The sequence below is a fragment of the Carassius gibelio genome, chromosome A5, assembly GCF_023724105.1.
Source record: "Carassius gibelio isolate Cgi1373 ecotype wild population from Czech Republic chromosome A5, carGib1.2-hapl.c, whole genome shotgun sequence".
In the NCBI taxonomy this organism is placed as follows: Eukaryota; Metazoa; Chordata; class Actinopteri; order Cypriniformes; family Cyprinidae; genus Carassius; species Carassius gibelio.
Window position 1 is genome coordinate 6,507,640 of NC_068375.1, and position 244,781 is coordinate 6,752,420.

The following is a 244,781-nucleotide window of genomic DNA, read 5'->3' on the forward strand; positions in this document are numbered from 1 at the left end:
ATATTATATATTCCTAATATGCAATTATAAATCTTATCTAATCTTTCGTAACAATTATTTTTTTTATTAAAATACATTAAATGCTTACAGCTTCAGCTTCACGATTTCACACAATCCCTCCAGTGTGCTTTCTGTGCTAGGAATTAGAGTGCAGTAATTGTGGCACATTTAGGGAGGTGAAGGGGGAGACCCTGCGGTCTTTTCATGTGTAATGCCCCCCTCTTTCTCTCTCTGTCACACACGCGAACACACACACAGACTAAGACACACCAAAGGAATCTGATATTAATAATACACAGAGGTCAAAATAGGTGGTTGCTGCTGTCTAAGGCTTTGTGATGCCAGATCCTGCATGTGCCCTTCGTGAGGGGGAACTAATGGCATTACTAGCTTTCCATGGCATACAAAAGCTATGAACTCAATCAAGACTAGGGCTGGTAAGTGATTCAAATTTTAAATCTAATTAATTACATGATGTGGTGAATAATTAATCTAATTAATCGCACATCAAAATTGGAGAAAGTATCTTTTGGACCATGTGAGTAAATGATGACAGAATTGTCATTTTTGGTTGGGTGAACTATAATTTTAATAATTTATTTTCTAAATTTTATTATTATTACTATGAAAATATTAAATATGGGGGATGAACAGTTCTGATTTGTCAAAACAGACAACAAAACAGACAACATTGTGTCTAAAATAACACAATATTAACTTCTTAATAAACTGTTGTATAAGAGGAGTATCACATTTGAACTCGTGTGAAATTGCACTCAGCCTACAGCTTGTGTGATATTTCATCTATGTGATGTAAATATGAGACAAAATTTCAAAAAGGGGTATTTGGAGTGAGTGAAGTGAGTGAAGTGACATTCAGCCAAGTATGGTGACCCATACCCAGAATTTGTGCTCTGCATTTAACCCATCCGAAATGCGCACACACACAGAGCAGTGAACACACACACACTGTGAGCACACACCCGGAGCAGTGGGAAGCCATTTATGCTGCGGCGCCCGGGGAGCAGTTGGGGGTTCGATGCCTTGCTCAAGGGCACCTCAGTCGTGGTATTGAAGGTGGAGAGAGAGCTGTTCATGAACTCCCCCCACCCACAATTCCATCCGGCCCGAGACTAGAACTCACAACCCTTCGATTGGGAGTCCAACCCTCTAACCATTAGGCCACGACTTCCCCTATTTTTTTTGCCCCATATCTTGAATTTTTGGGATGTTTTTGCCCTGCCTCATATTAGTCATCAATTGACTGTATGAAATGGCAGATGATCCACATAGGTCTGGGGCGGGGAAAGTGCGTTATATGTGTTAATAATTTAAACGTGTTATTTTTATCCATAAGTAATTAATTAATTAACGCATTAAATTACCAGCCCTAATCAAGACATATCAACATTTGCAATCAGACATGTTAACTTGTCTGATATCTCCTTAATAGAACATAAAATGAACAAGAAAGACTCTGTGGCTGAACATGATTCAATCATGGACAGTGGTGGTCACACGTGTTTGTATCATGTTATTTGGACATGATTAAATCAAGTTCTTATGACATGTCTAATTTTAGTTGAGTTTACTAGTTTTTTTTAGTTCATCCTACATGAAATATCTGAGTAGCGATACCGTAATTCCACAAATAAAAACCGGTAGTCAAATAAACACCGGGCCTCTTATAGTGGTCAGGGCCGTGGTCAACATGGACAAATAAAAGCCGGTCTTAAATAAAGGCCAGGGGAAATTTTGTGCAGCAGAGCCAGATAACGAACGTACATGCCCACTGCCGGAGCGTTTCTCGTTCTCGAGACAAGAGCCAGTTGCATCGGTTTTCAGATCACCAGTACACTCGAATCGCGTCCAATTCGAGAACCGAGGAGCTGATGATACTGTGCATGCGTGATTCAGCGTGAAGCAGACCGACAAACAGAGCGTCTGAACCGAACTGATTCTTTTGGTGATTGATTCTGAACTGATTCTGTGCTGGTGTTATGATCTCTGTCCACTGGAACGCTATCGATTTTAATTTAAAACAGGTTATTTAAAACAATTACTTATCAAACACATGGAATTAGAAATAAAGGCTGCCTCTAATAAAAGCCTGCTTCAGAAAAAAGCCTGTTACCTTCTGCAGTTCAGGTAAATAAAGGCCCCGGCTTTTATTTGAGGAATTACGGTAATATGTTTACATCATGTATAACCGCTGTCCATGCAAGTTTAGCCAAAATGTTATAATAACATATTAGTAAGATATAACTTTTCTTTACACATTTGATGTTAGTTGTCGGCAGTTTAAGGATGGTACTGTGTGTACTTGCACTCACAAGCACTCCCATTTAATTACTTTTTTTTTTTTAATTCAAGTATTTTAGACTCTTTTAAAGGTGTCAAATGACGTTGCTCAAAAAAAAAAATTGGTGTATTTGGTGTAATGCAATGTTTTATGGGGTTTAAGGTTGAAAAAACATATATTGTTGCTCCTCTATGCCCCGCCTTTCTGAAACACGTGGATTTTTACAAAGATCATCATTCTGAAAAACAAGGTGTGCTCTAATTGGCCAGCTATCCAGTGCATTGTGATTGGCTCAAAACCTTAAGCATGTGACGGAAATGTTACGCCCATTACCATACTGTGATGCCCACTCGACAAGACAATAAAACCCATTACAAACGAGGCATTTGTTGCATCCAGTGGGGGGATTATTACTGATTATAATGATTTATACTGTCTTTTTACATGCTGCGTATCGTGCTGCGTAAGTATAAGACCATGTCTGCATTTGTAATCTGAGAAATGACAAACAACAAGCACTACTCTGCACTGCTCAAAACTCGCATTTGAATCATAAGTGGCAAATTATTTAAATATGAAAACGTACTTACAGGCTGTTAGTCAGAAGCGCCAGACTGTCCTTGCAAAGTTGTAACTGCTCCACTTTACAGAAACAGATAACGACATTGTAAGCTACTCTCAGAGCAAACAGTCCTCATCCTCCGCAAAATGCATTGCACACATCTAAATATTTTATAATATTTGTAATATATATTGTTCTAATAAACATGTATTTACAGGCGGTGAATCCACATTCTACTGCATCTCAACACTGTTGAGACAGTTCTGCAGCTTTATTCTGATGAAGCAGCTGACCACTGTGTCCCCCTTCACCTCTGCCCTCATTGCTGCAGTCAAACTGAATCTGATCATGTATGGGAACATCGAGGCTGTCATTGCTTGAGTGCACAGAGAGGATGAGGAAGACCATGGTCTGATGCACCTGAATGACACAACCCTGAATGTGGCATATTACTTTGTTTCTAAATTATATGTTCTTCTTACTGGATCGTTTGAAAATGGGGCAAAGAGCCTCACTGAAGTTTCTGCAGGGATTCTCAACTCTGAACTTTGAGGTCCACTGCCCTGTTTTAAAGAAGCCTGGATTTTAGGAAAGTAAATCCTGTGACTTTGTGGGTTGTGCTTAGTTTGTAAAGTAAATTTGATCCGCTTAAAGGATATCAACACATTATTTCAACATTCCCCTTTGAGTTTGTATTCTTACTGGGTTATAAGATTAGTCTTCACAATGCCCTGTCCACATTTCAGTGATCACATCATACATTTTTTTCACACATTTTAATTATTTTCTTTCTTAGGCACTTGTCATATTGGAAGTCAGTAATTTTTGGCTCATTATAAAAATCTGAATTGATATTCCAAATAGAAACTTTACTGTAGCAAAAAGTTAAAAAAGTTAAACTACACTAAACAATAACAATTCTTACAGACACACAATTACAGTTTGGTATTGGGAGAGCAATTTGTTGTGGATCCAGATGATCATTTTTGAAGTTATACTGCTGAAAGAGAACTGGTTTGATGCAAAAGGTCTTGAATGATGAAAAATTAGGAGTCCTACTATGACATCTAGCTCAGGGTCCTTATTTTAAAACAATATAAAAGAAAAATCATGACATGGGAAAGTTTAAAGTAGACGGACATTTAAGGGAAATGGTGCAATCAAACCGCTTATTACCCAACATTTGACCACATAAATAGATGAAATTAAAGGTTTATTTATGTTTTAAAATCTTACCAGTTTGTTAGTTATCTTATAATCCATCACAGCGTACAAAACAATCATAGTAAATGGCAGCAGCTGCGTTTGTACAACGAGAGTGAGTCCGCAATACAAAGATGACATAATTTAATAATTGTACACCATTTTGAATCAAGTTTTGATATTTTATTAGCTAAACAAATGCAAAGCTTCCACCAAGAAAAACTGTTCCTAGCAAGAGTACAGAGTCAATTTCAGTTACCCAGTTACCCTGTGTTCTTAGCTTTTACTGGTTGTTATCAAGGGATAACATCAATTTAGAATCAAGTATTCCACAGAGCCGTGAAATAAGGCTGGAATAAAATACACAACTTTTATATAATAAAAAAATAAACTTGCAATCATACACCAAACAATTGTGGATCACACACTACCAGACTTTAAAGTTGTTCCGATCCCCAACTCTCACAGAAATGTGTGCCTAAAGTTGAAAATCTGAGTCTATGACCATCATACACTATGCGATTTTCTAAGAAATCTGTCGACTTAAGTCTGCAGACTGGCTCTGACTTTCGGCAACTAGTGTGAAATTCGCCAGACAGAAAATCGGCAGAAAAATGTAGTGTATTCCAGCCTTTAGGTGCAGTTTGTGAGTAGTTCCACAAAATATCTGGCACCCAACTTCCTTGTTTGTTGAGGGGTATTGTATTTTGTGTTTAAATTAAATGGAATTAATAATTGTGTGCTTTATCCATCTTGGACAATCAGGGCCTATATAGCTCAAAAGCCCCCCTCCCCCCCATTCCCCCCCCCCCCCCATCAGACTTCATTAAGGTGAGTTTTCAACTGGAATTCTTTAACTTGTCCGTATTTTTCGGACTATAAGTCGCACCTAAGTATAAGTCACATATATAAATTGCACTGGACTATAAGTCGCATTTATTTAGAACCAAGTTAAAACATTACAGTCTACAGCCGCAAGAGGGCGCTCTATGTTTTCAGTGGTAGACTACAGGAGCACTGATCAGCATAGAGCGCCCTCTCGCTGCTGCAGACAGTAATATTTTAACTTTGTTCATTTCTCTTGGTTCATGTCAAATTAATTTTGATAAATAAGTCGCACCTGACTATAAGTCGCAGGACCAGCCAAACTATGAAAAAAAGTGTGACTTATATTCTTCCTTGATTTTGCGCAAGCAAACTACATCCACAAAGTTCATTTCTTTAACCAAGTCCGATTCAATGGTAAACAGGGAGAGTGCAGTCGATTGTCGTCATTGTTGCCCTGAGCTCATTCTTCACTCGTTTAAAAAAAAACTTTCGATCCCTGGAACATTTTGAATTGTAGCTAAACGTCTAGCGTCCTTGTCTTTCTTTAACTTTCTTTTTGCAAAACCACTCAAATGCAACTGTCCATTTTGATTCATTTTCTGTAGCCGTTAAAAAAATGACACATTTGCGCGTACTTGTTGTGGATCAACTCAACTCTAACAGATTGGGGACGGAAGGGGGGTATGATAGTGGTCATGTTATCTTTATTTATTTTGATAATTTATTATTATTATTATTGTTGTTAAGTTAATGTTCATAAACGAGTTATGTATGGTCTTTCAAGAAATTCAAGTTAATAATAAAACAATTTACGAAAAATATTTTTAAAGCTCGTGTCATGTGGTGCCCCCCTAGTTGTTGTGAATGGTTGGTGGCACTGGCCAAAGTGCCCTTAAGGATAATCCGGCTCTGTGGACAATATAGTACTGTGACGAGTGACAATACAAACATAACAATAAAAAATCATAGATTTAACGGTTTCGTTTCCTATAGTGTGTGGAGTTCCGCGATGTGACCTAGACATAAACAGAATCTCTCGTGGTCAAACGTGACTATAGAGTAAAGAAATAGTGGACAACAGGCACGAAGAACTGGTGATAATAGTGTTTGTAATGCTACTTACAGAAAATCTGCAGGGGAAAAAGAAAAATGTTTGATGAACTTTACACGTTACAGTGCAAACCAGAGGTGAGTAATAATTCTGTCTTCTGTCATCTTGCTTTCTGATTGCGAATCAATTTGTTCCACATGACAATCAAGAGGCAGGGCTTTTCAACTCTGGCCCTCGAGGTCTACTTTTCTGTAGAGTTTAGCTCCAGAACCAATCAAACACAGGGTTGGGTTGGAGCTACATTCAGCAGGACAGTGAACCTCAAGGACCAGTTGAAAACCCCTGATATACAGAGCGCATGCACGTTTGTCCTCAGAGACTTTCCTGTTTCCCTATTGTCCTTAAATTTTGCTTTTGCGAGGCAGCTGGAATTGTTGGAACATATAATTCAGAGCTTTATCTCCATAATTCCATAATAATCAGGCACTCCAATATTACATTATTAATGAGAAAGTCCTTTGAAGCCTGCAAACTCTAACTATTGCCACCATTAATAATTGATTGTATTTAAAGACAGCGGTTCCTAACTTCTTCCCAAATAACTGTGGGGACTGAAGGGCATTGTTAAGCATGACACAAAGCAGAGTGCATACAACTTAATCAAACAATTAGATGAAAGTATACACTCTGTCATTTGTTTATTCAGGAAAATTATGTAATATTACATATCTTTGAGAGTGGCAAAAATATGTAAATCTTTAGAATTTGCAGTTAATTTGGAGGTGAAATTAGAGCTCATCTGCTCAGAGGCGTCTTCAAACAGTGGGATGACTATCAGGTGTTCCTAATATCTGTTGCATGTGCAGCAATGCATAAAATAATTAGTTTGTATATAGAGAGAGTTAAAATAGTTCATTTTTGTTCAGAATTGTTCATATTCAATTGTTCAACATTCAGTGGACATTATGTCACGAAATGTACATGGTGCTACATATTTCACGTCTTGTAAAAAGATCCCACAGGTATCTTTTCATCATGACACTGGGGCTCCATTCTTGGAATCCCTCAAACGTCGTGGCTTCTGACGCAGTACACCATTTTTCTAGCATTGCTCTTTTATTGTGGGCAAACTTCAATATCCTGCCTGTTATTTTTATGTGCTAAAATATATCTGTCATGTTTAACCTTGTTCCACACTTAAAAAAGCAAACATTCAAAGATTTTTAATGATGTGTTTGTGCTGGTATACTGACCTGAATTACAGAAGAAGCGAGAGGGGCTTTAATCCTGATTACACACATGCTCCATCCTTCAATCCTCCCAACAAACTGCAAAACACTCAACCATCAACCATAATCTCACAGCTTACATCTGACAGACACAAACCTACTTTAGTAACAGCACACACAAAGCATATGGCTGAGCTTCATTTTCCTAGAGCTTAAATTAATTATTTTGAGAAGGAAACATGATTGGCACAACAAATATACATTTAAACATAGCACAGTATATGTTTGGATCTTTCCTGCTCCATGATTACACCAGCTGCACATGCACATTATTTTTAGGAATTCAAAATGCACTTGTAGAGTTCAAATCCAATCCTTATAATTCATATTCTGTATCCACTGAACACGGTGCATTCTCATATTGGGAAAACCAGAAACCGCAGATTAATTTTAGGAAATTAACTTCTGGATTCTTAAAACATTAAGTACATGAAACTGGTTTATAGATTAACAAGCACATGCACAGAATTAAGTGCGACGTCCATCAGATGGCCAATGAACAGACTGTAGATTGTCCATGCCGCCCAAGGCTGAGACTAATGTGAACTGAAAATTCCCTAAAATCTGTTATAAAATATCTATGTATTATCCAAAATGTGTTCAGCTCATATGCTCAGTGGCCCATTGAGATTTTGACTCTTAAATCAGTTATAATAGTGGCCTCAAGCGGTGATCCTGGTGCACAGCAAATCAAAAACCAACACTGCCCACCCCTCAGAATTGCTTGTGTTCTGGATACAACATTTACAGAAATTTAGATCAAAATGGAATGTTTCAGATTCAAAAGTTCTAATAATAGCATCCACAGCCTGCTGTCACCACAGAAAACACAAGCCACAGCAGACTAAGCAGGGTTTTCTAGCTTTAATTCTGAACCGTTTTCACTCACAGTGACACACAAATTGTTTATATAATTACATTTTTTTTTAAATCTTAATGCAGCAGTTCAATGTCAATTTTTTTAAATCTTAACTGTACATTAGCAATTCAGCGTATGGGAACATTTCAGGTTCAGTACAAGATCAGCTACTGAAAAAAATCAAGGCGACACTGAATTTAACTTACGACAAAATTGTGGCATTGCACTGGAATGAACTGGGGTCAATGGAGTAATTAAAAGCAGGAGTGTGAAGCTTCTAGTTTAATGAACGCATCTATACCATTAAAAATAAAGGCAGTTTTCAGAGTGATGCCATAGAAGAACTATTTTTTGGGAGGTCCTCAAAGAATCTTTTAACAGTTCTTAACAGAGCAATTACTTCTTAGTGTGAAGAACATTTTAATAATCTAAAGAATGTTTTAATGCTATAAAAAACTTTTGCACTGCCAACGAAGATTTTTCTATAGAGAGAAAAGTAAGGATCACGTAGTACACCTCAGTTATTATAAACACCATTTGTTGTGTGCTTTAGGGTACCCAGAAATGGTGACGCATCGTACTTATCAAATGGATAGTGTTAACTACTGAGGCAGCATTTTGTTTCCTACTCAGGGGTCCAGGGTTACATAACCAAGACGATTCGAGTCACTCATTTGGGGATGATAAAATAAGATGTCTCTGTTCTCACTTCAGCCTGGTTTTTGTTAGATTGCATGAATAAAATCATTGCATGGGAAAAGAATGACCAGGACATACTTAAAAAAAAAAACTCTACTACTTTTTATATAGAATATACTTTTAATAACATGGTCTCTTCAATACAGACTTCAGGCAATGAATCCTTACAGGCGAGGAAAAACCGATTTTGAAATTCCACTGAAATGAAGAAGTTACAAGCATTCATACAAGGCACATAGTCAAACACAAAACACATTCTAATGAAAAGTCTTTGGGGATAGATCTTTTATGTGCACCTTTGGTTATGCACACATAACAATATAATAAATTACTGATGAAATATGAATCTACAGCGGGACAACATGTTATGTCTGCTTTAAAGTGAGATGATGGACGTCCCCAGGATGCTCATGAACAGGAATCCCTACAAGGTAACAAAGTTTGCTAACCAACCTTAAACTAAAAAGCTTTATTGAAGTACCACAAAAGGTACCACAAATGTATGCAACTGAAAAAAATAGATGTGACTTAATATTTGGGGAAAATAATGGAAAGAGAGAAAAAGAAAAAAAACACCTACGGGGCACGAGCACAGCGTCAGATGACGTTACATTGATGGCAGATATGTAGAAAGAAAGAGAGACACAAAATCCTTTCAATGTTTGAAATGAGGCATTTCTTTTTGGTAAAACATGGTTTTCTATAGGCTGTGATCATATTCCTCCTGGTACAACACAATGTATTATATTTAGTATTTTTTGTAATGATTCCAACAGTCTCTTCATCCTGTACAATGGCAGAAAAATCGAATGATCCTCCACAGGTACAATCAAAAAGCCTTTATAGTCTATAAGAAAAGGTGTCCTTGTGGATGACGTGCACATGTTTCAGTCTTTTGTAAACAAGGGCGCACAGAGCTTGAGCTCAGGCTGTTCAGGCTGGACGTGCATCTGAGACGGCGCTCTGTGCATGTGAGGTCAATCATCAGCAAAGGTGATGCGTCCAGGCCCCTCGCTCTTCATCCAGCGCCTGTAACGTTTCCAGCGTGGGTCTGTGGCCATCTTCATCTTCATCTCCTCCTCCTGCTCCTCTCTGTAGGCCTTTCATAAACACATAGTATGATCACACAAACATACTGACACCACACGCTTATTAAAAATATAAGAAATGTAAAATAATATAATAAAAATAAGCAAATCACAGATTGACTTATGGAAAGTTTCTTCTGAATATGAAAAAGTTCTGGGTGAATCTGATTCTCCGTAATTTGGAAATTAAATGGTCTTAAGTTAAATGTGTGTGTGTGTGTGTGTGTTTATATAGTTTTTTTTTTTTTTTACACCGTTATGGGGAAACAGACATGAAATCAACTCAGTTGTACAGTTGTTACACAATGTAAAACTAAACGAAATGCTTTAAAGGGATACTCCACCCCAAAATTTAAGTTTTGTCATTAATCACATTATCCCCATGTCGTTCCAAACCCATAAAAGCTTAGTTTCGTCTTTGCAACACAATTTAAAATATTTTAAGATACCGCAAAGTAAGCTACACTGTCAAGCAGGGTGATATAAATCAGATGGACGAAATTAAAAGTCTATTGATTTATATTGTGCTCTATCGTTTATTCCATGGTGCTGCAAAATACATAGTTTTTACGGCAATAGGTTTTCATTATTTGAATGACGGCAGTCTTACGTACATTACACGGGGATGCAGGCAAACGTGTGAATAACAGCATGTGCGCCCTCACAAAAACGTAATGTTTGCATGCGTTTTTAAGCACTGCAGTTTAAAACAACTGATTTTAGGCCGTTGAATCAAACAACAGAGCTATATGCGCGAGTTGTCCCAGTTTCTGTGTGAGAGGAGTGCAGAAGCCACGCATCAGCTGCTAAAAGAGCTTGTGAGTATTTTTGCTGCTTTATTGGCTTTGAACCATTGCATACACACTAATATGCGTCCAAATGCAAGGATCCTCATAAACAGTCATTTAGGTCTTAATGGAATGAAAACAGTTGTGAGAGAAAGCGCATATGTAACAGTGCATTGGATCCTGACTTTGGTCTAAAAGGGGAAGCTGTCCAATATTTGTACTGTCTGCCGTTCATGAAAATCTCTCAGTGCTCTCGACTAAATCACTTTTGTAACTAGAATAAGAATATAAATAAATAAATAAAGCTAATGATTATGCGTCTAGATAGATAGATAGATAACTTACACAGTGAAGACTAATTCATTTACACAATGTATTTCTCATTGTAGTTTTTGTACCATTGATTGTAATTAGTTTCTTGTTCTTATTTCTTCACCGACTGCTGTATCTCCAGTGAGCTTGATTTTCTTTTAGTTTTTTATTATTATTATTATAATTTTCTTGTATTAGTTTGATATTGACATTGGTGACAAGGATTTAGAAAATTCTAATGGTGAATTCTATGGTGAATTTTAAAAAAAAACATTTTCATACTTTTCTGGACCTTGACAGTATATTTACTTGGCAGTACCTTAAAATATCTTAAATTGTTTTCTGAAGACGAACAAAGCTTTTACGGGTTTGGAACCACATGCGAGTAAGGGTGGAGTATCCCTTTAACAGTTCAAAGGTTTTTGAACTTATTTAGACTTCTTTCAGAACCCAAGAAAATAACTTAAAACTAATATTTTGACTGTATAGCAATTACTGTAATAGATTGCTGCAGGGGTGATGTAGTTTTGTAGTCCAAAACCCAGCTAAAAGTTTGTATTTTAGCACTTCCAGTTCCATCGCCCTGAAGTCAAAGGGTTTTTTGAATAGGCTGTGGTTAAGTGCCTTCTTAAGGTCTGTGTTTAACACAAGTCAAAGATATTTTCACTTTCACAAAATTGTGATTGCTATTTTGCAGTTGCACTAAAAACCTTTTGAGGTTGTGGTGGACATTAAACATCATCAGATCAAACATGAAAAAAAATTAATCTATTCACTAGTCCATGTTCACGATCTCACTGTTTATAAGCTTAAATGTTGAAAAGTAATGCAACTTGGTCACTGGGCTTATTTTCAGCAATAATCCAAAAGGAAATGGAAAACCCCATTAAGCTTTTGTCAAAGGAACCAGGGGGATGATAACTTCTGGGTTGGCCTACTACTATGTGGAAGTAGATCAACTTTGCAAAAAAAATAAATAAATAAATTGGAAAAGAAATCTTTTCAAACCTCATAGTTCTCTTTGATCCAGAGCTGCTGCTTCAGGAAAGTCTCTATCAGGCTGCTGTCCAGACTATCAAACTGAGCCTGGGACATCTTCATGTACCTGCGGATAATGTAAAGTCTCTCCTCATCCCCATACTCCTCCCGGCGAATGGTGAAACGGTAAAACCACGAGCAGTTCCACGCCACATAGGTGCACAGATGGTAAGGGAACAGAATGATTTTACAAAGCAGAATATCAGATACATTGGGCTTCTGATAGCCACCCTTGATGTCGATCTTGTTCTTGATGATGTCTCTGATGATCTGCTCCTCCTCCTCACGGATCTCCTCTTTGGAGCGCCGGTTCTTGCCCTTCTCTTTGGTTTTATTCAGCAGACCTTGCTGCTTGGCCAGTTCAGTAGCCTGGATGCGGTATTTGGGAACGGTCATCAGGTAGTTGATGGCTTCTGTGTAGCTACTCCACCAGCTGTAATACTGCAACAAATAAATACATCTGTTTCTTAAATGCATAGTTCTGACTCTAATAAATTATTCTATGTGCCATATTCTAAAAAAGGACATGCAATACAAAAGACATTGCTTGTTGCAGCTGTCAGCAGCCTATGACGGACACCAGACCTCTTGTTGCACTGATCAAGCTGAAGATGAGCTTGTTACAGTTACAGTTTTGGGGATTTTGCTGTCATTTTCTATAATCTGAAAATGTTTCAATTTATTTGTTTTTGTCTTAATTGACTTAAAACATAATACACATTTTAAAAAAAATTCTATAGGACAGTGACATGTTTTAAGAGGTGAATGTATACATTTCTACAGAACAATCTTTCTTTCTGTGTCTCTCTCCATTATCATTTATGATTTCGTTTTACTACTTCCAAACTGCAAACGAATAATACCAGGTTCCCCACACATTGATTTATTTGTGGCGGGTCGCCACAATATCAAAACTGACCACCTCAAATAGATTTTCCAAGGAGGCTTTGACTTCTTTGAATAAACATGAGCACTGCACGTTTCAAAATTAAAAAAAATCGGGTGTTTTTAAATAACTATTTCAGAAGGAAACCCACTGTATTTAGAAAATTCTCGATTTCATTTTAATTTCATCTTGCATGTAATGCTTGATAAGGCAGCGTTTGTAAGCATATCACTGCTTTACAGACATTACCGGAGAAAACTCTCTCCCGCTCTTAAAGCGCCTCCTGCTGGCAGGAAATTAATTTGCATATATATGTATCAACCTGTCCTGCAACCAATAAGCTTGTATAGGTTGTTTGTCCAAATCCCTGAAATACGACTCAGAGCATATACTACAATTGCGCCCCTATCAGCAAAAGGTCGTTTTCATATTAATGTTTTGTACTCTTTTATTTACCCTCTGGTTTGTGTTTCGTGTAGCTCAGTTAGTAGATTATTGCATTATACCTTGATATGTAATCATGCTATCATTGGTTCGATCCCATGGGGACCGACGTTCACGAAAATGTATATGCTCAATAAATCATAATTTATGTGAGGGTTAGATTTATGGGTGGGGTTAGGTGTGGTCATTCGAACGAATAAGCCACCTAGTAAAATATGTACGAATTACTGTGAGATCGGTGTAAAACGCCCATACATTGCATTTAAATAAACGTGCGTTTTGATTGGAAATGACGTTATACGTCAATTCATGACGACAGACGCAACGCGATACTGTCATTATCTTAGCTTTAAAACGTAATATAGGTCGTAATAAATGCTTGCACAAACAACTATATGGTCGTTTTTTGTTGGAGGACAGGCTCATATGTATATAGGGGGTGGGGGAGTGCAGCCACAAATTGAGTTTGAAAGATTTAACACATCCTCTACTAATAATGGCACCTTTGGTAAATATGCGCAAACTGTCATTCAAAATATTCACAATAATCGAACCATTACCTTGAAAATAAAAACGTGGAATAAACAAAACACATTTTATGGATCATCACTTTACCATTTCTCCTGGTTTCCTTCTCTATCTATCTTTCTTTCAGATGTAGAACCAACTGAAGCCTCCCTTTAATGAGACATCACCCTAACAATGAGTCTCAGCTCACTGGGTTTTGCAAATCTTTGCCTGTTCTTAGTGTCTTTGTGAAAAAGTGCAAATTCCCAAGCATATTTAGATTGCTCCCGCTGACTAGATCCAGCCACTTATGAAGTCTTCAGATGACGCCAACCCCCGAGAGAACTCTGCATAAACATACAAAACTGCCAAATTGTAAACATCATGATCACATCATGTAATCACTGCTTTAATGTGTTTTTTCTGCTGAATATGATGTTAACTGCATGATTTGTGTAGCCTAATCTTAGAACATTTAACATAGCAGAACTCTTCTTTGTAATGTAGAAACATTCATTTTGTAAAGCTGCTTTGAAACAATTTGCATAATAAAAAGATTACATTCACAATTTGCAATACAAATAAATGTGAACTGAATAAAACTTGATGGCTCTTTTTTTCTTTCTCCACTGCATGCAACTGAGCAAACCTTGGTGGAGACGAAACAAGGACAGCATGCTTTCATTTCAGTTTATTATAAATCCAAAGTCACCCTTAAATTATGATATGTTTAAAAAAAATGTTTTAACATGTTTTAAATTTGAATATACTATGAGCGCCTTCAGAAGGATACAGAGAACTAAAATCTTTTACAGCTGCTTGGATTCAACTCGCTTTATTTTTCTCAATCTTTTAAAATAAAATTATAAATAATTTTTAGTCATGTAGGATATTCGGTGCATTACAAGCTTGGGATGCTGTTTGAGAAGAGAGTGTGTGCGTGTTTTTCCTACATAGAAATGTAGAAAATACTAAAGATTACAACACCGTATAACATCCCTGAATTATACACATTTTTACATATATAAATCACATTTCCTATCAATATAGATGTAATGATTAACAATAAAGATTAAAATTAAGGACAAATATGCACATTAAAAATGCGTCACTGAAACGCATCCAGAATAAACACAACATAATTCCATCTTATTAACTAACAAAGACCTACTTCAAAGACACTATACAGTGATGCCAACCTTTAATAAGCAGTTAGTTTATCACACAGAACACCATTGCTGTAGTTAAACTATGATGAGTCATGCATCTAGCAAGAACTTAACGATAACAGATACACAAAATAATCATATTGATTCATGTATTTAACATGCATGAGTTAAATAAACGCCAGTAATAAACAATACCGCACAAATTATAGCAATTATAAAGAAGGACCTTATTCTGTCCCAAACAGTGAGGTGGATATAAAACCCATCAGCTATATTCAGTTCTTTACTGAAACCTGTTGGCACCATATATAACTTAGAGAACAACTTGTGTTACATCAAAAAAAATTAAGTCGTGATCACGAGAAAACAACTTGCGTTATGAAGAGATCAGGAGATAAGTCTTGAATTTCTTAATAATTGAGGGGTGCAAAATAATTTTAATCATTAAACAAGATTAATTTTCACTTAATTGAATCTTAATCTTCACTTATTTGGAATAAATTTTCTAAGAGAACACACTGAACATTGTGTCTAAGATTAACTAGGCCCTCACTTAGCATCAGATCAGTGAAAACACAATGAACATTAACATGTGACTGCACCTGACTAACATGTTTTAAGAATATAAAAAAAATACATATTTCAAGACAACAAAGCAAAGGTAACTTTAGGATAAAATATGTTAACAAGTCAGGAAACGATAGTAGGACCAAAATCAACATGTATATGAGTAACATTAACACTGAATAAACCTTCATATACATGTTTATTTATTTTATAAATATTGTAACCAAATGCTACTAATTACCAATTATATCAGTGCTGTCTCTCTAAATCAATTCATTAAAATTGCCCGCTATGAACTTCCTGGAACTGGATCTGAAGTCTACATGAATCACGTGACGATAAACCATTTCGAACTTCTGATGGCACAGCTCGCTCTCCCTTTCTCTCTCAACGCCTCTGACACAAGCACAACAAGAGTAAAGTAAATTTTGTTTTTGGATTATCTATTCCTTTAAGGTGAGCATTTTTTGCACTTTTGTTAAAATTTGAAAGGGCTAACATAACATTTCTGGACTTATTTTTAAATGTTTAAGTGTTTTTGGTCATTTGTGATCATGAGACTAAATAGAATCTTTCTGCACTGGTTTAATTCCATAAGAAAATGTCTTCGACTAAAACACTATACACATGTAGACCTGTCACAATAACAACTTTTTGTTGTGCCATATAGTGCCTCAAAAATAATTGCAATAAGCTATATTATTGTCATTTTAAAGACCATTTTATGCCACTGAATATATTATCATAATGTAACGGCATAATAATGCCTTTTTGTCACAGGGGTCCATAGATGAAACATACCAAATTGGGTTCTCTGAGATTTACAGTCTCTGATTCCAAAACAGATTTAGAAATGAATAAGGATTAAGAAAAACTATCATCAGTATGTCAGCTTTTTCAAGGCAATGGCAACAGATGGCAGTAAATGACCAGAACATTTTGTGATGAGGGGTGTACTCACCTGAAACAGTGAGACTGCACAAATAGTTACGAGAATCACTATCCTAACGTCTACTTTGGGAGCAAGTCTTCTTCTGTAGTAGGTGTAGTAGTGGCTGTAGTATTTCTCTGGGTGGTCCAGCATGTAGTCGTAGTCCTTACGCAATTCTTCATCCTGAAAGTTGCAATATGGGAGTCTATTAAGCTGTTATAACCATTTACCATGTCTCAAAATTGCAATGGAAAGCTAAATTCATCTTTGATGCTAGTTGATGCTAGTTTGAGGACAAACGCTTGACAGTAATTTTACTGTAAAAGCTTGAAGACTTTACATTTGGTCAGTCAGACAAACTCTATGAAAGACATTTAGGCCATGTTTACACCTGGTATTATGATGCTTTTTGGTCAAGTAGATCACAAGTAGATATGGGAGACACATTTACCGTTCACACCTGGTGTTTTAATCTTGTCTCTTCTGTCCACTTGTCCTGATTTGTTTAGACGGGAGGGTGTATGAGCCAGTGTATGTGGGAATTTTATTATCTTACCATTTAATATTGTGGAAAAAAACTCTTTTTAGTCTTGTCTTTTTTCGTCAATGATACTGCATGTTCAATTAGTCGTTCGGTTGTTGTTTAATGACCTTAGTATCGTCTTTTTTTCGTCAGTGGAAAAAACCTTGTTGACCAACATTTTTCGTCATAGTTTTCATGAACAAAACTGTCTACATGCAAAACTAAAGCACTAAAAAGAAAAACATTTATTTTTAATGGGTCACTTTAAAATGTATTTAACATTTAAACAAATTCTCAGTTAATGAGCTCTTGCGCTGAAACTCCAAATATGCCTCACAGAAGAAACCCAGGAAATGCCTATAGTGGTAGCTGGATGAACAGAAGATTAATTTAGATTTTTGGGTGAACTAACCCTTTAACTGCTTTCATTGATTCAATGAGACTAATAAACACACAACTATGACAATGTATGGTTTATCGGAGTTAATATTGTTATAATTATCATTAAAATAAAGTATATTTATAATGCAATGCCTTTATCACTGCTCAGAATACTATGAAATATGTTGCATGCCTTATTCTGTGCATGTTATGAAGTGAGTTTGGAGTAAAAATATGTTATTAAATGTGGCGTTTTCACATGCTTTCAGATGGAGCAGCATTTACTACACAGAGCCGTAGTTCACTGAGAAGCTACGAAAAAACAGCTGTCATTATCACAAACTATTTCATATTCGCGCAATTAAATTGTCTGTCATTTTTTTGTATAACTTGTTACTGAACTACGCCTCTGTGTAGTAAATGCTGATCCATTTGAAAGCACGTGATGATTTACTGCTGATTACAGAACTAGCTTTACTGACAAAATGTGCGTGACAATCGCATTCGATTAATCAGTCAGCGGAGAGTAGGCAGTCTTTAGTGAATGCGGTTTCAACCACCTTTGGAAGTGGTCTAATGTGTTTTAGACTCTGTTCCTTAATACCAGGTGTAAACAGATAAAGATAAAAGTCATAGCAAAACAGCAGCAGGGTCTGTGCAGCATCATGTATTTAGTCAGCAAGTTCTGGGAAGAGTTATGTACAGACATGCAGAACCTTACAAGAATGAGAAAAATAAGTTTAACTTGAACAGAGAAATGGGTTCAAGTTGACTTTTGACCTTTTACTTTTCAAACTATTGGGACAGTGCCAAGTGAAAAATGGTTGAACCACACTTCAGTGATTAATGATAGTGTTTACTCAAATCAGAATCGCTAACGTTTCTATATTTTCAGTAAATGTAAGTGATATATGCTTTTTATGATTTAAAATTGTAATTTTGGCCAATCCTAAATGGGTTATACCATTGGCACCTAAGCAGCTGAAGTAAATACGACAGAAAAACACATTCAGGATGTTTATTTAATGCATAAACAGAGCAATAATATAACATAAGTGTCGAAAATGCATGCAAATGGTGCAGTTGAATGAAAGAGGTTAGTTAATTAATGCTGTTAAACTGAAAGTACAAAGCAAACTGTTCACTTAACCACAACATTGCATACTTTTTATTTATTATATTATTTAAAAGCCCATGCTACGTGTACTGTGTTAAGCTAACTGAGACTTGTTATAGCACTTATATTGCTCTTTTTGTTGGTTTTGATTGCTTCCCCTGTCCTCACTTGAAAGTCACTTTGGATAAAAGCGTCTGCTTAATGAATAAATGTAAATGTGGATAAAATATTTGAAAGCATCTTTTTTTTTTTTTTGCTATATTTTAATACTTAAATAAAGTGAAGCAACACTTCATTAGAGAACTGATGAGAACTTGAACATGATATAACAATGGACAAAAGCATTGTAACTGCTCACTAGACTGGTGAGGTTTGCTGTAATAACAGATTATTATATTTCTAAGCACACATTATTAAAATATTAATGAAGTAGCGGCATTAACAATCAGTAGGTTGCCATAATAACATCAGCATACCATTAATGCATTCTGACTGAACTGAAACTATATTAAATCCACCTCACGCAAGCTTTTATTTGAAGTTTAAGTTTATACACTAAGTTACCTGTATGAAACCGTTTTCCTTCATAGTGCAAATTCTAAAATCTCCTGACAAGGGCGGCATGGAAGCGGGCGCTTGTTTTCAGGGTTACCTTGAGTGTCTCGTAAGCGGTCGCGACGAGCAGGAACTTCTGCTGCGCGGTTTCTCGGGTGTCGTGGCTCTCTCCGGGCTGGTATCTGTCCGGGTGATATCTGCGGGCCAGCTGGCGGTACGCGCGGCCGATCTCCGCTTTACTGGCGTCCCGCGAAACCCCCAGCACGTCATAACAACTCTGAGTCCCGCAATACAGTCCCTCAATGAGCGCGGAGACCGAAGAAAAGCCCGAAATAAAGACAAGACCGATGCATAAAGTCAGTCTCGTCTCAATGGACGCGGCCATGTCAGCGTTCTGACGCTACGCTCGCGCTCTGATGACGCAACGTGAGACGTACACGTGTTGAACAAGCTTCAAAATCACGTGGTTTTGAAACGGTCCAAAACTTTTGGATGGAATTGGCAACATTTAACTACGTTTTTACGTTTTAGCATATTGTTGTGTATTACGAAAATAAAACTAACAAAGGTCTTATTGTTAATGTGTTTACATTGCTGGCAAAATTTTATATACACAAAAAAGTTTATATTCATTGTTTAAGTTTATTGTTGAATTACAACATTATACATTATCCCTTACAATTAGTCAGTTACTCATCAGTCTGTCAGTCTATACATTTACATTTATTCATTTAGCAGACGCTTTTATCCAAAGCGACTTACAAATGAGGACAGTGGAAGCAATCAAAAACAACAAAGAGAGCAATGATATATAAGTGCTATAACAAGTCTCAGTTAGGTTAACACAGTACACGTAGCAAGGGCTTTTAGATAAATAAAAAGAAAACAGATAGAATAGAAAAATAATAGAGCAAGTTAGTGTTAGAGGTCTTTTTTTGTAATTGTATAATAAATGAAAATTCTTTTTTTTTTTTTAAGAATAGAATTAGAATTGTAAGTGCTAAAGTTAGAGGGTCAAATAAAGATGGAAGAGATGGGTTTGAAGATATGCAAGAACTCAGCTGCTCGGATTGAGTTGGGGAGGTCATTCCACCAGAAGGGAACATTTAACTGAAAAGTCTGTAAAAGTGACTTTGTGCTTCTTTGGGATGGCACAATCAAGCGACGTTCACTTGCAGAACACAAGCTTCTAGAGGCACATAAGTCTGAAGTAATTTATTTAGGTAAAGGGGTGAAGCCAGTGGTGGTTTTGCATGCAAACAGTCTATACTTTCTATTCCATTGAAACTAATACATCCAGACTGATAAAGACCTTGCCCTGTTATTTGATTGCGTAAATTGTGCGTGTCCAGGCAGCAGTAGCTCCTCCTCCTTCACATGCTTGTTCAGCTTGTTATTCACTTCAGTCATGGGTCCCAGAGGAAGCGTTGGTTTTTTCCTGTTAGTTCTGCTGAACCTAAACCTGAACCCACAGTGTGTGTCGGGAGGTAAGGTCATCGTCTGGCCTTCTGAATTCAGCCACTGGCTCAATTTGAAAGTCATCCTGAATGCACTGATCGCAAGAGGACACAATATCACAGTGGTGACCCACTCAGCTACACCGTCTGTCAACACCACCCCATCCGCGGGTTACAATGTGGAGATTTTACAGGTGCCTCACACAAAGCAGGACATCCTGGAGAATATGGAGAGGATGCTGAAATACTGGACTCACGATCTACCCAATGACAACATCATCAGGGCTTCAATGAAGATCAAGGAGATGCTTGACATAGGCACAGAACAGAACCAGGTCGTGTGCAATGAACTCTTTGCCAGAAAAGACCTGCTGGAGAAGTGGAGAAAAGAGAAGTTTGACGTCTTACTTGCAGACCCCCTCTTCATGTGCGGGGAGCTGCTGGCACGGAAGCTGAACGTCCCGTTAATCTTCAGTCTCAGGTTTTCATTCGGTAACACTGTAGAGAGGCTCTGTGGCCAGCTGCCGGCACCGCCATCCTACGTCCCTGCCGTCGTCTCTGAAAATACAGATGAAATGAATTTCTTGCAGAGACTGAAAAACTTCCTCTTTTATGGCACACAGGATATCCTGTTTTATCTAGTGGCTAAATCAAAGTGGGATCACTTTTATACACAAGTCATGGGTAAGTGCATTCACAATTCATTGCAGTGAAAAAGACCTTGTTCTGTATTAGAGGCAGTAGATCATGAATGTCTTTTTTTTAAATATATATGTATATCTGTTATACATAAACAGATGAATTAGTAGTTGCACATCTTTTAACTCAAATGAACACTGTTTTATTTTGTCTATGGTGAGCACATTTAGGCCTAAATTTTACAATGGAGTATTTGAATTGCATATACACTTTCCATCAGTTTGAAGCAAACGGTTTTACATAAACTAATAAACTTAATATACACATATTTGTGACAGGAATGTAACGGGTAAGATTTCTGTAATAGTACTAATAAACTAAATGCATTTTAAATACACGCACACACACACAAAACTGTTTAAATATTTATCATCAATAAACCCTTTTTTTAATCTCATACATTTGAAGTAACAAAATATATAACTTTTCCAGGGCTAGCCATATTGTAACCGTGTTCAAATAACTAAATAAATGTAATTGTTTGTATAATTGTACTTTATGTTGTAACTGCAATCCAAATAGATGGAAAATTGATAAGCAGTTCAAAGTGAATTAACATATATTTACACATATCTCATTGACACATGAAAGGCTGTTGAACATTTTCACCTTTCACCTTAGATCAAATACATTAAATGAAATACACGTTGACATTTAGTGATCACATGCCCTTATTAAAGTGCACTAATAAAGAAAAACACACCTCTGATCCTTGCACTTGTTATGTCAGCAAACCCATGCATCTTCTCAAGTGTTTTCTGATTGGTTAAAATAGCTCAGGCCATTTCTTGGACACTTTTATTGATTTTCAGGAAATACTCACATAGTTATAAAGAATATGAACCTGCCATGAAGAAAACAATGTTTAAAGTTTATTAGATGATGTGTTTGCACATAAAAATACAAGCAATATAATACAATGGCTTTACAACTGGTCTTAAACATGAACAAGCTAATTCAGGGTCACCAGTAAAACTCTGGCAAGAACTTCCAACGTTATTTTTATTTCTATAGTTCTGACCATTAAACGAGCTGAAAAACACAAGCTAGAAGGTCCTGGATAGGTCACTGGATGTTATAACACATCATTCAGAATAGCTTCAAACATTTCCAAACAATACAAGAAACATAAAACCACTGATAACGTGCACTTTACCATGCAGTACTTTCACATTCAAGTGCACTGGAGCAGTAGATCCTAAAAATTAGATAACATTCTCAGGAGTTTTTAAGATTTGTTATGCAAGTTATTACGCGCATTTAAACTACATTTCACCATTAATCACACTACTTAAGTGTACACAACTTGTGAAATGTAGCATAGTAAACTTACATTATGCATGAGTACTCTGTTGAAAACATATTTACATTTTAATAATTAAGTGCTTGCCAAACACAAGTTACTACTTCTTTTTTAACTTTTAATAAAAAATAAAAATAAAATAAAAAAAACAGATGACTTTATAGTATTTTTTGTCAACTCTGTTATGGACAAATTAGTCAATATGTAGAAATAACAATAAGTCATAACGGGAAAAATAATTCTTGTTTTATAAGACAAACATTCCTTACATTCCATCACCTGAAACTGAGATAATTTCACCTATTCATACCTGAAAAAAAAAAAAAAAATTTATATATATATATATATATATATATATATATATATATATATATATATATATATATATTTCTTCACAGAACCTTCCACTTGGAGCAAATATTTTTAATCTGAAAATATGTTATATACAATATCCAGTTTTAAAAAAAAATGATGTTGAAATATGCAAAAATAAATCAATGTTTTTTTTTTGTTTTTGTTTTTTTTTTTTTTTTTTTTTTACAACTTTTTTGTGTGATTGTTAAAATAGTTCATAAACAGAGTTGACCCTTTAAGTAACAGAATTATAAAGTGACAGAACTGACAGAATTGTCCGATGGACCGTCATTTCTGTTACCGCATTGGCAGCATTGTTACTCTACCTTAGTAACTGAGTTGTAAAAGTATATATATATACTATTATGGACTGTAACATCTTGTAATTCATAAGAATGAGTAACAGTTTAAAAATATTTACAAATATAAGCATTTGAAAAAAGCAGAAAAAAATAATGACCTCAAACACCAAATGTAAATGCAATTACAGAATCACTCTTATATTAATAACGAGCGTATGTTTCCGGATTCTTTACTCTATTGCCCCTTTCACACTGCACGTCGGACCCGCAATATTCCCGTAACATTGCCTGGTCGCCTTCTGTGTGAAAGCAACCACCTCCCGGAATTGATTACCGAATCGAACCCGGGTCGGGGACATAGTAACATTGTGGTAATCGATCCGGAACGAGCGCTGTGTGAACAAAAGCCAGATCTAATTCCGTATCGAAGTGATGATGCGCGTTATCGCGCGACTTTTTTACCGGCTGTTTTGAAGGAAGATCAACATTCGCGACGAAAACATATGTGCAAACTGTAATGAAGCAGAGATCAGTTAGTTCCTCACTTTCCGCGCTGACGCAGAGATCGTTTGCTTGCTTCAGTTAAAGTATAACGTGCCAAGCTTTGTCGACTCGTACATTACACGTCACGCGCTGATGTCACGTGTCGTTACGGGATCTTCAAGGGTTGTGTGTGAAAGCACGCACATATACCGGGTCATCACTGGCAGTGTGAAAGTGCCAAATCTAGCGACCAGGGAACAAATACAGGAACACTTTACCCCTGAATTTGCCGGAATGGCAGTGTGAAAGGGGCTGTTGATGTGACGTAACTCCAAAGTCCTGCTCTGTCAGGTCTCTGCAGAGCAAAAGTGGGCGTTTATCACCATGTGGGTGTTTTCAAACTGCTGGGTGTTTCTGAATCATGCAATCTAAATGATCCCCCTTACCCAACCCCACCCCTAAACCTAACGTCACTATTACATCAACCAATCAGGTATCATGGTGTAAAAACACCTTGATCTTGTAACTCCCATTACTTTCCTGCAGAGACCTATACTTGGCTCTGTCTCCACCTTTCACACAGAAACTTTCCTGAACGGGTACGCCCAGATCCTTGGTATCTTGTCGAAACCGCTTATATCATATATTGCCTGCTGCGTCTTCACGAGTGCTTCTAAAATGCAATGTTTGGGAAAGTCCTTTACACTTTTTGTAGTCTTCCTACTCGGTGACTTGAGCTTTACGCACGGTGGACATGTGCTCGTGCTGCCGGGAGAATACAGCCACTGGTCCAACATGCGCAACATTGTGGACGAACTGTTGAACCGCAATCACAGGGTGACGGTTCTGGTCAACTCAGCCTCGCCAACAATAAACTTCACACAGCAGGAGAGGTTTCAGTATCTGGTGTTTGACGTGCCTCTGAAGGCGCACGAGGTGCACGCTTTGAGCGAACAGCTTCTTGATATCTGGTTGCAGTATCCCGCACCAAGTAAGGTCCAAATCGGTCTCCAGATCATCGATCTGCTGGGGAAAGTACGCGAAATGCACCGGACTATGTGCGACTGCATGCTGCGTAACGAAACGCTTATCAGTCGCTTGACGGCTTTAAAGTTTGATGTGCTTTTATACGATCCCATGAACATGTGCAGTGACTTGCTGGCAGAGATTCTGGACCTGCCTGTCGTGCTTTCCCTTCGCATTTCTTTGGGGTTTTCAATGGAGAGGATGTGTGGACAGATGCCCTCACCGCCCTCTTATGTACCGGTTCCTCCGACGGAGATGACCGATCACATGAGCTTCATGGAAAGAGTGAAAAATATGATTGTGTATGTCGTTTATTCATTTGCGTTTCGGATGGCCTCGATGACTTTGGATAATTACTACAGTGAAGTATTAGGTAAGATCCTCGCCGGATGCAATGGGTTCAAATGTTGCTTTTCTCTCCTGTACATCTGTAAACTGCGGACAAATTGATCGAGTTCTAGTTTAGCTATATTTTATCAAGTCGGTGAAGTCTGGTGCATGCTTTTATCCATTGCTGTTAACTGTGGTAGTGAATGATCAGCAATCAACTCGAAAGTTGCAACAGCACTGTATTCTTGTACAAATTGTGATCAATTTTAACATTTAATATTCGTTCTATATTCAGTTTCAGATCTCAATGCACATTTCAACGTTTGTCAACTTAGCTGTAATTCAAATAACCATTGTAACTTATAATTGTCAAAATGTTCTTGACTTTCTGTTGAGCTTTAGGATTAAACTTCTGACCTCTGCATTGATTTCCCTTACGAAAATAACCATGGTTTTATTATAGTAAAACTGTAGTAACCCATGGTTTTTTGGCGTATTGACTGCCATTTGTAAAACCACAGATTTACTACAAATACCATGGTTAAACTATGGTTAATATAGCAAAACCATGGTTAATTTGTGGTTACCATGGTTTAACTACAGTAACCATGGTTTTTTGGTTTTATTTGTAGTAAAACCATGGTTAATTTTCGTAAGGGTTGAGTCTCCTCAAAAAGATCTTGATGTCCAAAAAATAGTGAATCAGCAACTTTGTAGTATAAACAGTTTTGGATTTAATGGATTTAAATGTTCTATATTATCTCCAAAACTAGTGCTATATAAGGAATGATGTTCAGAGTTATTTGCACTTGGTCAGAGACCTTTAGGTCAACTTTTTAAGTTATTTGTATACCTAAGTTGATTTAGACTTAAAAAAAAAATGTGCAGAGTTTAATGGGTATGAAACCAAACATCCAACGCATGTCAAACGATAAACTATTTTTACTGCTGTGCTGTACCATCATCATGCAATCATCCTGAGCTTTGAGCCTCAACACAAGGAACAGTGTGACAGTGCTAACGCCCAATCTGCTATTTTGTCCGACAAACAACGCAAACAAGAGTAGATTAATGCCGGTGAACTTGATCCTGCAAAACAGTGTATTTTGACGTCTTTCCGCAGTTTAAAAAAGATTCCTTCTGATGTTCATTCATGTTTATTTCATGCTATAACTAGTAAAGAGGAAGAGATGATCGGGTCACATCACGCTTGAACTGAGGTGCTAGTACAACGATGTCTCCACACATTAAAGAGCCACAAAATGGGATTTATTTGAATCTCTTAAAAAAAGTCAAAATTTGGAAGCTGAGACTTTGTTTTATACCAGAAGTAAGCTGCTCTGTCTTGTCTGTCGACATGTAGTCAGTGTCCTCTTTGCTCTGCGATATATTTGTCACTGCATGAGAACATGATGTGTGGCATATTTCTATCATCTATGGAAGGTGTAGGAGGATAAAATGTCCAATCATATCCCTCGGTCCGAGGGCTACGATAAGCTGTCCTTCCGCTCTGTCAATGTATGTATTAAAGTGGGTGATATTGATGCTGCAGCATTAGGCCCATTGCTGAAATAGGCCCAGATGAAAACAGACAAGAATTTTGTGGAAGCTGAACAGTTTTCCTTCACTATATTAACCTCAAAATAATTCTTAGAATGAAATTACAAAAAACAAAGATTTGTTTTTATTTTGAATATACACAAATAAAGGCAAAACTTTTACAATTTGGATTATCTTAATAACTAAAATGAGTCATTAAAAAATATCAAGTGATTGCACCAGCGGCGCATACGCACTCACAGTTAAGCATTGCTTGACAACGCAGCCTGTTTAATACACTCTAAGAAATTAAATGTTGTATTTAATTAATAAAGTTATGTCAACCGGTCCCACAAAACTTATTGCTTAAATGGAAAAGTTAATATACAATTAATTGTAACATAATATTTTAAGTAAATCATTCATAACGGTGTTAATTAAATGGGACATTACACAATTATTTTGAATAAATGTAAATTATTGTCTAGAATTTAATGACTATAGCTTGAACTAACATAACCTTATTAAGTTCAATTTATTAAACAAAATTAAGCTTTGCTAATGTTATCCATTTGTGTTGATTATACTTGCTCGGTTTAAAAAAGAAAACTACTCAAGTCACTTTAACTTTATTCACCTATGGTTTTGAAATATAATTAAGTCAAAAAATTAATGTTGACCTTCAAGGTACATTGCTATATCTGGGATTATCATGACTGATAAAATTATTACAAATATGTAAGCAAAACTTACATACGAATACAAGTGTACAAATACAATTGAAGACACCAACATAAGTCCACGTATAAAATGCAAATAGACAAATATAAATAATAAATCAAAAATATAAAACTTGTTTGTGAATCTTCACCATCCGATAATGTTCAATCCCATTATAGCTTTATATTAAATCTGAACTTTGACGTCAACAATGTCTAACAGGTGTTGCCTACTGAAATAAAAACTAAATAGGCAAATCCTTGTTTTCTATATGGAGGGAGGTTAAATTAACTGAAGTTTACAATCAAGAGGATTTATGCTGCAGAAAATTCTCACTTCACCGTTAGAACATACTATGTTCAGACTTTACATACTTGACTTATCAAGAACATTTTTATGAAAAATACAAGGTTTATAGTTTGCATTAAAAGGAGAAATAGAAAATCAGCAATGTTTACATGACACAAAAAAACAATCTTCACCTTAAATTGTTTGAGATTGTTTCATTATAACAAACAGGTGTTTGTTGTATTTCACATCTTTTGATTCTGAAGAAATCAGAAAACAAGAGAACATTAAATGCCAATTACCACAACCAACATTGTCTTTAGATTGCTAGATGTTTTGTCTAGCAGCAGTCCAAAATCCAAAGAACTGAGCCTCCCCAAGCAAGTCGATGACCAACTGCAGTCCTGTCTGCTTATTAGAAACCATCATTGATCACCGCTTTATTTCGTCTAGCAGCAGTCCAAAAATAAAGTAAGTCAACACAATTTAAGTGTCCAAAGCCAGGTCCAGTCTTGTCTGGTGCAGGTGATTTTACTCATGCAGTTTGTTTTTGAGGACCTGCACTTAAGTGGAGAGCTTGTTCCCATCCAATTCCATAAACACTTTCTGAGGAAATTCGAAACTGTATCGCATCTCCTTGGGATAGCTCAAGTTTAAACAGTAGATCAAGCCAAACAGGACTGCACATCCATTTGCAACCTCTCTCAGATCACGCAGCACTGTGCAGCCTTCAATGACGACGCCAACATCCTCAGGTGGATCTGAAGCATCTGCTCCATCATGTCGAACAATGTAGACACCCAAAGCCAGTCTCTCCATTTCCGTCATTGCATCAATACCAGTATCCTCGGTAGCCTATGACAAAGAAAGAGAGCCATTATTAATTATGCACCTATGACACTAGAAACAAACCCAAAAGATGTTAAGTTTACAATTAGAGAACACAATACTAATTCCCAAGAAGTATATTTGATTATTATTTTGCCTGTGTTTAAATAAGACAGATTTTTATTTCTTTGGCTTAACTTTACAAAATGTTATACATTAATGTAGAAATTGTTGTCCATTATGTTTTTGGTTGATCAATCATCATATAAATTTTTTTTGAAAATTTGATATATTGCCAACATTGGCAAAAATCAATATAGCATAACATGCAAGTTCTGAGCCTACAACACATTTCAGTTCACAGGTTTGTGAAATTAAAATATAAAAATATATATTTTTCTATATCAATTTGTTTATGATTGACAAAGAATGCGACTTACCCAGTACTCCTTAAGAAGGCTGTCAGGCTTTTCATTTAAGTAGACGCACAACGCCTTTAGGATGCATGTCCGTCGTACTTCAACACTGGGATTCTGTGGGAAACCAACAACTGATTTTGAACATTTTATTTGAGGAAACTGCCATTTTCACATTGAGAAATCTATTACGACCTTATTCTACCATGCTTTTCATGAAAATTGCACAAATCAATTAATTAAATGTCAGTTGTAAATCTGCAGTTCAGTTTGTGGTGTTGAATCTGCATTTGTCAATTGCGTGATCCACACTTTTACTTTTAAGGACATCATTTTGAGAAAATAATTTCACCGTTTAGCGAGCCACATTTTACATAAATAGCTCAAGTGTTTCTCAAGCTTATACCATTGACACCTTGAAGGAGGCAGTACTGTTCAGTTTGGTCTAAAATAAACGGAATTTAATGGACGAATGAAAAAATTGCATCAGACAATTCAGAAAAGCAGATTCAACACTTCACAAGCAGAGTTACAGATTCTCAACTGACATTTCATGATAAATGTGCACAAAATATAAAGTATCATTTTATAAATTAAAAACATTTACAGAAATACATCTATTTGTACAAATCATAGGATTCTGTATTAGTGGATAGCAAATCATATTTGTAAATAGTGTAGTATTTGTATTTGCAATAGAAAGGTTAAAGATCTTAATAATAATAAAAAAAGCATAATTATGTTTAGAGTAAATGTTAAACCCCCAGGGGTCGGAGCCCAATACACCCAAAACACATACCATGTCCATTTCTGCAATGATTACGTCGATATCACGTCTTGCTGTTCCCCCCTTCTTTTTGAATACCCTCAATAGCTGGCTAGAGTAATGATCCAGTCGGGACATAAAGGTTGAGAACAGGGGGACTGTGGTGATGAGGGTGAATTCTGCATTTACCTGTATTAAAACAAAAATTCACTATGAGTCTCTTAAGTTAAAACAAATATATTTAAAATGATCACATATGGTGTAGAGCAGGCATGTCAATTATATCCAGTTTGCTTTAAAAGTGGAGCTGGCGTGTCCATAATAATAATATTAAGACAGCACTATGAGACTGTTTGGCACTCAGTACCATTTCTTAATTTTGGCCCTCTCTGAAACTTGAGTGTGACACCCCTGGTGTAGAGGGAACATGAGTTTGCTTTTGGCTAAATGTTTTTAGTTGGTGGTTCAATGTATCTGTAACCAATTTATATGGATGTATTTGTAATGTGCATTGTAATATAGAGTAGAACAACCACATGCATGGATTCTTACCACATTGCCTCCAAACCTGTCAATTAAATATGTGCTCATTTGTTTTATACCCAAATACAGTATTTAGACATTAATTCCACATATTTAAATTAAATACAGATGATGAATAATACTTTACCTGGCTCTCAGAAAACAGGTCTGGACATCGGCTTTTGAACTCTGCTATGAAGGGCATATCTTCCAACAACTTCCTGTCTTCTGTAGGCAAAGGTTCTTTCCATTTTACTTTTGATTACCTGTTGGTTGTTCTTTTTCAAAATTACTTGTTCTGTAGTCCTTAAATGTAAAACATCAACATGACATCGACTCAAATGAGTTTTAAGTGCATTCCATGTTTTGAATGAGCATGGGCATTCATAATATGTGCATGGATATCTGGAGTGTCCCTGACCATAATGGCCATGGATTAATTTATAGTGTTTTAGTAATTGGTACCTTGTAGATTCACTTTCAGGACACTGTTTGCACCTCCACATTCAGAGCCTAAAAAAAGACATGAAAGTGTTAATGATACAGAATCCCTTCCAAATCTATAGCAATTATATTTGAGCCACTGACTGGCTCATCTCATGATGGGTGCATTGCCCGCCTTAATAACAGACAGTAGTAGGGCTGCTCCGATCACGATCGGCTGATCGTTATGCGCATCTCGTCAGTAAAGCCGGTTCTCTAATCAGCGGTTAATTCCATCAGGTGCGTGATTTCACATAGATCAGTCGTTGTTAACTGAGAAGATGGGCAAATAAACGCTGAAAATGAACATGGATTTACGCATCATCTCAGTTAATAACGGCTCTGTGTAGTAACAGCTGCTCTATGTGAAATCACGCACGGAATTAACCGCGAATTAACGGCTTTACTGACGAGATGTGCATTAAAGATCGGCCGATTGTGATCGGAGCAGCACTAATGTAATACTATAATGGAGTTTAAAAACAAAAACAATACTAGTTTAAAACCGTAGCCTACTGGAGCTAAAAAAAAAAAAAAAAAAAAAAAACATTAAAAAAAGAACATGGCTATGCCATGTGCTATATTAGGCTAATGTTAAATATCAAAAAAAAAATAAAGCGCACTGTTTAAAGCTAAGTTACAACACAACTAAACTAAAATAACTAGACAGATTTCTAATATTTCGGTAATTTAATGACCACTTCTAACACTTAACTATGATACAGGCTAATTCTGTGTTAATTAAGCTAGCAAGAAATCGTTTTAAACTATCAACAAAGTATACATCTAAGCACACAAAAACATTTCACAAATGTACAACTAAAATATATTACTAAAAAAACGTTCTACTTACCAAATAATTTATGGATGATAACGATTTAAAAAAGTTGGCCAAGGGCAGGTGGAAAATGGATGTGTCGTCTCGTGCATGTGCGAAATTGCAAGTACGGAAAGCGCTTTGGGACAATCTTCAACCGCTAGTAGGTTTAAAATGATCTGGTTAAGTTGGTTTAAATCTGTGACATTTTGTAGACTTGAAATATTATACTATTAATTTAATGCAATGAAACTTGCTTATTTTTACTATATAAACATAATAATTTTAGTAATTTTAACATAAAACTAGTATTTAAATTAAACTACACCCATGCTTCATTTCTAAGAGTGATATCATAATAAATTACAGTCAGTCAAACATGAAGAAACACACACACACAGAGAGAGAGAGAGACACACACACTGCTCAGTTTAAATATGTAGTAAAATCTGTTAGGTGTTATCACCGTACAGCCGTGATGTTAGTTTTACGTGGATGTTGAAACATGAGTGAAGTACATAATAAATAATAATTTGGCATTCAAATACATTGCGGATATGGAAACATTTGATTTTGTGTCAAACGTGAGACCCAACATTGGTTTTAGTTTTGTTTTAACCTAAATGAATTTGTTTTGGCTTGTCGTTTATATTGCTATAGCTTCTTATATTTTTAATCCTTGTTCTTTTCTAAATACTGTTAATTGAAAGGATTTGTTGTGGAGTGCGGGGAACTAATAGCCTAGCTATGTTTACAGTGTTTATTATAGCCTAATGTTTGTAAACACTGCATTAGCGACTGCATTAGTTCTGTTACCTAAATTAAATAATAAAAGCAACTTTTTTTCTTTTCTTTCTCTAAAAACACTTTTTTTAATATATACACGTAGCATATTTTAACCATGCAGTCAATTTTGATTTAAAATATAACATTCTAGAAACACTGATTTGTAACATTCCAAGAACATAAAAGATCCAGGATCTTTAATGTTAGTAGAATGTTATTTAAAGGTTAGTAAGATGTTCCTGTAATATTCTCTCAGTCATTCAAACACCTGCTGTGAACAAGCACTGAAAGAAAAAGAAATAAGAACACAGACTACAACTTTCTTCAGCCACAGTTACAAGACTTTAAATCTCTCAAGATCTGATTAAACAGCATTGCCAACTTTACTTAATGAGGTCTTATTGTAAAGTGATAACTTTTGGTTTTTATAGTTCTTTTGCACTTTAATATGTAAAACATTTGACTTTAATATATTAGTCTGTATTGCTTTATTGTTTTAAATGTTTAGTTATTTTTGTTATAAGAAAAAAGTTATTTAACCTGTTATACTGTATTATGACCACTTAAAAAAAAAAAAATCCAATACTGTGATAATCCCGTATACCGTGAAAAAAGCATTATCAATTAACAGGAAACAGGAACAGGAAAATTTGATACCGGCATATCCCTAATTACAATATTACTAACCAGATTGACTTTATTTCTGTCACATGTCTACAGAAGTTCAACATGTATGTTTTAATAAAAGCCCAGTGACTGCATTAAAGTAGTTTAAGTTATTCAACTGATATATATATATATAAAGTAGTTTAAGTTATTCAACTGATATATATATATATAAAGTAGTTTAAGTTATTCAACTGATATATATATATATCAGTTGAATAACTTAAACTACTTTAATGCAGTCATTGGGCTATAATATGTATATTGTAAATAAATATACTGATGTTTAAGAGTGTATAAATATTGTCCTTTTTAACTTTTTGTTTAAAACATGTTTTGTGTTCTTTATACACTCACAGACATCACCATTTTCATGCCAGCATAGAAAACATGTTCATGGCTCCCAGCATGCTGTATTTTTTCTTTTTTTTGATTGTCACCATTGTTGAGGATTGTATGACAACGATACAAAATAAAGCATTAACTTGAAAGCATGCTGCGCAGCCTTGACTTCACTGACACGATCTAAGAATTCGCCCTGGATGAGGCTCAAAAAACAGCAATATAAGTAAGTAGAACTAGTAAGAGTGACAGTATGCCGAAGTTAAGTTGATCTTCTTTAGCCTTTTCTGCATTAAGTGCATTTTCTGATAATTGCTGTTGAATGTTGATGTTACATAGCTTGATGTCAATCTCATTTTCAGTAAAGGCTGGCTGGTTGCGTCGCTTCTTGGTCGTTCTGAGTGCGCATGTATGGTGAGTGTTGAATGTACATGCACCAATGCCAAGAAAAAAATAGGCCCTTTTTGTGCTGCAGCATCAGGATCAATTTGCAGCACTGTATTTTTGTATAAATTGTAGTAAATTTTTTTGTTTAATATTCATTATATATTCAGTTTCAGACCTCGATGCACATTTCAACATTTGAGTCGAAAGCAACTTAGATTTACACAAACTAATGTCCTTTGCTCACACAAACATACGTGTGTGTGTGTGTGTGTGTGTGTGTGTGTGTGTGTGTGTGCATGCATATATTTAGCACTGTAAACCAATAAAAAATGTATAATAGTCAAACTGTTCAGAAACATTTTCTTCGACAAAACTTGCCGCTCAGCTTTAAGATTTATCTTCTGACCTCTGCATTGTTTGAGTCTCCCCAAAATGATCTTGATGCCCCCAAAATAGTGAATCGTGAATCAAAGTCATCTTTGTTAGTCTAAACAATTTTGGAGTGCGATGGATTTAAATTTTCTTTGTTATCCAGGAAGGGCAATTGGGCATAAAGCATGTGCACAATCAGTTGTGCGGATCACTCCACTGTGGCAACCCTTGATAAAACGTGTGCAAGCCAAATGAAGAGAGAGAAAATGTTCTATATTGTAGATTTGTTGTCGAATATACTGGGCTGTGATCCACTTCACTTTTAGACACACACTAGCAAACTTCCCTAAGCACATTCCCTCAGGGAAATCCCCACTGCCATTTTCACTTTGTGACGTGGACAAGGGACCCTCGACCCCTCAATTTTGACTGATGTAGTGAGTATACACTGCGGGCTGCTCAGTAGACTACAGTGCAACACGATAATGATATCATTGCAGATTGCGGTTAATTGTGATTAGAATGCTGCATCCAACAAATTGAATAATTGAAATGATGGAAATAATACATAAATTCATCATTGCAGATTCCGCGTGATCAAGGACTTAGGATGGTCCAGTTCAGCCCATTGCAAAGTTTCAGCTAGTACTGGGCTCTCATGCAATGTAATCAATGACGTACAACCGATTAAACAGGATACAGGGTTAGCGAGGGAAGGGCATAAATGATGAATTGGAACCCAGCCCTGGTGTCCTGTTGGTTCCTGTTGTGTCTCACCTCGGTGCTCCCAGATTTGTCCTGCCCTGCCCTTCCCTGCCCTGTCCTGTCAGCATATTTGTTACTTTTGGGTAGTTTTAGATCAGTTTTTCCATTTTCAAACTTAAATAGACAGCCTACTGCACTCCAATCCTTATAATGCTCTATCGAAACATTATAGTTGGACTGTTATAACTGATGCTTGCAGTTATATTTATAATTTTCATTATTCATTATGTGAATTATTACTTAGACATGCTATGTGACAGCTTGTTTTGGATAATGGTGATCTTTAACCACTTGCTGAAGAGAGTGTTTCTCTCACATTAAAAATGGGTCTCTATGGCAATGATTTTTAAAATATGTTTTATATAAAATTATATACATAAAATATATAAACTAAGCAGCTTTGTTTTATCTTATGTAAATAAGAGGTTGCAGTAACTTATTTCTACAGATTTCCATAATTTTAATGGCATCCATCATTTTGAAAGATAAAATGCTACAGAGAAGAAGTCCATTTCATATATAGCGTGTCTGTTATCCTATTTTTAAACAGGAGATTTAAATATCAAATAATAAATAGGATATTATTAAATCTGAATTTATTTGTAGGATTATTCCAAGCATGTGCCATTTAAATGACAGAAGACACTCATGCGACTGGATTTGTGAGCAGGGGTTCGTATGATCACAGAACTCACTTCTTCACTGTGAATAGATCGTCATTCGAATCCATAGTTTTATCAGTGGGGTGCAATGTAATTATTTATTTTATCTTTTTACAGACATCCACATGAGAAACAATAACAATCTAAATAAGGTTTTCTATTTATGTTTTCTAAAGAAAAAGTTTTGTTAATGGTAACATTTGCATGTCCCTCTACATAGTCAGAACAACAAAGGGAAAACGAATAAAAGAGATTAGAGTGTCAACTGCAAGCTTGCGTTGAATGAAAGTTTAAGTCAACAGTATTCATTATCTTTTTACAAAATAGCTTTAATGATTCAGGACAAAGTGCACCTACCCTCTATAATGCAACACGAACTTTGCCCAAATCCTGTTGTGCACATAACTTATTCCTTTAGATCCTCGTTTCCCAGACCAGGCTGCACTTTCAGAAGCAGAAACATTTGACCATGATTTCTGGGACTTTATTTGTGCTTGTACTGCTGTGTGGAGTAGAAGCTGGCAAGGTTTTGGTGTTGCCAGGCGAGTACAGTCACTGGCACAACATGCGTGCGATCATTGACGCGCTGGTCGATCGTAACCACAGTGTGACTGTTCTGGTCAGTTCTTCATCACCTACTGTACCGCACACACGGAAGGAGCGGTTCGATTTCAATGTGTTTAGAGTCAACACGAAGAAAGAAGAGGCCAATGCTGTGTGGATTGACTTCATTCACCTCTGGATGAATGACACAGCCAGTAAATACGAGACCGTGGTCAACATCTGGCGAGTGATGTCAAACTTCATGCTGCTGGCTACTGACATATGCAGGGGCATGTTTCACAATGAGGATCTTTTACACACGCTTCAGGAATCTCATTATGATGTGCTGTTTTCTGATCCAATGACGCCATGCACTGACTTGATGGCACAGAAGCTGAATATCCCACACGTCCTGTCGCTGCGTGCAACATTTTCGTATACTTTCGAGCGGCTTTGTGGTCAGATGCCTGCGCCGCCATCCTACGTTCCTGCAGCCGCTTTGCAAGATCACCTCACCGATCATATGAGCTTCACAGAGAGAGTTGAAAACATGCTCCTCTATGTCATACATACATCTATATTTCGACTGAACATGAAGTACACTTATGACTGGCTTTACACTGAAATAAGAGGTAATTTTTGTTTGTTTGTTTTGGCCAACTTTTATGCATGTGCTTTAATTGTCGGAAGGAGTTGTCTATTTGGCATACAAAACTGATGGTTAAATCCATTCGTCAATGAATATAAGATATACAGTATGTGGAAGACAGCAGTTAATTACTTAAATGTTGTGCAATAGTGACAATATGCTTTAATAACATAACATGTTCTTGCTGCTTTCATAATTCAAAAAAGTTTCTCTTTTAGTTTATTTAAAAAAAGGACAGTACATAAAAAAAAGAAGAAACAATTTGCATCACTTCCCGCCATCTACTGACACAAAAATATGCACATTTACACATAGAGAGTCTCTAAATAATAAGTTAAAATATAAGCTAATTTTTTTTTAAAGAAATAATATTCGTTATTCTACAACAGTTAGTACTTGCCCTTGATTTGATTGCCTGAGCAGCTGTCTAACATGTCTACACTGGACGCAACCAGCATGGTACATGAAAAGTCAATTCAATCATGACTACTCAGTTTGATTAAGATTATAGTAGAGGTCCTGAACATTATTTTAGTGGCAGGCTTTGGTCAGAAAGGTTCAAATTCTGAGCTATCCACAACTGAGGTTTGAAACCCCTGAAGCTTAAAAGATTAAGCAACGATTCCTGATAGATGATTACCGTTGGCAAGACACTAAGTCAGGGGTGCCGAACTCCGGTCCTTGAGAGCCGCAGCCCTGTAGAGTTCAGCTCCAACCCTACTTAAAACTCACCTGCCTGTTGCTTTCTAATAACTCTTCAGTCATTGATTAGTTTGTTCAGGTGTGTTTGATTAGGGTTGAAGCAAAACTCTGCAAGGCTGCGACTTTCAGGGACCGTTGTTCGCCGCCCCTACGCTAAGTGATCATGCCTGTATAAGGAGGAGCTGGGGATGGAGGAGGGTAAGTGCATGTCTTTGCAGACTAAAAGCCCAAAGTATACTTCACTTTTAATGCATATGTGAGGGACCGTGTACAGTGCACATGACGCAAATTGCATCATAAAAATAGTATACGTGTATTATGCATGCACCACCCGTTTTTTGTAACCATAGGTACTTTGTATGCGAAAGGTCGCATTTGCGCACTGAATTATTTTTGCAGTAATCAGATGTTCCACAGGTGACAACACTGTCCCTGGTCGTTTTTTTACAGTAGAAACAGAACAACAACAGCAAAATAGTGAGACTTCAACAACAGATGCCTGCATTGATAAGCTCTTGTGAGCGAGAGGGTATGAGACAGATGAGGGTATGCAATGCTTTAAAGATGAATTACCATGTACGCCCTCTTAGACCATGCAGATAAAGGTACTCTTTTTCAGGCTCTCCATAACATTAACATTTCTCTGCATCCATGTTTCTTCAACCCATAATGCTGCGGCCCCGCGTTCAACTCAACCTGGTCATATGACCTGTTACGCTTCAATATTAACTATCTCTTTAAAGAACCCATGGCATTAAACATTTTAAGGGAGCACATTCTCTACTTTTAAACAATAAATTAACTCAAATTGATGAGAATATTTAAACATAACTGATGCACATAAATAATGCAAATAATGTGTCTTCATCTTCACAAACATCAAGCACTAGTCCAAGTCTCCAGTCATTGCGGGGAAGCTCTTCCTCCTTGACAATGACAATATCTCCAATCTACATTTCATCTTGGAGAGATGCCATTGCCTTACCATTGTCTAAGAGTGATGTTTGCCGGATATTCCTTCCTCCATCTACTCCAAAATTGCTGTGTCAGATATTGTACTCTGCGCCACCCTTTCCTTGCATACAGATCCTCCGGCACAAATTTCCCAGGTGGAGGAAGAAGGACAGAAGATTCATTGTGAGTATCTCTTGAAGGACTGCTGGGTGCTTCGTGTATAGAGGTAAGAAAGCTTTCTTTAATCGCCCTCCCACCCTGCAAACACCATCTGCAATACTGGGTCATGTTGGAACAAAGGATGACTATTTGGAAATTTGCCTTGTTTAAATTTTTGCATCTCATCTTTGAAGACATCCCTTTGTGCCAATTTTACAAGCCTGATGCTGGAATTTCTCAGGTCTTCTACATTTTTGGGTTTAACTGCCTTGTGTATCACTAACTGCTGAATTTGAGCAACAACATTCAATGCAGTGTGCCATTTCAAAAACCGATTAAACCACCAAAACAAAATCATAATTTGCTACCTTTGTTAGTAGCACATGCACTGCCCTGATTTCAGGATCACCAATCAGTAGCTCTGGAGCGGGGATCTGATGTGATATTTTCTCTTTCCCAGAAAAACTTAAAACTTATCAACTCTGACACCTTAAGGCCGCTGGAAGGGTCTATATAATGCCACTGTTCAGGGTCAGTCGTTTCTCTGATTCTTTGGACTCTTTTTGCTACGAAAACGTGAAACCTACGGGCTTTGTTGTTAATGTAGCATCAGACTACCTTTGAACTGGTCCAAAAATATTCTTGAACAATTTTGCGCTCCATCTCCTCCTTTAACATGCTATTGACTGGTGAAGAGATCACAGCAGCAGTCAACTCAAGTCTGGGTAAGGTCACGACCTTTGTGGGTGCAACCCTTGCCTTGCCAATAACTAAAGAGCAGTGCACTTTGTAGTTTTAGATCAGTACACTCGGGTATATGAGCATTGACCATAGCCATAGCCACTCACATCTGAAAAGTGATGGAGTTCGATCCTCTGAACAGTCCCTAGATAGTCAGGAACAAAACATCTTGCAATCTGGAGATTGTGCAGATTCTTCAATTCATTTAACCAGCTAGTCCATTGTGGCATCAACTCTGTGGGGAGTGGGTCATCCCATTCAATGCCCCTTTGGCACATCTCATGTAGTACTTTCTTTCTTAATAAGAGGAAGGTGTGGAAGATTTTTATATCCCTGAGGTAGTCTAGAATATGTATATTGCTTATTTGCATGTGTGAATGCAAACAAATATTTACTCTCTTCTGCAAGCGGTACACTGAAGTAGGCAGAGCAAAGATCAATTACAGTAAAGTATTTGGCATCAGGAGGGACATTTGTCAATAAAGTGTGTGGGTTTGGTACCTCAGCTGGCATATCTTCCGTTATTTCATTTATTGTTCGTAAATCATGAACAAGTCGCCATCTGGTTTTGTCTGATTTGATTACAGGCATAATTGGAGTATTACAGTAACTAGTAGTTTCTATCAATACCCCTGCCTTCACTAAGCCTTCAATTGTGTCCTTTATTCCTGCTTCTGCATCTGCTCGTAAAGGATATTGTGCTTTTCTAGGCAGACGTGCATTTGGCTTAAGTTGAACTCTTACTGGATTTGCTGATTTTATTAATCCAATATCTGTGTCATGTTGAGACCATAGTTCAGTTGGTACCTGACACTCCATTTCCTTAAATAATTCAGTCTCATTTGTGTTAATTAAATCAGATGCTGTAGTCATCTGTGTTACTTTCTTTTGGCTGATAACTACTTCCTGTGGAATTCCCAGCAAACTGGTTGCACACAGAATTTTGATGTAATTTTTGTCAGCTGAATGAAAAATCAATGGGTTTTCTGTTGATTCCCATTTGCTTTGTTCTGCCCTTTTCATCATTGGTCCTAAATCTTTCGCTTCCCAATTTCTTCCTACATATACTGCAATATGCGGGACAGAGTTATTTACATTGAACCATTTTTTGACAAATTCACTTTCTGGTATGTTTAAAGCTGCTCCCTCCTTACCTATGATGATGTACTGGGAGACTATCTCAATCTGCTGTCCTTTTGTTTCTTTTTGCCATTTCTGTTCTATATTTTCATCTCTTTCTTGATCATACATCATTGTGCAATGAAATTCTGACTTTGATAGCTGTGCTTCAGGTATCTGTGCTTCAATAAACTTTCCCCATTTATTGACCGTCTGTCTCACATCTTGTTCTATCTGTCCTATCCAAAAAACATTTGCTTTTGGCTCTGCAACCATCATTTGTTTTTCTGTTCCTATTGAATCAATATATATACCTTCTGGAGAACACCAAATTTGTAGTCCTAATTTACATAATGCATCTCTTCCTAACAAATTAATAGGAGTTTGATTTGATACCAGAATGGGCATTGTTATACTTTGATCTTTTGTTTGTAGACACACTGGAGCTGTTATGGGAATCAATTGCATTTTTCCCGAGAATCCTATTGTCTTTGCAAATTTTCCAGACAAGGGGAGATGTGAAGCATATTTCAAATTAATGCACGTTAAATTTGCCCCCGTATCAACCAAAAATGGAAATGTATCTCCCTCTATTTTAATCTGCATAATAGGCTCTTGATCAGCTTTTGTTGATAAAATTGGAAGCTGACTCTCCCCTTTAGGATTCTCTGGGCACCCCTAATAGCCTGGATTGGGACCTCCCCAAGGGTTTACTGGGCCCTGCACTGGACCCTGAGTAGGCTGTTGCCAGCTCATCTCCCTTCTACCCTGAGGTTGCTGTGGCCATTGTTGAGTTGGACAGTCAGCTTTGATGTGTCCGGGCTGCGCACAACCCCAGCACAATGGTGGAGGCCTGTCTCTGCCTCTGCCTCTGCCTCTGCCTCTTTGCTGTATGGGGTTTTTTCTCCATCCCATTTGTCCTGGCTGTTGAGTATAAACGTTTATTATGGGCACAGAGTTCAAGTGTTCATTTGGAGGAACTGCTGTAAGTGGACTTGACGGAATAGTAGGTTGTGGAGCAATTACTGGAGGTACTAGAGTCATTTGTTCTGCTGTTGCATTTGTTACTGAAGCTTGAATATTTTTCTTATTCTTTTTTGTGAGTTCTTCAAGCTGTAATTGAGTTAGTTTACGTTGTAACTCTTTCTCTTGACTTTTAAGTTTTAGTTCATTTTTTCTTTGCTGTTCCACTGCATGAGACACATGGTCACAAAACTCTTTGTGTGTTTTAGAAGTTAAACCGACCACATCCTCCAGCTTGCTTTTTACTGCTGGCGGCATAGCATCAATCACAGCTTGTCTAAACAATGTTGACATTAATGGGTCTCCCTCGGGATCCCCCTCAGTTTCTTGTTTCCACCTTTTCAGCTCTTTTTGGACATAAGTGGTTGGATTCTCTAAATCTCCAATTCCTTCTCCCTTCAGTGATTTAGGATTCAGTCTGATCGGATACTCCGCACGCAATGCCTGCCATACTGCTGGGCGGAATGCATCAAAAACAATCCCATCCATATTGTGAGAGTTCACTGCTCTGTTTAGAGTCGTTGTAAGAAGAATTTCATCCATCTTTGTCCCTCCAATAATTTTAGCCAGCAGAGCTTTAACATCTCCCACTGCCAATAGCTTTCCCATTGTTTCCTCTTCAAACACTTTAATGAATTTCCCTGCACCCTCATGAATATCAGGAAGACGAGTGACAAGCCCCTCGAGGTCCTGTGAAGCCCAGGGGACATACTGTCCCTGCTCACCCTTGATTAAAATTGGGAGCTGTGCGGCCAGTGGTCTAAGAGTCCCTTTATCTCTGCCCTGTTCCCATTTACTGTTATCAAATAACTCCTCTGCCTGATTCTCATCCTCACTACCGTAGAACAACTTACTCTTTCCTCTCTCCAACTTATTTACCTCTCTGATCTTCTTCCCTGATTCTCTAATTTTCTCTTCCATTTCTTCTTCCAAAGCTTGTACTTGTGCTACAATATCTCTATCTTCCCTCCGTTTTCTTTCTAATCCTTCCTCAAACCAGGTTTTATCTTCCTGACTTGCTTTCATTTTTTCTAACGCTGTACGTGCTTGTCTGTAACAGTCAAGTTGCAAACCTTCTGCACTTTCCTGTCTGGTTTGCCTCTGTGTTTTTACAGCTGGTTCCTCTCTATCATCCATCTCTAACTGCCCTTCTAACTCTAGTTCTCCTGTTACCTCCATGGTTCCCTTGAGTATTGGGAATTCTCTTGCTAAAGGCAGATAAGGAGGGGGGTCTGCATATTTCTTTTCTTTTCTAATGTTATCCTTCTCTGCCTCCTTCAGGACTTTCCTAGCCTGTTTTATACTCTTCAACATATCTTCACCTTCTTTTTTAAACAGCGCAAGTATTTCTTTCTCTTTTTCCCTTTTTGTTTCTCTTTTTTCTTTTTTCATATTGATGCTTTTAGTTTTATAATTTTTTATTAGAGTTTCCATTTCCTCACACAATGCCACATCAAATGTCCCTTCCTTTGGCCATTTTGTCGTCATATTTTTTGTGCTCTTCTGCCATTTTTTTGAGATTTTGTCTATTTGCGCTTTACACAGTGGATTTTTTAATCCAATGATTTCCACTGGTGTGGCTGCCATATCTTTATTTATATTATTACCACCTAAAATCAACTTTTTAGTTTTATATAATAACTTGGTTACAATTTCTTCTTTTCCTTTTACTGAATTTAACTATTTTTTACCCATTTCACCCTACTTTCTATTCTTTTTTATGTGTTATACCCTTTTGAATTTAGTTTTTTATTGTCTCATGCGTTTACACTTCTTAAATTTATATTATTATTTAACTGTCTATTTTATTTACTCTATTTTATTATCACTTTGTAGATAACTATTTCTAACAATAATTCTTTATTTTTATTTTTACTTTTCTTTCCTTTTTTGTCCACCCATGTATTAAAACTTTAATGTGGGAACTTCCTCCCTTGCTCTCACTCCCACTGGACTGGGCTCAGAAAATGTTCTCCCCTTTCACACAGACATCCAAAATGCAAAACTCTATTATAGATCTCGGTTCAAACTTTATTGATACTATTTCCCTAAGCCCATTCACACTTGCTACACTCTTTATTGAGCCAGAGTGCTTATGCTTGCATACTTTTTCCCTTTATCTAAGGGATAATCAGTCATTAATTGTCCTTTTATTATCAAGGCTCATCATACATTCATCCCTCTCAAGTGGATATTGGTTGAGTCCAATTCTGCCAGTTCACACTTAAGTGAAGGTCCAGGAACGGTGCTCAACCCTTACCCACTCAATACGGAATTTATTTGTTCATACATTCATCACCAATCACAAATTCATTCATCCGCACACAGATACATCCACACAACAAAACACAGCTCTTCCTAGAGCTCCTTAAGGGCCCACCTATTTCTGTCCTTTGAGAATTTCACCTATACTTTCTCAAAGCGGTATCCGTGGGACTTTTTCTCGCGATTCCTTAATCTGCTTATCCGTTTATCACTGTCCTACTTGGTACAGCTATCCAATAAACACAGATTTTACAATGTCCTTTTTGCCTACACTATTTCTGTTTTAAATCTAGGTTACCTTACAAGGCTTTCCTATTAATAAACAAAATATGTGCATGCAGTTATTTCTTCTGGAGTAAAACCCCTTTTTCAATTTGGATATCCTATTTTTTCTAAATTTGGAAGAGTAGATTTTAAGTGTCCTTACCACTCAGAACTGACCTCAACCAACACAAACGAATTCTATAAGCAAAAATGCTTACCTTGTTTTATGGTGGCCACCCGGTTGTGTTGATCATTGGTCAGCTCAAAAGCGGTTGTCCACTCTGTCACTCTTGTCCAGTCCCATCTGGGGTGCCAAATCTGTGGTGTCTTTTGCCGGCTCTCAGAAGAATCAAACTCAGTCAGGGATTTTTCTCTCAGAAGAAAAGACTTTATTTCAAGCAAAACAAAGTCGAGCCCCCTTGCAAGGGATCTCCCGAATGCTAGGTTGCATCTCATTATATACCCCATACAGGGCGTTTCCAAATAGTCAAACTTTTCCTTAGGCTTGCAATTTTGATCCCTCCCTAGGGAGACGCTATGGTAAAGAGAAGAGACCCATTGCATGTTTTTCCAGATGTTTCCTTAGACTTGCTATGGTAAAGAAAAGTGGTGGTCCGGATGTTTTTTGCAGACTTAGGCACATTCCTTTCACACAAAGGCTATATGATTCTAATGGAATAAAACACGTATGTATATATATGACTAGATTCATCTTGATTATACTTGATTGAGCAAAATCCCACCAATAAAAATCTTCCACAAAGGGAGCCAGGAAGCCTAATGGATCAAACACAGATGCGATGGTTGAGAGGATTCCTCGCCGCGTTGCTGGTTTCTCATCCAGGGCTACTTTAAAGGAAAAGGTGTCACTATTTACACTCCATTTAACTCCCAACACCATCTGGATTGGGAGTTCATCAGAAACAAGCTCCACATCTTGAACATCGCAGGCTCACTCACTGAAAGGTATAGACTCCAAATGACCTTTTTGTAATTTGAGATGAACTTGTGTAAACGCAATTTCCCTTTTGAACACACATTTCGGGCTTCTTGTACTAGTTTGATAGCTGAGTCCACATTTTCCACACTATTGAGCCCATCATCAACATAAAAATAACTTTTAATGAAACTGGATGCAGCTGGATGTTCTCTTTTGTTTTGACATCCAAGATACTTGAGTCCATAATTTGCGTAGCCAGGAGAGGATGCTGCTCCGAAAAAGATGGACTTTCATGCGATACTCCTTTGGCTCTGTGTTTGTATCGCCATTTTTCCACCACAGGAACCTTAAGTAATCTCTGTCTTCCTGGCTTACATGGAACCTGTGAAACATCCTTTCTACATCACAGATAATTGTTATTGGATATTTGCGAAATCTGCAGAGTACCCCTGTTAGCCCGTTAGTGAGATCAGGCCCAGTTAACAAGTAATCATTTAATGCGGTGCCATCATATTTGGCAGAGCAATTAAACACAACTCTAATATATACTCCCTGGTGAGGAATATACCAAACATTTCCTTCTTTAGGTTAGTGTTCAGCTCTCTCCGCATCACCATCCTTGAAGACACCTTCCATAAACTTTACATAGTCATCCTTGAATTTTGGGTCTTTCTCAAATTTTCCTTTCAGAAGCTTCAATCGCACCAGAACCTACTGCTTATTTTCAGGTAACTGTGGGCGTGTCTTAAAGGGGAGGGGCATCTCAAGGTGTCCCTCTGAGTTCTTGTGAATGTTCTCATTCATAAGTTGCATGAACTGTATATCATCTTGTGATATGCTCTTTTCCCTTTGGATTTTTATCTCTAAAGTCTGATTCAAGGGCTCTGATGACAGAGGTCGGTGTCAGTATTGGGAGTTCTTTAACAGATAAACGATGGCACAGGACTGTAACTTCAGTTGACTTTGCAATCCTAGGTGAAGAGCCAACTATGCTCCAACCCAAGTCGGTTATGGCATACGTCCAGTGGCCTGCTACAGATGGTGATCAGTAGGTGCGTTCGATTTGACGCAGCATTGCGCAAACCGATAGCTATCTGACTTGAAGCAGTGCATGCCGGGTAGAAATTTTGTCAGACTTGAGACATGTCTGTCACGTGTGGCATCAAAGTACCGCGAGAGCAATTCGAGAGCAGCCGTCTGACTCAGCCGCCGCAGATTCTCCAGAGTGGCTGCAGGAGTGCTGATGACGACACAGCTGTTTCACGATTGGCCAGATTCAGCACATGAAAATGATCACGTGTGTTTTGGGTTAGACTAACCTTTTCAGTTCCAATAATGGCAACAAATCTGAGTTTTTAGAATGGTAAACGCTTTTAAATGTAGTCACACTGTTGTATTGAGTCCCATTTATCAACACTGATAAAAGCATATATGCCCTAATGTATTAGTATTTAAATAGCATATGTCTATGTTTAACTTTGTTCTTGAAAATATGGCGCTGCTTATAACCAAAATATAAGCAGTATGTAAAAACAGTTTCTGTTGCTCATGAAAAAGTTTCTAAAACGTCTGTGTAATTCACAAATGCTGCACTTAATGTACTTCATTTGTGACAAATTATGCAAACACCAAGTGAGTGTCACTAACAAGAGCAGAAAGTGTCTGTCTTGATGGCTCCGTTTTCAACTCCGCCCCCGACTTCAAGCGGCTACTCTCATTGATCGCCGTCTGTAGCCGAGCTTCAAGTCGAACGCACCGAATGAGAGTAGCTGCTTGCAGTCAGGGGCGGAGTTGAAAACGGAGCCGTCAAGCCGGACACTGGGTGCGTTCGACTTGAAGCACGACTGTAGACGGTGATCAACGAGAGTACCCGCTTGCAGTCGGGGGAAAAGTTGAAAACACGTCAAGCCGGACACTTTCGGCTCCCGTTAGTGACACTCACGTGGTGTTTGCATACTGTATCACATATGAAGTGAATTAAATGCAAACTCAAACTGAGCTTGATGATGTAAATGTCACGTGAGCAACCTGTCTGACAATTGTAAGTCTTCTAATTGCTGTGCCAAGAGAAATCTGAATCAACCACAGAATCTTGCAGAGAACGCCCTCCTCCACGTCCCCCCAATAGCCTCATAGACAGTAAAAGATTGCCTGCGAGCTTCTCCTCCTGTCCATACGGTAATTTCTCTACTGTGCGACAGAAAGTCGCAGGTTATGATGCAATCGTTAGCCGATATTATACAAAAACTGCTTCTACGGGGCCATAATGTAAGATACAAGGTAATGGAGCCTTTTATACAATTTTGTGGTTCTTTAGAAATAATGAATGGCCAAATGGAGTCCTTAAATGCCTCAGATGTAGAGTTACTCGCTGTCAAAGTGACGCAAAAATGAATGGGAGTCAATGGAATGCTAACAGCAGGTGGGGGTCCGCTAGCCGATGGCGGCGCCCAGGGGTGCTTCAATAAAATATGAAACCCTGGCCCCCTGGTCTCAAGTCAGACAACATTTCTTACCGGCATGCACTGCTTCAAGTCAGACTGCGATCGAACGCACCTACCAACTCTTTCTTAAAGAACCCATGATATTAAACATTTTAAGGGAGCACATTCTCTACTTTTAAACAATAAATGAACTCAAATTTATGAGAATTTTTAAACATAACTAATGCACATAAATAATGCACTTCTCTTAGAAACATGCCTTTGACAGTTACAGAGGGATTACAATCATCTGATGCTGGCTGTCAAGCTGTGTCTGCCTGAACTATGCTTGAGCTCCATTCATCACTTAAACTACATTTCAGTCAGGATCCCTCTTTGATTAAGATTATTGTAGAGGTCCTGTACATTCTTTTGGCGGTATGCTTTTCTTTGAAGGGTTCAGATTCTGAGCTGTCCAGAAGCAAACCTTACTGAGGTTTTAAACACACAACACAATGACGTAGTGTGATGATCGATCTGGCAATAACCAAAAGCCTGAGCAACAAGTATGTTAATAATACACAAATCTTTGATCAACAGTACTAAAACAGTTTAGCCAAACAACAAGAATGTTCCAGTGATAATAAAATAATAATGGCTTATGTAAACACAGTCTGATGAATGGAGTGAAGTATATCCAGATGTGATAAAGATGATTGATCTTTCTGATGTCACAGTCCTTCATATAGGGAAGACTGACCATGACTGAATTGAAATTGAAAAGTCACCTCTAATCCAGCTGCTTATAGTGGTCGATATGGTGAATTGTGAGTTCAGGATCATGAAACTGAATCTGTAGTGAAATTCGGTGGGGAACAGATCCTTTAATCTGTTTGAAAGCATGTTTCCCGTGGGAGTGTTTGTGATGAACTAGAAGGCTGACTTAAGCGAGTATCTGGACGACAATAAGTTGTTGACCATAATATATACCATAAATATAAACGTATTTCATTGATTGGACTTGTTATCTGACCTATTAATAGTACCATAGTTAATGTTCAGAATTGGACTAAAATTTTCTAAGGCAAATGGGAGGTTTATTAAATATAGCCGTTATAACAGTGTTGTTCTAAACATTTTCATATTCTTTTACATCCTTTGAGCTACAGCATACAGTTATACAAAATAAAGCAATTGAAAGGTGAAAGCTTCAATTAAGTGAAAGTTTAAGTCAACAGTATTTATCTTTTGGGAAAATGGCTTTATGCATTCAGGACAAAGTGCACCTACCCTCTATAATGCAATGTGACCTTTGCCCAAATCCTGTTGTGCACATAACCTATACACTTGGATCCTCATTCCCCAGATGGCACTGCACTTATCCAGAAGCAGATATATTTGACCATGATTTCTGGGACTTTATTTGTGCTTGTACTGCTGTGTGGAGTAGAAGCTGGCAAGGTTTTGGTGTTGCCAGGCGAGTACAGTCACTGGCACAACATGCGTGCGATCATTGACGCGCTGGTCGATCGTAACCACAGTGTGACTGTTCTGGTCAGTTCTTCATCACCTACTGTACCGCACACACGGAAGGAGCGGTTCGATTTCAATGTGTTTAGAGTCAAAACGAAAAAAGAAGAGGCCAATGCTGTGTGGATTGACTTCATTCACCTCTGGATGAATGACACAGCCAGTAAATACGAGACCGTGGTCAACATCTGGCGAGTGATGTCAAACTTCATGCTGCTGGTTACTGACATATGCAAGGGCATGTTTCACAATGAGGATCTTTTTCACATGCTTCAGGAATCTCATTATGATGTGCTGTTTTCTGATCCAATGATGCCATGCACTGACTTGATGGCACAGAAGCTGAATATCCCACACGTCCTGTCGCTGCGTGCAACATTTTCGTATACTTTCGAGCGGCTTTGTGGTCAGATGCCTACGCCGCCATCCTACGTTCCTGCAGCCGCTTTGCAAGATCACCTCACCGATCATATGAGCTTCACAGAGAGAGTTGAAAACATGCTCCTCTACATCATACATACATCTATATTTCGACTGAACATGAAGTTCACCTTTGATCAGATTTACACTGAAATATGGGGTAACACTTTTATGTTTTAATTGTTCAGTAATCTTTATTCCGGATGCTGTTTGCACTTGCGGCATAAGAAGTTGATGTTTTAAATAATTTTCAATAAATATAAGTTACAGAATGTGTGAAAGTATTTTGCAAACATATAGGCGTTAATAGCATGATCTTGCTACATTCATAATTTAAAAGTATTTCGGTCTGTAAGATATCTTAGTAAGTATTACAGTGAAAACATAAGAAACATTTTTAACAAATAATATTTATTATTTTACAATAGTCCATCTATTTGATTGCATTACCGGTGTTCTTAGAGTGCTGTTACTGTCCAGTGGCTCATTTTTTTTTTTCAAAGCCCATTCTGCCACTTAATTAAAAATAAAAAAGGTGATTGAGACTTTTTATCTCACAATTCGGACTTTTAAAAAAAAATACGCACTTGCAAGTTTACTTCTTGCTGTTCTGACTTTTCTCAGAATTCCGACATAAAATTGCAAGAAAAGAAAAATGCCTTAAGAATTGTGAGATAAAAAGTTGGAAGTTCCTTGTTTTATGTTGTTTTTTTTTCAGTGGTGGAAACGTCTTGGTTACGCATGATAACCCCTGAAGGAGGGAACGGAGACGTCACGTCGGTGACTGACGAAATTGGGATATCGTTTCGATAGACTAATCTACTTCGAGAGTAAACTAAACAAGCCAATGCACTTTGGCATACAATTATTGCATCCAGCTGCCGCTGATCACAGCGTGAGTCTAATAAGGCAGCAGGTGCAATGCATACAAGCTTTTCGCTGAGGAGCCGAGCCGGGGACCCGGCAGCTCAGCGGAGGTACTGCAACCATGGCAACTAGGGCTGCACGATGTGTCGTTTAAGCATCGATATCGCGATGTACGAATGTACGAATCCACGATAGTCACATCGCAGGAAGTGCGATGTAGGCTGTCATAGTTGATCCGTTATTCATTAACTGTATGGGCCAGAGAGCGCGCGCGCGCGAGAGAGAGAGCGCGAGCGCGCGGCCGGCGACACACTAGATGCGTGGCGCAAGCGTCTCAGCTGCGTGGCGTGTCTGTTTTTAATTCGGCTCCCATGTTAACAGGTTAGAGCTTGTAGACTGCCTGCGTGAGAAGCCCGGCTCGGGCCAAGCGGAAAATGCGTGCATGCTAGAAATAGATAGACGCCTATTTTTCACGTGACAGGCAAGCGTGCTGGAAGAGTTTTCAGGCAAAATACAATAGGAAAATATGTTTATATGTAATTTTGTACACAGATTCATATTAATTCATGACACTTAGATGTTTGAAAGTCTATAGGTTGACATATATTCAGATATAAATGTAATTTAAAAATAAATTAATAATTATTGATTTACAAATATTGCACCTGTCACTGGCATGAGAGAAAGAGCGCGCGCGAGCCCAGGCCGCACGCTAAATGTCTTCAAACAAAACAAATGCTGTCTTGCTCTCTCTCCCTCACGCATATTAATCAATTGACACTATGGAGTCTATGTTTAAATCACTTAAAATGAGAATGTAAGTGTGCTCACCCTGTTTTTGTTTGTAAGAAAAAAATTTGTTTTCATATCGCAATATATATCACAGAAAAATAAAATATCGCAATGTAATTTTTTCCCAATATCGTGCAGCCCTAATGGCAACCATCTCCGTTCCCTCATTCAGGGACCAAGGGTTACCATATGTAACCGGGACATTCAGTTTCAGTCAGTCACTCTTGACGCCCCATCGGTGACCGACATAATTGGGATCCCTACCAAAGCGCCATGGTTGCTGCCCCTTCTAGTGCCCTGTGCGAGGCGCCTGCACCCCTATTAGGTGTTGGCAGGGGCTCAGAACAAGTAGTTCCACTCACCATTTTCAAAACACTACCTCATTAGGTGAGATTGGATAACACTGGGAAAACATGCCATCTCGCTTCCCTCCAACACATGGAGCTTCCGAGAGCGTGCTGAACTCATAGTTCACAGCAGACACAGTTGAGCAGAACGATACTAACGCTTTGCTTTGAAGCGAAAAGCTGGTCTGCATGCTGTCTTATTATACTCACGTAGTGATCAGTGGCAGCTGGATGCAATAATTGCATGCCAATGTCCATTGGCTCGTTTAGTTTACACTCAAAGAAAATTGGTCTATCGAAGCGATATCCCAATTTCGTCAGTCACCAACATGACGTCGAGAGTGACCGACTGAAAGGGAAATGGCTTCTATGGTTTTTGCATCATTTGTATCATTTCATTTATTTGTTATTGTGCATTACAAGCATTTGTAAAGGGAGCTTTTAGCGACTCTTTCTGTAGGTTACACAGATACACAAGTAGTTAATGACAGTGGCTGTCTTTGAGTGAGTCATTGAATTATCCCTCCAACTGATTAGTTAAAAAATAATTTATTCAGGACATTAGTACTTGGCATTACTATTATGGCATATACTATTAAAAAAGACATGAGTATTTGCAATGATGGCTGTTTTAAAATGTCAGACTTGCTCTTTTCTATAAAATGAAAATGCAGTGTTTGCTTAGATTTAAGCCATGTAAGCCTAAGCCTATTTTGTCAATTGGATTTGAAAAAAAAAACCTTTATTTACAGTTTTCTTGAGGGTTCAAGAAGGTTGCTGCAAATTAATCAAAAGAAAGCAAAATATCTGATTAGTTGACTGGCGGTAAATCAACAAGTAGCATAACTTTTCTTTATGTCACAGGCAAACCCACAACAATGTGTGAGACCATGGGAAAAGCAGACATCTGGTTGATTAGAACTTACTGGGATTTCGAGTATCCACGTCCACTACTGCCGAATTTTAAATTTGTTGGAGGACTACACTGCAAACCAGCCAAGCCTCTGTCAAAGGTAATGACTTTGCTTTGCCATCTATTTTGAAATATCTGCTCTTCTGAAATATTCTTGATGCCTTTTCCTTTTTTTGCTTTAAACATTGCATCAATCCTTGCTTGAATAGATCAAGTAACAACTTCATGCCCGTGGATGTAGGGAGCGGGATCTCATTTAGCTCCTATTGGAAAATCAGAAGCAAAGACAAGGAAATTCTGCTATATCTTCAGCAGGATTCTTTATTGAGAACATGCTGTGTGGCACTGCTGTCATCGAGTCTGACTATAGCAGAAATGCACTGTATTTTAGCTATTCAGAGGGCATTCCTTGTCCATATTGGTCTTACACCCAGGGGTTAAATAGAGGTGAGAATGTACCCCAAACTGAGAGTTCAAACAGACCCAATTTACATCAATTGGTCTAAAGTCTTGTAAGCACTTAGCATGCCTAGACTAAAAAACAAGTTTAAGCAACTGTAAATATTCACACATAGTTTGACAGAAAGAAAAGAGACTGGTAAACCCCACTCACTAGAAACTATGTTCAATCTTTAAACTGATGTTGATCATGTTCATCTTGATTGCCCAATACAATGTAGTTCACCTTTATGCATTTACCAGACACTTTTATCCAAAGTGACTTACAGTGCATTCAAACTATACATTTTTTTAAACAGTATATGTGTTCCCTGGGAATCAAACCCACATCCTTTTGCGCTGCTAACACAATGCTCTACCACTGAGCCACAGTTTCTACCAGTATCCCCTTAGTTTTTCATGTGATGTTATGTCAAAATGTAGAATCAGCAGATCTTAAAAAGATTCTTAAATTTGCAATTCCACAATCTGTTGACTTTAAAAGATGCTGTGGATTTACAGTGTCAGTCCCATTATGTAAACTGTATGTGGCAAACTTTGAAATGGCATTTCTGATGGAACAATTAGTTCAGTTTTAAACCATTAGAAAAGATGGATATAGGGAATAAACATGTCAGGGCAATAATTGAACTGAAATTTTCATTGCTAAATTTTGTTATTGTAATGCTTTCTTTTTTTGTGTGACTGGATGTGCTGATTTGTTTGTCTCTTAGGACCTGGAGGAGTTTGTTCAGAGCTCAGGAGATCATGGCATCGTTGTCTTCTCACTGGGTTCCATGATCGGCAACCTGACTTTGGAAAGAGCAAACACTATTGCTTCTGCTCTTGGTCAAATCCCACAAAAGGTGTGTAATTTCCTTTTTATAGTAATAGAATAGCTGCCTTGGTTCTAGAAATATTTTTTCCAGTAATTTTGTCTGTAGGGATTTCTGTGCCAAAAACCAAAAGGTACAAGACTGTGTATTTAATGTCTTTAACGAGACAATAAAGTTCTCACTGTCAATTATGGAAAGTTCAACCAAAAAATTCTCTCATCAATTACTCATCATCATGTTGTTTCAAGTCCATAACACTTTTGTTCATCTTCGAAACACAAATGAAGATGTTTAATGAAATGTGAGATTTCTGTCCCTCCATTCAAAATCCAATCAAAGAAGTCTTAACATCATAACAGTAATCCATATGAATCAAGCAATTTAATCCAAGTCTTCTGAAGAGACACAATTGCTTTACATAATGAATAGATTTAATTTAGGTATTTATTCACATATAAAAATCGATCAATGCACATACAGTACTCTTTAAATATGGGCAACAGCAGTGAGAGCAAACCTTGCTGGTTCTTGCGCATTAAGCAAGCACATTTGAGCTTCTCTGTTTATCATTATTGATTCGCTCTATGTATGTGTTTATATGTGAATTGAAGCCTCAATTAATCTTCTCATCATTCAAAGCAATGATGTACTCTCTTAATAATCCCATATCTATAGGTGAACATTTAAAAGGGTTTAAAAAAATTATATGTAAATAAATACACTTTTTTTTACATAACCAGAGTTTTCAATAAACTTGCTGCTTAAGTGTTATTATGCTCAGTGCCCTAAATCTATATGTATATGTGTATTTGCACAGGTTGTTTGGCGTTATAATGGGAAAACACCAGAAACTCTCGCCCCCAATACAAAACTCTATGACTGGATCCCACAGAATGATTTGCTTGGTAAGGAAAGTGTTGTCATGTGCGCTTATTATACATTAATTGATGTCAGATAGATTCAGACTTCATTTTATCTGATAGGTCATCCAAAAACAAAGGCCTTCATAACCCACGGTGGGACAAATGGACTGTATGAGGCTATTTATCATGGTGTCCCAATGGTGGGCTTGCCACTGTTTGCTGACCAGCCCGATAATCTAATGCACATGAAAACCAAAGGAGCTGCTGTTTTTCTTGATATCAACTCAATGCAGTCCAAAGACCTGGTGGATGCTCTCAAGACTGTCATAAATAATCCATCGTGAGTTAGTCCTTTATAAATTTGAAATTACCTTTGAAATAATGTATTACTAAAGGCCATTTCCAGTTAGTTTCCTTAGTTTAGAAATAACGCTTTTGTTTGTTTGTTTGTTTGTTTTACTTAAAAGGATAGGGACAGGTTGTAAAATGTTTGTAATTTCTACATTTACATTGGATTTTGAACAAAAATTTACACTACAATTATAATTTCAGCTCAAAGAAAATAATACATACAGAATAGTACATACAAATGCACAAGCATGGCTTGTCTCATTCTATATTTAGAAACGTTTATGCTTTTCTAGAGCTTGTCTTGTGTTAAGCAGCGCATCTTTTTCTTCTCTAATAAGGTACAAGGAGAGCATCATGAGACTGTCCAGAATCCACCATGATCAGCCGATGAAGCCTCTGGACCGGGCAGTTTACTGGATCGAATTTGTGATGCGGCATAAAGGAGCTAAACATCTACGAGTTCAGGCTCATGATCTGAGCTGGTATCAGTACCACTGCCTGGATGTAGTGGCCTTCTTACTCTCAATCGTTGCACTGATCACATTCCTCTTCATTAAAACATGCCGTTGCCTTTTCCGTAAATGTTTCAGAAAGACTCGTCCTGATGCCAAAGCACAAAAGAGTAAAAAAGAGTGAATGCAAAGTAGGTTTCCATAGAAGCATTGCCATCAGTTGACTGTGGTATGTGTGTTGTCACGTGTGTATGATGGCCAGTGTGCATTTAGTCTACATTCCAAACTTGAAATACATGTGAATGTTCATGTAAGATAAATTAAAAGTGCCTCAGGTTAAAAATAGTGCAGGAAACTCTTTTCTTTCTGCCGTCATGTTTTTACTACTATTAAACTATGACAAAAATGAAAGGTGACATCCATCCATTCTCTGTGTTCTGTGTAAAAAGGGTGACATGTGAGTGCAATACATGTGTGTAGTAAAAGCCCATAGTTAAGAGTGACATAAAACATTCTGCATTATTTGCTGAATGAAATCCAATAACTGTTCAATACTAATTGATTGATTCTGATCCTAAAAGTAGTACTTTTGTTCTAATTCATGTCAGTTTTTCTCACAAAATATGCTGCATTTGAGAGCAGTTTTGCTTCAGATAGCTGTTTATAAGGAATAACATGAGATTTAAAAATTTATATTCAGACACACCTTATTTAAATTTAACAAGTTGCATTTAATATCAGTCAGTTGGGGGCAGTTGATCTAAAAGTTGAGTGTGTTTTTATTAAAATAATTTGCCAAAGTAAATAAAAATCAAACAAGGTTTTCATTTCTAATGTATTTTGAGTTTGCTTTGTCGATTTTGTCGAATAACTAGGCTACATATATACATAACTATATCATGAAATATATAGTTACTGTGAAATAAAATTAGTCATACCGTGAAACTGAATTTTGGTCAGCGACCAATAAAATTGGCTTAATTTGCACCCCAGATCTGCACTCTCACACCTGCATGTATAAGTGTGTTTTGCTACAGGAATATGTCAAAGCCTTAGATTTTGAAGCTGTCCTGCCAGTTCTGAGAGACTGTACAAGCCGACCTGTCGTTGTAGAGTGAAACTGAAGTAAAGTGCAAAAGTAAATATGTTGTACACATTTGTGTCTGTCATTTTGCCTATCATTTTACACATTTGTAACTATTAATCTGCAACTTCGAATTTGAATTAAAAACACGGTGTTCGATAAGTGTCTGTGTGTGTAAATCAGAAGATTCAGCTTTACACATCAGAGCTGAGTTTAAATTTCAACTTACAAATACCAATATTAATATGGCGAGTTCTCACATTCAAATCACCAAGCTCTGGTTTTGCTACTATTTTACCTTCATACTTGTTCCACATGCATATAGGCCTACTAAATAAAAACATGGAAATGCTTGCACTTAACAGCTTTCTTGTTTATCAGATTATAAATAGGTTTAGCTTCTGTTATTTAATATAAGTATTGTTTAGCTTCTGACTTCAAAGGTTAAAATAATGCTTTATAATCAACTTACTTGCATTTAACTAAACTTTGCCAACAAAAAAACAAAAAAATCAAATAATATTCCTTATGGATTGACTGTTGTAAGTATATTTATTATGTATGTATGTATATATGTATATTCCAAACAAAGTTGAAAGCTGGACATGATCTCTAACAAACCAGCAGTAGTCTAACTAAAAACTGGGTGAATAAGAACAACTCCAAAACAAAAAACTTTCTGTACGTAGACCTAAAAAATATGACAATGAAATCTGTTTACAAGGAAATAGTTACTGTGGTCATATTTATAAATGAGTGTGAAATAAATGTATTTTACTTTTTTTTTTACTTTATTTGTTATTAATTATTTATGAGGTGATTTCCAAATTATATGCCATAAAACTATCAATACAGATATTCCATAAAGGTAGAATATGTGGTCTAGAGACAACATCCCTTTGAATTTTTTTTTATTCTATTTTATTTTTTCGCTTTCTTCCTGTGAATCCAGTGAGATTTTACGTCTCGTGCGGCCGTTTCTGTGTCCCTTCTAGCCACAGCCGAGATGAATGAATGCGAATGATTTTACACACTCACTCCGGTATAGTAGGTGGCAGTATATGCACCTTTAACTATGATCTGCAACCCGCTATGAACAAGGAGATGAAATGCAAGTGATTTACAGTCAGTTTGACAAGTTATTACTCTGGTGCGAAGCGTCGTGAGGTGTAGTTAGAAAGGTGGATTGAGGACAAAGCAATAATGCAACGTGACCTTTGCCCAAATCCTGTTGTGCACATAGACTATACACTCTGATCCTCGTTTCCCAGATGCCCTTTCAGAAGCAGAAACATTTGACCATGATTTCTGGGACTTTATTTGTGCTTGTACTGCTGTGTGGAGTAGAAGCTGGCAAGGTTTTGGTGTTGCCAGGCGAGTACAGTCACTTGCACAACATGCGTGCGATCATTGACGCGCTGGTCGATCGTAACCACAGTGTGACTGTTCTGGTCAGTTCTTCATCACCTACTGTACCGCACACACGGAAGGAGCGGTTCGATTTTATCGTGTATAAAGTCAACATAGAGAAAGAACAGGCTGATTCTGTGTTGAGAGATATGATTCATCTCGGGACAAATGACACAGCCACCAAATACAAGGGAGACTTCCTGGTCTGGAGAGTTTTTTCCAACTTTATGGCGTTCCTTACGGATATATCCAAGGGCATGTTTCATGAGGATCTTTTACACACGCTTCGGGAATCTCATTATGATGTGCTTTTATCTGATCCGATGATGCTATTCCCTGACTTGATGGCACAGAAGCTGAATATCCCACACGTCCTGTCGATGCGCGGAACGTTCGCGTACATCGCCGAGCGGCTTTGTGGTCAGATGCCTGCGCCGCCATCCTACGTTCCTGCGGTCGCTTTGCAAGATCACCTCACCGATCATATGAGCTTCACAGAGAGAGTTGAAAACATGCTCCTCTATGTCATACATACGATTATATTTCCATTGAGCATGAAGTTTACTATAGATAAACTCTACACTGAAATATTGGGTAATTATTACTAGGCTTTAATGCATGAGCTGTTGTCATAATTCAGAATATCTTAATAATTACTACAGTGAAAACTTGAGCAAAGATTTTTTTTTTTAAATAAATAATATTTCCAGTATGTGCACCAAGAGCTCTGGGTTTTTACACTTTTTGTGTCATGACACCCCTTTAGTGTTTGTCTACCTGGAATATCTTTATATTGTTATATATTCTGTAGGTAAAGAGATCAGGATCAGAACACTGTAGATAAAGCAGAAGAAAGCTAAATGTTTGAGCACTTGACCCACTGTACATTAACGTATAGTTGCACTATATTTGCGTTTGTCACAGGCACACCCACAACAATGTGTGAGACCGCTGGAAAAGCCGACATCTGGTTGATTAGAACTTACTGGGATTTCGAGTATCCACGTCCACTACTGCCGAATTTTAAATTTGTTGGAGGACTACACTGCAAACCAGCCAAGCCTCTGTCAAAAGTAATGCCATATATTATTTTGAAATGTATGCTTTTCTTGAATATTCTTGATGCATTTTACATGTTTTTGCATCAAAGCATGCATCCTTCATGAAAGGAATACTTACTCGAATGGAACAAGTTACATCGTAATTTAATCCCAGATGTATATGATTGGAGAGGGATCTGATTTGGCTCCATTGACCTCAAAAGATATAACTGGATTTTTATAGTGTCACTTCCATTTTGTAAACTGTTACATTACGTTTCTGATGGAAAATGATTTCAGTTGGTTTGTCTTTTAGGACCTGGAGGAGTTTGTTCAGAGCTCAGGAGATCATGGCATCGTTGTCTTCTCACTGGGTTCCATGTTGGGCAACCTGACATTGGAAAGAGCAAACACTATCGCTTCTGCTCTTGGTAAAATCCCACAAAAGGTGTTTAACTACCCTTTTATAGCAAAAGAACAGTAATCACTGACTTTTTAGCTGCCTTAATTTTGGAAATATTTTTCCATCCATTTTTACTTTAGAAATTTCAATCCGAAATTAAAAAAAAACATGTACTTAATATATTTGATGATCTATTTTAATAATGCACTTCTAATCAATCATCATGAATTACAAATAGTTGACCCAAAACTATTGAAAATAGTCAAAAAAATCTCATCAATTACTGCCCCTAATGTCCTTCCAAACCCATTCAATTTATGTTTTTCATCTTTAAAACACATGATGATATTTTCTACAAAACATCTGATTTCTTCTCCTGCATTTTCTTCCAAAAGTTCATAAAGACATCACAAAAGTAATCCATACAAATCAAGCAGCTTAATCTAAGTGTTTTAAAGAGACATGTATAAACATTGACCAATGTAAATACATAGAGCACATCAAATATGGTCAATGGCAGCTCAAGCGTACTTACGTGACACACGAGAAGAAACCACACTGTTTTTCACACATCATGCAATTATGTTTGAGCTTGTCTGTTTACCATATTTGATGTGCTCTATGTATTTGTTGATCAGTAAGACCCAGGTATGTAAGTATGTATTGAAAGGTTTGGTGTTACATGTTTTCATTGAAAATATATTTCTCAATAGGAAAAATAAATACAGGTTTTACAAAACCAAACTTTTCTATAAACCTGTTGCAGTGTTCATATGCTCAGTGCTCTAAAGTAGCTGTTAATAAATTCTGCATATGTGTATTTGCACAGGTTGTTTGGCGTTATAATGGGAAAACACCAGAAACTCTCGCCCCCAACACAAAACTCTATGACTGGATCCCACAGAATGATTTGCTTGGTAAGGAAAGTGTTGTCATGTTTGCTTATTATACATAAAGAACATTAATTGATGTCGGATAGATTCAGACTTCATTTTATCTCATAGGTCATCCAAAAACAAAGGCCTTCATAACCCACGGTGGGACAAATGGACTGTATGAGGCTATTTATCATGGTGTCCCAATGGTGGGCTTGCCACTGTGGGGTGACCAGCCCGATAACCTAATGCACATGAAAACCAAAGGAGCTGCTGTTGTTCTTGATATCGACTCAATGCAGTCCAAAGACCTGGTAGATGCTCTCAAGACTGTCATAAATAATCCATCGTGAGTTAAATCATACATTTCATAATTCTGAAAAATGTATAGTTTAGTTCTCCAATTAATAAAAGGTAAACTGCAGAAATAAACTCAGTTCTCCTAAAGTGGTGTTTTTCAGTGAGGGGTCTATAGGAAGGAAAATAGTTGGGTATTACTTTTGGATTTTGGTAGAGAATTTTTTTTTATAAATTATTAAAATAAATTTACGCACTGCTCAAAAAAAATACAATAGTCCCTCACTGCAGTACACAAGATCCATCCAGGGGGTGGAGATGGGAAGGTTAAGTGGTGGAGGCGGGTAGGTTTAGGGATGTGGAAGGTGGGTGCAGTTGGATTTCCGGCACAGAGGAGGTCTTTGGGAAGTCGTGGCCTAATGGTTAGAGAGAGGGACTGAGGGCGTGTCACGGTGCAGGGTGCCGTCTCAGCTTCCCCTGTGGTCTGTGTTGTCCTGTCTGTTCACCAACGGAGCTGTGCCGAGCTCTTCAGCAGCAGGGCTCTCTTCTGGGTCGACAGCAGGAGGAAATTGCAGCTTCTCGTCGCGCCTACTCGGACACTGCTCTCCAGCTCAACCGGCTAGCCGAACGGCTTGACCAGCTGCAGGCCAACCCCTCAGCGGCCCCGTCTGTTCCGGATGCCCCGTCTGTCCCACCTGCTCCTCGCCACGCGGAACCGCGACTCAATCCACCTGCTCCATACTCGGGTGAGCCCGACTCATGTCAATCATTTCTGTCCCAGTGTTCGCTGACTTTTACTCTCCAGCCTTCCTGTTTCCCCACGGAGCAATCCCGGGTGGCGTTCGTCATCACTCTCCTGGTTGGTCAAGCGAGAGAGTGGGTAACGGCTATGTGGGACAGCAAACATGACTGTTTTGCGTCACTTGAGGCATTCTCGAGGGAGCTGCGCAAGGTGTTTGACCGCTCGGCACAGGGTATTGAGGCAGCACGAGCATTGTCGATGCTTCAGGAGAGAGCAGTCGTTGTCCGGTTACTCTATTCAGTTCCGTACGCTCGCCACATCCTGCGGCTGGAATGAGAAGGCTCTCTGGGATCTCTTCCTCCACGGCCTGGCTGAGCAGGTGAAGGACGAGATCTATTCACTAGAGCTGCCCCCTGGCTTGGATGGGCTTATCGATCTCGCCATTCGGGTCGATGACCGGATTACACTCCGTTCTCGGCACCGTAGAGAGGGGAGTCCCCATGAACACGTCACTGGGGTTCCTTATGCTGCAGCTTGTGACACGATGTCTCAACGCCGCATCCTCCCGGAGGAGGAGCCCATGCAGATTGTGAGAGCACGGCTGACTATAGGAGAGCGACGCAGTCGCCTGGATAATCAGCTCTGTCTGTACTGCGGTGAGGTGGGTCACGTGGTAGCGGCGTGCCCTGTGGCAGGGCGACGCTTTTCACGCAAGGGAGAGGAGCATGGTGAGCGTCACTACAACTCAACTGCCACCTTGTGGCCGTTCAGAGTTCCAAGCTTCAGTACAGTTTGGGGGAGCTGTTTTCCAGGTTTCAGCATTGATTGACTCTGGAGCGGAGGGCGACTTCATGGATTCCAGACTGGCAGCTCGTCTGGGGATTTCGGCTGTTGCACTGGCCGAACCTATTTCTGCCAGGACACTTTGTGGCACCCATCTCACTAATATCACTCACACCACTCAGTTTGTCACATTAACTTTGTCGGGTAATCATGCTGAGGAGATTAGATTTCACCTCATTCACTCGCCCACCGCTCCAGTGGCTCTAAGAATGGTAAACCTGATGCGCTGTCGCGGGTTTTTGAGGCTGAGGCTAGTCCCACCCTCCCGGTGGCCATTTTGCATCCCAAACGGGTTGTAGCTGCGGTCACCTGGGGGGTGGAGTCCAAGGTCCGCGCGGCACAACGCCATGCTTCTGTTCCCACTGGATGCCCAGAGGGTCTGCTCTTTGTACCTGAGTCAGTCCGAACTAGCGTACTTCAGTGGGGCCACTCTTCTAGTCTAGCTTGCCAAACTGGAGCGACTCGTACTTGTAGGTTAATCAAGCAGCGGTTTTGGTGGCCGTCCGTGGCTCAGGATGCTCGACGGTTTGTGTCGGCCTGTCCAATTTGCGCTTCGGGTAAGGGATCCAATCGACCCCCTGCAGGGCTACTTCAGCCGTTGTCGGTCCCTTCGCGGCCCTGGTCACACATAGCGATGGACTTTGTGACTGGCTTGCCTCCATCTAGGGGCAAGACGGTGGTTCTCACTGTGGTGGACAGGTTCTCAAAGGCGGTCCATTTTATTCCCCTCCCCAAATTGCTGTCAGCGAGGGAGACAGCGACTACGGTCTTAGATCATGTTTTCCGTAATCATGGCCTCCCGGTGAACGTGGTTTCTGACAGAGGTCCCCAGTTTGTGTCTAAGTTTTGGACAGAGTTCTGTCGACAGCTGGGGGCGACTGCAAGCCTATCTTCCGGTTATCACCCACAGACTAATGGTCAGGCCGAGCGTTCAAACCAAGATTTGGAGAGAGTCCTGCGCTGTGTGGCGTCGGCTGAACCGTCATCTTGGAGTTCCAGGTTGACCATGGTAGAGTATGCGCATAACTCCCTCCCGGTCTCATCTAGGGGTTTGTCTCCCTTCCAGTGCTGTTTAGGCTACCAGCCACCTCTATTCCCCTCTCAAGAATCCGATGCCATTGTTCCCTCCGTGCATGCGTTTATTCAGAGATGCCTCCGTACTTGGAGGATCGACAGAGAAGCCCTCACTCGGACTGGCGAGAGGAACAAGGTATCGGCGGACCGTCACCGTACTAAGCCCCCACTTTACGTGTGTGGTCAGAGAGTCTGGTTGTCTACTAAGGACATTAACTTCAGACTGCCCTCACGTAAACTGGGACCCAAATTTGTTGGACCGTTTATCATAGCCAAGGTGCTTAGTCCGGTGTCAGTTCGGCTCAAATTACCCCCTCAGTTTAGAAGGATCCACCCGGTTTTCCACGTTTCTAAGATTAAACCTGCCTTTCACTCCCCCCTTCAGCCCCTGACCTCTGCCCCTCCGCCTCCTAGGCTCATCGAGGGGTCGCCTGCCTATACTGTACGGCGGCTCATTGATGTTCGGCGTAGGGGTAGAGGTCATCAATATCTGGTAGACTGGGAGGGTTATGGTCCGGAGGAGAGATGCTGGGTTCCGGCTCGCGATATTCTGGATCGCGCTCTCATTGATCAATTTCATCAGCGTCATGGTGAGTCCTTCCGGGGACGCCAGGAGGCATCCCTGAGGTGGGGGGTACTGTCACGGTGCAGGGTGCCGTCTCAGCTTCCCCTGTGGTCTGTGTTGTCCTGTCTGTTCAGTAGCTCGTGGTCTGGGCAATCGGCGCTAATCATGGCGGGGTTGTGCAGATCACGAGCTTATTCTCCTCACCTGTTGCTCATTCCCCCACTCCCTTTATATGTCTCTGCTTTTCTGTCTGTGGTTGTGAGTAGATTGTTTTGTCTTTGCCCATGTTTTGCACTGTTTCTCAGTATCAGTCTCACCTTCTGTTCTTGTGTCAAAGGATCTGTAACTCGGAGATCCGGCAGTGCGAGTGGTCCGCAGTGTGCTGGCCAGCTCGGAGATCTGTGTGCGCCAGAGCTTTTCGTTATTGTTTATGTTATTTTGTGTTTTGTGGTGAGAATAAAGATTCTCCTTTTCTAACTCTGCATCTGAGTCCTCTGTCCAGTACACACCCCGTGACAGGGAGAGGGACTCCAAAGGTTGTGACTTCCAGTCTCGGTCCGGCAGGGATTGTATGTTTCTGAATAAACTGTTAGAAAGAGACTCCATGTATTGAGACATGCTCACAACACAGCACTGTGCATCTCGATTGGCATTTGCCAGAGAACACCAGAATTGGCAGGTCCACCGTTGGAGCCACATTCACTTCACGGATGAGAGGAGGTTCATACTGAGTACATATGAGAGGAATGTCCCTGGAGGGTCACAAGACCTCCACATGCTAGCTTACATTAACCTCACTGCTGTTAGGTACTGGGATGAAACTCACAGAGCCATTGTCAGATAACATTAGTGCAGTGGGCAATGAATTCCTCCAGTAGGCAGTTTCTGGATGTCAAAGTCAATGATGCTGTTGACGAACTCATGTTCGTACTAAACTGACATTTAGAAGTTGATTTTAAAATGCAAAGTATTGAGAATAAATATAAAGCTCTGTAAACTTTTGCATTTGCATTTGACTAGTTATTTTAACAATTTTGAATCCATGATTTTGGTTTCCAGTGAACAAATGTTGTCACATTATTTTGTTCACAATGACTTACACAAAGTGGGTATAGAAAATAGTCATCCCCTTTAATAGAATCACATTGTGTTGCTTTACAGCCTGAAATTAAGGTGGATATAGTTTTTGTTTTATCCAGCTGTATTTACTCAGTGCAACTTACAGCATCCAAGTGAAAAAAATAACACCAACATGACAAGTCGTCACCTTTATTTATATAGCACTTTTAACAATACAGATTGTGTCAAAGCAACTGTACAGCATTGTTTAGTAATAGTGTCAATAATAAAGAATTACAGTAGTAAACACTCATTTTTCAGTTAAAGGCAGTTCAACACTGAATTCAGTCATGTCATCATCCAGCTCAGTACAGGGAGTTCCCGGTTCCGGTTTACCTAATTAATGCAGCCTAAAAATCATTTAACTGATTTGGATGTTAAAAGCATATTAGTGTGCTATTTGTAAGCCAGGTCAAAGAGATGTGGGTTTAATCTAGATTTAAACTGCAAGAGTGTGTCTGCCTCCCGAACAATGTTAGGTAGGTTATTCCAGAGTTTAAGCGCTAAACAGGAAAAGAATCTGCCGCCCGCAGTTGATTTTGATATTTTTGTTATTATCAAATTGCCTGAGTTTTAAGAAAGCAGTGAACATGGAGAACTATAATGTAATAGCTTGTTCAGATACTGAGGTGCTAAACCATTTAAGGCTTTATAAATATTAAGCAAGATTGTACAATCTATACGATGTTTGATAGGGAGCCAGTGCATAGTTGACAGGACCGGGCTAATATGGTCATACTTCCTGGTTCTAGTAAGAACTCTTGCTGCTGCATTTTGGACTAGCTGTAGTTTGTTTACTAAGCGTGCAGAACAACCACTCAATAAAGCATTACAATAATCTAACCTTGAGGTCATAAATGCATCGATTAACATTTCTGCATTTGACATTGAGAGCATAGGTCATAATTTAGATCAATTTTTTAGATGGAAAAGTGCATTTTTACAAATTCAAGGATTGTGGCTTTCTAAGGAAAGATTGCTATCAAATAGCACACCTAGGTTCCTAACTGATGACAAATAACTGATAGAGCAGCCATCGAGTCTTAGACAGTGTTATAGGTTATTACATGCATGAGTACATGAGTTTTTAGGTCCTATAAATAACAGCTATTTTTTCCAAATTTAGCAGTAAGAAATTACTCATCATCCAGTTTTTTTTTATATAGACTGCATTCTGTTTCAAATTGGTAGGTTTCACCAGGCTGCAAAGTAATAAAGAGCTGATATTATCAGCATAAAAGTGAAAGCTTACACTCGGTTTCCTGATATTTAGCAAGGGTAAAATGTAAACCGTGAAGAGTAACAGCACTAATACTGAGCCTTGAGGTACTTCACTTTACTTGTGATTGATATGATACCATATCGTTCACTGCTACAAATTGATAGCGGACATATAAATATGATTTTAACCATGCTTATGCACTTCCATTAATGCCAACAAAGTGTTCAAGTCTATTCAAAAGATTGTTGTGGTCAATAGTGTCGAATGCAGTGTTTAGATCCAATGGCACTGAAAGAGAGATACAACCATGATCAGATGAAAAGATCAGGTCATTTGTAACTCTAATGAGAACAGTCTCAGTACATCAGAAAGAAAAACAGATTCACTGAGTTTGGAAAAGGATTAGTATTTTGTTGGACCACCTTTTGCTTTAATTACAGCCTTTAGTTTGTTGGGATTTTTCTATACTAACTTCGACCATCCAGACTTAGTCTCAGCCTCAGCTGTCATATACACGTACTGTTGGCTGAATGTCACACAAAATGAATGCGGCACACAAAATTGGAAACATTTTCGAAGTTTCGAAGTTGTAATCGTATTGGTTGAATTATACAGGTGTCACGTTCTTTAACATTCTGAAACAAATGTGCAATGAAACCAATATATGTTGTTGTGTTTACAACTGTGACAGTGAGCACTTATTAGGATCAAGTAAACACTGGATTTTCAGAAGTATGTAAAATATTATAAGCTCGCTTTATAGAATCTTTAAAGGTGCTTTAGGGAACTTTTGTAAAAAAATATTTTTTACATATTTGTTAAACCTGTCATTATGTCCTGACAGTAGAATATGAGACAGATAATCTGTGAAAAAAATCAAGCTCCTCTGGCTCCTCCCAGTGTCCTATTGCCATTTGCAGAAAGTCATGCGCTCCCGGTAAAAAACAACCAATCAGAGCTGCGGTCCGTAACTTTGTTTGTGTTCAAAATGAAGAAAAATTTATATAATAAGCGAGTACACCATGAATCCATTTTCCAAACCGTGTTTTTGGCTTGTCCTGAATCACTAGGGTGCACCTATAATAAGTGTTTATATTCGGACTATTTTAGATTGCTTCGGGGATACCGCGGCGGAGTAACCCAGTACCTTTGTGATTCTTCATAGACATATACACAGAGATGTAGTTCCGGCTACGATGTTCTTCCGCAAGACGCAAGCAGTTATGTTTATTTACCGCTAGAGCGTCAAAAGTTCCCTACTGCAGCTTTAAAATATGTCCAAGAGTTTTAAACACGGTCTGTTATTGTGAGGACATCTCCACGCCCCTAAACATGACGTGTCACAAAATGAAACGTGATTGGTTGCTTCATCTGTCAGTCATATGGCCTCTTGGGCAGTCCTTAGCCATTCAAAGTGGCTATGGTTTCCAAACCTTCTGCCATCAAGTTCAGTTCAGTCTGATGGTGAGTGTTTGTGGACTGCAGACTGCAGACGTCATTCCACAGATTTTCAGGGAGGTTCAAGTCTAGACTCTGACGAGGCCATGAAAGGACATCTCCTTCAAACACTGTGTATCAGTTTTTCTGTGGGCTTTGGGTCATTGTCATGTTGACAGCGCTCTGGCAGAGGGCAGCAGATTTTCCTCAATAATTTGTTGGTATTTTACCTCATCCATTTCTCCTTCTATCCTGAGAAGAGCTCCAGTCCCTGCTGGAATTGTTTTGTTAGCCATCTCCTTTCCACAACTTTATACCAGAGATCTTTTGACAGTGCTTTGTCACCAATAGTTGATTGTTTGCTTCAGTTGCTCTACCAAGAGCTGAAATTCTCCAGGAAAGCTCTTTTCATGCTGAGCTGATCAAAATGAGCACAGCTGAAAGGCAAAATGGCTTTGTGTGCCATTGAGAAGGTGATCAGCTACACCTGATTGAGTTTGTAAGTCATTTTTAGGAGATGCTAATCCTTTTTCCAACTCAGTGATTGTGTTTTTTTTTTCTGACATGTAAGTTTCATGTCTTTCACTTGGATGTTATAAGTAGCACTGAGTAAATACAGTTGGATAAAACAAAACAAAAAAAATATTTTTATCAGGCTGCAAAGCAAAAATGTGATTATATTAAAGGGGCTGATTCTTTTCTATACACACTGTACATGTATAAAAGTCAAGATTTTCAACTGAAAAATTTATTTCGAGATCCAATTAAGTGTTCCCTTAATTTATTTGAGCACTGTACATTAGAGTATATAAATGTTTTCTTTTTGGCTATTTGATTACAATGGCCAAAGTCAGTATTCACATAATTCCTGATGCTATGGTACAAATCTCTAGTTTAAAGCATGGCTTGTCTCATTCTATATTTAGAAACGTTTGTGCTTTTCTAGAGCTTGTCTTGTGTTAAGCAGCGCTTCTTTTTCATCTCTAATAAGGTACAAGGAGAGCATCAGGAGACTGTCCAGAATCCACCATGATCAGCCGATGAAGCCTCTGGACCGGGCAGTTTACTGGATCGAATTTGTGATGCGGCATAAAGGAGCTAAACATCTACGAGTTCAGGCTCATGATCTGAGCTGGTATCAGTACCACTGCCTGGATGTAGTGGCCTTCTTACTCTCAATCGTTGCACTGATCACATTCCTCTTCATTAAAACATGCCGTTGCCTTTTCCGTAAATGTTTCAGAAAGACTCGTCCTGATGCCAAAGCACAAAAGAGTAAAAAAGAGTGAATGCAAAGTAGGTTTCCATAGAAGCATTGCCATCAGTTGACTGTGGTATGTGTGTTGTCACGTGTGTATGATGGCCAGTGTGCATTTAGTCTACATTCCAAACTTGAAATACATGTGAATGTTCATGTAAAATAAATTAAAAGTGCCTCAGGTTAAATATAGTGCAGGAAACCCTTTTCTTTCTGCCGTCATGTTTTTACTACTATTGAACTATGACAAAAATGAATGGTCCATCTATTCTCTGTGTTCTGTGTAAAAAGGGTGACAGGTGAGTGCAATACATGTGTGTAGTAAAAGCCCATAGTTAAGAGTGACATAAAACATTCTGCATTATTTGCTGAATGAAATCCAATAACTGTTCAATACTAATTGATTGATTCTGATCCTGAAAGAAGTACTTTTGTTCTAATGCATGTCAGTTTTTCTCACAAAATATGCTGCATTTCAGAGCAGTTTTGCTTCAGATAGCTGTTTATAAGGAATAACATGAGATTTAAAAATTCATATTCAGACACACCTTATTTAAAGTTTAACAAGTTGCATTTAATATCAGTCAGTTGGGGGCAGTTGATCTAAAAGTTGAGTGTGTTTTTATTAAAATAATTTGCCAAAGTAAATAAAAATCAAACAAGGTTTTCATTTCTAATGTATTTTGAGTTTGCTTTGTCGATTTTGTCGAATAACTAGGCTACATATATACATAACTATATCATGAAATATATAGTTACTGTGAAATAAAATTAGTCATACCGTGAAACTGAATTTTGGTCATCGACCAATAAGATGGCTTAATTTGCCCCCCAGATCTGTACTCTCACACCTGCATGTACAAGTGCACAAGTGTGTTTTGCTACAGGAATATGTCAAAGCCTTAGATTTTGAAGCTGTCCTGCCAGTTCTGAGAGGCTATACAAGCTGACTTGTGGTTGTAGAGTGAAACTGAAGTAAAGTGCAAAAGTAAATATGTTGTACACATTTGTGTCTGTCATTTTGCCTATCATTTTACACATTTGTAACTATTAATCTGCAACTTCGAATTTGAATTCAAAACACGGGTGTTTCGATAAGTGTCTGTGTGTGTAAATCAGAAGATTCAGCTTTACACATCAGAGCTGAGTTTAAATTTCAACTTACAAATACCAATATTAATATGACGAGTTCTCACATTCAAATCACCAAGCTCTGGTTTTGCTACTATTTTACCTTCATACTTGTTCCACATGTATATAGGCCTACTAAATAAAAACATGGAAATGCTTGCACTTAACAGCTTTCTTGTTTATCAGATTATAAATAGGTTTAGCTTCTGTTATTTAATATAAGTATTGTTTAGCTTCTGACTTCAAAGGTTAAAATAATGCTTTATAATCAACTTACTTGCATTTAACCAAACTTTGCCAACAAAAAAACAAAAAAATCAAATAATATTCCTTATGGATTGACTGTCGTAAGTATATTTATTATGTATGTATGTATATATGTATATTCCAAATAAAGTTGAAAGCTGGACATGATCTCTAACAAACCAGCAGTAGTCTAACTAAAAACTGAGTGAATAAGAACAACTCCAAAACAAAAAACTTTCTGTACGTAGACCTCAAAAATATGACAATGAAATCTGTTTACAAGGAAATAGTTACTGTGGTCATATTTATAAATGAGTGTGAAATAAATGTATTTTACTTTTTTTTTTTTACTTTATTTGTTTTTAATTATTTATGAGGTGATTTCCAAATTATATGCCATAAAACTATCAATACAGATATTCCATAAAGGTAGAATATGTGGTCTAGAGACAACATCCCTTTGAATTTTTTTTTATTCTATTTTATTTTTTCGCTTTCTTCCTGTGAATCCAGGGAGATATTACGTCTCGTGCGGCCGCTGTGTCCCTTCTAGCCACAGCCGAGATGAATGAATGCGAATGATTTTACACACTCACTCCGGTATAGTAGGTGGCAGTATATGCACCTTTAACTATGATCTGCAACCCGCTATGAACAAGGAGATGAAATGCAAGTGATTTACAGTCAGTTTGACAAGTTATTACTCTGGTGCGAAGCGTCGTGAGGTGTAGTTAGAAAGGTGGATTGGGGACAAAGCAATAATGCAACGTGACCTTTGCCCAAATCCTGTTGTGCACATAGACTATACACTCTGATCCTCGTTTCCCAGATGCCCTTTCAGAAGCAGAAACATTTGACCATGATTTCTGGGACTTTATTTGTGCTTGTACTGCTGTGTGGAGTAGAAGCTGGCAAGGTTTTGGTGTTGCCAGGCGAGTACAGTCACTGGCACAACATGCGTGCGATCATTGACGCGCTGGTCGATCGTAACCACAGTGTGACTGTTCTGGTCAGTTCTTCATCACCTACTGTACCGCACACACGGAAGGAGCGGTTCGATTTTATCGTGTATAAAGTCAACATGGAGAAAGAACAGGCTGATTCTGTGTTGAGAGATATGATTCATCTCGGGACAAATGACACAGCCACCAAATACAAGGGAGACTTCCTGGTCTGGAGAGTTTTTTCCAACTTTATGGCGTTCCTTACGGATATATCCAAGGGCATGTTTCATGAGGATCTTTTACACACGCTTCGGGAATCTCATTATGATGTGCTTTTATCTGATCCGATGATGCTATTCCCTGACTTGATGGCACAGAAGCTGAATATCCCACACGTCCTGTCGACGCGCGGAACGTTCGCGTACATCGCAGAGCGGCTTTGTGGTCAGATGCCTGCGCCGCCATCCTACGTTCCTGCGGTCGCTTTGCAAGATCACCTCACCGATCATATGAGCTTCACAGAGAGAGTTGAAAACATGCTCCTCTATGTCATACATACGATTATATTTCCATTGAGCATGAAGTTTACTATAGATAAACTCTACACTGAAATATTGGGTAATTATTACTAGGCTTTAATGCATGAGCTGTTGTCATAATTCAGAATATCTTAGTAATTACTACAGTGAAAACTTGAGCAAAGTTTTTTTTTAAATAAATTAATATTTCCAGTATGTGCACCAACAGCTCTGGGTTTTTGCACTTTTTGTGTCATGACACCCCTTTAGTGTCTGTCTACCTGGAATATCTTTATATTGTTATATGTTGTGTATGTAAAGAGATCAGGATCAGAACACTGTAGATAAAGCAGAAGAAAGCTAAATGTTTGAGCACTTGACCCACTGTACATTAACGTATAGTTGCACTATATTTGCGTTTGTCACAGGCACACCCACAACAATGTGTGAGACCGCTGGAAAAGCCGACATCTGGTTGATTAGAACTTACTGGGATTTCGAGTATCCACGTCCACTACTGCCGAATTTTAAATTTGTTGGAGGACTACACTGCAAACCAGCCAAGCCTCTGTCAAAAGTAATGCCATATATTATTTTGAAATGTATGCTTTTCTTGAATATTCTTGATGCATTTTACATGTTTTTGCATCAAAGCATGCATCCTTCATGAAAGGAATACTTACTCGAATGGAACAAGTTACATCGTAATTTAATCCCAGATGTATATGAATGGAGAGGGATCTGATTTGGCTCCATTGACCTCAAAAGATATAACTGGATTTTTATAGTGTCACTTCCATTTTGTAAACTGTTACATTACGTTTCTGATGGAAAATGATTTCAGTTGGTTTGTCTTTTAGGACCTGGAGGAGTTTGTTCAGAGCTCAGGAGATCATGGCATCGTTGTCTTCTCACTGGGTTCCATGTTGGGCAACCTGACATTGGAAAGAGCAAACACTATTGCTTCTGCTCTTGGTAAAATCCCACAAAAGGTGTTTAACTACCCTTTTATAGCAAAAGAACAGTAATCACTGACTTTTTAGCTGCCTTAATTTTGGAAATATTTTTCCATCCATTTTTACTTTAGAAATTTCAATCCGAAATTAAAAAAAACATGTACTTAATATATTTGATGATCTATTTTATGAGGTAATAATGCACTACCAATCAATCATCATGAATTACAAATAGTTGACCCAAAACTATTGAAAATAGTCAAAAAAATCTCATCAATTACTCCCCCTAATGTCCTTCCAAACCCATTCAATTTATGTTTTTCATCTTTAAAACACATGATGATATTTTCTACAAAACATCTGATTTCTTCTCCTGCATTTTCTTCCAAAAGTTCATAAAGACATCACAAAAGTAATCCATACAAATCAAGCAGCTTAATCTAAGTGTTTTAAAGAGACATGTATAAACATTGACCAATGTAAATACATAGAGCACATCAAATATGGTCAATGGCAGCTCAAGCGTACTTACGTGACACACGAGAACAAACCACACTGTTTTTCACACATCATGCAATTATGTTTGAGCTTGTCTGTTTACCATATTTGATGTGCTCTATGTATTTGTTGATCATTAAGACCCAGGTATGTAAGTATGTATTGAAAGGTTTGGTGGTACATGTTTTCATTGAAAATATATTTCTCAATAGGAAAAATAAATACAGGTTTTACAAAACCAAACTTTTCTATAAACCTGTTGCAGTGTTCATATGCTCAGTGCTCTAAAGTAGCTGTTAATAAATTCTGCATATGTGTATTTGCACAGGTTGTTTGGCGTTATAATGGGAAAACACCAGAAACTCTTGCCCCCAACACAAAACTCTATGACTGGATCCCACAGAATGATTTGCTTGGTAAGGAAAGTGTTGTCACGTTTGCTTATTATACATAAAGAACATTAATTGATGTCAGATAGATTCAGACTTCATTTTATCTGATAGGTCATCCAAAAACAAAGGCCTTCATAACCCACGGTGGGACAAATGGACTGTATGAGGCTATTTATCATGGTGTCCCAATGGTGGGCTTGCCACTGTGGGGTGACCAGCCCGATAATCTAATGCACATGAAAACCAAAGGAGCTGCTGTTGTTCTTGATATCGACTCAATGCAGTCCAAAGACCTGGTGGATGCTCTCAAGACTGTCATAAATAATCCATCGTGAGTTAAATCATACATTTCATAATTCTGAAAAATGTATAGTTTAGTTCTCCAATTAATAAAAGGTAAACTGCAGAAATAAACTCAGTTCTCCTAAAGTGGTGTTTTTCAGTGAGGGGTTTATAGGAAGGAAAATAGTTGGGTATTACTTTTGGATTTTGGTAGAGAATTTTTTTTATAAATTATTAAAATGAATTTACGCACTGCTCAAAAAAAAATACAATAGTCCCTCACTGCAGTACACAAGATCCATCCAGGGGGTGGAGATGGCAAGGTTAAGTGGTGGAGGCGGGTAGGTTTAGGGATGTGGAAGGTGGGTGGAGTTGGATTTCCGACTCAGAGGAGGTCTTTGTGAAGTCGTGGCCTAATGGTTAGAGAGAGGGACTGAGGGAGTGTCACGGTGCAGGGTGCCGTCTCAGCTTCCCCTGTGGTCTGTGTTGTCCTGTCTGTTCACCAACGGAGCTGTGCCGAGCTCTTCAGCAGCAGGGCTCTCTTCTGGGTCGACAGCAGGAGGAAATTGCAGCTTCTCGTCGCGCCTACTCGGAGACCGTTCTCCAGCTCAACCGGCTAGCCGAACGGCTTGACCAGCTGCAGGCCAACCCCTCAGCTGCCCCGTCTGTTCCGGATGCCCCGTCTGTCCCACCTGCTCCTCGCCACGCGGAACCGCGACTCAATCCACCTGCTCCATACTCGGGTGAGCCCGACTCATGTCGATCATTTCTGTCCCAGTGTTCGCTGACTTTTACTCTCCAGCCTTCCTGTTTCCCCACGGAGCAATCCCGGGTGGCGTTCGTCATCACTCTCCTGGTTGGTCAAGCGAGAGAGTGGGGAACGGCTATGTGGGACAGCAAACATGACTGTTGTGCGTCACTTGAGGCATTCTCGAGGGAGCTGCGCAAGGTGTTTGACCGCTCGGCACACGGTATTGAGGCAGCACGAGCATTGTCGCTGCTTCAGGAGAGAGCAGTCGTTGTCCGGTTACTCTATTCAGTTCCGTACGCTCGCCACATCCTGCGGCTGGAATGAGAAGGCTCTCTGGGATCACTTCCTCCACGGCCTGGCTGAGCAGGTGAAGGACGAGATCTATTCACTAGAGCTGCCCCCTGGCTTGGATGGGCTTATCGATCTCGCCATTCGGGTCGATGACCGGATTACTCTCCGTTCTCGGCACCGTAGAGAGGGGAGTCCCCATGAACACGTCACTGGGGTTCCTTATGCTGCAGCTTGTGACACGATGTCTCAACGCCGCATCCTCCCGGAGGAGGAGCCCATGCAGATTGGGAGAGCACGGCTGACTATAGGAGAGCGACGCAGTCGCCTGGATAATCAGCTCTGTCTGTACTGCGGTGAGGTGGGTCACGTGGTAGCGGCGTGCCCTGTGGCAGGGCGACGCTTTTCACGCAAGGGAGAGCGCATGGTGAGCGTCACTACAACTCAACTGCCACCTTGTGGCCGTTCGGAGTTCCAAGCTTCAGTACAGTTTGGGGGAGCTGTTTTCCAGGTTTCAGCATTGATTGACTCTGGAGCGGAGGGCGACTTCATGGATTCCAGACTGGCAGCTCGTCTGGGGATTTCGGCTGTTGCACTGGCCGAACCTATTTCTGCCAGGACACTTTGTGGCACCCATCTCACTAATATCACTCACACCACTCAGTTTGTCACATTAACTTTGTCAGGTAATCATGCTGAGGAGATTAGATTTCACCTCATTCACTCGCCCACTGCTCCAGTGACTCTAAGAATGGTAAACCTGATGCGCTGTCGCGGGTTTTTGAGGCTGAGGCTAGTCCCACCCTCCCGGTGGCCATTTTGCATCCCAAACGGGTTGTGGCTGCGGTCACCTGGGGGGTGGAGTCCAAGGTCCGCGCGGCACAACGCCATGCTTCTGTTCCCACTGGATGCCCAGAGGGTCTGCTCTTTGTACCTGAGACAGTCCGAACTAGGGTACTTCAGTGGGGCCACTCTTCTAGTCTAGCTTGCCAAACTGGAGCGACTCGTACTTGTAGGTTAATCAAGCAGCGGTTTTGGTGGCCGTCCGTGGCTCAGGATGCTCGACGGTTTGTGTCGGCCTGTCCAATTTGCACTTCGGGTAAGGGATCCAATCGACCCCCTGCAGGGCTACTTCAGCCGTTGTCGGTCCCTTCGCGGCCCTGGTCACACATAGCGATGGACTTTGTGACTGGCTTGCCTCCATCTAGGGGCAAGACGGTGGTTCTCACTGTGGTGGACAGGTTCTCAAAGGCGGTCCATTTTATTCCCCTCCCCAAATTGCTGTCAGCGAGGGAGACAGCGACTACGGTCTTAGATCATGTTTTCCGTAATCATGGCCTCCCGGTGAACGTGGTTTCTGACAGAGGTCCCCAGTTTGTGTCTAAGTTTTGGACAGAGTTCTGTCGACAGCTGGGGGCGACTGCAAGCCTATCTTCCGGTTATCACCCACAGACTAATGGTCAGGCCGAGCGTTCAAACCAAGATTTGGAGAGAGTCCTGCGCTGTGTGGCGTCTGCTGAACCGTCATCTTGGAGTTCCAGGTTGACCATGGTAGAGTATGCGCATAACTCCCTCCCGGTCTCATCTAGGGGTTTGTCTCCCTTCCAGTGCTGTTTAGGCTACCAGCCACCTCTATTCCCCTCTCAAGAATCTGATGCCATTGTTCCCTCCGCGCATGCGTTTATTCAGAGATGCCTCCGTACTTGGAGGATCGCCAGAGAAGCCCTCACTCGGACTGGCGAGAGGAACAAGGTATCGGCGGACCGTCACCGTACTAAGCCCCCACTTTACGTGTGTGGTCAGAGAGTCTGGTTGTCTACTAAGGACATTAACTTCAGACTGCCCTCACGTAAACTGGGACCCAAATTTGTTGGACCGTTTATCATAGCCAAGGTGCTTAGTCCGGTGTCAGTTCGGCTCAAATTACCCCTTCAGTTTAGAAGGATCCACCCGGTTTTCCACGTTTCTAAGATTAAACCTGCCTTTCACTCCCCCCTTCAGCCCCTGACCTCTGCCCCTCCGCCTCCTAGGCTCATCGAGGGGTCGCCTGCCTATACTGTACGGCGGCTCATTGATGTTCGGCGTAGGGGTAGAGGTCATCAATATCTGGTAGACTGGGAGGGTTATGGTCCGGAGGAGAGATGCTGGGTTCCGGCTCGCGATATTCTGGATCGCGCTCTCATTGATCAATTTCATCAGCGTCATGGTGAGTCCTTCCGGGGACGCCAGGAGGCATCCCTGAGGTAGGGGGTACTGTCACGGTGCAGGGTGCCGTCTCAGCTTCCCCTGTGGTCTGTGTTGTCCTGTCTGTTCAGTAGCTCGTGGTCTGGGCAATCAGCGCTAATCATGGCGGGGTTGTGCAGATCACGAGCTTATTCTCCTCACCTGTCGCTCATTCCCCCACTCCCTTTATATGTCTCTGCTTTTCTGTCTGTGGTTGTGAGTAGATTGTTTTGTCTTTGCCCATGTTTTGCACTGTTTCTCAGTATCAGTCTCACCTTCTGTTCTTGTGTCAAAGGATCTGTAACTCGGAGATCCGGCAGTGCGAGTGGTCCGCAGTGTGCCGGCCATCTCGGAGATCTGTGTGCGCCAGAGCTTTTCGTTATTGTTTATATTATTTTGTGTTTTGTGGTGAGAATAAAGATTCTCCTTTTCTAACTCTGCATCTGAGTCCTCTGTCCAGTACGCACCCCGTGACAGGGAGAGGGACTCCAAAGGTTGTGACTTCCAGTCTCGGTCCGGCAGGGATTGTATGTTTCTGAATAAACTGTTAGAAAGAGACTCCATGTATTGAGACATGCTCACAACACAGCACTGTGCATCTCGATTGGCATTTGGTCCACCGTTGGAGCCACATTCACTTCACGGATGAGAGGAGGTTCATACTGAGCACATATGAGAGCAATGTCCCTGGAGGGTCACAAGACCTCCATGTGCTAGCTTACATTAACCTCACTGCTGTTAGGTACTGGGATGAAACTCACAGAGCCATTGTCAGATAACATTAGTGCAGTGGGCAATGAATTCCTCCAGTAGGCAGTTTCTGGATGTCAAAGTCAATGATGCTGTTGACGTCCTCATGTTCCTACTAAACTGACATTTAGAAGTTGATTTTAAAATGCAAAGTATTGAGAATAAAAATAAAGCTCTGTAAACTTTTGCATTTGCATTTGACTAGTTATTTTAACAATTTCTGTAATTTTTGGTTTGATTTTGAATCCATGATTTTGGTTTCCAGTGAACAAATGTTGTCACATTATTTTGTTCACAATGACTTACACAAAGTGGGTATAGAAAATAGTCATCCCCTTTAATAGAATCACATTGTGTTGCTTTACAGCCTGAAATTAAGGTGGATATAGTTTTTGTTTTATCCAGCTGTATTTACTCAGTGCAACTTACAGCATCCAAGTGAAAAAAATAACACCAACATGACAAGTCGTCACCTTTATTTATATAGCACTTTTAACAATACAGATTGTGTCAAAGCAACTGTACAGCATTGTTTAGTAATAGTGTCAATAATAAAAAATTACAATAGTAAACACTCATTTTTCAGTTAAAGGCAGTTCAACACTGAATTCAGTCATGTCATCATCCAGCTCAGTACAGGGAGTTCCCGGTTCCGGTTTACCTAATTAATGCAGCCTAAAAATCATCTAACTGATTTGGATGTTAAAAGCATATTAGTGTGCTATTTGTAAGCCAGGACAAAGAGATGTGGGTTTAATCTAGATTTAAACTGCAAGAGTGTGTCTGCCTCCCGAACAATGTTAGGTAGGTTATTCCAGAGTTTAAGCGCTAAACAGGAAAAGAATCTGCCGCCCGCAGTTGATTTTGATATTTTTGTTATTATCAAATTGCCTGAGTTTTAAGAAAGCAGTGAACATGGAGAACTATAATGTAATAGCTTGTTCAGATACTGAGGTGCTAAACCATTTAGGGCTTTATAAATATTAAGCAAGATTGTACAATCTATACGATGTTTGATAGGGAGCCAGTGCATAGTTGACAGGATCGGGCTAATATGGTCATACTTCCTGGTTCTAGTAAGAACTCTTGCTGCTGCATTTTGTACTAGCTGTAGTTTGTTTACTAAGCGTGCAGAACAACCACTCAATAAAGCATTACAATAATCTAACCTTGAGGTCATAAATGCATGGATTAACATTTCTGCATTTGACATTGAGAGCATATGCCATAGATCAATTTTTTTAGATGGAAAAGTTCATTTTTACAAATGCAAGGATTGTGGCTTTCTAAGGAAAGATTGCTATCAAATAGCACACCTAGGTTCCTAACTGATGACAAATAACTGATAGAGAAGCCGTCGAGTCTTAGACAGTGTTATAGGTTATTACATGCATGAGTACATGAGTTTTTAGGTCCTATAAATAACACCCATTTTTTCTGAATTTTAATTTTTTTTATATAGACTGCATTCTGTTAGTTTTTCAAATTGGTAGGTTTCACCAGGCTGCAAAGTAATAAAGAGCTGATATTATCAGCATAACAGTGAAAGCTTACACTCGGTTTCCTGATATTTAGCAAGGGTAAAATGTAAACCGTGAAGAGTAACAGCACTAATACTGGGCCTTGAGGTACTTCACTTTACTTGTGATTGATATGATACCATATCGTTCACTGCTACAAATTGATAGCGGACATATAAGTATGATTTTAACCATGCTTATGCACTTCCATTAATGCCAACAAAGTGTTCAAGTCTATTCAAAAGATTGTTGTGGTCAATAGTGTCGAATGCAGTGTTTAGATCCAATGGCACTGAAAGAGAGATACAACCATGATCAGATGAAAAGATCAGGTCATTTGTAACTCTAATGAGAACAGTCTCAGTACATCAGAAAGAAAAACAGATTCACTGAGTTTGGAAAAGGATTAGTATTTTGTTGGACCACCTTTTGCTTTAATTACAGCCTTTAGTTTGTTGGGATTTTTCTATACTAACTTCGACCATCCAGACTTAGTCTCAGCCTCAGCTGTCATATACACGTACTGTTGGCTGAATGTCACACAAAATGAATGCGGCTCACAAAATTGGAAACATTTTTGAAGTTTCGAAGTTGTAATCGTATTGGTTGAATTATACAGGTGTCACGTTCTTTAACATTCTGAAACAAATGTGCAATGAAACCAATATATGTTGTTGTGTTTACAACTGTGACAGTGAGCACTTATTAGGATCAAGTAAACACTGGATTTTCAGAAGTATGTAAAATATTATAAGCTCGCTTTATAGAATCTTTAAAGGTGCTTTAGGGAACTTTTGTAAAAAAATATTTTTTACATATTTGTTAAACCTGTCATTATGTCCTGACAGTAGAATATGAGAAAGATAATCTGTGAAAAAATCAAGCTCCTCTGGCTCCTCCCAGTGTCCTATTGTCATTTGCAGAAAGTCATGCGCTCCCGATAAGAAATAACCAATCAGAGCTGCGGTCCGTAACTTTGTTTGTGTTCAAAATGTAGAAAAATGTATATAATAAGCGAGTACACCATGAATCCATTTTCCAAACCGTGTTTTTGGCTTGTCCTGAATCACTAGGGTGCACCTATAATAAGTGTTTATATTCGGACTATTTTAGATTGCTTCGGGGATACCGCGGCAGAGTAACCCAGTACCTTTGTGATTCTTCATAGACATAAACAGAGAGAAGTAGTTCCGGCTATGATGTTCTTCCGCAAGACGCAAGCAGCTCTGTTTATTAACCGCTAGAGCGTCAAAAGTTTCCTACTGCAGCTTTAAAATATGTCCAAGAGTTTTAAACACGGTCTGTTATTGTGAGGACATCTCCACGCCCCTAAACATGACATGTCACAAAATGAAACGTGATTGGTTGCTTCATCTGTCACTCATATGGCCTCTTGGGCAGTCCTTAGCCATTCAAAGTGGCTATGGTTTCCAAACCTTCTGCCATCAAGTTCAGTTCAGTCTGAGGGTGAGTGTTTGTGGACTGCAGACTTCTAGTCATTCCACAGATTTTCAGGGAGGTTTAAGTCTGGACTCTGACGAGGCCATGAAAGGACATCTCCTTCAAACACTGTGTATCAGTTTTTCTGTGGGCTTTGGGTCATTGTCATGTTGACAGCGCTCTGGCAGAGGGCAGCAGATTTTCCTCAAGAATTTGTTGGTATTTTACCTCATCCATTTCTCCTTCTATCCTGAGAAGAGCTCCAGTCCCTGCTGGAATTGTTTTGTTAGCCATCTCCTTTCCACAACTTTATACCAGAGATCTTTTGACAGTGCTTTGTCACCAATAGTTGATTGTTTGATTCAGTTGCTCTACCAAGAGATGAAATTCTCCAGGAAAGCTCTTTTCATGCTGAGCTGATCAAAATGAGCACAGCTGAAAGGCTAAATGGCTTTGTGTGCCATTGAGAAGGTGATCAGCTACACCTGATTGAGTTTGTAAGTCATTTTTAGGAGATGCTAATCCTATTTTTTTTCTGACATGTAAGTGTCATGTCTTTCACTTGGATGTTATAAGTAGCACTGAGTAAATACAGTTGGATAAAACAAAACAAAAAAGATATTTTTTCAGGCTGCAAAGCAAAAATGTGATTATATTAAAGGGGCTGATTCTTTTCTATACACACTGTACATGTATAAAAGTCAAGATTTTCAACTGAAAAATTTATTTCGAGATCCAATTAAGTGTTCCCTTAATTTATTTGAGCACTGTACATTAGAGTATATAAATGTTTTCTTTTTGGCTATTTGATTACAATGGCCACAGTCAGTATTCACATAATTCCTGATGCTATGGTACAAATCTCTAGTTTAAAGCATGGATTGTCACACTCTATATTTAGAAACGTTTGTGCATTTCAAAAGCATCACAAGTCTTGTGTTAAGCAGGGCTTCTTTTTCTTCTCTAATAAGGTACAAGGAGAGCATCATGAGACTGTCCAGAATCCACCATGATCAGCCGATGAAGCCTCTGGACCGGGCAGTTTACTGGATCGAATTTGTGATGCGGCATAAAGGAGCTAAACATCTACGAGTTCAGGCTCATGATCTGAGCTGGTATCAGTACCACTGCCTGGATGTAGTGGCCTTCTTACTCTCAATCGTTGCACTGATCACATTCCTCTTCATTAAAACATGCCGTTGCCTTTTCCGTAAATGTTTCAGAAAGACTCGTCCTGATGCCAAAGCACAAAAGAGTAAAAAAGAGTGAATGCAAAGTAGGTTAGCACAGAGCAGATCCCAATTCCAGTCCAGTCTCGACAGTACAACTATCATGGATTAAATAAGAAAAAAGGACACAATCAGTGTAACCTAACTGTGTTTATTTTCATATTAAACATTGCAACAGGAATTTATCATTTAGTTTGGGGCTTTTGAATTTGACAGGTTAGAGTAAGTAAATTTAATAATTAATATAATATAAATACGTGAATGTATTATACATATTAAAGGAAGTATGGCAAGTTATATTTGCTTACAGACGTAAATCAAACTTTAAACTCCTCTAATGTGCACAACTTGTCATCTGAGTTTGATGACATTGAAGGGTGCTGCAAATAAGTGCATCAACAGATATCCTGTGCTCAGGGAGTAGCAGTGAACACTGAATGATTTTTAATCATTTTTGTCATTAAAACTTTTTTTATATTGAGAAGTGCATTAAAGCTGACACATATGTGCCTGTATAATTTGAAAAGATTCTTATTTGGTCAAAATAAAATGTATCTGATAGTAAAGTGTTTATAGATATTTCTGTAGATATGTCAGTATTATCACATTAGGCAATATTATGACTTTTTTTTTGGCAAATAAACAGACATTATTCTTTCAAGATGTAGGGCTGTATAATGTGTGCAGCTTTCTTAAGCATTTGAGTAGAGACAAAATAAAGCACATTGTTAAAGCATGCAGTGGTTGACAACCCACCAGGGAACAAAGATCAGTCCCCCAAAGAACAGCATTTATTCAAAATAGAAACCTTTTTCAACAATATACACTACTGTTCGAAAGTTTGGGGGCAGTGATTTTTTTAATGAGAATCCTTTATTCAGAATGGATGTGTAAAAATGTAAATGTGTAAAAAAATGAAAAGTCACAGTAAAAACGTATATTGTTAGGTTTCAATTTGAAATAAATGGTTTTAAATAAATACTTTTAAACTTTTTATTCATTAAAGAATCCTGAAAATAATTATCCCAGGTTCCAAAAAAATATGGGGAAAAAAACATATATATATCTTTGGCTGCTAAAGTCTAAGACTGAATGGTCTGGTTAAACAAGGCTTAAAAAAAACAATAAAAGGTTTTGTTTTTATTTATTTATATATTTTCAATAGGCTCATAAAAAATTTGGCCTAATTTATAACAACAAATTAAACAAAACAAAATTGTTGGAGACCTAAGTGAATTAACCTATATATCCTTTAGTTTTTGTCTTATGTTTTGTTTTCAGAATCGTGGGAGAACCATGATATCTATTCTGAAAATCAATGATCCGGTGTAAAATGTAGGCTGCAATCTTACAGACTTTATATAACAACAAGGATTTGGTAGGCTTACATTTATAAAACTGCTTCTCATCCAGTGTGTGAAATTTTGCACCTACTTGCTTTTTTGTTTAATTTCAGTGTTTTTGTGAAAGCATATGCTTTAATATATTATTAAATATATTAATACATTATATTTATTATTACATTTATTTATTTTATTTGATATATTTTAGTACATATTTATTGTGTTCTATGGTAGTGGGGCGGTGACTTTGTAAGATGAGCATTTAGAAACAAGTGTTAGCCCATTTTTACAGAAAATATACCACACTAAATACCACATGGGGACTGAAATGGACCGAATGCGAGGAATGACCATAGACTATGACCCAGCAGTGTTGTCCGCGCGCGTAACAAAGGCGTAGTTCAGCTCTGCAGATTTGGCAACCCTCGTTCACTGCGATGCGGGAGAAAGACATCCGCCATTTTAGACCAAAGGCACACACACTCCAGCAACAAAACATTTAGTGCTGTGGGATAGTGTCTTAAACAACTGGGAATTTATTGAATTATTAAGAACGAGTCTAGAGAGAGAGGAGGGCCTTTAAGGTGTGTTTAATCCACGGGGGCTGAAGATGTCTGCCGACAGGAGAGATGAGAAAGGTATGCGATGGTATTTGTGTCTGTAACGTTACTAGACAAAGATTCGTTTAAAAAATAGGCTTTTTATTGCCATTAATTTAATACAGTATTTGCTTTTGTTCATTGGTTATGTTTTAAGGTAAACCCCGTTTTTTATATTCATAACTTCAGCCATTAGGGCTAGAAAAGAGTCTGTTGAGGAAACACTACAGCGATCATTAGCTTAGCACGATGCTAACTCGTGTTATCACGGAGGACTTTGTTTATATCGAATGTTTTTTGGAAAGAAACGTCGTTGTGTGTTTATTAGATTTGTACGAGATCTTTTCGATTTAATTTGAGGATGTTAGCCATCAAACATAGGCATGTTATGTTTATATGTTATGTGCAGCACATTATGTAATTAAATAGCTCAAAATGTAAAAAAAATGGACGAATTTCTACTAATGAAGAATTACAGCGTTTAGACTAATTACGTGATTGTGCTCACGGGAACAGCTTAATAATAAACTTCACTTTTGTAAATACTTTATCTCTTGCTGTTTTTTTATATGAATTTTTGATGTTCAATGCATATATTGATGAACCTATTACTGTATATTGTATACTGTTACATGGCATTGTGTTTTGATGTTGAGTGGGTGACTTATACATGACAATATACTTAAACTGACATGCAGTGTTTTTATAATAATTTAACACCATACGTTGATTTTTTTCAGATGGGGAACTGAATGTGCTGGAAGACATTTTGACCGATGCTCCTGACCAGGATGATGAGCTCTACAACCCCGAGAGCGAACATGATGTTAATGAGAAAAAAGGTACCTGTGTGTTGATGTGGAAAAAACCCCACACACAAAAAAAGCATTGCTAGATCAGATTTTTATAAAGAAAATGGTGTAACGTGTTCCTGCAGGACATTTACAGAGTAAACTGAAAACCGGCCGTCTGATAGTAAAATGTGTGTGTCTCTGTGAGACTTATTTCCACACTAAACGATCATTTACCTCATGCCCCAGGGTCTAAAAGGAAGCACGAACGAAGAGACAGCCAGGAGGCGAAGCGGCTCAGAGCATCGGGACACACTACCAGACAGCCATTAAAGAGAGCTGCCCCTTCTTCTGGGTCGAAAAAGACTAGCAATCTCAGAGGAAGACATGCACCAGAAGAGCTCTATGAAGACCGAAAGAACCATGCTGGAAGAGGAGGTGCGCCCCGGGCTGATTTATCTAAAGGATATGGTGAAAAAGGGCTGTCCCGCAGCAGAGACTCCCAGAGACGGATTAAACCCCTGCTGCCCGAGCTGACAGAGGTAAGAGACGACAGCCGTAGCATAGATGGAGTTTCTGTTGGTCTTAAATGAATTTATTTTTAAAACAGGAAAATAAAAGTATACAATAATTGACTCAGAAAAGTAATACGGTGCTAGCCATCAAGTATACAAGCAAAAAAGCATGAGAAAGAAAGTGTTATTGCCGTTTATCAGCATTCTTCTTGTGTGGATTAACGTTGCGCCACAGATTCAGTTTCTGCCATTGCTTGTTCAAAATATGTCTTTTTCGTTGCTGAACATAAACAAAGTGATGGCATATTATGCAAAGCATTAAATTATGTCTTTTTTAAAGAAATTATGTGATTTTTACTTTATTTTTCCCCCTCTTTATTTGTATAGCACTTTATACAATACTGATCGTGTCAAACAGGAACATAGTTTGTCAATGGTGCAAGAAGACAATAACAATAATAATGGAATCCAGTTAATTGATGATTCAGTGATGTCATCATCTGGTTCAGCTCTCGTCCAATAGTTTCTGTGCATTCAGTCATGTGTCTCCAACTACGTTAGCCAAAGGCGTCAGTGGCAAGGAGCCAAAATTCCAGACAGAAATGAGCCCCTTTCACACTGAGATTCTGGATAGTACACAGGTAATGTGTCCCGGCAGTTGTTCCTGGATAGTTAGATTTTGGTTCATTCACACTGTCAGTGATTTCCTGGAAAATGTGTGTGTTTTCACACACAACCTGTAAAGATCCTGTAATGACACGTGTCATCAGGATGTGACGTGTAATGTACGAGTCGAAAACGCTTGGCACTTTAACTATCACTTCAGCTGGTGAACGTTCTCCGAGCTTCAGTGCGGATAACTATCTCTGCTACAGTAGTTTGCACATTTTTTCTTCACGAACATTGATCTGCCTTCAAAACACCCGGTAAAAGAGTCGCACGATAACGGGCGTCATCATTACGACACACCCTTTACGGCATTAGTTCTGGGGCTGAACCGGGCAATGTTACCAGATCGATCCTGGAATCAATCCCAGGATGTGTTTGCGTTCCTATAGAAGACAATCCGGCAATTTTCCGGCAATCTCCCGAGATCACCATGCAGTGTGAAAGGGGCTATGAAGAAAAACCTTGGGAAAACCCAGGCTCAGTCATAAATACCGTAGGGTTTTTTTTTTTTTTTTTTTTTTTTCAGAAAGGTCTAACTGTAGTGTCAGAAATTGAATGAAGTGATCAAATGTAATAGTCTGCACTGTATGAATTTAAACAAATAGATTTCATGGGTACCTGTAATTATTAAAATGTAATGTATTAAATTGCTTTCATTTTAATCTGTTATAATTAGATATTGCTGATTTTACTGTCTGAATTGTTTTTTTTTATTTGACCTCCTTTTGATGTGAGCCAGTGTGATTCGTGGCTCATCCTCAGTATCTGTGTTTTTTTTCCTCTTTAACATTTGACTGTTTAGTAAAGCAGATCTTTTTAAGCATTTGCAAATGAATTGCGTATCACTGTTTTAACTAGTATTATGACACCCGTCTCTGGTGAGCTTTTAAATGGAGTGTGACTGAGACTAGTGTTGTTGAGTGACTGATGGGTTGAGATTATACCTGTTCTGTTGTAGACTGACACATGCGTAAACACTCGCTCTATCGCTACACACCATCTGTTCACCATGACACTCACTTTACACACTCAGATTTGTATTTGCATCGCTTAATTCTTACAGCAATTTCAGTTCAAACATATATATTTGAAATAGTAAAAACAATTCAGGATCTGTGTTGCATAGAAAGCATGGTGTAATACAAACGCTTGTTTTCAGAAGATGCGGAGGACTAGTGAGGACAGTACAGGCAGAGTAAGTCGCTCCTCCAGAGAGGAAGAGGCTCATTCAGAAGAATACGCGACGGGCAGCTCTGTGGCTTCCTCTGAGGGCAACTGCTCGGATGTGGAGGAGGAAGGAGCCATGCAGGAGGAAGGGGAAGAGAAGGAAGCAGAAGAGGAGGAGGAGGAAGAAGAGGAAGAGGAGGAGGAAGGGGACGAAGAAGAGGAGGAGTATGAACTGGAGGAGGAGGACCCACGGGAAGGAAATGAACAGAACGATTACGATACTCGCAGCGAGGCCAGTGATTCCCAGTCTGAGTCTGTGTCCTTCTCAGAGGGAGAGTCTGTGCATTCAGCCTCCGGCTCAGAGGCGTCAGGTATGAGCTGCTGAAGATCACCGTTTGCAAGCATTTTCATAATCATAATCTTCATGCTCATGTTGTTGATGTTATCTAGTAGGCTGCCAAATACTCTGTTCCAAACCCTAGTGAGCTGCCTCACTGTCTGCTGTCTACACAGATATATATATAGCTGTTTTTCTACCTGCTTTCAAGATTTAAAATGATGAAAGCAAAACAAAAGAATCATACAATTTGATTGATTTAAATCTGTGTTGGCTTGAAATCATAGCCAAAAACAGGATATTCTCACGGGTGGCTGAGCAATTGTATAATACATTAAATTTGTTATGTAAAGGGACCATTTTCCCCAAAACTGTAAAACATTGATGGTGAATAACTTTTTTAAAGATTAACAAAATACTTTAAATTCAATTCATGTCTGATGCATGTAGATCTGAACTAACTTCCTAAATCCTACTGATTGCACCTTTAAATATGTGAGTCGATTGTTCTAGGAGCATTTGTGTGGTTAGAGGGTGTCATAGCAACTTCAGAAAATGGAAACTACTTGGAAATGAGTGTTAAGGCTGCAGACTAAAACATGCAAACACGATCTTCCTAAAGAGTGCATCAGTGGCCCTGATTCCTGGAGGATTTTTTGTTTTTTCCATGTGGATCTAAAGAATACAAATTGCCAAAAGGAATGTGAACTGCATTTTTTGTAAATTATGTTTTCTGAAGTCTACATATTATGTAAGCAAGGTTTTTACGTTGAACATCATTTAGAAGTGATGGGCTACTTTCTATCCTGTTTTTGACTCTCTCTTTGAAAAGGTTCATTTTGATAGGCATCACATGCAAGACTTTAAAGTGAATGCACTGCTATGACTGGGTAACAGTAAAATGATAGATTTATACTGATGTGATGTACTCTGAAAACACTGGGCAATACTGGTTTAAAGACTTGTATATAGTTTCAATAAAAGATGATTTTAGACTAGTCAGGAGGTTTTGAGTTTTGACCCTTACAGAAGGTTTTATAGTACGGTGACCTCTTGTTGAAAGATTGTCCATCCAGATATGAGGAGGATCACAACATTACAAACTTCTGTTTGAACCAAAAACTGTGTATTTAACAGCTTTAGAGTGTTGGGGAGTAGCTAGGCTTTCCCTATAAGCTCCTTTGCTGCACATTTTCTGAACAGCATCATGGGTAATGTAGTTTTCCAACATGAATTCAGCTGTTGAACACTAAAATCAGTTGAAATTGTGTGAATGGATGGCTTCAACAAAAGCATGTACCATCAGTGAGCAGCCTCTGAACTAAAAATAGTTTAAAAAGTAAATTTCCTTATGGAGAAAATACATATTAGATTTAACTTCTGGAACCCGACTATTACAGTCTATAAGATTAGAGAGTTTGTTGGAAAGCATTTTGGGATTTCATTTATCAACTTTTGTGCAGACACCTTCACATCAGAAGAGCCTCTGTGAAGCCTACAAGCCTTCATGTATTTGAGTAGGTTGGCAGTTCGCTGGGATTTGGAGCAGACCTGCAGATTAAAGACCATAAAAAATGTTTTATTACATTTCCATAAGAACTATGCAACTCGCCTTACCGCTGAATTACCTGTGACTAGTTGATCTCATGTTGTTAGAAGTTTTCACTACGGGTCGCTACCTGGCTGTGTTCATCAAAGGACAGAAAAAATTGTTTGGCTAGAAATTGGATCCCAAGAAATCTCAAATAATCCTTGATATTCTGACATAAGGGACGTGTTCTCCAATTTACTGTTCAGATGAGGAAAGCAAAGCCAAGAAGCACGCTAGAGGGATATCACCAATCGTTTTTGGTAGAAGTGGAAGTTCAGCTTCAGAATCCTATACAGGTATTAAATGACCCCTTAACAATACTAATAAAACTTTTATGTCACCAAAACCAATTCAGATTAGGTTTAAGTCATTTGAGTTGATTTGGCAGTGTAAGCTGACTTGCCTCTGCCTTGGTGGCTTTCAGTTAAAAAAACTAAATGGTTCATTATAAAATGAAAATTATGCAAGGGCTAATGTATAGTCAGCTGGTTAAAGAAAATTACCAACTTGACTGTATGTTTTCCTGCTTATTACACGGCTACTTAGAATTAATTAAATGGCCACGAATTGAGGGAAATTATTCCATAGGAGAGAGAGTTGATCAGTTGAGACTGCGGTCAGTCCTGCAGTTAAAAGATTGAGATTTGCAGAGAGCCGTGTGATAGTTTGATCAATGATCTGTTTTTTAGAGCGGTAGAAAAAAAATGAAATGGTGATACAAGGACAAAATTATGATAAAATGGACCGTATGTGTTGATTGGCTGATCCTTGGCAGAGCAGGTCAGATTACAGATAGCTCAATCATAAATGCTTTTATACACACCTGATGGCAACCTGAAATAGTGTAAATTTCCAACAACTACATTTTGTTTCTCTAATCTTATACCATTATGTTAATCTTGCGGCGTAATCTTTGTTAAAGCCAGTTGTACAGTGTTGGGCTGTTTCATGTTCTGTAGGACCAGTCAAAATCATGCCGCAGAGGCACATTTTTCGATCTGTATTTTTTTAATGTTAAAGTGTAGTGTATCTCTGACTTTTAGGGTCTGAAAAGAAACATGAAAAACTGTCCTCTTCTGTCAGAGCTGTGAGGAAAGGTAAGAGAATCACACTAATGTTCATAGGATGTTTGCGCATTTAATTGCATTGCAATGTCGGTAACTTAATGAAATTGGTTAAGAATTATTTTCATTATCAATGCTATCAATTCTGCCTTTGCAGCCATGTACTGACTACTGGTGCTGCCTTTGTGACTATTTTCATTATTGTCTTTTTAAAGATCAAACCAGCAAGCTGAAGTATATCCTGAGAGAAGCCAGGTTTTTTCTAATTAAGAGCAACAATCATGAAAATGTTTCCCTGGCTAAAGCAAAGGTGTGCCACTTTACAGTTTAAAGAGGCTTTTTTTAGTTAAATTGAAGCTTTACTCAGTTAACGTGCTGTGCGTGATCTCTTCACAGGGTGTTTGGTCCACTTTGCCCGTCAACGAGAAAAAACTCAACGCGGCTTTTCGCTCTGCTAGAAGTGTTATGCTGATCTTTTCAGTTAGGGAGAGTGGAAAGTTTCAAGGTATGGCTTACAAACGCTGGTTTATATTTGCTATGATCTATGATTTGCAAATGCAAACTGGTTTAGTGTGGCTTCATGTCGGTGCACATAAGGATGTGTGTTTGTGTGTTTCAGGTTTTGCGCGGCTCTCGTCTGAATCTCATCATGGAGGTTCTCCCATCCACTGGGTTCTACCCGCAGGCATGAACGCCAAGATGCTTGGAGGAGTCTTCAAAATTGACTGGATTTGCAGGTGAAAACCTGAGCGAAAGCAGTGTTGTCTCTTTTTTTTTTTTGTAGTTTACAATTATTAGCTATTGAGGTTCTTCTTTCTGCTTGAAGGCGGGAATTACCTTTCACAAAAACAGCTCACCTCTCCAACCCATGGAATGAGCACAAGCCTGTGAAGATTGGGCGGGATGGACAGGTCAGTCATTTTAATGTGAAACTGCTTCCGTAACTGATTTTACTTATCTTTGTTTTTCATCAGGGATTAGATTGTAAAATGTGGAAGTAGCATACAATGAATCCAGGTTTGTTCAGGGCTCAAAAATAATGAAAATGCATTCCATTTTGATAAACAAATGTGACATAACTCTGACAGCTGTCAGTTAATACATTCATACACTGGTTTGCTGGAATACTCAATGTAGAAAATGGGTCAATTCTGTAAAAATGTGGTAAGCGGATCTTTATAAATAAATGGTATTGGCCAATCACTGTTAAAAATTGAGTATCTGCTTCAAATTTGCTGCTGGTGCACCACAACAACAAGGCAAGTTACAGGTCTGTTAACTGGCCCAAAGTGCTCTCATAGGGTGTACTCACACTAGGTGTTTTGAACCATGACTGAGTGTGTTTGACCCCCAAAGCCCAGTGCATTTGACTAGTGTCAGCACTCAGTGCCCCGCTTGGGCGCCTCTTTTAGCCGGCCCTGGCCCGGTTGGAAGAGGTTGGCCAGAGCACGTTTCGGTTGGGCTCAGGGGCGGTACGCTTGCAGTGTGAGTGCTATCCGCACCGGAGTGCGCAAAAGATACTATTTTGTGTGCACTACTGTCATCATTATGATCTCAAACAATATTCTATTACTACTACTACTCTACACTTTTCAATAAATTTAATTAAATCAAGTATATTTAGGTTTATAATGGCTATGGTACTTACCTTATTGAAGAACAGGAAATGTAGTTTGTGAAAATAATAATCGCGGGGCGGGGTTCGATTCAACGCCACTGTGCCTAGTGTGAGTACACCCTTATACTGATTATAATCTATGAACATACTCCAGCTTTCACCAGGCTTTTGGTTGCAGGGGAGATATTGAAAAAGTAGGATGGACTCCTAATATCAGCCAAAAAAAATTATGTAATTAATTTTTTTTTTTTTTAAATAAAATAATGCACATAGTTAATTTTGGGTTCCTGTAGACTTGCCCACTTTAGCCTCATAGACAAGCAGTCAGATGATTTGGTTAACAAATTCTTAATGAATTTTCTTTCTTTTCACTGTCTCACATGATCTCTTGGACCTCTGCAAACGGCCGGCTACAGGAGATCGAACTAGACTGCGGGACACAGCTGTGCATGCTCTTTCCACCTGATGAGAGCATCGATTTGTATCAAGTCATTCACAAAATGCGCCACAAGAGGAGGATGCACTCAGAGCCTCGATCTCGGGGCCGACTGCCCCACAGAGAGCCCGTCCCTCGGGACATGGGAAGGTTAGATATGTTCTTTGGACTGATAGTGCGCACTTGTGTCCCTGTCACCTGATGCGAAGGGAGCAAGTGTGTGTTTTTTGTTATTTTTCCAACTTCGTCTTCATCGTCACTTGAGCGAAGGTCAGAGGAGAGCCACGAACGAAGCCGACCAGAGCAGACCGGACCGGGCACGGCTTTTGTTGGGAAATCACAGCATAAATTATCCGTGCCATTGTTAATTTTATGGTTAATGGGAGTTGAAATGGAGTAATGATTGACCTGATAACAACTTAAGCCTCTAGTTAACTTTGTAGTTTTAGCACTGAGGTTTGTTTTTTTCTGTAGATACGACTGTTTAAATTTGTTCCCAAAGCCTTTTCTTGCAGGAGTGTCCATGGGGGATAGAGCCAGTCAAATTTGGGACTCTTTTAAAAGGAGCCTTAATAATTAAACGGAAGATGGCACATCGATTTGAGGGGCAGAAAGCAGTCGTTGGTTAAAACAGAAAGCGTTCAAGAGGAGCGTATTTTGGAACTTTTTTTGCTGGGTTCCTTTCCAGCTCCAGTGTGTGCTTACGAATATAGATAGTTGAAGTGTGCGGGGTGTAGCGTCAAACGGTGAAGGAAAGAATGAAAACAGAGAGGGAGAGACAGGGAGGAAGGGAAAAAAAGAGCATGTTCTTCAGTGCTTATGGACTCGCATCACACCAGGGACTGTCCCTATAGAGCACTGCTTTACATGAACTCTGTTCCATACCAAAGTGCTCAAAAAAGGCCCAAAATGAGAAAATAAAGGACTTAAACGCATCCTTACTTTCTCCAGACAAACATTATGAGGAAGTCGGTTGGTTTGCATTGTCTGGCCCCAGCCCCAACTGATGGACTCCAGTTTGGATGCGTTACACGTCCCTCCCCTTCCCCCCACCCTCTTTGTTACAAAAAGCCCCCTCCTCTCAAACGATGGGATGTTCCAGCTGGTGGTAGGTAGGCGGTTTGGTTTCCCTCCTCTGGACTAAAGATGGTGTAAAATGATGCCTCCACCCTTCCCTTCTTCTGTGTTTCTCTGAGCCCTCCATGGACTGAGTACCCCAAGAGAAGGGTTATTTCCAAATGTCTGGATCTTCTCTTGGTCTTTTTGGTTTGCTTTGCAATGGACTGCACCACTCCTTATCACTCCCCCTTCTTCTGCTTTACCAAGCCCTCCCATTTAAAATGTGTTAAAGCATAAGACGGACATTTAAATGAACTTTTACTCTTTAAAGTATTTGCCAACGTTAGCAGTCCCAAAACTACAAGAATGCGGTATGTCACACTCTCAACCAGATTTTTTTTTGTTGACACATTGGGTTTCTTACCATATGTTATATTGACATTTTCATTAAGGGCACCCACCTATTGAGCATATGTTTGAGTTTAGGAATATCTTTCTAGAAAAAGACTCATGGCACAGTTGAAGGCATGTGGGTTTTTTGGCTTCAGGACACAGCAAACACTAGGCAAAAAAACTTCATACAATTCTGAGCAGGGCTCTACGGTAACATTTGGGTGCAGCTCAGGTTTTTTTTTACATTAATGCTAACACATCTGGCATTTGAAAAGGTTTTATCATCAAACTCATCTCATGTCTTCGTCACGCAATAGGCAGTTCAAAATATTAGAAGCAATGACTGCTGTTTTAACAACTTATCCAAAAATGTGTGACCCTGGAGCACAAAAGCAGTCTAAAGTCTCTGTGCTATATTTGTCGCAATACTCAGCAATACATTGTATGGGTCAACATTTTATTTTTCTTTTAAGCCAAAAATCATTAGGATATTAAGTAAAGATCATGTTCCCTCAATATATTTTGTACATTTCCTACTGTAAATATATTAAAAACTTAATTTTTGATCAGTAATATGCATTGCTAAGAACTTCATTTGGACAACTTTAAAGGTGATTTTCTCATTATTTAGATTTGTCTTGCATCTCGGTCAAATATTGTCCTCCTAACAAACCATACATCAATGGAAAGATTATTTATTCAGCTTTGAGATGATGTATACATCTTTAACCCTTATGACTGGTTTTGTGGTCCAGGGTCACATATATTGGTAACATTTTTATACATTTTAAATAGTTATAATAACGCTTAAAATAACGCATATAATAATGAAGCATTCAAACATATTATAAGTCAGACTTTCTTGAAATTCAGGAATATGTTGGTCAACCTCAGAGTCTGGAAACACATTTTAATGAACTTGACGGGTCATCTTAAAAATGCAGAACCGAGGTTACCAGACCCTGAACAAATAACAGAACATCATGCAAACCAGAATGTGCCCTTAAACTTTCACAATATTTTGTCATCTCTCTGTCGACTTGAATGGAAGACAACGAACAGCAGTGTGAAACAATTTCCTAATTAGGGTAGATGCATTCACATGGTATCAGAATTCACAAGAAGATTTCAATTTCATGGGTGTCCAGATAGGTTTCCACATTTGAACACAGTGAAATGCTCAAACTGTAGAGCTCTGCTGAGGATTGATCATTAAAAGAACCATATTAATGTGGCTGAAGTACTGAAAGGAATGTTCTGGTTCAGTACAAGTTAAACTCTTGCAGCAGCATTTGTGGCTTTGTGTTAATTACCACAAATAATAATTTTTACTGTCTTTTTTTTTTTGATGACCTTCCATGCAAAAGTTATCTGCTTTATATGCTTATGATTTGGAAAAATTGGACACTCTTATGGCTTTATAAATCATATTTAATTTAACTAGCCAACTTAACCAACTAGTCAGTTGTTAGATGATCATCAATTTTGTCCAGGCCCAAATAAGCATAACGTCACACGCTGTCAGTAGATTACGTATTGCTTGTATGGAACCCAAACCATTATTTTATACAGAACAATAAGATCTTAATATGCAAAGAAAGATTGTACATTAGGTTTGTGTGAATGTTTTACTTGGTGTCATGCAGTTTAATCATTCATTTAGTTGCTCACCAATTAATGGTATAAAGTACTTTACTATTAACAAAAATACGAGATTGTACAGTGAGTAAGAATCTGATTGTAATCCTGTACCCACACACTGACAACTGAAGGTCATGTTGTTGTCTGTATGGTGCATGTCTGTCTGTTTTTTTGTTTTGTTTTTTAAATCAGTGCCATCTTTCACATTAATTTACCTGGTTTACGTAGGCGTCGTCCAGAGGAATATGACATGCACAACCGGAAGCGGCCCAGGATTGATTACACGCCAGAATTCCCCCAGAGACCAGGTCAATATCTGCTGCACGTAGATCTTTCCATTTCTTTTGTCTCGCTCTTCAGTGGTCTTTTTTTTTTTTTTAAATAAAGCCACAGTTATGTGCCACAAAAAGCTTTTTTCTCCCCTTGTTATGGCTCTTAATCGAGACAAGTGATTTGTGTTTTAAGGATGGTACCTTAGGTGGCAGTTGTATTTCTGCATAGTAAGTACGAAAGCTGAACTGCACCCTGATTTTGAGTTTCTAAATGTTCGCTTTCTGGCCAAGAAGGTTGTAGCATGTGTTTGTGTTTTTTTTAATGAGATTGTTTATTTGGGAGTTTTGGTTTTATTGTTTGTGCTGTGCTTTTCTGTAATTGGTGAAATCTGTCTCGTTTTTGCCGTCGGTTTAGGTTTTATGCAAGACCCCCGCAATCCACCTGTGGACAGGTTGGTATTGTTGTCTTTCCCGCTTTTATCCTCCATTTGTAAATGGGAGTTGCATTAGAACTTAACGTATTATAATCAGTTTTCTTTTCACAGGCGCTTCACTGGAGTGAGGAGAGATGTATTTCTCAACGGAGTAAGTACAAATAGGATGTAATGATTTGATGGATATGCTAATTGGAGAATGGCATCCTTTAGCGACTTTCTGAGCAGGCTTTATCTACTTTTCATTGAAAATACTTAGCAACACCATGTGGGATTGTGCACAGTAATGTAGGAAAATGCATTTAAAAGCAAACCAGACATACTTTAATTCTATTTTGACTCGATTTTCCAGTTTGTTTTATTGTAGTTGCTAATTAACGTTCAGTTATATAGGAAATCAAATCCTAAATGCACTTTATTAACACTTATTTTCTTATTTCTAGTCCTACAATGACTATATGAGAGAATTTCACCACAACATTGGGCCTCCACCTCCATGGCAAGGAATGGTAAGATTGAACGTATTCTGACAGTTTTCTGTACCTTTTGTTCTCATTGTCCATGTGTTTCAATCCTGACTATGTTTTGATCTGAGGCGCCTTACCCTGGAATGGAGCATCCTCCCCAGCACCCATACTACCAGCATCATCACCATCCTCCTCCACCCCAGGCCCACCCTCCTTACTCCGGACACCATCCCATGCCCCATGATGCCCGCTTCAGAGAAAAGAGGGTCGTTCGCTCCTTCGCCTCCAGTTTGGTAATGTTTAGTTATTTAAAATGGTTTAAATACTACCGTAGCGTTAATCAGCTGAAAGATCTGTTCCAGAAACTGCTGCAGATACCATTCATAAACTGAGATGTGGATTTGTTTTTTGTTTTTTTTGGATTACTCATTTGGACTTTAAACCTTTTGTTTGGTAGCATGACTATGACATGCGCGTGGATGATTTCCTGAGACGAACGCAGGCGGTGGTGAGTGGACGTAGGAGCCGACCACGTGAGCGTGACCGACAGAGAGAGCGCGAGCGGCCACGGGATGGGCGTCGTGACAGAGAACGAGAGCGTGGGAGAGAACGGGACCGTGAAAGAGAGCGGATTCGAGACCGTGAGAGGGAGAAGGAGAGGGGTAGATACCGGAGATAGGGAAAAGTTGTTTTAAAACTGTTTTTTTCCCTTGTTTATTTTTCCCATTTTCATTTTGTAAATATTGTTAGATTTCATTTATACAGTTTTTTTTATTTTATATATATACAGATTAAATTCATCACAAAGTTGAACTACATCTTTCTGGGCATTTTAAAAAATAAATTAGAAATGTTTTTCCAATTTCCTGCTATTGTTAGCATCATGCATGCAGTGCATAAAAATTTAACTGTGAAAACCAAAAAGCTTTTTTACCCTTTTTTTTTTCCATTTTTAATCATTGGTTCTGTAGCTGGTCCAGCATTGTTTAGAAAGAGCTGCCTTTCCCTGAATACGTTTTTTTTTTTTTTTATCCCCTCACTTTTGGATTGTGAGCCAGTTCTTTACTTGGCTTTTGCAGTTTTTAGGTGTATGCTAACTGCACTTGTCTTTGTGATTTCTGTTGTACATTTAAATAAGGTCATAGGTGCCAGTATTCCAATGCACTGCTAAATTATGACCGTTGTATCAAGTATGTTTCTTTAGCTTTGTCTGAAGACTGGATTGTTTTCTAGTGTTTTGATTGGGAAGTGGGTAAATATCCTCACACTTGCTTCTTGTCCAGTGAAAGGATAAATGTCATGAAGGTTTGTAAATTGACCACTTGCTGTTGGAGTATCTGTTGGATACTATGTGGATACATTTTGTACAAAACAAAAAATAAATGTAAATGAATTGCCTGTTTTTTTTTCTTTTTGTCTTTTTTTCTTTTTTTTTTTTACTATCTCCCAATAATACATAAAGCATTCAGCAAAGGGAATCGCCCTCAAGGTTTCCTTTCAGAACCCATTTTATTTGTATTTAGAAGTGGCACTGCTGAATCTATAATATTTTCAATTTTTGTTTATATGAAGAAGCAAATTTACAATGAAATGGGAAAAGTTTAAGCCTAATATAATACCTGTACAGCAAATTATGGGTTATTTTTATAAACAAATTTAACTGATTCCATATATCTGCAGCACTCTGACTTGTGTGCCACAAGGAAAAGCATGTAAAAAGTGAAGACTGCTTAGACCCTGATGTAGCACTAAGCACTTTACTATGTCTGATCAAATCTGTGCATATGCATGTTTTATAAATGAGGCCCCAGATGACTTTGCAATCTATTCCACTGAAAAAGTGGTGACTTTTAGCTATCAGCTCTCTGCACCACACACTGACACTGTTTGAAATACATCAGTTTATCAACGTTGTGCATCAAGGCTCAGTACTTGGTCCCCTACTCTTTTCGATGTTCACAACCTCTGTGCTGCCCAGCTGGATTACTGCAATGCTCTCCTGCACATCTAAACATTCACAGATGATCCAGAACGTTGTATGTTGGGAATTTAATTAGAAAAAAGGGGTCCACGTCATACCCCTCTTGGTCTGAACCAAACTAGCCTCCTGAATCAAATTCAAGGCTTTGGCTTTGGTTTTCAGGATGTCTACTGGAATTGTACCCTTACCTCAATACACAAATTAAGTCCGTGAACAAGCAATGCCTAATGACTTTTTCACAACATTATCATTTGAAACAATATGGCACTTACAAATTTATGAATGAACTGGTCATTATAAAAATTTCTACCGACATTTTTTGACAACTTCTTGGAACATAATATTCCTCATGATAACTTTTGTTAAATTTACAGTAAGTAAATCCACTTACAAGCTAATTACTCTTCAACAACAAAGCTATAGACCTACCACAGAAACTGAACTTCAAAGACAGAATTCTAAAGATGACTGTACACTTGTTTCTCTGACACATAAGGTCTATATGATTCAAATGAAAAAGAATGATAAAACAGGATGTCTTGAGTGCAATATAATAAAAAGTTATTCTCTCTAAGAAATTAATTCCATGTGTATTCTCAGGACCAGTTGCAGGGACACAGGAAGGATGTGCTGACGGTTGACCACAGGGTCAATTAGTTATCAAAGGAAATCCTGAGAATGAGAATGACAGGTAAATTAAGCTTCTGTGCCAGTTACTACCCTCACATGAAAAGGTTTGGTCAGGAAGACTTCTCTACTTCTCCAATAGACCTTCTCTGTCAAAGACTGAATGGCACATGACCCGATTCTGTACCTTCAGTTTATTAATCATCTTTACTACAACAATTCTGCGCGATGACAGTCTGATTCTATTACTACATTACTGCTTTCACTGCATCAATTTGCCTATGAACCTCATGCTTCGACCTACCCTCACTTGTGAAGGTAGTTGAGATCCTCCACTTGAAAAAGCAATGCCCAAAGAGGACAATACACTTATTTCAAACTGATATACATGCCTTCAGACACTCTGCCAAAAAAACAATAAATCCCAATAAAGTTGGCTTGACATTTGACTTCCGAGAGTCTCAAATTTAGGGACCGGCTCTAAAGCTACATGCGATATTGGTATACACTTTTCTAACGTCAGTAGCATTTGAGGAGAATGACTTACAGTCATAAACTACTGTAATTGTTCAAACAGATGTCAGCTATAATGCACAATTGAATTGAATGTTTGATATTTATTCAAATAAACTAAATCATATGTAAATTATACAACTTTTTCGCATGGGCTCAAATGCAAATTTGAAGCTCAATAGCATTTGAGGAGAAAGACTTGCAGTCATAAAACAATTGTAATGTGTTCATTCAGGTGTCAGCTACAACGCACACCTTATACTTTTTTAATAAATATTAAAATAAATTATAAATAATTTAGGTAAAAACAAGGCCTGTTTATCACTTTCAGGCACATTCCTGTGAAAGTTTTTTTTTTTTTTTTTTCAGGTTCCCTTAAGAAGATTACCCATGGTTTTAACAATAACACCGCAAATCATCATTCTTGTAGCCATGGTAACTGCAAATTAACCATGGTTTTGTTACTTCAAATAAGTCGTGACCTAATGGTTAGAGAGTCAGACTGGCAATCGAAAGGTTGTGATTTCGAGTCTCGGGGCGTCAGGAATTGTAGGTGGGGGGAGTGCATGTACAGTTCTCTCTCCACCTTCAATACCACGACTTAGGTGCCCTTGAGCAAGGCCCCGAACCCCCAACTGCTCCCTGGGTGCCGCAGCAAAAATGGCTGCCCAATGCTCCGGGCGTGTGTGTGTGTGTGTGAATGTGTGTGTTCACTGCTCTGTGTGTGCGCGCACTTCGTATGGGTTAAATGCAGAGCACGAATTCTGAGTATGGGTCACCATACTTGGCTGAATGTCACATCACTTTCACTTTTTTTAATTTTTATATGCTGTAATATTTGTAGTTGTTGTTGTTGCTATAAAAACAGACTTATGCCATCAATGGCCTTTAAAATGACTTAGAATGCATTATATAAAAAAACAATGAGTCAATAATGATGTAAATGTCGAGAGCTACAATTGTAATTTGTAAATAATATAATTTATTCATTTACTTTTTTATTTGATTAAAGTTCTATTTTCACCCCTATATAGTAGGTGTTTTTTTTCCATCATCATATTTGAGGAATGGGGGCACAACAATACAATCCTGCTTAGGGCACCCATTTGGCCAGCAGCAGCCCTGATTGGAACACACCGTCCAGTCACCCTCAACAGGGTTCACACACTTTTGTTAACTTCAAATTCAAGGATCTTTTGATGACTTTCCCGTCCAATACCTTTAAATTCAAAGACTTGATGTGGGGACACATTTCAAGTGAGAGCATGGTTTACATTATGTTACCTTGACGGGGTCACATGACATTGCTAAAAGGAACATTATGTTGTGTATTTGGTGTAATGTGTTTATGATGTTTAAGGTAAAAAAAAAAACTATGCCCCGCCTTTCTGAAACGCATTGATTTTTACAAAGCTGATCATTCTGAAAAGCAAGGTGTCCTCTGAATGGCCACCTATCCAGTGCTTTGTGATTGGCCAAATACCTCAAGCGTGTGGCGGACATGTTAAGTCACTTAACATAATGTGATGCCATGTCCCGGCGTGACGAGACTAAACCAATAAAACCCATTAAAACCCATTACATTTGTAGCATTGAGTGGGGACATAATTACTGATTATAATGACTTATAATGTCTTTTTATGTGTTGCATTGTGTATCGCACTGTGTAAACATAAAACCATCTCTGCATTTGTGATCGAGAAACTACAAACAACAAGTGCTACTCTACCCTGCTTAAAACTCACATTTGAATCATCAGTGGCAAATTCTTTAAAGGTCCCATTTTTCGTGATCCCATGTTTTAAACTTTAGTTAGTGTGTAATGTTGTTGTTAGAGTATAAATAATATCTGTAAAATTCTAAAGCTCAAAGTTCAATGCCAAGCGAGATATTTTATTTAACAGAATTCGCCTACAACGAACGACCCGTTTGGACTACATCCCTCTAGTTCCTGCAGTAATGATGTCACTAAAACAGTTTTTTGACAGGCACGCTGTACTTAGAGATCAATAGTTACAATTTATGTTTAACTCGGTTCCCGAAAATGATAATCCACATGTAAAACTATGTGAAGCACACTTTGCTGAGGACAGCTTCCTCAATCTTAATCAGTTTAATGCCGGATTCGGACAAAGATTATTCTTGAAGGTGTAGCAGTTCCCTCATTGTCTGGAGAAGGCGTTGTTTATGGACCACAACCAGTAAGTTTATTTTATTATTTAAGTTGGTGCATTTAACAGTTTCTGTAACTTATTACACAAAGGGCAACGCTGTTTAGCTTTGTTAACTAGATGTTAGGGCTAAGCAAAAAAATCAAATGCGATTTTCATGCGTATTTTGTCAGTAAAAACGCTCCTGTGATTATAAGTACATCTCCAGCACGTGCGTTCAGATCAGGATTGCAAGGTTTTCAAAACAAATCCTGCCCACTTGCTTCTCAAAACTAGCCCAATCGCGTTTCCAGGAGGGCAGCATGCTCTAAACTGGTGTCAAATCACAACACAGGAACCCCTGGCACAATCAGAACTCGTTACGTATTTCTGAAGGAGGGACTTCATAGAACAAGGAATTCATCAGCCCGTTTTTATGACAATGAAAACAGCGGTATACAGATAGGTGAATTGTGTGAAAAATACTGTGATTGACAGTTCGCGGCACTGTGTACAAAAAATACTCCGCTAAACAATTATTTCGTTATTTTCGTTTAAGCTTATTAACGTTAGCGTTACAGAAAGGTCTGATTTACGCACTGTTGCAACAGTCATTGTAAAAAAAAAAAAAACAATGACATTTGAGTTCATGATTTTAATGTTGCTGTTTCTTGTGGCAGACTGAAGAGTAATGACAGACAGTTGATCTTTGAATAAAAATGTGTTTAGTTAAGGTTTGAAATTCATTATCTTTTATTATAGACTACGAAGTCTAATATCATAAGCCCCCCATTCCGTCACACCCCCAACACATAACCCCCCCCCCCCCCCCCCCCATCCCGTCACCCAAGACCACAGACACCCCCAACACAAATCCACCACCCAATAGGCTATAATAGAGTACCGGCACCTCTTTTGGTCCACTTAAAGCACTGAAAATAAGGGACAGAAAAAGGGACACTCGAAATATTTGTTCAGTACCACATAATGTGTCATTTCCATGTCTACAGTTAAGTATGTATAAAAGTTTATAAAAGATTCTCAGAAATGAACACTGTTGGGAACGTTACTTTAAAACAGTAATTAATTATAGTTACTCACTACTTGTTCCAAAAAGTAACTGAGTTAGTAACTGAATTACTCTATAATAAAAGTAACTCGTTACCAGGGAAAGTAACTATCTGCGTTATTGTAAAAAATATATATAGTTGCTATATGTCAAAGAATTTTTTAGCAGTTTTAACAAGTCAGTTGAAATGAGTAGAACAGACAGGTGTTCGTAGATAACTTTCGATATTTATTGCACGTCAACAGACAGCAAGACTTTTATCCTACACTTCAAGTATTATCTTTGTAAGAAAAGTGTTTTTGGCAACTAGCTTTGTCGATGCGTGTGTCACACATTACATGTAGGCTACACATTACATGCACGTTCTTGCCTTTGACCACAATGAATTTGAAGTAGTGCTTATATCTCCACCTTGAAAATGCCAACTTTTCATCAGATTGCTCCTCACTCTCCATCTCTGCTGCTGCTGCGAATGTCTGTTTAGCTGTTGCGCGCGCGAGTGTGTGTGTGTGTATGTGTGTTTGGCGCCACTGGCACGTGTGCCAGCATGTGTGTAAAAATGGCTCTGATTGGCTACCATGAAACACATGACTCTGCCTTAGCCAATCATAATCGCTTATCTCGTTATCAATTAACCCACCTCCTCACTAGCTGTGTGAGCCAGGGGTGCGTTCAGATTAAATAGTTTATTAAATCAGTGCATAGTAACGCACCACATTTAACGTCCAGTAATGTTAACTGCGTTGTAACGACGGGAAAAGTAATTAGTTAGATTACCCCATTATTGAAAAATAACGTCGTTACCTAACGCCGTTCACTTTACATGGCGTTATTCCAAACACTGTGAACACGTCATTCACTTCTTCATCTGAAGCTTGCGTCCCAAGCATGGCAGGGAGCTGGAGGACACAGTGTCTCATTTCCTACTCAGGAAACAATGGTTAAATTCGTAACCTGAGACGTCCCCTTTCAAGGGAACTTCGAACTGCATCCTCTAGGGGCCGTTATGGGGAACAGTATACCCACGCCCACTCTCCCATTTCCATGGGAGTTGCCCCTGGGACGTTTAGACGGCTGTCTGTGACAGTACCCCTGTGGCGGGGGGGGCGTGGTTTAGCGAAGTCTGCAGCGGGAGAGAGAATCAGGAGACGAGCGGTAAGTGAGTGGTTTGGGCAAAACTTATCATCACCTGTTTCTTGTTCTAGTAATTGGCGTGGAGAGAGTATAAAACGCCAGGAGAGTCGGAAGCAAGCAAGAGAAAGACGGACTGCTGACCCGAGCCGGAAACGGAAACCGGAAAGAGTGAAACGAAAGTAGTGTTGATGTGTCAAAATAAGAGTCACCGTTTGGGTGTTTGTAACCTTTTAGTTCTTTTTGTTTGTAATAAACCTGTCAGCAGTCCTGCTGACCCCTTTGTCCTCTTCCTTCCATCCCACGAACTTTGCTACACTGGTGCCGAAACCCGGGAGGAAGTAGAACCGTTGCCGCCGCCATGCAAAGTCCGGCCGCCACGCCGCTTGCGGATATCATCGCCTCCCTCGTGGTCCTTCACCGCGAACAACACCAGGCCCTGTTGGACCTGAGGACTGATCAGGAGAGGTGTTTTTACCACGAGAGGTTCCAGAGCTGGATCGATCGGGAGGTTTGCGCCGGGCCACCCGCCGTGCCCATGCATCTACCACTGCACAAGATGGGGAGGCCTTCCTGGAGCTATTTGAGAACAACACCGCCAGCGGTTCCGGTCCCTGGACTTGGGCGAACCCAGTCGACCCTTCGCGATGACCCAACAGCTCCGGGACTCCTGCCGCAATTGGCTACTAGCAGAGGGAAGCGACATGGAGCATGTCGTCGACCTGGTGGTGCTGGAGCAGTTCATCGCTCGGCTTCCCAAAAAGACGGCCGAGTGGGTCCGGTGCCACCGCTGGACTCAGCCAAGTGGGTCACTGGACTCGGCCATCCACCTGGAGGAGGACCACATGGTGGCGTGCCCAGGGGTCGGCAAACCCCCACCTACTAACTCTCTCTCTCCTTCTCTCTCTCGCCCTGTCCCTCTCGGGGCGGGTCGGACCAAGGCCATTTCGCGAGTCCCAGGGCCCCGCCCAGGGGGGCGGGGTTTGGGGCTGCCGGAGGGGACAGTGCTTCCGTGTCTCCGCTCTCTCTGTGCCAATTCCCCAATCCACTCCCTGCCACTGGGGCGGCGGGTAGGTCTGGGCTGGCCGGTTGGCGTTGCGGGGACGCTAAGGGGAGCGGGGCTCACGGCCAACCCAAAGAATTGTGCGATTGGCCATGTGGAAGTAAGGTATCTGGGCTTCCTCTTGGGGCATGGGCAGGTGCATCCCCAAATTGATAAGACAGCTGCTATTGCACCATCGAGAAAGAGTGCCTTGCCATCAGATGGGCCGTCCTCACCCTCCGCTAGTATCTCCTGGGATGGGAGTTCACCCTCTGTAGTGTTGACGTGTCAAAATAAGAGTCACCATTTGGGTGTTTGTAACCTTTTAGTACTTTTTGTTTGTAATAAACCTGTCAGCAGTCCCTCCGTCCCCTTTGTCCTTCCATCCCACGAACTTTGCTACAACCCCTTACGGCCAAAGGCCTAAGCTACATACCCAACTTAATTGTTAGGGCCTCTGTCCGGGGTAGAGCTGAAGGCTTGGAATCAGGAAAGATTCCTTTAAAGGAATACGGCTAAGAACCTAGTATTGTATACTAAGTCTTGCCTGTCACACAGGGGCTACTGCTTGCTTTCACATAAGCTTGCTGAAGGAGCTGTCTCAACAGATCCCTAGTAGCAACACCCTGTTTAGATAGGTATCCCAGGATACATAGGTCGAGTGGCACCCAAGATGAATGGGGCTTTTACCAACTCAAGAAAGGCCACGAAGCAACTGCATAACACCTTCACCATATAGGATTTTAGAAAGAACGCAGAATACTAGTGTGCAAAATTACCACAGTGTGGATTTGGGAAAGTGCGCAAAGACTTCACGTGCACACTTACCATAGCATGTGTAACGGATATGCAGATCATCGATTCATGTGTTTAATTCAGATTTTCCAAATGAAACTCTTTTTGCACCAAGTGCCTGGCCTGGCGCCAGCCTGGCTGGACTTAAATTATTTACGATGCCCATGCGAGCTTCAAAGAAGAAATGAAAACCCCCAACCACATTCCAACATACACAAAAGGAAACCTTGCGTAAAGTTCCTTACTTTTAGAGCCACGTTTCTGCAACCCCCATCTTTGCAGGTCGTAAAACTTTACGACCACCCTGGACACTGGAGAGGAGAGAAGCCAAATCTTCTCCCCAATGCATTCTATGGAATGAATTCGTTACCTGTTAGTTTTTATGTTCTATAAATGTATTACGTATTCCCTTTTGGTACATTTAGATGTTTCCCAACATCTGCAGTGTTATCATGTGTTAAGCAAATCTTTAAATATGTGTAATTCTACATTTGAATGTAACTTCATGTTTTGATCATATATATATTATGCTTAGTATCTTTGTGATCGTCATGCTCCGACAGACCCATTTATCTAGAGCAAAGTAATGAAAAATGTATGTAATCTGAATTACAAACTTGCTAGAATAATCCCTGGAATTTGGACAAGCCCTAGATCTCCAGAGGGGTTGTCTCCACAGAGACAAAGGAACTTTTCCCTCCGCTTCAGATCGCGGACTTTCATTGGCTGTTTACGCGAAAAAGGGGCGTGAACCATTTCAAGCCATAAGAACGACCGAACAAGGTCCGCCCTCGCTCTTCTTCTCCGTCTCCGTCCTCGGACACGCTGCTCTCCTGTGCGACCAACGTTGCTTCGGCACAGGGGCTGAGAGAAAAAGCCATTTTAATGGCTCCTTTGGAAGTTTTCGTTTTGTTCTTTCCTTTTCTTTTCTTTACTAAGTTTATTCAACTATTCGCCTCTCCACGCAAGGAAGACGAATTCTGGGACATTGTTTGTTGAACCTTTCAAATACCGCGCGAGGACAGAACAAAGGACCACGTGCTCCACGCTCCACGCTCACGCCAAGATCCAGCGCAGCGTGCACGCGCGTCACATGGCCTCCGGCACACGCCTGCTGTTTTCAACAGGAACAGCGCACAAAGCGTCACAAAAAGACCACGCTCACGCGCTGGGCCATGCAAGTATCACTTTTCTATGGAGATTTAAATGCTGCTTTAAAGTGTTGTTAGGATCTAATTGTTGTTGGCTTCCAAAAGTTACTGACTATGATTTTCATACCTGAGCTCCTTATATGATCTCATTCTATTTCCTCTCTCTCTCTCTCTCTCTCTCTTTTATTTGGATTCGTTATGTATTGTATAAAGCTTACTATTTGTATTGTCGTACGCATATTTACTCTGTGTGATTTGTAGTTTGATGTATTACTAGTTTAATTATTAAAAACCCATATACTGACGATTGGCTTGGACTCCACCCCACTCACATAACGAGTCACTGAGATGTCTGATCTTTAGCTACAAGCTTTAAATTTAGAAACTAAATTTATCATAAGGATAGGATAATGTTTTCATGGCCAGAGAATATTTTTCCTTGAATTATAAGGCGTGATAACTTTATTGAAAATTGATAGGTCAACAGTGGTCTGCTGGACAAACCGCTGTTTGATTTGCAGTAATTTACAGTAAGAGCTATCACAACAATTGATATGAAGAATGGAATATTGACATATTAATGAGATAATTACAATGCCCTGTAATTATTTATTGATATAGGCAAATTGAGCTATTTTTCATAATCAATCAAATTTAATGTAACTGTCATCTGAGATCTAAATTAATCATATTCCTGATTAATTATTCAAATTCCCTATATATCATTTGAGTTAATTATTCTGTAAAACTCATTGTTGCTACACATGGATTTTCAATACTGTTCTAAGGAGGGGCTCTCATGGCACTCTGATAGAGCAGCTCATAGATGGAATGGTGCATCTCCTATGAGAGGAGAACTCCGAATTCAGAGTAGCGCACTCATAGGCGACCCTTCTTGGAAAAGGGGAGCGCTGCTAAACTACCATGAGAATCGCCCAAATAGCTCCTCATGTTGAGGGAATTGATGCTTGAAGTGTATAAACAAATACACACTGGCTGAATGGAGCCCAAGGAACCAATGTCTAATCATCTCAAGAAAGGGAACGAGGCAGAGCGTGTAACCCTTACCATACAGGATTTCAGAAAGTGCGCAAAGTCTTGTGTGCACACTTACCACTTGGATTATGTGGATTTTAGAAGGTGCACATAGTGTTCACGTGCACACTAACCACCATGTGGTTTTCAGAAAGTACACAGAGCTTCGCGTGTGTACCTAAAGGTTCCAAAGCATCGCAGAGGTGCTGAACCGCACAGGACAGGCAAGCTCAAATTTTACAAATCTGTGGTGAGGGGAGCATCACCTGAGGCAGCATACATAAGACTTCTGAAGCTGGATGGATGGTGTTGACAAGTGTTTAGTAAACACTGTAACTGAGCACTGCAAAGGAAACTCACAGAGTTTATTAGTAGACACATAACCACCCGCAATTTAATACACATAAGTATATACAGAAAGGATTACATACTTTTAGTCCGGACCAACAGTAGGGTGGTTGCTATGAATTTAGAACCTGCCAAAAACATTATAGGTCCAGCATAGGAGAGGTTTCCACCTAACCTCGATCAGGTGGAGAACTGGTGGTTACAGGGGAATTAGGAAGAGGAGGATATAAGCAGAAGTTAAAAAATCCCCAATGGGAACGAGTAGATACCTATGTATCGCCGTGATTCAGACAAGAACGCTGCCTCATCTGGATCACATCCCTTAGGTTCTGCTTACTTCCTTGTAACCCACGATTACTCTTACCCCTTCCCACAGTTGGGGGAGAAGGCAAGTCACGACACTAGCCTTCTTTGCCCATCTTTGATCCTCAGATCGAGACAGGCCAGAACCCCTATGTTGTTTGGGCTCAGACCTGGACCTTAGTGGAATGAAGGATCTGAAAGCAGTGGAGCGTGCCTTCGTCTCCCTGAAATTCTCAATCACCGTCTCAATACAAACCTAAAAGTTCAGAAGGCGAAACCCGAGCATCGAGAGAAAAAAGCCGTTTTTTCTTCCCAATGTCTGCCAGGTTCATCCACAGATGTCTCTCTGCTATCACCATGGCCACCATAGTCAAGTTCAAGTTCAAGTCTGCTTTATTGTAAATTCTTCCACATGTACAGTACATACATACAGAGAATCGAAATTGCGTTAATCTCAGACCCCCGGTTCACACAGATAACATTAACATTAAAGCCTAAAAAACTAGATCAAAATATAAAATGTAGATACAACTATACAATAAGGGAATGTTAAAAAAATACATAATAAAGTTAAAAATAAAGTTAAATAAAGCAGCGCAAGGCAAAAGGCAGATAAAGAGTGCAAATCAATGAAGTGAACAACAGTGCAGATAAAAGATTATTTAGTGCAAAAACAAAAGCTTATTAAGTCTGATTAAAGTGGCAAAGGGCTCAAGAGCGGTTATATTATTAAACTGACTGATGAGGTAGTGGAATGACGTCAGTTCCATGGAGAATGAGGTAGTGAGCTGAACAAAGCTGCACAAAGTGACTGGTGCATGTCATCGTATATTAGTGGGGGGGGGTCATAGTTCAATGGTGCTTGGGGCAGAAGAGGGGAGGGGGGGCAAGTTTGGGAGCGAGTTCAGCTTCCTGACAGCCTGGTGGATGAAGCTGTCCTTCAGTCTGCTGGTCCTGGCCTGGAGACTCCGCAGTCTCCTCCCTGATGGCAGCAGACTGAAGAAGCTGTGTGATGGGTGGGTGGGATCACCTGCGATGCAGAGGGCTTTGCGGGTGAGACGGGTTCCATAGATGTCCTGGAGGGAGGGGAGAGAGACACCAATGATCTTCTCAGCTGCTCTCACTATGCGTAGCAGAGTCTTTCGGCAGGACGCGTTGCAGGTGCCATACCACACAGTGATGCAGCTCGTCAGGATGCTCTCGATGGTCCCTCTGTAGAAGGTGTACATGATGGGGGGTGGGGCTCTGGCTCTCCTCAGTTTGCGGAGGAAGTAGAGACGCTGATTTGATTTCTTGGCCAGTGCTGTGTTTTCAGTCCAGGAGAGGTCCTCTGTGATGTGCACACAGGAACTAGGTGCTGCTCACTCTCTCCACAGTCACACCATTGATGGTCAGAGGAACGTGCTGAGTGTGTGCTCTCCTGAAGTCTACAACAATCTCCTTCGTCTTCTCCACGTTCAGAGAGAGATTGTTGTCACTGCACCACCCGGACAGGCGGCTCACCTCGCTCCTGTAGTTTGTCTCATCCTTGTTGCTAATGAGACCCACCACAGTCGTGTCATCCTCAAACTTAATGAAGAGGTTGGAGCTGTGTGACGGTGTGCAGTCATGGGTAAGCAGAGTGAACAGTAGGGGGCTCAGCACACATCCTTGGGGGGCCCCAGTGTTTAGTGTGATGGTGCTGGATGTGTTGCTGCCGGTCCGTACTGCCTGAGGTCTTCCAGTCAGAAAGTCCAACAGCCAGTTGCACAGCGAAGTGTTAAGCCCCAGTTGGATCAGTTTGTAAATGAGCTGTTGAGGGATGATTGTGTTGAATGCTGAACTGAAGTCAATGAACAGCATTCTGACATATGAGTCCTTTTTGTCCAGATGTGTGAGTGCTGAGTGGAGGGTAGTGGAGATGGCATCATTGGTCGAGTGGTTGTACCGATATGCAAACTGGAAGGGGTCCAGGGAGGGGGGGAGGGCAGACTTGATGTGGTGCATGATTAGCCGTTCAAAGCACTTCATGAGGATGGGGGTAAGTGCAACAGGACGGTTGTCATTGAAGCAGAATGGAGATGGCTTCTTCAGGACTGGGATGATGGTGGTAGTTTTAAGCATGTGGGAACAACAGCCCGACTCAGTGATATGTTGAAAATGTCTGTGAAGACATCAGTGAGTTCTGCTGCACAGTCTTTCAGTACACGCTCAGGGTGATGTCAGGACCCGGAGCTTTGCGTGCATTGATCCTGCTGAAGGATCTCCTCACGCTGTCTGGGGTCAGCGTCATCACCTGGTCGCCGGGAGGAGGTGGAGTCTTCTGTGCAGTGGTGCTGTTTTGTTGCTCAAAGCGAGCGAAAAAGGTGTTCAGCTCATTTAGCAGAGAGATGTTGTTGTCACAGGTCCGTGGTGGGGGCTTGTAGTCCGTAATGGTCTGTATCCTCTGCCACAGGTTCCTAGTGTCTCTGCTGTCGATGAACTGATGAGCTATCATCCTGGATTGCCGCGGGACAGGTTGGCCCTGGCTGTTCTCAGGCCCACCTCATCTCCAGCTCTGAAGGCAGCGTTCCGTGTCTTCAGAAGTCTGTAGACCTCCCCTGTCATCCACGGCTTCTGGTTGGCCCGGACAGTGATGGTTTTTGTGACCGTTACATCATCAATACACTTGTTGATGAAGGCAGTGACGGTCTCTGAGTACTCCTGGAGGTCAGTGGTGTTATTGAATGTGGCAGCCTGCTTAAACATGTCCCAGTCAGTTGTGTTGAAGCAGTCTTGAAGAGCCTCTGATGATCCTTCTGACCACACTTTAATCTGTTTTTGAACTGGTTTGGCGACTTTAATGAGTGGGGGGGGGGGTTGTTAGCTCCTCTCTGAGTTGTGTAAACAAAGTCCAAAATGTTTGTTGGAAAGTTAATGTGTTGGTGTATTTTTGGAAACACACTCTTTAGGTCAGCATGGTTTAAATCCCCAGCTGTGATGAGAAAAGCATCAGGGTATGCTGTCTGCTGCTCACTGATGTGCTGGTACAGTTCATTTAGTGCGTTGTTCCCGTTGCAGCTGTTGTTCGGGGGAATGTACACTGATATGAGCAGTATAGCAGTATATTCCCTCGGCAGATAGAACGGCCGGCACTTAATAATCATAAACTCCACCAGGGGTGAGCAGTGTTTGCTGATCACAACAGTATCGCGGCACCACGCGTCATTGATGTAAACACAAAGCCCGCCGCCGCGGATTTTTCCTCCCGCGACGAGAGCTCTGTCCGCTCGATAGCACGTCAGCTGGTCGAGCTGAATAGCGCCATCTGGAACGCTGATGAGCCATGTTTCCGTGAACACAAAAACACAACAGTTTCTTACAGTCCTCTGAGTTGAGCGTAGTAATCAAATGTAATCCTGTTTATTGTCCAACGAGTGTACGTTTGCCAGTACGATGGTGGGGATAGATGGCTTGTGTGGGTTAGCCGTTAGCCTAGCCCGGATACCTCCGCACTTCCCCCTCTTCTGCTTCCTCTCACACCGCTTGTGGCGCCTCCGCTGTGGGCAAGATGCAGTAGCGGGGTTCGGTGATGGTGAAGGCCTCCGTAGCAGACCTAGATCCCATAGCTGTTCCGCGTGCTCGGAGTTTAACTGTAAAGATGCGGTTCTGCCGACATCGAGCAGAAACTTGCGACTGTATGCGTGCTTACAGACAGGTAGACGCGATGACGACGTACAAAAAATCTGTGAGTCACAAGACATAAAACACCGTTCTGTCGGTACAGAGAGAAGCCGCTATGTGTGGACGCGCCACCATCTTTTCTTGTCATACCCATGGCGGGGGTGGCCTGCTTGGTAACATGGAGAGAGATCTGTGGTATGGCGCAGCTCGGCTACTGATCAGGAGAAAGGCCCTCGCCTCTATCCAGGTTTCTTAGCAGATCAGTCTGATATGCTTGAAGCACCAACATCGTGTGCAATAAAGCCACAGCATGACCTGCTGCTGCGTATGCTTTGCCATTTAAGTGAGATGTATTTCTTGAAGGGGCTTAGATGGCAGGGAGGGAGATTAAGAGAGGATGTCTCCCCTGCAGAAAGAAAGCTCTTCCTTTCATAGCCGCCTTCGCGCATTGCCTCAATGTCTGCACAACTCTAATGCCAAGAATCTGATGGATGCAAGAAGAAAATGGCCTCTTTCATTTCTTTTCGATCTCTGTATGGAGATCAGGCAGAAATGGAAGGCTCACCTGAGCTGGAGAGCTGTGGTCAGAAAGATGACGCTCATCATGGCGGCCTCATGTCGTCACCTTGTTAGCGCAAAGTTTAACTTTGCTTGGCGCGATCCATAACCTCCAACAGCTCTATACGCAGGGCAGGAGGATTGAGAAGGCTCAGCCTCAGCTTCTTCACCATCCTCAAATACTGTATCTCCTGCTTTTCCTGGGTAAAAACCCAGCAGAGCACTATCATCAGTATCAGAAAGTGTTAAATTTTACTTCTAAAATCGATACTATTAAGGATAAAATTTTAACCATTCGGTCATCCGCTACAGTATCATATCAGACAGTGCACTATAGATCCCCTGAGGAACAGTTTCAATCTTTCTCTACTATAGGAGAGGAAGAATTGTATAATCTTGTTAAATCATCTAAACCAACAACATGTATGTTAGACCCTATTCCATCTAAGCTCCTAAAAGAGATGCTTCCAGAGGTCATAGATCCTCTTCTGACTATTATTAATTCGTCATTGTCATTAGGAAATGTCCCCAAAACCTTCAAACTGGCTGATATTAAGCCTCTCATCAAAAAAACACAACTTGACCCCAAAGAACTCGTTATAGAACGATCTCAAATCTCCCTTTTCTGTCCAAGATACTAGAAAAGATAGTATCCTCACAATTATATTCCTTCTTAGAGAAAAATGGTATCTGTGAGGATTTCCAGTCAGGATTTAGACCGTATCATAGTTAGGTTGCTCTCCTTAGACTTACAAATTACCTACTCTTATCATCTGATTGTGGTTGTATCTCTCTATTAGTGCTGTTGGATCTTAGTGCTGTGTTCAACACTATGGACCACAACATTCTTTTGCATAGACTTGAACACTTTGTTGGCATTAATGGAAGTGCATTAGCATGGTTTAAATCGTACATATATGACCGCCATCAGTTCGTAGCAGTAAATGAAGAGGTATCAAATCAATTACAAATGCAGCATGGAGTACCTCAAGGCTCAGTACTAGGGCTGTTACTCTTCACGCTTTAAATGTTACCCTTGGGAGATATGATCAGGAAACATGGTGTTAGCTTTCACTGTTATGCTGATGATACTCAGGTCTATATTTCTTCGCGGCCTGCCAAAACACACCAATTTGAAAAACTAATAGAATACATAGTCGATATAAAAAACTGGATGACGAGTAATTTCATGCTGCTAAATTCTGAAGAAGAAAAAAACAGAGGTGTAAATTATAGGACCCTAAAACTCTGCATGTAATAACCTAGAACACTGTCTAAGACTTGATGGCTGCTGTTAATTCTTCGTCAGCAGTTAGGAACCAAGCAAGGTTTGCTATTTGATACAGAGTTTGCCTACAGAGCAAACAGGTCTGTGGACAATGCAGTAAACATTGGACTGCATTATGTTCTGCAACACCTAGACAGACCGGGGACTTATGTGAGGATCTTGTTTGTGGACTTCAGCTCGGCCTTCAACACGATCATCCCAAACCTCCTCCTGCCCAAACTAAATCAGCTCTCCGTGCCCACCTCCGTCTGTCAGTGGATCAACAGCTTCCTGACAGACAGGCAGCAGTTAGTGAGGCTGGGAAAATACACATCCAGCACCCGTACAATCAGCACCGGAGCTCCCCAGGGCTGCATTCTCTCCCCACTGCTCTTCTCCCTGTACACCAACGATTGCACATCTAAGGACCCCTCTGTCAAGCTTCTGAAGTTTGCAGACGACACCACACTCATCGGCCTCATTCAGGACGGTGACGAGTCTGCTTACAGACAGGAGGTAAAAGAGCTGGCTGTCTGGTGCACTCTCAACAACCTGGAGCTTAACACCCTCAAAACAGTGGAGATGATCGTGGACTTCAGGAGAAACCCCCCTGCACTCCCCCCACTCACCATCATGAACAGCACTGTGACTGCAGTGGAGTCATTCAGGTTCCTGGGAACCACCATCTCTCAGGACCTGAAGTGGGACATTCACATTGACTCCATTGTGGAAAAAGGCCCAGCAAAGGTTGTACTTCCTCCGCCAGCTGAGGAAGTTTAACCTGCCACAGGAGCTGCTGAAACAGTTCTACTCCACAATCATTGAATCCATCATCTGCACTTCAGTAACTGTCTGGTTCAGCTCAGCTTCTAAATCTGACCTCAGAAGACTACAGAGGGTAGTCCGGACTGCTGAGCGAATCATCGGTTCAACTCTCCCATCTATTCAGGAACTGTACTTATCCAGAGTGAGAAAAAGGGCTGTCAAAATCACTTTGGACCCCTCACATCCAGCACACTCCCTCTTTGAACTGTTGCCATCTGGTCGACGCTACAGAGCACTGAGCACTAGAACGAACAGACACAGGACCAGTTTCTTCCCTCAGGCAATCCATCTTATGAACAGCTGATAATAACGGCGAACACACTACACTTTATATTTATATACACATACACTTTATTTATCTAACACACATACTTAGTATACACTTAAATTTTGCACATAATATATATGTACATACATAACTGCATTTTGTAATATATCTGCCTACAATTGTCATTTGTATATTGTCATTCACTATCTACTTATTTGTATTTTTTATTCTTTTATTATGTGTTTTATGTTCTGTCGCTGTCATTCTGTTGTACTGCGGAGCTTCTGTCACGAAAACAAATTCCTCGTATGTGTAAACATACCTGGCAATAAAGCTCATTCTCATTCTTATTCAATCTTTCCTTAGATAGCCACGTTTCTAGCATTTGTAAAACTGCATTTTTCCATCTCAAAAATATATTTAAATTATGGCATATGCTCTCAATGCCAACTGCAGAAATGTTAATCCATGCATTTATGACCTCAAGGTTAGATTATTGTAATGCTTTATTGGGTGGTTGTTCTGCATGCTTAGTAAACAAACTACAGCTAGCCCAAGATGCAGCAGCAAGAGTTCTTACTAGAACCAGGAAGTATGAACATATTAGCCCTGTCCTGTCAACACTGCACTGGCTCCCTATCAAACAATGTATAGATTTTAAAATAGTGCTTATTACTTATAGCCCTGAATGGTTTAGCACCTCAGTATTTGAATGAGCGCTTATTACATTATAATCCTCCACGTCTGCTGCATTCTCAAAACTCAGGCAATTTTATAATACTTAAAATATCAAAATTAACTGCGGGAAGCAGATCCTTTTCCTTTTTGGCGCCTAAACTCTACCTAAAATTGTTCGGGAGGCAGACACAATCCTGCAGTTTAAATCTAGATTAAAGACCCATCTCTTTAACCTGGTTTACACATAACACACTAATATGCTTCTAATATATCAAAATCCATTTTAGGCTGCATTAATTGGGTAAACCGGAACCGGGAACACTTCCCATAACACACAATGTACTTGCTACAACATTAGAAGAATGGCATCTATGTTAATATTTGTCCATTTCTCTCTTATTCCGAGGTCACCGTAGCCACCAGATCCAGTCTGTATCCAGATCAGAGGGTCACTGCAGTCACCCGGATCCAGTATGTATCCAGACCAGATGGAGGATCAGCACCCAGAAAGGACCTCTACAGCCCTGAAAGACAGTGGAGACCAGGACAACTAGAGCCCCAGATACAGATCCCCCATTCTGTCATCAATGGAGTTTCGGTTCCTTGCCGCTGTGAGCTCTGGCTTGCTTAGTTGGGGTCACTTCATTTACAGCGATATCGTTGACTTTGATTGCAAATGATTGCACAGGCACTATTTCAAGTGAACTGAAACAACATCACTGAATTCAATGATGAACTGCCTTTAACTGTCATTTTGCATTATTGACACTCTGTTTTCCTAATTAATGTTGTTCAGCTGCTAAGACGCAATGTATTTTGTTTAAAGCGCTAAATAAATGAAGGTGACTTGACTAGACTTAAATATACAACATCATCCTCCCGAGGCTCTCTCTCGTCCGCCGCCATTACGAGCGCAAAAGGGAAAGTCCTTCTCTAAACCATTCAGACATATCCACTTGAACTTCTCAAGAGCTCATTCTCCTCCATGCCTCAGCAGCGGCGGGTCCTGAACCGCGGGAAGCAGATGGCTGCCTTTTCTTGGAAAGAGAGATGAACGAGAGCTGAGCTTTTTTCATTGAAAAAACACTCACAATGCACGCAAAATGTCCTCAAAGACATCGCGTGTGTGCTCTTCACCCAAACAAATGACGCAAAGATCATGTGTGTCATCAGGTGTTAAATAACGCAGACACAGATGCAGACATTGTCTAAACGCTTGCTAGTAGTCGCCATGATAGACTGTGGAAGATCGGTCTTATCAATTCTTTCAGATGCACACTTCAAACAGACTCAGTCAGTGAAGACGAAGAAAAGAATGACGTGCTAGAAGTTACAATTTAAAAAAAAAATTCTCTATTTAACAACATTAACTTACAATACTCAAATACGTCTTCCCTGCAGATTGCATTTGTCTTTCCTAGCTGGATCTTGTGCTTATGATCAATAACCATGTTCTCTGCATTCACCCCACTTGCTGTGAAGAGGGAGCGACCAGAGAGCAGAGGATTGTGCAAGGTGTTAAAGCCTTCCTTGAGAGTTTACATTCGCAATTCAAATCAATGATTTGTGCAAAAAGAATTATCAATTTGTTATTTGACTGGTCTAGATGGCCATACGGCATATGCCTGTGAATACAGGACAAACTGAATTCCATATAGCTTTCATACAGAACGCTTCTCTGATGCCTTATATATGGAACAATTCCATATTAGGTTATACGGAATGGTTGGCAACCCTTTTTTGCATAGATTTTATTGAAAAGAGATAGGCTCATGTAACCATAAGTTTTAAAATATATGAATTTGCTTTTAAGTTTTTCTTGCCTCATGGGTTTACATTATCTGAATAAGCAAAAAATTCAACATTAATTTCACGGTGTGTCTGTGAAACTTTGTGGTACCATCATAGTAGTTTTTTGTGCGTGTGAGTGTCATGGCAATGTATAACACAAAGTCCCTTACGTGGGAAACACTTAACACAATGCATAAAAGTATAGGCATAGATCACGAAGTGTTGGTGAAATAACACATTAGCGGACCAGTGGGAATAATATAGATTTTTTTAACTTCCCAGAAGACTTATTGCAAAAAATTAATTCAAGAGTTTTCAAGAACCTGTATGTATGTATTTTTATTTTCAAAAACTTACAGGGGCCTTGATTTGTTTTGTTTTTTTCAGATTCACAAACTTTCAAGGATTTCAAGGACCCGTGGGAACCCTGCCTTAAATTATCCACATCCATGGGTCCTCCTCTCCAGCTGCCACTCATTATGAAACAAATAGCAATTTCCATACCTGCAAACTCAGATGGACTGAAAAATGTGACAGAAGAAAATACATTTTATATATCCTATTCAGTCATTATCTGCCAGCACCATTATTTAACATGCAAAATAAGATTGATATATAAAATGGAGGAGAAACTGATAATCATTGTTGCTGGGTTTCCTATCATTTATGATATGACGTTATTTTTTCATACAGAAAAAATTAAAAAGACCAGTTACAAAAGAGAGAGAGAGCCCTGGCCGTGCACTCACCTTCACAGTCTTGCTCTCTCTCCCTCGTGCATATTAATAAAAAAAAAATTTTCCCCGACCAAATGTGCCCAAAACGGTTATAAAAATGCTGTCATTATAAAGGTGTCAAATGTTGTTGATGAAAATAATGATGAAAAGTAACAGTAATGCAGTGGAGGAGATAACTTAGCCTTGCCAAAATCCTTCACAGTTGACATTGAACTAACATTGTAAGCTAACAACACAATTTGCTGATCTTACTAGCTGACTAGGAGACACTTCCATTATAACGTTAATGTTAAACATGTTAACTAACAACAACGTTAGAGAAAACAATTATATTGTTAGCAGATAACAGCACTTACCTCAAAACTAATGTCAGTGTCCAAAGCATGAATTCATCTGCAGGAAAGCTGCCGCTATCTTGACTGTAATTGGCCAAATGACTCGCATGCAGTAGGTTCTAGAAGTAGGCGTGAATAGGCGCGAATTCATCTGTGGGAAAAGCTGCAGCCAGGGGCTTTTCAAAGAAGACGCTGCTGTTATCTTGACTGTATAACTGTATAATGCTGTATAACCAAAGATGTTTGTGAAGAAGTCCGCAGTAGGGAAGACCGCAGAAGACCCCCCTCCCCCGTCAAAAAAAAAACTCTTCGGATCTACACGATTCACGTGGATGACATTTTCCCATTCAAAATGGCGATTTTCGCAGAAAAGTGACCAGTTTGCAGGTATGAAGTTCACAAGGAGGTGTGGCCCCATGTTGTTTGCTTGGGTTGAGCCCGACTGGGCCCCATGGGTCTGAGCTCAGCTTTCTACCAGGAGAGGGCCCTGGTATTCCTACTACAGTGAAGTTTCTCCTTCTTTCCTGGTCACAGGAGATGGTGTTGGATCACTCTCTGTCTGGACTCTAGCCTGGGACCAATTTGCCAAGGAATCCCCTACCAGAATGCAATGCTCCAGAAAACTTACTTTCTAATTTGTAGTAGCGTTTGTAGAGAATCTACAGTGGTTTGTAGAGTGTAGAGTGGTTTGTAACCTCAAGAACCCATATCAGCTGAAATGTAACTAAATGTAACTCCCACAATGCTTCAGTAAACTTGAATGACATCAGAGGTCTTACAGTTCCAGGTTTTCACAGGAACATTCCAGTTGGGTTCGTAGTTGGCCATTACATAGTCCTCAGTCTCACAGGGAACTCGTACCTTTAGCTCCATCGGCTCGGGCCAACACAGACTGAATCATGGGAACACATATCTATCAGGAAACAATAAAAATAAAGATGATATATTTTTTGAAAAACAGAATTTCCTTGGGTATTAAATAATGCCACCTATTGTGTTCTCACAATCATGTTCTGCGACAGGCACTGGGATTCCATGTCGTGTGACTAAACATGACCAAAACAGCTCAATTTAAAATATATTTTGATAACTTTTTTAGAAAGGTTGTCATGAGGTTAGGGTTGAACAGGTTGTAGGCACCTGTGCAACCCACACATCCAATCTCATCAACAGAAATTAGCTAAATTTTGGAAAAATGATAACACCAAGTCCACTTACTGTACTGTGTTCAGCCTGCCCTGTTAATGATCATGTCTTCTATGCAATTTTGAAAAGTTCAACTTTTATATTGTGTTTGTTTCTAATTGTTGAAATCAGGCCACATTTTATGAGTAATCAATGCAGAATCCAGATATTGTCAGTTGAATTGGCTTTAAATCTTCAGAACAATTCAACAATTTAAAATTCTTTTGACATATTTTTATGAGGCTTCAGAGATGATTCCATGCAAAGTTTCATGAATGCAGAATTGGACAAATGGCTTTGGAGAAGATTTAAAATGTAGTTGTTTTAAAATTCAGAATGACCAACAAGGAAATGGAGTAGATTAATGATTTTAAACAACAATGAAAAAATATTCCATCTGCAAACCCTTGCAGCAAATAATAACAAGATCTAACACAATCTACGCAAACCAGTTCATCTGTACTCTGTGGCAGCTTCTTTTACAGCACATTCACACACATTGTCCTAATGTGTCTGAAATGTGTCTTTAATGCATTATTTACTTTAGCATTAGCAATAATAATGAAATGATTTAATTTGTTTCTTATTTTTAAACTACTTGGAGTTAAATAATTACAGGCTGCTGGGGTCTAGGCTTCTTGTTTGTAATGTTTTCTGTGTTATATGAGACTTGTCCAACACTTGCTATACCTCAATAAAATAAAAGTGTTTAAAACTGTTAGAATATTAATTTTCCAATCTAAAAGCAAAACATGAAAATAACTATATTAGAGATGGGAAACTGAGCACACAAGGTATCCTCTGCAGCCATCTACTGGTTATAGCAGTAATGTTGCGACATTTTCTCAACCCTTTTCACCCCGGAGTTTGCTTCTCTGATTGAAAGCTAATGTTTAATTGATAATAGAAAAATGTATAATATTTACTTGAATTGTCTGCCATTCTTTGCCTGTGTGTTTCCATTCCAGACAATGTCACCTTTATCATAAAAAAGAAAATTCCCTGAAAGGAGGGCTCCAAACTGTCCTCAACCTGAAAAAAAATAAATAAATAAAAATAAGGGTGAAAATGTCAGCAAATGTCTGGCTGTTGATTTCACCTTTAATAAAAACATCCAACCAACCAATCAATCAATAAAACCTTGTGATGATCATTAAAGCTTTTGCACTGTGACAGTATAATGTATATAATGCATTAACTTATTACTGCAACATTAAACCGTGTTAATTGTACTGAACTGAAAACATGCTTATATGTTTATAAAGGACAGGAAGATTTGTATTACTTTATAACAGTAAAGAGTGTGGAGACTGCAAGGAAGCATGTCACATTCAGCACCAGGGAGAGCACCATCAGTGCCACCCTGTGATGTTCAGGACCAGGAATAGCTTCTCCGAAACAGGTGTGCACAGTTCCTCTTCTGATAGTGAGTCTCAGCTGCAGGATGTGGGGCACAATCAGCAATCACACAAAAGGGAACAAAGGAGTCACAATAGGAGACGAGGAAGGGAAGTGAGCAATCACTAAGCGTAGAAGGTTCCACAGCCCAAGCATTGAACTATCCCAAAGTAAACCACACTCTGGAGGACAAAGGCCTAGTGGAGGACGTAAGTAGCCTGCGGGCATGATTTGAGCCACGTATAAGATTTCAGACAAGAGAATGGAGGAGATCCCAACCGCCATTCTGCAGGCACAAACCGCACTGAATGCAGCAGTCACCAAACTCTGCCGAAGGACTGAGGCTCATTGTAGGAGATCCCAAGATTATTTTACCAAAATGTCTAGAGAAGATTGTTGAAACCTACCTGGATCTCTATTGAAAAGACTGCCCAAGATGGCCTAGGGCAGACTGGGCAAACCTGATATTTACTAAGCTAACTGGAGAAGCACAGAAGGCCTGCCGTGACCTCAGTGTTTAAGCATCCAACTATGAAGTGGTCACGAGAGCAGTCCTTGCCCAGTATGGGCTCCACCTTCGTGCCAAGGCCCAGCACATCCATAAGTGGGAATACCATGCAACACTTCAAGTCTGGGCCCAAGTGACTATGTAAACCTGTATGTTGAGAAGCTGGCTGGAGGAAGGAGATTGACCACCTGCTACAGAAAGAGTAGTGGCTGATCGACGCATAAGGAGCCTCCCTACAGATGCAAAAAAAAATGTGTGGCTAAACAAGGACCACAAAGTGTAGAGGCCTTAAAGGGTTAGTTCATCCAAAAATCAAAATTATGTCATTAAGAACTCACCCTCATGTCGTTCCAAACCCGTGAGACCTCCGTTTATCTTCAGAACACAGTTCGAGATATTTTAGATTTAGTCCGAGAGCTCTCAGTCCCTCCATTGAAGCTGTGTGTACGGTCTACTGTCCATGTCCAGAAAGGTAAGAAAAACATCATCAAAGTAGTCCATGTGACATCAGAGGGTCAGTTAGAATTTGTTGAAGTATCAAAAATACATTTTGGTCTAAAAATAGCAAAAGCTATGACTTTATTCAGCATTGTCTTCTCTTCCGTGTCTGTTGTGAGAGAGTTCAAAACAAAGCAGTTTGCGAACGGATCATTCGATGTAACTGGATCTTCTTGAACCAGTCCACCAAATCGAACTGAATCGTTTGAAAAGGTTCGCGTATACAATAAGCATTAATCCACAAATGAGTTAAGTTGTTAACTTTTTTAATGTGGCTGACACTCCCTCTGAGTTAAAACAAACCAATATCTCAGAGTAATTCATTTACTCAAACAGTAGACTGACTGAACTGCTGTGAAGAGAGAACTGAAGATGAACACCGAGCCAAGCCAGATAATGAACAACAGACACTGAAGAGAAGACAATGATGAATACACACCGTTTCAATGGAGGGACTGAGAGCTCTCGGTCTAAATATAAAATATCTTAAACTGTGTTCCGAAGATAAACGGAGGTCTTACGGGTTTGGAACGACATGAGGGTAAGTTATTAATGACATCATTTAGATTTTTCGGTGAACTATCCCTTTAAGTAGAGGCCACAGAAGAACCTGAAGGGGTACAAATACTTGATGACATAGAATCCCACAAAGCATTTTCTGAATTTCCTCCAGGGAGGAAGGTTGGGACGGGTGGTTGAAGGCCAATTACTAGATGGGGTGAGTGAACTCGCTTATCCACATTTCATGATAAAGAATAAACCGTTGAATAGAATGGATCTGCAAAGGGGTGAAATTATGGAACAGTTGTTGGTTCCCAAGCCATATACCTCTAAGGTTTTGTACAAACCCGATTGCAAAAAAGGAAGGAAATAAAATAAAATAATTTGTAATAACATGGTGTAGCCACTGGATACCTTTTTGACTGTATGTATATATATATATATATATATATATATATATATATATATATCCCCTATTGTTGAGAAAAGTGTTTTCAGAAATAATTTTACGATTTTAATTGGAAAAGCTGTTGCAGGTTTGTAAATTTTGTATGTCCTCTTTTTTTTTTTTTTTTTTTTTTTCACACATGGCAAGTGCCACAAGTAATTACATTCCATCACATTCCAATAAAGTAAATATGCGTAATAATCAATCATATTTCATTCATCAATCACAAGGATCTCTGGGTTCTTCCAGATGCTGGCTTTAAAGTGGATCAATTCAGGTATGGTGGCCAGAAGGTCCTAAAATAGGACTACTGACAGGAATTCGCTGAAATCCACCATACAGTTGCCAGTAGCTACAGAGTTAAACACTGATAGGCCAGTGGTGCATCTGTATACACACTCTCCTCATGCAGTGGACCACTGATTCTCCTCAGCCAGCGACTCACGCAGCCGACCACTGACTCTCGTCAGCCGGTGACTCACTTTCCTCATGCAGTGGACCACCAAGCCAACCCTCACCATTGATTTTGTGTGGCGGGAAGCTGCGTCCTTGTCTTTTTTTATTTATTATAACAAGATATACAACAATTTCTAAAAGCTCAGCAATATAAAATAAAAGGCACAGGTCAGGTGAAGGTGTACAGCAAATGGCTAAATCCCCATTATTATGTTTTTATAAGCTGTCGACCACAGGAAATGTCATCGAGAACGTTACTTAAAAATAAATTATTAAGCATTTAATCTTAACTTCAATTTTTTTGTATATTTATATAAATATTATATTCAACTGTACTGTAGCTAATTTCACATAATGATTACAAAATCATAATTTAAAAAGATGTATGAAAAATTTGCCTTATTAAATAAACTATTATTTATAATCTCTTTTCTTTATTGGTGCAAATGGATGAATTTTGGTCAATATTTTGCTAAATGTGTTTTTGTGTTGGTAGTAGTGCTGTCATGGATAAATAATGATGACAATGAGACCACCAGTAGGTGACAGCAAATCCGTGCTTTAATAAATTATTTATTAAAACGTTCAAATTAAATTATTAATTCAAAACTGCTGATTCAAATAGAAAGGAAACAAGTGAGTCCATCTGAATGGACTATTGTCAAACTCTAAAATCAGATTATTTTAATACAAAAAAACGCCATTATTCTATTAGAAAAATAATTCATAAACGTATATATTATCAACATAATATTTTAGTTTGTCATGTATACTTTTTCATTTGATCAGATAACATTTTAAAGTGTCATATGGTCATGTTCCAACATGCCCCGCAGATGTTACAATGTACTCCACCTATGGGGCATGTTGACACATTTCACTTCAATTTTTTGAGGGTAAATAAAGAAAAACGTATACACTGTAATTATGAAACAAAGCCAGTGTTGGGAATGTTACTTTGGAAATGTAATAGGTTACAGATTACAAGTTACCCTATTTAAAATGTAATAGTAGTGTAACTTTTTCAATTATTTTATTGATGTAACTGATTACTTTTGATTACTTTTTGGTTTAAAGGGGGGGTGAAATGCTTGTTTTCACTCAATATCCTGTTAATCTTGAGTACCTATAGAGTAGTACTGCATCCTTCATAACTCCAAAAAGTCTTTAGTTTTATTATATTCATAAGAGAAAGATAGTCTGTACCGATTTTTCCCGAAAAAACACGACCGGCTGGAGGCGCGACGTGTGGGCGGAGCTAAAGAATCACAAGCGCAAGTAGGCTTTTGCGTTGAGAGCGTTTGGAAGCGGTGGCATTACCATGAGGAAAAAAACATCCAAAACAAACCATGGCTAACAGTCAGATTCAGCGTATATTTATGATCCAGAATCAGATCCAGAGGCTGAAATTTAACAAGAGCAGCATCAGCAACGACGTCTCTATGTGGTATGTACTGAAACTGTATATATTTGCTTAGCGGTTATGGAAAATGACTAAGTTCCACTTTATGTCGTCTTTTTTTTTTTTTTACATGTGGAAAGTGCAGTTTGATGACAACATCGCATGTTGTTTACTTGATGTGCTTACGCGCCGATAGCTAAGTTAACAACACAAAGATATTTGAAGCAGTTTTACCCACCGCATGCGGTTCCAACACACAATCGTGACCCTTTTTCGTTGGGACTGCATTATCCTTAATAAATAAACGATGTGCAAATCCGGCGTCAAACTGAGCCTTGTTTGTAAAACAAGCATCTTCGAAATGGAGGGAACAAACAAAAACACTTGCACAACTCCGTTGATGCTCTGTAAAAATAAACTCCATCCACTGGTCCCTTAATGCTGTTTTTTTTTTGGTAATCTGTGCAGGGTTGTCTTGCCCTGGCAACCAAAAACACACTCCTTTTGTGACATTTTGCGACGCTCTCGCTCTGATCAGTGAAGTCTGTTGTGCTCTCAGTGCTCTGCTATACGGGAGTGCGCGGTCTTCCGGCAGAAGTGCCCTCAGGACCCATATAAGGAAATTCCGCTCCATCTAACGTCACGCAGAGCCATACTCGAAAAAAACTTTCCGAAACTTGTGACAAACCGGAAGGAGTATTTTTGTTCCAAACGTACAACTTAATTTTTGAAACTTTGTCCATGTTTAGCATGGGAATCCAACTCTTTAACAGCGTAAAAAACTCAGTATGCATGAAATAGCATTTCACCCCCCCCCCCTCTTTAAGATGATCAAATTTGAACACATCTACCACAAAATCAGACTTTAGTACTGCCTTTTATTTTGAGATTGATCTGAAGTTTAATGGAGATTTAAAATCATAAGAAATTGTTTAGTGAAACATAATTACAGAAAATACTGCTGCTAACAATGGTTAAAAAAAAAAGTTAATTAAAAATAAATAAATAAAAGCATATACATCAACTCAAATATGTTTATCTAATAAGCATATGCCCTATTCTGTGTACTAAACTCCTGAAACATTGCTGTCACTTTGTATATGATGATAGTTTTCTCAAAATATGTTAACTGCTCATGAAGTGATTCAGAGCAGTTCTAGAGATTATGTTTATGTGTTCATGTACTCATGTATTGAGGCGGCAGAGGCTGAAAACCCTGCAAGCTTCAGTAGGCCTATGTATAGTAAATGAAGCCGCATGTCTGTGCCATTAATTTCCACGAGGGACGGACTAGGAATAAATTTCAGACCAGGAAATCTCAAACTCATACAAACAAATTCATGGGCTACACTATTTTTTGTATGGACCTGACAAAAAAGGTTTAAATCTTTAGTTTGGGGACATAAAATAATTAAAAGTTCTCTCCTGAACAGCACCTTCATTTCCATTTTTCTTTTCAGTCTCTTTATTTTCCCCTTTATCCATCTCTCACATCACTTTTATACTCAAGATTTAACAACACTATACTTTTTAAATTGCCTACATGTCAAAATGAGTGCATCACTACAATATTTTATAGAAAAATCCTATACAGAAAATGAGTCATGTTTTTCCCTTACAAAAATTAACTATGCTTTTATTATATAAAAGTACAGTAACCATGTTTTATTTATTATTATTATTATTATTATTATTATTATTATTATTATTATTATTATTATTTATTTATTTATTTATTTATTTATTTTTGCAAATGGATTACCATTTGTATTTGTTTTTAAATAGATACATTTGTAAATTAATTTTTAATTGGTGGCATGGTTTAACAATAGTAACCTTTGTCTCTGGATTTATAGCAAGATATAAAAACTTTGAAAAAGGTTGTGTAGTTGTCTGTCGTAGTGCCCCCTAAACAGTAAACATCTGTTAATAATAATAATAATAATAATAATAACATTTGTTATGTTTAATAGAAATCATCACTCATACAGCAGCCATTTATCTCATCTTTGTTTATTTGTGTTTGTATACATACAATATCCACGCTATATAGTCTAATGGTGCGCACATTTGGAGAAATAATAATTCCTCTTCAGGAACTCGAACTGCATCGAACGCTTTTTATCGTGTGTAATCTGTCCAATGTAAGGGCGTGACGTCACGGGCGGGGTGCCACGCAGCTGACTTCAGGTTCTTGTCTTTCAGCAAGCGCTCTGTGTGTGCATGTCATTCTGTCTTGTCAGTCTTATTTATTGTCGTTTGGCACTATTAGCTCCTTTAAGTAGCTATAGAATGTCAAAGAGCAAAGCTAAGCCTAGGCATCTGAAGGGTGAATCCAGACCGCGGTTCAGATTGTGTGTTCCTCCCTGCTCAACAATGCTAAATATTAGAGGTGGGGATAAACACAGTCTGTGCATGGTCTGCCCGGGATCAAAGCGCGCTGCGTATGATTTCATGTGCGCTTCGATCCCAGTGGGCTCTCTTCGAGAAGTGAGCCTTTGCCAACGTGCCGCCGAGGCGGAGCGGCGCCAGCATTCATTGGGTTCACAGATCGATCTGCTGGAGGGAATGGCACGTCCTTATCTCCTACCTTACCCATCAGATCTGCCCGATTCCTGGGTTCAGAAGTCCGAGCTTCCGTTCTTGGCCTTGCACTCTCATCCCGCACATTCACAAAATGTGTAGATGCAGGGCATCCACATTCTGAACTATATCGACGATTGGTTGATTTTAGCTCAATCAGAGAAGATGGTGGTTCGACATTGAGATGTCGTTCTCGCACATATGGGGGAGCTGGGTTTGAGACAGAACACCAAGAAGAGTGTACTTTCTGAAGTTCAGAGAACCACCTAGTGTGGGGGCGTAGTGTGGGATGCGACTACGATGCAGGCATGTCTGTCTCCTGCTCGGATTGAGTCAATCCTTACCTCAGCCAAGAGAGTCAGAGAAGGCCAGTCATTCACTGTCAAGCAGTTTCAGAGACTGTTAGGGCTTATGGCAGCTGCGTCCAACATGATACCTTTTGGCCTCCTGCACATGAGACCCCTAGAGTGGTGGCTCAAGATCAAGGGATTTTCCCTGTGGGGGAATCCATTACGAACTATCAAAGTCACACGGCGATGCCTTCGTGCTTCAGATATATGGAAGAAACCTTGGTTCTTGAATCAGGGCCCGGTGCTGGGAGCTCTTGGTTGCCGTGTAACGCTAGCGACAGACGCGTCCCTCACAAGTTGGGGTGCGGTCATGAGTGGCAAACGTTCCCATGGTCTGTGGAGCGGTCGCCATCTGACACGGCAAACCAGTTGTCTAGATATGCTAGCTGTGCATCGAGCATTGAAATATTTCCTCCCAGACCTGAGAGGTCACCATGTGTTGTTGCCCACCGACAGCACATTGGCGATCTCTTATATCAGACACCAGAGAGATCTGCATTCACGTCCCTTGTTCAAGCTGGCACACCAGATCCTTCTGTGGTCCCAGGACAAACTCCTCTCGTTCAGAGCAGTGTACATCCTGGGAGATTGACTGTGGGAGCAGACATACTGTCGAGACAGGGGCCGAGGCCTGAGGGGCTTCACCCTAAGGTGGTGAAGTAGATATGGAGAGTTTTTGGACCTCTTTGCGAATCAAGAGATATCGCAATGTCTCCTCTGTTTCTCTCTAGTTCATCCAACTCCTCTGGGACTGGACGGTATGGTACAGACCAGGCTGAGGCTTTGTCTGTATGCCTTTCCCCCTATTGCTCTGCTCCTGGGAGTTCTGGCGAGAGTACGCCTGGACGGGGTCTGTCTTCTATTAGTAGCCCCGTTCTGGCTGGGGCCAGTATGGCTTGCAGATCTGTTCTCTCCTCAACGGCTCTCCATGGGAGATTACGATCAGGACAGATCTACTCTCTCAGGCACAGGGCAAAATAATTCACCCTCATCCGGAGTTGTGGAAGTTGTGGGTGTGGTCCCTGAGGGGTGCAGAGACCGCCAGTTTGACCCTGTTAACTGCCCAGTTGGTACAGTTCTTGAGTTTCTCCATGCTAGGCTCTCTGTGGGGTGAACTCACTCCACCTTAAAGGTGTACGTGGCGGCCTCCAATACGTACCTCCAGTACAGTCCCGTGTTCCCCCCTGGGACTTGGTTGTGGTGTTAGAGGCTGTTTGTAAAGCTCCATTTGAGCTGATTCATGATATCTCAGATAGACATCTGACCCTTAAGACTGCCCTATTACTGGCTATTACTTCTCTAATGAGAGTTGGATATCTTCAGGCCCTTTCGGTGGCCCCTACCTACTTAGACTTTGCCCCTGGTATGGCCAAAGCATTTTTATACCCTCGAGCAGATTACGTTTCTAAAATTCCCTCTGTTATGCCACAACCCATAGTACTGCAGGCCTTCTGCCCTCCTCCCTTTTGGGAGCCAGACCAGGAGAAGATAAACTGTCTGTGGTCCCAGGACAAACTCCTCTCGTTCGGAGCAGTTTACATCCTGGGAGACTGACTGTGGGAGCAGACATACTGTCGAGACAGGGGCCGAGGCCTGAGGGGCTTCACTCCGAGGTGGTGAAGTAGATATGGAGAGTTTTTGGACCTCTTTGCGACTCAAGAGATATCGCAATGTCTCCTCTGTTTCTCTCTGGTTCATCCAGCTCCTCTGGGACTGGACGGTATGGCACAGACCAGGCTGAGGCTTTGTCTGTATGCCTTTCCCCCATCACTCTGCTCCTGGGAGTTCTGGCGAGAGTACGCCGTGACGGGGTCTGTCTTCTATTAGTAGCCCCGTTCTGGCTGGGGCCAGTATGGCTCGCAGATTTGCTCTCTCCTCGACGGCTCTCCATGGGAGATTCCGATCAGGACAGATCTACTCTCTAAGCCGCAGGGCAAAATAATTCACCCTCATCCAGAGTTGTGGAAGTTGTGAGTGTGGTCCCTGAGGGGGCACAGTTCATAGCTTCCGGTCTCTCAACTGAGGTTGTTGAGACCCTCCTCCAATCCAGAGCTCCTTCTACGAGGAAACTGTATGCCCTAAGGTGGAAGCTCTTCACCTCATGGTGCAGAGACCGCCAGCTTGACCCTGTTAACTGCCCAGTTGGTACAGTTCTTGAGTTTCTCCATGCTAGGCTCTCTGCAGGGTTAACTCACTCCACCTTAAAGGTGTAAGTGGCGGCCTCCAATACGTACCTCCAGTTCGGTCCCGTGTTCCCCCCTGGGACTTGGTTGTGGTGTTAGAGGCTGTTTATAAAGCTCCATTTGAGCTGATTCATGATATCTCAGATAGACATCTGACCCTTAAGACTGCTCTATTACTGGTTATTACTTCTCCAAAGAGAGTTGGAGATCTTCAGGCCCTCTTGGTGGCCCCTACCTACTTAGACTTTGCACCCTGGTATGGCCAAAGCATTTTTATACCCTCGAGCAGATTATGTTTCTAAAGTTCCCTCTGTTATGCCACAACCCATAGTACTGCAGGCCTTCTGCCCTCCTCCCTTTCGGGAGCCAGACCAGGAGAAACTAAACTGTATGTGTCCAGTTCGAGCGCTGGACGCATACATCCACAGAGCTGCCCTGTGGAGAAAATCAGACCAATTGCTTGTTTGCTACGGTCCCCCTCAAAAGGTTTTCCTGCCTCTAAGCAGACCCTAAGTCGTTGGATAGTCGAGGCTATCAACATCTCCTATGAGTCCTCTGGTCTTTCCCTTCCTTTGGGAGCCAAGGCTCACTCCACTCGGGGTATGGCTGCCTCTAAGTCCTTCTTAGCAGGTGTTTCCATCTTGGAAATCTGCAACGCTGCGGGATGGTCCACGCCCTCTACATTTGCCAGATTCTACAATCTCGATATGCGAGCCGCTCCTGGCTCTTCTGTCCTCTTGCCTTAGATGTGCTCTTCGGATACACACTAGGCAGGGGCTTGGAGGTCTGGCAGCTTTGGCACATCATTACCCAAAGCGTTCGATGGAAGGAACGAGAAGGAACGAGACGCTGCATCGCATAGCCATACTCCCGGCACCCCTGCCGGCGCTTGCTTCCCTAGTCGAAGCTCAAGTCAGCTGCATGGCACGTGCCTTTATAGATTCCTGGTTACAACATTACCCCGCCCGTGACGTCACACCTTTCCATTGGACAGATTGCACACGATATTCAGAGTTGATCTTGCCAAAGCCATTTCCCAAAGCGTTCAACGCAGCATCTCATTACTTCGAGGAACTAGGGTTACATTCGTAACCTAGAGGCATTTTATGACATGTTTGTAAAATATTTTGTCATACAGAATAACATTTCTATTCATTTTGCACTGATTTATGCGATCTGAAGAGCAAAGACAGCTAAAAGAGCTATCAATTACTCTCCTCTTATTGATTCGCATCAGCTATGACATCAATGTGATATCATTAATTTATAAAGCTGTCAATCATCTCACATGAACCACGTGACCAAAAGGATGTCAGCAAAATGATCTCTGTTTTGCCATTTAGTAAACTTTTCAACCATATTATTCCTTCTTATGTCTCTTTAACAAGAATTTAGATTAATTAATTAATTGAATAGTGATTGTGTGACCTATATGAGGGAACAACCAGTGATACCCTTCGTAGTAATATCAAATGATAGCCTATAGAGATGTCATCACGATACACATAAACTGGTAGGCAGTGGCCCACTTTACACGATGTGGTCACCCAGAATTTATAGTTTACACACCTATTTTTTACCACACCATACTACACCTCTGCGACCATGATTTATTAGAGATTTAATTATCGAATGGCGGATTCGGAAATGATCGCTTTAGTACATTCGGCAGGCAATTATACAATAATAATATTGTCCGGTCCACACCTGTTTCCCACAGACACGCAGAACGTGCTGGACTCATATTGTATTTTGCGGCTTAATATTCACAGACACTAGTCCATATCATGTTTTGATTCAAGTGTACTGACCTACTTTTGATTTATTTGCCCAAAATGTGTCATTTTCAGTTATGCAATAGCAATCCCGTTTTTATGACTGGATTATACGAACCATACTATGTTCCGGATCGCGGAAATTATAGGGCCAAATGTCTCAGAATAGTTGGTGCAATTTGGGAAAGAAATCAATTCAATCTGTATGTGGATGTGTGAAATATTCAAATGTAATCCCCTTCGTAATCTTTACAATTTTCATAAGTAACTGGAATTTATTTACTCATTTGTTCTTAGTAACTGTAATGGTTACATTTATTTAGTAATTAGATTGCTTAAAGGTGCAAGAAAAGGTGCATTTCTATTAAAGACACGTCCCTGTGAAGATGGCAAGTTTATTAATAAATAATTAAAATGTCTTTTCCCTTGACACGTTCATAATCACTTTCCTGGTACTTTGAGGATTTCGTCACAGCACGGCAAAGGGCACTGTGGAAGAAACAGAGTTTGGGTACAAATGCATAGAAAATTACTTTTTACTGAACTGAAATAAAAAAGCCAACAAGGAAAAAACCAAACAGAAACAGATTAAACATGGACGAAGAGCTGTTGCAAAACACAATTAACATTTAACACAGCCAGACAGAGTGGTCCATTAGACAAGAATATATAGTCCATGATAATGGGCAACAGCTCTCTGTGTGTGTGTGTGTGTGTGTGTGTGTGTGTGTGTGTGTGGCAAGATGGCGACAGGTTGTAGGTCATTTGCAGATGAATGCCAAAATGCTACTCGGAAAACCTAAATAACCACACCCATTGTAATTGCCATCGTTAATGCAATAGGTGCAGATGAAATGCTTTGGCAACTGTTATGGACTATGTGCTTAGCTGCAATAATCAAGCTTGCATACAAACAAGCATTACTCACCGGGAGCATTTAAAAACAGTCGCTGATAACACCCGTTTCCTCCCATGAATCCCATGTACCGGGAGAAGAGCTTATGGTCTTCCAGCAGTATGTTTGTCCGCTGTCTGGGCATCAGTGGATGGCTTTTTAGGCTCATGAAAAAACATCAAACGCCGGGCCTACTAAGTTCAACAAGTAGCTTTCCTCTAGTTAGGTTGTCCGCTGGGTTGTTCTTAGAATCCACATAACACCACTCCAGGCCTTTAGTGAGCTCCTGAATCTCAGCTACCCTTGTTCCAACGAAAACTTTGTAACGGCAAGAATCAGAGGTGAGCCAGTGGAGTACAGTGGTAGAGTCAGTCCACAGAATAGTCTTTCTGATACGAAGGGTGAGCTCTGTTTGGAGGTGTCGTGGCAAAATTTAAATCAACTCTCATCAGCATAAGAGACAGACTCATTCTCAGGTATAATTAAAAAAGAAAGCTTCTATTCTTTGCAAAGAAGGTCAGACAGTCATACAGCAACACTGAGTTCCTGCAGAGTGAAACCGACCCAGGAAGAGGGCAGTCCTCCACCTTTTATACCTCTGCTGCTTCCAAGGTTATACAGTCTGAACAGCTGTAACTTTCCACACATAACAAGGAACACTCTCTATGGGCTGTTTCTCACACATTTAGGACTTAGGTGACCCCCTCAGGTCATCCTCAGACATTGTCCCCCCACTATATGGCCCAATGACCCTCTCAGGTCATTCTCAGACATCTGTTTTCCCCCCAGGTGTCATCCCTCTGAGCCCACAGTCTCTGTGAATCACCTGTTTGCCATTACTCTTAGGCCATAAAAATTCACACAAGAACAGAAAGGAAAAACACATGCTTATATAGGTATACAGAAGCAATGTTAAATGAATTTTTCCACCACAGAGGAGACTGAATAGCTGAGCTCCTATGAGGGCAGCACATAATTAAAGTCGTGGAATGGATAGTTGTTTTTTGGGAGCAACGTGCGACCTTGCCATGAGGAAGGACACATTCCCTTGCTGCTGACCATCTTCTGTGCGCATGTAGGCTACCGCACCATAGGACTTCTCTGATGCATCACAGAAGATGTGGAGGTCTTGAGTGACTAAGGAGGTGTCTACTGAATGAGGTATAAGGCAGCGAGGCAAAGTGATGGTGGAGAGGTTAGGGAGTTCATTCTCCCATGAAAGCCAGGCTTTTAAAAGATCATGTGGGAGATTAGGGTCATCCCATTCTCGTGCCTTTCCCCATAAGTGCTGGACAATGATTTTGGCCCTTGTGGTGTAAGGAAGGATATAGCCAAGAGGATCATACTGGCTAGCAAGAACTCTGTAAATATGACGCATAGTTGGAGTGGTAGATTCAATGACTCTGTGCCTGTATCTGAGGGTATCTGTATGGCAGTTCCAGAGGAGGCCTAGAGTCGACTCCAAGGGATCAAGAGGAGGATGGTGTGATAACCAGAGCTCTGTTTGTTCTGACCTGGCTTCAGGAGGAAGGTGACAAATGACCTGAGGATCATTACTGGCCCATTGTCTGATTTCGAAGCCATCAGAGGAGAGGGTAGTGCGCAGACTATGAAGGAGATCTCTGGCTTCCTCTGGGGCAGGGAAACTCTGTAAACAGTTATCCACATAGAAGTTACTGTGTATGGAATGGTGAATACACTCATCTGCCTGAGCATCTTTGATGATCCTCTGGAGGATGTAAATGGCACAGCAAGGGCTTGAGGTTGTGCCAAAGGGGGGGGACTTGCCATTCATGGTTGGGGGAGCTTTACAGTCGAGGTCATGCCAGAGGAATCGCAGGAGAGGTTTATCCTGGGGCAATAGGCGCACCTGGTGAAACATTGATTTAATGTCTCCACTGATTGCAATCTTGTGCTGCCTAAAACGGAGAAAAACTCCAAGGAGGAAAGGCCCGAGGATTGATCCAGGAAGTAACTGTGAATTCAAACACTGATTTCGGTAGGAGAAGGAACAATCAAACCCAATGCGATCTTTACCATTGTGATTCACATTGTGGTGGGGTATGAACCAGGACTCAGGAGTATCTTCTATTTTAGAGGATGACAACTTCTTTACATACCCAGCATTAACTAATTTCTGGATCTCGTCAGTATAGTTGTCTGCCTGTTGTGGATTTTGAAGGAGTCGCCTTTCACAGCTGCGGAGACGGGACATTACTGCCTCCTTGGGGGCCTTCAAAGGGTGCCAGGGGTCTACACGGAGGAGGGGTGCTGCATATCGTAGGACACCGTCAACAGGTGTTCTGATAGTTTGGGTCTCAATCTGGTGCATTGCCTCTTGATCCTGTTTGGACCGAACCACTGTTTTCATGCCTCTCTGTGATAACGCATCAATCTGCCATAGTTTCTGAACATTATGGTGGATGTCATTAGGTGGGCATTTAAAGGAGATATAATGAGAACAAGTAGAAGGTAAGCTAGAAAGATCTCTTGCAGGACCTTGCAGTGTCCAGCCAAGCCGGGTCTTGATTACTACAGGAGTTCCAGGAGGGCCTAATTTGACAGGTTGTGTTGGGATGATAAGGTGTGTATGATCAGCCCCTATAAGGAGAAGTGGCCTTACTCTATTAAGCTGTTTGAGAGGGAGCTGATGGAGGTGTGAGTAGTGCCGCTGGAGGAATTTAACCGGGTGAGAATGTTCTGACAAGGATAGCTGTTCAGCAGTGAAGGCTTGACCGATGACATAGGACTTATTAGGATGCACTTTAGGAATAAGGGTGAAGGATACAGAAGCTCCATTAAGAGTCTGAACATCCTGTCTCACAATTCTCAGCTGTAGACTTTCAGATTTACCTTTTAGCTGAAGTGTTTGGGCAGCAGGGTGAAGGAGGATTGTTCTTTCGGACCCATCATCCAGTATGGCATAAGTGTCTAAGGATCTTTCTCCATTGCGCAGGGTCACTTCAACTACTTTCAGTAGTACTTTATTGCAGTCACTAGGGTGGTCAAGATATAGATTTTGCACTTGCCTCTGGTTAACGTTGCATAGGATGTGTAGGTGTTTCCCATTACACTGGCGGCAGCGTCCCTTCAGGTCACATTGGGTTGTAAAGTGATCTCGTAAACATCGCCAACAATTGATCCAGTTAGTTATCTGGTTTTTGGTGAACTGGAGGAAATCACCAAAATTACTGACTTGATGTTCTGTAGAATTGCAGTAAGCGCACACTGGATAGGATTCAGCCAAGTTGTTAGGAGGAATTTGGGCTTTAGAGGAGGTCAGTTGAGAGGAGGTTTTAATACCATGGAGTATGGTTGTACCTCTTAATGGGTGAGGAGGTGGAGGCCTCTGCCGGATAGGCTGAAATGTCCTTTCTCTCCTAGGCTTGCAGCGGGCTTCTTGTTGTAGCCAGTTGGAAAAATCTACGAGGTTATAAGAAAGGGAAGCTGGTCAACTCAAACAAATCCATCTCTTAAACTGGCAGAACTGCTCATGGGGAAGCTTCTCTAAAAGTTGCACAACATGTGAGCCACAGGTAAGCTCAAATAGACCTTCAGGGCCCATGGACTGAAGGAGGCCCACTAATGCCTGCACTCGAAGCGGAAATTTGTCTAAGCCTCTACCATCACCTGTACGAATAACAAGCATCTCCATGATGGTCTGGAGCTCCTTCAAAGCAAGCTGTCTAGGTTGACCATAACGCTCATCTAGGGCTCGTAGAGCTTGAGTGTAAGGATCTGGGGCATAAACATAAGCCAAAGCAAGTCTCCTCGCCTGGTCTACCTTTAGGTGATCCAACAGGATGTGGTATTTATATTGCTCTGATTCTCTTGGATCTAACAAGTTGGATAGGGCCATCTCTAACATCATGTACTGACATTCATCTTCCCTCGTGAGATCAGGGAAAGAAAGACCTTCTACCCTCCTATGGTTTGACTGCAGGGGGCAACTAGGAGAAACTAGCTGGTTTAAAGGGGCAGCCGATGTCAGGTGGTGGGGCTGTACATTAAGAGACTTATATGCCGGCTGAACAGAATAGGACAAAACACCAGGCAAAGGTTGGTTTGGCAGTGTATAGGCTGGGTGCATGGGGTTATAGGAGGCTGGTGCTTGATATGTGGCAGGAAACTGACCACAGCCGAGAGGATGCGTGCTCTGCAACGACTGTGGCATAGCTTGAGTAGGAGGGGCACGACTTACAGGAGGCAAAGGAGATGGAAGCTGTGGCTGAAGTAGTAGAGGAGGGGGCCTATGGTCCTCTGTATGGGCTTGTGGAGATGCTGCTGATTGAAGGTTAAGATTATCAGGGCAAGGGGATGGCAAGCGAGACCGTGAGGAGTGAGTGCCGCTTCCAAGCATATGCTGCTGGATTAATCTACCCTGATTTCTTAATTCTTCTACCAATTGTTGTAGGAGTGCAGTTTGAGCATCAGGAATGGGAGCTATTGGAGAGGTATGGGGGGTGTTCAACATCAGGGGTTTGCACTCTCTCAGATCTGACAGGCGAGTGAGGGTGTGGAATGTCCTCCTGAATGTCTCCCTCCGTGGGCAATTCCAACTCCTCTGGCTCTTCCTCAGACTCATCCTCTTTCCAGGGTTGATAATGAGGACCAGTACCAGAAATATCTGGTGAATGCAGAATGGAGCAGATGTTGTTCTGGTGCTTCTGCTGTAGGTTGCGACCGCTGATGATGTTGTAGGATGAAATCATCATAACGTGCAGGGAGCTGAGCCTGGCGACGTGGTCGCTCATGCTGAGACAATGAGGGCAGGAAGTGACTAGACATATCCACTGATCATCAATGAGCTCCGGCTTGAAGGACCATGAAAAGGAGTGGGAGGATGCTTAGGTAGCTAGCTTGAACAGGTCCAGTCTAGTCACTCTGATGTTAAGGTCTTTATTTTCCTTCCAAATCAGGTATAGGGGTGTATGTGTGTGAGCGTGTGGTTTCTACAAAAGGACAGAATTACAATGATTTAGTTAACAATAAACATAACATTGAATTCACAGGAGATAACATAATTTAAACAATTCATAAGGCCATCTACTCATACTATAAATCTCAAATACATATCTAAATAACTAAAGAACATGCTTAAGCAGGAAATACAGCAAAATAAACACATTTAGGACAAACTTAAGAAATACAGAATAATAATTGATTGTCAAACAAAAGCACTTACATGGTCAAATACACACACGCAGGGAAAAAACAAAGGAAAAAGAACTCAGTCCTCTGCACAGTGCATCCATGTGCACCAGAATGAAGGTGCTGTGGGCACAGGTGCAATTTATAGTGTCCTAATTGGCTTGAGATGGGGGGGGAGGTGGAGCTAGAAGTTAATCATAAATTAACAAGCCAAGAGGGGTGTGGCACATGCTTGGCACCTTGAAGCTTAAGGACACATAGCTTTTCAACACTGTGTTAAATAACCTTCCAAATAACAAAGCAAGTGGTAAAGACGGCATGACATATGAGTCTTTTAAAACCTTGCAATCATGTCAGATTTTAACAACAGTTTTTAATGTCTGTTTGGAAAATAAGACAGTACCAGATTCATGGAAAGGAGCAATAATTCACCGTATTCCAAAAAAAGACAACATCCCTGATGATCCATCGACATGGAGAGATATTTTCCCACCTTCCAACCATCTATAATGTGTTTATGAAATACATACTTGCTAGAGTTCTTCCTTGGCTGATGGAGGCTGATATCTTATGTAGCAAGCAGAAGGCATACATCAATAGGCAAGGTATGAATGAACATGTATTTTGCATTAAAACAGGTATAGATGACTTTAAGCATGAGTCCTGCAGACTGTATTCAGTCTTCCTAGACTTTAGAGATGCATTTGGAACTTTATCTCATGAAGTCATGATTAGATCACTGGAGCAAATACATCTGCCTCAGCTGTTCAGTAAAAGATGTATATAGAGGATCCTTTATTGAAGTAATCTGTGGAGAACAGCTCACTCGCCCAACACCACTCCAGACAGGAATTAAAACTGGATGCCCTTGGAGTGCAATCAACTACATAATCGCCATCAACCAATGGTTAAAGTGGATGTGTCAGTGTGCCCCCCCTGGTGTGATGTCCCCGATCCCAGTACAGGGCTATGCAGACGATGTCCAGATTGCCTCCAGAGATGAGAGCGTAATTAAAAACATGCTAGCCAGAACAGATTCTTTTCTGAAATGGTCAGGCCTGCAGAATAACGACTCAAGATGTGCTGTTCTGTATGAGAGGAGGAGTGGAGGGAACAGGTGGTACCACTCAAAATTTGATAGAGGTCCAGTGTTTACAGTAGCAACAAAACCTATTCATGTATATTCTCTTCATGAGACATACACTTACCTTAGACATTAAAATAATATTGCAAGAGAATGGAAAGAGCAAGTGAACATCATCTTGTCAGAGTTCACATGCAGGCTGGACCTGATTGATAAATGTCCACTGCCACTGATCATGAAGCTGGAGGCTGTTAGACAGGTGGCACTGTCTAAAGTACAGCATCTGTTCTCCAACGTTCATATCCCAGTCCCTCAAGAAAAACGTGATTATGCGATCGCCTAATTTAATGCATAATCAGCCAAAGGCCGCATATTTATGCGGGGTCGCATTTTTTCAAATACGCTGCTCTTTTGCCGCATAAATTGCCGATTTCAGAAAGCAAAATATGCGGGGCTAGCATGATTTCATAATCCCTGTATTTTCGTTGCAAAAAACTCACATATATATTAGCAGAAAGTTGAAAAATGTTGCGTGTACTTCACACAAGTAAAGCGCCATTTCCCCCCATTATTTATTGCCATGGGAACCTTATGAAGTGACGTAATTACGTGACGTGAATATCATCTGCAAGCCCCGCGCAGAAACTTGAAGCACGCAAATCATTCTTATTTGCCAACAAAAATAAGCGCAAAATTTTTGTTACATTTGTTACATGACAGTGGAGCCAAATTATATTGCGAGAACTTGCGAAAACTGCGGTTTGATGAAATAGAGAAAAAAAGGTGATTCCCCCAACACCCCCTTCTCACTAGGCTACTGACACTGTTGTAGTTTCATTCAGTAGTTGATGCAACTTTACAGTTGTAAGATTGCACTTTTTTGTTACAGAACAGTACCAAAAACTTACAGTTTGAAATATATTAGTAGTATGTAAAATAATTTACGTTGCAGTAAGAGATTGCAACTTAAATATTCTGTGATTTAGTATGCTCGCTTATCATAGGAAGTAATAAGAAATTACTCTTTACATTATGATAGTAGCCTAGCCTAGCCTTTTCAAGTGAAAAAAAAGGTGTTGGGGGAATCACCTTTTTTTCTATTTTTCATCGAACCGCAGTTTTTGCAAGTTCACGCAATTTCATTGCATAAAATTGCAAAAATATCCCGCATATTCCATCGCATTTTTTTTAAGAAAACGTGCCGCAAAATCAAGGATTTTTGCCCGCAACAATCACAAACAAATCCGCGTCTTTCTGGAGGGACTGATATCCAGCTGAAAGTCCTGAGCCAAATGAATAACAAAACAGTGAGCTTAGTGCGAAAGTACTCCTACACAGCACTCGGGATGTTATTTTTCATCCCCAATGGGAAGGAGGGTTGGGGGTGCCAAATGTGAAATGGGTTTATACCAGCACGCGGATTTCCCATTTTCTGAACAGAGACGTTAGGGAGTTGGCTTGGTCCTCTCTGTTCCTGGATCTAAGGAGATGCAGGGTGCCTCAGACTCAGAGCCCCACTTCCTTGGCTTCAAAAGAAAACCCAGCGGGAAACTGGACACTCACTCGGCTGGTTTTGGTGTCTGGTCAGATTGGTCGGACCTGAATGACCTCTGTGTAAGAACAGGAGTATCTTTGGAGTGGGCTCGGTCTGACTCTGGGACGGTGAGGGTCTCCGAAGACATCATCACTGACCCCCTGATCTATGTCAGACCAACAGCTGCGTTCTGTGGATCTAACCCCTTACTAACATCTACAGGTGCCCGGCGAACTCTCATGGATCTACATCAGTATCACCAGAAACAACACTAAACTGGACTGAACCTTCAGGGAAAACATGCTTGTCTTCCCTCGGCTGTCACTCTGTTTCTCAGAATACTGCACTCAGCGAGGACATTGTTATTTTCACAGTAAAAATAACATGTTCCTCACTGTCTGCATCACACTACAGAACAGATCACAGAAACACTGCCACACATACTGAACGGCTGTCATGCTTATAAAGGAATGTACTTAGCATGCCATGACAGAATAGTGGACTTGATAGTGAAAGACATAGCAAACTATTTACCATATTTAGTAAGAATATTCACACGTTATTGTGTAAACTCATCCATGTTCCAGTATCTGAACAGTGACTCTGAAATCTTCTCTGATCTATCTCTCATCAAACCAGATGTTGTTGGGATTAATGATGAGTGTAGAGAGGTGTTTGTTTTGGAGGTTACATGCACCTTTGACTCTAGTATGGAGGAAGCTATCATGACTAAAATCATTAAATATCAATTACTCCTAAATACCTTATCAGAAATAGGTTATCGAGGCTGATTACTTGTTTTTATATTTGGTAGCTTAGGACACACACACAGGTTGGTCGTAAGAGGGCTTCAACAGCTTGGGATGCCCAAAACGAGGGCCAAACACTTGGCAAAGTACTGTGCACTGTCTGCTGTTATAGGCAGCCGTCATATATGGAGGAGACACTGTTTTTATTCCCATAACAACTGAGTGATGTGCTTAATATTGTATGTCACTGGTCCATGATCTTGTACGTGTTTAACTGCATCTATAATATTTATGTCCTCGTAAGTACTTCTTTTGAGTGGACTTAAATAAATTGTTAAAATGTGTGTGTGTGTGTGTGTGTGTGTGTGTGTGTGTGTGTGTGTGTGTGTGTGTGTGATTGAGTGACCAGGTGTGCGGGTAAATGTGTCTGGGAGCATGGGAAAAACACAGGTGGACCAACTAAAATAATAATGAGGTAACAAGATGGGCAGGGTCAGAAAAAGACAGAAGAGAGCACATGGCACCAAACAAACACAACACTCACAAAAAGACAGTGCCATCTGGTTGCCCTCCAGGGCACACCAGCCGAAGACTGTGACAGATCTTGAGACCGGTGGTTAACATATAATTATATTAATCAATTTAATATAATGTGCGCCTCAGGGGAATTGTGAGCAGACACTGCTCCCCCCGAGCAAGAGAATCATGACCGGACAACACCGCCTCTGGAGCTTTCTGAGCAGCCACTGCCACCTCGGGGAAACCGTGAGCGGACACCGCCCCCTCTGGGGACTTGTGAGCGGACACCGCCATCTCGGGGGAATTCTGAGTGGACACCACCGCCTCTGGAGCTTTCTGATAGCCACCGCCACCTCGGGGGAATCATGAGCAGACACCGCCACCTCTGGAGCTTTCTGAGCAGACACTGCTGCCTCGGGGGAATCGTGAGTGGCCACCGCCGCCTCTTGAGCCTTCTGAGCGGCCACCCCTGAGTGGCCACTTCAGGTGGCTCATGAGCAGAAACCGGTGCTTTGGGGGCTTCATGAGCGGACACCGCCGCCTCTGGGGATTCGTGAGCAGACACCGCCGCTTCATGAAGGCCTGGCGAGCCCTCCACCTTGCAGGGAGCATCCTGGGTAGGCACCCCCACCCTGACGGCTGAGCCACTCAACTGCAGAGCCAGGTTGATGTAGTTAACCAGCATCTCATTGGGGTGCCAGTATAGCATGATGGATTTGAAGGGCTCTGCTAGTCCTTCCCAGAAGAAGACCATTAGGCAGGTCTTCTCCATAGCTGACAAATGAGCCGCCCCCAGGAAGTCCCTGGCGTAATCTTACATGTTCCAAGCGAGAAACCACCCTACTGGACCCATGTTGCTCGCTGTGTGCGGAGTGACGGAGTGAAGGTAAATGAGTCCGGGAGCAAGGAAGAAACACAGGTGGAGCAACTAAAACAATAATGAGGTAACAAGATGGGCGGGGTCAGAAAAAGACAGGAGAGAGCACATGGCACCAAACAAACACAACACTCACAAAAACACACAGACTGTGACAGATCTTGAGCATGGTGGTTAATATATTATTATATTAATCAATTTAATATAACATGTGACTAGTTGACTAGAAAAAAATCTTTAGTAGAGGGCAGGCCTACTTAGCACAAGGAAGAACTCAATTTTTTTAATAAAATGCTATAATGACATTACGAAAAGTGCGACAGCTGCAAATCACTCGTTATTGCACTGTATGAGTCATGCATGAGTAAGGATTCAAATGTATTCATACATTTTTTTTGTTTCTAACCAACAAACCCTCGGGAGGGTCGTGAGCATATGCCGCTTCTGGTGGGTCATAAGCGGATGCCGCCACCTCGGGAGGGTCTTGAGCAGACGCCGTTGCCTCGGGAGGGTCGTGAGCAGATGCTGCTACCCCGGGAATCATGAGCAGACACCGCCGCCTTGGGGGATTCGCATATAATACACATTCACAGGTGCTGGTCATATAATTAGAATATCATCAAAAACTTGATTTATTTCACTAATTCCATTCAAAAAGTGAAACTTGTATATTATATTCATTCATTACACACAGACTGATATATTTCAAATGTTTATTTCTTTTAATTTTGATGATAACTGACAACTAAGGAAAATCACAAAATCAGTATCTCAGAAAATTAGAATATAACTTAAGATCAATACAAAGAAAAGATTTTTAGAAATCTTGGTTAACTAAAAAGTATAAAAATGAAAAGTATGAGCATGTACAGCACTAAATACTTATTTTGAGCTCCTTTTGCCTGAATTACTGCAGCAATGCGGCGTGGCAAGGAGTCAATCAGTCTGTGGCACTGCTCAGGTGTTATGAAAGCCAAGGTTGCTCTGATAATGGCCTTCAGCTCTTCTGAATTCTTGGGTTTGGCATATTACATCTTCCTCTCCCAGTACCCCATAGATTTTCTATGGGGTTAAGGTCAGGCAAGTTTGCTGTTCAATTAGGAACAGGGAGACCATGGTCCTTAAACCAGGTACTGGAAGCTTTGGCACTGTGTGCAGGGGCCAAGTCCTGTTGGAAAATGAAATCTGCATCTCTATAAAGTTGGTCAGCAGCAGGAAGCATGAAGTGCTCTAAAACTTCCTGGTATACGGCTGCGTTGACCTTGGTCCTCAGAAAACACAGTGGGCCAACACCAGCAGATGACATGGCACTGCAAACCATCCCTGACTGTGGAAACTTTATACTGGACCTCAAGCAACGTGGACTGTGTGCCTCTCCTCTCTTCCTCCAGACTCTGGGACCCTGATATACAAAGGAAATTCAAAATTTACTTTCATCAGAGAACATAACTTTGGACCACTCAGTAGCAGTCCAGTCCTTTTTTAAGCAAGGCGTTTCTGACGCTGTCTGTTTTTCAAGTGTGGCTTGACAAAAGGATTCGATAGCTGAAACCCATGTCTTGCATACGTCTGTGCGTAGTGGTTCTTGAAGCACTGACTCCAGCGGCAGTCTACTCTTTGTGAATCTCCCCCACATGTTTTTTTGTACATTTGGTTGCTTGCTGTGTAATTAAATTGTGTATAATTGGTGGCACATGAATTAATTTTATGGTGTTGAAACCCTCTGCTGAATACCTTTCTGCTCGTTGATTGCTTACTTATTTATAGGTAACTTGTGATTGATCAAATACACTATTAATTATATGTGACATTCATCTTAACTTGCTGCTTTGCCCTTTTGCCCTTATCTCTGGAGTGTACAGTGGAATACAATAAGTTACAAAATGCAATGAAATGCAATACAATTAGTTTACCAACCTTAACCTATTAGTCAATCTTTTTATTATTATAATTATTATTATACCCTCATTGGGGGCTGAGACCCCCAACTGCTCCCCGCTTGCCGCAGCATAAATGATGCCTACTGCTCCAGGTGTGTGTTCATGGTGTGTGTGTGTTACTGCTGTGTGTGTGCACTTTGGATTGGTTTAATGCAGAGCACAAATTCTGAGTATGGGTCACCATACTTGGCTGTATGTCACGTCGCTTTTACTTAGCAATTTCTCATCCTACTCCTCCCCTCTAAGTTACAGCAGCTGAGTTTTGACAACTAGAGAAGCCTGTTGAGTTGTTTTATATTATGCTTTATATTACCACTAGCACTCCATCGGCCCTGTTGTCATTGTGGCCCCTGCTGTGAAAAGATCTCCGAATGAGAAACTCTAATTAATTTGGACTTGAATTATACTGTGTATTTTTAAATGTTCATATATATTTATTTATTGACTGTTGTTGATAGTCACTTTTTTTTATTCTTTTAGCTGCTAACTGAGTGATTGATGTCATCTTAAATTTCGTTGTGTAGAGATATGCAATGACAATAAAACTAAACTAAACTAACCAAACTAAAAGATGTTCCTTATTTTTGTGTATAAAAATGTGGCAACCCTATTATTATACGACCAACAGAGGACCATGAGGGAACGTTCTGTTCATGTCACAAATGTTGCGAGAATATCTTCTCCTATGTGGGTACTGTACCTAATATGACTGTTTTGCTGTACTAAATATTAAAATTCAGTTGGTCACTGAGCAATTTTTGTTGCAAATTCTTGTTCCTTGAAGTGTCCACGGGAGAGCGCATGTGAGTGTTTTTTTTTTCTTTCTTTTCAATATGCACTCGTTTTACTTTACTTTCGGTTCAGATGCGTAATACAGCCACTAATATAATGGCACACAGTGTGTAAACCAAGATATGTGTATCAAGGTTTGTTTTTTTGTTTTTGTTTTTATCCGAATTAAACTTAATCAAAATTACTGACAGTGTTTATTCTTTTTTTTTTCTTTTTTTTTACCTCTAACCCTTTTTCTCATCAGTTTTGTATTTTACTTTTTGACAATTGATAATAAGCCTGCTTCATCCTGCAGGCAAACAAGAAGCCTTCAGTAAGTAGAAACTGCAAGCTGTAACATAGGCTACCACATCCTATCTGTGAATCATTTCGCTGCATCTTCACGCCTATTGCATGCTGTATCTTCTGTTGCTTTTGTTCCAGAAGGTGAAAACCACAAGTAAACATGTCTGTCAAGATGTTTTTTTTTTGTTGTTTTTTTTTTTTGCAAACCCTAACTGAGCAGTAGACTGAAAAACACAGTAAAAAGAATACTTAATAAAATACTCCACACAGTTTTAAACTTACCACCAAAAGAAAAGAAAAGAAAAGATGCAAGATTTTGTCAGTTTTGCAGTTTGGGCACAGTTATATGCTTTAAGCAGTGAATTTAAAATGTAAAAATTAAATATGTATATAATAAATTCTTTTTATGTTATTGTTATTCATTCACGTAAATTAGGCCACGTTTAGATTACCTTTAATAAAATTGGCTTACAATAAAGCCATCTAAGGTTTAGGCCCTCTTAAATTAGGACTAAGTTATTATATAATTTTGTCAGACAGTCCATCGTGAGCAATGCTTCTCTGAACTTCGCCTTCATCGTCAGTTTCTGACTTTTTGGTGAGGCAAGTTAGAGCTAAACTCTGCAGGACACAGCCCTCAGTGTTGAGCATTAGCTAGCTACAAGCAGTGAAGCTACTACCTTAACTGAAGTTTTCAGTAGCTTTTCCAGTATCTAGCTACTTTTCCGGCAAGTAGCGGTGTAACTTGACCAAAATCTACATTCGTTTTTTGCATTATGAAAACGCTGCAGTGTATTGAAACAGCACAGCATCTTACTAGATTACAAACTAAAACTTTCTCATCAATCTGAATATGCTGTGATTTTAATATATATCGTGGATATATTATTTACCTGTTATAAGATGCATTTGGTTTTAAGTCAAGCGCTTCATTGTAGTACTATGGTGATATCTCTTCAGCTCACAGCAGATCAAACTACAATGCAGAATATTAATAACTATGACTGGGACTGTTATATACATACTATTACAATGAGAAGACTATTATACTAAAACGCTGTGAATTTTCTCAGTTTAACTGAATGTCTGATTTGACTCTCGTTAATGTAATTTGCGCCACCCCTAAAAATATGATTCGACTATCAGTCGAATATCAGCATGATTCGAAAATTCAGATTCGACTATAAAAATCCTTAGTTGGGGACACCCCTAGACTTTAACATTTACAATTGTGTGTAATGCAGATCTTGCGTTCATATAATACACAAATTCTTCGCATTGACTTCGGTGGAGAGAGGATGCGTTCAAATAACACGCAACATCTTCAGTGGCAATGATGTCACCAGCGAGGCTCAGTTCACTTTATGCGCACTCACGTTCACAGTAGCCCCTCACTGCAGTACAGATCCACCTTCAAACAGCTATGGACAACAATCTTTTTTTTTTTTTTGTAATGAGATCACAGGGTTAATGGTCTTATTTTAAATATTTCAGCGTTTCTGCATCACGTTACATGGGGTCATGTTTTGAAATGGCAGCGTATACATTCAAAATAGCTGTCACTGAAGCAGAACATCTACTAGCCTACCACTGACATAAGCATAAGCTTCTGCTGTATATAGACTTGTTGAAGTTTGAAATAAATAAATAAAAATCTTTTTAATCATGTTGTGACATGGCTTTCATGCAAGGGTGATGACAGCCAGGCATGGATTAACACACAGGCTTGCCTAGGATACCGCCTAGGGGCCCCATTTGTGTCAGGACCTGACTGTTTTTTTTTATTACTATTATTATTTTTAATTTACTTCCAAGCAAACAAAAAAGACCCTCATTTGTCCCCCCGCTTTTACAACAGCTCCATTATTTCAACACCCAGACCCTGAAAGGAAGTTCATCGTGAAAGTGGATGCCTCCACAACTGATGTCTGCGCCATCTTGTCTCAGTATTCAGAGAATGCAGCCAAACCTATGCCATGTGCCTATTTTTCCAATAAATTGTCTCCAGCAGAGAGAAACTATGATATTGGCAACAGAGAACTCCTTGCAGTAAAGCTTGCACTTGAAGAGTGGAGAAACTGGTTGGATGGGGCCAGACAACCGTTTCTCGTGCTAACTGATCACAAGAATCTCCAATATCTGAAGGAGGCCAAAAGACTAAATCCTTGCCAGGCCAGGTGGGCCTTATTCTTTAGCTTATTCCATTTCCAGATCCAAGAATACAAGAGCTGATACCCTGCCCCACCTCCACGCCCTTGAGGAGATCCCTGAGGAACCAAGAACCCATCTTACCCACCAGGTTATTTGTTAATCCCATCCAGTGGGACCTAGATGAAATGCTCTGCGAACAAGCACAACACCAGCCCATCCCAACTGCATGCCCACCTGGGAAGGTGTATGTATACGAAGACCATCGTAGACCCCTCATCTTCCATGGACACTCCTCCATAGGAACAGGTTATCCCACAGTAGATAAAATTCTTGCTTCATTAAAGTGCAAATACTGGTGGCCAGGATTGCAAGAGGATGTCCAGGAATTCATCCGGGGGTGTGCCCTTTGTGCCATGACAAAAGTCCTGCGACAACTACCCACCGGGAAATAAATCCCCTTGCTGGTTCCACATCGCCCTTGGTCCCACATCAGGGTAGATTTCTTCACAGACCTTCCCATTTCTGATGGTAAAACTTGTATCCTAGTAGCCATAGACAGATTTTCTAAAGCCTGCTGATTTATTCCTTTGAGAGCTCTGCCCAAAGCCTTCGAGACCACAGAGCTCCTATTTGAGCATGGGTTTCAGAACTTTGTAATTCCGGTGGATATCGTGTCGGATCGAGGACCCCAGTTTATCTCACGGGTACGGCAAGTCTCACTTCCGGCTATCACCCCCAAACCAATGGGCAGACAGAACACAAAATTCAAGATGTCAGTTGCTTCCTTCAAACCTTTTGCCATCAAAACCAAAACCTCTGGAACCATTACTAAATCTGGGCAGAATATGCACAAAATTCACTCCGACAGTCATCCACCAACCTGACCCCTTTCCAATGTGTTTTAGGCTATTAACCTTCTTTGTTCCCCTGGTCCGGTGAGCCATCTGTGGTTCCAGAACAGTGAGAGGGTATGGAACCAGGCACACCACCACCTCCAGCAGGCCGTAAATCATCACCAATGATCTGCCGATATTCACCGAAGGCAAAATCCCACATACCAACCTGGACAACTGGTTTGGCTCTCAACTTGGGACATCCGATTAAGACAACCCTGCAAAAAATGAAGCCCTAAGTATATAGGACCTTTTCCAATGAAGCGACAAACCCAGTTAGTTACCGCCTCCTATTACCCGCTCAATACCGGATACACCCCACATTTCACGTTTCCCTGTTTCCACTGTGGCTGTGACTTGCAATTGACACAAATCATGTATGTTGCCAATGGAGACAAGATTCTGTTGTGGTGATTAATAGATTAAAACTAAATTAGTAGGCCTACTACTATAATGTACAGGGTCCTGCAATAAAAAGACAAGACCGGCAAATCCGTGGCTACAGAAAAGCAGAATATGAACGCAATGCACAAAGTCTTTCGTTAAGCGTTTTCCTCCTGTAGAAAAAAACAAAAAACCGTAATATGGCATAATGTATTAAGATACATTAAGTTCAATTAAAAGACCAAATTCAATATATAGTTAGCCTATTATTTAATGTACTACAAGGCAAGCAGATGGCTATGAACACAATGTGCAAACTTTGTCCTCCCATACAGCAAAACACTTAGTGTGGCCTAATAACAGACTAAGATGATAAAGACAATTCAGTAAGCCTAGCTTATATGTCTTGTTGTTGACTCAACCTATATACAGACCAGCAAATATGAACGTGCATTATGAAATGCATTAAGTGATTTCAAAAGGATCAACTCCATACAGGCAAGCAGACGAGTACAGAATGCAGTGTGTTAAATTGAACAAATGAACGTTTTCTTCCTATAGAAAATAATTATAAGTAAAACACATAATGTAGCTTAATGGACAAAGACAGTGATGTAAACGAGTTTTAGACAGTTTATTCTATATGGAAAAATGCTTAACGCAAAACTTTGCATGTTGCGTTTATTCTGGGCTCACCTGCTTGCCTGTACATATTAGTTATGTATTTTAATAATGTAGAGAAGCATATTAAAATTGGCCTTTATCATCTTAGTCCATTATGCCACATTTTGTGGTATGTGAGGAGAATACTATATACATATTCATTAAAATAATGAACTGTATATTTAATTTTATATTTTTTATAGCATCTTAATACATTAAGCCATGTTAAGTGTTTATGTTTTTCTACGGAAGTAAAACGTTTAGCGAGAAACTTTGCGCAAGCGTTCATATTATGGTGTTCTAGCCACTGATTTGCAGGTCTTGTCTTTTTCTTGCAGGACCCTGTACGTTATAGTACTAAATTAGGTTTTATCATTTAATCACCACCACAGCTTCTTGTCTCCATTGGCAACATGCACGATTTGTGTCGATTGCAAGTGTCGCAGGTAACAGAGAGTGCAAGTAAAGATTGCAAGTGACATTGTAATTTAGTTTCTTTTTTCTTGTCTTTGCCACCTGGCTGCTGATATAAAATGTTGGCAAATTCAAACAAAAAGTAATAAAAAATTCAACAAAATAAGAACTAAAGACTGCGAGTGATGTCACTAGTGGAAGTGCAAGTGTCTGAGAGTGCAAGTCTGAGAATGCAAGTCTGAGAGTGCAAGTGTAACGATCGGTACACAGGAGACGAGAGATCCAAGAGCAGTGTGAGTTTATTGGGTAATCCAAAATCAGAATGAAACAAGCAGGGGGTCATAACCATATATCAGTCCAAAAAACAAACGGGAACAGGAACTTGAAATACAAGGAACGCGGGGAAACCAGGTGACAGAAAGTAAGGACTCAATGAAACAGGCAGAAAACAGACCGGTTTATATAGACAGGATAATGACCATGAAAGTGAAGACACCTGAGTTCAATTAACAGGTGTGCAATTACCCTGATGAAGGGACAAGGCTTTGTGGGAAAATGAAGTGCCTGAGGTGAGGTGCCTATGGGGAAGTGAGACCACTAGTGGACACCCGGGGAAACACAGACCAGACACCGTGACAGCAAGTGCAAGTCTGCTGCCAGAACCTCCTGAAACTATTGACTAAAAGTTGACTTTTTTTGGTCGACTAAAACTATGAAAAGACTCAAATTACTAAAATGTGACTAAGACTATTAAGCATTTTTTTCTCAAGACTAGGGCTGGGACAACGCGTCGAGGTCATCAATGAAAATATGTTGACGCAAAATATGCGCCTCGATTCGTTGGCCTGTTTGTATTTCTCTAAGAAACGCTTGCAAAACGTTTACCTTATGTGTGCTGAATATACGCGATGGCCGGATAAACATTCTGTCCAACGTTTTATAACCAATCCAGGGGTTTTTCTGCATTGATCTTTTTTTTGGCGGCTGTCAAAGCCTTATTTAGAATAGAATGACTGCTGCGCTTGACAGCAGGGCGTGTACGAGAGAGAGCCCCGGCTGAGCGCGCACACTCACAGTCTTCAAACTACACGAGCGCTGTCTTGCTCTCTCTCTCTCTCTCTCTCCCTCGTGCATATTAACCAAAATCATTAGACACGATAGAAAAAGGGTGGAAAGCCAAAGTTTCACGTGGAGCATTCTGAGATTTTTTCTTCTCCATGACAGGCTACTGGCTCCCACTGTTAATTTTTTTTTTTTTTTTTTGGAAAAGCACTCTCTGTATTAGCTTAAAGCCCTCAAGTTTACATTGGTTACTGTATTCTTTCAATTGCTCTAAACAAGTATTTTGGGTGACCTTTTTTATTGAATGCTAGACATCAAGTTGTTGTTATTTTCATCTGAAAGAACTTTTTTTCAGTAAGCTAGGCCCTATGTGTTCAGTAAACTTGTTTAAGTAAGCTATGTGCTTTTTTATGGAATCAAGGTTTTATTGAATGCTATCTCTATACAAGTGCAAAGTAATGCATTCTTAGTCAGTCTTTTATTTTGTAATTTTAAGAGCAATAAACATATATTGCAATGTTAAGGAATTCATGTTTTTTTCATTCAGATATGTAAATCAACATGTATAAATTGTTAGTAGTCAATTAATGGGGAGATAATCGAAATCGAATCGGTCTGTAAAAATTAATCGTTAGATTAATCGATGCATCGGAAAAAATAATCGCTAGATTAATCGTTTAAAAAATAATCGCTTATCCCAACCCTACTCAAGACTAAGACTTAATTAATAATGCCTGTCAAAATTAACACTGCTGACTAGCCACACACACACACACATTTTCTTTATTTAGACTATAATTAATCAGTTACAAATATATCTAGTATATGCATGTGTGGCAGGATGGCTAGATCCTCCTATATTGATTGTTAGGATTGTTGGCCTATCAGTGGTTAGGGGTGAGCATATAAAAGGTGGAGTTGTGTCACAAGGATGTGTTGCTCTTAGGTGCCCCGCCCCTTTCTGGTACCAGTGTTTACATTGTGGTTAGCAGTGTGGCTAACTTGGTCACAGCTCACTTAGGGTTATTTTTGTGCATCTATCCAAAGGGTAAGCATTAGAGTAATGTGACTTATGGCATCTTTTTTACTCTTGTTGTGCTAATGTTAGTGTTTTGTATCACTTTTAGCCGCATGAAGTCGACTGGTTAATGTTGCAACCGGTGTTTGGTCAGACTGATTACTTGGGTACGTTTATAAAGTTTATAGTACAAAGTTTAATCATACTGTGGGAACTAGTTGGTTGTTTTTCATTGCAGCAGTTCGTTGCTTCCCGCTCCTGGCGCCCACACCATCGTGTACATCGTTCATGACTTTGCTTCGGTGTGACATTTGGCTGCATTTTCCTAGTTTTTATTAACAACTTTTGGTTCAGGTTCAGTGCTGGCCCTGTCCATTTAACATTGCGAGGTGCTCGTGCGTTGGAGAGTTCCTGCTGTGGTGCAGGACTCCGAACATCAGTATTAAGAAGTGTTGCTGTCTTGTTCCTAGCTTGTTTGTGCTTTTTTTTTTTTTTTTTTTTTTTTTTTTTTTTTTCTTTCTTTGTACTCCATGTGGAAGGCCGGATGATTTGAATTATTCAGATTTATTATTTGATTGTTCATTTCTTTTGAGCCCAGTGTGTATTTAATTGTTTTTGTTTTAGTTTAACTTTATTCTCTTGTGAATGTTTGTTTGGAATTGTAAATTATTTTCCTTAGTTTTTTTTTGGATCTGGTTTGTTCATTTACAGGTGCTGTGGGTCAAACCCCAAAAAGGGCAGGGAGGCAGATCTCCACATGTGTGCAGTGGTGGTGCTATCTTGTCACCGTGTGCAGTGTTGTGGCGTGTCGATCACCAACCAAAATCTCACTGGGTATCGTGTGTGTATGTGAATGGGTGCACCGATAGTGTGTGATAATTGCATTTTGTGATTCTTTAGGAGTTGATTCCAGCTGACCACAGCCCTGTAAATCTTTGCTCTTTTTGTGTGATCCGCAACAAGTAACCAAACATTAAGTGTGTCAGTGCTCGTTTTATATTTATTTTTTTATTTTTTTTATTTGGATTAATAAAGCTCTGTATTTTGGTACCCATGTCTCTCGCTCTATTTTTTGGAACCGAACCTGCATTGCCTTGATTAGCACCTGTGGGTGCGTAGTATTTCCCTGGGTGCAAGTCTTGGGGTGGCGTAGTCCTTTGTCTAGTGTTATAATGTCTGTTTGCCTATGGCCATGCTGCTACACATGTATTGTTTGTATGTTTCACTATTGTAGTAGCCTAGTTATAATACTTTGTGTATTAGGCCAATCTTCTGGCAGTTTTCAGCAACTTTGTTGACTCATTTTGGAGCAGTCAACCCATGGATGAAATGAAGGTTTCACTCCTAACACGATTCAACAGGAATCTACGCATTGCACCGGGACACTTTACACCGCAACTACAGAACCAATGCAAGTAACCACTTGTTAACTATTTAGATGCGCTTTTAGACTTTGACCCCTTTTAATTAAGGTGATGAGAATCTTTGGTTCTTAACAGGTTGTGATTTAGTTTGAGTAAATACTGTCTTGCGTGTGAGCGCTCGCTTGCGCTCTCTCTTTCTGCAGTGCGCTCTCTCTATCCATGCATTCCTTGTGTTGGCATCTATGTTTACAATTAACTATTAACACTGTCCGCTCTGTGGATGAACAAATCATTTTATTGTACTGTTAATGCTATAATGCTGCAAGTCATTCCTGAAGATGAATGTAGTTAATAACCATTATGATTAATTATGTACATCTCACTTTGAGCAAATTTTTTTACAGCACTGAGTAACATTTCTCCAGTAAAACATAATGATTAAGGGGGGGCCTTGCACAAAGAGCAGCTTAGGGGCGCCTGACCACCTCAATCCGCCCCTGATGACAGCACATCAAATTAGCCAACCTACAGTAGGATCACGTGATCGTGAACATGCAAAAAGTACACACATTTAACATATTTTTACCATAGTAGCTGTTTCTCTACCATGTCATGTGTAGTCATTGCGCAGTAACTACAAAATATGCCATTCTTCTCTCACCGTAACTGTAGTTTTACTATGGTATTTGTAGTTAATCTCTATTTTCAAAAGTCTTCAAAAGAATGTGTCAGTCCTTGCAATGGGGTCAGCCCCTCCTCCTCACTAAGATGAAAATGTTTTTGTTTTTTCCTCGCTCAGAGTTGCTCTCAGAATCTTAATCTATGATTCCTAAGAAATTCCTTAGAAATGTTTAACCTAACCCTAACCAGAGGGCCCGTTTTTTTTTTTTTTAAGATTCTAAGAATCCCCTCAGAGAGCTCCTAATTTAGCTTAAAAAATTTATATGTAGGTGTTTTAACTTAAGAGCAATTCAGGAACAATCTGAGAGCAACAAGTCTTTTGAAGACTGTTATTGGTAATTGAAGGTAATTGTTTGTGTGATCACTTGCCTATATTGGGCTTTGACAGACCCAAGTCACTGGCACTATGGCATTTCTGTGCAGTGTTGGAGATGTTAGCGTGTCTCTAATAAGATCAGTCACAAACATAAACCAATCTAATGTGTAGTACCCATTTTATTAACTCCCTGTCGTGTATTGTGTGCAACACATTTTTCTCCCTCTTCATGTTTTGTCCATTTGCTACACTGCTAAAAAAAACTCTTGGACATAATGACTAGTTGCCCCCTTTTTAAAATAGCCAACACAGTTTTGTTTATATCTGCTCGGAACAGAGCCATTGAGCTCTGTAAAGCCACTGTTGACAACCACATTCTAATAGATTACTCCCAGATTCAATATGAAACTCTTAGTAAAGCAATAATCATGCTGAGGCTGTGTAGTTGTTAAAGTTTTTAATAAATGCCGACTTGCACATATGATCCGCTCCGTGCAATGGCATCTCTGGACCGGAGTCAACGTCCGGATCAGGGGCCTCATTTATAAAACTGTGCGTAGGATCCGTACTAAAAATCTATGTATGTACAAAAGCACACCTGCACGCAATTTTCACTTTATAAATCACAGCCTACCTGATAATTTGCCAACACAAAAAAAAGAAATAATTTACCGCCCTTTATCCGCCCACATTCTACCATATATAGACAATGCAAATTACCTCATTGGCCATGCATATTAAAAGGAGCAAGGAAATTTGTGTTTTTTAAATACAAAACCATGGCAGCAACGGAGAGCAAGGGCAAGAAGCGAAATTTCTCTGAGGCAGAAATAGAGGTTTTTATGAGTGAGTTGGATGAAAGGAAGGCTGTTTGGTGGCCACAGCAGTTGAATTACCAATAAAAACAATTTAGAGTGGCAACACATCACTGCTGCGGTAAACGCAGTTGCTTCGGCAAACAGGACGGTTCCAGATGTAAAACAAGAAGTGGTCCGATCTTAAGGTGGGAGAAAAGAAACTGCTTGACTCTCACCGACAGAGTGTGTGTGCGACTGGTGGGGGCAAAGGCACCCCCGATTTGTCCCCAATGGAGACCCGAATGGCCTTGATTCTCGGCCAAACCAGTGTGTGTGGCATGGTGTCTGAGAGGGAGGGAGACACAGATGTGCTGGACACAGGGGAACAAGGTAAATAACTTTATTGCTTGTGTGCTCAATTAAACAAAATAAATTACACAATTGGTTTAGTCCTTATTCTTGCAGAGTCTGTGGGAGCCCAGTGTGACGAAACTCCCAGCGCAGAGTCTGCAGGGGCTATGGAGTTTCCCGAGGTCCCCAGCACAAGTGCGTCCCTACCGTATGGCACGGCTGGAAGTGGCCGGGTGCTGACTGAGGCTGTTCTGCAGACACAGAGAGACACCATTAATGCAATTACTGTAATTGCAGATGAGCTTAAGCAAATAAGGGTTGTGCTGGGTGACATTGCATCTACATTAAAAGATCTTGTTAAAAAATTAACATTTGCACTGTTGTTCTTCACAAATGGTGCATTACTTCCTGACAGAGCCTTGCTCCCTGATGATGTCCTTCTTGTTGGGGAGGGGGGTGTGGGTCAGGCTCTTCATGCTGGTGTTGTGGTAGGTCTGAAGGAACTGGGGTACCATTCATCAGTGCAATGTTGTGTAAAATAGCGCACACCATGATGATCTGGCATATTTTTTTAGGTTGATATAAAAGTCTACCGCCCGAAGCATCAAGGCAACGCCATCTACACTTGAGGCCAATGGCTCTCTCAACTACTGAGCGCGCACGAGCGTGGGTATCATTAAATCGCACTTCTTGTGCGCTCTGAGGGTTTGAGAATGGGGTGAGTAGCCAGCGCCTGAGCGGGTAACCGCTGTCACCTTTAAAGTATAACAGATTATTTGTACAATAGGCTTTAACTGTTATGTAAAAACAATTATATGCATTTACTTACCCAGAAGCCAGCCATTGCGAACGGCACCTGCCCTAAGTCGATTCCCTACACTGCTGTGCGCTAGAATAAAAGAGTCATGTGTAGAACCAGGCCATCGTGCCACAACATTCCTTAGTGTCAATTTGGTGTCACATATAATTTGCACATTTATTGAATGCACGTATGCGATTCACATAAATGAATTAATCTGCACTCATATTGCTATAAGGGCTCCATATGTAGTCAATTGTGCCGATTACATTGGGGAAACCGGACATTGCTGCAAATTGCCTTTTGATATTGGCCTGTTCTCCAACAGTGTAAGGAAACTTTATGTATTGATTGGTCATTTGAATAATCCCTTTCAAAACTGCAGGCATTAATGAGCTTAGGGATGGCTGTGAAATCCCAGACCTATGACAAATTAATAGGAATGTTAAAATCAATAAGGTTTTGCTTAAAAAAAAAAAAGTACACTTAGTTACCTGTCGGTTATTTCCCGCTGATATGTCCCGGTTGCCAAAAATCCTAAAACTGAAAGTACTTGGGTTGGTACCGGGATGGCGCGGTTCCGTGTTGTTGGTCTTTGTAATGCTGGGCCAAGTTCAGCACAAGGATCCAAGAGCATGGCTCTAGGAAATCTAAAGCGGCTTATAAGCCACTCATCATCATGGGCTAGGAAATCCTCATGGTCCCTGAATACTCTTTCCCTCCGAAGTCTGCCATTGGCATAGTCTTCCAGCAGTGCCAGCGCATCCATCATACAAAATGCACTTAAGTGTTGCGGCAGTAGGCTATTTATGTTTTCAGCGATCAGATTTAATCATTTACACCTTATCACATTAATCACATAATGAGTGATAGGCCTACATCCATTTAAGAATGGAAGTGAAAGAAATTAAATTTACGTACTTTCAGCATATGTTCAGCCTTTTATGTCTTTAAACTAAACTCAGAGTTTGCGTGTAGGTGCGAATTTTTTCACGTCAAGTTTTTCTTTATAAATCCCACCTTTTGCACAGGAACTGGAGTATGCATGTTTTCAGCCCCGTTTTGTGCGTACGCAAGCTTTATAAATGAGGTATGTGTGCTACTGCAGCTCGCGTAAAACAACGTGGAATAGGAGCCATTCACTGTACAGGAAATACTTTGAAAAAGTGACCAATCTCAGCCGGTGCTTCAGAATCTATTTATAATTCAGGGGGCAGGCGCTTCGGATTCTAGAGCGACATTTTTGTCACTGTTTTGGAGTACACTGCTTTATAGATAACATTTAGACTAACATTAAGATACATTCTGAATTATTGATTTCTTTATATTTTCTTTAATTTTCAAAGAGAATTTTGTTACTAGGAGCAACTCTTATAACTAAGAATTTCCATGAATATAGGCCCAGGGCTGAGAATTATTCTCAAGATGTTGCTAATAATTGACTCAAGTATAAAAAAAATTCCTTGGCTCAAAACTATGCTTAAAAGATAGTTATCAAGCATCTCAGTCATCATTTTAGTGCAGGACTAAATATTAAGTGTCAGTCTTGGAGATGATTCACAACTTTTTTCTCTTTTCAGACTTTAAATGGAATCTACTATCGTATATTTAAAAAAAAAAAAAAAAAAAATTCACAGGACAAGCGAGATGACAGTAGTGCCGACTACATGAACTAGCAGTATTTAAATATAGTATTTTTTTACTTAATTCCAGTTTATCAGTACGTCCGAAAGTATATTTTTCGATTATTGGTGATTCCATAGGCTCTTTTCGTGCACCTGCATGGTCAAAATGGCAAATAGTAAGCTCAGACAAGTATAAAGAATCTTTCTCTTACTCCACCCATGCACGATTACATCGTTGATATGTACCATCGATCTCACGTGCTGACAATGACCACATTGCCGATACATGGCACCTATTTGGGGTACACTGGCACAGGAAATCCAATTTATTTTTGCACGCTTGATTTCAAATACTATGACTGCACCAAGATTTTTCGGACTCATTATCGGAAGAAGCTCATTGGATTTGCTAAACAATTATTCAAGTAAGCCTCACGGCGTCTACCCTCGTAGACAAACAAATCATCCTTAGTATCGAACTCCCTGTCAGTCGCTGCAAGAGTGCTCCCGGTTGAGCCAACCTTTGCCTTCTCCGTTCAACTATCAGCAAAGCTTACTCGTATGACATTGCAAGTATTAAAATCCTGTCATATGCTTTCCCGCTTAAGCAATCTTGGACTTTCCATCCGACCACCAGCGAAGCTTACCCGATTAACCCCCCCCCCCCTAAAAAAAACACTTACCTATCGAACACCAACGAGTACATCGCAGCTAAAACAAATTTTCTCTCCGATGGCAAGATGTACCCATCCAATACCGCAAGTTACGCTTTTGCCGAACACTAACGGGTGCCTGGCAGATAAAACAATCTAAATTTTCCCTCCGATGGCTGGAGAGACTACCCATCTGGTGTCGCAAATTTTATAAAATAAAATAAAAATAAAAATAAATAAATAAAAAGACACCGGATGCCGGCCATAGCCTCCCGGCCAGATAACCTTACCTTTTTCAATCCTATTGCCGGCAAGGCTTTTCTCTTCGATGCCAAGAGCTCAAGCTCCCATCGGATGCTGACGAGAGCCTCCCGGCCAGACAACCTCACCAATAAGGCTTACCCGTTCGTTGCTCACATTCACATTCACAGGAGCTCACATTCCCTTCGGACGTAGGTGAAAGCCCCCAGCTACCTGCTTTGCCATTCTGTCTTACGTACGGAGAGGTTTACCCATCCAATGCATGGAGTCAGGGCTCCCATTGAATGTAGGTGAGAGCTTCCCGGCCAGACAACCTTACCTTTTCCGTCCTTTGGCAAGCGAGGCTTAACCATTCAATCCGGGAGCTAAGCTCCTGTCGGATGTCGGTCCGAGCCTCCCGGCTAGACAACCTGACCTTTTCCATCCTTGGCCAGCGAGGCTCACCCGTTCGATGCTAGTGCTCCCATGGGACGCTGGCGAGAGCCTCCTGGCCAGTCAACCACGACCTTACCACGTGGTTTAATTTACAAACCAACAAGCAAGCTGTTCGATGCCGCAAGTACCAAACACACAAATAAACCCTCCTTCCTACGATTGCCAAGGCTTACCCGTCTCTTGCCGGGAGTTGCAAACTCCCATAAAACGCTGACGACAGCCTAACGACCACACAAACTTACCTTTTCCATCCTACGGCCTGCGAGGCTCACCCAGTTTTTGGGGAACAGGAAGTCCCCGCTGGACGCTGGCAAGAGCCTCCTGGCCACCTATCGTTACCTTTTCCGTTCGATGCGTGTGCTCCCTTCGGACGCTGGCGAGAGCCTCCCGGTTAGACAACCTTACCTTTTCCTTTTCTATGGTCAGCGAGGCTTACCCGTTCGATGTGTGTGCTCCCTTCGGACGCTGGCGAGAGCCTCCTGGACAGAATTGCTTTACGTTTCCAGTCTACGGTCGGCGAGGCTTACCCGTTCGATGTTTGTGCTCCCTTCGGACGTCGGTAACAGTCTCAAGGGCCACGCAACTTACCTTTCCATTTGACGGTAGAAGAGGCTTAACCGTCCAACGCTGCGAGTCTCGTCCTCTCGCAAAAAAAAAAAAACGTTCAGCTACTCTCACATCTTTTAACCCCGCCTGGCGAGGCTTACCCGTTCAATGTTCTGAGTTTGAGGCCCCATCGGATGCCGCGTGAGACCTCCCAGTCAGGTTTTCCTTTCCAACTCTCCCCGTCCGCCGAGGCTTACCCGTCTGATGCGTGTGCTCCCTTCAGACGTCTGGCGAGAGTTCTCTCGAATGGGCCTATGCTTGCCGGCCACAAGTGAGTCTCATCCATCCGACGAACCCCTGTTATAAAATGCTCATTGAGAAAGGGGTCCACAACATAAGAGGAGACATGAGGCCAACAGCAATTTAACCATTTATTTTTGGACTAATAAATGATTACTCAATCTCATGTCTCTCATTCACCTCAACTCTCCACATGTAACAATAACAATTAAACTATACCAAAGTCAAATAATATACTTAACAGACACTGACAAATAGATCAAACCAAATAAACATCAAATAGAACACAGCTTTCTTCGCAGGCTGAACATCATGATGCGCACCACATTCACCGCTGAATGGAATTCACTGCTGCATGCTTCATTCTGGTTCACCCTTCTCTTATATACTCTAGTTGAGCCATCAGAGAAACAGGACACAGGTGTGCAGGGGCGGAGCCTAACACTCAGAAGAGAAAAGACTAATTAGATCACTAACAAACAAATACAGATTCAACACTCAGAAGGCTTAGGCCGTAACACTTCTCCCCCTAAAGGAAGAATTTGACTTTTCTCTTTCCTTCCTTAAAAGGACAAGGAAAAACAAATTCTAAATGAAACCATACCAAAGCCTAAACCAAACCACGAGACAAAGCGTCGGCCACCACATTGTCAGACCCTCTTTTGTGATGGATCTCCAAGTTATACGGCTGAATTATCAAAGCCCAACGCATCAGTCGTTGATTATGGTTATACATTTTATGCAGAAATACCAACGGATTATGATCCGTATAAACGGCGACTGGACAAGAGCTGGACCCCACATAAAAATCAAAATGTTGCAATGCTAACAACATAGCTAAAGTTTCCTTTTCAATAGTGGAGTAATTCAACTGATGACGGTTAAACTTAGCTGAAAAGTATGACACTGGGTGGCCGATTCCATCAGCACCCTCCTGTAGCAGGACAGCTCCTATTCCAACTGCACTAGCGTCCACCTCAAGCTGGAACGGGCGAGTCATATCTGGGGCAGACAGCACAGGTGCACTGCAAAGAAGAGATTTTGCAGAGAGAAAAGCTTGCTGGCACTCATCAGTCCAACTGAAACAAACTTTAGGACTACACAGTTGAGTTAAGGGGGCAACTACACTTGAGAATTTTTTGCAAAAACACCGGTAGTATCCAACCATGTTCAGAAATCTACGCAACTCTCTCCTCGTAGTAGGTACTGGATAGCTAAGGACAGCAGCCACTTTTCCATCCAATGGCCGTACCTGACCATTCCCCACCTGCTTCCCTAAATAGGTGACAGAAGCCTTAACAATTTCACATTTCTTAAGGTTTAGCGTTAAGGAAGTATCTGCTAAACGCCGAAACACGTCATGTAAGGTCGACAGGTGTTCATCCCATGTAGATGAATAAATGACTAAATCATCCAAATAAATATTGCAATTATATTGCAACCTCACCTAAGACAGTTGACATCAAACGCTGAAACGTTGCCGGTGCATTTCGCAGGCCGAACTCCATTCGTGTATATTGTAGGAAAGCGTCAGGTATGACGAACGCGGAGACCGCAGAAGCGTGTTTAGTGAGAGGCACCTGCCAATAGCCTTTCAGCAGGTCTAACTTAGTGATATACTTTGCGCCACCAAGATTGTCAATACAATCATCAATACGTGGTAACGGAAAAGCATCGCCACAGTGACAGAATATACTTTCCTGAAGTTGGTACAAAAGCGAAAAGACCCATCAGCCTTTGGTACCAGAACGCACGGCTCCAGGGACTATTGCTCGGAACAGCAAAACCATTCTGCAATAAATATCTCACTTCGTTCTTCATTGCCTCTCGTTTACCTATTGGACAGCGATAAGCATGTTGCTTGAGGGGTAATGCACTGCCGACCTCGATGTCATGCTGGATGACATTAGTACCAGGAGGAATGTCATAGAATAGACTCTGAAAACTTTCTATCAGCTTCATTATGTCTCCTCGCTGTTCGATCATTAAATAGGAGAGCTGAGAGGAAAGCAAAGATAAAACTTCTGAGTTTTCAAAACAACCTCCTTGTAAAGCTTCCATAGGGACATTCAACCCATCATCCTCAGTGTTGGTAGGCAAGGTATAAGTTAGTAAGGAAACATGCTCAGTGGTTAACTCAGTCACTGGTTCACATGCCAAACCCTCAGTGGTGTTCTCTTTTGGTTCAACACGACATAAATATGGTTTCAACATATTGACGTGACATAAGTGAGTTTTTCGCCTCCTCTCAGGAGTATATAAGATGTAATCAGTTTCACTCAACTTACTTTTGATCACATAGGGGCCAGAAAAACGTGCAGAGAGTGTGGACCCAGGAATGGGGAGCAGCACTAAAACTTTCTCTCCTGGCAGAAAATTACGCACAACTGCCTTTCGATCAAAGCGTTTCTTCATTTTCTTTTGTGAAAGAGACAGTGCTTCTTTCGCCACAGTACACGCGTTACGCAAGCGCTCACGAGTACGTGATACATAATCAAGGACATTAGTCTTCGCAAATGAACCTGTACAAAGGAATTCCTCTTTCAACATATTTAAGGGTCCACGGACATTATGACCAAACACAAGCTCTGACGGACTAAACCCAAGCGAGTCCTGTCGGGCCTCACGCACAGCAAATAAGACTAATGGAACTCCATCGTCCCACTCATTCTCAGTCTCTATACAATACTTGCGCAGTGCCGATTTTAATGTTTGATGCCATCTCTCCAAAGCCCCTTGCGACTCAGAGTGATAGGCACTTGACACAACATGAGACACTCCAAGAGCTTTTAATGATTTACGAAACACGCGAGACATGAAATTTGAACCCTGATCAGTTTGAATGGTTTTCGGCAACCCTTAAAGTTGTAAAAAAGTTTGTTAAAGCTATAGTTACAATCTTAGCAGTTATGTTCCGTAATGGAATGGCTTCTGGAAAACGTGTTGCCACACACATGATTGTCAATAAATATTGACATCCAGACTTAGCACGAGGAAGTGGGCCCACACAATCCACTAAAACATGCTCAAATGGTTCGCCGACTGAAAGTGAAAGTGAAGTGACATTCAGCCAAGTATGGTGACCCATACTCAGAATTTGTGCTCTGCATTTAACCCATCCGAAATGCACACACACAGAGCAGTGAACACACACACACACACTGTGAGCACACACCCGGAGCAGTGGGCAGCCATTTATGCTGCGGGGAGCAGTTGGGGGTTCAATGCCTTGCTCAAGGGCACCTAAGTCGTGGTATTGAAGGTGGAGAGAGAGCTGTTCATGCACTCCCCCCACCCACAATTCCGTCCGGCCCGAGACTAGAACTCACAACCTTTCGATTGGGAGTCCAACCCTCTAACCATTAGGCCACGACTTCCCAAAGTCTGCAGGAATAGGACAGAGAGGAGCAAACGGTACTACCTGATTAGGTTTTCCACTGACCTGACAAATATGGCATGTCTTACAGTGCTTTGCAACATCAGATTTCAACCCTGGCCAAAAGAAATGTTGGAGCACCCGGTTATAGGTCTTAGTTATCCCAAGGTGTCCAGACCAAGAATGGTCATGGGCGAGACTTAAAACGTGTGGTCGAAATCTCAAAGGTACCACAATTTGATGCACCGAATTCCAGTCTTCCCGCTGCTCAGGATTTAGCGATCTACTCCATTTACGCATGAGCACATTATCATTCCAGTAATAATGTTGGTTACGTAACGACGTGGTCTTATTTTCAACACTCGCACGACATTTGTTTAATGAGGAATCATTTCTCTGAGCTTCAATCAGAGTTTCCCACGAGACGGGCAAATCAGCAGACAGATCAAAGCAGAAGGATGAATTCAAAGTCATTTTAGACGCGTCTGAGGATTCAGAAATAATATCATCTCTCAAAATCTTTGAGAAGACAGAATCGCAGAGAATATTACTTTCTTGATAATCATGCTTCGCTTGTGCTCGCATCACAACAGCACTAAACACATCTGGCAATTTTTCAGCAAGTACATCAGCCTGCGAATCATTACAAGGAACATCAGTCACTTGCACTACCGGCATTACCTTACCTCCAGCTATGTCGTTGCCCATGATAAAATCAACACCTTTCACAAGTAAAGAAGGACAAACTGCAACCTCAAAACACCCAGATGCCAAATCAGAAGAGACGTATACGCGATGAAGAGGAACGGGAACCAAACCCATTTCAATACCCTGCACAATCGCGCTGGTATTACACGCAGAGTCAGCACAAAAATCCAAAATATCTGATAATATGAAGGACTGAGATCCTCCTGTATCCCGAAGGATTCTTACAGGTTTTTGATTCTCTACCTTATCAGTTAACGACACAAATCCATCGAACATGAAAGGCTGAAAACAGCTCTCAGGTGTTGCAGGAGAACCAGAGAAGGATGGAGACAGAGTTTTCACCAAAACAGAACCTCGAGGCTGAAAAGATGAAGAATCTTGTCGCTCTTGTTTCCGTTTTAAGATACGACACTCGGCTAGCATGTGTCCCATTTTGTGACAATAACTGCGCTCTCTATTAGACTTCGGACTGGTAGGAACCCATCTATTTTTTGAATCAGAAATATTTTCATTTTCTTTTGGTGAGGGACCCCCAAAATCAGACGAATGCTTAAAAAACACAGTTTTGTGCATTAATGCGTACTCGTCAGCTAACACAGCAGCCTGTTGTACGGTGCTGACTTTTTGTTCATTTAAGTACAATGCAGTACGTTCTGGAACGCAGTTTTTAAATTCTTCAATCAGCAAAAGTTTTAGTAGAATTATAGTCAGTTACCTTGCACGCTTTTATCCACCGATCAAATAAAATTCCCTTTTCACGAACAAACTCGACATAAGTTTGAGACACTGCCTTCTTTGTGGTACGAAATCGCTGTCGATAATGCTCAGGCACCAATTCATATGCCCGTAGAATTGCGGTTTTCACGGCATCGTACTGTACGCTTTCCTCTAACGAGAGAGATGCACACACCTCTTGCGCCTTACCCGATAGTTTACATTGTAACATAACTTCGTTTGGCCATCTTAAAGCAACTGCAACTCATTCAAAAGCTTGAAAATATATGCTTCAACTTCCTTCTCACGGAAGGGTGGAACAATAGAGATATTTTTAACAACATCAAAATGAGTTGAAAACGGCGCTACTACAGATTCCGATGCGTTATCAGTCGAGACAGAATTAATACTCAAATTTGATGGACCTGCTGGGGTCTCAGAATTACCCTTCAAACTAGATGTTTTAAAAGTAGATTTTTTAGGTACCTCTGCTACAGCCTGCAACTCCAACTCCCGCAGTCGCACTTTTGTATCTCCATCAATTCGATACATCTCGATCTGACGCTTCAAATCATCTTGTCTCGCCTGAGCTCTATCCTGAGTCTCCCATTGTAACCGTGCTAAACGTAACTTTAAACGTGAATCTGAACTAACTACCGGTGACGACTGTGTAGAAAGTGAAAGAGGTTCAAATTTAGGCATTGAAGACGACGGACCTACCTCCGCACCAACCTCAATCAATGGAGTGACTGGATCACCAGTCAACACACGTAAGGGAGGACTTCCTGCAGCCGGTGCCGCCAACTCCACTGCTGCAACAGGAACAGTTTCCATAGAAGGAAATACCCCCTTATTAGTCAAACTAGCCACCAAACAAGCTTTTAACGCTTCTTTACGCAGTGTTCTAGAGATAGAAATCTCATAATGTTGAGCAATGAGAAACAAATCATTTTTCCGACATGTCTCTAATACTTCAACACTAGGTTGATCTATAAATTGACTCAACTCAAAGGTTGCCATCTTTACAAGAAGACAAAAGAAAACCCAATGTATAAGCAATAAGGAATACACCAACGCATTCCGGTCCTACTTACCTAACCATCAAGCTAACTATAACCTAACTAGTCTTCAGAGGGTACCGTTTAAGAGATTACTCTCTCCCCCCGGAATACCTCCAAAAACAACAAACTAAAATAATTAAGAAAACAATAAACAGCAAACCGTTGTCAGGACTGGCGCTAGACACAGCCCTGCTGGCTCACTCTTTCTAACCGGAGAATACGTAGGATCACCCCCAATCTGCTCCACAGAATCCAATTCAGGATCAATCAACCTTAAAAGAAAAATCAGGACAAGATCCCGGACGAGCCCCCATTTATGTTACGAACCCCTGTTATAAAATGCTCGTTGAGATAGGGGTCCACAACATAAGAGGAGACATGAGGCCAACAGCAATTTAACCATTTATTTTTGGACTAATGAATGATTACTCAATCTCATGTCTCTCATTCACCTCAACTCTCCACATGTAACAATAACAATTAAACTATACCAAAGACAAAGAATATACTTAACAGACACTGACAAATAGATCAAACCAAATAAACATCAAATAGAACACAGCTTTCTTCGGAGGCTGGACATCATGATGCACACCACATTCACCGCTGAATGGAATTCACTGCTGCATGCTTCATTCTGGTTCAGCCTTCTCTTATATACTCTAGTTGAGCCATCAGAGAAACAGGACACAGGTGTGCAGGGGCGGAGCCTAACACTCAGAAGAGAAAAGACTAATTAGATCACTAACAAACAAATACAGATTCAACACTCAGAAGGCTTAGGCCGTAACAGGATCTCCCTTCGGATGTCGCCAGAGTCCTCCTTGTCAGCCAGGCCAAAGCTTTTTATCTGCCAAACCAAGAGGACCCAGACGTCCATCATCCTGAGTCTCAATCTCCTGTCGGAGGCTTCATGGGCCCTCTCGGTCAGCGTTAGGCCCTTCACCCACTGATTAGCAGGGGCTATCAGCCAGTAGGGCCCGTACGCCGACACCGTGACCTATTCCGGTCGAACCAACTCGGGTCCTCCCGGTCGGGCACCACAACCACGCTGCTCCTCCTCATCGGCTGGTAGGGCTCACTGTTCCAACACCAAAAAGCTCGAGTTGAGCATCGGCTCGAGCCCTACCGACCGGGCGCCAACAACCACGTAGTTCACTAGCTGCAGCCGGTAGGGCCTACTCTCCCAGCGCCCAAGTCGCTCCCTCCGGAGTACGTAGGCCCTTCCAGCCTGCCAACGAGATGACTTCTCAGAAACCAAATCAGCCCCCGCCAGTACTCTATGCTTTTTGGGGGGGCATTCTTTAAACTGGCGGCTGTCCTCTTGTACATTTGTCTTTTTGGGGGGTACTCTAGGTTCGGGCCATTCCCGAGCTCGGAGCCCTTCCCCGGACAGCACTCCAAATAAGCATACCATACCTCAGCTAATTATATGTAAGTGTGAACTATTGAAATTTAATTTATTAATAAGATTCTGGAGGAGTGCGTCAGATACTAATAAACACAGGTGGACCACAATCAAGTAATCAATCCCATAGTATAAATATGGCTGACTTACCTCTATCCATTGACGGTTTATCAGCATCCCTCCTACACCCCATCTCCTCACTTCAAGTTCACTTTATAAATAGATGGGGAAGGGGGGGGTACTCTAGGTTCAGGCCATTCACGCCAAATACGCAAACCATAACTCAGCTAATTATATGTAAGCGTGAACTAGTGAAATAGCACATTTTGTACACAATGGTAATTTGTGTTTAACATAAAAGAAAGTAAAATAATCATGAAGAAAAATAATAATAAAAAAACAACAACAACAGCCATTTCAAAACTTTGGAAATTATTAAAAAAATTACTTATTTAGAATGAATTTAAAACAGTTAAAAATATAAAATGATTTTACATAAAATACAGTGAGTACGTAAAATACACTGCAGTCAGTTCGGACATCGCACAGTTCTCATTCAATAAACTAAGGTCTGTCTCCAGAATCACACCAAGATTCCTGACTTGATTTTTTTAGTTGTTTGACCACTAGAGTCAATGTATGCATTCACCTTGAAAACTTCATCTTTGTTTCCAAATGCAATAACTTCAGTTTTTTCCTTGTTTAACTGAAGAAAGTTCTGGCACATCCAACCATTAACTTTACCAATACATTGGCAGAGGGAGTCAATGGGGCTGTAGTCATTTGGAGCTAAGGCTAGGTAATCTGGGTATCATCAGCATGGCTGTGATAGGCAATTTGGTTCTTTCTCATTATTTGACTTAGTGGGAGCATATACAGGCTAAACAAGAGCAGTGCAAGAATTGAGCCTTGTGGGACTCCACATGTCATGGACGTCCACTTAGACTTATGCTCTCCTAAACTCACATAATAGCCTCTCCCTTCTAAGTATGACCTGAACCATTTGAGTACCATCCCAGAAAGCCCAGCCCAGTTTTCCAGTCTCTCTAGTAGTATGTTATGATCGGCAGTGTCATACGCAGCACTGAGATCTAGCCAGAGTCAGAATTTAAGCAAAAATCATTTATTATTTTAATGAGTGCTGTCTCTGTGCTTTGGTTGGAAACCAGGTAGAAAATTGTCCAGGTATTGAAAAAGATTTTTATTGGTTAATATGTAAAATTATCAGGCATAATCAATGTGAATCTAGTCATTTATATATCAAGTTATTTTACTATTGTAATCATGCATTTGACTGTATGTAGAGGCCTGCCTGAGAAAGGAATGTGCAGAGAGTGCAGGGGTATAGTATATGGTGCAGCTACACACCATATTTGGACATAAGAAAAAATATATGATGAGACCTCCTTGTTGCAGACATTACCAAAATACAGCATATAGTAAAGTTGCATGTCCTGTTTTGACATAAGACAAAATATATGATTAGGCCTCCTTGTTTCACTTAAAATAAAGTCTACATCCTAAAAGCAAGCTGGAGACAGCCATAAAAGGTAAAAGAGTTGATAGAACCATATGTATGAAATGTATTGAACATGGGCACGCCTTCAGAAGCACTATATAAAATAGAGAGCTGACACAGACTCGACAGACTGTTCTGCAGAGCTTTCTCAGTTTTATTTTCTCTTAAAAATAAAAATCTTTCTTCTGGAAACAAAACCCAGAGACTGTGTGATTCCTCAGATCCATGGCAGACGAAAATACACTAGATTTGGCGCCCGAACAGGGACAGAGAAAGAGCAGCAAAGTGGATGACCGCTTTTGAGATGACTGATGAGCAACACACACACAGTGGTGGCCACCATAGAATAAGGTAAGCATTTTTGCTTATATAATTAGTGTGTGTTGTTGACCGGTCAGTTCTGAGCGGTAAGCTCACTAAAAATCTGCTCTTCCAAATTTAGAACTAATTATATAAATAAAAATGGGGGGTTTTGTTTCCAGAAGAAAAACTGCATGCGCATATTTGGTTTACTGAAAGGTCTTTGAAAAAGGCCTAATTTTAATCTGGATAGTGTCGGCAGAAATACATTGCATGCAATGGTCTGTGTTTATTGTAGACTGGGCCTAAAAGGGACAGCAATAAACCTGAAACAGATGTAGTATAGAAAGCGTGGACAAGTCCTTTGGATACCGCTCTGTATATGTAGTAAGATACAGAGGTCTGAACGGGAAGGCAGAAATCCTGCAAAGTACTGCAAAGTAGTGCATCAGTGAAAGAGCGAGTACAACTGACAGGTCACTCGGAAGGAGTGTAGAGTACTCTGTATTTATGTATGTTTTAATGCAGTGCTTTAAGCGGCCCATAAGAGGTGCCGGTACTCTTATTAAAGCATATACATATATATATATATATATATATATATATATATATATATATATATATATATATATATATATATATATATATATATATATATATAGTATTTAATTTTTTTTTTTTTTTTTTTTTGATGACTCCCCTTATCCCCTGAGGTAACAACAACTATATTGAAGGGGTTTTATATGCAGCAGTCAACAGACAACCTTATGAAAAAAAATAATACCTTTTATTATTTTGTGGATTTGCTTGAGCTAGAAAGAGCTAATGAACATGCAAAAGGATTTTGAAAAAATACCTTTAGAATAGGGTGACCAGATGAAATTGGCTTAAATTCGGGACGGGGGGATAAGGAGGGTGTCTGCGGTCTCGGGTGACGGGATGGGGGGGCTTATGATATTAGACTTCGTAGCCTATAATAAAAGATGATGAATTTCAAACCTTAACTAAACACATTTTTATTCAAAGATCAACTGCTGTCATTACTGTTCACTCTGCCACAAGAAACAACATTAAAATCATGAACTCAAATGTCATTGTAAAAAAAAAAAAAAAAAAAAACGATGACTGTTGTAACAGTGCATAAATCAGACCTTTCTGTAACGCTAACGCTAATGAGCTTACACTTATTTTTTGTACACACTGCCGCGAACTGTCAATCACTCCGCGTGCATCACTGGCCTCCTCCTAGCTGTAGCAACGTGTGCTCTCTTCATCAAGCTTTAAAACAAAAAGGGGACAAAAAGGTTGTATTGTCTTTGTGCATATAGATTAATTGGATAAATGAATATCTAAAATCGTGCCTAGCCGCCTACGTTTTTTTTTTTTATACTTAGAAAAAAGATGTTGCCAATTAGCAGCGGGCGGGGGCTGGTTGGACGACTCAACCTCCGCAGACAGTTTTTAATGTTTATCAGACAATAACTACTCAAGATTTTGCTTTATTATAGTTTTCGGGACAATTAGGGCCAGATTCGGGATTTGGGCAATAGTTTAGATTTTGGGACATCTGGTCACCTGAAAGTGCTACTTTATTACTTCATTAACTTGCGTCTGACCTGCAGCGATATCATTCAGGCTTGATGGGGTGTCAGCCAGCGAGTCATCTGATTCTGAACGTGTTTTTTTAGTACTCCGAGTCTGAAGCCAGGAGAGCATATTAAGTGTTGTTCACTGTATTTGAATTTTTACCAAGCAGAGTGTGTGCATTTCTCACACCCTCACCGGCCACGTTGGGTTGATACTGACAGTGGCAAAATCGATTAATGCGCTTTTCACTTCTAAAACTCAAGGGTGTATGGGTAATGTAGTCTCTGCTTTCAGTGGGACGAATTAGGAAGCTTGCATTGTTGAGGGCACTCTGAAAAGCGGCAGCGCAGGCAAAAGATTAAAACCTCTATTAAAACAGATGTCCAAATGAGTGTACTAAAAGCACATTATATATAAGTAAAATAAATAAATTAGTTATACTTGATTACGCAGTCTGTGGAAATCTGTCCACGACAGCAAAATCCAGCCAAAAATCCCGTAGTGGAAACCTGGCTTTAAATAACTGGGAGAGTAAGAGTGATTCTTAGCTTTAAGAATTTGATAACTTGCTTTTATACTTAAGTTTAAATTTAATTTATTCTCATCACTTAAGACTAAAATGACACTTTGAGAAGCTTTTTAAATACAGGCACAGATCTTTAGCAGATTCCTTACAGTTGTACATCTATCCAGGCAGTGTTTTGCAGATTTTCATTTCTAATCAAGCACACTTAACTGTAATTATCAAGCAAATGACTTCCATTTGATTTTTCAAGGTTTTTATTTTTATTTTTTTTACAAAGAATAAATTCTGTTTGTTAATGTTAAAGGTATAATCTTTAACACTTCTACAGCATTTATTAATCTAAGTTAATCTAAACATTGACATTTATAAATCTTGGTTAGTACTTGTTTTACTGACTAGCCACACTTATCTCTTTATTAAAATACCAACAGAAAATACACAAATTGTGCACACACACACACACACAAAAATAGACAAAACAAAGTTTTGTTCTTTCAACAAAAATCTGCCTATATTGGTCTTTATTGTGACCTCATGGACTTATTGCAGCTTCATAGAGAACATCACATGATAAATTTTTTGTACATATTATACATCAGCTAGAAAACATGGTGTGGAGCAGGGTATCATAATCAATAGATCGATATATTCCATGGCAACTGTATACATTTATAAAATATTATAACATCTCTCCATGACATTATGGTTTTTATTCATTGTTACTTTTAATAAAGTGCTACCATTATGAATTTTCAGCTTTCTGGGAACAAGTTGGAAAGAAAATTCAATGAAAGTTTCAGAATGTTTACACTTTTCAGAAAGAGACAGTGGAAATGAAGGAAATGTTTAACAAAACTTTCTACTTTCTTTTTCTGCACTGTTTTGCTCTATCATTGTGTCAATCTTCTGCAGTAGATCATTCACCTGTTTTTTGTTCTTATCTTTATTATTGAAGACATGATATCTTCCTCCACACTGATCTACTAGATCTCTTAATCTACAGTTCTCCTCAATGAGCTCCTCTACAGACTCTCCTTCCAAATGATCTCCACGAGTGAAGAGAATGATGGCGTCTTTAAACACCTCCTTACCAAACACCATCTCAATCTTCTGAAGAAACCGCTGCTCCTGATCAGTGAATCTGTCATCGACTCTGAGCACAATGAGAAAAGCATGTGGTCTAGGAATGAAAAAATGCATACTTTTCGCTATTGCTTTCTTTAACTGTCCAGGATCCATCTGTGAATCGAAGAATCCAGGAGTATCGACTACACACACTGATCTGCCTGAAACAGTGGCATGAGCGACTGAACATTCACAGGTTACTGAATCCATGCTCCTCTCAGATCTGAACCTTTCCTGTCCCAGTATTGTGTTTCCAGCTGCACTCTTCCCAACACCAGTTTGACCCAGAAGAACAATCCGTCTGGAGACTGCTGTATGTTGTGTAGTAGAAGAGTATGTTCTAACAGGATTCCTTCTGGTCAGCCTCATTCCATCTATAATTATAGTATTATTAATATAGTTAGTAGTACATTTTATTTTTATTCAAGTTGGTACTGTATTATTTTATTTTTATTTTCAATATGATCACATTTATAACCCCATTTCTCATACTTTCAAAATCACAAAACAAGATCATTGTATGGAGTGAGAATATTTGGTTTAATCACTAACTGTATGATCTTCTTTCTATCTGAATTTTTAACAATCAGTTCATTAAATAGCAATGCAATTCACATATGTGAATCACATAATAAGTGTTTTGGAAATTTACCTTACTTGTGAAAATACAAGTAAAGCACACACACACACATACATAGAGTATATATTATTACTATCATTACATTTTCAGGTTTTATATATATGGTCCCCTGTGACCTGCATATCCCTCCTTCTCATGGTACTTTGAAGTTGTGATTTTCTCGCAGTTTAGCAAATTTATGTATAACTTCTAAACGTATAACAATAAAAAAATGAAATATATGAAAATTAAAGCATTGTTGGAGGACTAAATTCAGTCATTGTCACGGCGCGGTAGGATGCACAGAAGAAGAAACAGAGTCTGGGTCCAGATGCAGGGAAGAATCTTTTAATTAGAACAAAACCAAAAACAAACCAGGGAAAAACAAAACCGAACAGATAACAAGGACAAGATCAGGATCAGAAGCAATCGCAAGACACCATTAACAAATAACAATAAATACAGCCAGACAGAGTGGTGTGTGTGAGATGAGAATATATAGTCCATGACAATGAGCAACAGCTCTGTGTTTGATTGAGAGACAGGTGTGCAGAGTGAAGGTAAATGAGTCCGGGAGCAAGGGAGAAACACAGGTGTAGAAACTAAAACAATGATGAGGTAACAAGATAGGCGGGGTAAGAAATGAGACACGACAAAAGCACATGGCACCAAACAAACACAACACTCACAGAAGACAGTGACAGAAAGACAGAAAACTGTGACAGGCATATACTTTGATATAACAGTTTAATTAATAATCTAATTAAATTCATCCAGTGAATGCAACGCTAACTATTGCTTGCCTAATCTCAAGCTGATGGCTTTAGCATGCAAATAAAAAACAACATGAAAGAGTAGTGGAATGCAGTGACCTTGGTGGTGTTTCTTTGATGGATATTTTAACTTTCGAGGCTGTAAACATTTGTTCCTCAAATGCAACTCTCATGAGCTCCAAGCGGAAATGAACACAAAAAAAAAAAAACAAAGACACTGTAGGTAGTAAATCAGGCTGTATTAATGAAACTCATAAAAGAATATTCGAATGCATTCATTCTTGTTTCTTTTGCATAAACCCAATGTGTTTTCAGCCACATAGTGCTTTATGGTTTTGTTTTTGAGTTTTTGTCCATTTTCCAACTCTGCATCACATCAGATTTTATGGCTCATATAAAGTATGAACACAAAGCATGGCTTGGTTATGCTGTAATCAGATTTCAAAATGACTGACACTGCAGCAAGGTGCCCAGTCCATCTCTGATCAAGCAGTCTTTTCAGTTTTTCACCAGTATATTCAGAAGTGGAGTAAGGTGATCAGGGGCCATTGGGCTGCTCCTTGTGCGAGGCACCCCCTTAATCATTATGCTTTACTAATGTATTTCAGTGTCATTCATGGTCCACATGCAAATAGTAAGGTGAAATGGCTACTCACACACATTGAGACAGCCAATCCTACAGTGTTTCCTCTATATTCCCAGAGTCTTCACAGAATTTGTGAGGCTGTGGTGGGTGCACATTTGTTGTTTTGAGCAATGTAGAGTACCGCTTGTTTGTCGTTTCTCCAATCACAAACTTGTTAATGTTTACGTGGCTCAATGCAACGCAATGCGTAAAAAGACGTGTAAATGTATATGTCAGTGGATCTCAATTTCAGTCCTCGTGCCCCCCTGCTCTACAATAATGAACAGTATGTGGAAAACAATGTGTTATTGAAACTTAAACCACAAAAACAAATTTCATTACACCAAATAATGTTATTTTTAGCAACATCATATGACCCCTTTAACTAATCATCTGGTCGTACAATTCTTTTCAGTTCAACTTTCTGAGTATGACGTGACATACAGCCAAGTATGGTGACCCATACTAAGAATTGTGCTCTGCATTTAACTCATCCACACACCGTGGGCAGCCATTGATGCTGCAGCACCTGGGGAGCAGTTCGGTGTCTTGCTCAAGGGCACCTCAGTTGTGGTATTGAGGGTGGAGAGAGCCCTGTACATTCACTAGATTCACTGAGTTCGAATCTCAGGGCAACAGGAATTGTAGGTGGGGGGAGTGAATGTACAGCGCTCTCTCTACCATCAGTGCCATGACTGAGGTGCCCTTGAGCAAGGCACTGAACCCCCAACTGTTCCCTGGGGGCTGCAGCGTAAGTGATGTCCACTGCTCTGGGTGTGTCTTCATGGTGTCTGTGTGTTCACTGCTGTGTGTGTGCACTTTGAATGGGTTAAATTCAGAGAACATATTCATAGTATGTGTCACGTTCACTTTTTTATGTAAACTTCTCTTTAATAAGGTTTGCACACACTCATAACAACAGCTGTATCTCCCGAAGATGCGACTGAGATGAACAATGCACAGAATGCAAGGCTTATCTGCGGTGAAAGGTTCCAGTCCACAGTCCAATAATCTCATGAAGATCAACGAGCTCAGAAGAGCACAGGTAAGAGTCAAGTTGTCCACAAGGCAGAAGAAGGGAACACTGAAGGAGTAACCTTGAGACCAACGATGAACTAGAGTGGTGAGTGTGCTTTATAGAGCTCTGGTAATTGAGTGCAGGTGCAAGTACTCAATACTCCTGTGACTGAGGTTGTGGTTGAGTGACTGGTTCTGTGGCTGTGGTTGGTGCATCCATAACCAGTTGCCCCTCCCCGACAGGCGTCTCCAGATATCCAGGAACGACGAAGAGGCTGACCTCAGCCCCTGGGAGTGGGACTGCCCGGGTGGAGTCAAGGATGTCATCTCGGTCAACCCAAGATCTTTCTTCAGGACCGTAGCCCTATCTGCTGTCTCGTCGCCTGGAATTTATGATTTCCTGGACCTGTCGACCTCGGGTGGGGGAGGAGGTACTTCCAGTTCTGTGGAAGGAGGGAGAACAGTATCAATGACAAGTTTGAGTAATGATCCATGGAAGGTTGGTGAAATACGGTATTGTCTGGGAAGCTGGAGGTCATAAATTACTTCATTAATCTGCCTCAAGATGGTGAAAGGACTTATGTAGTGGGGACTTAGCTTGCAGGGCAGGCACAGGCAGATATCTCAAGTGAAGAGTCAAACTCGATCACCTGGATGGTAGAAAGTGGTATCCCGACGACGGACATCCACCTGTATCTTCTTATGTCAAACTACACCCTGAAGATGGACATGAGCTGAGTCCCATACCCTCTCACTCTCTCAGAACCAATAATCGATGGATGGTACTTTGGACAGTTCTCCTCTCCATGGGAATAGTGGTGGTTGGTAGCCGAGTATACACTCATAATCAGATTTACAACGGTGTCAGGCAGCTGATGTATAGCCACTAGCCAAAGCATGACAACTCACGCTTTATTCAACCAAATTGTAGTAACGCGACACTTTACATTCTCAGTAAAGATAATGGCGTTACAACGATGGGAAAAGTAATTAATTCGATTACTCTGTTACTAAAAATTAAACTTTGTTAGTAAATTATAATAAAAACACCGTTACTCCCAACACTGGCCCTAAGGGTAGTGTCTGACCTCTTGAATTTTCTCCTCAGTCTGGCCATTCATCTGCGGGTAGTATCTGGAAGACAAACAGACAGACACTTCCAACAGTTGGATGAACTTCCTCCATACACTGGAATTTAATTGAGTCCCTCTATTTGACACTATGTCCTCTGGAATACCAAAGTGTTGGGAGACATTGTAGAAGAGGGTCTCTAGTTTTTCAAGAACTGTAGGCAGACCAATGAACGTTTGCTGGCCTTGGAGAATCGATCTACTTCAACAAGGATGCTGGTGAAGCCGTTGGAGGCAGGTAAGTCTGTATTCAGAAACAGTGTCGGGTGAGTGGATTCTGGACAGAGCATCTGCTTTAGTAGTCTTATGAATGGGACCATAGGTAACTATGAATTTGAATTGAGTGAAGAATAACCGCCATCGAGCCTGTCTGGAGTTTAGGCATTTCACTTCTCTGAGGTACTGTAAGTTCTTTTGGTCATTAATGACTTCAAATGGGTGATTTGCTCCCTCCAACCAATGCCGCCACTCTTCGAGGTCCAGCTTAATGGCGAGAAGTTCACTGTTGCCGATGTCATAATTCTGCTCTGCCGGGGATAGTTTCGTAGAGAAATAGGCACATTGATGTAGAACAGGGGGCTCACCTCTCCGCTGGGATAACACTACTCTGACTCCAAGGGAGGAAGTGTCCACAATGAAAGGTCTTGTTGGGTCTGGGTGCCAGAGAGATGGAGCAGTGCAGAAAATGGCGTTCAGCCTCTGGAAGCCTTCATTTGCCACCATAACTTGTGTATTATTACTCACTTTTAATTCATAATAGAGCACCTTTTTTTATCCATAAGTGTCGCACCTGCCTCAACATTTCGCACTGTTTACAGACACTGTCTAAACATACAGACCATACAATTCTACACTTATTTACCACCCTATCTTAAGATTTATTCCTCTCTTCCATAATGAAGCGCAGCACGTAAGCGTCACTCCAACTATTTGCCAGTGGTGACAGGTCACGTGGTTGTCAGGAACACAACTGGACACAGATGCAGGTATGGTGTGAGAATTTATTCAAAAAAAAATCCAAAAGAAAAACTCCCTCCAACTAACAAAAACAGGCCGGGAAATAATAGAAAAATGTCCAGCAGGAAAATAAGAGGCTTGAATGTCCTTTCGTAAACACCCGGCAGGGGGCGCCCGATGGCGCGGCCGCGTAGGAAGTGGAGGAGGGAGGAGAACACGAGAGAGCCCGTCACGGAGCAAACCAAAACACTTCTGAGGAGTATAGGGGTCCGGTCTAGTAAATGAGGGAGGGGAAAAAATAGAAAAAGCAAAACAAAACCAGTAGCAGCAGACAATGGCACGACAGAGCAGGACTAGACAGAATGACTACACATGGGCTGTAGTCGAACGACGATCTGGCACCGATTGGCGCGACAGACGGGAATAAATAGAGGAAGAGATGGACAAACATTGAATGCAGGTGAGTGGAGTCAAACAATTAGAAGCGGAAACTGTAGTAATGAGGGGGAGGGAGGAACGCCACAGATAGTTGCAAGACGAACGATCAAAACCAAAACAAAACACCATGTGCGCATGAAATGACGACATAAACAAAAACACACACCGAAAAACAGGGTGATCAGACAGCTGACATGACAGTACCCCCCCTCTGACGGACGCCACCAGGCGCCGCAGGAAGGGGCTCACCTCGTCGCCGGTAGAAGTCCTCGACCAGTGTCCGATCCAAGATGTCCCGGGCCGGGACCCAGCTCCTCTCCTCTGGGCCATAGCCCTCCCAGTCCACAAGGTATTGAAAGCCCCGCCCCCTACGTCGGACATCTAGCAACTTCCTCACCGTATAGACCGGGGAGCCATCCACTAGACGGGGGGGAGGGGGGGTTGGGGCAGATGGAACAAGATGGGAATGGAACACAGGTTTAACCCTGGAAACATGGAAAACAGGGTGTACCCGACCAAGCGTGGTAGGGAGCTTGAGCTGCACCGCCGCCGGACTCAGGACCTTGGTGATCCGGTATGGGCCAATGAACCTGGGTGCCAACTTGCGTGAGGCTACCCTGAGAGGCAGGTCCTTGGTGGAAAGCCATACCCTTTGACCACACACATAGCGGGGGGCAGGAGTCCGGTGACGATCGGCCGCTGCTTTGGTCCGCCTACTAGCCTGGGCCAAGGCCGCCTTAGCTTTCTTCCAGGTGCGTCGACACCGTCGGACAAAAGCCAAAGCAGACGGGACCGCAGCTTCGGGTTCCTGTGTGGGAAACAAGGGAGGTTGATAACCAACAGAACACTGGAATGGGGACATACCTGTGGCAGAAGCCGGAAGGGAGTTATGGGCGTATTCTACCCAGGACAGCTGTTGACACCAGGAGTTGGGATTGTGGGATGCCAGGCAGCGAAGAGTGCGTTCCAAATCCTGGTTTGCCCGCTCGGACTGCCCGTTGGTCTGGGGATGGAAACCTGATGACAGACTCGTAGAGGCCCCGATCTGCCGACAGAACTCCCTCCAAAACCGAGAGACAAACTGGGGACCCCTATCGGAGACCACATCGACCGGAAGACCATGAATCCGGAATATGTGATCAACCATCACCTGAGCAGTCTCTTTGGCAGAGGGGAGCTTGGGAAGGGGAATGAAATGGGCCGTCTTAGAGAAACGGTCCACCACCGTAAGAATGACGGTGTTACCCATGGATTCTGGGAGGCCAGTGACAAAATCAAGGGCCAAATGTGACCAGGGGCGGGAAGGGATGGGCAACGGGTGGAGCAGACCAACGGGGGGCGCATTGGAAGTCTTGTTCTGAGCGCACACAGAGCAGGCAGCCACGAACTGCCTGACATCCTTGGCCATGGATGGCCACCAAAATCGCTGACGGATGGCAGCCAGCGACCTCCGGACTCCTGGATGACAGACTAGCCTGGACGAGTGACCCCACTGGATCACTTCAGAGCGCAACTTGGTGGGAACAAAGAGATTACCCGCTGGACCCCCCTTCGGCACAGGACCCTTAAGTAGAGCCTCCTCTACTCGTCTCTCGATGTCCCAAGAGAGGGATGCCACCACCACCCCTTTGGGCAAGATGGTGTCTGCAGACTCCCTCCCCTCAGGAGCCTCGAAAAGACGAGAGAGTGCATCGGGCTTGATATTCTTGGACCCGGGCCTGTATGACAGGGTGAAATTGAACCGACCAAAGAAGAGGGCCCAGCGAGCCTGTCGGGAGCTCAGCCTCCTGGCCGAACGGATGTACTCGAGGTTCTTATGATCCGTCCAGACCAGGAAGGGCTGAGCTGCGCCCTCCAACCAGTGACGCCACTCCCCCAAAGCCAGCCTGACTGCCAACAACTCCCGATTACCTATGTCGTAATTCCGTTCTGGGGGACTCAGGCGGTGGGAGAAGAAGGCACAGGGATGCACCTTACCATCTTCGTGTGACCGCTGAGATAGGACCGCGCCCACACCGACATCTGAGGCATCCACCTCAACAATGAATTGACGTTCAGGGTCTGGAATAGACAAGACAGGAGCAGAGATAAAACGGGACTTTAATTTATCAAAGGCCTCCTGTGCCCCAGTATTCCACTTGAACAGTACCTTGGGAGAGGTGAGTGCCGTTAAAGGTGCAGCAATCTGACCAAAGTTCCGGATGAACCGCCGATAGAAGTTGGCAAACCCCAGGAACCGCTGCAGAGCTTTACGAGAGTCAGGAGCTGGCCACTCGGCAACGGCCCTTACCTTACAGGGGTCGGCTTTGATCTCCCCTGCCGAAACAACGAACCCCAGGAACGGAACCGACTGGGCATGGAAAACGCACTTCTCCGCCTTAACATAGAGCTGGTTCTCCAGCAGCCGTTGTAACACCTGGCGAACATGCTGAGTGTGTACCTGCAGAGATGGGGAAAATATCAAGATATCATCAAGATACACGAAGACGAATTGATTCACCATGTCTCTCAACACGTCGTTAACCAGGGCCTGGAAGACAGCTGGGGCGTTGGTCAGACCAAATGGTAAGACCCGGTACTCAAAGTGTCCCGTGGGCGTGTTGAAAGCTGTCTTCCACTCATCCCCCTCACGTATACGAACCAGGTGGTAGGCATTTCGAAGGTCCAGCTTGGTGAAGACCTTGGCTCCCTGCAATAGCTCAAAGGCAGACGACATAAGAGGCAAGGGGTACCTGTTCTTAATAGTGATGTCATTCAGGCCTCGGTAATCTATACAAGGACGCAAGGAGCCATCCTTCTTCTTGACAAAGAAGAAGCCAGCACCTGCAGGAGATGAAGAGGGTCGGATGAGACCGGCTTTGAGGGATTCATTAATGTATTTGTCCATGGCCTCTCTTTCAGGGCCTGAAAGGGAAAACAAGTGACCCTTGGGCGGAGAAGTGCCTGGGAGGAGCTCAATGGCACAGTCATAAGGACGATGTGGAGGTAACGAGGTGGCCCGGGACTTACAAAACACCTGGCACAGGTCGTGGTACTCCACTGGGACCCCCTTCAAATCAGCAGCCTCCACCTGTAAGACAGGACACACAGACACAGGAAAAGAGGCAGCACCCAAACAAGACGCATGACAAAACTTACTCCAAGACAAGACAGAGTTGCTCGACCAATCCACGTGAGGGCCATGTTGCACCAACCACGGGTGCCCCAGGACAATGGGAGCACTCGGGGATTCAAGAAGGTACAGCGTGGTTACCTCACGGTGATTGCCCGAGACTATTAGACTGACAGGAGGGGTAGCATAGGAGACAGTGGTGATCAAAGTGCCATTCAATGAACGGGCAGGAATAGGTTCAGGAAGAGGAATGACAGGAATCCCCCAACGGGTGGCTAGGGAGAGGTCCATAAAGTTGCCCTCAGCTCCCGAGTCAACCAGTGCTGCACAGGAGTTAGAAATATCACCAAACTGAATTGAGACAGGAAGGAGAGTGCGAGAGGAGGGGGAATGCAATAAAGGGGTAGCGCTCACCAGGATCCCCCTCTTTACTGGTGAGCCTTGACTTTTAACGGACAGCCTGCTGCGAAGTGACCGGACTTGCCACAATACAGACATAGCCCTTGGGTGAGTCTTTGCTGCTTCTGTTGCGGAGTGAGCCGAAGGCGCCCCACCTGCATAGGCTCCGGCTCAGTGGTTTCGGTGGGGGAAACAGGCGACGACTCCTCGGTCCTCCAGGGTGGACGAACTGCCAGGCGCTGACGGCGGCGGCGAAGGCGACCCTCGATCCGCAACGCCATATTAACGAGATCGTCAAAGTCCCGTGGCAAGTCCTGAGTGGCCAGCTCATCCTGGATGTCATCATCAAGCCCTGCACGGAACATAGCTCGACAGGCCCCCTCATTCCAATCGCAGGTCGCTGCCAGAGTCTTAAAATGAATAGCGTAGTCCGTTACTGAGCGACCCGCCTGACGGAGCCGTGCTAGCTGGTCAGCCGCTTCCTGACCTCTGGCAGAGCGGTCAAATAGCCTCTCCATCTCCTGGCGGAAATCCTTAAAAGAGGCGCAACAAGGGGCTTGAGTCTCCCAGACGGAAGTACCCCAGTCTCTAGCTTTACCAGTTAGAAGAGTCAATACATAAGCCACTTTGGACATCTCAAGAGCGTATGTGCGTGGCTGCAAGGCAAACACCACCGAACACTGGGACAAGAAGGCCCGGCAGGAATTGGGGTCTCCATCGTAGGGTGGTGGGTTATTGCATCGGGGCTCAAGCTCATGGCGAGGAAGATGGTGAGCTGCACCACCCTTTGCAGCCTCTCGTTGCAGCTCTTGGATGCGGGTGGTCAGCTCAGCCACTTGGTTGGTTAAGAACTCCACCTCCCTTGTGGTGTTCGTCAATCTGGCTTCGTGCTGGCCTAAAAGAACACCCTGCTGGGTGACTGCGGTTCTGACAGGATCTGCGCCTGCTGTGTCCATCTTGGCCAGATCGTTCTGTCAGGAACACAACTGGACACAGATGCAGGTATGGTGTGAGAATTTATTCAAAAAAAAATCCAAAAGAAAAACTCCCTCCAACTAACAAAAACAGGCCGGGAAATAATAGAAAAATGTCCAGCAGGAAAATAAGAGGCTTGAATGTCCTTTCGTAAACACCCGGCAGGGGGCGCCCGATGGCGCGGCCGCGTAGGAAGTGGAGGAGGGAGGAGAACACGAGAGAGCCCGTCACGGAGCAAACCAAAACACTTCTGAGGAGTATAGGGGTCCGGTCTAGTAAATGAGGGAGGGGAAAAAATAGAAAAAGCAAAACAAAACCAGTAGCAGCAGACAATGGCACGACAGAGCAGGACTAGACAGAATGACTACACATGGGCTGTAGTCGAACGACGATCTGGCACCGATTGGCGCGACAGACGGGAATAAATAGAGGAAGAGATGGACAAACATTGAATGCAGGTGAGTGGAGTCAAACAATTAGAAGCGGAAACTGTAGTAATGAGGGGGAGGGAGGAACGCCACAGATAGTTGCAAGACGAACGATCAAAACCAAAACAAAACACCATGTGCGCATGAAATGACGACATAAACAAAAACACACACCGAAAAACAGGGTGATCAGACAGCTGACATGACAGTGGTAGGTGGCAGGGGCAGGGACATACAGTGGTGGCAAGCTGAGTGGCGGGTGACAGCTGCCAATCCCATGGAACCCCCCGTGGGATTAAAATACACCCCCCCTCAACAGTTATGAATGTAAAGATTATCCTTATTTGGCTTATCTAAAAGCAACCTGTTCTCATGAAATGTGTATCAAATACATGACTTTATGTTAGCATTTTATGTACTATTTATATACAAAATCAAGTTTGAGAAGCATTTAAAATGCAGTTTTCACGTGCATATGATATCCTTTTTTTAAGCATAAAATATGATACAAAAAATTTAAGTACACAAAAGACACATCTAACCCTAACCTTAACCACAGCACACAAGCCCGTCGCGACAAGGCAGGCAAACCAAGCAATTGTTTGGGGCCCCGAGCTGGCCTGGGGCCCCAAGACAAGGACTGGTTAAGAATAAAATGCAACGACACTGTGTGAGCGCCCCTTTGATCGTCAATACAGTAACGTGTAATGACATTGTTATCTCTCAGTAGTCGCTGACAGCAGCCAGCCAACCATGTGATCTCACGTGATGGACTAATATCTGTAAATATTAAGCCAGAACAGTCTATTTAAATATGAATCCTGCATGTTCTGCGTGTCTCTGTTAATGAATGGAGCAGAAGCGCAACTTCCTTTATTAACACATACTGAAGCGCGCGTGACGCTCGCGGTAATTTCAGCATTTGCAGTCTCACTAAATAAGAGAACACATGAACAACATCTTCAGAATTGCTCTGACAGTCACTTCATGAGCATTTGACCGTTTGATTTGAGTAAAACTAGCGTCACATCACATACACAGAACTGTAAAGGTACGTCAACCTGTCAAAATAAAAGTCCTGTTTTAGACAAGTATTTGCCAGAGATGTACATTACTATTGTTCAGCAGAATGTACATAGCCTACTACTAAAAAAATAAAATAAAATAAAAACGTTTTTTTTTTTAAGGTTTAATCACACAAAATTTCTTCCATGTTTTATTTTTAATAGTAAATCCCCATTGTTTACCAAAAAGCTAAGTTTGCTTAATTTTCAATAATTAAAATATAAATTTAATTAATGTTTTGTATTTAATGTTTAATGTAATGTTTAATGTTTATTCAAAACCCCAAATGAATGGCACTTAAATGCACTTAATTCATCTGTCAACTTTATTGTCATTGTTCACAGTACAAGTACAGACAGAGAAACAATGGATAATAATTAAATGTTTATTTTTGATGTATGCATTGCATTCTATGCATTTAAAAAAAAAATCTAAAAAAAGGAAACTTAGTTCATTTTAAGAGACCCAGGAGTCTTATTTTCTCTTGCATAATTAATATTAATAAGCAAAAATACATTTTATCCGATTACTTGATCAATCAATGGGATTTTTGGTAGAATACTCGATTACTAACAAATTTGATAGCTACATCCCTAGATGAAAGTAGCATAGCAAATAGCATGCTATACTATTCCACCGTGATAATCTAGTTACCAAATGGGGGTTAGGAAAACCACACAATAAATTCCGTGCATCAAACATTAGCTTGGGATGTTTATTAAGCATAGGTAGTGAAAGCAGCTGCCTGCATCCCTTACCTTATAATATCAAAATATGGAAATGTTAACATATCTTAAATTTTTCGGTAAACTTTATAATAAGTAAAAATACTGTTTGCTAACAGTTAAATGACAAAGATTAAAGATTAATTAACTATAAATTTACCATCTATTAATGATTGTTATTACAAAGTGTCTACCATCTAACTTATCAACTATGGTTTTGGGAAATGCACCCCTGAGCTGTTAATAGTGACCTCTTTCAATATGCTAACAGTGAAATGGTAAAACGTGCTTCACAGGTAATTTCAATTATTTTCCCAACTACACCATCAACTTCATCCTCAACATCAACAGATGCATCACTTCTCAGTGCTGATGTTTCCTCTATATAGCCAAGGTACCACAAGCTCTATAATTATAGCTGATATCCTGCACAACCCAGAGTATAAACTGATAAGTGTGTGCTATCATATTATTAGAAAACAAAAACAGTGCAAATCACTATTGAATTTCCACCAAACTATTTTTTTCAAGCAGTATTTGCACTGTAAACCTTTTTTATTAATATAAAGTGTGGGTGAACTTAAACTGTATGGCTATGCTGTGGTTCCTGTAGGCTTTGCGTGCGTGTGGGGGTCTGGGGGCCTCTATGTCCATTTTGCTTGGGGCCCCAAATTCCTTCAAACGGCCTATATAAATAGTATGCCAAATGCAAACCTAAAATTGTGCTCTTGATTTGCCTTGTCATGAAAACGGGTAGGTAGAAGAGTGACAAAACCTTGTTTCAAAGCCTCCAAACGGCTGAACTAGCTAGCACAGCCTCACTATAAAAATCTGATAGAAAATACATGTGAAATATCAATTAAATAAATAAATGAATAAAAAAGTTTAGTTAACACTTTATTTTGATAGTGATATTGATATCTGTTGTGACTCTACAAGTTATCAGTAGCCATTCAGTGGCATGTGAATAGTTAACAGTGAATTCACACACATAGAATTAATAGATAATCGTATGTATTATGTTGATAGTTTATAGACTTTCTACTAATATCAACTGTTTTTCATTTTAAATAGATTGTCCTATCTACTAATGCTCAGTGAAAATATCTACTAATAGTCTGCTGATTATAAAATATAGATTCCTTAACAAACAACAGATAACCAACTAATCTTTAATTGACAGTCAATAGATGGTGAATTTAAGATTTTGTTTAAAACTCATTTTTAATCATTCAATTTAACCTCTTTAAATAAACATTAATTTGATGCATTTGAAACCCATTTTTTACTTATGTGTCATGTCAATATGTCCTAACGACTCAATACTGTTGACTTTCAACTGACAGATTGATTTTTAGCTGTTGGTACACAGAAAGGTAGTTGAATGTTGGTTAATAACCTGACGCAAAAAAAGAAAAAATTAAATTTAAAAATGTAAATTTAAATAAATAAATAAATAATATTGACAGTCAAAAGGATCTTTTTGTAAAATCAATAGATTAACACTTGAAATGCAACCTATAGTTTATAAGCAGTTAATTGAATGTCTGTTACTTGTTTGTGTGGACTGTAAATATAAAGTTTTACTAAAATTACTTTTTTCTCCAGTGTAGTGATGCTGTTAATTCTGCTCAATTTTATTTTTATTTTTCAAGTTAACCGTTTAGTCAGAATTTAAAAGTGATGTGATTCCAGTTTACAATGTAAAGATTATATTTATTTGGCTCATGTAAAAGAGTGACAAGACCTTGTTTCAAAGCACCCACATGTCTGAACTAGCATGCACAGGCTCACTACAAACATCAGAAAGAAATATGAAATAATTAAGTTTATTCTCACCAATTTCATGTCCAATATTTTTCAGGTATCCCTCGTGTCTTAATTCTGCTGCCAACATTTCTTCTTTTCTCCTGTGCAGTGCTGTTGTTAAGAAGAAGCAGAAACAAATACTAAGAATAACTTATGATGCGGGAAATTCCAGCAATCATTTATTCACCACAGCTTGTGGGCTGAATGAACAAAATATTCCACAGACTGTGAGATCAAATAGCTGCTCGGTGAGTAACTCTTTCGGAGAGATGTAATATTAGAGCGACTGAAAAATGCGCACATGGGTCCACATCTCCACATCACGTCTGTGCAGTGCGAAACAGGAGCTGGGACAGAACTGTCCCTTTCACGGTCGGTTAGCTCTTCAGTGTGGATGAGAAACTGCTTGAAGACGCTATATCTATGATTATATCATCTTAACATGTTTATAAGGCCACATATAGGCATACACTTGTTTGTTTTATGTGCAAACGCTTTCCTGCTGAGTTAAATAAATCTGGACTGGCACTCCGTTTGTAGGATGAATAACAGCTGACATAAGTGACTGGCAAAAAATCTTGCTAAGAGGAACACAATGGATGTAATCACATCAGAGAATCATGAACATCGATTGTATTTTTTAACAAGAATAACAATATCTTTTTTCTTGTATTTTACAATTTGTGCATTTGTCAACCGGAGCGGGAATAAGACAACAGTCTCATATCATATAGGTATTGAGAAACAGAATAATTAAAAACAAACCAATAAAACTAAACTGAGTATTCTCAAAAAAAAAAAAAGAGACAAACCTGATTGCTGGTGACTCTCTCTGTCTGTTTCTCTCTCTCTCTCTCACTTTCTAACGGTGGGTTTGATTCAGTCTGTTAAGCTTCTGTCTGCTGTTCTTTGACATAGCCTAGATTTGTTTTCTTGAAATCATGTGACACAGCAGAGGCCCTGCTTGAACTGGAGAATAATAAGTGAAGGTAATCTACCCGGGGATTTTTCAGTGTGTATATGATGTGTGTTCTTCTGAAGAACTTATGATCTTGATGACTCTGGATTTGAGTAAATAAAGCAGTGGGTGAACACAGTCTGTGATCGTAATAATAACGGAAATCATGAAAAACACAGCACAGACACAATAACAGCTGCTCTGTGTTAAATGTTTGTGGAGTTATTTAATCTTCCTTTGGTCAGATCATTTGAGATTTAGGGACAGTTTTCAACTAAACAGAGTTCTTTTTTAGACGTTTTGCATCTTCGTAATTGTGTTTGGGGGCCTGTAAACACAATCTTTCCAAAGGCTTCCTTCAGTTTTTAAATCAATATCTGAATCATCTCTGTGTAAACTGTGAAAACAGTGGCTTCATGTGCGTATGTGTTTTGTGTTTAATCTGTCTTTTTATTTTTAATTCATTTCATCTACTCTGTTTTATAGTGAAAGCTTCTAATAAAATACAAAAAAACGTAAGAAGAAAGTAAAAACAAACAAACATCATAATGACCAAACAGTTGATTATACTCAGAGCGTGTGTGTGTAAGGACGAAGCACGGAGTGTGTGGAAACAGAAAGTGGAATAAATAATGAATCCAGTATAATAACTGATTTCCACAACTGGAAAGAATGATTTGATTTGAATGATGAATATACATACAGTATCTTTTAAATCCATTCTTCTTCACCCATATATATATATATATATATATATATAATGGAATTTGGGGCTGATGCAGATTTTGGCATTTTTTGAAGGATTATCATTTTGTTTTTATCTTAATCTCCTCTTGAAATGGCTACACAAATTAATTACACAATTGCAGTTTACTTAATTTGAGCCTCAATTGCAGATCACTTTTTAATTTACTACTAATTATATTTGGCTGATTACTAATTACTTTCTAAACCCTAATATCAGTCTCAACCTGATGAAAAATAAAATTATAAACACAAAACATTCAGTGATTTCAAAAAAAGTAATTAATTTACAGTAACTAAATACTTAAGTAATTAATAACACCCAATACTGCTCCTGAACAAGGACCCATGTGAAGTGCAGTCCAGGAATGAGGTGGAGCCAGCCGAAGTAAAAGGTTTTTTAACCAAGTGTTAACATTTTTACAATGTCAGTGTGTGTTCAGCCTGTGATTACAAAACCACAAATAGCTGAACATTTCTACCTCTTTCAATGGAAAGCCAATACAGATCGTTAAACGGTAAGGTTTTTCTCATGAGTGGACTTTTTTTTTTTTCTTAATCATATACTTTAGTTTTTGCATTGCCACTGTAAAACATGTTATTTTTAACTGCAACTATAATTTCTGTATAACAAAATGATGACCCACAATAGTAAAAATGAAAAATACCAAAATAAAACAACAAACTAAATAAAAAATAAAAATAAAAACAAACAAACAAATACATGCTAATGTCTTAGTCTTCATGTTGAAATTGAAGCACTTCTTACAGCAAGTCTTACATTGTCTTTATGGCAGATGAAGTTGGTGTGATTTGTCAGTATTCTTCAAATAAATGGATCCTTCAGACGTCTACAGTACATGTTGCAACAGAAAGACTTTTCAGGAATAAATTTAAATGCTTAATTTAGCGATAAATTAGAAGAAAGGTCAACATCATTTTAAAAAATATATATATATGTAGAGAGAGAAACACCATAATAAATAAATAAATGCATTTATTATAGACCTATTATAGACACAGTAGTAGGGCCTACAGGCCTACTCACTGTTACAGTCATGGCGGCATCATTATAATTATTACAATACCATTATCATACCAATTTTTAGTATTTTTAACACAATGTTCTTGTTTTTTTAAATAACAAATTTGAGTGGACACAATCATTGTCATACAGCTCTGACAGCAACTGAACGAAACATTGCTAAACTGCTGCTAGCTAAAGCATCTAAGCAGATACTGAATTACCAAATTGTAACAAAAAATTAGGCTTACTCTGAATTTAAACCCTTTGTATTTCAAGTTTATTACTACATTATCACGAGAAGACTCCAGTGTGAATTTAAGGTGGAAGTACAAACATCTGGTTTTGTGGATAGGTGGAAATAAACTGATGTGATTGTGAAAGGAGTCTTTGTGCTTGTTTTCAAATTTCAGGAAGTGTATTCTGAACCATATAAAAGGATAACAGCTTGATATTGAAAGTTTATTGTTAATTGCAGTATAAAGATTTGTTTAATTTCTGTGAAACAAGAATGTCGATAAATAAAAACTATTTCCTGTAAATCCGTCAAAGAGGTTGGTTTTATTTAACTCTGTTAATAAATAACAATACACACACACACACATCCCCTTAGTGGGGATATTACATAGACTCCCACTGATTGTATATCAGGTTAACTTTTTATCACCTAACCCTAACCCTAAAACTATCCATCACAAAAACATGAAAAATACTAGATTTAAATAAGATAATTTTTTGGCCTATTTATACGGCTTTTAAAAGTGAGGGCCAGACAAATGTCCACTATGTAAGTGAGTACATTTGGTTCTCACAAGATTAATTAAACAAGTACATACACACACAGAGAGAGATACTGTGAAATATACAATATGTATTTTATTGTAAACTAGTGCTAAATAATTTACAGTTCTCCCCTGTTTAATGTTACACCCAAGTAACCAACGGTAAATACATTTCTGGTGCTTTTCAGTGATGGAGAATACCACTCAAGATATCAATCTTCTGCTGATTGGTAAAACTGGTTCAGGAGTGAGCGCATCTGGAAACACTATCCTGGGAAAAGATGTGTTTCAATCCAAAATGAGCTCAAGCTCCATCACTGACAGTTGCCAAAAACACTCAGTTGAAGTGTTGAAGAGAAGAATTACAGTAGTCGACACCCCAACTTTCTCAAATTCCAGAAACATTGATCTGAGGCTGGAGTTAAAGAATGGATTGAAGAAGTGTCCTCCAGGAATCCACGCAATCCTTCTGGTTCTCCCTTCAAACAAAACACAAGCTGCTGATGTCCTGTCCTTATTCAAGCAGATGTTTGGTGAAAATGCCATGAAGCACACATTAGTCCTATTCACACAAAGAGACGAGATTGAATATAACCAACTTGATCAACTAATAGAGGAGTGTGGTAGGAGAAACCACCTGCTGAACAACAAAGATCTGAACAACAGAGATCAGGTCATAGCCCTCCTGAAGAAGATCGACCGGATGGTGTCCGAAAATCAGAACAGCTGCTACACTTTACAAATGTTTGAGAACCAATCATTTAAAATATTTCTGCCGGGATTTATAAAGACTGAAATTCTGTATACAGCCTTTTTTTTCCTGTCTTTCTGTGCAATTTTTGGTTGTGTTGAAGCATGGAATGAAAGTTTTGAACAGTTTCCGGGCAGATTTCTAAATGGTTGTTTTAGTGGATTCCTATCAGCAATTATAGATTTTTTGTTGGCATGCATATGGATAATTCTGAGCTGGTATACTGGGCGATGTACATGCAAACATCCAAACAAATGGCTGACTGTCACATGTGGTGTTGTTGGAGGGATCATTGGAGGGTTACATGGTGAAGAAGGTATATTGGCTACACTTTTGAGAGGGATACAGTCTTATGTCAGTCTTATGGTACGCCACATGGCCTCTCACACTTAAACCAGTTACCTGTTGGTCAAACCCCAGGTGTTTCACACTGCTCATAATTACCATGGGGTTAACAATTAGTGTCACTGATTAGATGAACACAGCACACAAAATGTTTACATAAAGATTGCAGCATTGTGCTGCCTTACATTTCATTGATGACGATATGAAGCCTTTATTGAATGGACTATAAAGATACAAATAAAACCCATCTCTTCTTCACTCCTACCATGCTTTCTGTCACCATTTAATTTACATTTACATTTAATCATTTAGCAGATACTTTTATCCAAAGCGACAAACAATTGAGAACAGTAGAAGCAGTCAGACCAACAAGAGAACAACAACAGTATACAAGTGCCATGACAAGTCTCAGTTAGTCTAGCACAGAACCCTTAGATAGGTTTTTTTTCTTCTTCTTCCAAGGATAGACAACAAAATGTAAGTGCTAGTATTAGTTGGTCAAGTGCTGGTGAAAAAGATGAGTCTTTAGATGTGTTTTAAAAAAATGAGTAAAGATTCGGCTGTTCAAATTGAGATTGGGAGGTCATTCCAGCAGCTGGGCACAGTCCAAGAAACAATCAGTGAGAGTGATTTTGAACCTCTTTGGGATGGCACCACAAGGCATCGTTCACTTGCAGAATGCAAGCTGGAGAGCACATAAGTTTGAACTAATGAGTTTAGGTATATTGGTGTCAACAGTAGTTGTCTTGTAGGTGTGCATCAGTACCTTAAATTTCATGTGAGCGGCTACTGGTAGTCAGTGTAACCTGATGAGGAGAGGAGTAATGCGAGCTCTTTTTGGCTCATTGAAGACAGCCCTCGCTGCTGCATTCTGGATCAGTTGTAGAGGCTTAATAGTACATGCAGGAAGTCCCACCAGGAGAGCATTACAATAGTCCAGTCTGGAGAGAACAAGAGCTTGGACAAGAAGTTGGGTGGCTTGCTCTGGCAGGAAGGGTCTAATCTTCCTAATGTTTTATAAGGAAAATCTGCAGGACCGGGTCGCTGTAGCAATATGGTCTGTGAAGCTTAACTGATGATGCATCACAACTCCTAGGTTTCTGGCTGTCCTGAGTTGTGGTTGACAATCCCAGCTGTATAGAGTAGTTGTGATGAAACGATGGGTTAGCTGGAACCACCACTAGTTCTGTCTTAGTAAGGGTGAGCTGAAGGTGATGGTCATTCATCCAGCTAGAAATGTGACTCAGACAGGCTGCAGTGCAAGCAACCACCATTGGATCATCTGGTTGGAATGAGTAGAGTTGTGTGTCATCAGCATAGCAGTGATAGGAAAAGCCAGGCTTCTGAATGACAGATCCTAATGATGTCATGTAAATTAAGAAGATAAGTGGTCCAAGCACTGAGCCTTGAGGAACCCCAGTAGCAAGAATTTGTGACTTAAAACTTCACCCCTCCAAGATACCCTAAAGGATCTATCTGAGAGGTAGGACAGAGATGCCCATCTTTCTGATGGTGGACAGTAGAATCTGGTGATTACCTGTGTCAAAAGCAGCAGACAGATCCAGCAAGATGAATACTGAAGATTTGGAAGCTGCTCTTGCCAGTCACAGGGCTTCAGTAACTGAGAGCAGGTCAGTCTCAGGTGAGTGGCCACTTTTGAAGCCGGATTGGTTACTGTCCAGGAGGTTGTTCTGTATAAGAAACATAGAGAGTCTTATTTGTGAAGGAAACTGCAGAGTCGTCAACTGTAAGAGTCGATGAAGGAGGAGGTGGACTAAGAAGAGAAGAGAAAGTTTTGAAAAGTGTGCGAGGGTCAGAGTCAGTTGTTAATTTTGTCGTGGTAGTATGATGTTTTTACACTGAAGACATTTGTAGAGAAGGACGAGAGTAGAGACTGATACAAAAACTGAGAAAGCGAAATAAGTGAGGATGTTACCATAGAGGATAGACGAGATGGAGAGAGTGAGTGTAGGTTCCATCATAAGGTATGTGTGCCACGTCAGGAGAAAGTGCGAGGATAGCAGTTATGAGGAAGTGGTCTGAGGTGTGCAGTGAAGCAACTGACATGTTGTCCATGGAGCAACAGCGAGTGTAATTGAGGTCCAGTTGGTTGTCTGATTTGTGAGTCGCTGTAGTAGACGCTCGCTTGAGATCAAATCAAAGTTTCCTAGCAACGACAACCGTGCTGTAGTCTAATGAGAAAACGGGGCAAAACACTTACAAACTACTGTCCTTTTCTGTTGCTCGACTGTTTCTTCTAACAAGGGCTTCCAAAACAGCTAATTAAGTACTTTCACTGGCTTTGGTCACGCCTCACTATTTAGCAGACTGAAACTGGGGTGTCCCGTGATAGGTAAGTGCGAGAACAAATGAAACTTCAGCACATATTTAGTACGTGTATTCAGTATTCAGACTGTTTCTTACTTTCATTCAAACACAAAAACAATTGTTTGTGCAACACACTTTGTTTCCATAAATGTTCAAAGTGTGTGAATATGAGCCAGGTGAACAGCACTTGGTTGCTAAACCTCTTGCCCAGGGGTGTCCAAACTCAGTCCTTGAGGGCCGGCAATTTCACAATTACATTTATAACTGAATTGAGGGAGGTTTAAAAGGATTTGGGGTTTAAAACAACACAATGTAATAAAATTAAGATTTCAAACAGTGTAGTTTTATTTTGTTATCGATCCAAAGATACACACAATACTCAGATAGAGCCTAGATCTATTTTGTGTGTATGTGTGTAAAACTGCAATAAATTGCAAATCGAGTTAAATGGTGTAATTATCTGTCCTCACAAATATTGGAATGATAATTAAGTTACATGAATGTGAAAATCTAATAAAAAAAGCCTCTGAAGCTTTAAAACAGTTATCATGATTGTGCTTCGGTGAATAAGGTGCGCTTCTCTCTGAAACTAAGCTAGGAATAGCTACTGAAAAACGTAGTTGAGGTAGTAGCCTCACTGTGTGTAGCTAGCTAATGCTCAGCACTGAGGACCGTGTCCTGCAGAGTTTAGCTCTAACTTGCCTCACCACACCTCCCTAGAAGTTTCTAGTGTGCTGGTAAGAGCTTGGTTAGCTGGTTCGGGTGTTTAATTGAGGTTGGTGTGAAACTGCAGGACAGTGGCCCTCCAGGACCGAGTTTAATTCTAGCTGGAAAGAAGTCTTTAGAAAATGAGAAACTGGGTTTGAGCACTGTCTGAAAAGCCCTTTTTATTCTGATAATTTAATTTAATTAATTCTAAATAATTATAAACATAATACATAGTTTACGTTTTGTTTTGTTTTGTTTTTTAAACATGTCAAGCTCACATCTGTCGTTTGAATGCTAGGAGGTCACCAGATTTATGGCTGAAAAGGAAAAAAGTTATGTCAGAAACAAATGATGAAGGAGAAGTGCAGAGAAGCATTGCCCACGGTGGACTGTGTGTCTGACAAAATTATATAATAATTGAGTCCTTAGAGAATGAATTCCTATAACACAAAAATAAATAATTTGGCCTATTTAATTATTTTACATTTTAAATGCACTGCTTAAAACAATGCCCAGACTGCAAAACTGACAAAAACTTGCATTACAAATGTTTCTGGAAGTAAAAATAAACCATGTAAAAATTTAATTTCTTTTCTTTTCTTTTCTTTTCTTTTGGAGATAAGGTTTAAATTGTGTGGAGTATTTTATTAAGTATTCGTTTTGCTGCGTATTTCAGTTTACTGTTCAGTTAGGGTTTGCAAAAAAATGACACATTTAATGGAAAGACATGACACAAGTGTTTACGCATTTGCTGATTTGTGTAGCACTTGTGGTTTTCACCAAACCTTCTGGAACAAAAGCACCAGAAAGTACATCATGCAATAGGCGTGCAGATGCAGCAAAATGATTCACAGATAGGATGTGGTAGCCTATGTTACAGATTGCAGTTTCTACTTACTGAAGGCTTTCATGTTTGCCTGCAGGATGAAGCAGGCTTATTATCAATTGTCAAAAAGTAAAATACAAAACTGATGAGAAAAATGGATAGAGGTTGAAAAAAAAGAATGAACACTGTCAGTAATTCTGATGAAGACATTTCTGTTAATAAAATCTATTTTTTTTAATAATAATAAAAAAAAAGTGAAAGTAAACAAATCTCAGACCTGTGGCTGTATTACGCAGCTGAAGCGAAAGTAAAGTTAAACGAGTTCGTATTGAAAAGAAAGAAAGAAAAAACACACGTGCGCTCTCCCGTGGACACTTCAAGAAACAAGAATTAAAAAAAAATTGCTTAGTGACCAACTGAATTTAAATATTTAGAACAGCAAAACAGACGTATTAGGTACAGTACCCACATAGGAGAAGATATTCTCGCAACGTTTGTGACATGAACAGAACGTTACCACGTGGTCCTGTTGGTGATTTAATAATAGGGTGGCCACATTTTTATACACAAAAGTGATGCCTGCCACAGCAGGGCCAGAATGTAAACGGGGCCGATGGAGTGCTTGTGGTAATATAAATCAAAGTATAAAACCTGTTTTCTAGGAAATAATAATAGTGATGACAATAAACATTGCAATAGCCTAAATCATATTTTATTAAATCAGTGCGAACAGATGCACTCATCCTCTTATTATTAACTTATACTTTCTTTTTATGCACTGCATATCGCGCTGCGGAAACATAAAAGCATGTCTGCTTTTATGATCTGAGAAACAACAAACAAGCCTATTCTACACTGCTCAAAACTCATGTTTGAATCATCATTGGCAAATTTAAATATAAATCATGTAATATATTAAAATAATAATTTAATATTGATACAGTGATAAAAAGCACACAAATTCTGACACATTTGGCTTTACATACATATGAGTGCACCTGCGCTGTGCACTTTAGTATCGAGTCAAAATAGGGCCATATATATCTGCAAAATAAAACAATGTTTTGCAAACAAAAAATATGTTTTGCAAATAAAAAAAAATATGTTTTGCAAATAAAAATAGAGTATTGAGAAAAAAATTGCTTTTTTGCAAGTAAAAAAAAAATAATAATTGCAAAAGAAAAGTTTACCACAAGAGAAAAAATTAAGTTTAGCAAAGTAAAACTTCAACAGCAATGACTTTGCAACACATTTCCCTTTGCGCTGCTCCTTTAAATCCGCGTTTCAGTCATCCGTCCCTCTGCGGTGCAAGCTTTCCTTTGCGCTTCATTTTTTCTTTGCGCCTCGCTTTGTGATTTGACGTGGGGGAGGGGTCAAGAGGTTGAGGTGTGTACAAGGGATGAAGGCGCGTCCTTCTCGTTACGTCATCAGCGCGAGCCCCAGACCGAGTGGCTCGATCGAAATGGAGGAGCAGAGACATGCGGGTGATGGATCACAGGTATGTGTTATTGATCGCTTTCTTCAAGTTCGCTAGATAGACCGATAACTATATGTAACTATGTGTATCAACGCGTTTGCTCAAGTTAAGTAAGTTAGAGATCAATTAATGCGGGTTGCATCGGCGGCTGTACATTTCTCTCAATATGCACACCTTTCACGTTGTTTTATAATTAATAAATAATTATTATTATTCTCCACGCCCTAGTTGTATTATGGACTATAAACGATGCCAAAGGTGTCTCTCAAAATATACTGTAAACAAAAAACAAATATAAAACAAATGCCTTGTATGTGTAAACATAATTTGAAATAAACCTCTTTTTGATTCCGAACAAGTTTATTTATATACAGTAGGTCACATCCCTATAGACTATGTTTAAAAGCTGTGATGCTTATGATACATTGTTAATGCACTTATTCTAGATCAGTTGTGTGAAACTCAATTCCTGGAGGGCCACAGCTCTGCACAGTTTAGCTCAAACCAGCTCCAACCCACACCTGTTTGGAGGTTTCTAGTAATCCTGAAGATCTTGATTAGCTGAATCAGATGTGTTTGATTGGGGTTTGAGCTAAACTGTGCAGAGCTGTGGCCCTCCAGGAACTGAGTTTAAAACACCTGATCCAGATAATCCTATATGATGTTGTGATGACCTATTTAACAGAGAGAATATTCTGATGTCTGTACAGCTGCACAGAATTGAATAGGTCTTCTGACCCAAAGCCTTGGTCAGATTCAGTCAGCTCAGGGTCAGCAGCAGCAGCCTCCTGCTTCAAATTCATAAAACCTTTATTTCTACGCACAGTTTACATATTTATGTTTTTTCAGGTGGAGGAAGAAGAAACTGATCTCTCTGCATGGTATGATCAAATTTTTTTAATTGTTTTAATTTTGCTGCCTACCAGATATATGGATTAGCCACAACACTGTCTATATTATGCAATAATTTTCTGGTTCTTTTTCCAGATCAATTGTGCTTCATGCAACTCTACGTTTGGTCCCTTTGTTGAAGCAAATCTGAAAAGGTCTTGAAGTCTACAATCCTGGAAAACCATTCAGGACTTTGCCACCAGTTCTTTTTCCCTGATGTGGTGGATGATGATGATAAGGTATCAGTAACTGGAAAAAAAAATATGTTTATATCTTGTATTTCATTTTAGGAATGTTATAGATAGGAAAATTATTATTTGCCAATTTAAAGAATAATTGTCAAACACTTGTTCCTTACAAAAAAAATAATAGTAGAAAATGGTAATAAAGTAGCTTTTTTGCATGTGCATATGTACCTGAAAATGGATGATTGTTTTTCTTTTTTTCCCACAGGCTGATGCAGACTTCATCATGCAGAACATTCTTCCGAAAATGTCGGAGAAGGTATCAGTACAAGAGACTTATGAAACCGCTATAATCAACTTTCTGCAAGACTTTCTCCAAGAAATTGAAAGCTGTGTTATGTATGAACTGACAAATATTTGATTTAGTATAAATATTGTAAAAAAAACCTACAAATTAATGTTAAAATGTAATTGATTTAATTCAGACAATATCAACCCCATCCAAGCCATTCAATTTGACAACGGTTTAAACTGAATTTAAAATTATACTAAAGGTATGGAATTTTACATGTTCAGGAAAATAAAAACTTTTATACATTGGTAAATGTTCTTATGGTTTTGAAATTTACTGTGTATGTGTAGAGAACACAACGTGTTACATAATGTAAAATTGTATATCTTAATGAATGTGTTAAGAGAACACAAGTTGTTATACTAGCCATTTTCTGCTTTAAATATATCCAATACAGAAAATAAAACAAGCATGCAGTGTCACCTTAAATTTGTTTTTTATTGACTTGGATGTTAATTTGCTTGTAAATGTATCATTTGGTAAAAAGTCATTTCAATGATTGATTTAGTGTCAATTAAGAATGAAGCAGCACAAAATTTAAAACTAAATAATGGTCTCTTCCATAGTTTTGAGAGTGTGAGGTTGGGTTAAAAAAAGTTTGAATTTGGGCCTTAAGTTCTTCAGTAAGGGGCATTCGACTGGAGGAACTACAGTTCCTGTCCACAGCTGGTCAGAGATACTGTCTGTGTCCCAGTCAGAGTCGCCGTCTTGTGCAATCTGTTAAAAGTTGGTAATAGTTTATGGACATTGGGGCAATATCTTGCATGAAAACATTACATTAAAAGACACAAATTCTTAAAATACCTCAGATAGGACTGGAGGAGTGACAGGGTTTTGCAGGAGTCCATTTTCCCACAACTGGTCTGGGCTTCGATTACTCTGTGTGGAGAGGATGGTTATTCCACCCACTAGTAAAGGAGTCAAGGCTGGCTTAGAGACGAGGTAGGAACACAAACTGACAACAAGAGGTGCAAAAAGCCTCTACAGGCCCACCTCAATCAAATAAAAGAGATTATGATGTTCAGTGAAAGCTCTCCACACATAATAGCCTATGTGTTAATCAAATAATTTTACTTCAAAACCCCGTTAAATACCACCCTCTGGCCGGTCTGAAGTATCTGTTATTAATAATATAGGAGTCTAATAATAATAACAAGAAAGCGATCAATAACACATACCTGTGATCCATCACCCGCATGTCTCTGCTCCTCCATTTCGATTGATCCACTTGGTCTGGGGCTCGCGCTGATGACGTAACGAGAAGGACGCGCCTTCATCCCTTGTACACACCTCAACCTCTTGACCCCTCCCCCGCTTCAGCCCCCCTAAACTTATGCCCAGCCCCCCTAAAAAATTATTTGATTAATTAATTAGTGATCGCTTCAGTCCCCTTTAAAAACTCATTTGAAACGGTGGCAAGCTGCATCAAGTTCCGGCTCCTCCCCTGATCTGAGTCTGCATGGATTCAGCGCGTTTTTCAATCCACAGGGGCGCCGAGCAGAGCGAACATCAGAGAGTACAAAGTGTGTGTGTGTGTGTGTGTGTGTGTGTGTGTGTGTGTGTGTGTGTGTGTGTGTGTGTGTGTGTGTGTGTGTGTGTGTGTGTGTGTGTGTGTTCTCGCATCCAATACCAATACGTCTTCGCTGCGTTCACCTTCAGCCTTTATCACGGTGTGACAGTTGTTTTTTCTTCCAACAAAAATGAAGCGATTAACACCCATGAAAACATACTTGAAACGATCATGATTTATTTTAATTTACTTTTCAAAATTCAAAACATATTATTGTGTATTTCGCCATTACATTATGCAGCCATTCACAGAAATGATTAAAGACACACATCATTGTCTGAAAGCACTAAATGTCACAGAGAGAGAAACATCATGTGGAGTTATTTTGTTTTGTATTATTAAATATGATTTTGTATTAAAGGAACACTCCACCGTTTTTTGAAATAGGGCTTATTCACATTATTTCCTACATTTAGATAGGTGGGCAAATGCATTTTTGTGTCAGTGCATGCATTGTTTTAGTTTGACCGGGTCGGCGTTAGCTTAGCTTAGCACAATGAATGGAATCCTTTGTTGCCAGCTAGCATGGCCTGAGTAAAAGTGATCAAAAAAATAAAAAAACCCACACCTAATTACTTCTTGTGGCCTGCGTATTCACAACGAGTACAAATAGCGATCCAGATTAACACTAGGCGATTTCCTAGGCAGATATTGACTTGGGACTATATTATGGGGAAGCACAGAAGAAAGCACTGCTACTTCGGCGCAGAGATATCACGCAACACATGAAAACATCAACTCTATGTGAATACAGGTATAATATGGGTCGATCTATACATGCGTCATGATTAAAATAATCACTTACTCTGTGGACAGCTGTCCATTTGGTCCATTCGGCGTGGGGCGTTTTTTCCAGTTCACTTTGTCACACCGGAAAAAAAATCGAGTACTGCAGAATGGATCAGCGCCGTGAAATCCTCTGTAGATGTGACACAACTTCGGGCACGCTCATCTTGATCTGACGTGTTGAGCCTGGTCATCAACTCTCTACAGCACAGACACTCTATTTCCGTCGGCATAGATTGGCATATTTCCCCACATTCACACCACCAGTTCATGTTGGCTCTCATCCTCACGTCCTCAGGCTGTTGAGCGATCGCAACTAATACACGCGCATATAAATTTCACTCGCGGCTGGCTTGACGGTGTTTTTCTGAAGTGCGGCTGGCTTGACCGCAGTCTCCTACTGTCGTTCTATTTCCAAAGCACGCAGCTCGTCTTCTGTAAACTCTGGTTCAAATAGGTATGGTTCTGGTTCTTGACTGTCTGAGAAGTCACCCTCTTCGTCTCTCTCAAAATCAGCCATGTTCATCGCCATTCGTGTACTGTAAGGAAAATAGCCAGGCAGCTGCTATTCACGCCGGTATGTTGACGGAAGTCGTGGGATTTCATGTGTTGCGTGATATCTCTGCGCCGAAGTAGCAGTGCTTCGCCTAAGCAGCAGTGCTTCGCCTGTGCTTCCCCATAATATAGTCCCAAGTCAATATCTGCCAAGGAAATCGCCTAGTGTTAATCTGGATCGCTATTTGTACTCGTTGTGAATACGCAGTCCACAAGAAGTAATTAGGTGGGTTTTTTTTATTTTTTTGATCACTTTTACTCAGGCCATGCTAGCTGGCAACAAAGGATTCCATTCATTGTGCTAAGCTAAGCTAACGCCGACCCAGTCAAACTAAAACAATGCATGCACTGACACAAAAATGCATTTGCCCACCTATCTAAATGTAGGAAATAATGTGAATAAGCCCTATTTCAAAAAACGGTGGAGTGTTCCTTTAAGTAATAATGAATCATTAGTGTGTCATGATACATATATTCGAGTAAGAGTAAAGGGATCTGTGATTTTTTTTTTTTTTTTTTTTTTTTTAAAGTAATTGATTTATAGAAGTGGCAAATTGATAATGGTGTTATTTTTAATAAATAGAAATAAATATAGAACAGATTAAACATATTGCCAATAGACAATTACATTAATACATGTTTTGTCTATATTCTTAATGAATATTAGCTGGTTAGTTAAATGATTTGAAATGAAATAAATTTCCAGGGGCTGACTTGATGTATAACCAACCGTATTGTTGATTATAAAGGCTAAAAAGCTAAAAATTAATAATAATAATAATAAAATATAATAATTTATTTTTCATTGTAGATGGATATACAACATTTTTTTGTCGTGTGGGAGTAGGTCTGCAAATGAGCAACAGTCAGGTGAGAATAGAACAGACAGCCTCACACACACACACACAATACCACTGTGTTCCCAAGATTCATTGCAGTCATTGAACCCTTATGTTGTTTTAATTTTCTGCTAATTTCCACATACATTTCATAAGAAAAAGCTGTGGTATCATCAAAGGATAAACATGAATGTCCTAATACTGAATCAGGAAGTCTTTATTGTAAAAATCTACATTCCCAATTCAAAATTTTCCAGTGACTGGTCACATCTAAAAAACTGTATTAGTTTTTTTTTACAGTGTTGTATATGGCTCAGTCAGTACTCCTACTCCCATATATGAAATACAGGGAATACAATGGAATAGTGGATTGCAATAAGGTTAGTAGTATACAACCCTACCCTAATAGTCAAATATAATTTTTTAATCATACCCTTATTGGGGGCTGAGCCCCCCTAAAATTAAAATCTTAGAATCGCCCCTGGGCACGGATGACTGAAACGCGGATTTAAAGGAGCAGCGCAAAGGGGAATCTGTTGCAAAGTCATTGCTGCTGAAGTTTTACTTTGCTAAACTTTATTTTTTCTCTTGTGGTAAACTTTTCTTTTGCAATTATTTTTTTTTTACTTGCAAAAAAGCATTTTTTTTCCTCAATACTCTATTTTTATTTGCAAAACATATTTTATTTTTGCAAAACATATTTTTTTGTTTGCAAAACATTGTTTTATTTTGCAGATATATATGGCCCTATTTTGACTCCATACTTTAGAGTCTGACCATGTTCTTGGATTGATAAAATAGGTCCCTGACTCTGGATCCACCAAGGATCAGATAAGATTCATATAGTCACATGTCCTTCATATCGCATAATATATATAAACGGGGCTATATACACAGTTGCATCTCAATAAATTACAATGTTGTAGAAAAGTTAATTTCAGTAATGAATCTCAAATTGTGAAACTCATGTATTAAATAAATTCAGTGCACACAGACTCAGTTTAAGTCTTTGTTTCTTTTAATTGTGATGATTTTGGCTCACATTTAACAAAAAACCAACCAATTCACTATCTCACCAAATTAGAATATGATGACATGCCAATCAGCTCATCAACTCAAAACACCTGCAAAGGTTTGCTCAGCTGGTCTCTCAGTTTGCTTCACTTGGCTACACAATCATGAGGAACACTGCTGATCTGACAGTTGTCCAGAAAACACTCATCAACCCTTCACAAGGAGCCACAAACATTCATTGCAAAGAAGCTGGCTGTTCACAGAGTGCTGTATCCAAGCATGTTAACAGAAAGTTGAGTGGAAGGAAAAAGTGTGGAAGAAAAAGATGCACAACCAACCGAAAGAACCGCAGTCGTATGAGGATTGTCAAGCATAATCGATTCAAGAATTTGAGTGAACTTCACAAGGAATGGACTGAGGCTGTGGTCAAGGCATCAAGAGCCACCACACACAGACGTATCTAGGAATTTGGCTACAGTTATCGTATTCTTCCTATTAAGCCGCCACTCCTGAACCACAGACAACAGCAGAGGCATCTTACCTGGGCTCAGGAGAAGAAGAAATGGACTGTTGCACAGTGGTCCAAAGTCCTCTTTTCAGATGAAAGCAAGTTTTTTATTTCATTTGGAAACAAAGCTCCTTGAGTCTGGAGGAAGGGTGGAGAAGCTCATAGCCCAATTTGCTTGAAGTCTAGTGTTAAATTTCCACAGTCTGTGATGATTTGTGGAGCAATCTCATCTGCTGGTGATGGTCATTTGTGTTTTTTGAAACCCAAAGTCACTGCAGCCGTTTACCAAGAAATGTTGGAGCACTTCATGCTTCCTTCTGCTGACCAGCATGTGAAGATGCTGATTTCATTTTCCAGCAGGATTTGCCATCTGCCCACACTGCCAAAAGCACTAAAAGTTGGTTAAATGACCATGGTGTTGATGTGCTTGACTGTACAGCAAACTCACCAGACCTGAACCCCAGAGAGAATCTATGGGCTACTGTCAAGAGGAAGATGAGAAACAAGAGACAAAACAGTGCAGATATTTTGGTCTTATGAAGTATTCTAATTTGTTGAGATGAATTGGTGGATTTTTGTTAAATTGGACCAATATTATTATATTAAATACTTCAGTCTGTGTGCACTGAATTTATTTAATACACAAGTTTCACAATTTGAGATTAAATACTGATGAACTCTAGATGGCGCAAGAGGCAGAAAAAAAAATCAACACCGAGTCAAACTTTGGTGAGCTTTAATATTTGGATTTAAGCTCATTAAGCAGTGTTACAGGTGGAGGTTTTATTATTAGTTTCTGCACAAATATTTGTCAAACCAATAAAAAAAAAATACCTAAATGACTTAAAAATCATTACATACAACAACAAAAATGTACAGTCCACATCCAAAATTATCCAGATATAATAACAGTACATGACCATGAGGGGAAGCAGCTTTTTTCATTTTTACACTTGTGCAAAACTTTCCAGTTTCAAATTCATCAACTGAAGGATGATCTAAAGAGTTCAGACATCAATAAGAGGAGACAAAAAAAAGCATATACCACAGAAAGGAGTTAACACATCTAATGAAGGACAAACAATAAAAAAAAGCTTGTCATAATTCAAACTAAAATCAGTATAGAGGGTGCACTGAACTATTCCCTGGTAAAGCGACTAGCTTTCCTGATGCAAACATCTCCTGATGACAGCAAGTGTCTGTCAAAGACAACGAAACATGAAGCGGAAACGTTTCTCCTAAATTCTGCCTGGCAAAGCTGTGGAGAAGATCTCTGTGTCCTGGAGGTCTACATGCATCGGTCATCGGAAAGGTGTCTGGTTTTCAAAACGGTTTACTGATTAGTTTTGGGAAATCGGGTCACGGCATTAGGGAACCGTCTACTAAAGGCAGTTAATAATAGAGGCAAATATCACAAGCTACTGCGTGATCCTGCTACGATATACTGCTGTTCGATCCTCCCAGCCCATTCTCTGTCTTCTGGAAGCTTCTCACTGCACTGGGGATCTGCAGACCTGTAGACAGAGTCAGACCGCCACACCACACCTGAAACACAAACACAGGCTTTCATTTAGCACACAGCTGTTAGGAGTCACGACCTCATTTAAATGTGAAGGTGAAGCCCTTAGAGTATCAGTCAGTTCATTCAAGTCTAGCATTGTGAAGAAGAGCCTTTAATCTTTTACCAAAGAAACATTAGCAACCAAAGATACACACTTGTAGTAAATTATGCATAATCTCAACTAAAGTTATGACATGTTATTAATGACTACTACTCAGTACTTAATTGTACAAATAAGGTAAAAAGAAGATGCTTTTAAACAGCATGCATCAATCCACAATGCATCATTTTCAGTGCTTCGTGATTTTTTAAAAATCATTAGCTTTAAGGTGAAGTGTGTTACTGTGATAATACTTTAGCACATTACTATCATAAGCTTATGCTATTATAAACTGTTGTAATTTTTTTTCCATGTTACCTAATTCTACATGACGAATGGAAATGCTTGGGCATGGTTTGCATTAGAATAACCCATATTTGCATGTGTATATAAAATGTTTGTCCTCCAAACCCACCATGAAAGCTGGCACAACAGGTTGGGTGAACTTCACTTTAAAAGTATGGAGCAGTTGTTTGTTTTCAGCGTTATAGAAAGAAAGTTGGCCTGGGAAAAAAACACAAAAGGCATTATTAAATAGCAGCAGTCACATTCACATGCAGCAGTTATTCAGGCGATGCAGAATAGAAACCAGCTCACAACTAAAGCATGAATGGAAATGGTGGAAACTCGATCTGTAGGTATCTGATTGCACATGTGCGAGACTATAATGTTCCCTATAGACTATGGAGGATGATATGAACATACAACACTTAAACTACCCATAATAACACAGAAGACATGGATATTAGAAACAAGGAATCAGGTGTGAGCTACTGAATCCTTTTAATCTGGACCTTCTTTGCATAATAAACTATTACTGTGAATACAGTGTTTAACCCTGTAAACCTATGAAATAATATTTTTTTTTATGGAACAGTTTCTTGAAAATAATCCCCCCCCCCCCCCCAAAAAAAAAATATAAATAAAAATAATAATAAGTTTAAAAAAAAATAGATTTTATTTTATTTATTAATTTTTTCAGTTTTATTTAGAGGCTCAAACTGAAAAACTAAATTCTGATCAATAAAAAGTGTATCGGACTACTTGCATAAAATATAAATATAAGTTCTCACTCTATGGGCTTTATTTTAACGATCTAAATGCAAAGTGTAAAGCGCACGGCGCACGGCGCACGGCGCAGATGCACTCAGGGAGTGTCCAAATCTACTTTTGCCATTTTAACGACAGAAAAACGGTTGGTGGTCCAGGCGCATGGTCTAAACGGGTTGTCCCTATTTTCTTAATGAGTAATGGGTGTTTTTTGGGAGTAACGTGCAATAAACCAATCAGAGTCTCATCTTCCATTCCCTTTAAGAGCCAGTTGCACTCATGATATGACAGATTTGCTATTTACACAGCGGAATTTGGCAAGTGCAAAGACAGAACGCATCTCCAAGATGAAACCAAGCTGCTTGTGTGCAAGCAAATAGCCTAATTCTGATACATGTGTTGACTATCCATTATGACATGTAGGCATTTATATATATATATTTAATTAGCCTACAAAACAATTCTTATGCATTGCAATCCTTTAATTTATAATATTTGGCATGTTTGTGTGATGCTTTGCATCCTTGTGTACAGTAAGCAGAGTGTACACTCTTTAAATAACAAAGAAAAAACACTATTTTCAGTTCCTTAAAATAGTAATGCGCCTGAACACACCTCTTTTTTAGACCAGCAACGCCCATGGGTGCACAAATGAGCCCAAATGCATTTGCTAATTAAACGGCGTGGTGCTGGACGGGAAAATTCGTACAGTGCCGGACTGAAACTAGCAAACACACTTGCGCTGTGCCTTTGCGTCGCATTGCGCCGGTTGTATTATAGGGCCCAATATCTTATGGAAACCCGTTTCTGCCACTGAATAAAAAATTAATCAAGGTGATTGCGAATTTTTATAAATTCTGACATTTTTCTCAGAATTGCGAATTCATAGCTCCCAATTCTGACTCTATAACATGCAATTGCGAGTTATAAATTCAATATTGCGTGCTTTAAACTCACATTTGGAAGATATAAAGTCAAAATTTCAACTTTTTTTAAATGATGTACATATAATCAAGTAAATTTATATGGACATTTTTACAATTATAAAACTAACTTAAATTATATAGACTATCAATCAAAGTTTCGCTCATGTTGATCATACAGAAGTCTTCGAAATGTGCGTATCAAATATGAAATGTAAAATATTTTGCACATTACCCTGATCAAAGTCACAGTAGAGCCCTATGGTGTCCGGTACAGGGACGTCCAGATTCTTGGCCTTGTTGTTGTGTTTGGCTGCGAACGAGTTCTGGAGCCAGTTGTTGATGTGGATACACCAGGAGGTGTTGGTCTTCCCCAACTGGTCAAATTTCCCAAGGTTTCTGTAGGCCAAGCCAACGCTGAAGGACTTACAGTCTTTCTGAGGCTTCACTTCCCAGTAATGCTGGCCAGACTCAAAACTGTGGTCACCTAAACATGCACACACACACAAACGAACAAGCCTCATTAAAACAGTCTGAGAATGATTCCATTATTCCAGCAAGTGTTGTATACAAACCAACTCCAGTCACATTCATCTAGCGCTTTATACTTTATACAATACAGACTGCTTCAAAGTAGCTAAATCAGTGTTCATTTCCATTTTTTCCCCAAATGATCTCAGTCTTGTGATTAGCAGTGTAGATATCTCTGTGTCTTGGTACCCAGTACTGTGTAGGACTCTCCGGTGAAGCGATCCCTGGCTCCTCTCGGGGCGGGCGAACGCGTCACTGATGTTCTTTTAGGAGATGGAGTTCCACTTCTGAAACCATCGGAGAGACACAGACAGTCACTACTACACATAGAGACAGACACGTCGCTTGGATTGAGGACAAGAATCAATCGCCAAACCACACAAACACGACACGAGAAGAGAAGAGAAGAGAAGAGAAGAGAAGAGAAGAGAAGAGAAGAGAAGAGAAGAGAAGAGAAGAGAAGAGAAGAGAAGAGAAGAGAAGAGAAGAGAAGAGACGAGATGCTTTCAGTTAGTGATCAAACACAGCATGTCCCTGATGGCGGTGGGAAAAGAACTACGGAATCTAATAGAAATCAATTAATGAGAAAAGCAATGCGTAACACGTTAGCCACAACAGCACAAGTGATGCAACACTACTTTATACATTTACTGCAACAAAAAAGCAAAACAACTGATTTGTATGTTTGGGTGTGCAGACTATAAATGGCTATAACTGATCAATTAGACAAGAACACTACAGGCAACTGATTCTGTATTTTGTTGTGTACTTGATTTAGAATACAATAAAGTGCACAAATAAGTGCATTATTATTTAATACTAAATAATTGTGAATTATAAACATTCTCCATTCCTCCGTTAAACATATGTAAGATGATCCCATAAACTACCAGTGAAGGACGACCCAAAGGGACAGAGCATTAACACAGGCCTCTTGGCATACCAGATGGTTTAGTTCAAATGCATGACAGGTGTAATTACATGCTAAATTGATGTGGGTCAGTGCACTTTGTTTGCCATAATGGAATGACTGATGAGAAAAGCACAAGAGCGTTGATTTCAGATGAAGGCTTACTCACCACAATCATAAGGACGTGAGCATGAAAAAGCAACGTTTGATTAAATGTTGCAAATCTAATATTTAGGCCATCATCTGATGACATTTCTTTTAAACATGTTGGCCAGTTTGCAGAGAGGAGACCGCAAAGACGTCGAGTACAGTATATAATGATTCTTATATACTATTATATAATCTATTGAATCTATTTTCAGTCACACTCGCAAGCTGCACATGCAAAATCCAAAACAAATACTGTCACTCAGTTTAGAAACGCAGAAAACCCCTCGGAAGAATAGGCATTTCATGAATAAGGATCATTGAATTTGGGAAAACAAATGTGAAGAATGCATCCTTTACAATGAGTCATATTTTATAATCTCGTAACTAATATATGAAGGCACAAAGATAAAAGCAGAGTTCTCCGGTGATCTGTAATCCTTTTTCATGAAACGCTTTGCTCAGATCTGTCTTTGTGAACACAAGGAACGCAGAGGAGCTGCTCTAAAGATCTCTAGGTAAGCCAACGCTTGCTTTATTGCTCAGAGAGAGCTAAAGACCACCGCTAAGAGACACACTGTCACCTTGACATATTCTTCAGATTGGTGAAATGTGAACTGCTGATTGGTAGAAAAGGAAAAACAAGAGCATTGAGTTATTAGGGATGCAACGGTGTTAAAGCTGCAGTAGGTAACTTTTGTAAAAATATATTTTTTACATATTTGTTAAAGGGGGGGTGAAATGCTAGTTTTCACTCAATATCCTGTTAATCTTGAGTACCTATAGAGTAGTACTGCATCCTTCATAACTCCAAAAAGTCTTTATTTTTATTATATTCATAAGAGAAAGATAGTCTGTACCGATTTTTCCCGGAAAAACACGAGCGTCTAGAGGCGTGACGTGTGGGCGGAGCTAAAGAATCACGAGCGCCAGTAGGCTTTTGAGTTGAGAGCATGTGGAAACTGTGACACAGATCCAGAGGCTGAAATTTAACAAGATCAGCATCAGCAAAGGCGGTATGCTATGTGGTATGTACTGAAACTGTATATATTTGCTTAGCGGTTTTGGAAAATGACTAAGTTCCACTTTATGTCGTCTTTTTTTTTTTTTTTTTTTTTTTTAAGCTGTACATGTGGAAACTGCAGTTTGATGACAACATTGCATGTTGTTTACTTGATGTGCTTACGCGCTGATAGATAAGTTAACAACACAGAGATATTTGAAGCAGTTTTACTCACCGCATGTGGTTCCAACACACAATCATGACCCTTTTTCGTTGGGACTGCATTATCCTTAAGAAATAAGCGATGTGCAATCCGAAATGCAGGGAACAAACACAAACACTTGCACAACTCCGTTGATGCTCTGTAAAAATAAACTCTATCCACTGGTCCCTTAATACTGTTTCTCTTTTGGTAATCTGTGCAGGGTTGTCTTGCCCTGGCAACCAAAAACACACTTCTTTTGTGACTTTTCGCGACGCTCTCGCTCTGATCAGTGAAGTCCATTGTGCTCTCAGTGCTCTGCTATACGGGAGCGCGCGCTCTGCCAGCAGAAGAGCGCGCACTTAGGACCCATATAAGGAAATTCCGCTCCATCTAACGTCACACAGAGCCATACTCGAAAAAAACTTTCCGAAACTTGTGACAAACCGGAAGAGGTTTTTTTGGAACAAAAATACTCCTTCAAACGTACAACTTAATTTTTTAAACTTTGTCCATGTTTAGCATGGGAATCCAACTCTTTAACAGTGTAAAAAACTCAGTATGCATGAAGTAGCATTTCACCCCCCCTTTAAACCTGTCATTATGTCCTGACAGTAGAATATGAGACAGATAATCTGTGAAAAAATCAAGCTCCTCTGGCTCCTCCCAGTGTCCTATTGCCATTTGCAGAAATCCATCGCTCCCGGTAAAAAACAACCAATCAGAGCTGCGGCCCGTAACTTTGTTTGTGTTCAAAATGTAGAAAAATGTATATAATAAGCGAGTACACCATGAATCCATTTTCCAAACCGTGTTTTTAGCTTGTCCTGAATCACTAGAGTACACCTATAATAAGTATTTATATTCGGACTATTTTAGATTGCTTCGGGGATACCGCGGCGGAGTAACCCAGTACCTTTGTGATTCTTCATAGACATAAACAGAGAGAAGTAGTTCCGGCTACGATGTTCTTCCGCAAGATGCAAGCAGTTCTGTTTATTAACCGCTAGAGCGTCAAAAGTTCCCTACTGCAGCTTTAAAAATGATTTCTGTTATAGCCAATTGTGTTTTTTGACCTTGTATGCATGTAAACCTATTGTAGGAGAGTCCAAAACTATATTAATAACCTTAAAAATGGCATTATAGGAGCACTTTAACAATAAAAACACTGTGTCGCATTGCGTTCCTGAAAGGGCTTTACACTAACTGATGTGTTGAGCACAACCTCCTAAGACACATGACATAAAATATACAGGGTTCAGTGTGATAAAGCAGAAATTTCATCTGGGAGTGCAAAAACATGTATGTTTTATCTCATCCAACTTCTTACCTTCCCTTGTTCTCCTTGCCTTTGACTTTGCTGTCGACTCCTTTTCCTCCCTGAGGATCCCACTCTACGCTCCTGTCCTCCACCTTCAGATTCAGATGAGACGACGTGGAGTCAAAGCCGAAGTTAAATGCTAACACAGAGAGGCACCACCATAAATATCACAGAAGTACTGATAGGACAACGCCATTTGTTTTTACTAATAAAACTAATGTTTAAAAGTTTGGGGCTGTGAAATGTTTCTATTTGAATATATTTTAAAATGTAATCTGTTTCTGTGATGTGCAGCTGTATGTTCAGCATCATTCCTTCCTCCAGTCTTCAGTGTCACATGAATCTTCAGAAATCATTGTAAAATGCTGATTTGCTGCTGCTCGAGAAACATTTTTGATTATTATCAATGTTGAAAACTGTAATACATGTTTTTTCAGGATTCTTGAAGAATGTAAAAAATGTTTATTTGAAACAGAAATTGTATGTAACATTTTAAATCTCTTTACTCTCTTTTAAACATCTTTCTGACCCCAAACTTTTAGAAGAAAATAAAAATGTTATATGCTTTAATACCTCTAGTTTCCAATGTGACTGGGTCTGAATAATCACCGGCAGCTGCTTTGTTACACGCTCTTACCCGGAAGTTCATGAATCTGGTGTCAAATCTTAACCCTGCAGAATGAACAGAACAGTTTCCCTTGTGCATAAAAGTGTAGTAGCAGAATATGCTGAGGATCTTTTGAGCAGCACAGTGCTGTGAGCACCTTGTAGTGTGTGTTCAGTGCTCTTGATGTCGTCCAGCACCTCCCAGCACTGCTCGTCCTTCACACGCGGCAGACCCTCGTGGTTGGTTTTTCTGTACTCTAAGATGTAATGGTCAATCTTGCTGTCCTCCACCGGCATCCTCCAGGTGACGGTCACCTCGTTATCTATGACCAGACAGTCCCCGAGGACTATCTCTGGAGCTCTTGGCACTATGTGGGGAAGATCAGAACAGGGAAGTGAGGATTTTGATTCATAACTTGAAAGAGACAAATCATACATAAAATATGATATAAAGAAGATCTGTAAAGTTGCAAAGACTAAAGTCTCAAATCCCAGGAATTATGCTTTATAAAAGTTAAGAGTCAATCTGTCCTACATAAATCGGCTCGTTATAAGAAGCCCCCACATCTCTATGTCACAAAGTGGGAAGATTTGCGTAACGCCACGCAAATGTTCACGCAAAGAAAGAAGGTGTAACTTTTATTCTCTCTGTTGCCACCAGCACCATGTTGTGGAGTCGCTGTGTGTTTCCTTGTGAAAGCGAAACTACTTTGTTTGTACTTACAAAAGAGAACAGACTAGAAATCAGTGGTTAAGTTGTATTTACAACACTGTTCTGGAACAGTCCAACCCAAATATTCAGATGCGTACAGCACATTTTACGGAGGACGAGAATTGTTATCCTATTTTATTGGTTTTGTCTCACCGTGCCAGGACACAGAGCATCACAGTATGATAAGGGGCATAACATTTCCATCACACGCTTGATGTTGATAGTGTTTAAATTATTCAGCCAAGTGATGATATCTCAGATCATTATTTAGTTCTGTGCAAACTTCATATAGCCAAAATTGTGAATTCTATTCCTTGTTACAAGTATGGAAGAACCATCACTTCTACCACAAAAGACTGCTTTTTAAGTTATATTCCTGATGTATCCAAATTTCTTAGCATATCCAAAACTTCAGAACAAATTGATGTAACAGAAACTATGGACTCTCTCTTTTCTAGCACTTTAAATAAAGTTGCTCCTTCACGCTTAAGGAAGGTTAAGGAAACCAGTCTGACACCGTGGTATAATGAGCATACTCGCACCCTAAAGAGAGCAGCCCGAAAAATGGAGCGCAGCTGGAGGAAAACAATACTAGAGGTATTTCGTATTGCTTGGCGGGAAAGCACCCTATCCTACAGAAAAGCATTAAAAACTGCTAGATCCGATTACTTTTCTTTTCTTTTAGAAGAAAACAAACACAACCCCAGGTATTTATTCAATACAGTGGCTAAATTAATGAAAAATAAAGCCTCAACAAGTGTTGACATTTCCCAACACCACAGCGGTAATTACTTTATGAACTACTTTACTTCTAAAATCGATAATATTAGAGATAAAATTGTAACCATTCAGCCGTCAGCTACAGTATCGCATCAGACAGTGCACTATAGACCCCCCGAGGAACAGTTCCACTCAATCTCTACTATAGGAGAGGAAGAATTGTATAAACTTGTTAAATCATCTAAACCAAGAACATGTATGTTAGACCCTATACCACCTAAGCTCCTAAAAGAGGTGCTTCCAGAAGTCATAGATCCTCTTCTGACTATTATTAATTCTTCATTGTCATTAGGATGTGTCCCCAAAACCTTCAGAGAAGAGCCGCGCTGGAATCATCCCGGGCTGACGCTCACAAGTCCGGGGTAAGTATACAGCATGCTGTTAACAGTCCCACCACGTCTACTCCGTGTGTTTCTCTGCGCAGGCCCAGTGCACCCAGGACGCGATCTTCCCAGATGTCCTTCACTGCGACGCCGGGACACCACGGACCCTGGGTGCATCAACAGCGGAGGACGCGAGCTGGGTCCCAGGCGACTACTTCTCCCGCTCCTGCCTTCGAGCTCTCCATCCAGAACCGCTTCGCTCCCCTCCGCGAGACAGGACGCGACGCTGTGATCATGGGAGACTCCATCGTCCGACACGTAAGTGCTACGTTAGCCGAAGGTAAAGTGCACACTCATTGTTTGCCTGGTGCTCGTGTTCTCGATGTTTCTGCGCAGATACCCGCGATCCTGAAGGACGGCGAGAGCCCCAGAGCGGTCGTGCTTCACGCCGGGGTTAACGACACCACGCTGCGGCAGTCGGAGACGCTGAAGAGGGACTTCAGGAGCCTGATCGAGACGGTTCGCAGCACGACGCCCGCGGCGACGATCGTCGTGTCAGGACCACTGCTCACGTATCGACGAGGACACGAAAGGTTCAGTAGACTTTTTGCTTTAAATGAATGGTTGTTGTCATGGTGTAAAGAACAGAAACTGCTATTTGTTAATAACTGGAATCTTTTCTGGGAGCGTCCTAGACTGTTTCGCGCTGATGGATTACACCCCAGCAGAATTGGAGCGGAGCTTCTCTCTGACAACATCTCCAGGACACTTCGCTCCATGTGACTAGTAAGACAATTCTCAAATAACCATTATGATGAGTTTTGTTCTAACCGCTTAAATGCTAAAGGTACTTGCGCTGTAAAACCTATTAAGACTGTGTCTGTTCCCCGAATAGTGAGGTCAAAATATAAATATAATGTAGGATCTAGAAAAAATCTTATCATAATTAAACCAGAAAAATGTAAAGTAAATGAACAAAAACAATTTTTAAAGTTTGGGCTCATAAATATTAGATCACTCGCACCAAAAGCAGTTATTGTAAATGAAATGATCACAGATAATAGTTTTGATTTACTCTGCTTGACTGAAACCTGGCTAAAACCAAATGATTATTTTGGTCTAAATGAGTCTACTCCACCAAACTACTGTTATAAGCATGAGCCCCGTCAGACTGGTCGTGGCGGAGGTGTTTCAACAATATATAGTGATATTCTCAATGTTACCCAGAAAACAGGATACAGGTTTAACTCTTTTGAAATACTTCTGCTAAATGTTACTCTGTCAGACATGCAAAAGAAATCTAATGTATCTCTTGCTCTGGCTACTGTGAATAGACCACCAGGGCCGTATACAGAATTCCTAAAAGAATTTGCAGATTTCCTCTCAGACCTTCTAGTTACAGTTGATAAGGCGCTAATCATGGGAGATTTTAATATTCACGTTGATAATGCAAATGATACATTAGGACTTGCGTTTACTGACCTAATAAACTCCTTTGGAGTCAAGCAAAATGTCACCGGGCCCACTCATCGTTTTAATCATACACTAGATTTAATTATATCGCATGGAATCGATCTTACTGCTATAGATATTGTACCTCAAAGTGATGATATTACAGACCATTTCCTTGTATCGTGCATGCTGCGTATAACTGATATTAACTATATGTCGCAGCGTTACCGTCTGGGCAGAACTATTGTTCCAGCCACCAAAGAAAGATTCGCAAATAACCTGCCTGATCTATCTCAACTGCTAATTGTACCCAAAAATACACACGAATTAGACGAAATTACTGACAACATGGGCACTATTTTCTCTAATACATTAGAAGCTGTTGCCCCAATCAAATTGAAAAAAGTTAGAGAAAAACGTACTGTACCATGGTATAACAGTAATACTTACTCTCTCAAGAAATTAACTCGTAGTCTTGAACGCAAATGGAGAAAAACTAACTTAGAAGTTTTTAGAATTGCATGGAAAAACAGTATGTCCAGCTATAGACAGGCTCTAAAAACTGCTAGGGCAGAGCATATACACAAACTCATTGAAAATAACCAAAACAATCCTAGGTTTTTATTTAGCACAGTGGCTAAGTTAACAAATTACCAGATGCCACCTGATTCAAATATTCCACCAACGTTAAATAGTAATGACTTTATGAATTTCTTCACTGATAAAATAGATAACATTAGAAATACAATAGCGAATGTAGATTCTACAGCGTCTAACACTTCAGTTTCATCCATCGCACCCAAAGATAAACTGCAGTGCTTTACAACCATAGGACAGGAAGAGCTAAATAAACTTATCACTGTATCTAAACCAACAACATGTTTATTAGATCCTGTACCCTCTAAATTACTGAAAGAGCTGTTACCTGTAGCCGAAGAACCGCTTCTCAATATCATTAACTCGTCGTTATCTTTAGGACACGTCCCAAAACCATTCAAGCTGGCGGTTATCAAGCCTCTTATTAAGAAACCAAAACTAGATCCTAGTGTACTGGCAAATTATAGGCCTATTTCAAATCTTCCATTTATGTCTAAAATTTTAGAGAAAGTTGTGTCTGCTCAATTGAGCACCTTCCTGCATTAAAAAATGATATGTATGAAGAATTTCAGTCAGGTTTTAGGCCCCACCATAGCACAGAAACTGTACTTGTTAAAATTACAAATGACCTGCTCCTTGCATCAGACCAAGGCTGCATCTCATTTCTAGTCTTACTTGATCTTAGTGCTGCGTTCGACACCATAGATCATGACATACTCATAGATCGATTACAAAACTACACAGGTATTCAAGGGCAGGCTCTAAGATGGTTTAGATCCTACCTGTCCGATCGCTACCATTTTGTTTACTTAAATGGGGAGTCATCTCATTTATCATCAGTAAAATATGGAGTGCCACAAGGATCCGTCCTAGGTCCCCTTCTATTTTCAATATACATGTTGCCCCTTGGTAATATTATTAGAAAATACGGAATTAGCTTCCACTGTTATGCTGATGATACTCAGCTATATATCTCAACGAGACCAGATGAAACTTCCCAATTATCTAAGCTAACAGAGTGTGTTAAAAATGTAAAAGATTGGATGACACACAATTTTCTCCAATTAAATTTGGATAAGACAGAGATACTAATTATTGGACCAAAAAACACTACACAGAATCTTGTAGATTACAATCTGCAACTAGACGGATGTACTGTTACTTCCTCTACAGTCAGAAATCTGGGTGTTATATTAGACAGCAATTTGTCTTTTGAAAATCATATTTCCAATGTTACAAAAACTGCATTCTTGCATCTTAGAAACATTGCCAAGCTACGAAACATGTTACCTGTTTCTGATGCAGAAAAGCTAGTTCATGCATTCATGACCTCTAGACTGGACTATTGTAATGCACTTCTAGGTGGTTGTCCTGCTTCTTCAATAAACAAGCTACAGGTAGTCCAAAATGCAGCAGCTAGAGTCCTTATGAGGTCAAGAAAATATGATCATATTACCCCAATTTTACAGTCTCTGCACTGGCTACCTATTAAGTTCCGTATCAGTTACAAATTATCATTACTTACCTATAAGGCCCTAAATGGTTTAGCTCCAGCGTACCTAACTAGCCTTCTACCACGTTACAACCCATCACGCACCCTAAGGTCACAAAACGCTGGACTTTTGGTCGTTCCTAGGATAGCAAAGTCCACTAAAGGAGGTAGAGCTTTCTCACATTTGGCTCCCAAACTCTGGAATAGCCTTCCTGATAATGTTCGGGGTTCAGACACACTCTCTCTGTTTAAATCTAGATTAAAAACACATCTCTTTCGCCAAGCATTCGAATAATGTATCTTTTTAATTGTGAGTGTAGTTGCATCTGTTCAAAGTTGCATTTTTATTCATTAGTTTGGGTAAAACTAATTTTACTTTGTTGGATCAGCAGCTATGCTAATGATGTCTGTATTTTGTTTCTATGTTCGCCACGGGATTTACATCCCGTGGTAACTAGGATTTAAACAAGCTCCAGTCTGGATCCAGAACACCTGAGAAGAGATGATGCTGACCCTCAGAGGACCTCAGATGATGCTAACCTTGAATCAACAAACAGAACTAACAATTATTGCTAAATGTGTGACTGAATCATATAATAACTTAATTAATAATATTGATAGTTCATCGTCTAGCTGACTACGTCTTGTATCATTATTATTATTTTTATTTTTTCTAAAATCCTGTAAAATGTGCACAAACTACTAGCTACTACTAAATATTGTAGAAACATAATTTTCTGTAAAGTTGCTTTGTAACGATTTATTTTGTAAAAAGCGCTATACAAATAAACTTGAATTGAATTGAATTCAAACTGGCTGTTATTAAGCCTCTCATCAAAAAACCACAACTTGACCCCAAAGAACTAGTTAATTATAGACCGATCTCGAATCTCCTTTTTCTGTCCAAGATACTAGAAAAAGGTGGTATCCTCACAGTTATATTCCTTCTTAGAGAAAAATGGTATATGTGAGGATTTCCAGTCAGGATTTAGACCGTATCATAGTACTGAGACTGCTCTCCTTAGAGTTACAAATGATCTCCTCTTATCATCTGATTGTGGGTGTATCTCTCTATTAGTTTTATTGGATCTTAGTGCTGCGTTTGACACAATTAACCACAACATTCTTTTGCATAGACTTGAACACTTTGTTGGCATTAATGGAAGTGCATTAGCATGGTTTAAATCGTACTTATATGACCGCCATCAGTTCGTAGCAGTGAATGAAGATGTATCATAGCGATCACAAGTGCAGTATGGAGTACCTCAAGGCTCAGTACTAGGGCCGCTACTCTTCACGCTTTATATGTTACCCTTGGGAGTGGTTGTTCTGCACGCTTAGTAATCAAACTACAGCTGGTCCAAAATGCAGCAGCAAGAGTTCTTACTAGAACCAGGACGTCTGACCATATTAGCCCGATCCTGTCAACACTGCACTGGCTCCCTATCAAACATCATATAGATTTTAAAATATTGCTTATTACTTATAAAGCCCTGAATGGTTTTGCACCTCAGTATTTGAATGATCTCCTTTTACATTATAATCCTCTACGTACGCTATGTTCTCAAAACTCAGGCAATTTGATAATACCTAGAATATCAAAATCAGCTGCAGGCAGCAAATCCTTTTCCTATTTGGCGCCTAAACTCTGGAATAACCTACCTAACATTGTTCTGGAGACAGACACACTCTTGCAGTTTAAATCTAGATTAAAGACCCATCTCTTTAACCTGGCTTACACATAATATACTAATATGCTTTTATTATCCAAATCCGTTAAAGGGGGGGTGAAATGCTATTTCATGCATACTGAGTTTTTTACACTGTTAAAGAGTTGGATTCCCATGCTAAACATGGACAAAGTTTCAAAAATTAAGTTGTACGTTTGAAGGAGTATTTTTGTTCCAAAAAACACACCAAAAGAGATTACCAAAAGAGAAACAGCATTAAAGGGACCAGTGGATGGAGTTTATTTTTACAGAGCATCAACAGAGTTGTGCAAGTGTTTGTGTTTGTTCCCTGCATTTCAAAGATGCTTGTTTTACAAACAAGGCCCAGTTTGACGACGGATTTGCACATAGTTTATTTCTTAAGGATAATGCAGTCCCAACGAAAAAGGGTCACGATCGTGTGTTGGAACTGCATGCGGTGAGTAAAACTGCTTCAAATATCTCTGTGTTGTTAACTTAGCTCTAGGCGCGTAAGCACATCAAGTAAACAACATGCGATGTTGTGATCAAACTGCACTTTCCACATGTACAGCTTAAAAAAAAAAAAAAAAAAAAGACGACATAAAGTGGAACTTAGTCATTTTTCAAAACTGCTAAGCAAATATATACAGTTTCAGTACATACCACATAGAGACGCCTTTGCTGATGCTGCTCTTGTTAAATTTCAGCCTCTGGATCTGTGTCACAGCTTCCAGACGCTCTCAAAGCAAAAGCTTACTGGCGCTCGTGATTCTTTAGCTCCGCCCACACGTCACGCCTCTAGGCGCTCGTGTTTTTCCGGGAGAAATCGGTACAGACTATTTTTCTCTTATGAATATAATAAAACTAAAGACTTTTTGGAGTTATGAAGGATGCAGTACTACTCTATAGATACTCAAGATTAACAGGATATTGAGTGAAAACGAGCATTTCACCCCCCCCTTAAAGGATTTTTAATTAGGTAAACCGGAACCAGAAACACTTCACATAAAACCCTATGTACTTGCTACATCATTAGAAGAATGGCATCTACGCTAATATTTGTCTGTTTCTCTCTTATTCCGAGGTCACCGTAGCCACCAGATCCAGTCTGTGTCCAGATCAGAGGGTCACTGCAGTCACCCGGATCCAGTACGTATCCAGACCAGATGGTGGATCAGCACCTAGAAAGGACCTCTACTGCCCTGAAAGACAGCGGAGACCAGGACAACTAGAGCCCCAGATACAGATCCCCTGTAAAGACCTTGTCTCAGAGGACCACCAGGACAAGACCACAGGAAACAGATGATTCTTCTGCACAATCTGACTTTGCTGCAGTCTGGAATTGAACTACTGGTTTCGTCTGGTCAGAGGAGAACTGGCCCCCCAACTGAGCCGGGTTTCTCCCAAGGTTTTTTTCTCCATTCTGTCACCAATGGAGTTTAGGTTCCTTGCCGCTGTCGCCTCTGGCTTGCTTAGTTGGGGTCACTTTCATTTACAGCGATATCGTTGACTTGATTTCAAATAAATGCACAGACACTATTTAACTGAACAGAGATGACATCACTGAATTCAATGATGAAATGCCTTTAACTATCATTTTGCATTATTGACACACTGTTTTCCTAATGAATGTTGTTCAGTTGCTTTGGCGCAATGTATTTTGTTTAAAGCGCTATATAAATAAAGGTAACTTGACTTGACTTGAAGTATTCAGCCCGTCAGAGCACACCTCCCTTATCAGTCCAATGAGCTTTGTAAAATAGACACGTTTCAGAAAGGCAGGGCATAGAGGAGAAACAATAATGTACAGTATGTGGAAAATAATGTTTTTTGAACCTTAAACCGCATAAACATTTTATTACACCAAATAATGTTATTTTTTAGCAACGTCATATGACCCCTTTAAGTTGTTAGTACAGTTTATTGTAAAAAGACGGTCCAATTTTAGTGTTTCATGACTATTGCCCACCATTTATAGGCAATGTTTTCTGCAGTGTTGAAAGTCCTGTTACAATTGTCATGTGTGAAAGCAGGAACAGCATTTTACTTCGTCACAGGCAGGTGATGCAAACAGTGTGGAACAGCACACGGTTAGAGTATAGACAGACATTCCCACTTTTCTTTCTTATTGTTATTTATTCTATTATAAGTATTCTTAAGTATTCTACTTGCTCCTTACTACAACAGCATGACTCGACAGATACAGGCAGTCATGGGTTCAAACACACACTGCAGCTTCATTTAATTAGATTGCCTTTTTGAAAAAGAGAAGAAGCTCTGAGATCGAAAAACTACATTAAGCTGTTTTAAAATATTTACAGAAAGGAAAGAACAGAGATCTTTACAACTCAACAGAAAATTGCTTGATGTATACTTAAAGTGACAGTTCACCCAAAAAAGAAAATAGTTTTCATTTACTCATCCTCATGTCGTTCCAAACCTGTATGAGTTGCTTATTTATGTTAAACATAAAAGAAGATAATTTGAAGATAGTATTTTATAATACCATGGAAGTCAATGGAAACCACCAACTTGAAGATTTTAAGTTAATAATTTGTAATATTTAAAAAAATAAAAGTAAATTATCCCATTCATTGTGATAAACTAAAATAATCTAAAAGTAGTCTGATTAAACCAAAAGTTTTGGGAGGTTTTTCCTTACAATTCTAGTCTGCTCAACTCAAAATGATGATCTAATGATGATGATAAAATGCATAGAGAGTTCATATATAGAAAGTAAAATATATACTCAACATAATTTGTCTCGTATCCTAAATAACCTGTTAAAGATCCCTGTCCAAAGATAACATCCAGTCATAAATAACACCACTCTTTACTTCTAATTAGTGCTGTCAATCAATTAAAAAAAATTAACTAATTAATCGCACAATTTTTAAAAATTAATCGCGATTAATCGGATATGGATATGTAAATGTAAAATGTAAATAATTAATGTAAACTCAAGACAAAGAAACTATTTAAATTCAAAATATGATTGTTTATTGGAATTTTTGTTTAACTTGTAACACAGATTTTCTCATGTAAACAACATACCTGCAATAAACCATCAATATCCTCCAAATTAACTGTTGGCTTGAAAGCCATATTTATTACAGAAATAAAAACACAGGCATGTAAGTACCATTTGAATTTCAAAACAATCAATGCCAATAAAAAACAAAAATGATTTCCATGTTGAATTCTAAGTGGACGGCAAAAAAATTCCAAAGTATAGTCATTGCCAGTGCTTTAAGTGGGCCAGTAAGCACCAGTACTCAGTACCGCCACTTCCAAATATAGCTCTTGAGCGTACCGCCACCTCTCCGTGCGCACAGAACGTGCTTGTAGCGTACCGGTACGCTCATTTGGACATCTGTTTTAATAGAGGTTTTAATCTTTTACCTGCACTGCCGATTTTCAGAGCGCCCTTCACAATGCAAGCTTCCTAATTCATCCCACCGAGAGCAGAAACTACATTACCCATTCACCCTTAAGTTATACAAGTGAATAGCGCATGTGTCGCTTTTCCCACTGTTAAGTGTCAACAACTCAACGTGGCCGGAGAAGGTGTGTGAAACTCGTTGTGAGTTATACTAAAGCAAAATCTTGAGTATTTATTGTCTGATAAACATTAAAAACTGTCTGCGGAGGTTGAGTCGTCCTGCAGCCCCCGCTCGCTGCTCATTGGCTGCAGCATCTTTTTTCTAAGTTCTAAAAAAATACCGTAGACGGCAAGGCACAAATTTAGATATTCATTTATCTAATTAATCTATAGCCTATGCACAAAGACAATATGATCTTTTTGTCCCCTTTTTGTTTTAAAGCTTGATGAAGAGAGAGAGCGCAAGTTGCTGCAGCTGAGGAGGACAGTGATGCACGCGTACAGGAGTGATTGACAGTTCGCGGCACTGTGTACAAAAAATACTCCGCTACACAATTATTTCGTTATTTTCATTTAAGCTTATTAACGTTAGCGTTACAGAAAGGTCTGATTTACGCACTGTTACAGTCATTGTTTTTTTTTTTTTTAAACAATGACATTTGAGTTCATGATTTTAATGTTGCTGTTTCTTGTGGCAGACTAAATGAAGAGTAATGTTTCTTGTGGCAGACTGAAGAGTAATCCGGCAGAGTTTTATACTGAAACTTTCCGTCTAAAAGTCCTTCCTTGGTCTTATCCATATTTCTTTGCATGTTGAACACACATAAGCCACAACTGGAAAAAAAAAAAAAAACTGCAACCGCGTTAATTGCGTTATTTTTTTTTAACGCGTTAAATATTTCAAATTAATCGAATGCGTTAACGCGCTAATTTTGACAGCACAACTTCTAATGTATACGCTGTACAGTAACTCTGATCCTCTCTGCAGACTGCGCAGGTTTGCTGGGGACAGAGTTGAGTTTTATGTTTCTAAATTAACTCAACCTATCGGGCTAAAACAAAAAACACACACACTGTCAGGTCACCAAGTATCAGACCACAATACAAGGAGCCAGGGGTGCCAGGTGACCCACTTTCAGCGCACATCTTTAAAAAAAAAAAAAGCACAGCTCTTTTTCTGTTTCAAACAGGGATAGGTGCTGTTTTAAAAAAGGAAAAAGGCAGATGTGCAATGTTAAATGGCCGAGGAAATCAGAAAATGTATGTTGGAGACCCCTATCTAAATATTTCCATTCATTTGTTTTTGCAATACTAAAACTTAGTAACAACATTATAAAACAAATGCTTGGTCCTTTTACCATAAATACATTGTCTGCCTATTTAGCAGTTCATAATATTGCTTTCTCAAGTGCAAAAGTCGTCTGTTCTGAATCAGAAGAGAAATCTGCACAGATCAAGCACTGTTACCAAAGATAAAGCAGTCCAGAACAGATCTGAATAAATATGTGGGTGGAATTTGATGAGACACTGATGCGATGTGGATCCTGTAATATTAAATTAAATCACTAAATGAGTGATTAGCTCACCGGGGAGGAACTTGAGGCCCTGCAGAAGCTGTCTCTCCTTACTGAAGTCCACCATCAGGTGGCTCATATTATCAGTGGCTTTGGGCTTCAGAGTCAAGCGGAAGGCAGGAGCCATTGTGACCCTAAAAGAGCAAAACATCATAGTTTAGTTATTTAATATAACTATAGTTACAGCCGAGTCGTTTCACTCTGAACTACTGGATCTATAAGAGATTTCAGAAACTTAATGGCAGTGAAGTTGAAGTCATGTGACTGTGGTGTAGTTTGTTTATAGTCTACGTTTAGCTTTTTACTACTACTTTTATTTTAAAAATTAAATAAAATAAAAACTTTTAAGTGCTCTCAGTTTTGGATCCCACTGAATATGGTCAAGTTATCTATACTTATGCTTTAGATCTCTTTGTAGCTACGGTGGTTACAAACTACATTAATTTCCTGCCATTTTTCAAACTTTAGCTGCCATATATATATATATATATGAAACCTTCAGACGAATTGTTCTATCAACTCAAGTTTAAGGTTTCAGCACCTCATGAGAAATAATCTTCAAGCACTATAGTCTGAGCTACTATATACCATAAAACCATATTTTATGAACGATTCAGTCAATTTTGGTATATCCTGCATTAGCAGTGCGTTTCTTTTCACTGCCGATTTTTAACTATACTTCCTCAACAAATGGTTTCATGAGGATCAAGCTTGTAATAGTTCTAAATTACCCCCTCTCAAAACCTTTTTATATATGTATATTAAACCTTTTTTTTTTTTTTTGTTATTGAAGACAATATTTTGCACGGTTTCTCACACCAAAGAACTAAAGCTACTCACATCCCACTCACATGGTGAGAAACAGGTTTAAGTGTGCTGGATAGCAGTAAAATATAGTCTGTTAGCAGGTTTTATTTCAAACATCCCATAGTTTTAAGGTTGACATTCCAATTGCATAAATGTACAAAGAATTTTACCACATTTTAAAACTGTATAATATATATATACACACTCACTGGACACTTTATTAGGTACACCATGCTAGTACCGGGTTGGACCGCTTTTTGCCTCCAGAACTGCTTTAATTCTTCGTGGCATAGATTCAAGGTGTTGGAAACTGGAGATTTTGCTCCATATTGACATGATGGCATCACACAGTTGCTGCAGATTTGTCGTCTGCACATCCATGATGTGAATCTCCCGTTCAAGCACATCCCAAAGATGCTCTACTGGATTGAGATCTGGTGACTGTGGAGGCCATGTGAGTAAAGTGATCTCACTGTCATGTTCAAGAAACCAGTCCGAGATGATCTGAGCTTTGTGACGTGGTGCATTATCCTGCCGGAAGTAGTCATCAGAGGATGGTACACTGTAGTCATAAAGGGATGGACCTGGTCAGCAGCAATACTCAGGTAGGCCGTGGTGTTTAAACAATGCTCAATTGGTACTAAGGGTCCCAAAGTGTGCCAAGAAAACATCCCCCACACCATTACATCACCACCAGCAGCCTGAACCATTGAGACAAGGGAGGATGGATCCATGCTTTCATCTTCTTTACGCCAAATTCTGACCCTACCGTCTGTATGTAGAAATCAAGACCAGGCAACGTTTTTCCAATCTTCTGTTGTCCAGTTTTGGTGAGCCTGTGTGAAGTGTATCCTCTGTCTCCTGTTCTTATCTGACAGGAGCATCACTCGGTGTGGTCTTCTGCTGCTGTAGCTCATCTGTTTCAGGGTTCGGTGTGTTGTGTTCAGAGATGGTATTCTGCATATCTTGATAGTAACGAGTGGTTGTTTGAGTTACTGTTGTCTTTCTATCATCTCTAACCAGTCGGCCCATTCTTCTCTGACCTCTGACATTAACAAGGCATTTTCATCCACACATCTGCTGCTCACTAGATATTTTATCTTTTTCAGACCATTCTCTGTAAACCCTAGAGAAGGTTGTGCGTGAAAATCCCAGTAGATCAGCAGTTTTTGAAATACTCAGACCAGCCAATCTGGATCCAACAACCACTCCACGTTCAAAATCCCCTGTCTTCCCCATTCTGATGCTCGGTTTGAACTTCAGCAAGTCATCTTCACCACATCTAGATGACTAAATGCACTGAGTTGCTGCCATGTGATTGACTGATTAGCAATTTGTGTTACTAAAGCTGCTTTCACACTGCATGTTGGGACCCAGAAAATTGCCGGAACATTGCCGGGCCGCCATCTGTGTGAACGCAAACAAGGATTGATCCCGGGTCGGGGACCTAGTAACATTGAAAGGTTCAGTCCTGGAAAGAGCGCTGTGTGAACAAAAGCCAGAACTAATGCCGTAAAGGGTGTGTCGTAGTGATGACGCACATTATCGCGCGACTCTTTTACCAGGTGTTTTGAAGGCAGATCAATGTTTGCAAAAAACACGTGCAAACTGTAATGAAGCAAAGTTCAGGTAGTTCTTCACTTTCTGCGCTGAAGCTGAGATCGTTCGCCAGCTTCAGTGAAAGTTAACGTGCCTAGCGTTTTCAACTCATACATTACACGTCTAGCCCTGATGTCATGTCATTACGAGACATTTACAGGTTTTGTGTGAACGCACGCACATATCCCAGGTAATCACTGGCAGTGTGAAAGTGCAAAATCTAGTGACCCGGGAACAATTGCCGGGACACATTACCCTTGTATTTACCAGAATGGCAGTGTGAAAGGGGCTTAAGAAATTAAACAGGTGTACGTGATAAAGTAGCCAGTGAGTGTATATACTTTTATATGTATATACATTTCCATCCTCAAGAAAATGTATCTTATGTATAATCCTACCCCTTCACTAGCCATGCACTAACATTGATCTTACTGTATTATTGCTCCAAAGTGTCTGAGGCTCATCTCCCAACACAAATAAAGCAAATATAGCCTCAACACGCATTCTAGATATAGGGAAAATCCCTGTAAACATACAATGAAAATAAAGCATGGCTAACATCTGCGCACACACACACACACACACACAGAGATAGATTAAAAGTGCAACACAAACTATGTGAAGGTGTGTGTCATGCAGTGGTCACACAGAGAAAGGAACATATACTGTACCTATCTTTGATCTGTCTGGCAGCCTTGAGGGTGAAGATAAAGAGGAAGAGAGGGAAACAGCAGGTTGTTAGTATCGCCATGCAGGTAAAATGTAAGCATGAGACTCAACTCAGTGCTGGACTGGATATACACAACCACACACACACACACACACACACACACACACACAAACACACACACACACACACACACACACAAACACACACACACACAGAGGGTAAATCAGGTTCCTAAACATGTAAAGCCCAGGTTGATGACCAGATTAACAGTATATAAACATTAGTTTGTAACAGATTCACATTTAATTAACAGATCATAGAAATACAGATTTTGTTTTCCATTAGCATTATGTAGGTGAAAAATCAGATTCGTATAGTTCTTGATTTAATTATTGGCTTTCTTTGCTTGCTGTTTTAAACAGGGAATAGTAAATTAAATGGAAAACTGAAAAGACAACAAAACCAGCATTTTACTGAATTAAATAAATGATGTCTTGAGTTGCATGTATCCTTTTTCAAAAACATGACCATGCGTCTACCTTTGTGAAATCCTCCTCATCTGTAATGTGCAGCGCATTGTTAGCAAACTCCAGAAGTTCCTCTGCACTCTCTAACGCACTGGTGCTTTGGGTCAGCTGCTTCTGGAGAAGAGAATAAAGTTATCATTATTAGTGATCCTGAAATGAGTGTGTGATTATATCGGTCTAATTCAAACAGTATAATCTGGGCATTTTCATTCTGAAGCAAAATCACACAAGCAAACGTCGTCTCAGGCAAAAAGACACAGGAAGAGTGTGACAGGAAATTAGATTTATTACAGCTAACTAAAACTAATACCATAAAAACAAAGCAGTTGAGTGAATAATTCAGGAGTCAAATCAGGAATTAATCTTTGTTTTTCAAAAAATCAGTTCAGTGCATGATGCAATGACCTTTAAAGACCACATACTAATGTATCAATGTAACTCACTGTAAAAACCTCACCACCTGTTAAGACCTGAATCTCGGGTGATCTGATCACAAGTGGACAGCTGTAACTCATTACCAACTGCACCTGGCATTACCATTTGTCTCCAGCGCATCTTCAGTGACCACTTGTGCCTGGATTAAAAGACCCATCTCATATCTGCCGTACACTTGCTCTGTTACTGCAGAGCAAGACCGATTTCACGGTTGTGATACGAGTCATCCAGCTGTTGCCGAATGGAGTCAAAGCAGCATACAGGCTTCTATTAAGAAGTGGTCTGATCCACAGATTCTAGTTTTACATTTCACTTCTACTTGCACATAAAATGAGTTCTACAGACACATGACATAGCAATCAGAAAAGCTTTACCATAGATGTCCACTGAACTGGAAGAAATCTGCTCACTTCCCCTGAGGTTTCTTCAGTGCGAGCTCCCTGACCAACAATCTCACACACACTCCTATTTTAATCAACAAGGTGCACACACAGTGTAAATTACAGATTTATTGTTGATGCTGCTATGTGGGTCAATGTGAAGTCAATTTAATACAATAAAAACAATAGTACATGTTAATATCAACAATCACACTGGTAATCAGTTATCAATTTTATACCAGTGCATCCTTAATATTCCATGTTCTGAAGAAGGTAAAAAACCGAGTAAAACATCTAAAACTTTTTTAAAAAGCATTACAATAATATCCAGAATGGCCAGAGAGAAGCTCAGTTTATAAAGAGTAACGCAGTGTCCAGCTTTGCTTGACTGTCGATGACAAATATTTAGATAGTAGTGTATAAGATTGATTCATACTGACAAAAAAATAGTGATAAAATCTGTACAAATTGAAGAATTAGAGAAACATGAAGGACGTTCAGAAGCTACAGATAACAGACCCTTATGAAACAAAAATATATTGCAGTATATTGGAAAATATCATGTAATATATTAGGCATATATTCTTATATATATTTATTTTTTCTAATATATTGCAGTATATTGGAAAATATCATGTAATATATTAGGCATATATTCTTATATATATTTATTTTTTCTAATATATTGCAATATATTGAAAGTGGCAATCATTTGTATATTTTGCAATATATTATATAATATATGTATCATTAATATATTATTAAATGTATTCAAATATATAATATATTAGAAAATGAAAAGGGAAAATAATATATTACAATATATGACAATATATAAAAAAAAATATATTGGTAAATATATTTTCCTTTCGTATGGGGAATCCTTAAAAAGTGTCGTATAAAGGTTTCTGTAGCTGTCAGTAATGAGCAGCAGTGGCGTGTTCACACACTGCTCTGTGGTTACGGATGGGACGGGTGCTGATCACTCATCTGAGCTCATTGCTCTCTCTGGTATTGTTCCTGTTCAGTGGACTTAGAGGGATGGGCACAATACTGCCGTTACAGCACCATGACATCACCAGCCCAACCACACACACACACACACACACACACACACACACACACACACTTACCAGAAAATTAAACAAAGTTATGAGCCTATAATATGAGCAGTGCTGGTTAAGGCTGGTACCTGAAGCTCGTGTGATTTCCGGACTGTTTCCTGTTTGATGGTGTTGGTCATACTCCCTTTCATCTCATCTAGGATGGAGTACAGCGTGTCAAATTCCTCCTCTAAATCTGACACCACCTGTGTGGAGTTGACCTGAAACATGACAACATTTCTAAATGAGGGGAGAAAAATTCAGTTTACAACAGAAAATAAGTGACTTTAAATAAGACCACCGGTAAATTTACAGTAATCGTAGACAGCTCCCAACATTTAACTTGAAGCAAATGCACAGCTACTAGGTATGATAAGTCATAGTTATAACAAATAATTATGAGATGCTTCATAATCATGAGATTAAAGCTAGAAATTATGAGACTTTCTGGGCCATGATTTTTAACCTCAATTTTACAAAGCTTATTCATTTTTATTTGCATTCATCTTATTTGTTAATAGCTTTCATACCTGTTACTATCCATCAGAATTAGAAATATCTCCTAGCATCTCTGGTGGTATAAATGAGACTAGCTGCAGTATATAATGTGCACAGATGAAAACAGTACATCTTTGCTGAGTTTGTATGTAGTAACTTCATTTATGATTTTAGAGTACTCACCTGAACTCGACCCAAAGTGTGATTCAGCGTTTCAATGAAATTCTGCAGTTCCTCATTTTTGTTTGCTAATGTGGCAATTATCCTCTGTAAGGCATCCTGCAGAAAACAAGCAAACAAATAAAAAATTCACACCACTGCTCATTTAGCTTTTTTTCTGTTGTATTTGTCAACTGTTTCATTGTCTTCAACAATTCCTTAAGATATTTTTACCTACATTACTTAGCCTTTTATTCATTTTTCATGTGATACTAAAATTGGCATTAAGAATTGTGAGATTGCTCTGGTATCTAAACACCAGAATGATACAGCGGCAGCCATATTGTTCATGCGCTGATGTATCTGGCAAGGTGTCAACAGTGCCAATTGTTTTGCTAAACTGCCTACTTAAAACCTTGATAGCCCATTTTTCTTTTGCGTGAAAAGTGATGCTGTCTTGCGTCACATCGTTCCACGTGCATGACAGACAAGTCTTGATGAGGTCTCTCATTGTCTGGACAACGTCTTGAAATGTGGCCAGCTTTTTAACATTCATTGCACTTCTTCAATCTCTCACTCTCGTTTCTAATTCCAGCTCCTCTAGTTTGCACTGGTCCTGCTGAGATTTTGCATCTGACCTTTCATGCAGTTCTTCCTGTCTTGTGTCACCTTAACTTTGTTTAGTACAAATTCAGATTCAGATGTACATGAGATGGATCATTATATTTTAAGATGTAACTGTCTCAGTATTAGAATTGCAGTACAGACACATACAAGACTTGAATGAATGCCAAAGAGAACCAGGCTTTTATAGAGTGAATACATCACTTATATTCCCAGAAATAGACTCTCAACAAGATGATTTGTGGAAATGTGCTATATCACATTATGCAAAAAGTTATCTATTAAATCTATTTTAATATATTTAGATATTTTATAAAGGTGTTTTATTCAAAACACTACTTATATGCAGCCTTGGTTATTGCTGTGCTAATATAAAGCAGAAAGCATTTGACCCAATTTAATATATAGTCATCTCTATCCTCTAAGGCTTTCTCAGTGTGTCCCATATTGCAACTCATGCGGAAACTTATCAGACGCTCTGAGGAATAACATTGGTCTTTATTTGCTTTGCACTATCACCATCATCTTTAAAAGCTAATACCACCAAGGATAGATAAATAACCTCTTACAAACCTTATCAATTTTGATACCAGGTCAATTAACTGCTACAAGAGATGGGAGTTGGTCATTTGAAGTGTGTGGCACAGATGTATGACATTTTCTGATGTGTTGGCAAGCCTTTATTCATATTTGCTCTCCAGTGAATCATCACAAGTTTGCAGTGTTTGCAATTTTGTTCACTGTTTTCAACTCAGTGGCTCTGCTAGGCAGTGTTGGGGTGTAACGGAATACATGTACCGGCGTTACGTATTCAGAATACAAATTATGAGCAACTGTATTCCGTTACAGTTACAATTTAAATAGTTGGTATTTAGAATAGTTACATTGTTGAAATCAATGGATTACATGAGGATACTTCTCTGTTTCACAATCTCTAAATAACGTATATATATATATATATATATAAACTTCATTTATTTCCCAGATGCCCCAATATAAAAACGAAAAAATGTGCGGTTTGCGTGATCAGATACATGGAGTCGGAAGAGGAGCAGTGGGAGCTCAGCTACAGGTAGAGATGGAGCCTAAACAACAGAGTCAGGGCAAGAATGCGTTTATATCTTGGAAATTTAAACAGCATTTCACACTAAAAAAAGAGTGAGAATGAAATATATCTGTGCAATGCAACCTCCGCTTACCAGCAACCAAGCTCCTTTCAGCGTCCAAAGACTCCACTTCCAATCTGAAGAAGCATCTTAAAGTGAGTAATGTTTTTTCTTTAAATTAGCCAGGTTTAGTAGTCTGCTGTAGTTTTACTGGTCACCTTGCTATTTCATAGTTGTATCAGGTAGCTACCAGGTCTGTAACGATATGCAATGTGGTATGAAACCGAAATCACGATAACACTCATCAACGAACTGCGTGCCCATTAGAGATTTGCGCAAAACTTTTGCAATTTTTTTTTTCTAAACGTTGATTTTGAAATGACGATGTTTCCATTAACCAATGTTATGCGACTAACTTAATTTTTTTCCTTTCGCGATAAGTAAAATCATTCCAAAAACCATGGCAATGGACGTTGGTAGGCTTATGTGCTATATCCCAGCCACTGCACTGGCCGTTATTATTAATTGATGGAAATGTATGCGTGTTGTCCAAGCATTAATAGTAAGGAACAACCCTTATTTTACTTGTGAGTGGCACATATGAGGTGTTTCAGCACTAAAAGACTGCTTTAAAACTTTCACAGAGACCTCAAACAGAAAGCACAAAGACTTTCTGTAAAGTGAATTTCGTTTTGTATTAATTTTTTCTTAATTTTAATCAACGTTTCATCAAAAAATCTCTTGGATTTAATAAATAAGTAAATATAGCATACTCATACCACTTGGCTAGCAACATGGGTTCAGGATAGTGCTAAAACAATTTCAGTGTTATTAATTTGTGCTCTTTGTGTCTTTCTTTATTTTAGAGGAAGCATTCCAGTGTCTTGCATAGAGCAGAAATGGCATCAGATGATGGTGGTGAAGGAAGTGCCATGCCCACCCCACCTCCTCTCAAACAAGCAACACTCAGCAGCACCTCAGCAATCACCCAAAGTAAAGTAAACTCCTTGGTTCTTGAGTTCATAATTGCAGATGTGCAGCCCTTTTCTTTACTGGAGAATGCCTCATTCCGTGAGATGATTGCAGGAATTAGTGGGGGTAGGACACCCATGTGCAGAAAAACAATGATGCAGCGCATTGATCTCAAAATATGAAGGAGGCAATTACTGAAACTCTTCAGGATGTTCCAACTGTGTGCACAACAGCAGATATATGGAAGGCTCATCATAGGAGTTTCATGGGAATCACGTGTCATTGGATTGAGCCAGAGACATTAGATCGAAAGTCTGCTGCGTTGGCATGTGAAAGGATAAGGGGCCGCTACACCTATGATGTCATTGCTGCCAAAGATAGTGAGATTCATGCAGAATTCCAGATCCAAGGCAAAGTCAGTTCCACAGTCACTGGCAATGGTAGCAATTTCGTTAAGGCATTCAATGAATATGGAGGCTGTGAAATGGATGATGAGATGGATAGCACAGATGATGTGCAGTTTGCTGATGTCTCTGCAGTTCTTCAGGAAGAGCAAGAGGAAGAGGAGCTAAACTTTTTTTTGCCACCTCACCATCGATGTGCCGCGTATACCTTGAATCTTATTGCCACAACTGATCTTGACAAAGCCGCCTCACAGGGTGTTTCTCGAAAATTATACAGAAGTGCAATGTCTAAATGTGCTGCAATCTGGAATAAGGCTCATCGCTCATCAGGTGCTGCTGATGCAATTGAGGAAATTGCCCAAATGACATGTTTGGTACCTTCAGTGACTAGGTGGAGCTCTGAGTATCATGCAATCGAGAAGTTGATGAGTCCCACTGAGAGTCAGCTCAATGGAATCTGTGACCAGCTGAAATTGGCCAAACTGCATCCTCAAGAGACAATGTTTCTAAAAGAGTACACACCCATACTGAAACCTCTTGCCTACTCAATCAACCTGCTCCAGGGAGAAAAGAACTGTTACTTTGGATATATAGTTCCCACCATTCTCAGCCTAAAAACCAAGTTAGCTGAAAAGTTGACCCAAGTGCAGTTCTCAGCCCACATTCTCTCAGCTGTTATAAAAGCCATTGACACTCGATTTGGGCAGGTGTTGGCCTCCCATGAGGCAAAGATGGCGGCTTCCACCATCCCAAAGTTTCGACTGTGGTGGCTTGCTGATGAAGAGAGGGGAGCCATGAAAACAGCAATGGTCCAAGAGTCTCGTCTTCTTCATAAAGAGCCTTCTGAGGATGTCGGCACCACTGGAAATGCCGCAGTCGGAGGTGATCCTGAAGATGATGAAAACTTCTTCACTTTTGAGACAACACAGATGACAAGTTCATCAGCGGAGGAAGAGGTGCAGAGGTATCTCCAGGATCCAGACAAGTCATTGGCTTCACTGAAGATGTATCCAATGATCAGAGACCTCTTCTTAAAGTACAATACTACTCTGGCATCAAGTGCTCCTGTCGAGTGGCTTTTTAGCCAGGGAGGACTTATTTTCACTCCACATCGTAACAAAATGACAGGTAAGCACTTTGAGCAGGCTCTCCTGCTGCGATACAACCGACTTTACTGGAGTGTTGACATGTAGAGTAGGTGGCTCAAAACATATTGGTCTTTAGGTTCACAGGCTTTTTTAAAGCTTGTAAATTGGCAATCTCATTATTGTAAAACCAATTGTCTTTTTTTCACCTGACATTCATATAAAATCAACACCTTACAATGCCTACTGCAAATGTTAGAAAAAAAGTTTTTCTCCCTATGTTATGTTCAACTTTGACATTTTGGATAGGCTGATTTGCCTAGCTTTTGTTGTTACATTACCAAGAATGTTTTTCAATATAACATTGTCTCATGATGGTAAAATTATATTTAGTGGCATAGCTTAAAAAAATAATATTATTTTGCCATCACATTCAGTCAGAGATGGTTTTATTTTGATGGCCAGTTATTAGTGTGTCTATCTTGATGAAAGAACATTAATGTGAATATAGTCAGCTGTAACTATCTGGACATTTTTTTTATGGAAGATTTACAGAAACAGAATATTTGTATTTTCACACTTAAAATAAAGTAAATAAAGAAACTGAAAAAGGAAATTTGTAAATTCTTCTTTTTTTTAACCAAGCAAAACATCTTTTGCATAAACACCCTCATAGTCTTTGTTTCTCTACAGCAAATTTAAAAATGTTGCACTTTTCAGATTGAGTAACGTAGCGGAATACGTTACAAATTACATTTTTGGGCATGTATTCTGTATTCTGTAAAGGAATACATTTTGAAAGTAACCCTCCCAACACTGCTGCTAGGTAATGCAGTGATAGAGAGTGATACTTCTTTGGCTGATGCTTGCTCAAGCCACTATGGAGTATGTGCACATAAGCAGTAAGTGGCTAGCTGCAGTTCATTTAATGCCCACTGGTGTCATTAATAACAAAGTTTCCTGGATTCTCCATATGCTCTCTTTAAGGAGAAGCACATGCCACCTGTGCAGGTTTCTATGTCATGGCCATATGCAAAGCTAATCAAATTTCAATGAAAGGGCAAACCTCTGGTCAAAGGAGGACAATAATAAAAAGGAGAAGCTTGTGATCCAGTCACTTTGTGGATCAGGTTGTGATTAAGAGCAGTTTCAAGGCAATTTCTGTTATCTCCTAGGGTTGCTGTTTGTATTTACTGTATTTAAGTGTTTTCTGTTTCTTGCATAAATGCAAATAAATAAATAAATAATCATGACAACTCTCAAAATAGCTTTATCATGTTAATGGGTATGGATAATGGATAAGCAAATATTTGGTCTTAGCAGACTAGATTTGATATCCACGCTTCTGCAGAGCAAATATGGACTTGTTACTGTTAATACATTCACAGCCAAGCTTTGGCCATACATATATCCTGTATCAGATCGAGACAGGTGGAGCTGGGGGAGGTGGAGGGTTTCACAGTAACCTGTTGTAGGACCATTTACAGTGGTTGAGCAAGCAAGCAGAATCAGCAGAGGCCAGTCAGCTTATGGTGTGATTGTTTTCACAATCAAAAGTATCATGACTGAACTAGACATTTCTAATCAAAGTAGAATCTAGTAGGGTTTAACTTTATTTTACACTTACAAAAGAGAATAACTTATACTTAATATGAATTTTGGTTATCTTTAGTATTACGTTCCAGGTTCGTATAGTAACAAATAGGGATGTACTGAGTAGGGCAGGGCTGTGATGGTGAGGAATTTTTCCCAGCAGTTAATCGACGTGTGACAACACCGTTATACCAGTATCACCATGGAGGTTCCCTCTCTTTTCCTCACTTTGCTTTTAAATATCGTGTAAAAGCGGCGTGCACATTTTATTTTCACTTTCAAATAACTGCAATTCGTCGTAAAGCAATTGTTTGTTTTAAGTTTCTTTTGAATTTTCTATTTTATACAGAAGCAATTTTCAAATTAGCGGCAGTTCTGTGTCAATTGCTTGAATGCAACAACAAAACTCAATGTCAAACTCACTTTAGCCTATATATAAAACATTTAACTTTTATTTGCAAAACACATAAAAATGCACCGTGCTAGGACAGGCTATGCCTAATATAAAATAACAAGTAACTTACATAAAGTTTAAATAGGTATACGAAACTGAAAATAGGCTAAGTAAACATGTATAATATATAACCAGATAAATAAGAAATGTAGAACGTTTATTAGCAAAATGAGTAAGAAAGCTCAGAGGCATGGCATACACCTTTATGTTAAATAAAATAAATAAATGACACAAAGTAAGAAAAAAAAAAAAATCATAAAACAATGTAGAACCAAATAAATAAGAAACGAATATGGACCAGTATCTGTAAATGTTAAGCCGCAAAAGTTGGTTGAAATATGAATCCTGCATGTTCTGTGCGTCTCTGTGTAAATGAATGAATGGTTTGTTTACTACATAGACTGAAGCGCGTGACGCTTGCAGTAATTTCAGCATCTGTCGTCTCTATGAGGACATTAATACATCAACAACATCACCAGAACTGTTCTGAGTCACTTCACAAGCATTTTACCGTTTCATTTGAGTAAAACCAGTGTCAATTTAAAGGTATTCATGGTGACCCGTCAAAATAAAAGTAAATTTTTACATAAAGGCATTGTGCTAGAAATATTACTATTATTTAGTAGAATGTATGTGATACTGCTACTTCTGTTGAAAAAATTAATAAAACTTTATTTTTTTAAGAAATAAATCACACAATATTTCCTCCATGTTTTAATTTTAAAGGGATACTCCACCGTGTTTTCATATCAAACTATGTTTTTCCCTTAACTAAGATGAGTTGATACATACCTCTCTCGTCTCAGTGCGTGCACTCAATCGCTTTGTTGCGCGGTGACACTTTGAAAGCACTTAGTCTTGGCACAGTAATATCTTCACTAGAGGGAGCGGGGACCGGTGAGAGGATTTTTCACGAGTGAAGATATTACTGCGCCAAGACGAAGTGCTTACAAGCACTTGCCATGGTATTCCGCCACACAATATAGTTATCCATTTTACACGCTTAGAAAAGCGCAACGTTTTGTTTTGTGTTACCGTCCTAGGTCGAGTTACACTACGCGAGTAACTGTATTTAAATAGGGAAGACGTGGAGGTGTTTGGTAGCTTCTCTGCTTGGCCCATATTGAATGAATGGGCTAAGCTAAGTGCTTTCAAAGTGTCACCGCGCAACAAAGCGATTGAGTGCATGCATTGAGACGAGAGAGGTATGTATCAACTCGTCTTAGTTAAGGGAAAAACACAGTTTAATATGAAAACACGGTGGAGTATCCCTTTAATAGCAAATCCCTTTTATTTACCAAGAAATAAAATGTTTACATTTCATTGATTAAAAGAGAAATTAAATTTGGGTGAAACTTGTTAACTGTTTATCAAAATTATATTACTTGTAGAAAAACTTTAAACACAATTGTAAATAAGTATAAAGAATGGTATTGGTTTTATTTTTAGTGATTTTATTTTTAATGCTAATAATAGTGCGGTGCCTTAATGCTAGTATTTCCTGTTACTGTTTAAGGTCAGAGATGAAGACTGCTATCTAGCGGTCGGGAGACGAACTCAAAACGAACCAACTACCATGTAGTTTTAATATCGATATTTCATTTTTGAGAATCGATACAGTATCGGCAAACAAAATATAGCAATACTCATGTGTATCGATATTTTCTAACACCCCAACTAAAAATGTTGCTTTGTTGGCCGTAAATGTAGCCTAATTAATCCCTGATAAATACTGAGCACGCAAACTTTGTCAAGTGAAACGGAGTTATCACTAAAATAAGGAATCATATAAAATACAAACACTTGAATGTCATGACCAGTTGAATGAAGAAAATATAAGAATTACATATCAGTAGTCCCATATTCATATGTGGCCAAGCAGTAAGTTTACAGTGTCTACCATTGCATTTTAACGTTTACGTCTCCATCCATCTATCTATCTATCTTTCTATCTCTGTGCATTCACTACTTAGGCTATGGTCTTTTCAGAGATAGAGGTTGAAGGGCATCTGCTTCACATCCTCAGTAAGGGCTAAAACCCCTAAAGCCAGGCTCAGACTACAAAATATATACAAAATACACTACAAAATGTTATAAAGATTACCATGAGGGAGTGCTTCACATAGGGCTGGGTATTGTTCAAAATCTTTCGATCCGGTGCCAATTTTCGATACCTCAGTTTCGATACCGGTTCCTAACGATACTTTTTTCGATACCATATGTTTTGAAATCCATTTCAACATCAGCACAAATACATTAAACACAAAACTTTTATTTTTCACCTTAATTAAAACAAATTCTGGTAACACTTCACACTCAGGATAACATTATTAATACAACTGGTTGTGCTTTTTGGATAGGGGCAGCCCACCACATCATAACGCAAACGCCCATGTTTTTATGTCATTTTTTAATTTTATATTTAAGTTAACAGTTTGTGGATTTTAACCAATAGGGCAACTGATCCTCCGTTGAAAAAAAAAGAACAGCTGTTCATCTAGCTACTCCCAAGTGAGCGATACATGCTCACAAACATTCTTCTAGAACTCACTCTTTGCATTCAGTTAGCAGATCCATGCAAATCATGCATGAAATAGACTCAAACAATAGCCTTATGTGCTTTACAGATGAACTTGAAGTCTTTATTCATTCGAGATGTTCAATAATAGCTCATCTTTGACTCGGTAATAAAAGTTCATGATCAGATTAGTGAACCCATGATTCTTTTGAGTCAATGTTTTAAAATAATCATTTATTTTGTTTAACGAAACCAGTGTTTCACAAATAGATCTGAGGTGCAGGGCTCTCAAAATCGTTAGCCCCACGTCCTGGGGCTATTGTGTTTTCCAGTCCGATGGGCTATCGTGAATAGTGAAGTAAAACTCCTAACTTCACTTGCTTCGCGTTGTTCACTCGCTTGAAGGGGTGAAACGGATCATAGCCGATCGTTTGCATTTGTTTCTAAATATTGCTGATTCAAGCATTTTAAACAATTCACACGCGTTCGGAGCTTGCGCTCACTCATTCAAAGCACGTGCTGTGAGCAGCATTTCAGACAATGCGCGTACAGAGAATTAATTCATCTTTCGAGTATCGAAATTCGCTGTACCGGATAAATCTGTCTCTCTGTTTTTTAGACGACGTGAAAGGGGGCGTTTCAAGATACGCAATAGAGTAGACCAAACTAAACAGGGAGGGAGGGCAAAACACTCATCCAAACAAATGCATCATTAACACCGGCTTTGGTTGCAATACTATTATTGCATATGTTGCACATTGCTGACTCGGCATGACTTTAATAAAGTGTAGCCGGAAACGTTTTGAGAAAAAACAACTACAGTTGTGTTGTGTGACTGCGAGTTTTTTCAGAAATCCTCCCCGTCCCGTCACGTCACGTGGTGTTGGACAGCCAATCACGGCGAACTTGGGTCCTTACATGTACGTATGCTACAAGCTCACACAGACACAGCCACTTGACAAAAAAAATAAAATAAAGAAAAACGGCCGCTTGGCTTTTGGAACCGAAATTTGGCACCGAAAGATAAATAATTTTTCGATACTCATAGTATCGAAGTTTTTCGTTCGATACCATAAAGGCATTGAAGTTCGGTACCCAGCCCTAGCTTCACATGATCTCACGCAACAGATCGTGATTGATGTTTCAACAACTAATGTTTGCATATGTTACATACTTTCTACGCTCACCAGGTACATTCAGATCTGAGTCGATTTCACCCATGCTTCTCTTTGTCCTCATGGTTGTGGTATGTTTTCGTCAGATTATAAAGACTGTTGTGTTATTGCAAAACTTCCACAAGCAGTTTCCTCTGAGACCATCAGGACAACATCATCAACATAGCAACATCCAGTATCTTAAGGCTAATATCATCCACCCCAAACACCTTGTTACTTGGGAACTTTTTAACTACCTTCACCACTTCAGCCAGGAAAATGGGCAATGATTGGCAATGACTGTCCTGAGTCCTCCACCCCTGCCTTACTGAGGGTGTATCCTCAGGGTTCAGAAGTTTCTCAGAGTGCTCCTTCCAATTCCAGTCCGTATCACCAGGAGAAGTCAGCAGGTCCCTATCCTGACTAACTAAAGCCGGGATACAGGCCACACTTCACCCACCTAAAGCCCATGGTATACTTCAGATTTTAGGCAAAATTGTAGCATACACATCAAGCCAAATACACAGCTTTGCGAAATATACTCCGTTTGAAAGTGTGCACAAACCCAAGTTTCTAGTGTCCAGTGTTTGGTACATTGGTACTTTTAGAGCCGTTGTTGTTTCACCCTACAAACACTGGATTATTAATACTACATCCACAGGTTTCTGTACAGAATTTTTAGTGCTTTTGCATGGAGGCTGGTTAAAGAAACCCTATATGCATGAATAACTAAGGGGAGTAAATGCTTATCAGATGAGATACTGTGAGAGATTGTACTATTCTGGTAAGACAGTCCCTAATTCCCACAAACCCACACCACACTCAATAGTCCTGGAGGGTCCTGGAGAGAATGCTAGTTAAGGATAAATGTTTCTGGTCCCAATCCAGAGATCCACTCTATATAGTCAAATATACAATATTTGCATTTTCCCAGCTTGCATTTCCTGCCTTTATTGTTCAACCTTTATCCCAGACCTCAACTTTCAATCTTCAAGTATGAAAATCCATCATAAAAATATTTGGTCAGCTACTGGTTGGCTCTTATACAGGTGCTGGTCATATAATTAGAATATCATCAAAATGTTGATTTCACAAATTCCATTCAAAAAGTAAAACTTGTATATTATATCCATTCATTACACACAGACTGATATATTTCAAATGTTTATTTCTTTTTATTTATCTTTCTTTGATTTTAACTGACAACTAAGGAAAATCCCAAATTCAGTATCTCAGAAATTTAGAATATTGTGAAAAAGTTCAATATTGAAGACACCTGGTGTCACACTCTAATCAGGTAATTAACTCAAAACACCTGCAAAGCCTTTAAATGGTCTCTCAGTCTAGTTCTGTAGGCTGCACAATCATGGGGAAGACTGCTGACTTGACAGTTGTCCAAAAGACGACCATTGACACCTTGCACAAGGAGGGCAAGACACAAAAGATCATTGCAAAAGAGGCTGGCTGTTCACAGAGCTCTGTGTCCAAGTACATTAATAGAGAGACGAAGGGAAGGAAAAGATGTGGTAGAAAAACGTTTAAAAGCAATAGGGATAACTGCACCCTGGAGAGGATTGGGAAACAAAAACGTGGGGGAGATTCACAAAGAGTGGACTGCAGCTGGAGTCAGTGCTTCAAGAACCACTACACACAGACGTATGCAAGACATGGGTTTCAGCTGTCAGTCCTTGTGTCAAGCCACTCGTGAATAACAGACAGTGTCAGAAGTGTCTCGCTTCAAGAAGGACTGGACTGCTGCTGAGTGGTCCACAGTTATGTTCTCTGATTAAAGTAAATTGAGCATTTCCTTTGGAAATCAGGGTCCCAGAGTCTGGAGGAAGAGAGGAGAGGCACACAATCCACGTTGCTTGAGGTCCAGTGTAAAGTTTCCACAGTCAGTGATGGTTTGGGGTCCATGTCATCTGCTGGTGTTGGCCCACTGTGTTTTCTGAGGTCCAAGGTCAACACAGCCGTATACCAGGAAGTTTTAGAGCACTTCATGCTTCCTGCTGCTGACCAACTTTATGGAGATGCAGATTTCATTTTCCAACAGGACTTGGCACCTGCACACAGTGCCAAAGCTACCAGTACCTGGTGTAAGGACCATGGTCTCCCTGTTCTTAATTGGCCAGCAAACTTGCCTGACCTTAACCCCATAGAAAATCTATGTGGTATTGTGAAGAGGAAGATGTGATATGCCAGACCCAAGAATGCAGAAGAGCTGAAGGCCATTATCAGAGCAACCTGGGCTTTCATAACACCTGAGCAGTGTTACAGACTGATCGACTCCATGCCACGCCGCATTGCTGCAGGAATTCAGACAAAAGGAGCCCAACTAAGTATTGAGTCCTGTACATGCTCAAACTTTTCATTTTTATACTTTTCAGTTGGTCTTCTTTGTATTGGTCTTAAAGTAATATTCAAATTCAATGAGATACTGAATTTGGGATTATCCTTAGTTGTCAGTTATAATCATCAAAGTTAAAAGAAATAAACATTTGAAATATATCCGTCTGTGTGTGATGAATGAACATAATATAAAAGTTTCACTTTTAGAATGGAATTAATGAAATAAATCAACTTTTTGATGATATTTTAATCATATGACCAGCACCTATAGCTATGGTTAGTAAATGTAACAAGGACACTGTTACATAAAGTGTTACCAACTACTCACTATTACATGCTTAAAGTTGCAATTAAACATATCTTTTCTTCCATATTGTGAGTGTAATGCTTATATAGAAAAAGAAAAGATGGTAAGTGAAGACTTGTAGTTATCGGCTGTTTACTGGATGTTGAAATGTGGGTGTGGCACTCAAAAATGCATGCAAACATTTTATGCAAACTAAATGATTGGAGAAGTCCTCCTTATGTCACCAGAGAGAACTAGATGTAATTTGATTAAACGCAAAAAAAGAAAATTGCATGTACGAATTGCTTACTATATGATTTATAACATGCATTTAAAACATAAACACAGTGAATAGGAGCAGACTTAAAATGAACACAAACTTTTTTTTTTTTTTAATTCACACATCATTAACACCACACCAAATAATTATGCTTCTAATATTTTTTTCTTAAGTTAGTGACAGTGTACTTGTTTACCAAGGAGATAACAGCATCAGTGAAGCACATGCTTGAGATGAAATATTAGGCAATGAGACATGTGATGTGTGAAGAACAACAAAGAAATAACCAAGTAAATATCACGTGAGCAGGTCCTTTAAAGAAATATTGCCACTGACGTTGGTCTCTATTGAGGATGTTTACCACTCAGAGCAGTAAAATGTCTAAAGATTCCCGTCTGTCTGTTTCATTCAGCCTGCAGGTCCACAACCCGAAGCTTAGTCAACACAGCCAACTGTAAAGGGAAACATGAGAAGCCATAGCTGACCTAGTTCAGACACATATGTGACAGATTTGGTTCTAACTATCTGTAATTTGCTCTTTGCCCGACCACAGATCCACACCCTGGAGCGCAGAATTAGAAACCAGCAAACAATAAGGTCCACCTTTGTGAAACATTCACATGCTTACACTTATCATTGAGGAGTTTATGAGGCCAGTAATAAAGCCGATCCGCTCACGATTCCTCTGACAGCTACTCCAGATGAGATGAATTTTGAGTGCCAGGTGAACAGAGCGACCACCCGTTGAAAAAAGTCCAAAGTTACATTCTGCATCGCCTTTTAAATCAGACTCCTTCGAAGACCCACAACGGCATGACCCACTTCCTGACAACACAGTCGGATTGCACTCGGATTGTGTGCTAGTTTATTCCCCGCCTCAACAAGGCCAGGAAACACGCACAAATGTGTATTACCAATGATATCTACCATAATCAAATAATTCTTAGTGAATAGAGATACAAGACACCTTTGCAAACACCCAAGACAAAGATGACTGACAGCTTCCTCGTCAAAGTTTCATCACAGCTATCCTGATTTCGCTTCCTCTCTCTTTATCTACTTTTAGGAAATAAACTTGGGAGCGCAGGTGCTGTGCAATCCCAAAAACCTGTGACATATGATAGTATGAGTCTTATGAAACCTGTAGCTTCTGTAATGCTGGTTAAATGTTAATATATCGTCATTTAACCTGATGTTCACAAATCTATTCTCTCATTATATAACCTGTATCGTTTATCAACATAATAACACATTTTTCAGAACTAGTCACAACTTTAAGCTACTGTCATTTATATATAGCACAGAATACATTGGTCTTATGTAACAGGGGCTCAGTCCAATGCAATGTCACACTGGACATCAAGGCAACACTTTACGAACCTGCAGCACAAACACATGGTCTAATATTAACCCTACTCATGAATACAGCTACAGCTACAGGTCAAACACTATTTATAAAACGCCAGTGTCAATGCATAAAGGCCACGAGAGCAGATGACATTTACAGTGAACACTTTACGTTGCATTAGTATGAATGAAAAGGAGTGTCTATTCACAGAGCCTGCGATTATTAACGGTGCTGCTGCGCACATGAGCGACGGACGCAGCGACATCTCAGATATTAGATTCAAAACACTTTCATTGTGTGCCACTTACTTTCTGAGAGTCCATCACTAGGATCGCAGACGAACCGAGTTCAGTTCATGCACAGTTGAGCACGTCGAGAGCACAGAAGGCGCTCGCTCGATGATTCCCACTGAACAAGAGGATACTGAGCATGCGCAGTGAGCGTCTCTCACGGAGGACTACGACATTACGAAAGCAAAGTGTGTGACACACCAGGGACCGATTCTCCTCTGGCTACACAGATAAAACATCATGCCAATAATTAAGTGGCTATGTTAGCTTACAATACTGACTGAACTGTGTATAGGGTCAATTACAGAAGACTGAAGGGATGCAGATGATGAACCTTGATATGTCCCTCACTGGTCGCTTGGCACAGTCAGAGGTGGACAGAGAAACTAATGAGTCATACTCGAGGATATCTTCCCAGAAAATGACTTTGGTAGAAGTTGAAGTTGCCGTTTTAAATATTACTTGAGTAAAAGTCTTATGTGATATTTATTGTACTTAAGTACAAAAAGTATTTTTAAAATCTTAAAAGTACTTAAGTATTGAAAGTAAAAGTACAAGTAAATTTAGAATGGAAAAAGAAGCATGTGTGTGTGTGTGTGTTCAGAAGCAAGCTTGTGTTCAGTTTTAACTATTTTTTCCATTTTGTACTTTTGGATAGGAATAAGAAGCACTTGATCCGGTACTTGGTGTATTTCATTTCAACAAAATAATTTCTGGAATGTGCATCTGAAATAGC

At 39.9% G+C, this 244,781-nt stretch overlaps 10 protein-coding genes and 1 long non-coding RNA gene across 22 annotated transcripts; 7 read left to right on the top strand and 4 right to left on the bottom strand.

Annotated features, from left to right (window-relative positions):
* Positions 1-851: 851 nt before the first annotated feature.
* Positions 852-164,742, bottom strand: LOC127990179 (uncharacterized). Its single transcript, XM_052591480.1, has 2 exons — positions 163,252-164,742; positions 852-1,058 (listed from the first exon to the last, which is right to left on the bottom strand). Exon 1 carries the CDS (start codon positions 164,663-164,665, stop codon positions 163,364-163,366), a length of 1,302 nt encoding a protein of 433 aa, XP_052447440.1. The 5' UTR covers positions 164,666-164,742; the 3' UTR covers positions 852-1,058; positions 163,252-163,363.
* LOC127990243 (dnaJ homolog subfamily C member 25) lies at positions 8,894-19,537 on the bottom strand. Its single transcript, XM_052591484.1, has 4 exons — positions 19,197-19,537; positions 16,554-16,706; positions 11,990-12,460; positions 8,894-9,893 (listed from the first exon to the last, which is right to left on the bottom strand). Exons 1-4 carry the CDS (start codon positions 19,482-19,484, stop codon positions 9,771-9,773), a joined length of 1,035 nt encoding a protein of 344 aa, XP_052447444.1. The 5' UTR covers positions 19,485-19,537; the 3' UTR covers positions 8,894-9,770.
* On the top strand, positions 19,816-69,374 carry LOC127990013 (UDP-glucuronosyltransferase 2A1-like). Of its 5 annotated transcripts, XM_052591470.1 has the most exons (8): positions 33,366-33,452; positions 33,589-33,640; positions 52,015-52,163; positions 53,236-53,367; positions 54,155-54,242; positions 54,321-54,540; positions 54,890-55,460; positions 68,672-69,374. In XM_052591470.1, the coding sequence occupies exons 2-7, from the start codon at positions 33,634-33,636 to the stop codon at positions 55,185-55,187; spliced, it is 894 nt and encodes a 297-aa protein (XP_052447430.1). In that variant the 5' UTR covers positions 33,366-33,452; positions 33,589-33,633; the 3' UTR covers positions 55,188-55,460; positions 68,672-69,374. The 5 variants fall into 5 exon arrangements, with proteins under 5 accessions (XP_052447427.1, XP_052447426.1, XP_052447430.1 ...); XM_052591467.1 differs by lacking the exons at positions 33,366-33,452; positions 33,589-33,640 and adding an exon at positions 19,816-21,240 and having other exon boundaries at positions 54,890-55,495; positions 68,708-69,374; XM_052591466.1 differs by lacking the exons at positions 33,366-33,452; positions 33,589-33,640 and adding an exon at positions 19,816-21,240.
* LOC127990085 (UDP-glucuronosyltransferase 2A1) lies at positions 57,143-77,484 on the top strand. 3 transcript variants are annotated; one of them, XR_008163216.1, is made up of 7 exons: positions 57,143-58,091; positions 58,422-58,570; positions 58,854-58,985; positions 59,770-59,857; positions 59,945-60,164; positions 63,674-64,056; positions 77,257-77,484. XR_008163216.1 is itself a non-coding variant. In XM_052591473.1 (6 exons), exons 1-6 carry the CDS (start codon positions 57,359-57,361, stop codon positions 63,915-63,917), a joined length of 1,566 nt encoding a protein of 521 aa, XP_052447433.1. In that variant the 5' UTR covers positions 57,143-57,358; the 3' UTR covers positions 63,918-64,074. The 3 variants fall into 3 exon arrangements, 2 of the variants coding, with proteins under 2 accessions (XP_052447433.1, XP_052447432.1); XM_052591473.1 differs by lacking the exon at positions 77,257-77,484 and having other exon boundaries at positions 63,674-64,074; XM_052591472.1 differs by lacking the exons at positions 63,674-64,056; positions 77,257-77,484 and adding an exon at positions 68,106-68,564 and having other exon boundaries at positions 57,158-58,091.
* LOC127990069 (UDP-glucuronosyltransferase 2A1-like) lies at positions 70,414-82,440 on the top strand. The gene is made up of 6 exons (XM_052591471.1): positions 70,414-71,311; positions 71,640-71,788; positions 72,072-72,203; positions 72,994-73,081; positions 73,169-73,388; positions 81,283-82,440. Exons 1-6 carry the CDS (start codon positions 70,579-70,581, stop codon positions 81,578-81,580), a joined length of 1,620 nt encoding a protein of 539 aa, XP_052447431.1. The 5' UTR covers positions 70,414-70,578; the 3' UTR covers positions 81,581-82,440.
* LOC127989950 (YTH domain-containing protein 1) lies at positions 83,244-97,334 on the top strand. 4 transcript variants are annotated; one of them, XM_052591462.1, is made up of 17 exons: positions 83,244-83,521; positions 84,223-84,324; positions 84,523-84,815; positions 86,620-86,995; positions 88,732-88,848; positions 89,596-89,649; positions 89,832-89,926; positions 90,013-90,121; positions 90,236-90,353; positions 90,443-90,527; positions 91,651-91,820; positions 94,992-95,071; positions 95,451-95,487; positions 95,581-95,620; positions 95,913-95,978; positions 96,065-96,229; positions 96,394-97,334. In XM_052591462.1, the coding sequence occupies exons 1-17, from the start codon at positions 83,494-83,496 to the stop codon at positions 96,613-96,615; spliced, it is 2,157 nt and encodes a 718-aa protein (XP_052447422.1). In that variant the 5' UTR covers positions 83,244-83,493; the 3' UTR covers positions 96,616-97,334. The 4 variants fall into 4 exon arrangements, with proteins under 4 accessions (XP_052447422.1, XP_052447421.1, XP_052447423.1 ...); XM_052591461.1 differs by having other exon boundaries at positions 83,247-83,521; positions 86,617-86,995; XM_052591463.1 differs by having other exon boundaries at positions 83,248-83,521; positions 86,617-86,995; positions 88,759-88,848.
* Positions 164,743-171,711: 6,969 nt separating the features above from the next.
* LOC127990333 (GTPase IMAP family member 9-like) lies at positions 171,712-187,453 on the bottom strand. Its single transcript, XM_052591491.1, has 3 exons — positions 187,217-187,453; positions 186,435-186,515; positions 171,712-172,706 (listed from the first exon to the last, which is right to left on the bottom strand). The coding sequence occupies exons 2-3, from the start codon at positions 186,490-186,492 to the stop codon at positions 172,054-172,056; spliced, it is 711 nt and encodes a 236-aa protein (XP_052447451.1). The 5' UTR covers positions 186,493-186,515; positions 187,217-187,453; the 3' UTR covers positions 171,712-172,053.
* Positions 187,454-188,522: 1,069 nt separating this feature from the next.
* On the top strand, positions 188,523-191,272 carry LOC127990275 (GTPase IMAP family member 7). Its single transcript, XM_052591486.1, has 2 exons — positions 188,523-188,624; positions 190,101-191,272. Exons 1-2 carry the CDS (start codon positions 188,597-188,599, stop codon positions 191,054-191,056), a joined length of 984 nt encoding a protein of 327 aa, XP_052447446.1. The 5' UTR covers positions 188,523-188,596; the 3' UTR covers positions 191,057-191,272.
* A 5,055-nt stretch (positions 191,273-196,327) lies between these two features.
* LOC127990424 (uncharacterized) lies at positions 196,328-198,204 on the top strand. Its single transcript, XR_008163527.1, has 4 exons — positions 196,328-196,368; positions 197,197-197,228; positions 197,335-197,477; positions 197,692-198,204. It is a non-coding gene; the product is annotated as an uncharacterized LOC127990424 (long non-coding RNA).
* Positions 198,205-203,766: 5,562 nt separating this feature from the next.
* Positions 203,767-243,337, bottom strand: LOC127990116 (FSD1-like protein). 3 transcript variants are annotated; one of them, XM_052591474.1, is made up of 14 exons: positions 243,086-243,337; positions 229,607-229,702; positions 229,015-229,146; positions 227,020-227,121; positions 226,482-226,504; positions 223,417-223,538; positions 211,560-211,769; positions 211,369-211,467; positions 210,805-210,934; positions 208,854-208,889; positions 207,402-207,499; positions 206,917-207,168; positions 205,124-205,212; positions 203,767-204,592 (listed from the first exon to the last, which is right to left on the bottom strand). In XM_052591474.1, the coding sequence occupies exons 1-14, from the start codon at positions 243,179-243,181 to the stop codon at positions 204,482-204,484; spliced, it is 1,596 nt and encodes a 531-aa protein (XP_052447434.1). In that variant the 5' UTR covers positions 243,182-243,337; the 3' UTR covers positions 203,767-204,481. The 3 variants fall into 3 exon arrangements, with proteins under 3 accessions (XP_052447434.1, XP_052447436.1, XP_052447435.1); XM_052591476.1 differs by lacking the exon at positions 208,854-208,889 and having other exon boundaries at positions 207,402-207,496; positions 243,086-243,336; XM_052591475.1 differs by lacking the exon at positions 208,854-208,889 and having other exon boundaries at positions 243,086-243,331.
* LOC127990365 (uncharacterized) lies at positions 213,222-217,561 on the top strand. The gene is made up of 2 exons (XM_052591493.1): positions 213,222-214,002; positions 217,216-217,561. The coding sequence occupies exon 1, from the start codon at positions 213,349-213,351 to the stop codon at positions 213,997-213,999; it is 651 nt and encodes a 216-aa protein (XP_052447453.1). The 5' UTR covers positions 213,222-213,348; the 3' UTR covers positions 214,000-214,002; positions 217,216-217,561.
* Positions 243,338-244,781: the final 1,444 nt, after the last annotated feature.

Bases quoted from the DNA above. Each gene is read 5' to 3' on its own strand.
- LOC127989950 (XM_052591461.1), top strand. From the start codon at position 83,494: ATGTCTGCCGACAGGAGAGATGAGAAAG. The intron at 89,650-89,831 runs GTAAGAGAATCA...GTCTTTTTAAAG, and splicing joins TGTCAGAGCTGTGAGGAAAG to ATCAAACCAGCAAGCTGAAG. The intron at 96,230-96,393 runs GTAATGTTTAGT...TTTGTTTGGTAG, and splicing joins GCTCCTTCGCCTCCAGTTTG to CATGACTATGACATGCGCGT.
- LOC127990333 (XM_052591491.1), bottom strand. From the start codon at position 186,492: ATGTTGGCAGCAGAATTAAGACACGAGGGATACCTGAAAAATATTGGA. The intron at 172,707-186,434 runs GTGAGAATAAAC...CTATAATTATAG, and splicing joins AAATATTGGACATGAAATTG to ATGGAATGAGGCTGACCAGA.
- LOC127990116 (XM_052591474.1), bottom strand. From the start codon at position 243,181: ATGCAGAATGTAACTTTGGACTTTTTTCAACGGGTGGTCGCTCTGTTC. The intron at 223,539-226,481 runs GTACAGTATATG...TTGCTCTTTTAG, and splicing joins GCCAGACAGATCAAAGATAG to GGTCACAATGGCTCCTGCCT. The intron at 208,890-210,804 runs GTAAGAAGTTGG...TCTACCAATCAG, and splicing joins GGCAAGGAGAACAAGGGAAG to CAGTTCACATTTCACCAATC.
- LOC127990069 (XM_052591471.1), top strand. From the start codon at position 70,579: ATGCCCTTTCAGAAGCAGAAACATTTGACCATGATTTCTGGGACTTTA. The intron at 71,312-71,639 runs GTAATTATTACT...CGTTTGTCACAG, and splicing joins ACTCTACACTGAAATATTGG to GCACACCCACAACAATGTGT. The intron at 71,789-72,071 runs GTAATGCCATAT...TTTGTCTTTTAG, and splicing joins CAGCCAAGCCTCTGTCAAAA to GACCTGGAGGAGTTTGTTCA.
- LOC127990085 (XM_052591472.1), top strand. From the start codon at position 57,359: ATGCCCTTTCAGAAGCAGAAACATTTGACCATGATTTCTGGGACTTTA. The intron at 58,571-58,853 runs GTAATGCCATAT...TTTGTCTTTTAG, and splicing joins CAGCCAAGCCTCTGTCAAAA to GACCTGGAGGAGTTTGTTCA. The intron at 60,165-68,105 runs GTGAGTTAAATC...ATCTCTAATAAG, and splicing joins ACTGTCATAAATAATCCATC to GTACAAGGAGAGCATCAGGA.
- LOC127990275 (XM_052591486.1), top strand. From the start codon at position 188,597: ATGGAAAGCCAATACAGATCGTTAAACG. The intron at 188,625-190,100 runs GTAAGGTTTTTC...GGTGCTTTTCAG, and splicing joins CCAATACAGATCGTTAAACG to TGATGGAGAATACCACTCAA.
- LOC127990243 (XM_052591484.1), bottom strand. From the start codon at position 19,484: ATGGCCGCGTCCATTGAGACGAGACTGACTTTATGCATCGGTCTTGTC. The intron at 16,707-19,196 runs GTAACCCTGAAA...TGCAACTTTCAG, and splicing joins CCGCTTACGAGACACTCAAG to GATGAAGAATTGCGTAAGGA. The intron at 9,894-11,989 runs GTTTGAAAAGAT...TGTTTATGAAAG, and splicing joins GGATCAAAGAGAACTATGAG to GCCTACAGAGAGGAGCAGGA.
- LOC127990013 (XM_052591467.1), top strand. From the start codon at position 20,508: ATGGGTCCCAGAGGAAGCGTTGGTTTTTTCCTGTTAGTTCTGCTGAAC. The intron at 54,243-54,320 runs GTAAGGAAAGTG...TTTATCTGATAG, and splicing joins CCCACAGAATGATTTGCTTG to GTCATCCAAAAACAAAGGCC. The intron at 54,541-54,889 runs GTGAGTTAGTCC...TTCTCTAATAAG, and splicing joins ACTGTCATAAATAATCCATC to GTACAAGGAGAGCATCATGA.
- LOC127990365 (XM_052591493.1), top strand. From the start codon at position 213,349: ATGTCCTTCACTGCGACGCCGGGACACCACGGACCCTGGGTGCATCAA.
- LOC127990179 (XM_052591480.1), bottom strand. From the start codon at position 164,665: ATGCACAAAACTGTGTTTTTTAAGCATTCGTCTGATTTTGGGGGTCCC.